Here is a 265,695-nt window from a genome sequence, read left to right as displayed (position 1 = left end):
ACAAAATGAAAAAGGTGTTATGCCAACAGACCCACAGAGTCTAGAATAAGGGGAGCCTTGCCATATCTTAATGTTACATTTTTTTTCTTGGACCTGCAGTAGCAGTCACCTCAGGTCAAATGTCCTAAAACTGCTCTTCTAGATGCTTTTAAGTAGTGACATAATTAAGGCTATTTAAAAAATTTGCATACTACACACACAGCACTTATTCCATGCCCACACACTATTCCAGGCGCTTAACCCATATAATTCCCACAGCCACCCTTTGGGGTGAGTACCTACTTATATCCATTTTGTAGAAGAGGACACCTAGGCACAGAATTGCCCTAAAGCTCAAGTTCATAACTGGTGGAGCCAGGATTTGAACAGAGTCAGGCAGGTGCCAGAGCTTGTGTGCTGAATCTTCTAAACTCCAACTAACTAGTTGTCTTTTTGAAGGTACAGAGGAAAGATAGAGAAGGAACTTTAAATGCTTGACTGCATAATTGTAGGCATGGTTAAATAATGTAGTTGCACATCTTTTGTCTCCTCACTTATAGCAGGAAATTCAGTGCCAAGGCATTCATTTTTCCTTCTGTATGTGACCTTTTCCCTAGGCGGGTAGCAAGTGTAATCTAAGTGTCACTGGACTGTGATGGTTTCCCACAGCTCTGACATCATGGTAAAAAGGCTGTCTTTCATGTTGCCCTTTGTGTGTGAGCTCACACTCCTCAAAAGCCAGTAAGTGCTGAATCTTCTGTGGGTTCTCTAAATCTGGAGAATATCCTTCCCACTAGGCAATGAAGTAGTTCAGCAATGAAAAACAACATGCTCTGGAATAGCTCCAGCTACCCAGAAATGTCACTTTATTGTAGGAGTAGACACAGAATGATTTTAAGTGGTGTTTTGCGAGTGGGGTAAAAACCAGTAGCTTTGCTTAAGAAACGTGAGGAGGTGATAGTGATCCCCACAACTTTATGATCCTCTTGTTGATGTTTTGGCTCTATTTTTTTTGTTTTGTCTTGTTTTTGTTTGTTACAATTGTCAGGCCTGCCTCTAACATTTGTGCAGCCCATGGCAAGACTACAGATGAATACCCACAGACCATTTGTCTAAATATCTAAAAGTTATGAAATAAGCTAAGATACTGTTAATATATGTCCTATATTAAATAAATGTCCTATCCTTCTACCTTGACAAACATACCATCATAATGAAAAATCAAAAACTATGTAAAGTTATGATTTTTGATGGGAAAATATCAAAGACAAGTTAAATTGTTATTGTACATGCCTGAATGTTTTGTTTTTGATCTGGCAATGTTTAGGTGAGTAATAAAATGAAAGAGATAGATATAATTCAGAATTTATTTTGAATTTATTCCAGTAAATTAATTTTTTTCTTCATTTCAGCCAAAATCACTAATTGTGTTATAATTAATATCTCATAATTTGTGTTCTGAAGGATTACAAATAAAAGATAATTCTAAAAGTGTCCCAGATTTAAATATATTTTCATCAAGAGTCCACATTTAAATAAATATAGAAAACTTCAAAAATTTATTTTAATATATATTATTTATGAAATGCTATTTTATGCTAAAATACTCAAATTATACATAAATTCGAGTAAAAAACAAAAATTGTAATTAATGAATATAAGATTTTAAATAAAAGAGAAATGTACATTTTTTGGAAAATTAATTAAGAATATGTTATTCAAATAAAACTGTTTGCTAATGCCAGTGTTCAATGCACAGAGCTGGTCGTCAGTGTAAAATATTTGTTGGTATTGGATTTCATGAATGAATTGTATAGATTTACATACTTACCAATCTATAAGTGATATGAATTATTTAATATTGCAAGATGTTCTTTTCTGCCAGGTGCAACTATTGCAGAGAATTGCTAAATATCAAATACCTGCAGAATCATATATTGGAGAAACGAGAAAATACTACCAGACTCTGCTGGGCAACAGTACTGCAGGAGGTAAGAATATATTGCAATTGTGGGATCTGCCAAGTTGATTAATTTGTCTTTTCTCCCTGCTCTTGGAAGCATTGTTCACCTCCAGTTTCTTAGCACAATCCAAACCTTTACAATATTTGGATGTGATGATTGTTTACTTTGAGAACATAATGACAGATGATGTGTGGAAGCATTTCCATGGGCCCTGAATGGTGTTAGTCACAAGAGCAGATGTTTGGGTTTAAAGTTGCATTGTGTCCTGTTGAGTGCTAAATCCCAAACTACAGAGGCACTGTGTGTTTGTTCTTTAATACATTTACGTGTGTGTGTGTGTGTGTGTGTGTGTGATGTGGGTCCTTTAAAAGAAGGGTTCAAAGCAGTGGCCTTTTGCTTGGGTCTAAGGGTGGTACTGGTTTTTGGGAGTATTTAAAATTTTGCTTATTTACTTACTTATTTTTAAATATTTATATTTGTATTTATTATACAAATACTTAGATTTGTATATAAATATTTAAAAATATTTTTAAAAATAGAAAGTTTAAGTTTTTAAAAACAAAAAAATTAAACTTGGACCCTCTGATGAATCAAAATGAAATCACATTGACCAAATCCTTTCTATGAGTTTATCCTCTGATGATCTTACAATGATTAGCACATATCACAATATCTGAAATTACAGAAAGCAAGGTTATTTTTAAAACCCTTCCAGGACAACTATTTTTTAACAGAGGCAATTATTACAGAATCATTCTTTATGAAATAATGTCTTCACTGAGGGTCAGAGGTTTATATACTTGGATGAGGTCAGTTTTGCAAATTCTTTCCCTCAAGGCAGACAAGGAGACAGCTGATTAGGGGCACTGAATATGGCACATGGCTACCACTCCAGTGTCTTATTCCTAGGCTGTGTTCCTCTGCAGAATGCTTTTTATTCCCTTCAATGCCATGTTTTTCAACATGTAGACTACAAATTACCTTAAGCAGGGGTACTTGTTAAAAATACAGGTTCCAATCCCAACTATACATGCTCAAAATTAGTTGGTTTTCTGGGCTTAGTCCCTGTGGTGGTGCTGACACAGGAGTTTCTCAAACCATACTTTGAGAAGAATTGGTCTAGAGCAATGGCCCCATGAGCTTTTTAGATTAGTCATGCTTATCGGTAAAAATAGTTTGGGTAGGCAGCTGTGATACATAATCACTTATCTGTAAGGTATACATGGACTATACATTGTGCTACTATTGCATGTAAATTGTAGGGCATACAAAACAAATTTTTAAAAAGCAAAGATGAAATAAACAACATTTAAAAATAATTTTCTTTTATATCTTGATACAAAAATATTTTTTGCTTCCACCAAAATACCATTGTTAATGAATAAGTAATTATTACTATTGTCAACAGGCTAATTTTAGTAAAAGGAATGTAATTTGAACTGCTTCACACTTAAGAAAATCTTGGTTTAATAATGATTTAAAGGTTGGGACTCAGATTCAGGTTAAGTAGAGACTTGTTTTTAATATAATCGGTTCTTGTAAATTAGTTAAAGTGTTACCTTTTTATTCTCAAAATAACTTTAATAATGTGCTTTAACTCTTTGATAGATTTTAAAACAGATTTGAAATTTCTGTTTCCAAGTTTTTAAAGTGTGATAAAGAGTTTTGATAGGCAATATAGGTCACTTTCAGGAACCAAATCACACAGTGATGGTGCATTTCTAAATCATGCATGTCTTTTGGAAAGCAGTTATCTTCTGAATTATTGTTAAATTTCATCTTTACCTGAAGGGGGCAGATGAAGAATGTTTTATGATTTTTTTCTTAAATGACTGTAAGGTAGATTCCCATTGACAGTTACATCCTTGAGAAGAGGAACAAATTAATGTGGCTTAAGGCTGAAATTTAGGAGATAAAAAGGAAATAGTGTAAATCATGAGACTGTCAAAAAATGGGCAAAGGTTAGATAATGGGAGATCTATGTGTTATACCCACTGCTTTCATTTTTATCCTATAGGAATGGAGCAGTCAAACATGCCAATCATAGACATCACTGATCACTGTGGAAGGGACACAGGCATCTCTGGGATGATGCTCAGCCCTAAGTAACTGGGTGGGTAGTGGGATCCTTTACTGTGAGAGAGAATAACAGTAACAAGAGCTGGTAATTGTGGGGCTCTTAGGTGCCAGCCACTGTTCTGGGCCTCTACTTATATCACTTCATTTAATACTCACACAACATCCTGAGCACAATCTGAGTATCAGCCTTGTGTGGATGAGGAATATGAGTTTGAGGCATGACCTCAAACTGTTACTAAGTAACAGAGCTGAGAGTCCAGCAAGTTTGGGGGATGATGGTGATTTCAGTTGTTGTGAGGAGTTAAAGTGCTGGTCTGGCCCTAGACCTACTGGCTCCCCAGTGAGAGGAGGAGGTGCTTGAAAATGCTGGGGTGAAAAGACACTGAAACCTGCCCATAGGGTAGAAGCTGCTCTTCTGGAGCATTGATTTCCTGAAGTCTACAGATTTCTTGACCATGGTTCTCTGTCTGGTTGTTAGGATATCATCTATTGCAGAATGTGTTTCTTTCATTTCGGTGCCATATTGATAATGTAATATTAGGGGGCTTGATATTTTCTTGGGTCATTATAAATGTGTTTTCTTGAAAGGCTTCCTCCAAATGCATCAATATAAAAGCATCCATTGTATTCTAGGCATTGTGTTAGATTCTTGAGACCTGGGGTTTCATAAATCTGTCTCTTACTCTCAGTAAAATTACAGTATAAAGAGAAAGTGGGATATAGTTAATTTAGCATGTTGAGATTGTTTGTAGGGATAAAACAGCTGTGCACAGACTTGGGAAGACAGAGAAGGCTTTGGGAAGGCATGATTCAGAGTTAGTAAGATGCAGTGGAGGGGCTGGAGAGGAGAGTTCTTTTGTTCGATTATTCCAGGACTTGACACGGATATCACAGTATCATGTGCTCTGCCTTCCATCCCCATCTCATCCTCCCCCAATTCCTTCTTTGCAAATTCCTGCCTCTATTCACCCTTCTCCTGTTTTCTCTTTCCTTCCTTTAAAACAGGATCACTTTCTTATCATCAGGAAATACATTATCAGCAGTAAACAAGAGGGGGATGAACAAATCTTCACCAATTATCCTTACCTAGGATTAAAAATTCTCTGTTTAAGGTCATTTAAAATAGTTGCAGTAATCAGTGTTAGGTGCCAGAAAGGTCTACCACTCTAGGATCGTCACATCAGGGCACTCCCACCCTCAGTATACAATTCTTTTAGTTTTTCAATGAAAAGATATGTCTTATTTTTACAAAAGCTAGATATGTGCCCTGAGAAAGCTATAAAATAAGATAAGCAAAAATAAGAAAATAAAAGCAGTGTATTCCTACTGTTGGAGATTATCTTTTATATTTTTTTGTTTATGCTTTCAGACATATATATGGATGCATGTGTTTTTATTAAAATGAGATGATACTTTGCAAGTTACTTTGCACCCTGGTTTTCTAACTTAATGATCTTTACCTTTATAAGTCAAAATTTTTATCCTACCTAACAGTCTATCCATATTTGGATTTCCATAGTTATTCCCGAAATGCCCTTTAAAGCTGGTCTGCCCAAACCACAATCTAATTCAGGCTCACATATTGAATCTAGTTGTTATGTCTCTCAGTTTTCTTCTAATCTAGTAACATCTGTAACTTTTTTCCCATACACACTGACCTGTCTAATAGACCAGACCAAACATCCCAACAAAATGATCCATCTTCTTAACTTTTCTTGAGTACCTCCTGGTACTGGTGTCAGACTCTCTCTGTCCCTTCTATTTTCTTTCCCTGGAAGTCTGTATATTCTTTTGTTTTTGTTAAGGTATCATTGATATACAACTCAGGAAGGTTTCACTAGAAAAACAATGTGGTTAGTACATTCACCCATATTACCGAGTCCCCACATACCCCATTGCTATCACTGTCTATCAGTGTAGTAAGATGCCACATAGTCACTACTTGTCTTCTCTGTGCTACACTGTGTTCCCCATGATCCCCCACACCATGTGTATTAATCATAATACCCCTTAATCCCCTTCTCCCTCCCTCCCCACCTATCCTCCCCCACCCCTCCCCTTTGATAACCACCAGTCCCTTCTTGGAGTCTGTGAGTCTGCTGCTGTTTTGTTCCTTCAGTTTTGCTTTGTTGTTATACTCCACAAATGAGGGAAATCATTTGGTATTTGTCTTTCTCTGCCTGACTTGTTTCACTGAACATAATACTCTCTAGCTCCATCCATGTTGTTGCAAATGGTAGGATTTGTTTCCTTCTTATGGCTGAATAGTATTCCATTGTGTATATGTACCACATCTTTATCCATTCATCTACTAATGGACACTTAGGTTGCTTCCATTTCTTGGCTATTGTAAATAGTGCTGTGATAAACATAGGAGTGCATATGTTTTTTTGAATCTGGGTAAATTTTTAGGAGTGGAATTCCTGGGTCAAATGGTATTCCTATTTTTAGTTTTTTGAGGAACCTCCATATTGCTTTCCACAATGGTTGAACTAGTTTACATTCCCATCAGCAGTGTAGGAGGGTTCCTCTTTCTCTGTATCTTTGCCAGCATTTGTTGTTCCTAGTCTTCCCCTTTATTTTCTTATGCTGAAAGTTCAGTCTAAAAGTTTGCTGGCTTCATGTTAAGCATTTTGGCTGGAGTATGCCACAGGCGATGGTTTGAACTTGATTGTGTTTCATACCAGGAGACATAATATTTGATGGTTCCGCCATTCGTGGGGCTAAATTTGACCACTGAATTTTGGTGATGAAAATCTGATCCCTCCACGAACATACACTCGTGTTTTCCCCTGCGAATAGAAAGAAATCTTAATGGTGTTACTTTGGCACTCTGTGAATGTCAAATTCCCCGTAAATCATGCCCTTAATGTTTTAAACACTAGTTGACAATCCTTGCATGAGTCAGTAATTTCATTAGGGATTGACAGTGATTAAAGTCTAATTCAATCCTTCCTTTTCTTTTAGCAGGCGGCATATTCTTCTGTAAAATAAAACTTTCATCAAGTGGGTTTTTGTTACTATTCCTGTTACTCTGAAATACAGTCTTCCTGGAAAGACAGGACAAATGTCTGATTTTCCTTAGTATATACATGTTTTCAAAGGAAAGAGCTTACTTAACCATTGCCTCAAATGATGAAATATGGGTTGTGGGGGTGGGAAGCTTTCTTCTTTTTCCAGGTTATCATTATCTCTTCATGGATTTGCATTGACTCAGTCAGTGCCCCTACATAATTCAGCATTGGCTGTCTCCACTACAGTGTTATTGAAGAGAAACAGATATGGTTAATTCTGCAGTTTTATGAATGCTTTGAAAAAATGAGATTGAGAAGACACTGAAAATCCTTTTCATTACACATGACGATCCACTCTCAGCCCAGAGAATGCGCTCCATCAGGTGTGTTTATAAAGTTCAGTCTGTCAGCCTCACATGAAGAAAATGAATATTTCCTTGGAAATATTCCTGAGACTAAAGGGAAGCTCCATTTAAAAAACTGTTCACTTGTGCCATTGTTAAGGCAAGATGTCTCTATTTGGGGAATTTCTTTTTTTTTTTATAATATGGATATGGGACTTAAGATTTTTTTCTTTTCCTTTTTAAAAATGAGTTGATAAATAGCTAACTACTGGCTTATTTGCACAGTTCACTAAATAGCACATACATTGAAAAGAGCTTTACATTTGCTTGGTCATTTTTCTGTCCTCTAAAGTGAAGTTGAACCCAGAAGAAAATGATAATGATAAATGTGTGTGAGCAGGTGCATCGGGGTGCGTGCACACGTGCGCACACATAAACACACACACACACACACACACACACTGCAAGACGTATTACTAAACTGTACAGTTACCAACTGTCTAGATTTTAACACTGACAGTCAAGTGTCCCAGTAAAGCCTCCAGTCCGGGGTAAAACAGAATGGTTGGTCAAACTACAATTGCTAGATAAGAAACAGCATGGAATGCAAATAACAGATCTCTGATGAAGCAGCCTGTTCTTGACTCAGCATTTAACAAGACCTGAATTCATATATTAATTAATATTTCAAACTGGCAGGAAAATAACTTAAGTACATAAAAATGGGAATTCTAAGAAGTACTGGGGATGTACTAGGAGTCTCTAAAACTGCCAGTATAAAAGGGCCCGAGAATCTCACTAGCTGTTTTTTCTTCAAAAGAGGTGATAGAGTTGCCAGTATTTCTAAATATTTTAGCTAAAGTTTAGCATAGGGGATGGTGTAAGGTACAATGTGCTTGAGTTGATTTTCACTGTGGAATTTTATTTATACAGAGACTCTTCATTGACTGTTAGTTTGAAAGGGACTTTGAGGAGTTACAGAATTTATCTAGTCAAGGCAACAATTAGATCATGATGGGATTCAACCCAATATAGTTTTAAAAACCCTCAAAGAAGGGAATATTCCATTAGTAATTTTATAGCTTTCCTAAAACTCTCAAGCTTTATATGAAACTAATTTTTTTCTGGTGATACTAGAAATAGCAAACAGCCAGAAATCCTTCTTTGACAAAGGTTAGGGATTATTTTTCAATGCCCTTTCATTATTTTAATTCTAGAAGTATTCAACTTTTCTTCAGAGTTTGTATTTCCAAATCTTAGTTACATCTGTGGTTCTTTGAATCCTTGAAGTACAGACTTGGGTGTATTAACTGAGCAGACCTGCAAGAGGTTTTTCTTTGGTAGAAAAGAATATTCTCCTTGTAATACAAGTTTTTATTTCTTCACATTATAGTGCTTATGACAGTAACATGTTTGTAGTTAAAGTAGTATAATATAGTAGAATCTTAATAAATTGATGTCTCAGGGACTAAGACTATTAGTTTTATATATCAGTTTAATAGATTCTGTAGGCTCTCCAAATCGCTCTCTACATGGCATCTTATTATTAGGATTTATGACTAAAAGCTCACTCTTCAACCTCAGGACCAGAGGTAAGTCTAATCCCAGGTGCTTCCTAGTAAAAAGAAGTGCTTGAAGCCCATAAAAGGTAAAGAATGTGATCCTTTGAGACACATATTTTTAGCTCTTTTCTGGTTTCCAGATCTTTGACCTGAGTTACTGTGTTTGGTGGGTAGCTCAGGAATTTTATTTAGGTTTATTTATTAGTATTTTATTTAGGTTGTATTTTTGAGATTGGAAAAGCTAACGCAAGGTAAAGGATATTTGCTACTTAATGTCAGTGTGAAAGAATTGAAAGGTAGCATTCTTAAACTTTAACATGCATGTAACATCTTCTGGGGAATCTTAGTAAAATTGGTTTCTGGCCCAAGATTCTACATTCCTATCAACGTCCTAGGTGGTGCTAATGGTCCAAGAACCATAACTTTGAATACTAAGGTTGTAAAGAGCTTAGCTATAGCTGAGTTAAGCCTTTCACTTTCTTAACTTAGAAAAACAAATAACACCCAGTGAGATACTTTCTGCAAAACAAGGGTGGGGGACATGTGTAGCGATGACAAAAACCACCTTAATGGTGGTATTGATAAGATAAATTTTTGTAGAAACTAATTAAGGGGACTACATCAAACTTAAAAGCTTCTGTATAGCTTATGATACCATCAGCAGAACAAAAAGGCGTCTACAGTATGGGAGAATATATTCATAAATTATTTATCTGATAAAGGGTTAACATCTAAAATATATGAAGAACTCACACACCTCAACACCCAAAAAACAAATGACCTGATTAAAAAAACAGGCAGAGGACCTAAACAGACACTTCTCCAAAGAAGAAATGCCAATAGGCACATGAAAAGATGCTCCACATCACTAATCATCAGGGAAATGCAAGTTAAAACCACAATGAGATATCTTCTTACCCCAGTTAGGATGACCACCCTCCGAAAGACAAAAATAACAAATGCTGGCGAGGAGGCGGAGAAATGGGAACCTTCCTTCACTGTTGGTGGGAATGTAAATTGGTGCAACTGCTCTGTAAAGCAGTGGGGAAGTTCCTCAAAAAACTCAAAATAGAAATACCATTTGACCCAGTAATTCTAGGAATTTACCTGAAGAAAATAAAATCCCTGATTCTAAAAGATATATGCACACCCCTTTGTTTATCGTCAAAGTATTTGCAATAGCCAAGATACAGAAGCAACCTAATTGTCCATAATAGGTGAATGGATAAAGAAGATGTGGTACATATAACAATGGAATATTATTCATCCATAAAAAGAAAAGAAATCCTGCCATTTGTAACCACATGGGTGGATCTAGAGGTTATTATGCTCAGTGAAATAAGCCAGGCAGAGAAAGGCAAATACCATAAGGTTCCATTTATTTGTGGAATATAAAAACAAAACAGAAGGAACAAAATAGCAGTAGATATTACAAAACAGACACTGAGAATTGACTAGTGGTTACCAAAGGGGAGGGGTTGGGGCAGGTTGGGTGAAGGGGATAAAAGGGCACAGTAATTTGCAACCACAATGTAAGTTGGTCACAGGGATGATAGTACAGCATGGAGAATATAGTCAATGATTTTGTAATATCTTTCTATGTTGATAGATAGTAACCTCACTAGAGGGGGTGAGGATTTAGTAATATGGGTAACTGTTGAACCACTGTGCTGTACATTTGAAACCAACATAAGATTGTATATCAATGATATTTCAATTTAAAAAACTAATTAAAGCTGTTTTTTAGCACAGTGACTAAAATGTGGATATAAATCTAAATGCTATTTACAATAGCAGCTTACCTTGTAATTGCTGTTTTTGTTATGCCTTTTTAATCTATGGTTTGTAACTAGACCTAGACTTGTATACCCTTTAATGAAATATATTTTTCTCTATTTAATATCATGAATATACCAAATAACTTTCTACAGAGAACCTTTGTATACAAATATTTGCTGTTGCAAATGCCATAAACCAAATAAATTTTTATATTTTGTGCCTAAAGTTGACATTTAGATCTGAGCCAAGCCTCAGTTCATGGTCATTTATTATTTAAGCAGAAGTTATTTACTGAACAGCTCCTTATTCATTTACCGCTTCTCGAACTTTTGCCTGATCTGTTAGGATTATTTGATTGTAACAAATAATCAGAGAAAACCCAAATCAAAATGGTTTAAACAAAATAATAGTTTGCCTCTTTCTTATACCTGAGAGTCCACCTGACACTACAAGATGTACGGATCTAGGCACCTTCTGTCTTGTTGCTTCCTCAATCCATGGCTTTCTGCCCTGAGATGATTTTTTGATCCAAACGGCTCCTGGGGTTTCAGCCATTACAACCACATTCGAGCCACCAGAAAGGGAGAACAGGAGATAGAAATGCATGTTTTTTCCACCTCCATACTATTCCTTGTACCCACTAGGTCACATTTAATCACATGACCAAACTTTGCTGCAAGGAAGGCTGGAAAATGTCTTTATTCAAGTTAGCTGTGTGTCTATCTACAAAAGTGAGTACACTGTTACTGTGGAAAAGGAATCTGCAAACTCATCTACAGGCCAAATCTGGCCACTGCCTATTTTTGTAAATAAAGTTTTATTAGGACATAGCCACACCCATTTGTTTACATAATGTCTGTTGTTGCTCTCACACTACAGTGGCAGAGCTGAGAAGCTGGGAAAGAGATCATATGGGCCACAAAAGCTAAAATACCTTGTCTGGCCTTTTACAGAAAATGTTTGCCATTTCCTGCTATGAAAGAAAAGGAGAGATAATGTATAGTCTCTGTTACATTATTTATGCTACATTATTATGATCCCCTCCTTGCTCATCTTTAGCTGAGCTTAGCTTATCTAAAAGTCCAGCAACCTCTGTAAAATGCTAAGAAATAGGGTCTTTGCAAGAGTTGCACTTATCCTGGTACAGGATGTTATGGAGACCATTTGCGTAAGTCACCAAGATGTACCCACGTAGTACTATTTTTTTCTCTATTTTATCAAGATTAGATTTACAGTTATTCCACATCTGGGTCTAGTGTGGATGGGAGAAATGACTTTCAAGCTTCTTTAGTGCTGGACTGGGAACTGGAAATCGTTCAATATTTTAATAAGTGAACAAATGCTATAAGACTTTACAGCTACCAGCTGGCTCACCATAATCGTTTGCTCTCATTCTGCAAATCTGAACTTTAATCAGTCACAACGTAATTGTACAGGAAGAGATGATTTTTCTTTTCAGTGAAGGATGTATCTCAAATGTGATAATGATCCCTGATGATTGAATTTTTTACTACATCAGATTGTCGGCATCATAGAGAGAGTAGTATACAAGGGTTATTTACCCATTGGCCAATAACTCTGTAAACTGAAAGCAACATATTTCTACATGTATTGATTACAGCATAGGCTAAGGTATGCTAACAGATAATTCCGTAAGTCACAGGTTCAGTCATAATAGAAGCATAACCCTTCTCACACAGTCTGGAAGGAGGTGCCTGCTCAGGTTTAATGAGCAAAGGCATGTAGAGACCCACGTTCCTTCTGTGATATTCCTCCTGTTGTGTTTTTCTAGCTATGTGGTTGAAACTGGCTCATCTCCTTGTCCACGGTTCAGCCTGCACAATCCCTCTAATGGTCAGCTTGCTGCAAGGGAGCTGGGAAATTCAATCTTGAGCTGTATGTCTAAATAAGGAGAGGATGGACTGAGGACCAATTTGCTATCTTCAACACTGTGTGACTCTGTGCATGTGTATAAAGTAACCTTTCTTAGAAGCTTTAGAATGTATTTTGAAGTCTGAAAAATACCTGTGTTTACAAGTGATATCAATGTTAGTAATTTTCTCTTCTTGAAAAGTATGTTCAAATGAAAACCTTACACTGCATACACAGAAGACAGTCCTGAAAACGGACCTTAGTGATTCTGCTGTGCTTTAAACGGAATATGTAATCCTGATGCTGGCTGTTTAGTTAGGAAGAAATGCATACGATCCAAATACAAAGCGTGTCTGTATGTGTTTGGGGTTCAGATGCATCAGTTTTTGTATAGCATTCCATTTGAAGAAATATACTCTGGTTTCCCAAAGTAACTTCAAAGGAATGTTTAATATTTTATGTGCAGTTCTCAAGAAATGTTAAGGAGATCTGTGTTATAACCCACAACAATACCTTAGAAAATATAATCTCCCACACTTCTTTCATAGTCCATATTTGTTTAAGAGTCTTCCCAGACTCCCCGAATTCTGACATCCTTTTATGCTTTCCTGTCTTCTTTCTCCTGTCCTCACCTCAAGCTCTTTCTTATTTGGATCAATTTAGAATTGAGCCTCTTTTTATGTTTCATTTCTGCTTTGCTCATTACCTGGATTCTCCACAAGAAAGAACCCTGGGCTGACCCAAAAGGCAAAAATCCTTTCCTTTGCCTTACTGCAGTTCTGACTGGTTGCTCTCCTGTCTTCTAATTTTGCCTTACAACAATGCCAAGAACTAGACTGGCAAAGAAAGGATGCCTAAGATGGTAGGGGAGGGGTAGAATCTGCACAGACAGGACTGGGGTGGCTATGACTACTCCCACGTTAAAATGTCTTATTTACATCACACATATATCATAAAGAGCTCAAGTGAGAATAAGGTGGACTGCTGTAACTCCAAAACAGATGGAAAATCTCTCAGTTAAAAAATATTCGCAAAGCTAGTTTATACAGATGTTCCACCTGAAGGCAGAGCTGCACGAGTTAATGCTCACAGTGGACTATGAAACCCTGATCTATAAAGGGAAAAGGGAAGGGGAGGAAACTGAAAATTATTGAGCACTTACTCAAGTATTGTGTTAAGCTCTTTAAACTATGTCATGTCATTTAAAACTCCCAAAAACCTTTCAGACCAATGTACTCAGCTTGGAGATCTACAGACCATATTCTCAGTAGTACAGGAGTGGAGAGATTTAAAAATGCTTGTGTTTTTATACCAAAAATAATGTTAAAGTGTTTAGCATGATGTAGTGTAAGTGCCTGACAATAGTCTCTTGATTGTAACATAAGTGCCTGACATTAAGCTTTTGATTGCGGAGGCCTCCATTTCAAAAACATCCACCTGGAACAAGCGATGGCAACTCTTACTTAGCTCTTAGCTAACCAGCTAGGTGAGGAACCAGATCACCACCACCCATGAAGCTCACCTTGGAGATAGCCCTGTGTAATCTAGATAACTGACCATTTGAGTGACCCCAGTTTTCCCTGTGTCCTAATTTCTGCTCTTATGTTTTAAATTCACCGATTAAAAGTGAACCCACAAAACCGTAGGCTCCCCACACTTGTGCCCCAGTAAAGTCAGAGCCCCAGGTCTATGTTCCCTCTCTCTCTCTCTCTCTCTCTTTTTTTTTTTTTGTTTAAAATGGAAAGTTTATTTGCTCAGTACACCCAATAGGATGCAAGCACTATCATGACAAATATGCAGAAATATGCAGGTCAACATAAAACATTAATTTTGTCTAAGTGACAGGATGTCTCTTTAAGTGTTATGACAACATACTCCCAAGAAGAATCTTTTCTTCAGTTAATTGTATGTTTCAATAAAATAAACAGTAATGGATTAAGTGGAAGTTAGCTTGTGATTTTTTTTCTTAAAAATAAAACCCCAACTCTATTAATCCATGCCGTTTAAACATTAAAACTAGAATTCCCAAATGAGGGTAAAAGGAGATGAAGGAGTTAGTTACCTTGATCGCTTGAACCAGTCCAAAGGAAAATGGTTACTACAAGTGCAGCAGGCAAACTGTTAAGACTGACCAACCCACCTAGAATATAGTGTTGTACTTAATTTCAGTCTCAAATTGTGCTAAATGCTCATCATTATTAGTATGGCACATTTTGGTCCATGATATGGTTTAATGCCAAGACAGATCTCAATTTGTTACAGAAACACATAGATTATTACTGTTGCTTGTTTGTTTGTTTGTTTTTAAATATATATTATCTTAAAAAGCCAGGTATACTTCCACATACAAAGGCAGGTCTTCCCAGAATGAATTTACAGGAAGTAGTCTGGGGTGCGCCGGGTAACATGAGGCTCTCCGCGACGAGGTGCTGGGTCAAACTGAAGGAAGGAATATTTTAAAGTGTCGTCTAATTCCATGATAGCAGCCTGGTTCCCACTGCGGTAACAGTAATTGGGCGCACTGAAAATGGTGACCACATTCCGGTCATGGCACCAATTGTATCCCTCCATTACAAGTTAGTGGGCGCGAGAAACCAGCGTGAGACCGTTGGCATGGTTAAATGTTTCAGAAATGTCTTGTCCAAATATGCCCCACCCACCACGATCATCTGGATCTGACCATAACAGATCACACATTGGACCCTTATGTGGAACTTCTTGTAAACGGTCCAGGGCTCTTATATGATCCAGTGTATCTATGGATGGAGAGAGACCACCATGGAGGCAGAATATCTGCCCATCTACTAAAGCTGTAAGTGGAAGATAATCATATAGACCTGTGAAATATTTCCAAACATTGGCATTTCCATACTTCCGTAGACATTCGTCATAAAAGCCATATACTTGGGTAATTTGTCAGCTTTCGTGGTTTCCTCCCAATATTGTAATGCGTTCTGGGTAACGCACCTTTAATGACACAAGAAGAGTCACAGTCTCCACCGAATAATAACCTCTGTCTACATAGTCACCCATGAACAGATAGTTTGTATCTGGTGATTTTCCACCAATTCTGAAGAGTTCCATAAGATCATGGGATTGACCATGCACATCTCCACAGACAGTAACAGGACAACCAAACTCTTGCACATTAGATTCCTTTGTTAATATTTCCTTAGCCTTTTCGCACAGCGTCCGCACTTGGTTCTCGTTGAGCTGCTTACACTCGTTCAGCTGCTCGACCCACTGGTCCAGCTCCTTGGCGAACACCTTGACGTCCATGGCGGCCCGGTCGCCGCCCGCCCCCGCCCAGCCCGGCCCCGGGCGCAGCTGCCCGCCTCCCCCCGCCGCTGCGGGCGCCGCGCGGCGGAGGAAGGAACCGGAGCGCGGCCGCGGGCCCCTCGCCCCGCCCGAGGGCCCCGAGGAGACCCCCGCCCGGCTGCGCGCCCCGGAGTCGGTGAGGGACTCGCGGAGGCTGCGGGGAGTCCGGCACTGGTCTTCGGCGCAGCTCCTGCCAGACAAGAGCCACCCGCTGCCACCTGCGGCACCCCCCCCCCCCGCCCCACTCTGCCTCTCTTTACCTGTGACCTTGTTGTGTGCCCCTCTGGCATGCTGTGTGCCCTCCAGGATTTGTGAGTAATAAACCTTGTGTTTTAAAAGTTCCCTGATGGTTGTTGCTGAGGTGCATCTTGCAGTCATTAAAACAATAGGGGCAGTCCAGCCACAACACTGGCTCTGGTTGGGGAAATGTATATAGGGGTTCACCACAAATAATAAGGGCCTAGGTGAGTGCCCTCAAGCATTCCCAGCAGATAGCATCACTCTAGGCAGCAAACGTGAGCATATCCTGGGTCATCAGGAAGATTATTTTATAATCAAATACAATCAAAGAGTCATATGGTATCTCACTGTGCTACTTCAGTTGAGGTAGACTAATGAGGAAGGCAGGCTTAATATGTAAATGACACACATATGCCAAGTAGAGGCCAAAGACCTCACTCATATTATATAAAATGAATGATGGCTTTGTAGGAGTTCAAATTCAGAATAGGACTAAAAGATACTACCTTGCATATGGTAGTAAAGGCATACTCTAAAGAACATACATCATATTAATATTTTGAGCTGTGATTTGGCATAAGCAAGACAATCATTATATTATTATGCTCTTTGAATTTTGATTTTTTATGAGTATTTTAAAAAATTTACAGACTCGTGTTGATTTTTATCAGTATGGTAAATTGGATTATTCTTCCCAATTTTTCATACCCTTTTTATTATATAGAATTATACAGCCAACCTTGTATCTGTGACTTTGCAATACCTTCACTAGAGAAGGCAGATGGTTACAGGAGGCTGGAAAAAAAGGCAATCTGTATTATGTAGCAGTGAAACCTTGGCAAAATGGCACTTTTAATAACATGACGGCAAAAAAAAAATGTACCTAGTGAACTTGTGGCATTGGAAAAGGAGGTACTGAACCAGAATGTTGATGTGAGGAGGCTGCAATTTGCTGCATTTGAAAAGGTACCACAAGAAAGTGATGAGCTCAGAAAAGAATTGGTTCCAGTTTGCAGGCAAAATCGAGAGGGCATGTAGAGAGCCTAAAAATTCCAGAAGCTGTAGGGTTGACAAATAAAATTGTTTCTTGTTTCCAATCAGTAACAGATAAAAATAGAAAAATACCATGGATTTGAAAAGACCTACTGAAATAGGGTAAATGACATCAGGGAAATGACAAAATCCAGTGCAACCTCATTAAGACAAACCTCACAGTAATGCTGACAGTGGATACTTTTACCTGGGCAAAATGACTTTGAGAAAAGTGGCTAAGTGGTCCCACTGATGCCTGATGCATGCAAAGTACTTGTACTTAAGTCTAGAGAGAGAGACACAGCTCACAAAAATTATAGTGTGGCTTTTGGCACATGAACTGGCTGTAATTAACTGCATCAAAAACCAAGAGGTTTTTGAGAGCTGTGTTTGCAAAAGTGCAGCACTACAGAGAACAGTGGACTGGGGTGTTGCTGCCAGGGCCTAGTAAAGGAACATTCCCTATGAGCAGGGGAAATGATGGAGATGGTTTAATACTTTCATAATAGGGTTTCAGAATGCCTACAGATCAGCGACCACTATATGCCTCCCAGTCTTCCCCTTTTCTCTGTTTCACGATTGTGTGTTGGCATGTAGGGTGACAGATTCTTTGTCTTTTTACTTTATACATCTGGATCAAGAAGGGCCACATATGACTCCCATGTAGAGCACAGATCCAGAGCTTGGAACCTGATGCCACAACTGGGTGCGGCTTTTGGCATGTCTTGAGGGGCAGGGCGAAGTACATCACATAAGGGAGCAAAGTGAATAATTATGATCTGTGGAAGACTGTGGTGGATTGAACTCCTGTTCTCAGTTCATTCCTTCCTCCCTGTTATAGATTTGGGGCATTTCAGTATGTCCACTAGAATAAGCAGTGCATATATCCCTGTCCCATTGAGGCGGGACCTGCTTGAAACATTAATAACATGACACAAGATAAAGCTTTAAACATATGTGAGTGATTTGGCTTGGCCTCTGCAGTTCCATGATATATCATTTAAAAAAACCCCAAACCAATTAACAAAAATGCCCTGTGTAGCCTCCTATCTCAGAATGAAGACATGGGGAGCAGAAATCAATTTGCTTATAACCTGATGCTAATCCTCAACTAGTCCAGCTGAGGCCAGCCAAACCCCATATGAGTAAGGAAAACAAATATTTAATTTGGAAGGTACGAAGATTTTCTTGGCTTTGTCAGTTACGCAGCATTATTTTAGTAGTAGCTGATGAATACAATTGGCATAAGACATCTATACACAAATAATTCATACCTAGTTTTATGTTTCTGCATAGCTCAGTAGCAGTAAGTTAGAAAACATTTTGAGTCAACACGAGGATTCTTTTTTTTAAGTCTCCATATATTAATAAAGTTTTGGAAATCCTGCTTTAGATGGTTCTGATTAACCCCATTTTATGGAAGAGGAGACTGGAGCAACTCAGAGAGGTCCGTGGAATTGAGTTATAGGGTCTGAATGAGGCCTGCCTGATTCCAACATCAAGGTGTTTCTACTAGAGGCCTTGCTGCTGCTTCTTATTAGTTTTAAGTAGCTTCCTTTTTGTTTAGGTGACTATTAAATTCTATATAAGAACATGTAGAGATCAAAGGAAAGAAAACATTTTCTAAAAAGGAAGATAGAAAGGAAAAAGATGAACTGCCAAATTCATATGCTGAAACATGGCAGAATAACATAAGTAGAACTGTGAGTGTCCAAATCCTGTCAGATATTTTCACCATCAGGATTGACATAAAAGCTCATGTGTCTCTACTATTAGCAGGCAAGAACTGTTCAGAATTGTGTCAAAAACACATCAGAATTGTGACTGTTCACCAATAAGATTGATATTAACATCAAAGTGTGCATTCTAAAAAAAAAAAAGCAGCACTGGAGAATCTTGCTGAATTAGGTCTGGAATGAAAGGGCTTTTGGAAATAAAAGTGCAGATTACAAAACAAGTAGATTCTTTTAATGTTCAAGAGAGCTTTCCTTGTTGAAGTTTTCTTAACTGGAGCATAATTTGAGGAGTTTCAGACATTATTCACATCATGGATGGGTGCCGGAGGAGCCCCTCCAGAGTTATTTTTTCATGTGGCTCTGTTAACAGACCCTTTTAAACATGGAAGAAAATGTGAGAGCTCCTTGGGAGTTTTCACGAACGGTCCGTAAGACATTCCATTCCAAACCTGTCACCAGTCATGCTGTGACGAGAGCCTTCACTTCCTTAAATCATTGCCTCTGTTGGGTGAGCAGAGGCCCTCACACCTCAGCACTTTAACACCCCTGTCCCTTCCGTCTATCTAGAGGGAACCGTGGTGACTATAGGGCTGCTTTCACAGAGGCAAGCTGATAAGAATGTGTTGCTTATGAACATTACTTCTTCAAAGAATATTGTGGGAATACTAGAGTGGTGTAAAGAACCAGTAAGGAGTTTAAATCCTTTGCCTGTCCTCCTCAGCCCAGCCACCTACCCACAGCTTCCTCACTTGAGCAAACTCTTTATTTCTGAAATACCTCAAAGGCTGCCTGCTTCTTAATTTATTGGCTGTCTCTTGGGTAGAACTACTCATCTCTTTTATATGACACTCTGGGACATTACGCTGGAAGCAATTTTGAATCAGAGAACTAGAGTTACCCTGTAAATAGGGGGACTCTTTCAAGAAAAAAAGTGAAGTGGTTCAGGCCTGGGAGGTGAAACTCCTTATAAAGGTCACCTTGTAGACACACTGTCCTGGGAAGGTCATGCCAGTTGGGAGGTCCTCTCAGCAAGGGCCTGGGTCTAGGGGTCTTTGTCCTTGGCATCCTGAGGGACGGAGAGAGTAGCTGTTTAGCAAGGGCAAGCTTTGTTCTGGAGCACTGTGAGGAGAGTAATACTTCACACAAATCAAATTTGTGTCGATGAAAATCACAGATTTTTTTTCCTGTCACTGGTGAGGTACCAACCTAGGTGGAAGGACTCTCTTCTCTATGAGTTTGCTGCTTTTCTTTTTGCATCGTGCCTCCCTCTGTCCCAAATAAGCCTCTCCTAAACTGAGCAGGGGTCACAAGAATGGTCAGCATTTCATATATTCACCTTTCTCCCTGTCACTTTTCCGCTGGTTGGGAATGGAGAGTTAGGGGCACATCCAAATGACATGATTTATTGGTCTTTCCCTAACCACCACTTTTCAGGTATTACTATAAGAAGTTGGCCTTTTCTCTGAGTGCTGTTTTTCTTTCCTGTTTTTATGTATTTTTGCTCATTTCATTAGATTTAAGGGGAGGGATATTTTGTGATTTGCCTTCACTTTTTCCAGCATCTAAAAATGATTACAAATTATTTATTTAATTGCTGTGTAATAATTCATAGAGTGAATATAACATGGTTTATTTAAGAACTGCCCTATTTTTGGACATTAAATTTGTTTCCATTTTTGGCTATTATAATAATGTGAGAGGGAACAATTTGCACAAATCTTTTTGTTTTGAGGTCATTTTCTTAGTTTAAACTAATCTGTAATCTGCCAGATACATAATTATCTGACCAAAGAATAGGTTGGCTTTTAAGGTTCTTGAAATATTTAAGCCAAGTTGAGTCCTATAAAGATCTTTGTAATTTGTACCTCCAACAGGATGGCTTAAATGTGCCTCTCTGAGTAAATCCTTACACTTTCACAAAACAAATCAACAAAGTATACAACTAACTTTGCTTGTTAGAATATTTATAGCACCATGGGTTAGAAAAAACAGAAATGATTGCAATTGCCTTAAAAAGCATAAAGGTGTGACAATGCTATTGTTATTTTGTTTTTTATACCTGTGTGCTTTTTGATTACTAGGGTTTATTTCACTCAAAAAAGTAAAAAGACAACTGTTGAATCAGTGTGATCTAACAAGTTTGGGTGTCATTAAATGGATTTTTCAGAATCTTGACTTCAGCTGGCTACATACATTTTTTTAAACAGTTTTAACAAAGGTGGACATACATTTTGAATATATAGTGTTCTGAATATTTTAATTGTATGCATTTATTTATACTTTACACAATTTGATAAATTTTGACATGTGTAGACACTCAATGAAACCATTACCACAAAATTAAGATAATGAACATTTCAGTCACCCCCAACTTTCCTTTTGGCCCTTTGTATTCCTTCTGGATCCTTGCTGCCCTCCCACTATCCCATCTGCTTTTTGTCACAGAAGATTAGTTTGAATTTTGTTGAGTTTTAAATAAATGGAATCACAAATTATGTCCTCTTTGTCTGACTTCCTCCAATCAACCTATTTTGAGAGTCACCTCTTGTGTTTCCAGTTTGGGGCTATTGTCAAAAAGTTGCTATGAACATTTGTGTACAGAGTTTTCTCTGATGGACATCATCTTTCTCATCTCTTGGGTAAATACCTAGGAGTAGAAAGGCTAGGTCATGTGGTAGGTGTATTCCTAACGTCTAAAGAAACTGCCAAACTGTTTTCCAAAGTAGCCATGCCATGTCTCATCCTACCAGCAGAATTTGAATGTTCCATTTCCTCTGTGTTATCTCCAACACTTGGTATATCAGTCTTTTTGAGTTAAGACATTCTCATTCTAACAGGTGTGTAGTGGCATCTCATGGTGTTTTTTTCAACCTGAGTTTCACTAATGCTGTAAGGAGGGAGAGTGATATAGTGGCACTATTGTGTCCCTTTGTGACATTGGATAAATTACTTAACATCTCTGTGCCTTGGTTTTCTTACCTAAAAAGTAAACATGATGAAAACTATACTACATATTTTAACAACATTGTTATTAAAATTAATGGACATATTGAATGTGAAATGCTGTGTAAACTACATAAGTAATAGATATTATCATGATGATGGTTAAATTGCTTCATAATGCTGGGCAAATCACTTCAATTTATTTGAAGATTACTTTCTGGTTCTGTAAGTTGAGGGGCTAAATAAAGTAACCTCTAAGTCTCCTTCTAGTACAAAAATGTTCTTGTTTACAAAATATACCGTTGTTCCAATGCTACATAGATACACATATTCATGGCAAAGTCCTCCTTAAGGTGGGAAAAATGATAGTTAAACATTTAAAAAAACATGCATGCTTTATGATTTCTTATTATCTTAGCTTTGCCAAGTTTTAAAATTCCACCCCAGATTTCAATTTTTGTGTGTCCTATGTAAAGGTGGTTAGTAATAAGTTCTTCCTTTGTTTCTGCAATTAATCTGATCCACAGAGAAAGCAGTTTTAGTGTTTACACAGAAACTCATCTTCTGTATTCCAAATCTTTTAAATAGTGTGATAATTTTACTAAATATGAGGCAGTCATTTCAAAGTATTTTTGTAAATTAAAAAAAATTAAATCTGGTGACCCAGATCAAGAACCAGGCCAAATTTTGGGATGATAAAAGGTCTAAGAATATCTTTTATTTGTATATAAATGAAATAGTTTAAAGGAGCACATAATGGAAATTGAGAAAACCAAGGGAACTATGTATAGAGCCATTAGGAAGATGTCTTAATTTAATAATGTTTTGCCAAACATCTGTGTTATTGCTTAAAATCAGATAAACAATATGAAATTTGATAGAATAGCATCTCAAAGTTGATTTAAAAATTTTTAAGAGATTTAAGAATATAGCTTGTTGTACCCAGTTAATGTATTTCTTAGTAGTAGACTCAAATAGTATTTATTTCCTGATAATTTGGTGACTTCACTGACAAATTATGATAGAATTTAGTTGCTTAGTTTGAAATGTACTCACAAGGACATGTTTTTTCTTCAACTTCCCTTGAGTATATTATAATTTATTTATATTCTGCAGGGATTAACAATCATAAATATTAGATAGAAGAGAGGTAGCAGAAAGCAGGAGCCAGTTCCTTCATTTGCTCTGGTAGTTAGCAGATTGAAAGCTGACAGTATTACATTTCTCACTAAAAATTCTGTCTTTCCAACATTTTATTTTACCATATCATCTTTCTTGAGTTCCTGTACTGCATTTAAGGCTTGATTTTTTGGATTTGTTTTCTAACAATTATAGAATTACAATGATGAGTTCCATTATTTCTCCCTGCGTGTGTTCACACCTTTTGCCTTCTCAAGTGGGTGGAGTGCCTGCTTGTCTTTTAACCCTGGGCTTAGCCAGGTGACTTTGGCTAATGGGATATTAGCTGACCTGACACAAGCAATGCCGTGAAAAGGGAATCTGTGGCTTGCTCTCTGCCATCTCTGCCAACACCATGAGAATATCTTGGGGCTAGTTTTCCAGAGGATGGGAGAAATGTGGGCTGAGCCACAGCACCCCACACATGTCTAGGTGCCTGGATCAGACAAAGGCCAGCTGCCCCATTAAGTGAAATAGTCCACCCAAGATCAGCAGAACCACCAAGTCAATTCTCAAGTGACACCAGATGCATGCACAGGGAGCACTTAACACTCTCTCCCATTGAGAGTTTGTGGCTGCTTGTTATGCTGTTATATGGAAGTATAATAATCTGGAACAAAAAAAGTATAGACATTCAAATTTTGCCACTATATTAGGAACCTCCTGAACCATTGATAGCGAACAAGAAAAAGTTTCATGCCACATTGTTTGACAAGATGGATTTATTAATACCATTAGATCTTTTGTTAGGAAGGATGAAAGCCAGAGACAGAGTTTTATACTTGTCTGACTGAAAAAAAAATTCAGATAGGTTTCTTATAGAAAAATGGAGTTTCATTGTTAGTTTGAAGTGCAGTTAGATGGGATAGTTCTTAGGTGATGGTTCTCAATCCTGGTTGCATATGAGAAGCAGTGGGGGAGAGTTCCAAAAACACCCTTAACCAGGCCCCATCCCAGACCAATGGAATTACCGTCTCTAGAAATGAAGCCCTGGCTGATAGATTGTTTAACTGTGCTTCCCAGGTTTCTAGTGCACAGCCTAGGCTGGCAGAGACTCCCCTAAGGGGAATGATAGTATCAGAGAGAGCTATAAACATTCCTTGAAAAACAGATTTCTTACAAAAAATTTAACACTGAGTCACTTCCATGGTTACAGGTGAAGAACAGATGGTTGTAAGACATATGAAACATCAACACTGACTGAAAGGCTTTTTCTCCTAACACAGGTAGGAGTTATGTATCTTGTGAACATTCCCAGCATTGGTGTCAATCTAACAGTTTCTACTTGTCTTATTTAGTGCAACCCAGAGTTTAGCATCTCTTAACCTCCCAAAGCTCTTCTCTGTAAGCATCCTGGGTTCAGTTACTACCTAAAATGTACTAACAGGAGCAGAAATGAACAGAAGTCCATGGCCTCCAGAAATCAAGAGGCAAAACAAAGACGATGGGTCTGGAAAAATGGCGATTCTGATTTCTGCCTCCACAGCAGGTTGAGCTGCTGTTTGAAAATGGCCAATGGTAGTGTTACTTTACCAGGATAAAGATTCTAACTTCAAATTCAGATAGGCTTGGGTTCAAAATCCAGTTTTATCACTTACTAATTTCAATTTCATCATTAAATGTATTAAATAACATGATGTGGGAGATTATCCCCCACAGTTCTTGGCACATAATAGACTCAATATAATAGTGATAATAGTTGTTTTCATTACTATTACATTACAAAGCAATTGATTCTATGTTATTAGAATTTCAATCTTTTTGAATTTACTGAGGCTCTTTTTGTGGCCTAGTATGTGGTCTATTCTGGAAAATGTTCCATGTACACTTGAGAAGAATGTGTATCCTGCTGCTTTTCAGTGTAGAGTTCTGTAGATGTCTTTTAAGTTCATCTGTTCTAGTGTGTTGTTCAGTGCCTCTGTGTCCTTACTTATTTTCTGTCTGGTGGATCTGTCCTTTGGAGTGAGTGCTGTGTTGAAGTCTCCTAGAATGAATGCATTGCATTCTATTTCCTCCTTTAATTCTGTTAATAGTTGTTTCACATATGTTGGTGCTCCTGTATTGGGTGCATATATATTTATAATGGTTATATCCTCTTGTTGGACTGACCCCTTTATCATTATGTAATGTGCTTCTTTATCTCTTGTTACTTTCTTTGTTTTGAAGTCTATTTTGTCTGATACAAGTACTGCAACACCTGCTTTTTTCTCCCCATTGTTTGCACGAAATATCTTTTTCCATCCCTTCACTTTTAGTCTGTGTATATCTTTGGGTTTGAGGTGTGTCTCTTGTAAGCAGCATATAGATGGGTCTTGCTTTTTTATCCATTCTATTACTCTGTGTCTTTTGATTGGTGCATTCAGTCCATTTACATTTAGGGTGATTATTGAAAGATATATACTTATTGCCATTGCAGGCTTTAGATTCGTGGTTACCAAAGGTTCAGGTTAGCTTCTTTACTATCTAACTGTCTAACTTAACTCTCTTATTAAGCTATTATAAACACAGTCTTACGATTCTTTATTTCTCTCCCTTCTTATTCCTCCTCCTCCATTCTTTATATGTTAGGTGTTTTATTCTGTACTCTTTTGTGTTTTCTTTGACTGCTTTTGTGAGTAATTGATTTTATTTTTTTCCTTTAGTTAGTATTTGGTTGGTCTCCTTTCTTCATTGTGATTTTATTTTCTCTGTTGACATCTATTTGGCCGTAGGAGTGCTTCCATCTAGAGCAGTCCCTTTAAAATATCCTGTAGAGGTGGTTTGTGGGAGGCAAATTCCCTCAACTTTTGCTTGTCTGGGAATTGTTTAACCCCTCCTTCATATTTAAATGAAAATGATAATCCTGCTGGATACAGTATTCTTGGTCAAGGCCCTTCTGTTTCATTGCATTAAATATATCATGCCATTCTCTTCAGGCCTGTAAGGTTTCTGTTGAGAAGTCTGATGATAGCCTGATGGGTTTTCCTTTGTAGGTCACCTTTTTTCTCTCTCTGGCTGCCTTTAATACTCTGTCCTTGTCTTTGATCTTTGCCATTTTACTTATTATATGTCTTGGTGTTGTCCTCCTTGGGTCCCTTGTGTTGGGAGATCTGTGGGCTTCCATGGTCTGAGAGACTATCTCCTTCCCCAGTTTGGGGAAGTTTTCAGCAATTATTTCTTCAAAGACACTTTCTATCCCTTTTTCTTTCCCTTCTTCTTCTGGTACTCCTATAATGTGAATATTGTTCCGTTTGCATTGGTCACACAGTTCTCTTTATATTCTTTCATTCCTGGAGATCCTTTTATCTCTCTCTGCCTCAGCTTCTCTGTGTTCCTGTTCTCTGATTTCTATTCCATTAACGGCCTCTTGTACCTCATCCAGTCTGCTCTTAAGTCCTTCCAGAGATTGTTTTATTTCTGTATTCTCCCTCCCAACTTGATCCTTTAGCTCTTGCATATTTCTCTGCAGGTCCATCAGCATGGTTATGACCTTTATTTTGAATTCTTTTTCAGGAAGATTGGTTAAATCTATCCCCCCAGGCTCCCTCTCAGGGTTTGTCTGGGTGATTCTCGACTGGATCAGATTCTTCTGCCTTTTCATGGCTATAGAGGTAGTCGTGGGCAGTTGGCGCATGTGTTAGCTGGGAGAACAAAGTCCCTTCCTGCTTGCTGGTTGCCGTGCCCTCCTGGGAGCAGCTTCTGGTTTTATTTCCTGAGCTGCCATGGGTGGGGCAGCTGTCTGGGCAGCCCAGAGACTGGCGGGAAGGGGCAGGCATGCTAGGTGTGCTCTCCTGAGAGAACAGTGACCCTTGGCGCCCTGTCCTGGCTTCCTCTGTCCGTGTGCACTGGTGGCGGCTTCTGGGTCTGGCTTGGGTGGCTGCACGCCGGGAGGAGATTCCGGGTGGTTGCTGTGGGCACGGCCACTCTCCAGCTGCTCTGCCTCTGTGGGAGCGTGCTGCCACTCCCTGGTTGTTATGCCAGTGTGGGCATGCACGGCCGCTCTCTGGCTGCACTGCTGCCATGGGTGCACGCAGCTGTTCTCCAGGTGTTCTGCTGCCATGAACACATGTGCTGCTCTCTGGCCACTTGGCCACTATGGGAGCACATGGCCACTCCCTGGCTGCTCCACCACTGCAGGCACACACAGCTGCTTGGCCGCGGCAGGCACGTGTGGCCTCTCTCTGGCTGCTTGGCTGTGGTGTTGGGGCCATGCTGGCCCGGGGAATGACTGACAGGCTGCCTATCACCGTGTGGGGCTTCAGGTGTGCATTGCCACCCAGGGAGTTGGGGTGCCCAAAGTTCCTCAGGATTCCCAGCCTGCTGGGTTGAGTGTGCTGGGATGCTTCCGTCCAGCTGTGATACCCCTGTCCCTTTAAGACTTTCAAAAAGTTCTTTTCTTTTGTCCCAGGGGAGCCAGCTTTGGGGACCCACTTGCAGGTTTTACTTTTCTGTCTCTCTAATATCCAGCACACCATGCAATGTGTGTCTGCACTACCGGTGTGGATGACTAGGGCTGGTTATTTAGCAGTCCTGGACTCCTTCTCCCTCCCCGCCTTGACTCCTTTCCTCCTGCTGGGAAGCTGGGGTAGGGGGAGCGCTTGGGTCCCACTGGGCCGCGGCTTGTATCTTACCCCCTTTGTGAGGTGCTGAGTTCTTGTTGATGTAGATGTAGCCTGGCTGCTGTACTGTATTCACTGGTCTCTCTTTTAGGACTGGTTGTATTTGTTGTATTTTCAAAAATATATATGGTTTTGGGAGGAGATTTCCGCTGCCCTACTCGTGCCGCCATCTTGGCTCCTTCCCCAATTTTATGTTATTATATTGGGCACCTCTTTATATATTTATCAGAACTTCCAGTGACACTAATTTTCTTTTGTGGAGTTACACAGAATAAATATGATCTCTTCTCCAAATGAAGAGCCTTAAACTGTTTGGAGATATGTATCATGTTTTGTGTCTTGGACATTTTTCCCCCTTCTTTCCCTGGTCTTTTGGCAAACTACCTCTGTTTCATGGTATACAATCTTAAGAAACAGATAAGCCAAATGAGTTAGTATGCTAGGGCTCCCATCACAAAGCACCATAGGCTGGGTGGCTTTAACAGTGGAAACTTATTTTCTCACAGCTCTGGAGGCTGAGAGTCTAAGATCCAGGTGTTGGCAGGATTAGGTTTCTTCTGAGGCCATGCTTCTCAGCATGTGGATGCCCAAGTGACATTCTCCCTCTGCAGGTGTCTGTGTCTAAATTTCCTCGACCTATAAAGACACCAGTCATGTCAGATTCAGGTCCATTCCAATGACTTCATTTAAACTTAATTACCTCTTTAAAGACCCTATCTCCAAATATGGCCACATTCTGAGGTACTAGGGATTAAGCCATTGACATATGAATGGGGTGAAGGACAATTTTTCTGTAACACCAAGCTTCAGTCTTCTCCTAGGAGTTTGAATCCAGGGTGCAGTGATTGAGGTCCATATGACAAAGGCTTATTCACTATGGCTGGGCTATCCTGAAGTGTCTTTCTATTAGGCCTCCAGGACCGCCCTACCTTGATTTTTGTCCTTCCTCAGACCTGGTCCTTCTGCTTTTTCTTTTCTGTGAGCAGCCTGCATATCATCATGATAATTTCCTTTATTTTACCATTTAAGCAAGCCAGAGTTAATTTCTATTCTTTGCAACCAAAGATCTCTAACCAATACATACCCCCACATCTGTTCCCAAAAAGTGGACTCTTGACAACTGGTACTGGGATCCAGCATCACTCCTTGACAGCCGCAGCTACTAGAACCAACAAGTTCTCCATTTGAGCTGGACCTAACAGAAAATTCTCTAATTGTGTATGTGTGCCTGCAGGTATTTTGCTTTACCACTGGATTAAATTATTTATAAGCTTAATCTGGTCAAAGAACACATGCTGTGAAGGTATTAGAAGAAAGTGCGCAGTGGTTTTTAAAATTCTGTTTATCACTGAAGAACCCTACTAGAGACAAAGAATTTTTTGTTTAGTTAATGATCATGATTCATGATGGAGACCAGCAAAAAATGTTGAGTTAGAAACAGTTCTGATGGAGCACAAGCTCTGTGTGTAGAACGGGTGTTGCTTGCAAACAAAAGGTTACAACTAATAGTCAAACCCAGTAATGCCAGATTCCCAAGGTGGTGACTCTGACAGAGCCAACTAACTATAGTCAGTGTCCATTTTCTCTTTTTAAAAATGATATTGGATGATTTTAGCTGAGCACATAGCCTTCCTGAATGACGCTGACATTTCCCAGCCCCTTTTTGGTGGCAGGTGTGGCCAGGTGCTCTATTGGATAGGATATATGTGATATGTGCAGTTTCTAACCCTGCTCTTCCCTTTTCTTCCTTGCCATGGGCTAACTATGGATCTGGTCAGCTCTCTTGGGGTTATGCAGACACAGGCAACACTCCCGAACAGCACTATGCCAAGGGAGAAGGAGCATGGGTATCTGATTTTAATGGGACAGAGCTTTGGTACCAGCTTGGATATTTGTGTGGTGGAGGAAAGTAAGCTGCTATGATTTCATACTGCATTTTGATTTGACCTGCAGCACTATCTATGTCTTGTTTGATAGTGTCCATTAATATGCTTCCTATTCCTAATTAAATATTGGGGTAATTGTGGAAAATTGGAATATAATCAAATTATAACCATTGGTCATAAGTTGTGTTCAGTGTTCTCAGTGAACAAATAACAGCATCTATGATACTCAGATTTATCACATTTAAAGTGAAAGGAAAGGCCTTAACTTCAATAAGAAATGTTACATATTTCAGTTTCTCTTAAAAAATGCCAGTAAAGACTGTTTCCATGATTTCAAGTGGACTGCCAAAGTGGCATGTCCAGTAGGTTTTGTGAAGAGCCTAATTCTGTCACTCTACTTCCAAAAATAATTTAATTTTTAATGTTGAAGAGAGGAGAGTTTCTTAAGAAAATCAAACTGGGGTGCAAACAGCTCTATGACTGTGTGTATGACTCTTTTTGAACTCCAAATACTCAATTTTCTTCCATTGTTAGCAGAAAAAAATGACACATGTCATCAGGGTGCATTACAAAACCATATACATGTGCCATAACAGAAGTGGGAATACTTTCCCGAGTCAAAGGCAACCAAAGAATAGAAACCATTTGCCTCTAACTCCCAACTTAAACAACACAATAGTCCATCTTTTGAGTGTGGTATGTTCCTTTATTCAGTCTTTGACAGAATGCTGAAAATCTTCCTCAACTGGAAATTTCTCCATAATCTCAATCCAAATATCCAAAACCATTTGTCAGAGCTATAAAACATTTTCTGCCAGGTCTGATGACCTATAATTGTGAGTTAGAATTTTCTTATCTAGGAGAACAGAGAACAAAAAATAAAACAGGGAACCTAATTAAATACTCTAGTTCTCTATTTTTGAGATTGATGAAGATTTTTAATAAAAAGTTTGCAAATGTTAAATCCTTCTAACAATTACATATGCTTTAATTTTCTTTAAACATCTTTATAAATATTTTTTTTTAAAAAAAAACAACTCTAAAATGGATGGTTCTTATGTACATTCAATGTCCAATAAGGGGACCTTGTATTCCAAAAGTTTAAAGAAAATGACTTCTTTTCTTCAGAATTTACATTCTCATATTCTTTAGGGTTGAGATTCTTGGCATCCAGTAGTGACTTTATGAGTCCATAAGTCCACTGAAATGACAAGAGTTTTGAGGATCTAGATCCATAGTTTTACAGATGCACATAAGCATGTATGACCCCCAAATAGGTGAAGAGCCTATAAGTATTGAATAATAGATACCAAATAAGAGTTTCATATAACCTGGCTCTGTAGCATTAGAAGGTTAAAGCAGCTTAATCCTATTGGAATGACAAAAGCAGAACATCATTGCAACAGTCCATGGTTTTCAAAACCTTGTTATTTTTTCCTAAAGTGTACAAAGTCTTGCTTGCCTCTCTGATATTGAAGCCAGAGTCTTGCAGAGGCTGTTTAATGGAGAGTGTAACTCAGGATTGAAATAAGAGTTTGATGTTTACTGCATCAGTTTCAAAGTCCAGCTGTAAATATACTATAGTCAAGAGATGGAGCAATATAATCTTTTCAAGTTGAAAAAACAGTGATGCATAGCCAAATATTTTGAACTGTTTGCTTGTTTAAAAAGAAATCTATTTCAAGATTTGATTACCACTAACTCAGACAATTTTTTTATCACTAAGTCCTTTCAATTCCATATCATGTGTTTCAAATTTTGTCTGCATAACTTATTTTTGTTCTACTCTTCTGTCAAAAACAATGTGGAAATCCCAGGTTATATAATAGAGGTCTTGGAGCGGCAGTGTACATCTAGCCAACCAAAATGAAATGAAGGCTGTTATCGTGAAACATGCTTAAAGGAAGTTTGTCCTTTGTTCAGCTAAGAGTGCCAACATTTGTGATCTTAGAATGAAGTCAAAGGAAACTAAATGGGTTTTCCTTAATGCAACCATATGTGAAATCACTCTCTGCCATAACAGATGATCTGTAAAAATATTTGTGCATTTTCAGATACCCATAAGAGGAAATCAGTTTTAAATAAAATAATAATGTATTATTTTTTAGAGTATACCCAAATGCTGAAGTTATTCTATGCTTCTTACTTATTTAGGTTTATTATCATCCCCATTAGGAAAGTCAAGTCAAAGTCTCTCTGAAAGCCCTCTCTGTACAGGGCAGACACTGAAATGCTAATATTTCTTTCTTCCTCTTCCCTTGTAGCAAGTCATTTGGGTTACTGCTAGAAGGGAAATGTTACATGGCTTTGAACTAATGTCTCTCTTTCCTATAGATTTTTAAATTCATGTGTGAGACGATTTTAGGAAAAAGAGATTACCAATGTGCACAGTTGTAAAGTTAATGATAGAGCCCACAAGGAGATGGTCATGTTGGCAATACTTAGTACAGTTTATGTTTCTTTGTGAAATGGTCAGGTGGGGAGTAGGGAACTCTTCTGAGAGCCACCTGATAGAATAGAGAAAATATTCCTCGGTGGAGTGGCAGTGCGGAAAGTCTGACCATTACTGGACTGGCTATTTCAATAAAATTGCCATAAAAATGCTCAATAAGGAGAAAATGAACAACATATGGACTCCAGTTGAGACTTCATGAAATCATCCAGGGAAAGAAAAAACAAAGGACAGTCTTCCTAATGTACATGGAAGAGTTAACATGTTTTCATAAAGTTTTCTATCAGTATCAACATTTTGGATGGAAATATGCTGTAGCAAAAAGATTAGTTCCAGTTTGCTCAGAATTTTCCCTGCAAATAATCCTGTTTGTTTTTAGTATGTTGGGTTTACATTATCAGTCAGTTCTATTTGGTGATTTTCAATATGATTTCTTTTTAACCCATGAATTATTTAGAAGTGGGTTTTAAAACTTTGGACTTTATTGGTTTCATAGCTATCTTTAGCTATTGGCTGCATTTGTAAATTTATTGCATTGTTTTTTGTTGAACTGTGCTTTGTGGGCAAGTGTATGATCAGTTTTTGAAGATGTTCACTGTGTGCTTGAAATTAATATGTATTTACTATATTTACTTAAAGGACTCTCTACAGTATATATATATACACACATATATATCAATTATGTAAAGCTTAATAATTCTGTTTACATTTTCTAAATTCCAACTAAATTTTGATCTGCTTGATCTGTCTTTGAGAAAAGTATGTTAAAACTTTCCACAGTGATCTATAATTGTAAGCTGTTAATTTTCCCATTGGTATTCTTATTTTTTCCTGCATGTATTTTTTTTTATTCTGGTATCATTAATATAAAATCACATCGGTAACATTGTGGTTACTAGATTCTCCCCATTATTAAGTCTCCACCACAAACCCCATTACAGTCACTGTCCATCAGCATAGTAAGATGCTGTAGAGTCACTACTTGTCTTCTGTGTTATACTGCCTTCCCCGTGCCTGCCTATGATATGTGTACTAATCGTAATGCCCCTTATTCCTCTTATTCCTCCTTTTCCACCCACCCTCCCCGGTCCCTTTCCCTTTGGCAACTGTGAGTCCATTCTTGAGTTCTGTGACTCTACTGCAGTTTTGTTCCTTCAGTTTTTCCTTTGTTCTTATACACCACAGATGAGTGAAATCGTTTGGTACTTGTCTTTCTATGCCTGGCTTATTTCACTGAGCATAATACCCTCTAACTCCGTCCATGTTGTTGCAAATGGTAGGATTTGTTTTCTTCTTATGGCTGAATAATATTCCATTGTGTATATGTACCACATCTTCTTTAACCATTCATCTACTGATGGACACTTAGGTTGCTTCCATTTCTTGGGTGTTGTAAGTAGTGCTGCGATAAACATAGGCGGGCATATGTATTTTTTGAAACTGGGATCCTGCATTCTTAGGGTAAATTCCTAGGAAAGGAATTCCTCAGTCAAATGTTATTTCTATTTTTAGTTTTCTGCTTTCCACAATGGTTGAAGTATTTTACATTCCGACCAGCAGTGTAAGAGAATTCCCCTTTCTTCTCAACCTTGGCAGCATTTGTTGTTCCTAGTCTTTTCTATGTTGGCCATGGTAACTGGTGTGAGGTAGTATTTCATTGTGGTTTTAATTTGCATTTCCCTAATAATTAATGATGTGGGGCATCTTTTCATGTGCCTGTTGGCCATCTGAATTTCTTCTTTGGAGAAGTGTCTGTTCATATCCTCTGCCCATCTTTTAATAGGGTTATTTGCTTTTTGGGTGTTGAGTGTGAGTTCTTTATATATTTTGGATGTTAACCCCTTCTGGGATATGTCCTTTACAAGTATATTGTCCCATACCATAGGATGCCTTTGTGTTCTGCTGATGGTGTTCTTTGCTGTACAGAAGCTTTTTAGCATTATGTACTCCCATTTGTTCATTTTTTATTTCATTTCCTTTGCCTGAGGAGATGCTTTCAGGAAAAAGTTGCTTATGTTTTTATATAAGAGATTTTTGCCTATGTTTTCTTCTAAGAGTTTTATGGTTTCATGACTTACATTCAGGTCTTTGCTCCATTTTGAATTTACTTTTGTGTATGGGGTTAGACAAAAATCCAGTTTCATTCTCTTACATGTAGCAGCACAGTTTTGTCAACACCAGTTGTTGAAGAGGCTGTCATTTCTCCATTGTATGTGCATGGCTCCTTTATCGTGTATTAATTGACCATATATGCTTGGGTTTATATCTGGGCTCTCTAGTCTGTCACATTGGTCTTTGGGTCTGTTCTTGTGCCAGTACCAAATTGTCTTGATTACTGTGGCTTTGTAGTAGAGCTTGAAGTTGGGGAGCATAATCTCCCCAGCTTTATTATTCTATTCCTTCTCAGGATTGCTTTGGCTATTCGGGTTCCATATGAATTTTAGAACAGTTTGCTCTAGTTTGTTGAAGAATGCTTTTGGTATTTTGATAGGGATTGCATTGAATTTGTAGATTGCTTTAGGCAGGATGGCCGTTTTGACAATATTAATTCTTCCCTTCCATGAGCATGGGATGTGTTTCCATTTATTAGTATCTTCTTTAACTTCTCTCATGAGTGTCTTATAGTTTTCAGAGTATAGGTCTTTCACTTCCTAGGTTAGGTTTATTCTTAGGTTTTTTATTCTTTTTGATGCAATTGAGAATGGAATTGTTTTTCTGATTTCTCTTTTTGCTAGTTCATCAGTGTATAGGAATGCAAAAGATTTGTGTATTAATGTATACTGTAACTGTGCTGAATTCAGATATTAGATCTAGTAGTTTTGGAGTGGATTCTTTAGGGTTTTCTATGTACAGTATCAGTCATCTGCAAACAGGTACAGTTTAACTTCTTGCTTGCCAATCTGGATACGTTTTATTTCTTTGTGTTGTCTGATTGCCGTGGCTAGGACCTCCAGTACTATGTTGAATAGAAGTGGGGAGAGTGGGCATCCTTGTCTTGTTCCCAATCTTAAAGGAAAAGCTTTCAGCTTCTCATGTTAAGTATAATGTTGGCTGTGGGTTTGTCATATATGGCCTTTATTATGTTGAGGTACTGCCCTCTATACCCATGTTGTTGAGTTTTTATCACGTATAGATGTTGAATTTTGTCGAATGCTTTTTCCGCATCTATGGAGATTATCATGTGGTTTTTGTCCTTCCTTTTGTTGATGTGGTGGATGATGTTGATGGATTTTCAAATGTTGTACCATACTTGCATCTCTGGAATAAACCCTACTTGATGATGATGGATGATCTTTTTGATGTATATTTGAATTTGGTCTGCTAATATTTTGTTGACTATTTTTGCATCTATGTTCATCAGATATATTGGTCTGTAATTTTCTTTTTTTGTGGTGTCTTTGCCTGGTTTTGGTATTAGAGTGATGCTGGCCTCATAGAATGAGTTTGTAAGTATTCCCTCCTCTTCTGCTTTTTGGAAAACTTTAAGGAGGATGGGTATTAAGTCTTCACTAAATGTTTGATAAAATTCAGCAGTGAAACCATCTGGTACAGAGGTTTTGTTCTTAGGTAGTTTATGATTACCAATTCAATTTCATTGCTGGTAATTGGTCTATTCAGGTTTTCTGTTTCTTCCTGGGTCAGCTGTGGAAAGTTGTATTTTTCTAGAAAGTTGTATATTTCTTCTAGGTTATCCAGTTTGTTAGCATATAATTTTTCTTAGTATTGTCTCATAATTCTTTTTATTTCTGTGGTGTCCATAGTGATTTTTCCTTTCTCATTTCTGATTCTGTTTATGTGTGTAGACTCTTTTTTTCCTTATAGGTCTGGGTAGGGGTTTATCTATTTTGTTTATTTTTTTGAGGAATCAGCTCCTGCTTCCAGTGATTCTTTCTATTGTTTTATTCTTCTTGATTTTATTTATTCATGTTCTAATCTTTATAATGTCCCTTCTTCTACTGACTTTTGGCCTCATTTGTTCTTCATTTTCTAGATTCATTATTTATGTGTTTAGACTGTTCATATGGGATTGTTCTTCTTTCCTGAGGTAGGCCTGTATTGCAACATACTTCCCTCTTAACACAGCCTTTGCTACGTCCCACAGATTTTGTGGTTTTGAATTATTGTTGTCATTTGTCTCCATATATTGCTTGATCTCTATTTTTATTTGGTCATTGTTCCATTGATTATCTAGAAGCATGTTATTAAGCCTCTATGTGTTTGTGGGCTTTTTCATTTTCTTTGTGTAATTTATTTCTAGTTTCATACCTTTGTGATCTGAGAAGCTAGTTAGTACAATTTCTGTCTTTTTGAATTTACTGAGGGTCTTTTTGTGGCCTAGTATATGATCTATTCTTGAAAATGTTCCATGTGCACTTGAGAAGAATGTGTATTCTGATTCTTTTGGGTGGAATGTTCTGTAGATATCTGTTAAGTCCATCTGTTCTAATGTGTTGTTCAGTGCCTCTGTCTCCTTACTTATTTTCTGTCTGATTGATCTCTCCTTTGGAGTGAGTGGTGTGTTGAAATCTCCTAAAATAAATGCATTGCATTGTATTTCCCCTTTTAATTTTGTTAGTATTTGTTTCACATATGTAGGTGATCCTGTGTTTGGTGCATAGATATTTATAATAAGTATATCATGTTGTTGGACTGACCCCTTTATCATTATGTAATATCCTTCTTTGTCTCATGTTACTTTCTTTGCTTTGAGGTCCATTTTGTTGGATAAAAGTACTGCAACTCCTGCTTTTTTCTCCCTATTAGTTGCATGGAATATCTTTTTCCATTCCTTTACTTTCAGTCTGTATATGTCTTTGTGTTTGATGTGAGTCGCTTGTAGGCAGCATATAGTTGTGTCTTGTTTCTTTATCCATGTTTGTTGATTGGTGCATTCAGACCATTTACATTTAGGGTAATTATCGATAGATATGTACTTATTGCTGTTGCAGGCTTTAGATTCATGGTTGTCAAAGGTTCAAGGGTAATTCTCACTATCTAACAGTCTAATTTAACTCACTTAGTATCCTATTACAAACACAACCTCAGGGTTCTTTCTTTTTCCTCCTTTTTCTTCCTCCTCCATTCTTTATATAGTAGGTATCATATTCTGTACTCTTTGTCTATCCCTTGATTGTCTTTGGGAGTAGTTAATTTGATTTTGTATCTGCTTCATAATTAATTGTTTTACTTTGCTGTGGTTTTATTTCCCCTGGTGACAGTTGTTTAGCCTTAGGAATACTACCATGTATAGCAGTCCCTCCAATATGCACTGTAGAGGTAGTTTGTGGGAGGTAAATTCTCTCAGCTTTTGCTTATCTGAAAATTGTTTCATCCCTCCTTCAAATTTAAATGATAACCTTGCCGGGTATAGTATTCTTGAATCAAGGCCCTTCTATTTTATTGCATTAAATATATGATGCCACTTCCTTCTGGCCTATAAGGTTTCTGTTGAGAAGTCTGATGATAGCCTGATGGTTTTCCTTTATATGCTATCTTTTTTCTCTCTCTAGCTGCTTTTAAAAGTCTGTCCTTATCCTTGATCTTTGCCATTTTAATTATTTTATGTTGTGGTGTTGTCTTCCTTGGGTCCCTTATGTTGGGAGATCTGTGGACCTCTATGACCTGAGAGAATATCTCCTTCCCCAAATTGGGGAAGTTTTCAGCAATTACCTCTTCAAAGACACTTTCTATCCAGTTTTCTCTCTCTTCTTCTTCTGGTACCTATATAATGCAAATATTGTTCCATTTGGTTTGGTCATGCTATTCCCTCAATATTCTTTCATTCTTAGAGATCCTTTTTTGTCTCTGTGCCTCAACTTCTTCATATTCCTCTTCTCTAATTTCTATTCCACTTACCATCTCTTCTACTACATCTAATCAGCTTTCAAATCCCTCCATTGTATGTTTCATTTCAGGTATGGAATTTCTTAATGATTGAATATCTGTCCTAAATTCATCCCTGAGTTATTCTGTACCTCCATCAGCATGTTTATGATTTTTATTTTGAACTCTCTTTCAGGAAGGTTGGTGAGTTCAGTTTCATTTTGCCCTTTTTCTGGTGTTTGCGATATTTTTGTTTGAACCAGGTTCGTTTGATGTTTCATATTTGTATGTGGTGCCCTCTAGTGCCCAGAAGCTGTAGTCCCTGGACCTGCTCATCCCCTGGAGTGGTGTCCGGGATCACAGGGGAGTGGCGCTTGTGCCTGGGGGGAGGAGAGAGCTTTTTCCTGCTTCCTGGCTGCAGTGCCTTTCTCTACTGTCAGAACTAGTGGGCTGGCACCCAAGTTTAAGCCTCTGTGCTTTGCGTCTGTAGCTGCCATCTGTGGGGCTTCCCTCTGGCTGGCCTGATGCCCGGACAGGGACTGCCAGTTTGAAAGCTGGTGCCAGCTGGCCAGTAGGAAGGCACAGCAGGATGCGTATTACAGTGAGGGGCCTTGGAGCTGAGTAGGCAGCTCGGAGGATGGAGCATCTGAAGCCCCTGAAAGTTCCCAACCTGCTGGGCAGAGCGTGTGCAGACAACCTAGTCCACCTCTCCCTTCTCCAGCGCAGTAAGCTCCATGCAAACCCCAGCCCTTCAGCAGCCCTCTTGATGCTAGGAAGCCTCTCAGACCACCCACCTTTCCTTTGTCCCAGAGCAGCCAGATGTGGATCCCTTTCCTCCATAAACAGCTGGAATCTCAGTCTCCCCAAGTGTTTGCCTGTCTTAGCTTTCCAACTCCACTAATCTCCAGAGCACCATGCAATGTAGGTTTGTGCTCCCATAGCAGATCTCCAGGGCATGGTGTTCAACAGTTCTAGGCTACCACCTGCTCCCCACTCCGTTTCTCTTCCTCCCGCCAGTGACTAGGGAGGGGGAAAGGCTTGGGTCCCTCTGGATCAAGGCTTTGGTATGTTACACTGTTTCATGAGGTCTGCTCTGTTCTCCAGGTGTATGCAGTCTGGTGCAGCCTTCTTTCCTGTTGCTCTTTTTAGGATTCATTGTATTAACTATATTTTCATAATGTATGTGGTTTTGGGAGGAGTTATCTGTCTCACCTCTCATGCTGCCATCTTGAATCCTCTTGTATTTTGAAGTTATGTTTTTAGATTTATGAGCATCAGAACTTTTGGTAAATTTATCATGAAGTAAATCAACTCTTGATATTTTTCTCAAGAAAATATTAAATTGTTTATTCATTACACATGACAACTGGATGATACACAAGCTTCATTCCCATCTCTAATTTTATCTAGTACTGTAATTCAATTTAGATATATTGCATAAGATGTGCCAACAATCATATTAATAGCCAAATAAACTCTATGACTTTGCTTGGGTGATCCTTTTAATGGAACTCCATGTCACAACCTCATAAGTCTGTTAAACTACAACAAGATTTCTAGAGATAATGGCTTCTGTGTCCAAGCAGGTTGTAAATAAATTTCAAATGGAACTTGACATCACCCTGAAACTTCTGTTGGGGTAGTTTACCAAAATACCTTCAGAGTAGACTAACTTTACATAGCACATTTAAAAAGACACACTTATTCAGCATCATGATCAGACTATTACATTCAGCAAACAATAGCATGGGTGCAAAAAAATACGTATATATATATATATATATATATATATATATATATATATATATACATTAAAGCCCTTTGTTGGAATGCTTTACACTTACAGAACAGAAACTAAAATAACCTGTTAAACAGTTTGTTACAAACACAGTCCTGAGTTTTTGCCCTTGCACATGAGTATTGTCTAAAACATTTCTTCTTTGCAGCAGCTAGACCCTGCCACCACTGTGCTTGGCTTTGTTCACAAATATGTTGTAACCTGTAGCTTCCCTGTCACTTCTTTGGCTCTCTCTCCTGCTAATCCTTCTTTCCTTGCAATAATTGAAACCTTCTGCCACTTCCCTAACTACCGCTGCTGCGGGACCCACCACACCTTGGTTTCCTGGTTTGGCAAAGTATTGGCTTCCCCCTACCATAGGGGCCTGAGCTTCTGCCTCTGAAGCTTCCTTCTTTTGTGGGTCCAAAATTTGAAGATTGATTGTTGTGACTGCTGAGCTCATTGTAGCTTCTGCCACCTCCAGAATTGCTTCCATCATGACCAAATCTATTACAGTTGTCTCCACTGCCACTGTATCCCCCACCACCTTGGCTGTGCCCAAAGCCACCTCAACCACTGAAGTATCCTCCATGACCCTAGTTGTTTCCACCAAAACTACCTCCACGACCCCCACCAGAGTTGCCACAACCCTTCTGACCTCTTTGGCTGGAGGAAGCTCTAGCCATCTCTTGGTCAAATATGGCTTTCCTTACTTCACAGTTGTGGCCCTTCACTGTGGTATTTCTGAATAACAATCTTGTCTATGGAGTCATGGTCATCAAAGGTTAGAAAAGCAAAGCCCGTCTTGCCACTGCTTCAGTCAGTCATGATTTCAATCACTTCAGTTTTCCCATATTGTTTGAAATAGTCCTTAGATGATGTTCTTCATTATCTCCTTTAATGCCACCAAAAAAAACTTCTTCACAGTTAAGTGGGCACGAAGCCTTTGAGGCTCTTCTCTGAAGCAGCTGTCTTTGGTTCTGCAACTCTTCCATCCACCTTGTGTGGCCTCGCATCCATGGCTGTGCCCGCCTCCCCCGCAGTGGCACTGGTGACAGAGCCAAGGCCTTTGGAGCACTTGGTGTGGGATTCATATAGAAATCAAGTATAGAAATCAAATGTATAATCATATATGACTTGATTATTTTTCCTCTAATTCCTGATATGTGATCAAGAACAGAACAAACAAGACCAAAACAAGTTTCTGTGACCTAATTTCCCTTGCTATTGTTTCAATACCTCGTAAGACGTCGCGCCCCAGGAGACTGGGAACTGCCGAGGATTAAGTTTAGAGTTAGTTAACGATTGTGTATTAAGTCTCCCACACAGAATTCTATTCTTGTTTTAGAAAAAGAAATATTTTCAGAAAAACGCACTTCCATAGCTGATCGTCCATCACTCTTTAAAAGATCAAAATTAAGCATATGTAAAGCATGCATTAGTCATTGGTTTGCAGTTAATTTTATCATATTGGGGAGTGATCCCCCTTTTTGTTTTAATAAGCAATGCTTAAAAATAAGATGACAATGTTCAATTAGAACTTGACCTGTAGAATTATAAGGAATGCCTGTTTTATGAGTGATATTATATAACTGAAAGAATTTTCTTAGTCTAGAAGAAAGGTAAACTGGAGCATTGTCAGTTTTTATGGTGGCAGGAACACCCAGTACTGCAAACGCTTTTAAAAGATGAGTAATAACATGATGAGATTGTTGGCCGTGGCCCACGAAGCAGAAGAATAAGTGTCAATGGAAACATGAACATGTTTGAGAGTTCCAAATTCAGGAACAATAGTAACATCCATTTGCCATAGGGCATTGGAACATTTTCCCCTGGGAGCAGTTACAGCTGGTAAATGAGGAGAATTAATTTGAGAACAGGTTGGACAAGAATTTAAAATATTCTGAGCTTCTGATGCAGAGAGAGAAAAACGTTTTTGTAAAGTAAAGGAGGGAGCATGAGTCAGGTTATGATAGCATTGAGTCGATGAGTGATTAACTAAGGAAACAAGCTTGTCTAGTTTATCATTATTGCATGATAAAGGATCTGGTAGATTAGAGTGTGATCGTATATGAGTAATAAAGAAGGGGTGTAGATGCTGATGGATGCATGCCTGTAACTGAGAAAATAAAGTGTTAATAGGGGATGGTACGGTGCCCAACACCACAGTTTCTAATAGAGGAACAGAAAAGGCAGCATAAGCAGAGTCAGTAACAATTTTGAGAGGACCTGGAAAGTCTTGCAGAGATTGCAATACAGTGTATAATTCATTTTGTTGTGCAAAACTAAAAGACATTTGAAAAGTTTTTGGCAAACCAAAACAACCTGTATAGGCTGCTTTAAAAGATTTTCTACCATCTGTAAAAGAGGTAACTATTTAATAATGGAGTAAGAGAAGTTTTTTGAGGAAGGATCCATTGATGGCACTGAAAAAAGGAAAATAATTTATTCTTAGGGTAATGACAGTCAGTATTTCCTAAAAAATCAGAAAGTGCAATTTGCCAATGAGTATTTTCTTGAAATACTTGTACAATATATTTTTTATTAAGATATGATTGATATACACTCTTACTGAAGGTTTCACATGAAAAAACAATGTGGTTACTACATTTACCCAAATTATCAAGTCCCCAGCCATACCCCAATGCAGTCATTGTCCATCAGTATAGTAAGATACCACAGATCCACTGTGTGCCTTCTGTGTGCTACACTGTTCTCTCCGTGATCCCCCACACCATGTTTACTAAACATAATACCCCTCAATCCCCTTCTCCCTCCCTCTCCACCCACCCTCCCACACCCCTCCCCTTTGGTAACGACTAGTTCATACTTGGAGTCTCTGAGTCCGCTGCCATTTTGTTCCTTCAGTTTTGCTTCATTGTTATACTCCACAAGTGAGGGAAATCATTGGCATTTGTCTTTCTCAGCCTGGCTTATTTCACTGAGCATAATATCCTCCAGCTCCATCCATGTTGTTGCAAATGGTAAGATTTGTTTCCTTCTTACGGGCTGAATAGTATTCCATTGTGTATATGTACCACATCTTCTTTATCCATTCAGCTACAGATGGACACTGAGGTTGCCTCCATTTCTTGGTAAATAGTATCGCAGCACTTTTTACAACTGGAGTTGCTTCCATATCCTTGCTATTGTAAAAAGTGCTGCGATATTTTGGATGATAATCCCTTGTTGGATATGTCATTTACACATATATTCTCCCATACTGTAGGATGCCTTTTTGTTTTGTTGATGATATCCTTTGCCAAAAAAAAATTTTTAGTTTGATGTAGTCCTATGAGTTCATTTTTGCTTCTGTTTCCCTTTCTTGAGGAGATGGGTACAGGAAGAAGTTGCTCATGCTTATATTCAGGAGATGTTTGCCTATGTTGTCTTCTAAAAGTTTTATGGTTTCATGACTTACAATCAAGTCTTTAATCCATTTCAAGTTTACTTTTGTGTATGCAGTTAAACAATAATCCAGTTTCATTCTCTTGCATGTAGCTGTCCAGTTTTGCACCAGCTGTTGAAGAGGCTGTCATTTCCCCATTGTATGTCCATGGCTCCTTTATCATATATTAATTGAGTATATTTGGTTGGGTTTATATCAGGGCTCTCTAGTCTGTTCCATTGGTCTATGGGTCTGTTCTTGTGCCAGTATCAAATTGTTTTGATTACTGTGGCTTTGTAGTAGAGCTTGAAGTTGGGGAGTGTAATTTCCCCTGCTTTATTCTACCTTCTCAGGATTGCTTTGGTTGTTCAATGTCTTTTGTGGTTCCATATGAATTTTAGGATGATTTTCTATAGTTCATTGAAGAATGCTATTGGTATTTTGATAGGAATTGCATTGAATCTATAGATTGCTTAAGGCAGGATGGCCATTTTGACAATATTAATTCTTCCTATCCATGAGCAGGGGATGTGTTTCCATTTATTGGTATCTTCTTTAATTTCTCTCACGAATGTCCTATAGTTTTCAGAGTATAGATCTTTCACTTCCTTGATTAGGTTTATTCCTAGGTATTTTATTCTTTTTGATGCAATTGAGAATGGAATTGTGTTCCTCATTTCTCTCTCTGATAGTTCATTGTTAGTGTATAGGAATGCAACAGATTTCTGTGTATTAATGTTGTATCCTGCAACTTTGCTGAATTCAGATATTAGATCTAGTAGTTTTGGAGTGGATTCTTTAGGGTTTTTTTATGTACAATATCATGTCATCTGCAAACAGGGACAGTTTAACTTCTTGCTTGCCAATCTGGATGCATTTTATTTGTTTGTGTTGTGTGATTGCTGTGACTAGGACCTCCAGTACTATGTTGAATAGAAGTGGGGAGAGTGGGCATCCTTGTCTTGTTCTTGATCTTAAAGGAAAAGCTTTCAGTTTCTCGCTGTTAAGTATAATGTTGGCTGCGGGTTTGTCATATATGGCCTTTATTATGTTGAGGTACTTGCCCTCTGTACCCATTTTGTTGAGAATTTTTATCATGAATGGATGTTGAATTTTGTCAAATGCTTTTTCACCATCTATGGAGCTGATCATGTGGTTTTAGTCCTTTTTTTTTGTTGTTGATGTGGTGGATAATGTTGATCAATTTTCAAATGTTATGCTATCCTTGCATCCCTGCCATCTTGATCATGATGGATGATCTTTTTGATGTATTTTTGAATTCAGTTTGCTAATATTTTGTTGAGTATTTTTGCATCTATATTCATCAGGTATATTGGTCTGTAATTTTCTATTTTTGTGGTGTCTTTGCCTGGTTTTGGTATTAGAGTGATGTGGGCCTCATAGAATGTTTGGTAGTATTCCCTCCTCTTCTATTTTTTGGAAAATTTTAAGGAGAATGGGTATTATGTCTTCACTAAATGTTTGATAAAATTCAGCAGTGAAACCATCTGGTCCAAGAGGTTTGTTCTTAGGTAGGTTTCTGAATACCAGTTCAATTTTATTGCTGGTAATTGGTGTGTTCAGATTTTCTGTTTCTTCCTGGGTCAGCCTTGGAAGGTTGTATTTTTCTAGAAAGTTGTCCATTTCTTCCAGGTTGTCCAGTCTGTTAGCATATAATTCTTCATAGTATTCTCTAATAATTCTTTGTATTTCTGTGCTGCCTGTAGTGATTTTTCCCATCTCATTTCTGATTCTGTTTATGTGAGTAAATTCTTTTTTTTCTTGATAAGTCTGGCTAGGGGTTTATCTGTTTTGTTTATTTTCTCGGACAATCAGCTCTTGCTTTCATCGATTCTTTCTATTGTTTTATTCTTTTCAGTTTTATTTATTTCTGCTCTAATCTTCATTATGTCCCTCCTTCTACTGACTATGGGCCTCATTTGTTCTTCTTTTTTCTAGTTTCATTAATTGTGAGTTTAGACTGCTTATATGGGGTTGTTCTTCTTTCTTGATGTAGGCCTATATTGCAATATACTTTCCTCTTAGCACAGCCTTGGCTGCATCCCACAGATTTTGCAGTGTTGAATTATTGTTGTCATTTGTCTCCATATATTGCTTGATCTGTTTTGATTTGGTCATTTATCCATTTGTTATCTAGGAGTATGTTGTGAAGCCTCCATGTGTTTGTGGGATTTTTCAATTTTCTGTGCATTATTTATTTGTAGTTTCATACCTTTGTGGTCTGAGAAACTGGTTGGTACAATTTCAATCTTTTTGAATTTACTGAAGCTTTTTTTGTGGCCTAGTATATGATCTATTCTTGAAAATGTTCCATGTGCACTTTAGGAGAATGTGTATTCTGTTGCCTTTGGGTGTAGAGTTCTGTAGATGTCTGTTAGGTCCATCTGTTTTAGTGTGTTGTTCAGTGCCTCTGTCTCCTTACTTATCTTGTGTCTGGTTGATCTGTCCTTTGGAGTGAGTAGAGTGTTGAAGTCTCCTAGAATGAATGCATTGTATTCTATTTCCCCTTTTAATTCAATTAGTATTTGTTTCACATACATGGGTGCTCCTGTGTTGTGAGCATAGATATTTATAATGGTTATATCTTCTTGTTGGTTTAACCCCTTTATCATTTTGTAATGTCCTTCTTTGTTTCTTGTTACTTTCTTTGTTAAGTTTATTTTGTCTGATACAAGTACTGCAACTCCTGCTTTTTTCTCTCTGTTAGCTGCGTGAAATATCTTTTTTCATCCCTTCACTTATAGTCTGTGTACATCTTTGGATTCAAAGTAAGTCTCTTGTAGGCAGCATATAGATGGGTCTGGTTCTTTTATCCATTCAGTGATTCTATGTCCTTGTATTGGTGCATTCAGTCCATTTACAATTAGGGTGATTATCGATGGGTATATACTTATTGCCATTGCAGGCTTTAAATCTGTGGTTACCAAAGGTTCAAGGTTAACTTCCTTACTATCTAAAAGTCTAACTTAACTCACTTAATATGCTGTTAGAAAAACAATCTAAAGGTTCTTTTCTTTTTCTCCTCCTTTTACTTCCTCCTCCATTCTTTATATATGAGGTATATTCTATATTCTTTGTCTATCCCTTGATTGACTTTGGTGATTGTTAATTTAATTTTGCATTTGCTTAGTAATTAGCTGTTCTACTTTCTTTACCATGGTTTAATTTCCTCTGGTGGCAGCTATTAAACCTTGGGAACACTTCCATCAATAGTAGTCCTTCCAAAATAGACAGTAGAGATGGTTTGTGGGGGGCAAATTCTCTCACCTTTTGTTTATCTGGAAATTGTTTAATCCCACATTCAAATTTCAATGATAATCTTGCCGGATAAGGTAATCTTGGTTCCAGGCCCTTGTTCTTCCTTGCATTAAATACATCATGCCTCTCCCTTCTGGCCTGTAAGGTTTCTGTTGAGAAGTCTGATGTTAGCCTTATGGGCTTTCCTTTGTATGTGATCTTATTTCTCTTGCTCCTTTTAACAGTCTGTTCTTATCCTTGGTCTTTGCCAATTTTATTATGTTTTGGTGTTGTCTTCCTTGGATCCCTTGTGTTGGGAGATCTTGGGTCTCCATGGCCTGAGAGACTATCTCCTTCCCCAGATTGGGGAAGTTTTCAGCAATTACCTCCTCAAAGACACTTTCTATCCCTTTCTCTCTCTGTCTTCTTCTTCTGGTATCCCTATAATGCGAATATTGTTATGTTTGGATTGGTCACACAGTTTTCTCAATATTCTTTTATTCTTAGAGATCCTTTTTCCTCTCTGTTCCTCAGCTTCTTTCTATTCCTCTTCTCTAGTTTCTATTTCATTTATCATTTCCTCCACCATATCTATCCTGCTTTTAATACCCTCCATTGTGCTCTTCAACGATTGGCTCTCTGACCAGAATCATTCCTGAATTCTTGAATATCTTTTTGTATCTCCATTAGCATGTTGATGATTTTTATTTTGAACTCCCTTTCAGGAAGAGTCATAAGGTCCATGTCATTTAAATCTTTCTCTGGAGTTATATTAAATTTACTCTGGACCAGGTTCCTTTGGCATTTCATATTTTTATATAGTGCCCTCTAGTGCCCAGAAGCTGTACTCTTTGGAGCTGCTCAGCCCCTGAAGCAATGTCGGGGGTCACGGGGGGGCGGTATTGGTGCCTGGGGGGAGGAAAGAGCTATTTCCAGCTTCCCAGCTGCTATGCCTGTCTCCGTCCACTGCCTGACCCAGTGGGCTGAGCACGCAGTTACAAGCTTTTGCCCCAGAGCAGCCGTATATAGATTCCTACTTTCCACAAGTGGCTGGGATCTCAGTCTCTCCAGGAATTCTGCCTGTGTTAGCTTTCCAATCCCGTAATCATGCAAGTATCATGAAAGCACCATGAAATACAGGTTTTTGCTCCCAGAGCAAATCTCCGGAGCTAGGTATTCAGCAGTCCCAGGCCTTCCACTCCCTCCCTGCTCCGTTTCTCTTCCTCCCGCCAGTGATCTGGGGTGGGGGAAAGGCTTGGGTCCCAATGGGCCACAGCTTTGATACGTCACCCAGTTCCGTGAGGTCTGCTCTTTTTGTCCAGGTGTATGCAGTCTGGTGCAGTCCTCTTTCCTGTTGCTCTCTCAGGATTAGTTGCATCAACTATATTTTCGAATTGTATGCGGCTTTAGTAGGAAGCCTCTGTCTCACCTCTCACGCCACCATCTTTAATCTCATTTGTACAATATTTTGTTTAGACAATGGAAGAATAATGGAGTGAGGATCTTGACCAATCATCTGTCTTAATCTCTGTCGTCCTTTGAGAATAATGGAGGCTACTTTGTTGATGTAAGGTTGTAACGAGGGTTTAGTTTGATACTGTAAAAATATCCATTCTAGCCAACCATCACATTGACAGAGCAATCCTGTGGGAGAGTGGGATATAAAGTAAATTAATAAAAGTAAGGGTTTGTGTAAGTCAACTTTTGGTAATTGAGCTTTTCACTCCCCGATATGATAAAATTAACTGCAAACCAATGATTAATGTATGCTTTACATATCCTTAGTTTTGATCTTTTAAAGAGTGATGGATGATCAGCTATGGAAGTGCATTTGTCTGAATATTTCTCTTTCTAAAACAACAGTAGAATTCTGTGTGGGGGACTTAATACACAATCATTAACTAACTCTAAACTTAATCATTGGCAGTCTCCAGTCTCCTGGGGTGCAACGTCTTACTTATTGAAGCAATAGCAAGTGTAGTTATGTCACAGAAACTTTTGGTGTTGTTTATTCTGTTCTTGATCACATATCAGAATTATAGGAAAAGTAATCAAGTCATATATGATTATACATTTGATTTCTATACTTAGTTTATATATTAATTCCACATTTGCCTGGGTTACCTAACTGGTTTTCTTGGTTTCATTGGATATGGCCAGTAATTGTAGGTCTTCTTTTGTTATGTATCTGTATTCCTGTTCTGTTAATGTGTGTACGTAATTTAATTAGTAGTTTGTTAAAACCTATACATGCTTACATTACTCTACAAGAAGTTATGTCAAAGAAATAATCAATCTTCTCATATTTCTTCCATTTGCTACTTCTATAGCCTTTCTTTTTCCTTCCTAAATATAGCCCTTTACTAGAATTCGTGCCTTATTCTTAAAATTACTGTACATCATAATCCTTCCAGCTGGTAAAGATACCTCAAGACAAGTGCTGGGCATAGAAGCCATGGGGCGTAAATCTGCAAAGAAGTAAAAAGCTAACCTTTTCAAAGAATACTACTTATCTCTCATTTTCTAACTTTACGTCTCCCTGTATGGCCCTGGAAGATGGCTGGTTAGCCAGAGGTGGGTAACATTTCTCAAGGGAGGGACAACCTAAGATAGGCACAGTCATGGGGGGGCCATCAGGTGAGAAATTGGGGGTCATCAGAGGTGAGACTTAGAACCTCACCCACCCCCTGCCCAGTTTTGAGAGAAATCGTCTGCACCCATGGCTGTTTTGTTGCCCTTGTCTAGCTCATATCAAGATCAATACCCAGTCTATAGGCACAGACCTGACCGCCCACACTTCCCTTCCTACTGCACTAAACTCTACTTCCCATCTTTATTTTACATCAAGAGATTTAAAATATAGATTATCTTTTATGAAAAGGTAAACTGTGTTAAAAAGCTTTCTATTAGAAACTGTAATCTTTATTATGTCTACCACTACTTTAACAGTTTATTAAAAAAATAAGGGGGAAATGTGGGATTAATATATAAATCAAGTATAGAAATCAAATGTATAATCATATATGACTTGATTATTTTTCCTGTAATTCCTGATACATGATCAAGAACAGAACAAACAAGACCAAAACTGTTTCTGTGACCTTATTGCCCTTGCTATTGTTTCAATACCATGTAAGACATCACACCCCAGGAGACTGGGGACTGCTGAGGATTAAGTTTAGAGTTAGTTAATGATTGTGTATTAAGTCCCCCACACTGAATTCTATTGTTGTTAACATGTATTTGCTCAATAAATATGAGGGGTGCCCTCTCAGCACCACTCTTGTGCTGTTAAGCCTCGAGTCCCCTGGCTGGTCCTTTCGGATCTTCGATATCTCATCGTGTCTCCTCCCTTATCTATGGGTCAGAAGCAGGGAGGGACCGACAGCTTGGTGTTTGGGTCTCACTGCCACAGCCCGTGAGCACTCCCCGTTGCTCAGAACGGCTCCTCAGACTCCCATCAGTGGTTTCAAAGCTCAGACCTCCGATGAAGAGCTTCCACAGCTGTTCGGACCCTTTGGGAGACTCTGAGTTAGACATGCTGGCAGTGGGAGGGGGAACTTCAATGATGCTTACACAGTAGTGTCCACAGGCAGAAAGCAAGCAACTCTGGATTCTTAGTAATTCTTTTTTGTGCTTAAGTCTATTTAGTATATATCAACTTTCCTTTGGCCAGTATTTATCTGGTACTGTGATCATCACTGGTTGGCCAACCAGAATCCGTTTTTCCTTTTTACTTCCAATAAAACCTCAGTTTTGTTCAGGTAGCCACTTCTTTCTCACATCACTAAGTGATTCAGGTGAAGGTTTGATCGGTCTAGGAGTGAGTCCATATGTTTTCCAGTTGATTAGCTATTGGCTGTGAGCATTGGTAGTGCTGGCCAAAATGAAGGGTGCTGGTAGGTGGGGGAGCATCCTTTTTTCTGAGCAAGAGCCATGGTCTCTTATCTCTACCTGAATTTTGCTGTTTCTGGTATATACTTAAAATTGTGGCACCCATCTTGCTACAAGCCTAAAAACCAACACATGTTCTCAGAGCACAGAGAAGAAAAGAACCCAGCTCAATAAAGCTGAGTTGCTTTGGACTCAAACACAGAGGTTTTTTTTTTTTTAACCTCTTAAGAGATACTTTCAGCCATTTACATTCATTTAATAATATATTTGCTCTTTTGTCCTCTTTTCTGTTTTCCACTACTTTCCAGTTTTTTTTGCTTTTTAATTTCTTGTTAAATGTACTTGGTTTTATTTGCTTTTTTCCTTATAATTTTTGAAGATTATCATCTTTTCCCTTTCTGCAAGCAGTTGCCTTTAAAAATAAGAAAAATTCTTGATGTCCAATGCCAGTTTTCTAATAGCAAAAATTGATGAAATCTAAATGTTAGTAAGAGTGAAATAAATCACTGTGCACACAAATAATGAGATGTTTATAAGCAATTGAAGTGGTAATATTGATATTCACTAGAAAAAATTTTAAGACATGCTGCTAGATGATGAAAGCAGTTCATTAAATTCTATTTGTAGGTGACTTTCTCAGACTTCCTTTAGGTGATTACCACTCCCATTATATTTAGCAGAAATTCTGTTATGTTGCTGACATGCAAATGCCATCTTTTCCTAGTCTCCACAGCTAGTCCCAGTTTTCTCTCATTTCTCTATTCCTTTAGTCCTATCATTGTTTGAGTGGTGGTGTAAGAATTAGGGTTTCTCCCAAATCCTACCATCTGCAACAACATGGATGAAGTTAGAGGATACTATGCTCAGTGAAATAAGTCAGACAGAGAAAGACAAATACCAAATGATTTCCCTCATTTGTGGAGAATAACAATGAAGCAAAAGTGAAGGAACAGAACAGCAGCAGACTCACAGACTCCAAGAAGAGACTAGTGGTTACCAAAGGGGAGGGGTGAAGGAGGGTGGGTGGGCAGGGAGGGAGAAAGGGATTGAAGGGTATTATGATTAGTACACATGGTGTGGGGGAGGTCACGGGGAAGACAGTGTAGCACAGAGAAGACAAGTAGTGACTGTGTGGCATCTTACTACACTAATGGACAGTGACTGCAATGGGGTAAGGGGAGGGGACTCAGTGATATGGGTAAATGTAGTAGCCACATTGTTTTTCTTGTGAAACTTTCAGAAGAGTGTATATCAATGATATGTCAATGAAAATAAAATAAATAAATAAAAGAAGAAAAAAGAATTAGGGTTTCTCCCTTTTCTGCAAGTCATTTGTTTTTCTTTATAAATTAATGTTTTATTTCATTCATTCATTCCTTCAATAAATATTAATGACTTCTTACTAAGTGCTGTATTTAAGTCTAATTGTAAGGCTAGATATTTAAGCTTAACTGTAAGATTAGGTGATCTTTCACCTAGGAAGAGAGTGGAAGGTAGAAGGTGTCTAGGAAATAAAAGCCCCAGTAGGTTGGAATGACCATGAATGAAGGAGAGAGAGTCTCTCACTCACGCATTTCTTGTGTTCCAGCTGAGAAGGCAGGGTGGTAATAAAAAAAAGTTCAAGGAAAGTAATAGATTAGTAATTCTGAAGTTGTTTTAAGATGTGGGTTTTACTCAATAACTTATCAAGAAAAAGCTCTGCCACTTCAATACTTGGAAAACCAATAGCCTTATTTATTATCTATGTGTCTCAGTTTCCTCTCTAAATAGAGTAATAACTAATACCAGCCTCCCTGGGTCTAGCCTGAGGACTGAGTGAACAAAGGTAAAATGCAGTAATAATGATGTTACCATTACATGATATAATGACATATTACATATAAATGCTATTAGTGTCTTATGTTTTATTAGACATGCCAGACACTGTTGTACTTACTTCTCTTATGTTAGCTTAATCCTCTTGACATCCGATGAAGTTGCTGTAATTATTCTTATTTTGCAGATGAGGTTTAGAGGCTTACTCTAAATATTTTTTTCCCTAAAAAATAAAAATGTTTTCCTAGAAATTTTAAATACATCAAAACTAGTCGTTACAGGGAAAAAGCCGAAATTATCCTTTACAGAGCAAAAAATCAGTGTTAAGAGCATAAAAATGTTTCATGCACATTTATTCTCACCGATTAAATATCACTGAAATTAAAATAGAATTTATTCAGATGATAATTACATGTGGAACAACTTAATGTGCATTGGAATGTTTTCCATGCACATGATGTAGTGAGCTGTAAGCACAAGAAGGTTTGACTCCTTGGAAGATCCAGTGTGAGATACGGATTCACATCCCCACCAATTTATCGATTACAGCTTAGAAGGTAGGTGGCTGTGTAGCAGCTCTTCACATTTTCTCATACATGGAACTGTTGCTTTTTTTAAAGGCAAAATAAAAGAGATCCAGGCTAAGATCACTAAGAATGTTTTCTAACCTGCCACTGTTTGCTACATGATAGTTCTGTTTCTGATTACTTGCCATTTATTCACCCAAACCAGATCAGACTAGGAAAGGACAGTCTATTCTTGCTACCCTTTCATAACCCACACTTTCCGAGGCAGGCATTTTACTGGCTTCCTCCTCGGTATGTTTTCCCCATGGAGTCCCAGCCATGTTGTCTGGGTAAGATGGAGCTCTGGTGTTCCAGTCTCTACTTGACCCAAGGAAATCAGCAGAAACCCATCACCTTACTTGGTCTTCAGGGATGGACACAGCTAGGCCTAAGCCAGCCTGTGTTGTCATTACCTGAGTCAGTTCAGTCAGCATGAAGCCCAGACAGTTTGCTCTATACTTCGAGGAAGAGACACTCCTCTGAACAGTGTGTTTGTGAGGATATGATATTTGAAATTGCTGCAGCCATTTTGCAATTGTGAGGGAACCCTGCTGACAATAGAGCCAACATACAGCAGAGGGTACAGCCAAGATAATTTCAGAAAAATAGAATTCAAATGCTAATGAAAGTTTGTGTGAAGATCACTCTGACTTTGGACTTTTGGTTACATGAACCAAAAGTTCCCTTTGTTTTAAAAGTCATTTTGAGCTCTCTGGTATTTGCAACTTTCTGTTATTTGCAGCTGAATGCATCTTAGTCAAGGCTGATTGTGGTGCCAAGCAGCAGTCTTGCAGAGAAATATATGAAATCCAGGTCTGGTTATTTAGCCCAATGGTAACATAGTCAATAATAGCTTGGTTTTCATTAATGCAGCTGATTAATTGCTTCCTGCATATTTTATATCTATCCTATGCTGTGTTATCTTTCTTTTGATGTGGTCTCTACACATTTGTGCCCCTTGTGTTTGTTCAACCTTGGTGATCTGGTTGGACATCTTTTCTTGGTTCTCTGATTTGCCTTTCAGAACCTTGCACAGCTCTGCCTCGCCAGTTTGGCTGGCTGCTCCCTGTCCTGAACTTCCCATATAGTGTGTTCATCTGCCAAAATTGTTTGTTTAAAGAGCATCCAGCTCTTCTGGATTCCTTTCTTCCCATCAGGACTTTTTTTTTTTTGCCAGTGCCCTAAACTTTTTGAAATTTGCTTCCCCAGAACTGATTATTTTTCCTCATCAGCTTCTTTCCTTTTCCTTAGGAAAGGAATGTTATTTTTTTTATTACTTTCACAGAAGTTTCGATTCTCTTTCAGTTCCTTATTAACTCTGCTGTTATTGAAAACTGAATTAGAAAAGATCTTTGCCTTATGATGCATTTTGTATTAAGTAATTATCTCCAGGTACTTTAAATCTATTTCACAGTGTGTGGTTGACCCATTTTCTACAACAAATATCAGAGTAGTTAGAAACCTGTCTGATCACCACATTGGGGTATTAGAATGCATGCCCTCATTCTGTGTGGGATAAAATAAAATAAAGCAGATGTAAATATGTATTTATATTATTTGCTTAGAGTCACTGTAATAATACATTAAAAAATTTTTAGTATCATTAATGTACAACTACATGAGCAACATTATGGTTACTATACTCCCCCCATTATCAAGTCCCCACCACATACCCCATTACAGTCACTGTCCATCAGTGTAGTAAGATGCTATAGAATCACTACTTGTCTTCTCTGTGTTATACTGCCTTTCCCATGTCCCTCCCTACATTATAGGTGCTAATCATAATGCCCCGTATTCCCCTTATTCCTCCCTTCCCACCCATCCTCCCCAGTCCCTTTCCCTTTGGTAACTGTTAGTCCATTCTTGGGTTCTGTGAGTCTGCTGCTATTTTGTTCCTTCAGTTTTTTCTTTGTTCTTATGCTCATGTTCACAGATGAGTGAAATCATTTGATACTTGTCTTTCTCCACCTGACTTATTTCACTGAGCATAATATCCTCTAGCTCCATCCATGTTGTTGCAAATGGTAGGATTTGTTTTCTTATGGCTGAATAATATTCCATTGTGTATATGTACCACATTCTCTTTATCCATTCATCTACTGATGGACATTTAGTTTGTTTCCATATCTTGGCTATTGTAAATAGTGCTGCAATAAACATAGGGGTGCATATTTCTTTTTCAAATGGGGCTCCTGCATTCTTAGGGTCAATTCCTAGGAGTGGAATTCCTGGGTCAAATGGTATTTCTATTTTGAGCTTTTTGAGGAACCTCCATACTGCTTTACAATGGTTGAACTAATTTACATTCTCACCAGCAGTGTAGGAGGGTTCCCTTTTTTCCACATCCTTGCCACCATTTGTTGTTGTTTGTCTTTTGGATGGTAGCCATCCTTACTGGTATGAGGTGATATCTCATTGTGGTTTTAATTTGCATTTCTCTGATGATTAGCCATGTGGAGCATCTTTTCATGTGCCTGTTGGCCATCTGAATTTCTTCTTTGGAGAAGTGTCTGTTCATATCCTCTGCCCATTTTTTAATTGGCTTATTTGCTTTTTGTCTGTTGAGGTGTGTGAGCTCTTTATATATTTTGGATGTCAACCCTTTATCGGATTTGTCATTTATGAATATATTCTCCATACTGTAGGATGTCTTTTTGTTCTGTTGATGGTGTCCTTTTGCTTTTTAGTTTGATATAGTCCCACTTGTTCATTTTCGCTTTTGTTTTCCTTGCCTGGGGAGATGTGTTCATGTAATAACACATTTTATAAATTAAAAATTATATTACCACCATAAACTCAGGGCCAAAACAATGAATTTCATTTTTTACAACCCCTCTCCCCATCCCACGCATATATATACTCACACACTGACATTATTTCCATGCGTTCCTGGAAATAAAAAATCCCAGAAACTTAAGGGGTGGCTATAAAGTTCTTCTGAGAGGAGACAAATGTCTTTTTGTAAAAACAGTTTAAGGATTATTTTGATTGTGGAAAGGTTGTCCTTAGGATTTGTTCTGAATGGGTTCAGAGTGAGGCAGAGAGAATTAAATGGCTTTATGTAAGAGTAATAAGAAACTATGGTAAGTTATTTACCAAAATGGCTGTAATTACTCCCCAACCCACCCCTAGCCTGCCATAGGCACACTGCTTTGCCCTGTGACTTTGTAGCTTATGCCATCATGAGACCAGTGACTTGCTCTGGCCAACAGAATGCAGCCAGAAGAGATGATATACCAGTTGTTTCTAGGGTTCAAGAAGCCTTGTGTGCTTCTGCTTGTTCTCTGGGGACCCAGCGCAACCTTCATGTGAGCGGGTGCTGGGTAGCCTACTGGAGGATGAGACACTGCATGGCCGATTCAAGTCAGCCAGTTTGTCCCAGATGAGGCTCTAGACACATGCCAGCCTGGCCACTGGAAACAGAGCTAACCTGCCGCTGACAGCAGACACGTGAAGGTGTCCAGCTGAGTCCAGTCCAAACTGCTGAGCAGCAGAAACAGCTGGTTGTTTGGTATGGTTTGGAGAGCAATCAAAGCTAAGTGATACAGAAATATTTAAATCTCTGAGGATAGTATCATGGAAGGGGGATGCTGGAGATGGAGAGGGGCTGGGAGAAGGGAGAAGGAGGCCAACAAGGCAAGTGACATCAGTGAGAGGTTCCTGACTATGAGGACAGTCTAGAGACAGAGCTGAGGTTGGTGTTACAGAGTATAGGTTTCTTCAGTTCTGCCTGAATTTCTGTATTTGCCTTAGATGAGTGGTATTTTTTCAGAATCAAAGAAAAGTGGTTGTGTTGCATATCTGCAATCACAAGGAGATGATGGGAGGAAGGAAAGGGGAGTAGTTGCAAGGGGTGTGAGACTCACAAGAAATGAAAATTTAGAGGAAACAAGCAATGTCCATAACCATTCAGTGACTTGAAAAAAATATGTCCCACTTGAGAATTCCTAGAAATAATGGAAGAATATTTGAGTTTTTTACCTTATGCAAGTTCCAGCCAATTTTACCTAAATTGTAGTATATAAGGTCACCCCCACAAACCAGAGAAGTTTTAGCCACTAGGATCTGACATCAGGTTAGAGTTCCTATCTACCACATATAATATGTTTTTTTAATTTGTTGAGAAAGCATAAGGTGGCTGCCGAAGAAAGTGTGTGGCACGCCTATTCGGTTCCAGCATCAGTAAGAAGACTTTTTCATGGCTTCATTGCTAATTTTTCCTGTAATGCATGTAGAATCAAAGGAGAAATCTGCTTAGCAACCAATGTAAAAAGTCAGGCAACAGCCAAGCAAGTATGAAGTTAAAACTGAATTCCTGGATGTATTTGTGGTAAAGGAAGCAAAGCAAAGATGTGAGAGCAGGACAGTCTAGCATATTTGGGGAAGAGAAACTGTGTCGTTTGGCAGATTACAGTGGGCAGTATTTTGAAATACATATGATATAGTTTTCTTCAATATTATTACCAGAGGCAGTGTTTTTGTTTGTCTAGTTAGTTGGTTGTTTTAAAAACCCTGCAGCCTTCTTTCATTAAGCCAAGAAGCTGAAGTAATTTTTTTACAGAAGGGAGACTGAATGCTACCCAGGACAAAGTCCTTGCTCAGCTTTGAGTTTCAAGCTACATTTTCAAAATAACAACTGTTGATAAATAATAGTCTCAAAAAATTAGACTTTCAAACAGTGGGAGAAAGTTTTCTCAGACTTCTTAGACCAGAGTTTTTATATAAAGAACCAAAGTGTGGAGGGTTGGCTTCAGAGATAGATGAAGGCAAAATGACTTGAAAAAGTGTCTGCCACCCAGAAGAGAGTAAAACCCCTCTGTTTTGGGAGGAGATGTCTGGAAAGATAAGAAAGAGAAGGGAAAGAGGTTGCCTGTGAACATTAGGCCTCCTTGGAAGTTTGAGGGAAATAAAAAATATTAGAGATAGCCTGGAGGGGGTAGACCCTCTCAGAGAATTTCCATCTCAGCAAAGCACCACAGCAGAAAGTGCCCTAGCAAAGCTGGCTGTGGAGATGTCTAAATTGGTGAGCTCAGGGCATCCTCTCAAGTCCCCATGTTCCACCTGCTGGTGCTGGGAAAGCAGCCAGTCGGTCCCAGCTTCCTGGGAAGGGCTGGCAGCGCTGAGAAGACTGACCTGGACACCAGAAGGGGCTAGAGGTTTGCAAGTGAAGCTGCAGAGTTGGGGACATCTTAACTAGGTCTGTGGATGACTCCATGCACCAGCATAACACCCTAAACACCAGTCACATGTCAGTGGCCACCCACAACATGCCCATGAACCATGAGAACCCCAGCTCCCTGCAGTGTGACGGTGCGGAGGCAGATAGGTGATGAGACAAACAGGGAAACTTAACCCACCTGGGGCTCCCCTGATGCCTCCAGGGATACACAGGCATCAGTGCAGCAGGAAGTAAGGAAGACAGGCATTTGAGGAGTGGCAAACTCTGCAAGATGCAGGGGTTAACCTAAAGGCATGATTCTAAATAAAGCAGTTAGACTTTCAATTGGCAAAGTCAGATTTTTCAACTATCAGTGGAAAGACACGTAGAAATAAAGTTGCATAAATTTGTACATCTGAGTCAACATGTGTTTTTATCGCCGGGGAGTAGAGTGCAGAGTATATATAGAATATATTTGAAGGAGGATAGTGGGAGAGAAGACTGGGGAGGTTGATTGAAATCAGAACACTAAAATGTTCTTTGATGATAGGGAAATCATTCATTTAATTCTCCTGATTCTGAACAGAAGGGCCAGGACTTCATCTAAAAATCTAAGAGTAAATAGAAGCTTTTCTCCTAGAGGACATTCTGCTAAGTGAAATAAGTCAGTCACAGAAAGACAAATACTGTGTGGTTCCACTTATATGAGGTCATCTAAAATAGTCAAACTTAGAGGAGAAGAGAAACCAATAGTGTTTGCCAATGGCTGGCAGGGGATGCAGGGAAACTTTTGATGGCTATAAAGTTTCATTTATGCTACATGATTTAGTTCAGATCTGCCATACAACAGAGTGTCTATAGTTAACAATACTGAATTATGCACTTTAAATCTGTGATGAGGGTAGCTCTCAGGTTAAGTGTTCTTACCATGCACACATGCACGAAAGTGACACAAGGAAACTTCAGAAGGTATTGGATACTTTTATTACCTTGATTGTGGTGCTAGGATATGGGCGTTTGCATATGTCCAATCTCATGAAATTACACATAATAAATATTGCCTTTACTTGTGTATAAATAAATTAAATCTCAATAAAGCTGTTTTTAAAAGAGGAGTAAATTGAGGTTTTTCTAATGCTTATAAGGAATTCCTCATTCCTTCTTAGAAACATCAAGCCTCTGCCTGAGGGGCATAAATGAGAAATCCCTTTCTGAGGAAATTATTGAAAGTGTTATCCAGAATTGAAAATCTCACTCAGCCAGAGTACAGGGAAAGTCCCCTTGAGCTCCTTTGAGCCCATAAGCAGAATCCGCAGAACTCTGGTAAGACAAACCGCAAGTCTTGGCTACAGCACTTCTGTCTTGCACATCTGTCTTGCACATTCATGACTCTCATAGGCAGAGAAGAAAAGACTATCCTTTCCTTTACACCTTCAAGTTTATTGTTTTAGCTCATAATTAGTTCAGTTTAAGAGAATAATCCAAATAAATTGACCTCAAGAGATTGCTATGTGTTAGCTTGTCTTCTGTTTTAAGTCAGTGTCAGCAGCTGTTTATTGCTTCAAACAGGACAGAATAATTAAGGTGATCTCCTAATGTTTGTTTTACACCTTGCAAATTCTCTCAAAGCTTACAAAAACAACACATTTCCTTCAAAGCAAAACCCTGGTCTAACTGTGAGACCCTCCCAATGTGCACTCAACACTCAAGCAACATAGCATGTGGTTGGGGCTACCATTTCTCTGCCATGGAGGGGTGTAAAGTGGGAGGAGAAGACTGTGCAGAAGCAGATAGTGGCATTGGCAAGCAGTCAGGGAACAAGTCTCACCATCTTTATGGGCTTATTTATATGTAAGTCTGGATTCTGTCCACAATGCAAATTGAGCAAATTCTCATGGCAGCTCCCATCAAACAAATATTTCTCAGCCCCACTACAAACTTTTCAGAGGCCTTCAGCCTCTTTATCTCTCTTAAAGTGTAGAATTCTCCACAGCTGATGCAGAAAACTCACATTTGCTCTTTAGCACAATCTGAACATCACACAGTGGAACTTATAAGGATTATGTTCACTTTTTAGGCCATTTTGGTACTGTGAGTGGCACAGTTGCAAGACCTTACTATTTTTTCCAGAAGTATAAGTATACCTTCTTAAATGCCTAATTTGTACTCACTGAATCACACACTGAGAGAATTTGACTCATTCAGAATTAAAAATATACTGAACTGACTGAAGTAATGTGAGGGGATTCTTTACCTATGAGTCAGTGACCCTGAAACTGTTGAAATTTTTAACAGAGTCCCATGTAGAGAGACTCTGTGTGAGTGTATTTCAAGTTCATTGACTCTGCTGATAAGAGTGTGCCAGCCCACCTTCTCTTATTATAGATTTGAATAGTTACATTTTAAAAATAACTGCATCCAATCCAGCAATCCCACCCTTGGTTATATACCCAAAAGAATTGGAAGCAAGGACTTCGATGGATATTTGCACAGCTGTGTTCATGGGAGCATTATTCACAACAACCAAATGATGGAAACAACTGAAGTGCCCATCCTTGGCTGAATGGGTAAACAAAATGTGGTCTCTACTACAATGCAGTATTATTTATCCATGAAATGTAAGAAAATTCTTACTTACACTCTACCAGGCCTTAAACCTTGAAGACATTATGCTGAGTGAAATAAACCAGACACAAAAGGACAAATGGTGCATGCTTGCACTTCTCTGAGTGTGCTAGGGTGATCAGATTCATAAAGACAGGAAGTAGAATGGTGGTTACCAGGGACTGGGAAGGAGAAGGATGGGGAGTTACTGTTTAATGGGTACAGAGTTTCAGTTGGAGGGATGAAATGTTATGGAGATGGATGGTGGTGATGGTCACACAACAATGGAAAGTACTCAATGCCACTGAACTTAAAAAATGGTTGAAATGGTAAATTTTATGTTATATATATTTCATTTACCACAGTAAAAATTTAAAAAATAATGCAATAACATTGAATATTTAATTAACCTAAAATTAATCAATAATATTAATTAAAAAATACATACTTATATTTGCTACAAATATACATATATACAAACTATACACTACATATATACATACATACTACATATATATACATACATAATACCACAGTATTCTACATGAATTGCATTGAAATTCATATAAACTTGAATTTAAAAGCATCATGTCAATAGAAAGAGCATGACTGAAAGATGTCAGGGGGAAAAAAAGCATTAAGACAGGATGGCTGATGCTCTGGCATAACCCAAAGAAATAATTAAAACTAGTATAAATTGAAGCAACAATATTGATAAAAGAAACCCCTTCACCTAACCAAGTGAATAGACTAAGACTTGTCCAACATGGCACCCACTGGCCACATGTGACTAGTGAGCCCTTGAATTGTGGCTAGTCTGAATTGAACTGTGCTGTAAGTGTAAAATACACACCAACTTCAAAGATTTAGTGACAAAGAAAATGTAGTATATCTCATTAATAATTTTTATGTTGATTAATAAACATTAAATGAAATTTTGGATGCATTGCATTAAATTAAGTATATTAAAATAAGTTTTACCTGTTTTCTTTAATTTCTTAAAATATGGCTACCAGAAAACATGTATTTATTATTTTTTTATTAGGGCATAATTGACATATATTAGTTTCAGGTGTACAATATAATGATTGGATATTTGTATATATTGTGAATTAATCACCACAATGTCTTATTAAATCCATCACCGTACATAGTTATAAATTTTTTTTTTCTTGTGATGAGAACTTTTAAGATCTATCTTCTTAGCAGCTTTCAAATATGCAGTACAGTATCACTAACTATAGTACTGTGCTGTACATTATATCCTCATGGTTTATCTATTCTATAAGTGGAAGCTTGTACCTTTTGACTCCCTTCACCTATTTTGCCCACCTCTCCACCCTGTTTCTGGCAACTCTGAATCTGTTCTCTGTACCTGTGAGCTCACTTTGTGTATGTGTGTGCTTTAGATTCCACATGTAAGATCATACAGTATTTGTCTTTGTCTGTCTGACTTATTTCACTTAGCATAATGCCCTCAAGGTCCATTCATGGTGTTGCTAAGGCAAGATTTCATTCTTTTTTATGGGTGAATAGTATTCCATTGTGTGTATGTGTGTGGTGTGTGTGTGTGTGTGTATGTATATCCCACAATTTCTTTATCCATTCATTTATTGGTGGACACTTAGGTTGTTTCCATATTTTTGGCTATTGTAAATATTGCTACAGTGAACGTGCAGGTGCATATATCTTTTTGAATAGTGTTACGGGTTTTTGGGGATAAATACCTGGAAGTGGAATTGCTGGATCATACTGTGTTTCTATTTTTAATTTTTTGAGGAAACTTCATACTGTTTTCCATTGTCTTTACCAATTTAAATGCTTACCAACAGTGCAGAAGGGTTCCGTTTTCTCCACATTCTCACCAACAAAAACAACAAAAACACTTGTTATTTTTTGTCTTTTTGATACTGGCCATTCTGACAGGTGTGAAGCATTATTTTATTGTAGTTTTGATTTGCATTTTCCTGATGATTAGTGATGTTGAGCAGAAAATTTTAAGTTATGCAGTGTCTTCTCATTTATTTCTATGGACAGCACTGCTCTAGAGGTATACCAGAGTGCTTCATGGTATAATAGCCCAGGGGTAGAGTTCATTTCACAATCATGGACTCATTTACTAAAGTATGAGACCAACATTGTTATTTTTAAGACATTGTCAGTTCTGCCAATTTTTTCCTAACATTTTTTTTCTTATACTTCCTCCTTTCTATTCCTATTTCCTTGACTTGGCCGTCTACCACATTAAAGGAGGCCCTGTATAGCAAAATGTTTATTGGTCTCATTTCTTCTCCTATAATCTATTTGCTCTATCCCTACCAGAAACCCCTGTGTAGATTTTTTCCATGCTTGAAATCCATTGACTGTAGTCTGGGTAGTTTGCCGATTCTGGGTTTTCCAGGGATTCTGAATCAGTAGGTTAGGGGTGAACCCAGCCTTTGCATGTAACAGATATAGTATTTAACAGGTACCCCACACTGGTCATTCAGGAGTCTGAGGAACACTGGCCCATAGGATTAAGCTCAAATTCCTCAAAATAATTTTCAAGGTTATCTTCATAATCTGATTTGTTGAATCTGTCTGAGGGAGAATGGGAATCATCTATATCCAGAGAACCTTTGGTAGAAATAAGGCCTCTGTCCTGGGTAGTTTTGATACTTTCCTAATAAAGGGCAGAGGGTTGGCTCTAAATATGTCCCCAGCTCTGCTAATCTGTGACCCTGAACTTAACATTATGATTATCTGCATCCTCAGAGTAATTTTTCCAAGCTCTGCCTGCATTTGAGGAATACAACCTATTTAATGCTGCATTTTATAGTGCTGACATCATAATATGAATCTGTATAGACCAAGATAGTTTGACATGTGCCTTTTTAACTAATTATTTTCTGTGGTTTGTTACTGATTTAGCTCCAGGCATCTTTAGGGATGTTAATGTCAGGACTAAACCAAATAAACTCTAATTCTAACAGAAAAAGATTATGAGGTTGCTGACTTGTGAACTGAGGGCCTAAATTCTGGCTCATAGAATTTTGATTATTCTGCACAGTTGCTGTTACTGCCTATATCCTATAAAAAATTCATGTTGAAGCTCTGACCTTCAATATAACTGTATTTGGAGATATACAAAGGTAATTGAGATTAAATGAGGTCATAAGGGTGGGAACTAATCCCATAGAACTAGTGTACTTATGAGATGAGAAAGACACACTAGAGATTGATATCTCTCTGCAAGCACACAGAGGAAAGGCCAGTGAGGAGGATAATACCTCTTAATTCCCTTCTCCCTCCCTCCCCACCCACCTTCACCACCCGCTTTCCCTTTGGTAACTGTTTGCCCCTTCAGGGAGAAGGCAGCTCTCTGCAAGCCAGAAAGAGAGGTCTAATTAGAAATTAACTAACCTGCACTTTGATCTTGGACTTTCAGCCTCTAGAACGTGGGAAAATAGATGTTTAAGCCACCCAGCCTGTAGTATTCTGTTATGGCAGCCCTAGTAGACTAATATGGCTGCCAGTATTTAAAATTTGGGAAATTGCCTCTAAAAACCTGAACTGCTCTTGAAAGGTTGTAAGATCTGGCAACAGTTGGCTAGAGATGAGTAGTTATTTGTCTCCACTCTCCAGTTCTCCACAGTTTCTATTACTCCTTTTTGTCTCCCAGACATGAAGGCTAAAAGTCAGTTGGTTTTATATATATATAATTAAAGGGTCATTGATCTAATATCTTATGAAGGTTTCACATGAGCAATATTGTGGTTACTACATTCACCTATATTATTGAGGCCACCCCCACACCACATTGCCGTCACTGTCCATCAGCACAGTAAGATGCTATAGAGTCACGACTTGTCTTCTCTGTGCTGTACTGCCTTCCCTCTGACCCTCCTACATTATGTGTGCTAATAATAATGCCCCTTAATCCCCTTCTCCTTCCCTTCCCACCCACCTTCCCCACCCCCTTTCCCTTTGGTAACTGCTTGTCCCTTCTTGGAGTCTGTGAGTCTGCTGCTGTTTTGTTCTTTCAGTTTTTCTTCACTGTTATCCTCCACAAATGAGGGAAATTATTTGGTACTTGTCTTTCTTTGCCTGGCTTATTTCACTGAGCATAATACCCTCTAGCTCCATCCGTGTTGTTGCAAATGGTAGGATTTGTTTTCTTCTTATGGCTGAATAATAGTATTCCATTGTGTATATGTACCACCTCTTTTTTTTTTTACATGTCATATTTTATTGAGACCAGGCTTTTACTTGAAATTTGTATACAGCAGTGATGTTCTTTAGTTCGTTGGTTTATTTTGGCTAAACAACAGTTGTGTACTCTATTTTAATTGGCTTTAGCTAGTGGAAAATTTAAGACATTTTTAAAGGAACTGGAATTAATAGACTTCTCACTTTATCCGTAGTCCTTGTTGGGGAAGCTTTTCTTTTAAATTTTTTAATTAAGGTATTATTGATATACACTCTTATGACGGTTTCAAAAAAAATGTGGTTACTATATTCACACATATTATTGAGTCCCCCTGCAAACCCCATTGCAGTCACTGTCCATCAGTGTAGTAATATGCCACAGAGTCACTATTTGCCTTCTCTATTCTACACTGTCTTCCCCCTGACCCCCCACACCATGTGTACTAAACATAATACCCCTCAATCCCCTTCTCTCTCCATCCCACCCACCCTCCTATGCCCCTCCCCTTTGGTAACCGCTAGTCCCTTCTTGGAGTCTGTGAGTCTGCTGCTGTTTTATTCCTTCAGTTTTTGCTTTCTTCTTATGCTCCACAGATGAGGGAAATCATTTGGCACTTGTCTTTCTCTGCCTGGCTTATTTCACTGAGCATAATATCCTCCAGCTCCATCCATGTTGTTGCAAATAGTAAGATTTGTTTCTTTCTTATGGCTGAATAGTATTCCATTGGGTGTATGTACCACCTCTTCTTTATACATTCATGTACTGATGTACACTTTGGTTGCTTCCATATCTTGGCTATTGTAAAAAGTGCTACGATAAACATAGGGGTGCATATGTCTTTTTGAATCTGAGAAATTATATTCTTTGGGTAAATTCCTAAGAGTGGAATTCCCAGGTCAAATGGTATTTCTATTTTTAGTTTTTTGAGGAACCTCCATATTGCTTTCCACAGAGGTTGAACTAGCTTACATTCCCACCAGCAGTGTAGGAGGGTGCCCCTTTCTCCGTATCCTCGCCAGCATTTGTTATTCTTAGTCTTTTTGATACTGGGCATCCTAACTGGTATGAGGTGATATCTCATTGTGGTTTTTGTTTGCATTTCCCTGATAATTAGTAATGTGGAGCATCTTTTCATGTGTCTGTTGGCCATCTGAATTTCTTCTTTGGAGACTTATCTGTTCATATCCTCTGCCCATCTTTTAATCAGGTTATTTGCTTTTTGGGTGTTGAGGCGTGTGAGTTCTTTATATATTTTGGATCTTAACCACTTGTTGGATATGTCATTTACAAATATATTCTCTCATACTATAGAATACTTTTTTGTTCTGTTGATGGTGACCTTTGCTGTACAGAGGCTTTTTAGTTTGATGTAATCCCATGTGTTCATTTTTGCTTTTGTTTCCCTTGCTAAAGGAGATGTGTCCAGGAAAAAGTTGCTCATGTTTATATTCAGATTTTTGCCTATGTTTTCTTCAGAGTTTTATGATGGTTTCATGACTTATTTTCAGGTCTTTGATCCATTTTGAGTTTACTTTTGTGTATGGAGGTAGACAGTAATTCAGTTTCATTCTCTTACATGTAGCTGTCCAGTTTTGCCAACACCAGTTGTTGAAGAGGCTGTCATTTTCTTATTTCTATATCCATGGCTCCTTTACTATATATTAATTGGCCATATATGTGTGGGTTTATGTCTGGACTCTCTATTTTATACCGCTGATCTATGGGTCTGTTCTGGTGCCAGTATCAAATTGTCTTGATTATTGTGGCTTTGTAGTATTGCTTGAAATTGGGGAGTGTAATCTCCCCTTCTTCTTCCTTCTCAGGATTGCATTGGCTATTTGGGGTCTTTTGTGGTCCCATATGACTCTTATAACCATTTGTCCTAGTTCGTTGAAGAATGCTGTCAGTATTTTGATAGAGATTGCATTGAATCTGTTACATAGCTTTAGGCAGGATTGGCATTTTGACAATATTAATTCTTCCTATCCATGAGCACGGAATGTATTTCCATTTATTGGTGTCTTTAACTTATCTCATGAGTGTCTTGTAGTTTTCAGGATATAGTTCTTTCACCTCCTTGGTTGGGTTTATTCCTAGGTATTTTATTCTTTTAGATGTAATTGTAAATGGAATTGTTTTCCTGATTTCTCTTTCTGCTGTTTCATGGTTAGTGTATAGGAATGCAGCAGATTTCTGTGTATTAATTTTGTATCCTGCCACTTTGCTAAATCTAGTTATTAGTTCTAGTAGTTTTGGAGTGGATTCTTTAGGGTTTTCTATGTACAATATCATTTCATCTGCAAATAGTGACAGTTTAACTTCTTCCTTACCAGTCTGATGCCTTTTCTTTCTTTGTGTTGTCTGATTGCTGTATCTAGGACCTCCAGTACTATGTTGAATAAAAGTTGGGAGAGTGGGCATCCTTGTCTTTTTCTTGATCTTAGCGGAAAAGCTTTCAGCTTCTCACTGTTGAGTATGTTTGCTGTGAGTCTGTCATATATGGCCTTTATTATGTTGAGGCACTTTCCCTCTATACCCATTTTGTTGAGAGTGTTTATCATGAAATGGATGTTAAATTTTGTCAAATACTTTTTCAGCATCTATTGAGATGATCATGTGATTTTTGTCATTTTTGTTGATGTGGTGTATGACATTAATGGATTTTCAAATATTGTACCATCCTTGCATCCCTGGAATAAATCCTACTTGTTCATGATGGATGATCTTTTTGATATGTTTTTGAATTTGGTTTGCCAATATTTTGTTGAGTATTTTTGCATGTCTGTTCATCAGGGATATTGGTCTGTAATTTTCTCTTTTTGTGTTATCTTTGCCTGGTTTTGGTGTTAGAGTGATCCTGGCCTCATAGGATGAGTTTGGAAGTATTCCCTCTTCTTCTACTTTTTGGAAAACTTTAAGGATGATGGGTATTAGGTTTTCTCTAAATTTTTGATTAAAGACAGCTGTGAAGCCATCTGGTCTGGGCGTTTTGTTCTTAGGTAGTTTTTTGATTACTAATTTAACTTCATTGCTGGTAACTGATCTGTTCATATTTTCTGTTTCTTCCTTGGTCAGCCTTGGAATGTTGTCTTTTTCTAGAAAGTTGTCCATTTCTTCTAGGTTATCCAGTTTGTTAGCATATAATTTTTCATAGTATTCTCTAATAATTCTTTGTATTTCTGTGGTGTCTGTAGTGATTTTTCCTTTCTCATTTCTGATTCTGTTTATGTGTGTAGACTCTATTTTTTCTTGGTAAGTTTGTCTAGGGGTTGACCTGTTTTGTTTATTTTTTCAAAGAACCAGCTCCTCGTTTCATTAATTCTTTCTATTGTTTTATTCTTCTCAATTTTATTTATTTCTTCTCTAATCTTTATTACATCCCTCCTTCTACTGACTTTGGGCCTTATTTGTTCTTTTTCTAGTTTCATTAATTGTGCATTTAGACTGTTCATTTGGGAATATTCTTCTTTCTTGAGATCAGCCTGTATCACTATGTACTTTCCTCTTAGACCTGCCTTAACTGCGTCCCACAGAAGTTGGGCTATTGAGCTGTTGTTTTCATTTGTCTCCATATATTGCTTGATCTCTGTTTTAATTTGGTCATTGATCCACTCATTATTTAGGAGCGTGTTGTTAAGCCTCCATGTGTTTATGGGCTTTTTTGTTATCTTTGCACAATTTACTTCTACTTTCATACCATTGTGGTCTGAGTAGTTGGTTGGTACAATTTCAATCTTTTTGAATTTACTGAGGCTCTTTTTATGGCCTAGTATGTAATCTATTCAGGAAAATGTTCCCAGTGCACTTAAGAAGAATGTGTATCCTGCTGCTTTTGGATGGAGTGTTCTATAGAAGTCTGTTTTGTCCTTCTGTTCTAATGTGTTATTCAGTGCCTCTGTCTCCTTACTTATTTTCTGCCTGTTTAATCTGTCCTTTGGAGTGAGTGGTGTGTTGGTCTCCTAAAATGAATGCATTGCATTCTATTTCCCCCTTTAATTCTATTAGTATTTGTTTCACATATTTGGGTGCCCTGATGTTGGGTACATAGATATTTATAATGGTTATATCCTCTTGTTTTACTGACCCCTTTATCATTACATAATATCCTTCTTTTTCTCTTGTTACTTTCTTTTTTATCTGATACAAGTACTGCAACTCCTGCTTTTTTCTCCCTATTATTTGCATGAAATATCTTTTTCCATCCCTTCAGTTTTAGTCTGTATGTGTCTTTGGGTTTGAAATGTGTCTTTTGTAGGCAGCATATAGATGGGTCTTGCTTTTTTATCCATTCTTTAGTTCTGTGTCTTTTGATTGGTGCATTCAGTCCATTTACATTTAGGGTAATTGTCAATAGATATGTATTTACTGCCATTGCAGGCTTTAGATTCTTGGTTACCAAAGGTTCAGGGGAGCTTCTTTACTGTCTCACAGTTTAAGTAAACTTGATTATACTATTACAAACACAATCTAAAGGGTTTTTTTCTCCTTTTTCTTCCTCTTCCACTCTGTATATGTTAGGTGTCATATTCTGTATTCTTTGTGTATCCCTTGACTTTTTTGGGTAGCTGATTTAATTTTGCATTTGCTTCATAATTAATTGGTCTAATTCCTTTACTGTGGTTTTATTTTCTGTGGTGACAGCTATTTAGCCTTAGGAGCACTTCCATCTATAGCAGTCCCTCTAAAATACACTGTAGAGGTGGTTTGTGGGAGGTAAATTCTCTCAGCTTTTTCTTATCTGGAGATTGTTTAATCCTTCCTTCAAATTTAAATGGTAATCTTTCCAGGTAGAGTATTCTCAGTCTGAGGCCATTCTGTTTCATTACATTATATGTATCATGACCTCTAAGGTTTCTGCTGAGAAGTCTGATGATAGTCTGATGGGTTTTCCTTTGTATGTGATCTTTTTTCTCTCTCTGGCTCCTTTTAATAGTCTTTCCTTATCCTTGATCTTCAAACCATTGTAATTATTATATATCTTGGTGTCTTCCTTGGGTCCCTTGTGTTGAAAGATCTGTGCACTTCCATTGCCTGAGAGACTATCCCCTTCCCCAGATTAGGGGAGTTTTCAGCAATTACTTCCTAAAAGCCACTTTCCTTTCTATCCCTTTTTCTCTCTCTTCTTCTTCTTGTACCCCTATAATGTGAATATTGTTCCATTTCGATTGATTGCAGAGTTGTCTTATTATTCTTTCATTCGTAGAGATCCTTTTTTTCTCTCTACCTGAGGTTCTTTGTATTTGTGTTCTCTAATTTCTTTTCCATTTACTGTCTTCTCTACTTAATCAAATCTGTTTTAAATCCCTCCATTGTATGTTTTATTTCAGATACTGTATTATTCAAAGTCTCTATCACTTTATTGAATTTGTCCCTGAGATCTTGAATATTTTTCTGTAGCTCTTTGATCATGTTTATGATTTTTATTTTGAAATGTTTATCAAGATGATTGGTGATTTCATTTTCACTGTGCCCTCTTTCTGGTGTTTGAGGAATTTGGGATCAAACAAGGTTCTTTTGATATTTCATTTCTACTTGAATAATATAGAATGATACTTTGTGTAGGTGGCACCCTTTAGTGCCCAGGATCTCTACTGTCTGGAGTTGCCTAGCCTGTGGAGTGATAGCAGGTGTGGTGCCATACCTGCCAGGAGGACAGATCTTTTTCCTGCTTACCAGCCCCAGTGCCTGCCTTCACTGTCAGGGCTAGTGCACTGAATGTAGAGGGAACAGCCTCTGTACCTGTACCTGCCTTAGGCAGGGCTGCCCTCCAGCTGGCTCAGTGCAATGGCCGATTTGTGATCAGGTGCCATCCTGGAGGAGAGCAGCAGGCTGCATATCATGGTGAAGGGCCTTTGGACTGCTTTGTTATCCAGTGGGATGGAGCACCTGAATCTCTTGAAAGTTTCCAACTTGCAGGGCTAAGTGTACTGAGATGATTTTTTCCACCTCTCCTTTCTCCTGAGCAGCAAGCTCTGTGTAATTCTTTCCCCTTTAGCAGCCCTCTCACTGTTGGGAAGTCTTTGCAAGTACCTGCCTTTATTTTGTTCCAGAGCAGCCAGTTGTGGGTACCTATTCTCCATAAGCAGCTGGAATCTCAGTCTCTCCAAATAATCCTCCTGTCCCTGCTTTCCAACCTCTCTAATCTCCAGAGCACAATGCAATGTGGGTTTGTGCTCCCATTGTAGATCTCCAGGGCTGTGCATTTATCAGTCTTGGGCTTCTACTCACTTTCCACTCCATTTATCTTCTTCCTGCTAGTGAGCTGGGGTGGGGGCTTTGCTACTTTACCTTTTTCTGTGAGGTCCTCTCTTTTCCCCAGATGTAAGCCATCTGTTGCAGTCTTCTTTCTGTTCACTCTTTCAGGATTAGTTGTATTTGCCATATTTTTGTGTTATATGTGGTTTTAGGAGATTTCTGACTCACTTCTCACACTACCATCTTTTTCCCCACCATATTATATTTTAGAAAAAACAACATATCTAGCTCTTTTCACTCATTTGCATTATTTAACTGGTCCTTGTGGACATTTAAATTTGTAATTGTTAATGTAACTCATCTACTGACAAAGGTCAGTTTCTTTCCAGTAGTGAGAAAGGATTTGCATTTAATTATCCTCATTCTCTTGTCTGAACTCCATTTTGATCTATAGTCTTCCTTTATGAGCAAGCCAACCAGCTATAGATTCTCCAAGGGTATATGAACCTTATTGATAAGCACTATATACCTTTCAATCGTGAAAATAAATTAGGACATAAATCTAAACTGTAATGACAAATCTTAACTCTGAACATCATGGGCCAGTTAGGTAATTTACAAAGGATGCCTTTTTATCAACTAATGAATCAGGGTGGCATTAACTGAAAAAAGGAAAGCCCTCTTTTGTCTTGACAGATGCAAATAAAGAATAAATTACTTTTAGTTCAAAATTTGAAAACAGTGGATTGGGAGTATAAGGATTCCATCTGGTTACACAATTTCAAGTCAGCCATGACAGTTGTGCATCAGAAATTTATTGAAATATTAACCGTACATCTTGCATTTATATAAAGCAAGCATAAAATATTTTAAGAGCCAGAAAATGTAATAACTATTTGTCAGAGAAAGTGGGGGCAGAAGCTGGAGACAGAGATTATTACAATGGAGGTAAAAAAAGAAAACAATTGCTATAATGAGAGGAAATTAATGTAACAATTAGAGTATAAATAAATAACACAGAGAAGAGAAATGATGCTTTAGAGAAGAACAGAAGTCTATGAAACTGTTCTATATTTATTTATTGGTTGGCACATTTGGATTGGGAGTGTATTTCTATTAGATTTATTCAGACAAAATTTATAAAGTTAGTAAATTAATATTATTCATCTTATGAAAAGCTTTCTATGTCATTAACTACTATTCTACAATATGTTTTCATTGTGTGTCTGAACCATAATTGAAAAAATAAATTTTTCTAACATTTTTACCATTATAAACAATGGTTTGGTGAATGCCCTTATAGACAAACATTTGGCATAATCCAAAAGGCACACAAAAGTATAAAGCTTTTGGTGTGCATTGTCAAATTGCCCTTGCAGAATGGTGGTAACCATTTAGATAGACCATAGTGTGATAAGAGATTATCTATCTATTTTACTGACTCTGTATCTTAAACAAGATCACCAGTACGAAGTACCTAAGGCAGTGCCTCCACCTACTAGTATTATGTACAGTTTGGCCAGTGCATCTTTACTGAGAGAGAGAATTCTATTTTCTACTTGAGTACATGAGGATCATCGTTGTTTGGGGGGACATTTAGTGCATTTGAAGTAGTGAAGTTCTTAAGTCAGTGTATTTTCTTATTGTTTCACTGGATTACAGGAATGGATGTATATAATTTAGTGAAAACAGTAAGGAGACACATGTTTTACAAGGTAAAACATCTTCAATTATTTGGACTGTTTCTTTGGAAGTTTTCTTTATCTTTTAAACCTAACTCCATTAGGTAAAAGAAAAAGAAAGAATTTACTCAGGGCTCTTGGTTAACCGTCTGTTTATCAACCACTGAGATTCTCAGTTTCCTAAGTGGAAATAAATTTTCCAAATATTTTGGATCATAGTCTCTGAGTTCCATGCACATGCCTTAGAGATGCATAATGGTACACCAAAATCTATTAAAATAACAGGATTTGCAATGCCATTCCCTAATAAAACTGACCTTCCATTAACTTTCAGAACCTAGAAGTTTTAAAAAGAAAAGTTGTCTTTAGCACAAGTCATCCTAATGGGAGCAGAAAAACATTGACTACAAAGAGCAGAATGATCATGGCAAGGATATCTAAGAGGATACCTTGCAAATCAAAGGGAGTGGAAGATTGAATAATGTCTAGTTAAAATTCGTTTCCACCTTAAACTCCTTTCAAACTGAAACAGCTGGTTATCACCAAGAGCATATTGGATTCCCAGGATGTCCTGAGGAAGAATAAAGCCTAAAGAAGAACCTTGATGCTGAAAATGTATACAGAATTAATGTTGCCAGTTTTAAATAGCAGAAAATAAGTATAACACAAAAAAACCTTACACAGAAACTGAGAAAAAAACAGTGCTCTCCAGAGAAGACAAGTAGTGACTCTATAGCATCTTACTACGTTGATGCACAGTGACTGTAATGGGGTATGTGGGGGGGACTTGATAATGGAGGCAATCTAGTATCCACAGTGTTGCTTATGTGATTGTATATCAATGATATCTTAATAAAAAAACAAATAGAGTGCTCTCACAACACGCAGTAGCAGAGAGATGGTGGATGGGCTGCATATGTGTTCTCTAATAGCTGTGGGTGCTTTCACTGCCCTTGACATTTTTCTAGTCAGATCAGAGTTTTCTGTTATGCCATTTCACACACACACACACACACATGCATGCATGCATGCACACACTCCAAAAAATAACTTTTAAATTCAGCTTCTGATTTGTTTACTCTAAACGTACTACATTTCTGGTTAGGAATTTTAAAATATTCTTACAAATACACAAGAAGATTGTCATGTTAATTTCCATTATCTGTTTTCAAATGCTTATTTTCTTTTAAAATGGCAGTGTTGCTTTTCTTTTATGCATTTATTAACCACACAAGTGGAAGCCCCAAGCTTCCTTCTTCTGTCAAGCATATTGTAGAGGAACCATCCTTCTCTACTATTCATCCAGGTCCTTTGGGATGCTGCTGTTTTCTCTTCCTGTTGCTTCTTTTTACTCCAGGGACCCACTGATTTCAGAAATATTTAAAAATCTTAAGACAACGGTGAAAACTTTCTTTAATTATAACAGTAATATATTTATTCATTTTCGATAACTGTCATAATCCATGATTTCTAGATGTAGTTTTAATGTTAGTGAAACACAGCTAAATGGTAACTAATATTAGAAATAATCTACTTTTAATTTACACTATTATTTAAATTCAGTTCTTTGTTAGCCATTTCCTTATTCCTGTTATCCACTTTTATAATCTCCTTTGAAAAGCAGCAAAGATGAAATTGTTTTACAAAACTTTAAAATTCTCAGAGATGCCTTATATTGTTATTGGAGAATCTGTCACTATTATAATTTTCATCCTGTATGGGCTTTTCATTTCATATAAACTATTTATATTTAAATCAGTTAAGTTTATGATCTCCAAATTATTACAAACATACATATTACTTAATATTTTTCAATAAAACCTGCTTGCCTGCTCTTTAAAACATTAACTGAGATTGTTGGCTTATGGGGCTGACGCACACAAAGCTGTTTCCCTGGCTAGTATTAGATGCCTGGGACAATTAGTTCCCAAACATTTCAGTACATGGAGGTTACATATGTGATTCTTCTAAGTGGCTTCTAATGTTTCTGTGACCTGATAAATGCTATTAATCCTTTGTAGTCACTTTTTAAAAAGTACTCTGTGTGCTGAAAACAAGTTCAGAAATTCAAAGCATTTTATGTGAAGTAATATTATCCTTATATCAGCACAAATTAATTTCTTTAATAAAAGTGTTGGTCAAAGCTGTGAAGGAAATAAAACATAGAAATGTTTATGCTTCATAAGTCCAAAAGTAAAAATCACACTCATTGCTTATGTTTTTGTGATTTGCATTATCTGGTACAGTGCCAGTGACACATTATCTTCTCATATATTTGATAGTATTGAGGAGAAATTTGGAATGACCTTGGGATGATCTCTCCAGGTCCAGCTGCTCAACTTTGAATTCTATTCTAGCAACAGTTTGTGAAATCAGCACATCTCATTAGAACTCTCCTGTGGGTTGCAAGTGATCAAACAGACAAAACCATAATTGAGAGGACAGTTAGATAGGTTTAACAGAAAGGGAATTCTAAAGACATTCATGAATGACTAAAACTTAACAACAAGAAGGCCACATCTTTTATTAAAATCAAGACAAGTACAAAAGCACCACTGAAATACATATACTGTGTACATACATTCTTAAACTCCTGGACAATTATCACAGATTTATTGGCCTTACATTTCATTATATGTTATATCCTTAAAATATGAAATAGAACAAAAATATTCATGCAATTTTAGATGAACAGCATTCTTTGCATTTTCAATGCTATGTTTTCATTCAGACATGTGTCTGTAAAGGATTTGCTATTAAGTGTTCCCTAATTTAGGCTTCCTGGCCATGAGAGTGGTATGTTCCATGTCATGTAAAGTTTGGTAGCTTTTGAGGTCTGTCCACATTTCAAGTGTATCTTGCCTTTTCTGTAGCAAGAGCCAGCCTGCGGATGTTGGATATACAACCAGCTGCAGCTTCCTGGAGATCCTCATCAGGGGACCCAACCATATCCAGTAGAAGCTGTCACACATAAAGGAAGAGGAGGAAGAGAAGGGAAATAATAAAACCATTAATCTTAAAGTGTAAAGTCAGACTATGAAATAAATTTTAAATATTAAGTATTTTAAAAAGTTGCCAAAAGAAAGAAAGTACAAGAAATCTCATTTAGGCAAATGCAAATATAAATGCTGCTTAATTGGATGCAGAAATTTCTCATTATTACATAATGAGTCATAAGAAATACATATTTGGTCATTCATATGACCAAATATTTATTTAACAGATATATTTGGTCTTCATCCACTATTCCTAAAAACACTGCAGTCTTAAAGGTGAAACAGGTGTTTTGTCATGTTAATGAGAGACTGTTGGACCCCCACCCAAGGGTGGGGGCTGGAGGTTGGATCAGCCAACGGCCAATAGTGTAGTCATTCATGACTATGCAAAACCCTTGAGAAGAGCTTTTTTGCTTTTGCTCTCTCTGCTCTGCATTACTTGGTCTGCTCAATTGGATCCTACTACTTGGTGAGAGAGAGCTTCTAGGCTTGGGAAACCAAATCGCCTCCACGTGCCACCCAGCCAGGCCTCAAGCACCATAAGGATAGAAACTCCTTTATTTGGGACCTTGCCCTATGCCTCTCCATCTGGCTGTTAACTTGTATACTTTATTAAACTGGTAAATGTAAGTATTTAACTGAGTTCTGTGAGCCACTCTAGCAAATTAATAGAACCTAAGGGGGAGGTCAGGGGAACCTCCAGTCTATAGCCGGTAGGTCAGAGGCACACTGCCTGGGGCTTGCAACTAGCATCTGGAGTCAGGGGTGGAGGGTAGTCTTGGAGGATGGAGCCTTTAACCTGGGGAATCTGGTGCTATCTTCAGGTGGATACCATCAGAATGGAGTTGAGTTCTCCAACACCCTGCTGGTGTTCTAGAATTGCTTGGTGTTAGTATGTATGGCAAGACCCGCTCCCACATACTTAACACACATGGGAATCAGGTCCTGGAACCTGAGTGAAGTTATACTACTATTACTGCTGTGTAAAATATTGTTATTGTTATACATATATTTAGAGAAAAATACACCATTGCATTTAGTGTTGAAAGAGTGGAAATCACCCTCAGGAAATCCTTATCTTAATTTTTCTGAGCTAGACCTGTTTCTCCTTCCTTTCTTTGCTCATCTAACTGCTGTGGATTCTGCTTTGAAATTTCTCCTGCAATCTTTCTGGCTCTCGTACCTCCCAGGACATGCCAACAGCATACCACACACAGGCTGTTTACTTTCTCTGCATTGTGATCCACTTGATCATGTCACCATCTAATTTCATCAATCTCTTAATAGAAATTTTCATTGACTCCTAATGCTAACTAGCTAGAGCCCAGTCCATTAACCAGTCTTTAAAAGATTAGTGTGCTCTGGCCTCATTTTACCTTTCTAGCCTTTCATCTTTCTCCTGCTTCCTCCCATATTCCCTAGTTATACTTCCCCACTTCTTTTGCCTTGATTGGTGTTATTCTCTACCTAAAATGCTCTTCCATTCTCTTCTCTTTCTAAATTTTACTCACCTTTCATGACCCAGCTACCTTTTCCACAAAGCCTCCTCTGATTTCCACCGAACAAAATGCCATCTCTCCCACATTAGAACTCTCTTGAGAGTTTACTGAAATGTCTGTTGCTATACTTACATCTTCCCTTCTTAAAAAATTATTTGGAATAGTGCTTTCTGTCCTTTAATTGGAAACTCTGAAACTTAAAACACCTATAGTGGCTACTACATAAATGTCAAATAAGTGAATTAGAAATTCAAAAGCCTATCAGTTATGATTCCAACTAGTAGTTCTGATAAAAGACATTTAATTTGAATTGTGTATTTTCTGTACAGTAGCATTTGCCTGCAAATGTGGAGAATGTCAGAAAATGAGGATATGCAAAGAAATATTATAGAGAAATTTTGTGAAACACCTTAAATATGGCACGTTCAGGAGTTGGGCTTTTATCCTGTAGGTCCTAAAAAGATGGTATTTAAGCACTTTAATCAGGAGGCTGGCATGGTCATATTTGTATTCTAGGAGGGTAACTTCTAAATGTGGACTGTAGAGGGGAGACTGACAGAGGGCAATACTTCCAGCAGGAGGTGATGAGGATCACATAAGCAGGACCTGGGCACAGTATGGAAGAATGAACTCTGGGTGTTTAGGGACTAAACTGTCCAACACAAGCGGCAAAATTCTATAGAAGTAAAAGGGAATGAGACATGATTAGCCTTTTGACATCTAAGAGAATGGAATGTTCTCTTTTGAGTACGGGAAACTGTGGTTTGCCGGAGTTCCTGCCTTGTGAGTTTCGCATTGTTAAAGTAATTAAACAAGGAGGCCGTAGAAGCCTATGTAAGCACACCAGACCCTTAACCAGAGTCAACACACTCCAACAGGAATAAATGAAATCTGAGTACAACCAATCACAAACAGCCAACTAGGCTTTCCCAAATAAGGCAACTTAATAGCTAATAGCTTAAGCAATAATCAATCAAGTAATGTCCTTGCTTTGCTTCTGCGTCTTTATAAAAAACTTCCCCGGCTCTTGAGGAGTGCTCTGATCATTTTCAGTTTGGCATTGCCTGATCTGAATAGTGCCTCAGTTTATCTTTTAACAGCATTACTGTTTTTCTCCAACATCATCAGAGGAAATAGATTACAGGATTGTAATTCATATGACTAGCCATATGGTTTGCGTTGGCCTGGAAAGGAAATAGAAAGACAGAAGGCTTCTGATAATCTGGGAGAATTAGGAAGACTTTAATGAAGTAGGGAAACACGTGATTGGGATTGAAACATAGGAAGAAGTTGAAAAAATAGGACGTTACAGTCTGAGAATGGATTATTTGAAGTTTAAGATTTTACAGACAAACTAGGGTGATGGATTTGGCTGTGGCATATAGGTCAGTACAAGATTGTTACACAATTTTATACACACACACACAAACACAAACACAATTTTTAACTTGTGTTATATTCTCATTCTCTGTCTGTGTCACTCTGCAGAAAGAGGACATAGTTTAAAAATAATGGGAAAGAACAGAGTAGTCAGTTCTCTTTGAATAACACATGGTTAGATGTCTCCATATAGCAACTGATGCTTAAATCCTTTTTCTAACATGCAACTTTTAACTCTTCATCTACTATTCAGTATTTTATCAGTGTATTTATTTGTTTATATTTCACTTTATTATTACATGAAAGTTTTTAAAGCATATACAACTCTATGAAGTTTAGACTATTTTTTCTAAATGCATATTTCACCCAGAAGTTCATCCACCACGTGTTTCCATACTTACAGGTTTTAGTTGTTTGCCTCCATCACTGTAACCTTCCATTACCCACAGATACCAAGTACTAGCTATAAACGTGGAGCTTTCACTCCTCTGATCGTTACTAAATCATTACATAGAAGCAATTACAGTCTTGATGCCAAGGAAGCCTGATGTTGATACCTCTCTATACTCAGATGGACCTATTTTTCCCCTCAATTCTGCTTCCCAATCTTTAAATTCATTCTTTTATCAAAACAAAATATTCTAATCAATTTTTTGGTAAATATATAATTCCTTGAGGATTTTTAAAGTTATTAATAATTTCCCTTTATATGACTTATTTTCTCTCTTCTTTTCCCAAGTAGATGATTCAAAAGAGTTCATGAATTCCCACATTGGGTCCATTGTTTATAAAATATAACTTTAAAATGCTTCCAACAATCTAAATCATTTTAATAGACAATTTTCATTACTATATATATATATTTTTTTTTATGACAGCCATATCATCACAATGAAAAATGTCAGTTACCCGTAAACCTTTCTGGGCCCTGCATTAGGGGGCCTGATGCTACATTAAAAGCTTGATTTCCACAAGCAAATGGGAGGCAGAGATAATGTAGTGTCCATTTGCCCTGTATTTTTTTGAAAATTGGAAGAAAATAGATTGCCAGCTGCAGCAAGTTCACCTAATGCCTTCCTTGTATGGCCAGCCTGCCTTGCTTCTGCTCTGGTCCCTGCCTTCCCTTCCAGTGTTTTTTGTTGTTGATGTTTTTTAAATTTGGGAAGAGATGAAATAGAGTTCTAGCTGTGAACTCCAATTATCTGAATAGGAAACTAGATACTTGCCTTTGCAGTCCAGCTTCTTTGTAGAAAAGGCGAAGGGTAGTTAAGGGGTAGGCTTTGAGGTCATAGGTCCCTGGATTTATATCCTGACTCTTCCACTTACTGGCAAATTACTGAACCCCTTAACTCTCCACCTTCTCATATGTTTCATGGGATCACCTACTTCTGAGGGTTACTGAGAAGATGAAGGAGATAATAGACACCCATAAAAAATGTTTTAACATTGGGAGCCAAGATGGCGGCGTGAGTAGAGCAGTGGAAATCTCCTCCCAAAAACACATAGAGCTATGAAAATATAACAAAGAAAAATCTTCCTAAAATAGAGACCACAGGACACAGGACAACATCCAGACCACATCCACACCTGCAAGAACCCAGCGCCTTGTGAAGGGGGTAAGATACAAGCCCCAGCCCGGCGGGACCCGAGCGCCCCTCCCCCCGGCTCCCGGCGGGTGGAGAGAAACCGGAGCAGTTTTTTTTTTTGGCGAGCGCTTTTTGGAAGCCTTAGAGGGACGGGCCCCCGTTGCTGGGGAGGCAGGGTGGCGGGACCGGTGAGGAGGTGCCTGGGAACGGCGCCGGAGGACAAAGAATATCCCGCGTTTCTCCCTGCGAGACCTGGGGGCGGGTGCCTGAGACCGGTGCCTGAGGACGGAGGAGGTCGCGCGTTTTTCCCCTTTTTTTTTTTTTTTTTTTTTTCTCTTTTTGGCAAGCGCTTTTTGGAAGCCTTGAAGGGACGGGGACCCCAGTGCTAGGGAGGCACGGTGGCGGGACTGGTGAGTGGGTGGCTGGGACCGGCGCCTGAGGACAAAGAATATCCCCCGTTTTTCCCTGCGGGACCGGTGGGCGGGTGCCTGAGACCGGCACTTGAGGACAGAGGAAATCGCGCGTTTTTCCCCTTTTTTTTTTCTTTTCTGCGAGTGCTTTTTGGAAGCCTAAAAGGGACAGGGACCCCGGTGCTAGGGAGGCAGGGCGGCGGGACTGGTGAGCGGGTGCCTGGGACCGGCACCTGAGGACAAAGAATATCCCGCATTTTTCCCTGTGGGACCGGTGGGTGGGTGCCTGAGACCAGCAACTGAGGACGGAAGAAATCGCGCGTTTTTCCCCTTTTTTTTCTCTCTTTTTGCCAAGTGCTTTTTGGAAGCCTTAAAGGGACAGGGACCCCGGTGCTAGGGAGGCAGGGCGGCGGGACTGGTGAGCGGGTGCGTGGGACCAGTGCCTGAGGACCAAGAATATTGAGCGTTCCTTCCCTGCGGGACCGGTGGGTGGGTGCTTTTTGGAAGCCTTGAAAGGACAGGGACCCTGGTGCTAGGGAGACAGGGCAGCAGGACCAGTGCGCGGGTGCCTGGGACCGGCACCTGAGGAAAAAAAAAAAAATCGCGTGTTTTTTCTTTTTTTTTTCCTTTCTGTTCCCTCTCTCATTGTTGCTGTTGTTGTTTTGGTTTGGAGAGTGCTTTTTGGAAATCTTAAAGGGGCAGGACAGGTCACTTAGACCAGAAGCAGGGAATCTGGGGATCTCTGGGCACTCTAACCCCCTGGGCAGCAGGGAGCACAGAGGCCCCTTACGGAGATAAATAGTCTCCTGGCTGCTCCCCCTCTAACGGGGCTCCACCATTTTGGAGGAACAGCCCCAGCCAGGCCAAGCCCGCAGCAACAGTGGAGATAAACCCCAAAGCAACTGGGCAGGAAGCAGAAGCCCTGTCTGCGCACAGCTGCCCAGCACAAGCCACTAGAGGTCGCTATTCTCCCAGGAAAAGGCTACAAACCAACAAGAAGGGAAGCTCTTCCAGCGGTCACTTGTACCAGCTCTGCAGACTATCTCTATCACCATGAAAAGGCAAAACTACAGGCAGACAAAGATCACAGAGACAACACCTGAGAAGGAGACAGACCTAACTAGTCCTCCTGAAAAAGAATTCAAAATAAAAATCATGAACATGCTGACAGAGATGCAGAAAAAAATGCAAGAGCAATGGGATGAGATGCAGAGAAAAATGCAAGAGCAGTGGGATGAGATGCAGAGAAAAATGCAAGAGCAGTGGGATGAAGTCCGGAAGGAGATCACAGATGTCAGGAAAGAGATCACAGAAGTGAAACAATCCCTGGAAGGATTTATAAGCAGAATGGATAAGATGCAAGAGGCCATTGAAGGAATAGAAGCCAGAGAACAGGAACGTATAGAAGCTGACATAGAGAGAGATAAAAGGATCTCCAGGAATGAAACAACACTAAGAGAAATATGTGACCAATACAAAAGGAAAAACATTCGTATTATAGGGATACCAGAAGAGGAAGAAAGAGGAAAAGGGATAGAAAGTGTCTTTGAAGAAATAATTGCTGAAAACTTCCCCAAACTGGGGGAGGAAATAATCGAACAGACCATGGAATTATACAGAACCCCCAACAGAAAGGATCCAAGGAGGACAACACCAAGACACATAATAATTAAAATGGCAAGGATCAAGGACAAGGAAAGAGTTTTAAAGGCAGCTAGAGAGAAAAAGGTCACCTATAAAGGAAAACCAATCAGGCTAACATCAGACTTCTCAACAGAAACCCTACAGGCCAGAAGAGAATGGCATGATATACTTAATGCAATGAAACAGAAGGGCCTTGAACCAAGGATACTGTATCCAGCACGACTATCATTTAAATATGATGGTGGGATCAAACAATTCCCAGACAAGCAAAAGCTGAGGGAATTTGCTTCCCACAAACCACCTCTACAGGGCATCCTACAGGGACTGCTCTAGATGGGAGCACCCCTAAAAAGAGCACAGAACAAAACACACAACATATGAAGAAGGGAGGAGGAGGAATAAGAAGGGAGAGAAGAAAAGACTCTCCAGACAGTGTATATAACAGCTCAATAAGCGAGCTAAGTTAGGCAGTAAGATACTAAAGAAGCTAACCTTGAACCTTTGGTAACCACGAATCTAAAGCCTGCAATGGCAATAAGTACATATCTTTCAATAGTCACCCTAAATGTAAATGGACTTAATGCACCAATCAAAAGACATAGAGTAATAGAATGGATAAAAAAGCAAGACCCATCTATATGCTGCTTACAAGAAACTCACCTTAAACCCAAAGATAAGCATAGACTAAAAGTCAAGGGATGGAAAAACATATTTTAGGCAAACAACAGTGAGAAGAAAGCGGGGGTTGCAGTACTAATATCAGACAAAATAGACTTCAAAACAAAGAAAGTAACAAGAGATAAAGAAGGCCACTACATAATGATAAAGGGCTTAGTCCAACAAGAGGATATAACCATTCTAAATATATATGCACCCAATACAGGAGCACCAGCATATGTGAAGCAAATACTAACAGAACTAAAGAGGGAAATAGACTGCAATGCATTCATTGTAGGAGACTTCAACACACCACTCACCCCAAAGGATAGATCCACCGGGCAGAAAATAAGTAAAGACACACAGGCACTGAACAACACACTAGAACAGATGGACCTAATAGACATCTATAGAACTTTACATCCAAAAGCAACAGGATATATACATTCTTCTCAAGTGCACATGGAACATTCTCCAGAATAGACCACATACTAGCTCACAAAAAGAGCCTCAGTAAATTCCACAATATTGAAATTCTACCAACCAATTTTTCAGACCACAAAGGTATGAAAGTAGAAATAAATTCTACAAAGAAAACAAAAAGGCTCACAAACACATGGAGGCTTAACAACATGCTACTAAATAATCAATGGATCAATGAACAAATCAAAATAGAGATCAAGGAATATATAGAAACAAATGACAACAACAACACTAAGCCCCAACTTCTGTGGGATGCAGCGAAAGCAGTCTTAAGAGGAAAGTATATAGCAATCCAGGCACACTTGAAGAAGGAAGAACAATCCCAAATGAATAGTCTAACATCACAATTATTAAAACTGGAAAAAGAAGAACAAATGAGGCCTAAAGTCAGCAGAAGGAGGGACATAATAAAGATCAGAGAAGAAATAAACAAAATTGAGAAGAATAAAACAATAGCAAAAATCAACGAAACCAAGAGCTGGTTCTTTGAGAAAATAAACAAAATAGATAAGCCTCTAGCCCAACTTATTAAGAGAAAAAGAGAGTCAACACAAATCAACATAATCAGAAATGAGAATGGAAAAATCACGACAGACTCCACAGAAATACAAAGAATTATTAAAGACTACTATGAAAACCTATATGCCAACAAGCTGGAAAACCTAGAAGAAATGGACAACTTCCTAGAAAAATACAACCTCCCAAGACTGACCAAGGAAGAAACACAAAAGTTAAACAAACCAATTACAAGCAAAGAAATTGAAACAGTAATCAAAAAACTACCCAAGAACAAAACCCCGGGGCCGGACGGATTTACCTCGGAATTTTATCAGACACACAGAGAAGACATAATACCCATTCTCCTTAAAGTGTTCCACAAAATAGAAGAAGAGGGAATACTCCCAAACTCATTCTATGAAGCCAACATCACCCTAATACCAAAACCAGGCAAAGACCCCACCAAAAAAGAAAATTACAGACCAATATCCCTGATGAACGTAGATGCAAAAATACTCAATAAAATATTAGCAAACAGAATTCAACAGTATATCAAAAGGATCATACACCATGACCAAGTGGGGTTCATCCCAGGGATGCAAGGATGGTACAACATTCGAAAATCCATCAACATCATCCACCACATCAACAAAAAGAAAGACAAAAACCACATGATCATCTCCATAGATGCTGAAAAAGCATTTGACAAAATTCAACATCCATTCATGATAAAAACTCTCAGCAAAATGGGAATAGAGGGCAAGTACCTCAACATAATAAAGGCCATATATGATAAACCCACAGCCAGCATTATACTGAACAGCGAGAAGCTGAAAGCATTTCCACTGAGATCGGGAACCAGACAGGGATGCCCACTCTCCCCACTGTTATTTAACATAGTACTGGAGGTCCTAGCCACGGCAATCAGACAAAACAAAGAAATACAAGGAATCCAGATTGGTAAAGAAGAAGTTAAACTGTCACTATTTGCAGATGATATGATACTGTACATAAAAAACCCTAAAGACTCCACTCCAAAACTACTAGAACTGATATCGGAATACAGCAAAGTTGCAGGATACAAAATCAACACACAGAAATCTGTAGCTTTCCTATACACTAACAACGAATCAATAGAAAGAGAAATCAGGAAAACAATTCCATTCACCATTGCATCAAAAAGAATAAAATACCTAGGAATAAACCTAACCAAGGAAGTGAAAGACTTATACTCTGAAAACTACAAGTCACTCTTAAGAGAAATTAAAGGGGACACTAATAAATGGAAACTCATCCCATGCTCATGGCTAGGAAGAATTAATATCGTCAAAATGGCCATCCTGCCGAAAGCAATATACAAATTTGATGCAATCCCTCTCAAATTACCAGCAACATTCTTCAATGAATTGGAACAAATAATTCAAAAATTCATATGGAAACACCAAAGACCCCGAATAGCCAAAGCAATCCTGAAAAAGAAGAATAAAGTAGGGGGGATCTCACTCCCCAACTTCAAGCTCTACTACAAAGCCATAGTAATCAAGACAATTTGGTACTGGCACAAGAACAGAGCCACAGACCAGTGGAACAGATTAGAGACCCCAGAAATTAACCCAAACATATATGGTCAATTAATATTTGATAAAGGAGCCATGGACATACAATGGCAAAATGACAGTCTCTTCAACAGATGGTGCTGGCAAAACTGGACAGCTACATGTAGGAGAATGAAACTGGACCATTGTCTAACCCCATATACAAAGGTAAACTCAAAATGGATCAAAGACCTGAATGTAAGTCACGAAACCATTAAACTCTTGGAAAAAAACATAGGCAAAAACCTCTTAGACATAAACATGAGTGATCTCTTCTTGAACATATCTCCCCGGGCAAGGAAAACAACAGCAAAAATGAGCAAGTGGGACTACATTAAGCTGAAAAGCTTCTGTACAGCGAAAGACACCATCAATAGAACAAAAAGGAACCCTACAGTATGGGAGAATATATTTGAAAATGACAGATCTGATAAAGGCTTGACGTCCAGAATATATAAAGAGCTCACACGCCTCAACAAACAAAAAACAAATAACCCAATTAAAAAATGGGCAGAGGAACTGAACAGACAGTTCTCCAAAAAAGAAATACAGATGGCCAAGAGACACATGAAAAGATGCTCCACATCGCTAATTATCAGAGAAATGCAAATTAAAACTACAATGAGGTATCACCTCACACCAGTAAGGATAGCTGCCATCCAAAAGACAAACAACAACAAATGTTGGCGAGGCTGTGGAGAAAGGGGAACCCTCCTACACTGCTGGTGGGAATGTAAATTAGTTCAACCATTGTGGAAAGCAGTATGGAGGTGCATCAAAATGCTCAAAACAGACCTACCATTTGACCCAGGAATTCCACTCCTAGGAATTTACCCTAAGAACGCAGCAATCAAGTTTGAGAAAGACAGATGCACTCCTATGTTTATCGCAACACTATTTACAATAGCCAAGAATTGGAAGCAACCTAAATGTCCATCTGTAGATGAATGGATAAAGAAGATGTGGTACATATACACAATGGAATACTACTCAGCCATAAGAAGTGGAAAAATCCAACCATTTGCAGCAACATGGATGGAGCTGGAGAGTATTATGCTCAGTGAAATAAGCCAAGCGGAGAAAGAGAAATACCAAATGATTTCACTCATCTGAGGAGTATAGGAACAAAGGAAAAACTGAAGGAACAAAACAGCAGCAGAATTACAGAACCCAAAAATGGACTAACAGGTACCAAAGGGAAAGGAACTGGGGAGGATGGGTGGGCAGGGAGGGATAAGGGGGGGGAAGAAGAAGGGGGGTATTAAGATTAGCATGCATGGGGGGGAGGGAGAAAGGGGAGGGTGGGCTGCACAACACAGAGAGGACAAGTAGTGACTCTACCACATTTTGCTAAGCTGATGGACAGTAACCGTAATGTGGTTGTTAGGGGGGACCTGATATAGGGGAGAGCATAGTAAACATAGTATTCTTCAGGTAAGTGTAGATTAAAAATTTAAAAAAAAAAAAAGAAAGAAAGAAAGAAAAGGGGGATTACTCCTTAACAGGATAAAACTATTGGTAAATCAAAGATCAACGCATGCTTTAAATATCCTTAATGTTGATCACTTAAAGGGTGTCAGATGATCAGCTATGGAGGTACTCTTTTCTGATAATATTCCTTTCTCTTAATTAAAAAAAAAAAAAAAGCAGTTACTGTGTGCTGACCTCCAATGAGTTCTGCACAGTGGTATAGAGGGCATGTCAAAGTGTGGGCAAAGGGTCTGTTTGTTTCTACGCAGAAGATCAAGGCCTAGCTTGGATACCCAGAAAATGAACTAAGATACGATATGAGGAGGAGCTTCCGGCATCAGCACTCTCTGGAGGACTCGTGCCGGGGGATGATCATCAAAAAGCCTCCACAGGGATCCGGACGATGCTGCGGTTGTGGCTGCATCCAGCCCACCATCTCCTGGACTTGCCATAAGAAGGAGGAGGGAGATGTCTAGGCTGGCATGTGCATACAGTGAGACAACGAATTTGACTGGATCTGTACTGTTGGAACTCAACCAGGAGTTGGGAGGGGTGCAAGTTGTAGCACCCCAAAATCTCATGACTATAGACTATCTATGGTTAAAAGAACATATGGGATGTGAACAGATCCCAGAAATGGGCTGCTTTAATTTGTCTGATGGTTCAAGTACAGTTGGAAAATATCCATCATATCATAGATAAATTTTCACAAATGCCTAGGGTGCCTAAATGGTTTTCTTGGCTTCACTGGAGATGGCTGGTAATTATAGATTTGCTTTGTTTATGTCACCGTATTCCTATTATGTCAATATGTGTGTGCAAATTAGTTAGTAGTTTAAAACCTATACATACTTAAGGTACTATACAAGAAGATATGTCAAAGAAATAATCAATCCTCCCAAGTTTCCTTCATATGCTACATCTATAGCTTTTCTTCTTCCTTCCTAATTACAAACTTTAAATAGAATTCGTGCCTCATATCGAATTTACCGAGTATCATAATTCCTCCAGGTGGTAAAGATACCTCGAGACAAGTGCTGGGCATAGAAGCCACAGGGCATAAATCTGCAAAGAAGTAAAAAGCTAACCTTTGCAAACAATATGGCTTCTCTCTCACTTACCAACTTTACATTTCCCTGTATGGCCCCGGAAGATGACTGGTTAGCCAGAGACGGGTAAGATTCCTCAAGGGAGGAACAACCTAAGACAGGCACAGTCGCAGGGGGGCCATCAGGTGAGAATTTGGGGATCAACAGAGGTGAGGCTCAGAACCTCACCCCCCCCTGCTTTGAGAGAAATCTTCTGCATCCGTGGATGTCTTGCTGCCCTTGTCTAGCCTGGATTAATACTTAGTCCATAGGCACACACCTGATCATCTGATCATCTACATTTGCCTTCTTACAGCACTAAACTATGTTTTCTACCTTTATCTTGCATCTACCTACCACTTCAGCATTTTATTAAAAATAAAAATAATAATAATAATAGGAGAAATGTGGGATCAACATATAAATCAAGTACAAAAATCAAATGAATATTCATATTTGACCTGATGGTTTATAGGTCATATTGCATGATCAAAACCGAAAGTTTCTGTGATGACTGCCCTTGTACTGTTCACCATGTAAGAATTTATTCACTCTGTAAGAATTCGTTCACCATGTAAGAACTTGTTCGTTATGCTTCAGAAGATTGGAGACTGACGAGAATTAGGCTTGAGATGGATTAATGATTGTACATTGAGCATTGACCCCCCTATACTGAATTTTATTGTTGTTAACAACCATTTGATCAATAAATATGAGAGATGCCCTCTCAAAAAAAAAAAAAAAAAATATCAAACGAATATTCATATTTGACCTGATTGTTTTTAGTTCATAATGCGTGATCAAAACCGAAAGTTTCTGTGATGACTGCCCTTGCACTGTTCACCATGTAAGAACTTATTCACTATGTAAGAATTTGTTCACCATGTAAGAACTTGTTTGTTATGCTTCAGAAGAATGGAGACTGTTGAGAACTAGGCTTGGGGTTGATTAATGATTGTGCATTGAGTCCCCTATACAGAATTTTATTGTTGTTAACAACCATTTGATCAATAAATATGAGAGATGCCCTCTCAAAAAATAAATAAATAAAAATAACTTAGACACAGAGATGGGGGAATAGCATAGGGCATATAGTTCATAATATCTTTATATGGTGAGAGATGGTAACTACTTTGTTATGGTGAGCATTTACTAATGTATGTAATATATCAATCATTGAATTATTCTAAAACCAATCTAATTTGTACATAAACTATATTTCAATTTAGAAATGACAAAAAAATAAAATGAAATATGTATATCTTCAAAAAAAAAAAAATGTTTTAACATCTGTATTCACAGCTTTATCCTATATTAACATCCTCTGGTCTCCCCATTCTCCTCTTCCCCTTTTGTCTGATTGTTCCCTGAGAATTGTATGGTGTCTTGCCAATGGGTTTCAGCCCTGGACAAGTTCACTATAGATTCAACGAGACCAAAAAAATGACAGTGGAATGTTCTTGGGGTGAAAGAGTTTATGCCCAACTTTATTTCCATAATGGCAGATCAGTCACTAGAATCCCGTCTGCTCAGAGGAAGTCTGCATGCAGCAATCAAGTCTCTGCCTCTAAGCTTCTTTGCCCCCACAGCTGTCTCAGTCTCTGTCCTTGGCACTGCCACCACTCCAGTCTCTGCTCTCCTGCAGCTGTGCAGCAGCTGCACTGGGCGGAGCTCTTTATATAGATTCAATAACAATGTATTGCCCACACATGTAGAGTGAGCAAGCAGACCAGGGCCAAGTGAGAATCCTGGCCACAGGAACCTTCACTTTCTCCACATATGGGATGCAGGGTGTGGGAGAGGAAGTGGAGAAGTACAGGCCAGGAGCATGTACACCAGGAAGGGCAGAGGACTCCTTGTGGGTGAGAAAAAAAACAACAGATGGGGAAGGAAAGGAGAAAGGTGGAGAGAGGCAAGAGCTTCCACCCTGTTTTGAAGAGAGAGCTTGGTGAGCTTGGAATAGGGGGTTATTTAGGTGCAACGTTTTGGTGAGAGAGAGGTATTGAGCATAAGACAGACAAAAGGATTCTGAGGAAGTTAAACAGTGTACTATTGTGCTATTTTCAAAAGGCAGTGAAACTAGGATTAAAATTTTCTGTTGCTACTTGGTTGCCAGGCTTTTGTGTCTGACTGCATTTCCATGTGTCTTGCCAATGGGTTTTAGCCCCAGGCAAGTTCGCTGGGTTCAATGTGACCACATAAATGACAGTAGAACATTCTTGGGGTAAAAGGGTTATACCCAACTTTATGTTCACAGTGGCAGTTCAATCACTAGAATCCTGTTCACTCAGAGCGAGTCTGCATGTAGCAAGCCGGTCTCTGCCTCTCTGCCTGCACAGCGGTCCCAGTCTCTGTCCTCTGCTCTGCTCTCCTGCAGCCTTGCAGCCGCGCCACTGTGTCACCCAGACCACTGGGCAGAGCTCTTTATATATAGAGTCGGTAGCAATGTATTGCCCACAGGTGTGCACTGAGCTAGCCAACCAGGGCCAGGTGAGAATCCTGGCCACAGGAACTTTCATTTTATCCACACTCCACCCCTCCAGGATTCTCTCCTCTCAGTCTATGTGCCCTCAGTCCTCTGCAATGGTCCCTGTGCAAGGAAGCTGGAACATTGTAATCAAACTCCACAACAACATAATACAACATACAAATAACAAAAATTACAATAAATTATAATAACCCTCAAGCCTGAGGAGATCCATTGCCACTAAGTGGTCATCCTGGCTGTATTAAAACCAGTTCTACTCAAATGAGTTAACCAAAAGGACCATGGGTGGGCCTTACAATACCCTCTTTTCTCCAGCCTCTCCAGCAAAAAGTGCAGACACACAGGTCGATCTTGTTGCTCTGTCTCTGACCTCTGCCTCTTTGGTCTTAATGGCTTGAAGTGCTGCTCTGGTTTCAGTTGTTGCCATAGCTCCAGTAAGATCCTATTTGGCTTCCTGTCTAATTTCCTTCCATCTGCTCCTGCCCATATTAAATCAACCCACATCTGGGTCCTTGTAACCTTCATGAGGCTCTTTAAATTCTTCTTGTGAGTAGCAGACCTTATTTCTTTCTGTGTTCTCATTGCTTCAGCCTCTCCTAAGTCTGCTACTATACGTGATACCTCACTAATGGGCTGCCCTAAGTGAGGGGAAAGAATGGCCACTAGAGACCCAAAGAGGAATGTGGGAGCCGTTTGAAGCACACTTCTCATCCCAGTAATGAAAATCTCTTCATCTGGACCATAATTCTCTGGACTATAGATGGCATTGCTTATGCCTAGCTCTCATAACACCTGTTAGAGCTCAGCATATGTCTGCCATCTAACAGGAGAGGATGGCAGATCACCCTGATTGGGCCACACAGCATGAAGTGCAGCCATAAGCCAATAGAGGAGGGAGTGACTCTTTGGGGTCTGATGTGCATTTTGTAACAGCTGCCTCAAGGTGTGCTGCACTGTCAGGGAAGACAGCTTTCCCATCTCTGATCCCAGCAGAACAATTCCATCCACCCCTAAGTCCCACAGATGCAGGAGCCAAGCTGATATTGACTCCGAGGGCTTCTGCCTAAACCGGGAGCCCAAATCCACCAGCTCAGCCTGAGCATAGAGTGCTCCATGACCTGGGGAGGGAGCTGCTCCTCTCCTTGGGGAACTTTCAGCTGCTGGGTCTTCATTTTCTTTACAACCATTGGGCATGCTTTCAATAGAAGAGGGGTCAGTGCCCCCAGCACCACCCCTTCATCCTTCCCCAGCTCCTCCATTTCTTGGGCTGATGGCACCTTTCTCTCCCCTCCCCCGAGGGCCTCCTCTGCTACATCCTTTACCTTTTCTGTAGTGCTTCGCAGCAATGCTACCTCAGTCTTGAGCAGCTCTCTTACCTTCACCTCAGTGCTTTGCAGCTGGTGTTCTTGTGCCACCTCTGCTTGTGCTTCCCTCAGGAGTTTGTCTTTTTCCTTGATGGCCTTTTCCTCCTTCAGAGCACCTGGCAGCACTGCTGTCTTGTTCTTTAAGGAATCTTTTACCTCTTCAATTGCACCTCACTGCTAGCATTCTCGTGCTGTCTCCTCTTGCATCAATGCCATTTCCTTCTTCAGTGAAGCCACAGTAGTTTGCAGTTTGTGTTCTTATGCCGCCATTTCTTGGGTTTTTTTTAGGATCGTGTCCTTCTCTTCTGTAGACTTTTTTTTAGTACTGTGGGAAGTCCCCGCTGCCTTACGGGCACTCTATCTTTCAAAAGACCTACTTACTATACCAAGGGCTATCCGTACTGGCTCAGGTATCACCTCCACTTGCCTCCAGTCATGCGGGGGCCCAGCCCTCTAGGAGGCAAGTCACCTCAGACCACATACCCTCTGGGAGACAATCCACTGTCTCCCCATTCACAGGGGCAGCCCACTGTAGTACCCCTCCCATAAGGACAGCCTGTCTTTTTCCTTGGTCAACAATGAACCCTGCTGATTTTGCCAATTGTCTCGCCAATGGGTTTCAGCCCCAGGCAAGTTTGCTATGGATTCAGTGTGACGAAGGAAATGACAGTAGAATGTTTCTTTGGGGTGAAAGGGTTATACCCAACTTTATTTCCATGGTGGCAGGTCAATCACTAAAATCCCATTCATTCAGAGCGAGTCTGCATGCTGCAAGCCAGTTTCTGCCTCTGGTCCTCTCTGCCCTCACAGCTGTTCCAGTCTCTGTCCTCTGCTCTGCTCTCCTGCAGCCTTGCAGTCATGCCACTGTGTCACCCAGACCAATGGGTAGAGCTCTTTATATAAAGTCAGTAGCAACATATTGCCCACACGTATGTAGTGAGCTAGCCAACCAGGGCCAGGTGAGAATCCTGGCCACAGGAACTTTTATTTTATCCACACCATGTCAGGACAGGAATGAGGTAGCATGGCTTCATATAGGTTATGCATTTGAATCACATAAACTCAGTGCCCACTACAAAGTAAGTGCTCCATACATGGTATTATTATCATGATGATTATTTTGCCAGTTCTGAAGTCTGGTCCTGGTGTTTATTCCCTGAAACCCAGCCCTGGTGAGGAGTGAGGAAGTGGGAATTTTGGCCCTAAGGTCTGTCTAGCCCATGTCAGCACTTGCTCTAGACCCCACCTCATCTCTGGTTGACCTCCATGGGCACCAGTGACTCAGCCTTCACTTGGCAGCAGCTATGGCCAAGCTGCCTTGCACAGCTTCCTTGGAGAGCAGTCCCATGGCCTGATGGCTACCCAAATCAAACCTGCATTTTTCCCATACTCCCTCGGACCTCACTGTTGTTCTGTGGTCACCTCTCCAGCTCTCTATGAGTTCATTGCATTTATTTCCAAACCCTTGATGCCAGTTACATGATTTCATGTAACATAAACCAATGAACTGTGAGAGTCAAAGGTGCCAGTCATAACGTTTGGCATGCTGTTGGCATCTTGTGTTTCACAGAAAGCCTGCAGCCTGCTAGCTCTTCCAGGAGTCAGGTGGATAAGGTTGCTGAAGGGAACTTTACATTCACATGCTTTATGATAGAACACAGTACTTAATCAATGTATGACTCGTTAGGACTCTCCTCTGTACAGGTCTGTTCCTATAACCTGCATAACCTCTAGACCTGAATGCATTAAGACTACTTGGGGGAACTAATTTTGTCTAAGTTTCTTACATTAACCATGAGGTTTCATTCTGTGCACATATAGTGGTTAGTGAGTGTGTAGCTTAAAAATTTGATCAGTGGAGCCCAGCAGTACAGCATTTAAAGCCCTAAAGTATAGGCAAGGGCAAAATTTTTAAAAATAAATAAAAGAAGAAAAGTATGGCTTAGAATGGTACCCATGGTGGTCAGTGAGAGATTGCTTCTTTAAACGTACCTTGAATGACCCACTGGCATCAGACCAAAAGTTACCGAACGTTTGTACAGCATGAAATGATTTTATTAGCTACAAAGCTTGCTGTGTGCCAGGCACTGTGATTTATTCTTTACTCATTAATTTTATCCTGCTCTGCCCATTTTCCTTAGCCCATAATATTTTCACTCAAGGGTACAGAGTTGGAAGTATAGATTTTGTGTGTGAAAATCAGGGTATGAATGGGCTGATAGTTGAGAAGCATTCTTAGGACTCTCTTTTGGTGATACTGTTCTCTGAATTTGTTTTTCCTGGATTTTATTTTATTGTCAATGAATGTTACTCATTGTTTTGTTCACACACCCAGAGGCTGTATACCTAATGCTGCTTTACAAATTGAATAAGGATGTTCTCCTTTCCCAAACCACTGTCTGAACAACATGTACTATACAGATGTCTTAGTTTTGAATGGGGCTCAGGAATATATGCTGTTATTTTTTTGTAAGAGCTTCACCAGCAAACAGGGCCACTCAGAGGAATGCTTTAAAACGAATACAAACAGCCACATAACAGAAACTTACTGCAAAATCCTGCATTTGATGGACAACTAATGGAAAGTACAAGACAGCATGTGTTTTCAAATCACAAACACACGGGGCAAGGTGAAGGTGGTTTGCAATACTTCATGATAATTACTTTTTAAAAGGAGTACTTTTCTTAGGGAAGTGAGATGCAAATTGGGTACAAGTGATTATGGAAACAGTATATGTATCTATTTTTTTGTATTTATTTTTTGACCTGTAGACTTTTTCCAACTATAAAAACATTTTTGACATTGTAAGGGAGGAAAAACACCACCAGGTTTACCTTTCTGAAGTGTTTTTTCCTTTCTAAAACTTACCTCTTTTTAATCTTCCCCCTCCCCCAAACTCACCCAAGTACTTTATTAGGAGCTTCATATATACACAAAAAGAAAACTAGCCCCTTGCTTTAAAACTTAATTGCACAGAGCACTTGAAAACATCATTCAAACACATTGGAGTGAACAAGAATATGGGAGGGGCACAAAGGGCAGTTTGTGCCTTGGGCTAATACTTCCTCCAGTGTCAAAGGCTTGATCCCAAGGTGCGTGCCCTCAGCATGCAGCTGTGACCTGTGATTCACATCCCCTGAAGGGGAGACAAAGGTAACATGGGATTGCGTCTGCCTTCAATTTTTACTTTTATATCTAACAGTTCATGATTTTATATAATACTTCAGTTGCATGAAAAATATGTACCAATTTGAGTGATAACAGACTTTCTTGTGGTTTGATTCAACATTGTTTGAACACAGACTGGAAATGAGTTTTTATTAGAGCCGGATGAGCTCTGAAATACATGCATGCATACCGAGCTTAGCAGGTTTCTAGAAAGATCTTCAATTCCCAGAACTCATTTGAGCTGTGAACTCTGCCATTTTCCTGTTTATGAGACACTGTGGTGTGGTTGTAGCACCAGTGCACAACCCTATAACAAGAAATGTGTCTGGGTTGTGTTTGCCCTGCACAATACTTCCTGGCTTTCCAGGTTGGCTGAGCTCTGCTGCTATTGCAGTAGAGACTACACAACTTTGAGCCTGGGTAACTCACTTCACCAGAGCCATGGGCCTCAAAACACATTTTACACTTGCTGGCTGGGGCAAAATCTTTGATTCTGTTTGGCAGTGAAGTGAAACAAGGGGCTTGCCTTTTAGTGGCTTCTCTGTCTGCCTCCTGGTGACAGGAGTGCCATGCTGAGGCCCATATCTGCAGAGCTTAAAAGTGGGTTCTGCTTGTTTGAGCTAGTGTTCTCTCTGTGCAGATGTGCATTTACACTTGAGTAAGTTTGTCCTTAAGTTTTCCTTCCATGTTTTTTTTTTTTTAGAAGCCTTCCACTAGAGAGCTATTGTGCCCAGACACACACACACACATGAGATTAGTGTTGGATCTAGAGTACTGGGTGGTAGGAATGGGATGAATAATAAAAAGCATCCTAACGACCTTCTTCTCAAGAATGCTAGAAATTCTAGAAATAGAGAATGATTTGATCACAGGCTGCATCAGGACATTGTGGGACTCTGTGCTCCCTGCTAAAGGAGGAAGTGGCAAGTCTCCATGTGCCCAGGGTGAAACTCATGGTAGCATCTGGAATAGCTCCAGTTGCTCTTCAATTTTTATTCCTATCAAATATAAAGAATATCTGTGCACTTGGAGGTTTCCTGAATACAAATGCTAAAGAAATAATAGGATAAGGGTGAATTAAAAGATAAACACGGACAGGGTTGTTTAGAATTGCATTTTGCTGTTAGATAGATAAAAGTGATAAAGATAATTCTCTGGAAGTAAAAAATTTATGTTTTCATAGATTATGGAGTATAGTGGTTGTGAGTTCATGCTCTGGGTCGACAGCCTGGGTTTGAATCCCAGCTCCTCCTAACAGTGTCTGACCCAGGGTAACTCTATCTGAGCCTCAGTTTTCTTATCAGTAAAACCAGTATTTTTGATAGTACCTTTTAACAGGATAGATGTAGGCTTCAAATGAGATAATGAATATAAAGCGCATGTACTACATGCTTGTAAATGACAAACATTATTATTAGTCACACTGCTGAGTTACCTCAGATTGGAGGTTGCTTGTTGTTGAGTAGAGAGATTAAAATAAAATTTTGTATCAGCTTTCTCTGCTAGAGTTCCAACTGGATTGATCCAAACAAGCAATTTTATCTTACTTATGTTGAGAACTAATATGTTAACAGGAGGCCTATAGTGTCCTGTTAGGAAAAAACTATAAGGCGACAGACTGCTGCTTTGAGTTTCACTATGACTTTCCTCTGATTCTTAGTAGCAAGTCAAAGAACACTTAGGTGGGATAAAATGACCTAGGAGAAAGAGCAGTCAGGAACTTCATCAACGTGGTCAAGGTAAGACCAAGTATGACTTAGAATATGAAGCTCATCAATATCCTGTTTGAATGTTTAATAGATCTTGGCATTATCATATAGTCTAGTAGTTTCTTGACAAATATGCAAAGGAGGTAAACCTCTTAAGATTTACATGTCTATTCTCTCCTTGATTAATAGTTTGCCTGGGTATAGAATTCTAGGTTGGAAGTCATTTTTGAAACATTGGGAGAGTTTTGAAGGCGTTGCTCCATTTTCTTCTTGCTTTCAGTGTTACAGTTGGGAAGTCCAAAGTGATTCTTCATGTTTGGCTGTCATCTCTCTCTCTCCCTCTCTCAATTTCCTTTTTCTTTTGAAGATTATAGAACGTTCTTGGGTTTTTGATACTTAATGTTACTTTTGGCACTTAAATTTTACAATGCTGTTGTCTTATCACAAGTCTGTTTTTATCCATTGTATGCAGGACATTTGATGGGCCCTTTTAATCTGACAATTCGTACAGTTCAGTTCTGGGAAATTCTCTTGAATTATTTCATTTCATTTCCTCCTCTCCCTTTTCTGAGATTTCTTTTTGGAACTAATATTCTGAAGTTATCTTTTACATTCATTCTTTAATATTTTCATATAATCTTTCTTATTTTCACTTATTTATAATTTTGCTCTACTTTCTGAGAGATTTATCTTCCAACTCTTCTTTGAATTTGTGCTCCTCAAATGTTCTTTTTTAAATAGAGTTCTGTTTTGGCTTCATGGATGCCATACCTTTTGTGTCACTCTGAGGATTTTTTTTTTTCTTCTCTCCACAATGCTTTTTTTTTTTTTTTTTTTTTTTTTGGTTTTGTCAAATGTTTTATTGAGTGTAGACATCTGGAGTACTATAAAACATTCATTCTCTGTAGATTCAAAACAGAGCGAGCCACAGTGTCCTCACTGTCGAATATGTCAGGGTTGGCATACATGATGGAGATTAATGAAGTATCATGAGAGTAATATGGTTCCTGGGAAGCTTCTACAATTTGGAGTAGGGTCTTAATCATGTGAAAAGCAAAGCTGTTCACGTTTAGTGAACTTGCATTTCATTGAAGATACACTGTATTTTAATTTTAAAACAAATTTAAAAAATCCTTTTTGTAGATGATTCCCTTTGCCACAACTCTATCTGTCCCTTCAGTTTTCAGAAATTTTAATTAAAAAAAATCATTTGCCTTTTGGAAGTTGTACGTTTATCTGAGGAATAACTAAAATTTATTTCTTCTTTGGTTGCTCAGGTGTATTAAATTTGAAGAAGATAATATCTCCATCTTTAACAGTGTAATTTCTGCCTTGTTGTCTGTATTTTCCAGCAGCCTTGACTGCATTTTCAGAATCTTCTTTAAAATCTTCATATTTCATCACAGTCATAATGAAACCTTTTTAAAAATCTGCATGAATCTTTCTTGCAGCTTGAGGGGCCTTCATCCCTTTCCTGATGGTCCATGCACGCACTTCATCTGGGCGGGCAGTGAAAAAGTATTCTAGTTGGACTGCTGCAAACCCAGCCTTAATGGTCTTTGGCAAAGTGCTTTGTGTCATGTTTGCTTCCAGAATACTTCTGTGTCTCCTGAGTACTCAATTCTTACAGTTTGAGTTCCAAAGCCCCACTAAAAGGAATGACCAAGGCACCTGGGTCACACTTGTCCATCCACTCTTTAATTTTTATCAACCATTTGTTTTTCTTCCTAATATAGTCTTTTTCAGAAAGATTAACCAAGTAGACCACTGGTTTTGAAGTCAGAAATAAGTTTTTATTCAACACTTCAATCTCTTTGTCATTCCAGTCATGATAGAAGCAAACAGGTTTCTTTAGATCTATAACCCAGGATTTGACTTTGCACATTATGTCATATTCGGGTTTTAGTTTTTTATCTCCTCCTCTCACAGCCACTTTTCCTAGTTCATCATAATGGGCCCAATCATTTCTTCATCTTTAAGCTGAAGTTCTTCATGTATTATTTTTATATCTTGAATAGGATCTACATTTCCTTCAACATGTATGATATCATCATCTTTAAAAGCACATGTTAAATGAAAGATTCCATAACAGGCACTAATATGAAATAAAAGTATTTCCCAGGCCTTGCCCATTATGAGCTCCTTTCACAAGGCCAGCAATATCCACTACATTTAAAAAGGCAGGAATTTTGCTTGCTTATTTGTGGTACTGGCAAAGGAAGTTGAGCCTTTCGTCTGGCAAAGGTACTCTGCTCTTATTAGGATGAATAGTGCAAAATGGGAAGTTTTCTGCAGAGGCCTGACTATTGGTTAATATACTGAAGAAGGTAGACTTCCCCACATTTGGAAATCCAACAATACCAATTTTCAAGGAGGTTCCAAATCTTCCAATGATTGGGGTTGCTTTAATTCCATCACCTCCCTTTCTGGGGGGGCATCATGCTCATGGCGGCCAATGACCATGGTCCCAGCGGCAGCAGGAGATGAGCACTGCCGGCAGCGGGAGGTAGGGAAGGAGCCGCTACGCTGTTTCTTCTAAGGACTGATTTGCTTGTTCCTATTTGTTTTAGTCTCTATCGTCTATGTTCAATACATCCTTCAGAATGTCAGTTGTTGTTGGATAATTGAAAATTTTGAGCTGTATATGCAGTTGGGGCTTGCTGACTATGTGATTTAATGCAGGGTGACAGGGTAGTCTCAGGGCCACTCACAGTTGTCCTTTCCGTGAGTACACCAGATTGAAGAGGCATGAAATGCAGCTCCTCACTTGCCCATCAATTCATGAACCCTGGTCAGGGGCTATATCTTCTCAGAAGAAGGAATGTCTTTTCCTTCCCACCAAGGTGTGATATGCTTTTCAAGTCTGACACCAGCAAAGTTAGAATTGCCCAGATGAACATCTTTTTCTAATTAACACAATGGCTTCCCACAGGCCAGCAGAGGCCCTGGGAGGGCTTGTTGGAATTCTCCATAGGTTGGTAACTTGAAATCTTTTTTGTTGAGCTAGTCAGAATATCCAAGGAAGAGCTTTTCAAACTAGCCATCAGAGTAAGGGGCTGACTTCAGGCATATGGGACTGAGTCAGTCAGAGAGCTCTGTTTAGCATTCAGTGTTCATACGGTCACTTAACCTTCATCTACTGTACAGTACACACTTCACAGTGGCTATTGTCTTCTAATCCAGAGACCCTATTTTATCCTCTCTAGACAGCTACTGGGTTGGAGAGGGGCAGTGACTGCTGTTTGGAATAGGGGAAGGACCCTAGTGACAGTTTTCTTTACTGTAGCCTCCACCCTCCACCCTACTAACCAATCCTAGAAGCATTTAGTGCTACCAGTTCCTGATATTTTGAGGCTTCCAGATGTAAGTAGAGTTTGTTCTCAGTTTTTCCCCACTGTTGACTTTGTATTCTGTCTGATTCCTTAGGTTTGTCTGCTAGGCAGTTGCCACTTTCCCAATGAATTTTAGTTCACAAAATTTTTGTTATTTTCTCCTCTATAATTCTCTAATTCTCCCTTTTCCTGTTGATTTTTTTTAATCCCTTGAATGTAATGTTAGTAGATTTCAGAAGGAAGTGTAAAATTCAACTCAGTAGTTTAATCTGCTACCTTACTTGGAATAATCCATAGGTTTCCTCCAGACACTAGGAAAAATGTCCTCTTGATTATCAACTCTGGACATTATGGCTGCATTTAACTTGGGTTATCTCCCATTTGGAAGAGACTGAGAATCTATGTGGTTGTCTGTGTCCTGTTGTTAGATCAGTTTTATGAAGGAATATTTAGAAATAATAATTTTTGGGGGGAGAAGTTGTGTGTATATATATATATATATTTGTATGTATATATACATGTGTGTACACATGTGAGGTGGACCTAATAGCAACTTCTCCAAAATTTAAGACTCTAGCTCTGACTTAAACACAAACCATTAAACATCTCTATATCTTTCAAAATATTCAAAGCCAGTATATCCCAAGTGAACTTTCATTTTCCTCCACAAGCAGGTCCCTTCTATCATCCTTAAATCCAGTGATCCAACTTAGACATTTAGGTGTCCTCTCTACCCTTTTCCTCATTTTCACATTCAAAATTCACCAAGTCTTTTGTTTTTACCTTCCAAATATCTCTTAAACGTATCCATTTCTCTCCAGCTTCAGAGCTTATGACCTTAGTTGAAGCCACCATTGTCTCCCAGTTGTATTTTCCATCCCTGTCCCCATCCATTCTCAAACCAAGTAACTTCTGACAGGGAAATGGGACCAGCTGACTCCCCTGCTCAAAATATGTCAGGGACTCCTCAAGGCACCAGCCAAAAATTCTAGTTTCCCCAAAAATGTTCACAGGGACATCCTCAGCAGGCTCCAGTTGCTATTTTCCACTCTCACCTTTAGTTTCTTTCTTTCTTTTTTTTTTTTTTTAGTGAACATACATTATTTGTGTTGTTTTAAAAGTTGTAACAAAATAAACTGGTCAGAAAGGAGTGAGGCCTGCAAAGGAGATGAAGAGTCACAAGAGAGGAAGGAGGAGGACCAGGAGACTGTGGAATGACAGAAACCGAAGAAGGGTGACATTTTCAGGATGGTGAGGCCAGTATGATGATATGCTTTGGAGAGAGTAATTTGAGGACTGAAGAGAGTCCCTTAGATTTGGACATTTGGAAATCCTAGAGATAATTCATAGAGCTCTCTGAATTTTTGAAGGCAAAAATCAATGGCAATAGGCTGAAGAGTCAGGGGCAGTTGAGGCAATGAGGATTTTCGGATGTTACTCTGATATGGTGGATTTCACAGTGGGTGTAATCAGTTGACAGGGCATTAGGAAATGATCAAGTGGGCAAAGAGAGATTAAGATTGAATATGCAGATGATAAAAGGAATAAGCAATGTCAGAATTTCCATCTTTTGGAAGAAATAAAATGGGATCATGGGTACAGTGTGTGGGAATAGACACAAGAAGAAATACTCAAAGACTAGAGAAATGTTTATCCTGAATGTAGCTACAATATGTTTGTAGGTACAGGATGGGAAGTGGAGGTATTTTCTGCCTATAACCTCAATTTTCTTTTTAATCTTGAAGGCAAGTTCATGGGAGTAATAGCCCTCCTTAATACAGACATAGGTTTATAATTGATAATCTCACATAAAAATATTTTAAAACAATAAAAGATAAACACTGTTTATTAGAAAATAATTGCCTTAGTTTTATGAAGAACTTTTACATGGAAGGATTGAGTTTTGATTTACAACTTTGCTCTAGGAAATGCTAAGAATTTATACAATCTGATGTAACACTGTAAAATCAAATATTTTCAAACCAACAAAAAATTTTAAATTGCTTAACTCAGCAAGGCCAGGTAAAAAATGATGTAACTATGGAAATATTAAAGTGGACAATTATTTCCACAATACTCCTTAATATTAGAGTCAGTCTAAATTCTTAATATACTGTTTGAATTTATACTTCTTTACAAACATTGGCAAAACTGAAGACATGATATTTAAAATACCTTGTTGGGTGTAGGATTCACACCCCATGGGGATAAAAATGGGATGATATCCAGAAGAGAGGAAGCCAAGAATTGCAAAGGAAACACACCACCCTTTCTTTAAACCACTTTCTCAATTTTAGTTTGATATCTTTTCAGCTTTCAAAAGCAGATTAATATGGAAAAAATAAAGCACAGGGCTAGGGAGAAGAGGCACAATTTTTATTCTTCAGTGGTAGAGAAATAACTTTCCCTTCTCCTACTAAACTGGAACTAAGCTCATAAAGATGAAAATAATGGCTAATTTCTTGGGAAATAACCTTAAATGAAAGAGTCTTTTGGCCCAATAATTGCTTTTCTTAAACTCCGGTTGACTTAACCTCATTCTCAAGGCTTCTTCTGCCTTCCTTTCACTGCACTTTGCTAGTATCAAGTGTGTTTTAAAAGTCTGCCTTGTCACTTGCTACCCATTTGGGGAATGTTTTCCTTCTCAGATATAATTTGTGGGAAGGATTAAGTCAAATGTGATTATTGTTTCTTAATTTCTCTCTGAAAACTTATTTCTGACTCTAATATTTTTAAAAAATGGAACCTAAAAAAATTACCATGAAATTTCCCAAAGTAATGTTTCAACCAACTTTGAACAAAACCCTTGATAACCCTCTCAAAGTTTTTCATATATAACTCGATTAATGTTAGTCTTCTCTTTTTGCTAAGATTATATAAAGTAATACTTCTTAGTCTCATCTGTGTAAGAACTTCAAATTTCAGTAAAAGAAGCTGAATAAATTTTATAACAGAAGGATATTTCTTCTTCTGGCAAAGACCCTGTTCATTTCAGAGCCCATCTTGCATGATTTTTGCTAGGTTTGCTGTTGAGAACTTCAAAGTTGGCCCTAAGTACGGTATAAAGGCCAGTGATTAAAAAAAATTTTTTTAGCAGTGGAACTCTTCCTTTTTTTCCCCCCAAACAACCTCGGTTCTTCTATGAAATTCATGTATTACATCTGTGAGATAAAATGGAACATCTTAAGAGAAAGAAAGTCATGGCTTCCCAGAATGCTGCCTCTTCCTTCTTGCTCCCCATATAGACCTTCCTGATACACATATAAAAAAGGATTCTGTGGGAGGCGGAGCCAAGATGGCGGCGTGAGTAGAGCAGTGGAAATCTCCTCCCAAAAACACATAGAGCTATGAAAATATAACAAAGAAAAATCTTCCTAAAATAGAGACCACAGGACACAGGACAACATCCAGACCACATCCACACCTGCAAGAACCCAGCGCCTTGTGAAGGGGGTAAGATACAAGCCCCGGCCCGGCGGGACGCGAGCGCCCCTCCCCCCGGCTCCCGGTGGGTGGAGAGAAACCGGAGCGGTTTTGTTTTTTTTTTTTTTTTTGGCGAGCGCTTTTTGGAAGCCTTAAAGGGACGGGCCCCCGTTGCTGGGGAGGCAGGGTGGCGGGACCGGTGAGGAGGTGCCTGGGAACGGCGCAGGAGGACAAAGAATATCCCGCGTTTCTCCCTGCGAGACCTGGGGGCGGGTGCCTGAGACCGGTGCCGGAGGACGGAGGAGGTCGCGCGTTTTTCCCCTTTTTTTTTTTCTCTTTTTGGCGAGCGCTTTTTGGAAGCCTTGAAGGGACGGGGACCCCAGTGCTAGGGAGGCACGGTGGCGGGACTGGTGAGTGGGTGGCTGGGACCGGCGCCTGAGGACAAAGAATATCCCCCGTTTTTCCCTGCGGGACCGGTGGGCGGGTGCCTGAGACCGGCACTTGAGGACAGAGGAAATCGCGCGTTTTTCCCCTTTTTTTTTTCTCTTTTCTGCGAGTGCTTTTTGGAAGCCTAAAAGGGACAGGGACCCCGGTGCTAGGGAGGCAGGGCGGCGGGACTGGTGAGCGGGTGCCTGGGACCGGCACCTGAGGACAAAGAATATCCCGCATTTTTCCCTGTGGGACCGGTGGGTGGGTGCCTGAGACCAGCACCTGAGGACGGAAGAAATCGCGCATTTTTCCCCTTTTTTTTCTCTCTTTTTGCCGAGTGCTTTTTGGAAGCCTTGAAGGGACAGGGACCCCGGTGCTAGGGAGGCAGGGCGGCAGGACTGGTGAGCGGGTGTGTGGGACCAGTGCCTGAGGACAAAGAATATTGAGCGTTCCTTCCCTGCGGGACCGGTGGGTGGGTGCTTTTTGGAAGCCTTGAAAGGACAGGGACCTGGTGCTAGGGAGACAGGGCAGCAGGACCAGTGAGCGGGTGCCTGGGACCGGCACCTGAGGACAAAAAAAAAAAAAAAAAAAAAAAAATCGCTTGTTTTTTCCTTTTTTTTCCTTTTTTTTTCTCTTTCTTTCTGTTCCCTCTCTCATTGTTGCTGCTGTTGTTTTGGTTTGGAGAGTGCTTTTTGGAAATCTTAAAGGGGCAGGACAGGTCACTTAGACCAGAAGCAGGGAATCTGGGGATCTCTGGGCACTCTAACCCCCTGGGCAGCAGGGAGCACAGAGACCCCTTACGGAGATAAATAGTCTCCTGGCTGCTCCCCCTCCAACGGGGCTCCACCATTTTGGAGGAACAGCCCCAGCCAGGCCAAGCCCACAGCAACAGCGGAGATAAACCCCAAAGCAACTGGGCGGGAAGCAGAAGCCCTGTCTGCGCACAGCTGCCCAGCACAAGCCACTAGAGGTCTCTATTCTCCCAGGAAAAGGCTACAAACCAACAAGAAGGGAAGCTCTTCCAGCGGTCACTTGTACCAGCTCTGCAAACTATCTCTATCACCATGAAAAGGCAAAACTACAGGCAGACAAAGATCACAGAGACAACACCTGAGAAGGAGACAGACCTAACTAGTCCTCCTGAAAAAGAATTCAAAATAAAAATCATGAACATGCTGACAGAGATGCAGAGAAAAATGCAAGAGCAATGGGATGAGATGCAGAGAAAAATGCAAGAGCAGTGGGAAGAGATGCAGAGAAAAATGCAAGAGCAGTGGGATGAAGTCCGGAAGGAGATCACAGATGTCAGGAAAGAGATCACAGAAGTGAAACAATCCCTGGAAGGATTTATAAGCAGAATGGATAAGATGCAAGAGGCCATTGAAGGAATAGAAGCCAGAGAACAGGAACGTATAGAAGCTGACATAGAGAGAGATAAAAGGATCTCCAGGAATGAAACAACACTAAGAGAAATATGTGACCAATACAAAAGGAAAAACATTCGTATTATAGGGATACCAGAAGAGGAAGAAAGAGGAAAAGGGATAGAAAGTGTCTTTGAAGAAATAATTGCTGAAAACTTCCCCAAACTGGGGGAGGAAATAATCGAACAGACCATGGAATTATACAGAACCCCCAACAGAAAGGATCCAAGGAGGACAACACCAAGACACATAATAATTAAAATGGCAAGGATCAAGGACAAGGAAAGAGTTTTAAAGGCAGCTAGAGAGAAAAAGGTCACCTATAAAGGAAAACCAATCAGGCTAACATCAGACTTCTCAACAGAAACCCTACAGGCCAGAAGAGAATGGCATGATATACTTAATGCAATGAAACAGAAGGGCCTTGAACCAAGGATACTGTATCCAGCACGACTATCATTTAAATATGATGGTGGGATCAAACAATTCCCAGACAAGCAAAAGCTGAGGGAATTTGCTTCCCACAAACCACCTTTACAGGGCATCCTACAGGGACTGCTCTAGAAGGGAGCACCCCTAAAAAGAGCACAGAACAAAACACACAACATATGAAGAATGGAGGAGGAGGAATAAGAAGGGAGAGAAGAAAAGAATCTCCAGACAGTGTATATAACAGCTCAATAAGTGAGCTAAGTTAGGCAGTAAGATACTAAAGAAGCTAACCTTGAACCTTTGGTAACCACGAATCTAAAGCCTGCAATGGCAATAAGTACATATCTTTCAATAGTCACCCTAAATGTAAATGGACTTAATGCACCAATCAAAAGACATAGAGTAATAGAATGGATAAAAAAGCAAGACCCATCTATATGCTGCTTACAAGAAACTCACCTTAAACCCAAAGATAAGCATAGACTAAAAGTCAAGGGATGGAAAAACATATTTCAGGCAAACAACAGTGAGAAGAAAGCAGGGGTTGCAGTACTAATATCAGACAAAATAGACTTCAAAACAAAGAAAGTAACAAGAGATAAAGAAGGCCACTACATAATGATAAAGGGCTCAGTCCAACAAGAGGATATAACCATTCTAAATATATATGCACCCAATACAGGAGCACCAGCATATGTGAAGCAAATACTAACAGAACTAAAGAGGGAAATAGACTGCAATGCATTCATTGTAGGAGACTTCAACACACCACTCACCCCAAAGGATAGATCCACCGGGCAGAAAATAAGTAAAGACACACAGGCACTGAACAACACACTAGAACAGATGGACCTAATAGACATCTATAGAACTCTACATCCAAAAGCAACAGGATATACATTCTTCTCAAGTGCACATGGAACATTCTCCAGAATAGACCACATACTAGCTCACAAAAAGAGCCTCAGTAAATTCCACAATATTGAAATTCTACCAACCAATTTTTCAGACCACACAGGTATGAAAGTAGAAATAAATTCTACAAAGAAAACAAAAAGGCTCACAAACACATGGAGGCTTAACAACATGCTACTAAATAATCAATGGATCAATGAACAAATCAAAATAGAGATCAAGGAATATATAGAAACAAATGACAACAACAACACTAAGCCCCAACTTCTGTGGGATGCAGCGAAAGCAGTCTTAAGAGGAAAGTATATAGCAATCCAGGCACACTTGAAGAAGGAAGAACAATCCCAAATGAATAGTCTAACATCACAATTATTAAAACTGGAAAAAGAAGAACAAATGAGGCCTAAAGTCAGCAGAAGGAGGGACATAATAAAGATCAGAGAAGAAATAAAGAAAATTGAGAAGAATAAAACAATAGCAAAAATCAACGAAACCAAGAGCTGGTTCTTTGAGAAAATAAACAAAATAGATAAGCCTCTAGCCCAACTTATTAAGAGAAAAAGAGAGCCAACACAAATCAACATAATCAGAAATGAGAATGGAAAAATCACGACAGACTCCACAGAAATACAAAGAATTATTAAAGACTACTATGAAAACCTATATGCCAACAAGCTGGAAAACCTAGAAGAAATGGACAACTTCCTAGAAAAATACAACCTCCCAAGACTGACCAAGGAAGAAACACAAAAGTTAAACAAACCAATTACAAGCAAAGAAATTGAAACAGTAATCAAAAAACTACCCAAGAACAAAACCCCGGGGCCGGACGGATTTACCTCGGAATTTTATCAGACACACAGAGAAGACATAATACCCATTCTCCTTAAAATGTTCCACAAAATAGAAGAAGAGGGAATACTCCCAAACTCATTCTATGAAGCCAACATCACCCTAATACCAAAACCAGGAAAAGACCCCACCAAAAAAGAAAATTACAGACCAATATCCCTGATGAATGTAGATGCAAAAATACTCAATAAAATACTAGCAAACAGAATTCAACAGTATATCAAAAGGATCATACACCATGACCAAGTGGGGTTCATCCCAGGGATGCAAGGATGGTACAACATTCGAAAATCCATCAACATCATCCACCACATCAACAAAAAGAAAGACAAAAACCACATGATCATCTCCATAGATGCTGAAAAAGCATTTGACAAAATTCAACATCCATTCATGATAAAAACTCTCAGCAAAATGGGAATAGAGGGCAAGTACCTCAACATAATAAAGGCCATATATGATAAACCCACAGCCAGCATTATACTGAACAGCGAGAAGCTGAAAGCATTTCCACTGAGATCGGGAACCAGACAGGGATGCCCACTCTCCCCACTGTTATTTAACATAGTACTGGAGGTCCTAGCCACGGCAATCAGACAAAACAAAGAAATACAAGGAATCCAGATTGGTAAAGAAGAAGTTAAACTGTCACTATTTGCAGATGATATGATACTGTACATAAAAAACCCTAAAGACTCCACTCCAAAACTACTAGAACTGATATCGGAATACAGCAAAGTTGCAGGATACAAAATCAACACACAGAAATCTGTAGCTTTCCTATACACTAACAACGAATCAATAGAAAGAGAAATCAGGAAAACAATTCCATTCACCATTGCATCAAAAAGAATAAAATACCTAGGAATAAACCTAACCAAGGAAGTGAAAGACTTATACTCTGAAAACTACAAGTCACTCTTAAGAGAAATTAAAGGGGACACTAATAAATGGAAACTCATCCCATGCTCATGGCTAGGAAGAATTAATATCGTCAAAATGGCCATCCTGCCGAAAGCAATATACAAATTTGATGCAATCCCTCTCAAATTACCAGCAACATTCTTCAATGAATTGGAACAAATAATTCAAAAATTCATATGGAAACACCAAAGACCCCGAATAGCCAAAGCAATCCTGAAAAAGAAGAACAAAGTAGGGGGGATCTCACTCCCCAACTTCAAGCTCTACTACAAAGCCATAGTAATCAAGACAATTTGGTACTGGCACAAGAACAGAGCCACAGACCAGTGGAACAGATTAGAGACCCCAGAAATTAACCCAAACATATATGGTCAATTAATATTTGATAAAGGAGCCATGGACGTACAATGGCAAAATGACAGTCTCTTCAACAGATGGTGCTGGCAAAACTGGACAGCTACATGTAGGAGAATGAAACTGGACCATTGTCTAACCCCATATACAAAGGTAAACTCAAAATGGATCAAAGACCTGAATGTAAGTCACGAAACCATTAAACTCTTGGAAAAAAACATAGGCAAAAACCTCTTAGACATAAACATGAGTGATCTCTTCTTGAACATATCTCCCCGGACAAGGAAAACAACAGCAAAAATGAGCAAGTGGGACTACATTAAGCTGAAAAGCTTCTGTACAGCGAAAGACACCATCAATAGAACAAAAAGGAACCCTACAGTATGGGAGAATATATTTGAAAATGACAGATCTGATAAAGGCTTGACGTCCAGAATATATAAAGAGCTCACACGCCTCAACAAACAAAAAACAAATAACCCAATTAAAAAATGGGCAGAGGAACTGAACAGACAGTTCTCCAAAAAAGAAATACAGATGGCCAAGAGACACATGAAAAGATGCTCCACATCGCTAATTATCAGAGAAATGCAAATTAAAACTACAATGAGGTATCACCTCACACCAGTAAGGATAGCTGCCATCCAAAAGACAAACAACAACAAATGTTGGCGAGGCTGTGGAGAAAGGGGAACCCTCCTACACTGCTGGTGGGAATGTAAATTAGTTCAACCATTGTGGAAAGCAGTATGGAGGTGCATCAAAATGCTCAAAACAGACCTACCATTTGACCCAGGAATTCCACTCCTAGGAATTTACCCTAAGAACGCAGCAATCAAGTTTGAGAAAGACAGATGCACTCCTATGTTTATCGCAGCACTATTTACAATAGCCAAGAATTGGAAGCAACCTAAATGTCCATCTGTAGATGAATGGATAAAGAAGATGTGGTACATATACACAATGGAATACTACTCAGCCATAAGAAGTGGAAAAATCCAACCATTTGCAGCAACATGGATGGAGCTGGAGAGTATTATGCTCAGTGAAATAAGCCAAGCGGAGAAAGAGAAATACCAAATGATTTCACTCATCTGAGGAGTATAGGAACAAAGGAAAAACTGAAGGAACAAAACAGCAGCAGAATTACAGAACCCAAAAATGGACTAACAGGTACCAAAGGGAAAGGAACTGGGGAGGATAGGTGGGCAGGGAGGGATAAGGGGGGGGAAGAAGAAGGGGGGTATTAAGATTAGCATGCATGGGGGGGAGGGAGAAAGGGGAGGGTGGGCTGCACAACACAGAGAGGACAAGTAGTGACTCTACCACATTTTGCTAAGCTGATGGACAGTAACCGTAATGTGGTTGTTAGGGGGGACCTGATATAGGGGAGAGCATAGTAAACATAGTATTCTTCAGGTAAGTGTAGATTAAAAATTTAAAAAAAAAAAAAAAAAAGAAAGAAAGAAAGAAAAGGGGGATTACTCCTTAACAGGATAAAACTATTGGTAAATCAAAGATCAACGCATGCTTTAAATATCCTTAATGTTGATCACTTAAAGGGTGTCAGATGATCAGCTATGGAGGTACTCTTTTCTGATAATATTCCTTTCTCTTAATTAAAAAAAAAAAAAAAAAAAAAAGCAGTTCCTGTGTGCTGACCTCCAATGAGTTCTGCACAGTGGTATAGAGGGCATGTCAAAGTGTGGGCAAAGGGTCTTTTTGTTTCTACGCAGAAGATCAAGGCCTAGCTTGGATACCCAGAAAATGAACTAAGATACGATATGAGGAGGAGCTTCCGGCATCAGCACTCTCTGGAGGACTCGTGCCGGGGGATGATCATCAAAAAGCCTCCACAGGGATCCGGACGATGCTGCGGTTGTGGCTGCATCCAGCCCACCGTCTCCTGGACTTGCCATAAGAAGGAGGAGGGAGATGTCTAGGCTGGCATGTGCATACAGTGAGACAACGAATTTGACTGGATCTGTACTGTTGGAACTCAACCAGGGGTTGGGAGGGGTGCAAGTTGTAGCACCCCAAAATCTCATGACTATAGACTATCTATGGTTAAAAGAACATATGGGATGTGAACAGATCCCAGAAATGGGCTGCTTTAATTTGTCTGATGGTTCAAGTACAGTTGGAAAATATCCATCATATCATAGATAAATTTTCACAAATGCCTAGGGTGCCTAAATGGTTTTCTTGGCTTCACTGGAGATGGCTGGTAATTATAGATTTGCTTTGTTTATGTCACCGTATTCCTATTATGTTAATATGTGTGTGCAAATTAGTTAGTAGTTTAAAACCTATACATACTTAAGGTACTATACAAGAAGATATGTCAAAGAAATAATCAATCCTCCCAAGTTTCCTTCATATGCTACATCTATAGCTTTTCTTCTTCCTTCCTAATTACAAACCTTAAATAGAATTCGTGCCTCATATCGAATTTACCGAGTATCATAATTCCTCCAGGTGGTAAAGATACCTCGAGACAAGTGCTGGGCATAGAAGCCACAGGGCATAAATCTGCAAAGAAGTAAAAAGCTAACCTTTGCAAACAATATGGCTTCTCTCTCACTTACCAACTTTACATTTCCCTGTATGGCCCCGGAAGATGACTGGTTAGCCAGAGACGGGTAAGATTCCTCAAGGGAGGAACAACCTAAGACAGGCACAGTCGCAGGGGGGCCATCAGGTGAGAATTTGGGGATCAACAGAGGTGAGGCTCAGAACCTCACCCCCCCTGCTTTGAGAGAAATCTTCTGCATCCGTGGATGTCTTGCTGCCCTTGTCTAGCCTGGATTAATACTTAGTCCATAGGCACACACCTGATCATCTGATCATCTACATTTGCCTTCTTACAGCACTAAACTATGTTTTCTACCTTTATCTTGCATCTACCTACCACTTCAGCATTTTATTAAAAATAAAAATAATAATAATAATAGGAGAAATGTGGGATCAACATATAAATCAAGTACAAAAATCAAATGAATATTCTTATTTGACCTGATGGTTTATAGGTCATATTGCATGATCAAAACCGAAAGTTTCTGTGATGAATGCCCTTGTACTGTTCACCATGTAAGAATTTATTCACTCTGTAAGAATTCATTCACCATGTAAGAACTTGTTCGTTATGCTTCAGAAGATTGGAGACTGACGAGAATTAGGCTTGAGATGGATTAATGATTGTACATTGAGCATTGACCCCCCTATACTGAATTTTATTGTTGTTAACAACCATTTGATCAATAAATATGAGAGATGCCCTCTCAAAAAAAAAAAAAAAAAAAAAAAAAAAAAAAAAAAAAAGGATTCTGTGATATACAAAGTCCACTCATCATCTTACTAGGAGGGCTAATTTTCGGTCTGCTCATCTCCTTATTTCCTAGAATTTCTTTCTCATTACAGAACACATCCCCTCCTGCTCACTCCACTGCTGAGGTAAGCCTGCTCACAACTCATTCATGCCACATAGGTCTGCTCAGTCCACACTTACTCTGTCAACCACCCCAAACCACAGTCTGCACCACAGTCCTAAGAACTGTCACCCCCTTAGTTCTGATAAGTGTCAGCTGGACCTTGGAAGAACACCATTTAAAACACATTCCTACTGAGTTTTAAATAAGTGATAGCCTTGCTTCCTCTTCCCAGATTTAAACATTGTTTACCAATTTTAGAGAAGATAACTTTTAAGCTGAATCTTCAGTTTGCAAAACTTCAAATTATATGCCAAAGTGATACATATTAGGCAGCACAAATGAAGTAATTCTACTTAGGAATATCTTCTGGGCCCCCTAAAATAACACCCATAGAACACTGTGTGTTACACTGACCTGTCTCAGGATTCTGTGGGGAGAACTTGAATGGGTCATATCCCTAAGCCTGTTCCAGGACAACCCGGAATTCTGGTCAAAATTTTAGCAAAGTCATCCCATCGAAGTGCTGCTTTAAAATCAGTTTGGAACTGAGGAACTAAAGTAGCTTATTCGTATCAGTACTTATTTTAAGTTAATCTAGCTTCCTTCAATGCATGTCTTACACTTCTAGCAAGATTTTTCCTTTTATATCAGTTTTTTCCTGATTACATCTTTTTGGATATGCTAAGTAGGTGGGCAAGTCTGTTTCCTTTGTCACTCAGGAGGAGATATGGCTGGGATGCTCTGTGAAAGGCAGTGTGGGGAAGCCTGGCAGCATGGATTGGGTGAGGAGTGAGCCAGGTGGTGGCGGTGCCCAGCGAACAGCCTTCCCTGCATCTTGCGGAGGAGCACACAGGAGATAGAGAGGGATGGCTGCCCAGCTTTCTGGCTATTTCATGCCCAGTGTCTCCTGACTCAGACCATGTGGTGAGGGAGGTCTCTCTTTCACAGAGCTAAGCCTTGGCAGGACATGGGCCCAGGCTCAGGCGGCTTTTCTCAGGTCACTGTCCCCCAGCCTCCACCAGAAATATTTCCCTGCCATTCCACCATTACAGATCCAGGAAAGGCAGGGGGGCCAGTCAATACCTTGAGAAGGAAGGGGATACTCAAAACAATAGCTAACAATTCAACAGTCGGTTCTTAGCAGGTATCAGGCACTATTCAAATTGAATTATATATACTAATTCACTTAGTGTTCTCAACAAACTTAGAATTAAATATTATTACTAATATTCTAGCTTTACATATGAAGAATGTGCAGTATCCAGAGATCAAGTACTTGCCCCAAGTTCCAGGGCTTGAATGCCAGCTCCAGGTTCCACCCTCTTACCCATCGTGCACCTCCTCTCTTGAAGGGAGCTGGTCTGGTCTGGTCCCTAGGGCACGGTTGGTCCTTGGGCCATCATGCCCACACCAATTGCTGAAATCTGTAGTCTGAGTCAACTGCCTCCATTTACAATGCTTCCACTCAACAGGGCCTCTGTTTTGTAAGCCCTCCCTGTGGGTTGCAGGGGAACCTCTGAATGCCATGTGCAATCTGTGGGGACCAGGACCTTCCTGAGGCTGACCTTTTAAGCGCCTGTCTCCACCAGTAATGGAACATTTCTCCTGCACCATATCAGACTTGCAGTCAAGCACACTCAGGGCTTCTCCTGAAGGCAGAACCCCTTAATTTCACATGAGCATCCTTGGGAACTAACTCAGTCAACACTATTTTGAAGTTAAGATGCTTTGCATATTTCAGCTCCAGCAACAAACAAGGCTGAGAAGATTTTGTAATTACTTTTCTGATCCTTTCATTCATTTCAACTCAGACTCCCTTTTAAATGTACTTGACTTACTTGCCTGTGGTACATAGCAAAGCTTATCAGCCACTCTTTTGCCTGGGTACAATGGCTTGCTTTCCATGTTTCTATGGCTAGTTAAAGCTCTTGTGTGTTAGAACTAAACATCTCTTTCTCAGCCTATCAATTTACTCTGACATAAGCCATTGCTGAGAAAAGCATCCTGAAGAGCATTAAAGGAATAAGTGATAGAAATAACTTTTAGGAATTATTTCAGTAAAGCCAAAAGGCATAAGAAGAAAGTATCAGTGTAAAATGGTTTTCCCAACTTGGCAATGGCAGGTGGAATTTCTCATGAAATTTTTACCTTAATGCAACAGAATGGTATTCTCCCTTGCCCAGCCATGCTTTTTGAAGTTTTTTATGTATCACAAAATACCTAATAAGGGGTAAATTTACTCTGAACCCCAGCTATATGATCATGACATATTTGGAGGTGACTTTGAGGTGCATTCCTAAATATGGTGCAATGCTTTCTAAATTTACAGTCTGATTTCCTGCTGCCAGTTATGCCTGCCAAATGCTTCTGACACTGTGGCCATTTTGTGGTGTCCCTAAAAATCATCAGCAATTTGAAAACATTAGCACCCGGCATAGTCATACTTTGCAATGATTGCCTGAATTTATCACCTTCCTCTTCCAGGGTACAAACAGAGAAAAAAAAATCAAGGAGAAATATTAAACTTCTCTGGCAGCAGGGAAAATACAGAGTTGAAAATCAAATGAATTATAGAAACTCAGCCCCTTTCAGTATTGTTCACAAACTGAAATAAAGAATTGACACACTGGGGTTTATGTGGTTAAATAGAAAAATATTATAAATATGTATCTCAAGTGCTTTTTATTTTGTCTTCACATTTGCAGAATATTTTGATACTAGGATATTATGATTATGTGGCAGGACTAAAAATAGGGAGAAGTTCATTGCTTCATTCAACAAATATATACTACATTCTGCTCGGTGGCATCAATTGTGTCTGGGAATGCAGAAGTGGATGAGACAGCCTGGCTTCTGCCTTCAGGAATCTTACAATTTACTGAGACAGAGTTAAATCGTTACACCAGAGAAGAGACATACAAGTCTCAGGAGAGCACAGGTGGGGGCAGGGGCTAAATGGAGATTCTTGGGGAACAAGAATGAACCTGACACCTGAAAGATTTAGTAAAAGCCAAACCTGACAAGGATGGTTAAGCAAATCATGATTAAGCCTCAAAAATATAAATAGAGTGTCATTTAACACAGTATTTCTGAGATTTGTCCATGTTACTGCACATGTCAGTGGCTTGTGCCTTGTTGCTGGGTAACATTCCATTGTATGGACGGGCCCCTGGTTCTTTATCCATTCACCTGTTGAGTCACATTTTTGGTGATTATGAATAGTGCTGCTGTAACTATTCACATAGATGTCTTTGTGTGGTCGTATGTTCTCATTTGTCTTGGGGAGATACCTGGGAGTGAAGGTGCTGGGAGTGGAGGGTCATATGGAAGCTTTGTAAGATGCTGGCACACTGTTTTCCCAGGGGTTGTATCATTTTGTGTTCCCATCAGCCATGTGTGAGGGCTCCAGTTTTTCCACCTGTGTGTCTGCACTTCGTAATGTCAGGCTTTTGAATTTTAGCCATTCTGATAGGTGTGTGATAGTGTCTCCTGAGGTTTTGGTTTGCATTTTCCTGTTGACTAGTAGTATTTGCCATCTTTTCAGGGACTTGCTTGCCATTGTTGTAGCTTTGCTGAAGTGGCTGTTAAGTTATTTTGCAAATTTTTAATTGAGTTGTATTCTTATTGAGTCATAAGAATTCTTTATGTAATTTGAGTAAGTCATTTGTCATATACCTTTATACACACACACACACACACACACACACACACACACACACACACACACACACACACATGTTGTATATATACAACATATGTAACGAGTGTGGACTTGCCCTGGCTTTGCAGAAAAGAGCTGGATCCTGTACTGCTTATGTGAGGCTCTTGAGTACCCGCTGTTCAAGTCCCAAACTACTCTACTGCATGGATTTCCAGGACTTGTACAAACAAAAGTGAGGACAAATTTCAGCTCAAGAAAAGTATGTTCACCCAGATATATATCCAGATGTACGATAATTTGTTGTCAACACAGTTTCACTGTAAAATAAACAGCATCTTTGCTGTCTCTCCGAGTCTTAGTGGGGACAGCACATTTCCCTGTGAGCCACCGTCGGACCATGCAGCACTGCGAGGGTGGCTCTCCCAGACGTCTCCAGTGATCAGGCGACACATCTGAGGTGAGTGTTTCTTCCCTTTTTTGCCAAAGAGGGCAACTTTCAAAGTGGTTTTTATTTTTACCTCTGCACACAAAATGGAGTAGAAATTATTAGGATGATATACTGACAAGTAGTTTTACTGGCAAGTAACCATCTAAGAGAAACTACCTTTTAGAAATTTATTTTCACAGAAATTTGATCAGATTTCCCTCAGTCAGAAAATCATGATCTAGTGAAAATATCAACATTTTGCTGTACTTAGTGTAAACATTTTAAGCTACTTCTTACAAGAAGCAGAGGTATAAATACTAAGCTCCACATTGTGAAGAGACCCCCCTCTCAAACTACACGTTGGTTTCCACTGCTGGAAATGGAGCATTAAGGGTGTTTTTCTGATTTTTTCCTCCTCAGGGATTCAGATGTTAAACTTGGGTTATAAAAAATGAGAGCTTAAAACTTTAGGAATATTTTTCTTACTTTTACTCATGAGTAAGCAAAGACCTCAAGAATGAAGTGCTTTTTCCCAAAGCATATTATGAACCAGGGTATTATAAACAAGTCCTGACTTGTTAACCATGGATAGGCCATTCTGTTTGATCACTCCTGAACCACAGACATAGCTATTCTGATTTAAACTTGCATAAGCTACAATTACTTTGGTTTTAAAAATGTAACTTTTGTTTAGCACCTGTACTTTTAAATTTGTATCCAAAGACATTTCCAAGGGAGACACCCTATACCATGGCAATGGGGCAAAAATACAGAGAACACAGCTAAGACCCTAAGAGTTTTGTATTTTCTTTTTAAATAACAAGAACTGATTGATCCTGAAGGAAGTGAAAAAAAAGGAGCCTTAGAAGCAAATGTTAATGCATGCATATTTTTGGTATGTTAAAGACTCCAACGTGCTAATTCAAGCACTGTTTACTTTTGTATATAACAGGATTGCTGTTTTTCAGGGAAAAACAGAAGATATTTTCTGAGTGCCAAAAACGACTTATTCATGAAGTCTGAAATACCATTATTATTGTTATTAATTCTTACGTTTAGCATCTGTGAATAGCTTCTTATATGAGAAAACCATTTTGGGTCAGCTGAAGGCCAAAAAATAATGAGCTGGCCTCTTGCCTCTGTGTATTGAGTCAAGTAGCTACCAATGAATAAAACTGATTTTTTTTGTCCCTAGGATAAATTTCAGAAAATGAAAACAAACAATTATTTGTGCTTTTCATAAATTTCTGAAGAAAAGAATGTATTCCTCCCAAGTTTAAGACTGACTGCACTATAAGTAACCAAACAATTAAAAGAAGCTGCCCGGTGTGTTTCTGTGGTTTAGGAAGAAGGGCCAAGTCGGAAGGAAAAGACATTCCCGGCATTTTCTGAGGCTAGATAAATACAGAAAAGAAATACAGATGAAAGATGGAACTGCTGTGCATAGGCCCTGCCAGATTCCTCGACTTTTTGGCATACTGATTGAATTTGGCAAATGTAACCAGGAACAATCTTCTCCAATAAAAAAAGCAGCGTATACTTTATTTTACCATACTTCTGTGCATTTTTTACCCTCCAAAACTGTCTCTTTTTTAGAAAGTGATTCTTTCTGCAGAATTGGCTGCAATTTCATTTATTTGAAATGGATGATTTATCACCAAAAATGCTGCAGGACATAGCTACTGTTGAGCAGCTCCAGCAGACATACAGCTCAGCAGGAAAAGTGTCTTTTTCTGAGACCAAAAGATGCTTTAACATGTGCCAACAGCATCTTACGCCAACCTGTCTTGATATCCAAGCCTGATTAAATTTGAGAAAGCCTGGACAACATAAGGTACCCAGCCCTGTCATTTTATTTGTGATCAGAAAAACTATAAATGTAGCCTACTTTTTCTAAATTTGAACATTTTTGTGATTATATAAAGAAAAAAGAATAACTCTACAGCCCCAAAGCTAAATTTCATGGACTACAAAACACCTTAACTCTAAAATTTGTTCTTATCTGAAAGTGATTCTATTGTAAACCTATTAGGCTATGTAGGTAACAAGCTCTAAAAATATGATGCTCGAAAGTGAGTATCAGGGCCGTGGTTTATGCACGTATAAGTCTGTGAAGCATTCTCATGTTGGTTTTTGGATTTTAGACTTGACAAATTACAGATTCTCATTTTTATATGTATCCAACTCAGGAGAGGGAGGTTCATACTTGATAAGTCTTTTATGTAACTCAGATGGAAATGACTTTTTGTTTTTAAGTTTCCTTTAAACTAAACTAAAATAAGAGATTAGAGCATTCATCTGTTTCTATGAAGTTTTTGAATGCAACATCATGGACAGGTCTTTGGTTTTTAGAAGAGCCGAAATTTCAAGCAGCCTCTGTATACCTGACAGTGATTTGAATATATTATTGTTCTAATGTTATTTGTCATTTAGCATCCTTTTTACCATTAAGTAGCAGCTAATTTAAAGCAAGGGAAAAGCATTAGCTTAATATGAGTGCCAGATAAACCCTGTGGTTTCAATTTAAAGTTTGGAGCCAGCAGTGACACATATAAAAATGAGAATCTGTAATTTGCCAAGTTTAAAATCCCAAAACCAACATGTGAATGCTTCACAGGCTTATATGTGCCTAAAATGAAAACTGCTTTGCATAGATTCAAAATGGTGGAGTGTCTTTTCTTAAACTTAGATTCACAGTATAAATAATACACCTCATTTAATCACCAAGTATTTGACCAAAAAAAAAAGAGCAAAAAATATTGCTCTTTAAATATAAAAATGCTATTTCCATACCAGCAATTGGCAATAGCTAGGTCTGGAATATTTTCAATAAAATTATAAATAATCACCTTTCACATTTTTCAATGTACATCCATTTAACTCACAAAGCTTGTCTTATGAGTTCTTTAATAAAAAAATAATAAATCTAGTCAATACTGTTAGTAAGAATTTATAATTGTAATAAACAAGGTGTACAGCATTTTAGAAATATGGGGGAAACACCCTCTGTACATCTTTAAAAGACTTTCAATGATAAACTCACAACAAAAATATATATAACTCTGAAACATCCTCAGTAAAAGCCTACCAGTTTCTCATGTCACTGGGCCCAGAAATTCTGGCTTATCACATTAGTGTACAGCTTTTAAAGTATATATTCCCCACCCATCAGGGATGCCCTTAACTGTCCTTGGACCTCACCCCCAGTGGCAAGCCTGGGGAGCCATTCTGAGATGCCATACTGTTTCCTCATCCATGTCAATTGGATGAGGGGTGGGTACTTTTCTCAAAGGTGGACCAATCAGATTTTCTTCCCTGAGATTTTTGAATTGAATGTGAAAATACTATCGGGTCTCACTGGGTGACCAGGGAATACAGTGTGGAGAAAACTCTGGAGAAACAGAGAAAACCAACTGTCAAAGAAAGAACAAAATGAAATGCCAATAGAGAAGAGGAAGGATGACAGATGAAGAAAAAAGATGCTAAAACATCTTTGAGGCTCTTGTGCCAGCACCTTCTCAGGGCTCTGCTACTTTTTGCCCATGAGATCTGTCACACATCTATGGGTCCTTTTTTGTGCCAAAGCTTACTTGAGTTTTTTATGTTACTTGCAGTTTACTGGATCCTAATGGACCCTGCATTCTATAGATAGGTCTTTGGACACATCACTTAGACAGTTGAACTAAAGATTGCCAGCCTTTAAAATGGGGACAGTTATGTCTGCATCACAAGGTTGTTGTCAACACTAAATGAGATGAGGAATAAAGCACCCAGCCTGGCAGCGAACACTCAGTAATTGGATGCTATTGTAAAAAGAGATTATCCTGTAATACACATTTTATAAAATAAAGACAGTACTATTTATGTTGTTAGTCAAAGAAAAACACTGCAGTCTCTTATTAAGCTTAATTATTCACTTAGTGGGTTATTCTAAATTATTTGGTGAAATTTAAAATGAAGATGGGCTTGCTAGCCACTGTTATCACTGTGGTTATTTCCCTCGCTGTAGTAGAGACCTGTACTTAAAAAAAATTTTTGTGTATGGATCCTTAATTCTTCCTGTTCCCATACCTCTCATCTAATCTGTAACAATGTCTTATTTGGGCTGCTGTGTGCCCTGTGTACTGACAGTTACCAGCCTGCTAGGCTTTGCTTTCATTTCTTCTGATCTCCCTATTCATCTCCAAGAGTGACAGCCTAAAAACACAAACAGGATCATGTCACTTTTCTAGTAAATACTTTCAATGGTTTCTCAGTGCACTGGAATAAAATCCCAATTTCCTACTATGGCCTGGCATTCCCCATGTAATCCAGCCCCCACAGTGCTCTCCAGACATATCTTGTGTCACTCTCTGGTTCCCTCACTTGGCCTCAGCTGCCCTGATCTTCTTGCAGTTCCTTGGGAACTCTAAATGCATTCCCCCCTTATGTCCTTTGCACATACTTTCTTCTTTTATTCTCTCTTCATCCTTCATATTTTAGCTTTGATGTACCTGCTCCAAGAAGCTTCCTTGGACTTCCTGGTTTAAAGTAAGTTATCCTCTGTTCCTCTTCATTCAACCCCATTTGTTTCCTTTGTAGCATTCAGTACACTTGGCAATTATTTTTGACCAGGCCCTTCTTGTAATACTTGAGAAGGTTATGAAACCCATGGCCCTAATCTCTCCTCCTGAATTCTGGAAGTGCTGGTTCAGAAGGGCAAGTCGTGCCTAGATGGAGAACCTGTTTACTCTATCTTCATCCTACTTCTTGGAAAAAGGGGTAGCTTTGCAAACGATGTATCATTTCCTGGGTTGGCATTATGCATATGTGGTCATTCTTGCCTATGCTTTTGAAGAGGTCTTGCCCCCAACTGGCAATGTATATTTTCCTCTGATCTCAAAACATTAATAACCAATATATGGAGATGGAGTAGGGTGGAATCACCCCTTTTCACAAATAGCTATCAATCTTCAACCATTTGAAGGAGTAATTTGCTAAAATGGAAATTCAAAAGTATATAAAATTATCTTTAAAAAGATTATATAAAGCCATAGGCCATTTCCACATAGATTAATTTAGAGTAGAAACTAAAAGATAATTCCCCATGGAAAAGTCTTTAAATATATTTAAACAATAAACTGGAAAGCAAGTCAGTTAAGGAATTAAAATTCAGAACAAAAAATATTTATACAAGTTTTATATTTGAATTCTCATCTGGCATGAAATCAATAAAGTAAAAGTAATTAATAATAACTAAAACCAATTATACATATACCATTTGAGTCAGCAGTTCTGCTCCTCTGCATACAACCAACCTCAGTCAGTGCTCATGTTCATCTAAGTCTTGTCAAGAATGCTATGGCAACACTATTTTTAACAGACCTACTTATTCTCATTCATCCTCATGCAGAGGATTCTAATTAAACTTTCATGTTCAAATTATCCATTCATAAATATCTCAGAATGTTGGGTAAATTCTGTATAATTTGTAAACAATGTCTACAGTTATATGTGAAGTTACATATTATATATTCTTTAGAGCAAATTAGGACCTAGTATCTAAAATAATTTAGAAAACAGTATCTGGAATAAAGTAGAAACTGGTGTAATAGTTTTAAGAAAAGATTGAAGCCACTTATTGTGGAGTTTTCATTCTCAGTAATAAAATAGAAACAGATTATCTGCATACAAACTTGTGCATAATATCCTGAGGGTTAGGAGAAGATCATGCTGAATCAATAATAATTTATGAATCATTCCAGTAATCTGTATAAATATGTAAAGTTTGCATGCAATTGTAGTGGGTGCTTTCCAGGATAACTGAGCATAAAAGCAACTGGCCAATGAAGAGGATATCTGCATATTCACGACAACTTGAGAGGTAACTATATAATTAATTAAGAAAACTACTAGTTCCTCAGGTTCCAGGATATTAGAAAAAAAAGTTGTCCTCTTGAAATCTGAAGTCAACAACATCAGGACAAATAAAAAGTTGCTTTGTACTGAAAGTAGAAGACTCAAGGACTTTCGTGTCTAATTAGTGGTTTGGGATAATGTGAAGTATTTAAGAAGGACTTAGAAAAGCTATAGGGACTACATGTTCTGATGTCAAATCAGGAATTTTAGCAATTTATATAAAACTTTATAATGGGATAAAAATTGAATGACAGTTATGTATTTAACATACATTTAATATCCATATAAATCAACTTTGTAGAAAATATTAAAATGATGCCTAATTTGAATAACTAATAAAGGCAATCATGGAGGGGATATGTCAGTATTATTTGACTCCTTTCTCTAAGTTTAAGTGTACTCCTTATTCAATGTTTCTCAGACTTTACTGTGGATACAAATTGTCTGGGAATCTTGTGAAAATGCAGATTCTGCATTTTAACAAGACCTCAAATGTCCGTCAACACATGAAAGGATAAACCAATGGTGATAGAGCCAATGGAATACTACTCAGCAATAAAAAAGTGAGCTATTGATACATAGATGGATATGAAGATAATTAAACAGAGTGAAAGAAGCTAAACAAAAACTAAGTATCTAATGTATGATCCCATTTATGTTAAATTCTAGAAAATGCAAACTAATCTATATTGCCAGAGAGCAGGTCACCGGTTGTTCCAGAGCAGAATAGGAGAGAGGGTTTATAAGGAGTACCAGGAAGCTTTGGAGAGGTCATTAACTTGACTTGTTAATGGCTTCATGGGTATCTGTGTGCGTCTGTGTGTGTGTGTGTGTGTGTCTGTGTCTATGTCTGTGTCAAAACTTATCAAATCATCCACTTTAAATTTATTGTGCATATGTATGTCAGTTATGACTTAATATAGCTATTACATTTTTTAAGTTAAATAAAAATGAAATAAGAAAAACATTTGACAGTGGGTATAATATTAGAGTTAAACATGATAAACTAAAACCTCACTTACTGGAACCCTTAGGTAATATAAATTTCTTTCTCACTTTAAGGGAAAAATGCAAATAACAAGAAAAAAGTCAATCAGAAACAAGTCTGTATAATGACTCTATATGTCACATCATAATATACTCAGGACACCTAACAGTCCTACTAAGTAATTTAATAGCATATTACCAAGTGGGCTATCCTCAGTACCTCAGGGTGTAAGGTTGGAGGCACCAGAGGGAGGGGTGAGCACGTCGGACACTGATGACGTGCCAAAGTCCCCGGCTGCTGCCCCCTCCCAACCTGAAAAATGTGCCTTAGGCTAGCCAATCCTCACGCTGCTGTAAATCTAAGCTCTGCCTCCCCCTACCTTCTTTAAAAACTCCCTGCCTGTCTAGTTGCGGGCGACTTCTCCAGCCTGTGTTTCAGACTGGTGAACCGTGCCCAGGATGCGCTCAAATAAACTGCCTGGCCTTTTGTTGCCTCTTGTCGCCTGCTTATTTTGGTCAGAATTTATCTTACATTTGGTGCTGAAACAACCCAGGAAGGGGCGTGAGCATGAGAGCCTGACCATCGGCGGCCCTGCCCCCTCCTTCCCTGACCCAGGACCTCAGCCTGCTCTCTGCTGCATGGACTATTTTCCAGTCAGTCCCTCAGTTTCCCCTGGTCTGTTTCCCTTCCTAACCCATTTTCACCTGGTCCATCCAAAATCGTAGCTACATCCAGGTTGGGGCATCCGGCCTCTGGGCATTCAGCCCATCTTCTGCGGGCATCTGGGATACCCACCCCTGGCCTTGCGGTGTGGGAGACGTCCCTACCCGAGGTCCCAGGACGTCTGCAGGCATCTGGCCCACCCCTGGCCCTGTGGTGGGGGAGACGTCCCTACCCAAGGCCCCAGGACGTCTCCCCTGACTTGGCACAGTTGGGACGCTGGGCGCTCCTCTCAGCGGGATTAGTTGGGAAGTGGCACAGACATGGGGAACCAGCCCTCAAAAGCAGAGGCCCAGACCCCGCTGCGGTGTCTCATTTCTAATTTGGCTGCTCTATATTTGTCCCGGGAAGTTTGCAAACGGAAGTTGGTCTTCCTATGCTCTCAGGCCTGGCCTCAGTATCCCTTGGACAACCAATCTCGCTGGCCCCCTGAGGGAACTTTCGATTTTGGCTTCCTCACTGACTTGACTAATTATTGCCACCGGAGTGGAGAGTGGGGTGAAATCCCATATGTGCAGGCCTTTTGGACTTTGCGCACCTGCCCACATCTGTGTGTTAAGTGTACTCCTTCCCAAGTTTTGTTGGCCCAGGCCTCTGCCAAGGACCGCTGACCTCTACCCCTCCTATAACTGGGAGGCTCTTCTCTGACAGGCTCAGCGGAGGATCTCTTATAGTTTTCAGGGTATAGGTCTTTCACTTCCTTGGTTAGGTTTATTCCTAGGTATTTTATTCTTTTTGATGCTATTGTGAATGGAATTGCCTTCCTGATTTCTCTTTCTATTAGTTTATTGTTAGTGTATAGGAAAGCCACAGATTTCTGTGTGTTAATTTTGTATCCTGCAACTTTGCTGAATTCTGATATTAGCTCTAGTAGTTTCGGAGTGGAGTCTTTAGGGTTTTTTATGTACAATATCATGTCATCTGCAAATAGTGACAGTTGACTTTTTCTTTACCAATCTGGATTCCTTGTATTTCTTTCCTTTGTGTAATTGCTGTGGCTAAGACCTCCAGTACTATGTTGAATAACAGTGGGGATAGTGGGCATCCCTGTCTTGTTCCCGATCGCAGAGAAAAAGCTTTCAGCTTCTCGCTGTTCAGTATGATGTTGGCTGTGGGTTTATCATATATGGCCTTTATTATGTTGAGGTACTTCCCTCTATACCCATTTTGTTGAGAGTTTTTATCATGAATGGACGTTGAATTTTATCAAATGCTTTTTCAGCATCTATGGAGATGATCATGTGGTTTTTGTCTTTCTTTTTGTTGATGTGGTGGACGATGTTGATGGATTTTCGAATGTTGTGCCATCCTTGCATCCCTGGGATGAATCCCACTTGGTCATGGTGTATGATCCTGTTGATGTATTTTTGAATTCGGTTTGCTAATATTTTGTTGAGTATTTTTGCATCTACATTCATCAGGGATATTGGTCTATAGTTTTCTTTTTTAGTGGAGTCTTTGCCTGGTTTTGGTATTAGGATGATGTTGGCTTCATAGAATGAGTTTGGGAGTATTCCCTCCTCTTCTATTTTTTGGAAAACTTTAAGGAGAATGGGTATTATGTCTTTTCTGTATGTCTGATAAAATTCTGAGGTAAATCCATCTGGCCCGGGGGTTTTGTTCTTTGGTAGTTTTTTGATTACCGCTTCAATTTCATTGCCAGTAATTGGTCTGTTTAGATTTTCTGTTTCTTTCGGGGTCAGTCTTGGAAGGTTGTATTTTTCTAGGAAGTTGTCCATTTCTCCTAGGTTTCCCAGCTTGTTAGAATATAGTTTTTCATAGTACTCTTTAATAATTCTTTGTATTTCTGTGGGGTCCGTCATGATTTTTCCTTTCTCATTTCTGATTCTGTTGATGTGTGTTGACTCTCTTTTCCTCTTAATAAGTCTGGCTAGAGGCTTATCTATTTTGTTTATTTTCTCGAAGAACCAGCTGTTGGTTTCATTGATTTTTGCTATTGTTTTATTCTTATCAATTTTATTTATTTCTTCTCTGATATTTGGCCTCATTTGTTCTTCTTTTTCCAATTTCGATAATTGTGACATTAGACCATTCATTTGGGATTGTTCTTCCTTCTTTAAATATGCCTGGATTGCTATATAGTTTCCTCTTAAGATTGCTATTGCTGTATCCCACAATAGTTGGGACTTTGTGTTGTTGTTGTGGTTTGTTTCCATATATTGCTGAATCTGCATTTTGATTTCATCATTGATCCATTGATTATTTAGGAGCATGTTGTTAAGCCTCCATGTGTTTGTGAGCCTTTTTGCTTTCTTTGTACAATTTATTTCTAGTTTTATGCCTTTGTGGTCTGAAAAGTTGGTTGGTAGGATTTCAATCTTTTGGAATTTACTGAGGCTCTTTTTGTGGCCTAATATGTCATCTATTCTGGAGAATGTTCCATGTGCACTTGAGAAGAATGTGTATCCTGTTGCTTTTGGATGTAGAGTTCTGTAGATGTCTATTAGGTCCATCTGTTCTAGTGTGTTGTTCAGTGCCTCTGTGTCCTTACTTATTTTCTGTCTGGTGGATCTGTCCTTTGGAGTGAGTGGTGTGTTGAAGTCTCCCAAAATGAATGCATTGCCTTCTATTTCCTCCTTTAATTCTGTTAGTATTTGTTTCACATATGTTGGTGCTCCTGTATTGGGTGCATATATATTTAGAATGGTTATATCCTCTTGTTGGACTGACCCCTTTATCATTATGTAATGTCCTTCTTTATCTTTTGTTACTTTTTTTATTTTGAAGTCTATTTTGTCTGATACTAGTATTGCAACACCTGCTTTTTTCTCTCTGTTTGCATGAAATATCTTTTTCCATCCCTTGACTTTAAGTCTGTGCATGTCTTTGGGTTTGAGATGAGTCTCTTGTAAGCAGCATATGGATAGGTTTTGCTTTTTTATCCATTCTATTACTCTGTGTCTTTTGATTGGTGCATTCAGTCCATTTACATTTAGGGTGATTATTGAAAGGTATGTACTTATTGCCATTGCAGGCTTTAAGTTTGTGGTTACCAAAGGTTCAAGGTTAGCTTCTTTACTATCTTACTGTCTAACTTAACTCGCTTATTGAGCTATTATAAACACAGTCTGATGAGTCTTTATTTCTCTCCCTTCTTATTCCTCCTCCTCCATTCTTCATATGTTGGGTGTTTTGTTCTGTGTTCTTTTTAGGAGTGCTCCCATCTAGAGCAGTCCCTGTAAGATGCCCTGTAGAGGTGGTCTATGGGAGGCAAATTCCCTCAACTTTTGCTTGTCTGGGAATTGTTTAATCCCTCCTTCATATTTAAATGATCATCGTGCTGGATACAGTATTCTCGGTTCGAGGCCCTTCTGTTTCATTGCATTAAGTATATCATGCCATTCTCTTCTGGCCTGTAGGGTTTCTGTTGAGAAGTCTGATGATAGCCTGATGGGTTTTCCTTTGTAGGTGACCTTCTTTTTCTCTCTGGCTGCCTTTAATACTTTGTCCTTGTCTTTGATCTTTGCCATTTTAATTATTATGTGTCTTGGTGTTGCCCTCCTTGGATCCCTTGTCATGGGAGTTCTGTGTACCTCTGTGATCTGAGAGGCCATTTCCTCCCCTAGTTTGGGGAGGTTTTTAGCAATTATTTCTTCAAAGACACTTTCTATCCCTTTTTCTCTCTCTTCTTCTTCTGGTACCTCTATAATGCGGATATTGTTCCATTTTGATTGGTCACACAGTTCTCTTAAAATTCTTTCATTCCTGGAGATCCTTTTATCTCTCTCTGTATCAGTTTCTCTGCATTCCTGTTCTCTGTTTTATAGTCCATTAATGGTCTCTTGCATCTTGTCCATTCTGTTTTGAAGTCTTCCATAGCTTGTTTTATTTCTGTATTCTCCCTCCTTAGTTCTTGCATATTTCTCTGCAAGTCCATCAGCATGGTTATGTCTTTTGTTTTGAATTCTTTTTCAGGAAGACTGGTTAAATCTAACTCCCAGGTTCCTTCTCAGGGGAAGATGTAGAAGATGTTGAAGCTGTCTGGGTTAGTCTTGTCTGAATCAAATTTTTTTGCCTTTTCATATTGATAGGTGCAACAGTGAGCTATTGACTCATCTGTCAGCTGGGAGAGCCAAGACTTTCCACTTCCTCCTGGCCTTTCTTTACTGGGACAACTGCGATCCCTAGTGGCTTGTGTTGGGCAATTGGGTGTAGACTGGGTCTCTGTATCTTGCCCGGCACGTATGGAGGAAGCTCCCTTGCTGTGGGCATGGCCAGCCTCAGGCTGCTGCTCTGCTATGGCAGGGCCCTGGAGGGGTAATGGACGGGGGGCTGTTTGGCTGTTTACCTACGTGAGGGTGTCTCAGAGCTGTTGCCCAGGGGGTTAGTGCGCCCAGAGTTTCCTGGGATTTCCAGCTGCTGAACTGTGACCGGGGATGCTTCTGTCCAGCTGTGGGGTCCCTGTCCCTTTAAGACTTTTAAAAAGCACTCGCTTTTCTTTGTCACAGGGGAGCCAGCTTCGGGACCCACTCAAAAGTCTTACTGTCCTGCTTCCCTAGTATCCAGGACCCCACACATATACACTGTGTGCGCTCTGGTGCGGATGGCTGTGGCTGGGTGTTCAGCAGTCCTGAGCTCCCCCTCCCTCCCCACTCCGACTCCTCTACTCCTGCTGGGAGCTGGGGTGAGGGGCACTCGGGTCCCGCCGGGCCGGAGCTTGTATCTTACCCCTTTCACCAGGCGCTGGGTTCTCGCAGGTGTGGATGTAGTCTGGCTATTGTCCTGTGTCTTCTTGTCTCTCTTTTAGGATTAGTTATATTTGTTGTATTTTCAAAAATATATGTTTTTGGGAGGAGATTCCCACTGTCCTACTCACGCCACCATCTTGACTCTGCCTCCCACACCCCAGTTTTAATACGCCTTAAAGACCTATCCCGCTTCCCTTCTCGGCCTTAATTTCCTATTTCGCAGGCTCACCGAAGGGGACTACAGCCTATTATTAATCATCTGCTCTCACAGGGGCTTTTAGTACCAAGTAACTCTCCATGCAATACTCCCATCTTGCGGGTAAAAAAGCCTTTTGGAGGGTATGGCCTTGGTCAAGACCTCCAAACAATTAATGAGGCTGTTATCCCCTTACACCCAGTGGTGCCTAACCTATATACTCTTATGTCTCAGGTCCCTTCCAGTACCTCTCATTTTACTGTACTTGACCTTAAAGATGCCTTTTCCACTATATCTCCCCACTCAGACTCGCAGCCGCTATTTGCCTTCACATGGGAAGACCCTGACACCCGTCAGTCTAGACAATTAACCTGGACAGTTCCACCTCATGGTTTTAGAGATAGCCCCCATCTTTTTGGACAGGCTCTGGTGGAGGACCTTTTGCAACACTCAATGGGCGAGAGTACTCTCGTCCAAAACGTGGATGATCTTTTACTTTGCAGCCCCTCAAAAGAGACCTCGGTTCTAGACACCACATTCCTTCTTAATTTCCTGGCAGACATGGGATACAGGGTATCCCCTGCCAAAGCACAGCTGTCTCTACCCCAGGTCAGATACCTCAGCCTAGCTCTAACTCCCACCACTAAAGCCCTGATGGTGAACCGAGCAGCTGTGATTAAAGCTCTCTTGCCACCTACTTCAGGAGCCGAGATACTATCCTTTCTAGGATTAGTAGGGTTTTTTAGACACTGGGTGCCTAATTTTGCCCTTCTGGCCAGACTGCTTTATGCAGCTGCCATAGAGACTCCTACTGGGCCGCTAACTTCACCCACTGAAGGAGCTTCTGCTTTCAGTCAGTTGCGAGATGCGTTACTCTCATCCCCCCAGTGATGGTCCCCGACTTAACTAAGCCCTTTACCCTATATACAGCAGAGAGGGCAGGGGTAGAAACTGGGGTGCTGGTACAGCCAGTAGGGCCAGTGTACCGTCCCATTGCCTTTCTCTCCAAACAGTTGGATACCACCGCCAGAGGGTGGCAGCCTTGCCTCCGAGCCCTGGCAGCTGTGGGAATTCTGGCCCGAAGAGCCCTGAAATTAACTCTCCAACAGCCCATTACTGTGTATTCCCCACACCAGTTGCAAGATCTTTTGAGTCATAAATCCCTGGCCTCCTTGAGTCCTTCAAGAGTATAGGAATTCCATCTTCTGTTCATTAAACATCCACAGGTAACCCTACAAGTCTCTCCACCCCTTAACCTAGCCTCCTTGCTTCCTGTCAGTGATCAGGCAGATCAGCCCACTCATTCCTGTGTAGAGATTGTAGAGGCTCTTAGAAAACCTAGAGAGGGCCTACAAGACATGCCCCTCGAAAACCGTGACTTGACTTTTTTCGTGGATGGAAGCTCAGTGAAGGGGAATGATGGGGTGTGAAGGGTGGCCTATGCAGTGGTGACTCTGTCGCAGGTGATAGAAGCAAACCTACTCCCATCTGGGACCACCTCCCAGAAAGCCGAATTAGTGGCTCTTACCTGGGCATTACAGCTGGCAGCCAGGAAGAGGGCCACAATTTACACTGACTCTAAATATACCTTCCTAATTACACACACTCATGCTGGGATTTGGAAGGAAAGGGGTTTCCTTACCACCAAGGGAACCCCAATCATCAATGGCAGGGCTATCAGCCACCTGCTACAGGCCCTACAGGACCCCAAGGAGGTGGCCATCGTGCATTGTAAGGGACATCAGACTGGAAACGATCCAGTAACCAGGGGTAATGTATTGGTAGACGCCATGGTCCGGTAGTTAACATCGGGTCTAGCCAGCCCTCTGTGCTGTTTCTTTCCCCCTCTCTATTGCCCCAATTCCCTGATTACAAATGACGACTGCTTCTACATCAAGGGGGGACGTTGGGAGATCAGGGATGGATATACCTCAGGGTACAAATTGTCCTCTCCCGAGCCCAAGGCAGAGATATCATATCCAAAATTCACCAGTTTATACACATTGGGCCGGAAGCCATGCACCAGTTTCTCTCCCCCATATTTTCCCCTTATGGTCTCCGCAAGGCAATATAGATCAGGTGCACCAGACCTGCACTAGTCGTTGCGTCTCATCTCAAGGTGCTCTGAAGACCCAGAGGGCCCTCCACCAGATGAGAGAACGATCCCTGGACAGGACTGGCAGGTCGATTTCACCCATATGCCTAGGCATAAAAAGCTCCAGTATTTACTAATTTTAGTTGATACCTTTTCAGGGTGGTTTGAGGCCTTCCCCACCTACCAAGAGATTGCATCAGTGGTGGTGCAGGTGCTGGTAGAACACATTGTTCCACGTTTCGGGATCCCCACTTCACTCCAATCTGATAGGACCTGCCTTCATCTCCCAGGTCACTCAGCTAACAGCCGAAGCTCTCAATATCACCTGGAACCTCTATATACCTTATCACCCCCAATTGTCGGGTAAGGTTGAAAGAGCTAACAGTCTACTAAAGAACCAACTAAGCTGTCTCTGGAAATAAAGCTCTCATGGCCCAATCTTCTCCCCATCGCTCTCACTCGGCTGCGTGCTGCCCCCCGGGGACCAGCTGGACTAAGTGCATTTGAGCTAATGTATGGCAGGCCCTTCTTACTGAACACAGGCCTGCCCACTACCTCTCCTCCTTTGGCCTCCTACCTTCCTTACTTTTCACTGTTGAGACATCTTCTCAGGGAACATGCAGAGCAGCTCCTACCCCAACCTACATCGTCCAACAACCCAGAAAACGCAGCGATCCTTCAGCCAGTAGATGAGGTACTTCTAAGAGAACTCCAGCCTCAGTCGTTCCAACCATGGTGGATGGTACCATACACAGTGATCCTTACCACTCGCACAGCTGCCAAATTATTGGGACACTCCCCGTGGTACCACATCTCCAGGCTCAAACAAGCGCCCAGTCATGATAAGTGGAAGTCTAGTGAGACGGGGCCTCTCCATTTGTGCCTTACTCGCATTAGTGCTGGCCACAACAACCCATCCAGCTCCAGCAAACTGGGTCTGTAACATGTGCATTAAATTGGGTAAACTCCAACTCCACCAATTAGTCCCCAAGACATGTTACTTTCAAAAAAATACCTTGCCAGCAGGGAGACCAGTTATACTGGGCCACTATAATGTTGATAGATTTCAAAACTAGCTGTCCAGGAAGTCAGCACGGCCATTTGCTGGGCATAACCCCACCCCCCTGAATTCTCAAAGAGAGATACCCCCTTGTCCCATCCAATGTTCATCTTTCCACTCTTTCATCCAGGCTACCTGCTATGAACAAGCCTCAGTCTGCCTCTCCTCCCTCAGATGACAGTACTGGATGGGACAAAGCCTGGGTTGCTACACAACACCTAGCAGAACTATATTGCATCGCAGTAAACCAAATGCTGTTACACCAGTACTTGTCCCTTCCCTCCAAGCCTCCTCCAGCCTCCCACCAGCCTTAACCCTACCCACATAGCCCCTCCTCAGCTGGAAGTAGCCAGATCAAGTTGGCGCTCGTTATAACCAAAAGGCTGGAATGTAAGGCTGGAGGCACCGGAGGGAGTGGTGAGCACATTGGACACTGATGACGTGCCAAAGTCCCCGGCTGCTGCCCCCTCCCAACCTGAAAAATGTGCCTTAGGCTAGCTGATCCTCACACCGCTGTAAATCTAAGCTCTGCCTCCCCCTACCTTCTTCAAAAACTCACTGCCTGCCCTGCTGGGCATGACTTCTCCAGCCTGTATTTGTGCAGACTGGTGAACCTCGCCTGGGATTGCACTCAAATAAACTGCCTGGCCTTTTGTTGCCTCTTGTTGCCTGCTTATTTCAGTTATAATTTATCTTACACAGGGAATATCAGGAATGTGAGGAAAGTACTCAAAACTACAAAGTTATATTAACAGCTTTAATTAACAGAAAATATTGGACCAAACATTAAGTATGTAGACTATGTATAGACCCTGACAGTTCCTGGGTGATTTCAGTCTCTAAAGCCCATTTACTTGACTCAAAAGCATTAGTGACTTTCTTTTTTTTTCCTATGCCAGGCTTCAAAAGCTATGGGGTGTGTTTGCTTCTAGATTCGTCTTTGGTTCTCTGGAATGCCATTTCATGTGCTGTGTCTGGAAGCAGCCAAGACAATCCTTTCAGTTCTGCCCACACTGAACTGCCCTCCCCTCACTCTGCCACTGCTGGACCCACTTCTGCTTGTATTTTCTGCAGTCTCTTCAATTTCCTGCCTTTCAGAAAGTTACAGGCCATAATGTAGCCTTCAGCTGCCTGGTATGGACATTTGCAAAATAAGTCCAATGTCACCATGTGGGAAGGAGTCTAATGCCTTTTATGGGTGCTCATCATCTCTCTATTTGATCACTTTTTCTGTCTTAGGAAAGGGCTTGTCCTGCTCAGCTTTTCCTGCAACGCCTTTTCCTCCTTGTATTACTTTTCTATGTTTGGGTTTGTTACAATTAGCCAATAACTTTGGGATATCTCCTAGACTAGACTTCTCATATTTTCAGCATAGATGCTAACAGCTCTGCATCCATGTTCACAAGATTATATAATGATACAAGACCCTGGGCTGTTTACTTTGAGAAATGAGTCTGTGTAAAATCATAAAGAAGATAAGGATTGAATTATTCCTATCACATTGTATCAACCAGATCAGGGGATTTATTAGTTCATGTGTAAGAGATTTTTACCTGGAAAAGATCTAACTAACACAGGGATTGTTTTTCAATCATAATGGAGTCAGGAAGTTCTTGTTGACTGCTTAGCAGAATTTAAACACAAACCCTTTGGAAATTCACTTTTCCTTTGACTTCTGGAATTCCTGGTTAACCTGTTAACTTCTTGAGTTTATTTTGCTCCTAGGCTTCCCTAAATTCTGCTAAAATCATCTTATACACCCTTGTTTGTGGCTTAGTATCTCTCTTCCTAAATCTTCTCTCTCCTGTCTCTAGACCTGTGCTGTCCAATAAGAAAACTGCTAGCCACTAGTGAGAAAGAAATGTGGCCAGTCCAAAACACAGATTTTGAAAACTTAATAAAAAATAAGTAAAATATTAATATTTTCATATTGATTATATCTTGAAATAATACCATTTTGGATATATTGGGTTGAAATACATTGCTAAAATGAATTTTAACTTTTTTTAAATCTTAAATTCTGGCAACTAGAAAATTTAATATTACATAAGTATCTTACATTACATTTCTACTGGACAGCACTGCTCTAGACCTAAAATTCAAATGAGCATTTGAACAGAACACATTAGAATCTGGACTCAATCTAGTCCATACTCTCAAGCTTGCTCCTTCACTGTTATTATAGAATAAACATTATTGCCATGAGACAGGTACATTGCATAACATCAGCCACTGCTGTTGAAGAAGCTAGGACAGAGAAGCTAACTCTAGAATAAATTACTTATGAACAAGGTCACAGATGACTGGCAATTGTCAAAGGGCCTTTTAGCATTGCTCCTGGGCAGCTGCAACAGTTCACAGGATGGCAAAATGACAGCATGAGCGTTTGACTAGAAAGGTACAGCAGCAATTAGGAATAAAACAGCAAGAATTTGTTAACACAGTGGATAAAGTTTATGTGCATTTGGAGTCAGAAAGGTTGGCAGTTTACACATTGTGACACATTTGTGGCAGGTACTGTAACCTCCCTAATGTGCCAAATATTTCTTGCATTGTATTGGTGAATAAAATAAAATCTTCCTCTTCATCTAGTCCAAATCCTGGATCACTTTTGACTCAACCCTTTCCTTTATTCCCCGTATACAAACTTCCAAACCTCATTTATTCTATCAAAAGCAAGTATACCACATCCACATTTTTTTTCCTCCTTAAAGAAAAGGGAGAAACAGAAAAGGGAGACACAGGTCCATATGCTCCCCCCATGGTCCCGAGAGGGAGAGTCCCCCCCAAGGAAGGCTTGTCTCTACAGCATGGCAGTAAAATAAAAAACAATGTCCGTTCTTTACAGTCATTCTCCAGGAGAAATAGCAGGTAGTTAGGAATGCAAGGAGGTGAGACAGAGAAGCCTTCTAGGTACCTTGAGATGACCCAGGAAGGGTCTAGAGCACAAGGAACCTAATTTATTTTTTGCTTTTCTCTGTCCCCCCCTAATCATTTTTATTGCCTTATTCTTCTAATACAAATAAGCTGTGTAGGTGGCAGAACACTGTTTCATCACTTCACACAGCAGACTACCATTCATAAACAATTTTGGATCATCTATTGACTTGCATAAGAAGAAATACTTGAGAGTTGCGTATACAGCTGGCATTATGCCAATTGAGCCATAACATGTAAGACTTATTAATAAAACTTTGAGCAGCCTAGAAATTCTTTTCTTAAAGTAACCAGCGATTGTCTAAGCATATGTTATATGTCAGACACTTAACCAGGCTACTTAAATTTTCTAGCTCCATTTTTTAAAATGCTGTGTATTTATGGTATGTAAGATTGTGCAAGTCCTGTTCAAAATAGGATATATAGTTTTAAATTAGAAATGTCTTCTTTTCTGAAGTGCAAACATAATGATATAGAAGTGATGACTTTTTAATCGTTCTTTAGCAACTTGAAGTTAACATTCCGATTTTTTTTTATAATTTACTTTGAAAAATTAGTGTTTAGCTTAAAAGGGCTTTTGTGCCAACTTTTTGCTTGATGAAACTAATTTGGCCTAACTTCTGTGCTGTAAAAACAGATTTATAATGGAAAGGTTGACACATTTAAATGTAAATTGGGTTTAATTTCAGAAAAATTATCATCATATTCTTTAACTATAATAAGATTGAAAGATAAAATCTTTGCCTCAAGAAATTACCAGTTGGCATTTTAAGAGTCTTATTCATAAGATGTTTCACATTTGGCATATATAAATTTAACTAGACATGATTAACTGGAGATTTTATTAACTCTTGTATGAAAGATCAGGTCACTTTGGGGCCTACATTTCAAATGTTAATGCATCTAGTTTCATAGGCTCCAAACTGAGGTAATAGATAGTAAAATTATATTGTACAAGGAAACGAGCTATAGAAAAGAACTTTTTTTTATTAGGGTATAATTGATATACACTCTTATGAAGGTTTCACATGAAAAACAATGTGGTTATTGCATTCACCTGTATTATGGAGTCCCACCCATACCCCATTGCAATCACTGTCCATCAGTGTAGTAAGATGCCACAGAGTTCCTACTTGTCTTCTCTGTGCTACACTGTCTTCTCCATGATCCCCCCACACCATGTGTGCCAATCATAATATCCCTCAATCCCCTTCTCCCTCCCTCTCCATTCACCCTCCCCCACACCTCCCCTCCCCCTTGGTAACTGCTAGTCTCTTCTTGGAGTCTGTGAGTCTGCTGCTGTTCTGTAGAAAACAGAAAATAACTAACATTTTAAAATCAATTTTTCCTAATACATATGAGCTGCTCATGTATTAAGTACTTTTATATTTATTGTCATCAAAATATTCTGTTCATAGAAGGTCTAGGTGGTTTCTAATGTATAGATATATTAAAGTCTATGTGTAGAAACTCTCCTACTTGTATATTGGTTAAAGGCAAAGAAAATCTGATGTATAGATTTTTTTTTGAAAACAATGTATCTTTGACTTGGTCTCTTGCTATTATGGTTAAGACCAAATTATAGTTGCTGTTTCAGTCAGAACCTTTGCTGTTTAGTTGGTGCCTATATTTTATACTGAAGAGCTAGGTAAATAATAAATTAAATAGAATTATGAATACCACTGATTATTCATGTGCTGTACATTTTCTTTAATCAAATTCCAGTGTGGAATGATTACTTACTTGACTGAGTATATTTTATAGTCTCTGATTTAGAAAAAGTCTATGCCCATGCAACTTTTCTGCAGCATAAACCATAATAACATATGGGTCAATTGTAGCTATGAACCCAACAAGTAGGCAGTTTTTGTGTGCAAAAGCCCACTTTAGTAAGACCTTAATGTTACTTGTTTCTTTCCAGCTTATATTTACCTATTTTGGAATTGCAAAGTCAATCAACTGTACCTTTACCACGCCATTCTCATGCATGGTGATGCAGTTGTCGGCATCTTCTGACAGCTGATACAAGGCTTGAGCTGTTGCTCGATGTACATTGGTGTCATTTGATTTCAGGTAACGCACTAGCAAAGCCACTGCTTTGTGCTCACCAAAGGCCACTCTATTTCTGCCCCACATACAGCAGCGTGAAATAGCTTCTGCTAGATGACGCCTCAGTTTATCATTAGTCTGCACAAAGGAAACAAGTTGTGGTATGTGTACTATAATGATCCTGTGAAATCATGTTTATATGCTAGATGTTTTGTACATACTAAGATGCCACTGAGTCAAGAAAGAAGGGTCTTAGCTGGCTACTCAAGTGGTGTCTTATAGAAAATTGGTATTTTGGTGGGTCATCAAAAGACCAAGGTTTGTTCCTGACTTCTTTTTATGAACTGAATGCAGTCAGTGCACTCAAAGTTGATCAGGTTCTAGCATTAGTTATTTACTTGAGGCTAGATTTCCTTTTGAGTAATTCTACATACAACAAAGAATTACAGATCAGCAACTGGTGTAGTAAAAACATAATTAAGGAATATTGGACATTCTTAAGGGACCATTTCACTTAACTGGGATAAGTGGATTACCTCTACTTTTTCACCTTCTACATCAGTAATACACCTTGGTTCTCAAGAAGACAGTGCAGCAAACAGTGCTGTGTTTTGAGTCTGCCATTTTCCTCTCCATATTCTTCATACAGACATTACCCTTCTTTTTGTATGCAATTACTTCCCATAGGTATAACTGAATAGGATATAGTTTTCTGTTTATTAATTATACTGCCCCCTTGATTCAGGCAACAACCTGGTGTCCTTAACTGAATCTGTCAGATGTTCCTAGGAACTCAGTCTTAGACTGGCCCTTAAAAGTCTTCTAAACCAAGCATCTTTCCAATGATTTTATTTCTGCTCTATGACTTTTCTGCCAAGTAGGAGTCTGAACTATGCTCAAATACTCTGATCATGGTGAAGTCATTATCTCTCAAGGCTGCTTATTCTATTTGGCATAATTCTGGACAGACTACAGTGATTGCCAAAGTCTTACTGCTCAAGAATATCATCAATCCAAGCTTGGTAAGCTAGAGGAGGTACATTTAACTTGGCATGGACGGTTATCTTAAGGAGGAGGATGATGATGATGGTAATGAAGATGATAGTTAATACTTCTACAATACCATTTATATTTGATGCCACTTTACTTGCCAGTGACAAATGAAAAGCAGCCTCTATTTTACAAGGATCTTACATATTAACACTGTACAATTTAAAATACACTTTCACATTTACTAGTCTCAGATAAATGAGTTGACCAAAATCTCACACCTCATAAGTCATGGATATTAAACTTGAATCCAAGTCTCTGTATTTTAAGCTCATTGTTTTTGCCACTACACTATGATATCTTATGACAATACGCATTTAAAAATGAAAAGATGTGTTACTTACTGTATTTGCTAGTTTGGACAATAAAGGGACAACTCCATGATCTGTTATAACAGCTAAATTTTCTTGATCATTTGCTATATTGGTAATAGCAGCACATACACTTGCCAAAACTTCTTTATTATCTGATTTCAGTAAATTGACAACAAGTTCCAAACCACCAACAAAGGAACGAACCATTTCTCCAGAATCCTAGAAAATGATAAAAATAAAGATATCAAAAATAACCCTATAGTTAGTATTTTTTAGAAAGCAGTATATCATGATAAGGCTGTGAGGTACACCTTTGGCATGAAATACAAATTCAGTTTATTTCTATACTATATGTAACTTCTATGTAGGTAAGTTTGAAGTATTTTAGTATAATTGTTGAACTACTATTATGTAAGAGTCACTGTGCTAATTACTGGGGATGCAGATATTAGCAAAATACAGTTGAGTTTTATTATTTGCAGTAGTTATGTCCTATAAAGTCATCATAAAAACTGAATTAGTGAATAGTGAACTATTGCTCCTAGGGGAAATATAGGATTAGGTTCCTGCAAGCCTCTAATCAACATTTTCATCAACTAATACATAACCTTGTTTTATGTACTTTTCTGTTTAAAGACATCTTATTTCATATACTATACATTCATTAACAATGAACACATGGACAACACACCATAAGTCATGCCCAAAGAAAACTTATCTAACTGCATGCATTTTCTCTGTAAGGCACATCACAGCCTTCTTGCACTTAGGGTCACTAGGTAATAATTCAATACTAGACTCAGGTGAAATCACCAACAAAACCCACAAAGATATGGAAAATGTAGCCTTAAGTAGACTCTAAAATGTATGCATGTCTACAGTATGAGAGCCAAAACAAGAAGCCAGAGCATCATCGTGCTTGACTTCAGCTTAGAATGTACATATAAGGCAACACGTATTTTTTACCTCTCTGTGCATGTATAAGAACAACCACAAAATTGTTGGGTTGATTTGGGAGTTTCAAAAATATTTAACAAGTAGGCAAATTCCCAGATGGAATCTGAAAATAAATGTGCATCAACTGTGTGTGCTTCTTTGCCATTGTGGTGCTTTTAGTCTAGTGGAGATGTTGGGCAGGAAGGATATACAAGTAGAAGGAATGGCACTAAGGGTTCAGAAAGGGTAAAGATACTACAGATGCATACAGCAGGGCCTCAGCTGGTGTAAAGATTCAAGATGGCCTCCCCACAAGGATGTTTGTAAGCTAAGGTCTAAGGGATGAGTAGTTATCCTGTGTGAAGGGGATTCTTGGGGGAGGAATCACCATAAACACAGATCTGACAGGGAGAAAGGCAGGTGACTTTTTTCTAGTTCAGAATGGTTAGAGCATAAAAGAGGAAAGGAGGATGGGAGAAAGTAAGGCCTGAGAGGTGGATCTTGAAGGGTCTTTAAGCCTTGATAGGAAGTTTGAGTTCATTTTAAGGGCACGTGAAAGCCATGGAAGGGGATTAAGTGGGCAATTGTTGTGGGGAGGTGGGGAAGGAGATTTCATCAATTTTGTATCATAGAAGATCTCTTAGGATTGCAGAGTTAGGACTGGGGCAATGAATGACCTGTAAACTCAGAGTCTATTTCACTAAATTCAGCAAGAGGTGGTGGTAGTTTGGCTGTGGGGGATAGTCCAGGCCTGGAGAGAAGGGTGTGGGTTTTTGAGGACAGGTGGAGAAGATAAGGACCAGTGACTCAATGACTATTCCCATGTTTCTGGCTTGATCTAGTGGTGTTAATGTTGGAAAGGCAAGCTTTTGTTTGGTTGTCTTAGGGTTGGAAAGGGTCGTATTTGATATTGGAAGACCTAATTTGAATGAAGTGCCCACACAGCATTTAAGTAGAAATACCTGAGAGGCAATTGGATATAGGGATTTGGAACTCAGAAAACTAGGCTGGAGATGTAGATGTGGAAGTCATCATCATGAAGATGGTAATTGAAGCAATGTGTGTGAGAGAGGGGAGTGAGAGATAAGGGACCTCTCTGTGCCAGTGTCCATGTATGGGCAGAGGAAAAGAATTTGTCAGGTGGTTGGATAGAAACCCCCACCTCTCTGATATATGGCAGTGGCTGTGTGATGTCCAATTATTTGGCTCCATGGGTTTCTCAAATAATAGATAATACTATCGTTTGAGTGCTATTTATATAACATGTTTTCAATTGATGTATGTGTCAATAATTTAATACATGTGCCAATTACAAAATTACAGAACAATTTTTTTCTCAAGAAAAACAAGTGGAATTCTGGAAGGTAATGGTGGCACAGTTTTTAATCTCCCTGTAAGAAAGGAGAAACTGGTATGGTAAAACAAAAAACACAAGGGACAACATATACAACAATATTGGGTGACAAGGTATCTCCACTGACCCCCAAATACAAGAAGATTGGGGCAAACTACCAACCACTATTAAGTCCCCCTGCTCCAAGAGACTAGAAATCTGTAGAGGGAAGGCAGAGGGATTTGTGAAGGCCCTGAGAGCCATGGAACCCAAATTGCTATCAGGTCTTCCTGGAAAGCTCTAGAATAACAGCATAGACTTTTCAGGCTCTGATTAATGGATAAGATGATAAATGCCACCAGGTTTCATGGTATTGGAGCATTCTGTGGCTAGAGTCCTGTGAATTCTTAAAAGTACACACTAAAGCCTCTTAGAATGAAGCCCTGCACTAAGGAGAAGTTCAGGAGTTACATCCAAATTGAACAAAGCAGGGATGGTAGGAAAAAGGAATGATAAAGTCCACATAAAAAAGAAGGGGACCAAAGGGGTCTAAATCTACCCTCATCACTGAGAAAATAATAGAAAGGGGATCTTGAGAGCCATGATATTAGAAATACTACCCTGTATTATGCTAAGTGAAGTAAGGCAGACAGAGAAAGACAAATACATATGACTTCACTTACATGTGGAATTGCAAAAACAAATGAACAAACAAAAGAGAAAGAGACTCATAGACACAGGGAACAGACAGGCCATAGGGAAGAGGGCTAGGAGGCTGGGTGAAATAGGTGAAAAGGATAAAGAGGTACAATTTCCTAATTATGGTCACAGAGATGAAAGTATGGATAGGGAATATAATCAATAATATTGTATTATCTTTGTATATTGACAGATGGCAACTATACTTATTGCAGTGAGCATTTAGTAGTGGATATAACTGTTGAATCACCAGGTTGTACACTTGAAACCAATACAATATTGTATATCAACTGTATAAAAAAAAAAAGAAAAAAGGTAAAAAGAAAGAAACACCACCCTGGTCTGCATCTCTCTCATTAAAGATCATGAAAACTAATTTCACTTAAAGATGAGCATTACAAAAAGACTACAATTTCCATATGGAGGTATTATAAGAAAAAAAGATGAGCTGAAAAAAATCATAGAAGCAATGAAAGGAAACTATCAGTTAGAATTATTAAAGCTCATAAATTAAGTGATTACTAAAAAAATTTTTTTTAAAGAAAGGTGAAAAACATCCAAAGGAATTAGAAATAAAAGAAACTTTCATTCTGAAAATGAAGAATAAACTACAAGGAACACAAGAATGAACAAACATAATGGATAATATCCTTAAAAAAATAGAAGATATAAAAATTCCAAAATGAGGGGAAAAGAGCTAACAGAAGATTAAAGAGAAATGGCTAGAGAAGATAACATGCCTATAGTAAGAGCCCCTAAGAAATAAACAGCAATACACTAGACAAATTTTAAAACTATAATTCAAGAAAACTCCCTCCTGAAATAAATAAAACCTGAGATTATATTGAGAGGTCACTCTGTATACCTGGAAAAACTGGCCCAGAATGGGCTGACATAAAGAAATATTCTTCTACAGTTGCTGGACTTTAGGAAAAAAGAAAAAAATTTCTTTGGTCACCCAGGCAAAAAGACCAAGAGAAAGAGTAAGATAATATCCTTAGACTTTCCAGTAGCAATGTAGAAAGGGAATAATATATGTGAGTTATTCAAGAGAAAATGTGAATCAAGGTTCTAATATCTAGCCAAAATGACCTTCAAGTATAAAACTGCTATAAACACGGGAGACTTGAGGAAACGATGTTAACACAGGCCCTTCTTAAGAAATCTACATGAGAGTGAGTGTCTTAGACCCCAAAAAGACTAGAAAGACATTGACAAAAGGATGGCAGATTTCTTAAACTTCCTGTATTGGTTTCCTTTCCTTTCAGATAAGGTCTTAATCATTAGTATGATGTTCAGGTATTTTCCTAGTCCTGCCAAACCTCACCTTCTGGTCTTATTTCCCAGTATATCCTTCTGCATAAATTATACTCCAGGCTCTCGGATAATCAGTGTTTTGTAAAATGCCATGTTCTTTTACATCTTTGACTATGCTATTTTCTTTACTGGAATGCCCTTCTCAGCTCTGGCAAACTCCTGTGCAGCCTGAAAACTCTTTAAGCTCTTCAAGCTCTTAACAGCAGCTTAAATAACATCTCCATGAAATTCTGCCACCCTCTACTCCCCTCATCAGTATTTGTCACTCCCTGCCCTCAGATTCTCGTAGTTGATTTTCTCCAAAATCTGTTCCCTCATTCTGCCTTGTCTGTCAAGCCTTCATTTTGAGTGTCTAACTCTCACACATCAGCAAAGAGTGCCTCTATTACCTAAGAGGTAATTCTGAACTGGCCTAAGCCTATCATGGATGTCTCATTCTTTCTGCCAATTATTTGTTTAGGGGCGGGCTACATATGGCCCCATTATGGCCAGTGAGTTCTGAGATGATGTCTCCTAGGAATCTTCTGGAAGTGTTTGCCTACAGTCTGGATCCTTGATGACATTATTGAGCTACTAAATGAACTAATCCTAAAATCTCATTTAGCCATTTAAAACCAAAGGGATCTGTAGCCATTTTTTTCACTGTAATGTAATTATTATCTTATGGGTCCTCTCCCCATTAATTTGCAAGCTCTTAAGAACAGAGCCACCTGGTCTTGTTCCTTGACTCTCAATTGGGATATTGTCTGGTGTCTCGTGCAGTGGGCTTCCAATAAATGTTTCTTGAATCATGAATACATAAAAATAATAAGGGGACTATAAGGTACTTGACCACAATCACAAACACAAAAAGAGCATTAGCTATATAAGATGGAATATAAATTGACAAGATCCACTTAGCCTCACAGTCTAGTTAGTAACTTCCTTGTTCTCTGGCTGCCTGAGCAGGAAAGACAGCCACAGCACCGGGGCCATACTGAGAAAAATAACAAAAGTGACCACTTCTGCCTCTGATCCAAGAACTTCCTAAGGGGCACGGTATGAGATCTAGGGAGCCAAAGTCTCAATGAGATCATGGGGACAGATCACCAAGGTCTTGTAATGTTTGCAGTCTGTGGGATGGTGAAATGTTAGAGCCAAGCCTACAGGCCCCTCCGAGGTTTGTTTATTTGTTTTGAAGTCAAGACTTTTTTTTTCCTTTTAGGTTTAAAGATTTTAAGCATATGACATCTTACCTACATAGTTTCTATGGAAAGGGAGACAGTCAGTATATTTAAGGGTGGAAAAAAGTAATTATTCTGCCAAAACTGCCTTTCACTACTGCTGAATGCCTGGGCAAATTCAACACATTTTCCACCTTCTGACATATCTTAAAAACTAGTCTTTGTCAGTTTCACCACTGTTACAATATTGGTTATGCACAATACAAATTTTCATTTATAATGGAAAATCCTTTAATAATAATAATAACAGAAATAACAAAATTTTTTGCAGTTTTCAAAGGACTTCCTCATACATTATCTCTTCTCATCCTCACTTCCACATAAGTATCTCATCTCGACCTCATCTCATGCCTTAAGGAACTGTAATACCCCCACTTTATAGTCAGGAAGGGTCAAGGTTATGCACTTTGGCTCCCTAGATCTCATACCGTGCCCCTTAGGAAGTTCTTGGATCAGAGGCAGAAGTGGTCACTTTTGTTATTTTTCTCAGTATGGCCCCGGTGCTGTGGCTGTCTTTCCTGCTCAGGCAGCCAGAGAACAAGGAAGTTACTAACTAGACTGTGAGGCTAAGTGGATCTTGTCAATTTATATTCCATCTTATATAGCTAATGCTCTTTTCATGAATAGTTAGTGACAAAACCAAAAATCAATTTTACATTTCCTGATTTCTTTAGTGTCATTTCACTATACACTGTGTGCTTAAGACTTGAAAGTACCAACAATTATATTTATCCGATTAAACCTAGTTTACGAACAGAAGACTCTTTATAGCTAAGAACGTTAATAATTCCAAAGAGATGAAGCTGTTTTGCCAATGACATTTCCTAAGACAAACAAAAACAATTGAAAAAGAGGATATGAAACCCTCATACTCTATTAATGTAAGGTTTGTGAATAAGTAGGAAAAGGTGTCAGGCTCAAATTAAACAAATTTAAGTCAAATACACAAATAAGATGAAAAATATAAAGTAGTGGAATAGGTTAAAATTCAACTAATAGGAAAATATTAAGACATTATATACAGATTAATGAGTAAAACAGAAAACTGGATGAGTAATTAAACTAATGGGTATGAAATTTCTTCTCTTGCCTCTAGCAAAAAGAATTGGTAGTTTTCTGATGAGGTGAGATATACATAATGCAACTTTAACACACACACAAGGTAAGTGTAACATTACTTAAGACAAAAATTTTTAACTGAAGGGCTATAAAAATACTGTTTTGTTCCATGTAGAGACCATACAATGCATAATAATGGTATTTGAAAAAAGATTTTAAAGTAACACATTGCCTATAAAAAAATTCCAAAAATGCTACATTCACCTTAGAAGAGCATGTCAGAGAAACCAAAACTGAACAGGGAAATCTTGTTTTAAAAGTATATTAAATAAATTAAATGCTTTAAAAATTCTAAATATAACATATATATACAAAGAGAACAGACAATTTGTGTGGTTCTATCACAGTGAGGTCCCTGTTCTGTAGTTAACAAGTCCTATTGCTTAAAAAAATGCTGATTTAGAATTACCTTACACTTTTTCAAACGTAGTTCTTCAAAAATCAAAATTAGAACATTGATTATTACCTTTTCCTTCTGAACTGAAGGAAAAATAAATTAATTTCAGGTAAAATAAATGATTTGTCCTCATAGTCTAGATTTACATAGCAGAAAATGCATTATACTTTAAAGGTAGCTTTATCCACTTAAATCACAAGATAAAGAAAATAAATTTAATGGTTCTGATTTTTTCTACTTCCTTAGCCTACTTTGAAGATTCAAAAAAATATTACAGATAATTTTGATTTTTCCATTTTACTCTGTTCTGTGTTGATCCTGCTTTAGATGCAATATTCTATTAATGAGGAGGTCTAATTTGTGAGGCACTGTTGTGTATCCAGAGGCTTATAGAGTTAATTAAATGACATTCTTAACCAATTATGTATTTGAAAAAAAGTTTTAACAAGTATAAGGTGCTAAACACAAATGTTACTTATATTATCTAAGGTAGCTATATATAAACTTATGTGTATATGTGTAAATATATGCATATTTGTATATATATTTGATTTTTAAATATTATATTTATTTGGAATTTTTTCCACTTGTACTCAGTAACCCCCAGATTAAGATGCATAAAACAATTTCCAGTTGAGAGACAATTAGATGCTTCTGAACAGTGAGTTGCATGGATCAGACTAAGACCACTTGAAATGGTAATTGTGTCAGAAAGAAAAATTTAACCATGTAAAATACTGTAGTCCAAAAAAAAAACTCAGGAAGTCTCCAGTTCATGAAGGGATTATGTTTCTCTTTCCAGTACAGCAGATAAGAGTTTATTTAACTCAAACCTGAAATAGAACATCATACTAACTGCAGCTAATTATTTTTTCATGAATGTTCCTCTAATATTTGAAGCCAGCTATCTGGTCTCTCTCCTCTTCTGTGATGTGTACCTTAAACTAATTTTCATATTAAATTGTTTTCATAGGTCTCCTCTTTCATTTTTCAAAGTTTCTCTTAAAACATACCCAGAGTTTATCACAATTCCAGATGTGGTCTGACTCGAGCAGAGTGTAGCAGAATTCTTATCATTCATGATCTAGACAGAGTACTTCTGCTAGTGTGGCCGGCTGCATGCACTATTTCAGCAGTTACATTACCCTATTTGTTCACATTAAGCTTTGAATGCAGCCAAAGTGGATTATTACACAAATTCTACATCCTGTACCTATGGAATTTCTAGCTACCTCTTATTGCATAAATTGCATTGAACAATCTTCATATTAAAAGAGATAAGCTTTCAATAAATTTCACAAGGTAAATTTTATCTATTTCAACTGATTTCTACTTGAGGAATCAAGTGAGCTCTCTGGATATTTTGATGTACATAGTGTATCCAAACATTCTTATATTTAAAGAAAATTCCTTAGGGAAGCAGAAAATGTAATTTTTAAGGTAGTAGTTCTCAAACTTTGTTGCACATTAGAATTACCCAGAGAGGTAGGGTGGAAACTTTAACATTCCCTAAGCCTAAGTTGCATCCCATAACAACTGAACCAGAATGTATGGTGGTGGAAGCCAGCATCTATACAGATCTCTGGATGATTCCAATGTGCATCAAAGTTTGCGAACCACTGGTTTATCCGTCATATAGTGAGAATACCTGGGGGTTGTACCCCAGTTTTATCACTATTCAATATATGACTTTAAGCAAGGTTCTTGATTTCTCTAAGTTTGAATTTCTTCAGCTGTATAATGGAGCTAATAGTAGTATTTATTTCTTGATGGTTGGTAAGAGGATACATATAAAGCATATAACAAGGTGCCTGACATATGACAATAGGTGTTATTAGTGTTATTGTTTTCTAATTATTATTATTATTTTTTTTTGAGAGGGCATCTCATATTTATTGATCATATGGTTGTTAACAACAATAAAATTCTGTATAGGGGACTCAATGCACAATCATTAATCAACCCCAAGCCTAATTCTCAACAGTCTCCAATCTTCTGAAGCATAACGAACAAGTTTTTACGTGGTGAACAAGTTCTTACATAGTGAATAAGTTCTTACATGGTGAACAGTGCAAGGGCAGTCATCACAGAAACTTTCGGTTTTGATCACGCATTATGAACTATAAACAATCAGGTCAATTATGATTATTTGTTTGATTTTTATACTTGATTTATATGTGAATTCCACATTTCTCCCTTATTATTATTATTATTATTTTTAAATAAAATGCTGAAGTGGTAGGTAGATGCAAGATAAAGGTAGAAAACATAGTTTAGTGCTGTAAGAGGGCAAATGTAGATGATCAGGTGTGTGCCTGTAGACTAAGTATTAATCCAAGCTATGTTTTCTAATTATTTTGAGAATGTATTTGTTACCAATAGTTTGCACAACTAAAATATCAATGAATAACCACTTGAAATTTATTTGATTTCATGTATCATTCTTCCTTGTGAATGTATTCAATAAACATACTCAGGTAGCAACAAAGTTGACAAAAATATATATTTGACTGTCATTAGGTAATAAATTTATATCATATTTATACCATAAAGTCACTTTCATTCATATATTTATTCATTTGACCAATTAGGAACCTCAGAAATATAAGGTACTATCTTATGTTGTGGGATTCAGATTAGTCTAGATCGGTGGTTCTCAGTCCTGCTTTCACATTATAATCACCTGCATATTTTAGAAATACAAATGCCTAGCTAGGCCTCAGTCTTGTTACACGGAACGAGGGTGGGGGACTATTCCATGACAATATTTTTTTAAAGCTCTGAAGGTATTGTGTATCTGAAATGGAGAATGAACACCAAATTGTGTTAATGTTACTTCCAAAACCATAGCACTGGTGTAAAAATAATTACCTCAAATGTCCACATTTAGTTTAATAATAAGTAGAGGAGGGAGAGCATTTCTGGAGTGGCAGAGTAAGAACCAAAAATCTCATCTTCTATAAAAAGAATGAGAATCCTGGCAAAAATTGGCTAAGTCAACTTTTTCAGATCTCTCAAATTTAACAGAAGGTTGTAACAAGAAGTGTTTATTCAAGAAAAATGGCTGAATCTCAGTAAGAACAGTGAGCTTTGTGGCATTCCCTCTTCTGATCTTCTCCCTCTCTCTGCAAACCAGCCTTGAAACTCAGAAGCCTTGCAACCATGATATCTGGGAAAATGTGCAGCCTAGCAGCCACAGGAAGGATGACTGGGTTTGGAACACCTCCAAAAAGTCCCAGTGCAACAGGATGGTTACTCTATGATTTGATGGAAACTTCTAGGAAAAGCCCCCAAGGCTTGCTTTTACTCTACTTTAGGGCCACTCAGTGAGGGAAGTCCTATCCTCAGGGCATGCCATAAAAAAACCAGTGGCTATTATTTAACAGAAAAGCTGTTGGAGATGATAATGTCAGCTGAGACAAACAAGAGGCTGGCAAAAAAAAAAAAAAAAAATTAAAAGGAAAATACTGGAAATGAGATGTCTACAGAATGCTTTGACAAACAACATATTCTTGGGGGTCTAAAATGACATGTGCAAGTGCATGTCTATACATATACTCAGAAAAGAACTGAGATAGAATTATTGCTCACCCCTGGCTGACCTTGAGTCTCTATGCAAGCAGAAGCAAAGAGTAAGACAGAGTTGTAGACTGTTGGAGTATCCAGTGTATGCCATAAAACCCAAGAAGCCTCTCACCAAAGTTGAGAAACCTAATGGTGCAAGGTATTCAAGGAAGTTTCATCAACTCATTAGCTGACCAATGAGCTAACTGAACAGAGACCTCAGTGGCCACACTGACAGAGAACATAGACATTACAGAATTAGTCCAAGAGTCATTAACAAACAAACAATAAGAAGACAACAAATAGCAACAAGACAACCTTGAGAAGGGGGAAATCTGATTTCCAGAGTTTTCTACATTGTATTATTAAAATATTAAGTTTCTAACAAAAAGTTATGAAACATACAAAGAAAGGGGAAAGTTTGCCACAAAGTATGCCCAGGGAAATAAAGCAGTCAACAAAATCTGACCTTAAGGAAGCCTGTACCTTGTTGGACTTACTAGGTAAAGGCTTTAAGTCAGCTACTATCAATGTGTTCAAGGAACTAAAAGAAACTATGCCTAAATAATTAAAATTTGAGAACAATGTCTCAAGAAGAGAATATTAATAAAGAGATTTAAGTTATGTAAAAGAAGAATCAATTAGAAATTCTGGAGTGAAATGGAAAATTCACTACTTGGGCTTGACAGCAGATCTGAACAGGCAGAAAAGAAACTCAGTGAACCTGAAGGTCAATTTAGATTATCCGGTCTGAGGAGCAAAAAAAAAAAAAAAAAGAAAAGAAAAGAAAAATGAATACATCCTCAGAGAACTATAGGATACCACCCAACATACCAACCTACATATATGAGAGTTCTGGGAGTAGAGGAAAAAGGAGCAGAAAGCATATTTGAAGAAATAATAGCAAGAGTATCCCTAATTTACCTATATATTCAAATGTCCTAGTGAATTCAAAGTAGAATAAAATCAGAGACACACACCTAGACAAATCATAGTCAAACTTTTGAAAGACAGAGAGAATCTTGAAAGTTGCAAGTTGTACATGAAAGCTGTACATGACTCATTCTGTACAAGGGAACCTCATTAATATCAACAACTGACTTCTCATCAGAACACATGGAGACATAACCAGGATGGTGGACTCAGCAGCTCTGAACACTCGTCCTCCTTGGAACCATTAAATACACATTTACAGACTAACTAAAGTAACTTCATAGGAGCTCTGGAAACAGTTCAGATGTCTAAAGTAAATAAGCAAACACTAAACCAAGAAAAAGTCACATTCAAAACTTCAGGAAATTTCCCAGCAATTTTACATGCCTTTGGCCCATCTGCTTCCTGGAAATGGCACAGTGCAATCCAGAGAAATCAGACCAATCAATTCCCACCTCAGTTCCTTCCCTCAGCCAGAAGCAGCAGAATGTAATTGTTTGCAACATTCTGGCCTGCCTGTGGGCTGCCTGAGAGACAGGATTTCTGTCTCATCTGACAAAGAGTTCAGATGGGAAATTGTGGGGGAGTCTGGATCTCAGGTGGCAAAAGCTCTGGAAGGCAGTAGCAGGCACACACTCCATGAAAACTGCAGGGGGAATGCAGACTCACAGACGCCTGTGATCCATAAGATTGACAAATTCTTAGCTAGATTGGTTAAGAGGAAAAAAAGAAGACTCAAATCAGAAATGAAAGAAGAGACATAACCAATTTTACAGAAATAAAAAGGATTGGAAGATGATATTATGAACGAACAATGGTATGCCAACAAACTGGATAACCTAGATGAAACTTATAAATTTCTAGAAACGCATAATCTAAGACTGGATAATGAAGAAATAGAAAATTTGAACAGACCCATAACTAGTAAGGAAAATTAATCAGTAATCAAAAACCTTTCAACAAACAAAATCTCAGGACTAAATGGGTTCGCTCATAAATTCTACCAAACATTTAAACAAGAATTAACAACAGGCCTCCTCAAATTCTTCCAAAGAACTGAAGAAGAGATAGCAATCCCAAACTCAGTCTATGAGGCCAGCATTACTCTGATACCAAAGTCAGACAAAGACACTACAAAAAAAGAAAACTATGAATCAATATTGCTTGTGAATATTGATGTAGAAATCCTCAACAAACACTAGGAAACCAGCTTTGACAGGATTAGACACCATGACAAAGTTGGATTTACTTCTAGACTGCATAGATGGTTCAACATAAGGAAATCAATCAGTGTAATACACCACATTAACAGAATGGAAGGTAGAAGTCATAAGAACATGTCTGTAGATAAAGAAAAAGCATTTGACAAAATTTGAAACTGTCACATGACCTAAAAAAAAAAGCACAACAAACTAAGAATAAAAGGAAACTATCTCAACATAATAACAAAGTTCATATAGGAAAAACCCACAGTTTACATCATACTTGATGGTGAAAGATTGAAAATTTTCCCTCCAAGATCAGTATTATGCCTGTTTTCACCATGTTTATTCAACATAGTACAGGAAATCTTAGCCAACTGGACTGCCAAAGTCCAACTCAGTAAGGAAGAAGAAATACAAAATACCCAAATTGGTGACTGTAATGAGTATCTGGTGGGGACATGATAATGGGGGGAATCTGGTAACCACAATGTTGCCTATGTGATTTTATATTAATGATACCAAAATAAAAAATTAAAATAAATATCCACATTGGAAAGGAAGAAGTAAAATCATCTCTGTTCACAAATCACATGATCTTATATGGCCAAAATTCTAGATTCCATAGTAAACTGGCAGAACTAATAAATGAATTCAGCAAAGTTGTAGGTTACAAAATCAGCATGCAAAAATCAGTTGTATTTCTATATGCTAATAATGAACAACCTGAAATGGAAACTAAGAAAACAGTGCCATTTACAATACCATCAAAAGAACAAAATACTTAGGAATGAACTTAGCCAAAAAGACAAAAGTCTTGTCCACTGAAAACTACAAAGCATTGCTGGAACAAATTAGAGAAGACACAAATATTGTTAAGATAGCCGTACAACCCACAGTAATCTATGGATTCAATGAAATCCATGTCAAAATCCCAAGATTTTTTTTTTTTTTTGCAGAAATAAAGCCATCCTAAAACTCATATGGAATCTCCAGAGGCCCTGGATAACCAAAACAGTCTTGAAAAAGAACAACAAAGTTGGAGGTTTTACACTTCTTGATTTCAAAACTTACTGCAAAGCTATGGTAATCAAAATGGTGTGGTTCTGACATAAAAATAGGCTTGTAGACCTGTGGAATAGACCGAACAGTGGTCCAGAAATAAACCATTGGTTATTTTGTCAAATGATTTTTGACACAGCTTCCAAGAACACTCAATGGGGGAAGGGGACCAGTCTTTTTAACAATGGGGTTGTGAAAACTGAATATCCATACATAGAAGAATGAAGTTGGACCCTTACCTTACACCATATTAAAAAAATGAACTCAAAGTGGATTAAAGACTGAAATGTAAGACCTGAACAATGAAACTTCTAGAAGAAAAAATCCAAGGTGTGCTGTAGCTAAAGTTATGAGCATTCTGACTTTAGATCTAGAAACAGGATAACAAAAGTATTCCAGACAGGGGAACCACATGCAGTTCATTTCTTGAAAACAGAGGCACAAAAGGGCTTCCATATTGATGAAGGAGGCAGAAAAGCATTACTACTGTCACCTGTGGCTACTACTTGAGTGACACTGTCTGCCTTCAGAGATGCAGGGATTTCTCCTCTTGACAGGGTCCCAGTCAGATGTCTGTCAGTGAGTTTTGAGGTAGTGCACTTTCTAATGGTGACAAGGTGCAGTGCGTGATCCTGGGAGCTCCTGGCAGAGGTGGAAATAGGATATGATGAACAATGGATGAATTGTTAATTTAATGAAGTTGACTGGTACCAACTGTACTTTCAAAATAAAATGGCTAAACGGTTTCACACATAGCTAATTGTTAGCACAGTTTTGTATATACCTGTTCAGAACAGGCTTATCCCTTTAGCTATTAACTTTCCATTTTGTTTATTACCCTTCAGTCAATCTACCCCTTTCTAGACAAGCAACTTCCACTGTATCCCTTTTTGGAGGAGGGACTGAGAAGCAGGACACATGGAATTGGGGAGTGGTAGCAGGGCTTGAGAGGGATTCTGGTGAAAGCAATGGGTTTGCGCTGTAGGTAGAGGGTCCTTCCAGCTGTGATGTGAAGATGAGCTTTTTACACCCTCACTTTTGTTTTGGCCTCTCATGTTCCCACTTGAAAATCTGGCACACAGAAAAAATATCTGTAATATATTTCACTTTAATGTTTTAGGATCTTAGGAATGGGGAGGGGGCCAGAAGAGGGAGGAGCATACTATTTGATGCCTTAAAAATGATAGAACCCAAATAGGTGGGCAGAGCACAGACACAGATTACATTTTTAAAGAAGTTTTAGAAAAACCCTAAAGAATCCACTCCAAAACTACTAGATCTAATATCTGAATTTAGCAAAGTTGCAGGATACAAAATTAATACACAGAAATCTGTTGCATTCCTATATACTAACGATGAGCTAGCAGAAAGAGAAATCAGGAAAACAATTCCATTCACAATTGCATCAAAAAGAATAAAATACCTAGGAATAAACCTAACCAAGGAAGTGAAAGACCTCATGAGAGAAATTAAAGAAGATACCAATAAATGGAAACACATCCCGTGATCATGGATAGGAAGAATTAATGTTGTCAAAATGGCCATCCTGCCTAAAGCAATCTACAGATTCAGTACAAACCCTATCAAAATACCAACAGTACTCTTCAATGAACTAGAACAAATAGTTCTAAAATTCATATGGAACCACAAAAGACCCCTAAGAGCCAAAGCAATCCTGAGAAGAAGAATAAAGCTGGGGGAATTATGGTCCCCAACTACAAAGCCACTGAAGTCAAGACAATTTGGTACTGGCATAAGAAGAGACCCACAGACCAATGGAACAGACTAGAGAGTGCAGATATAAACCTAACAATATATGGTCAATTAATATATGATAAAGGAGCCATGAACATACAATGGGGAAATGACAGCCTCTTCAACAGTTGGTGTTGGCAAAACTGGACAGCTACATGCAAGAGAGTGACACTGGATTATTGTCTAACGCCATACACAAAAGTAAACTCAAAATGGATCAAAGACCTCAATGTAAGTCATGAAACCATAAAGCTCTTAGAAGAAAACATAGGCAAAAATCTCTTGAAAATAAACATGAGCAACTTTTTCCTGAACATATCTCCTCAGGCAAGGGAAACAAAATAAAAAATGAACAAATGGAACTACATCATGCTAAAAAGCTTCTGTACAGCAAAGGACACCATAAGTAGAACAAAAAGGTATCAAACAGTATGGGAGAATATATTTTTAAATGACATACCTGACAAGGGGTTAACATCCAAAATATATAAAGAACTCACATGCCTCAATACCCAAAAAGCAAATTACCCTATTAAAAAATGGGCAGAGGATATGAATAGACACTTCTCCAAAGAAGAAATTCAGATGGCCAACAGGCTCATTAAAAGATGCTCCACATCGCTAATTATCAGGGAAATGCAAATTAAAACCACAATGAGTTATCACCTCACACCAGTTAGGATGGCCAACATCCAAAAGACAAACAATAACAAATGCTGGCGAGGATGCAGAGAAAGGGGAACCCTCCTACACTGTTGGTGGTAATGTAAAATAGTTCAACCATTGTGGAAAGCAATATGGAGGTTCCTCAAAAAGCTCAAAATAGAAATACCATTTGACCCAGGATTTCCACTCCTAGGAATTTACCCTTAGCATGTAGGATGTCAGTTTCTAAAAGACAGATGCACCCCTATGTTTATCGCAGTGCTATTTACAATAGCCAAGAATTGGAAGCAACCTAAGTATCCATCAGTAGATGAATGGATAAAGAAGATGTGGTACATATACACAATGGAATATTGTTCAGCCATAAGAAGAAAACAAGTCCTACCATTTGCAACAACATGGATGGAGTTAGAGGGTATTATGCTCAGTGAAATAAGCCAGGCAGAGAAAGACAAGCACCAAATGATTTCACTCATCTGTGGAGTATAAGAACAAAGCAAAAACTGAAGGAACAAAATAGCAGCAGAATCACAGAATCCAAGAATGGACTAACAGTTTCCAAAGGGAAAGGGACTGGAGAGGGTGGGTGGGAAGGGAGGGAGAAGGGGAATAATGGGTATTATGATTAGCACACATAACGTGGGGGGGGGGGACGGGAAAGGCAGTATAGCACAGAGAAGACAAGTAGTGACTCTGTAGCATCTTACTACACTGATGGACAGTGACTATAATGGGATATAAGGTAGGGACTTGATAATGGAGGGAATCTAGTAACCACAATGCTGCCCATGTGGTTTTATATTAATGATACCAAATTTAAAAAATGCCAAAATAAAATAAAAACACATATTCTTAAAATTAAAAAAATTAAAAATAAAAAATAAAGAGGTTTTAGATTTTTTTAAAAACTAGTTTCTGAGCGGAGCCAGGATGGCGACGTGAGTAGAGCAGTGGAAATCTCCTCCCAAAACCACATAGATCTATGAAAATATAACAAAGAAAACTCTTCCAAAAATAGAGACCAGAGGACACAGGACAACATCCAGACCACATCCACACCTGCAAGAACCCAGCGCCTCGCGAAGGGGGTAAGATACAAGCCCCAGCCCGGCGGGACCCAAGCACCCCTCCCCCCGGCTCCCGGTGGGTAGAAAGAAACCAGAGCAGTTTTTTGTTTTTTTTTTGGCGAGTGCTTTTTGGGAGCCTTAAAGGGACAGGGACCCCAATACCAGTGAAACAGGGCAGCAAGACTGGTGAGCGGGGGCCTGAGACCGGCGCCTGAAGACAAAGAAAATCGCACATTTTTCCCAGTACTGGGGAGACAGGGGGGCAAGACCGGTGAGCGGGTGCCTGAGACCGGGGCCTGGGGAAAGGGAAAACCGCGTTTTTCCCTTTTTTTTTGGCGAGTGCTTTTTGGAAGCCTTAAGGGGACAGGGACCTCAATGCCAGGGAGGCAGGGCGGCGGGACCGGTGGGTGGGTGCCTGAGACCGGCGCGTGAGGACGGAGAAAATCGCGCATTTTTCCCTTTATTTTTCTTTTTGGCAAGTGCTTTTTGGAAGCCTTAAAGGGACAGGGACCCCAATACCAGGGAAACAGGGCAGCAAGACTGGTGAGCAGGTGCCTGAGACTGGTGTCTGGGGACAAAGAAAATCGCGCATTTTTCCCAATACTAGGGAGGCAGGGCGGCGGGACCAGTGGGCAGGTGTCTGGGGCCGGCGCCTGAGGACAAACAAAATTGCGCGTTTTTCCCTTTTTTTTCATTTTGTTGGCAAGTGCTTTTTGGAAGCCTTAAAAGAACAGGGACCCCAATGCCAGGGAGGCAGGGTGGCAGGACCAGTGAGCGGGTGCCTGGGACCAGCGCCTGAGGACAAAGAAAATCACGTTTTTCCCTTTTTTTTTGGCGAGTGCTTTTTGGAGGCCTTGGAGGGATGGGGACCCCAATACCAGGGAGGCAGGGCAGCAAGACTGGTGGGCGGGTGCCTGGCGGACAAAGAAAATTGCGCGTTTTTTCCTTTTTTTTTTTTTTTTCTCTTTCGTTGTTGCTGTTGTTGTTTTGGTTTGGAGACTGCTTTTTGGAAGTCTTAAAGGGGCAGGACAGGTCACTTAGACCAGAGGCAGGGAATCTGGGGATCTCTGGGCACTCTAACCGCCTGGGCAACAGGGAGCCCAGAGGCCCCTTACGGAGATAAATAGCCTCCCAGCCGCTCCCCCTCCAATGGGGCTCCACCATTTTGGAGGAGCAACCCCAGCCAGGCCACACCCACAGCAACAGTGGAGATAAACTCCATAGCAAACGGGCAGGTAGCAGAAGCCCTGAATGCGCACAGCTGCCAAGCATAGGCCACTAGAGGTTGCTATTCTCCCAGGAGAGGAAGGCCACAAACCAACAAGAAGGGAAGCTCTTCCAGCAGTCACTCCTACCAGCTCTGTAAACTATCTCTATCACCATGAAAAGGCAAAACTACAGGCAGACAAAGATCACAGAGACAACACCTGAGAGGGAGACAGACCTAACTAGTCCTCCTGAAAAAGAATTCAAAATAAAAATCATGAACATGCTGACAGAGATGCAGAGAAAAATGCAAGAGCAATGGGATGAGATGCAGAGAAAAATGCAAGAGCAATGGGATGAAGTCCGGAGGGAGATCACAGATTTCAGGAAGGAGATCACAGAAGTGAAACAATCCCTGGAAGGATTTATAAGCAGAATGGATAAGTTGCAAGAGGCCACTGAAGGAATAGAAACCGGAGAACAGGAACGTATAGAAGCTGACATAGAGAGAGATAAAAGGATCTCCAGGAATGAAACAACACTAAGAGAACTATGTGACCAAGCCAAAAGGAATAATATTCGTATTATAGGGGTACCAGAAGAAGAAGAAAGAGGAAAAGGGATAGAAAGTCTCTTTGAAGAAATAATTGCTGAAAACTTCCCCAAACTGGGGGAGGAAATAATCGAACAGACCACGGAAATACACAGAACCCCCAACAGAAAGGATCCAAGGAAGACAACACCAAGACACATAATAATTAAAATGGCAAGGATCAAGGACAAGGAAAGAGTTTTAAAGGCAGCTAGAGAGAAAAAGGTCACCTATAAAGGAAAACCCATCAGGCTAGCATCAGACTTCTCGACAGAAACCCTACAGGCCAGAAGGGAATGGCATGATATACTTAATGCAACGAAACAGAAGGGCCTTGAACCAAGGATACTATATCCACCACGACTATCTTTTAAATATGATGGCGGGGTTAAACAATTCCCAGACAAGCAAAAGCTGAGGGAATTTGCTTCCCACAAAGCACCTCTACAGGGCATCCTACAGGGACTGCTCTAAATGGGAGCACCCCTAAAAAGAGCACAGAACAAAACACACAACATATGAAGAATGGAGGAGGAGGAATAAGAAGGGAGAGAAGAAAAGAATCTCCAGACAGTGTATATAACAGCTCAATAAGCGAGCTAAGTTAGGCAGTAAGATACTAAAGAAGCTAACCTTGAACCTTTGGTAACCACGAATCTAAAGCCTGCAATGGCAATAAGTACATATCTCTCAATAGTCACCCTAAATGTAAATGGACTTAATGCACCAATCAAAAGACACAGAGTAATAGAATGGATAAAAAAGCAAGACCCATCTATATGCTGCTTACAAGAAACTCACCTTAAACCCAAAGATAAGCATAGACTAAAAGTCAAGGGATGGAAAAACATATTTCAGGCAAACAACAGTGAGAAGAAAGCAGGGGTTGCAGTACTAATATCAGACAAAATAGACTTCAAAACAAAGAAAGTAACAAGAGATAAAGAAGGACACTACATAATGATAAAGGGCTCAGTCCAACAAGAGGATATAACCATTCTAAATATATATGCACCCAACACAGGAGCACCAGCATTTGTGAAACAAATTCTAACAGAACTAAAGAGGGAAATAGACTGCAATGCATTCATTTTAGGAGACTTCAACACACCACTCACCCCAAAGGATAGATCCACCAGGCAGAAAATAAGTAAGGACACACAGGCATTGAACAACACACTAGAACAGATGGACCTCACAGACATCTATAGAACTCTACATCCAAAAGCAACAGGATATACATTCTTCTCAAGTGCACATGGAACATTCTCCAGAATAGACCACACACTAGCTCACAAAAAGAGCCTCAGTAAATTCCAAAATATTGAAATTCTACCAACCAATTTTTCAGACCACAAAGGCATAAAACTAGAAATAAATTGTACAAAGAAAGCAAAAAGGCTCACAAACACATGGAGGCTTAACAATATGCTTCTAAATAATCAATGGATCAATGAACAAATCAAAATAGAGGTCAAGGAATATATAGAAACAAATGACAACAACAACACAAAGCCCCAACTTCTGTGGGATGCAGCAAAAGCAGTCTTAAGAGGAAAGTATATAGCAATCCAGGCACACTTGAAGAAGGAAGAACAATCCCAAATGAATAGTCTAACATCACAATTATCGAAACTGGAAAAAGAAGAACAAATGAGGCCTAAAGTCAGCAGAAGGAGGGACATAAGAAAGATCAGAGAAGAAATAAACAAAATTGAGAAGAATAAAACAATAGCAGGAATCAACGAAACCAAGAGCTGGTTCTTAGAGAAAATAAACAAAATAGATAAGCCTCTAGCCCAACTTATTAAGAGAAAAAGAGAATCAACACAAATCAACAGAATCAGAAATGAGAATGGAAAAATCACAAGAGACTGCACAGAAATACAAAGAATTATTAAAGACTACTATGAAAACCTGTATGCCAACAAGCTGGAAAACCTAGAAGAAATGGACAACTTCCTAGAAAAATACAACCTCCCAAGACTGACCAAGGAAGAAACACAAAAGTTAAACAAACCAATTACGAGTAAAGAAATTGAAACGGTAATCAAAAAACTACCCAAGAACAAAACCCCGGGGCCGGACGGATTTACCTCGGAATTTTATCAGACACACAGAGAAGACATAATACCCATTCTCCTTAAAGTGTTCCAAAAAATAGAAGAAGAGGGAATACTCCCAAACTCATTCTATGAAGCCAACATCACCCTAATACCAAAACCAGGCAAAGACCCCACCAAAAAAGAAAATTACAGACCAATATCCCTGATGAATGTAGATGCAAAAATACTCAATAAAATATTAGCAAACAGAATTCAACAGTATATCAAAAGGATCATACACCATGGCCAAGTGGGATTAATCCCAGGGATGCAAGGATGGTACAACATTCAAAAATCCATCAACATCATCCACCACATCAACAAAAAGAAGGACAAAAACCACATGACCATCTCCATAGATGCTGAAAAAGCATTTGACAAAATTCAACATCCATTCATGATAAAAACTCTCAGCAAAATGGGAATAGAGGGCAAGTACCTCAACATAATAAAGGCCATATATCATAAACCCACAGCCAGCATTATAGTGAACAGCGAGAAGCTGAAGGCATTTCCTCTGAGATCGGGAACCAGACAGGGATGCCCACTCTCCCCACTGTTATTTAACATAGTACTGGAGGTCCTAGCCATGGCAATCAGACAAAACAAAGAAATACAAGGAATCCAGATTGGTAAAGAAGAAGTTAAACTGTCACTATTTGCAGATGATATGATACTGTACATAAAAAAGCCTAAAGACTCCACACCAAAACTACTAGAACTGATATCGGAATACAGCAAATTTGCAGGATACAAAATTAACACACAGAAATCTGTAGCTTTCCTATACACTAACAATGAACCAATAGAAAGAGAAATCAGGAGAACAATTCCATTCACCATGGCATCAAAAAGAATAAAATACCTAGGAATAAACCTAACCAAAGAAGTGAAAGAGTTATACTCTGAAAACTACAAGTCACTCTTAAGAGAAATTAAAGGGGACACTAATAAATGGAAACTCATCCCATGCTCATGGCTAAGAAGAACTAATATCATCAAAATGGCCATCCTGCCCAAAGCAATATACAGATTTGATGCAATCCCTCTCAAATTACCAGCAACATTTTTCAATGAATTGGAACAAATAATTCAAAAATTCATATGGAAACACCAAAGACCCCAAATAGCCAAAGCAATCCTGAAAAAGAAGAATAAAGTAGGGGGGATCTCACTCCCCAACTTCAAGCTCTACTACAAAGCCATAGTAATCAAGACAATTTGGTACTGGCACAAGAACAGAGCCACAGACCAGTGGAACAGATTAGAGACTCCAGAAATTAACCCAAACATATATGGTCAATTAATATTTGATAAAGGAGGCATGGACATACAATGGGGAAATGACAGTCTCTTCAATAGATGGTGCTGGCAAAACTGGACAGCTGCATGTAGAAGAATGAAACTGGACCATTGTCTAACCCCATATACAAAGGTAGACTCAAAATGGATCAAAGACCTGAATGTAAGTCATGAAACCATTAAACTCTTGGAAAAAAACATAGGCAAAAACCTCTTAGACATAAACATGAGTGACCTCTTCTTGAACATATCTCCCCGGGCAAGGAAAACAACAGCAAAAATGAGCAAGTGGGACTACAGTAAGCTGAAAAGCTTCTGTACAGCGAAGGACACCATCAATAGAACAAAAAGGAACCCTACAGTATGGGAGAATATATTTGAAAATGACACATCCGATAAAGGCTTGACATCCAGAATATATAAAGAGCTCACACGCCTCAACAAACAAAAAACAAATAACCCAATTAAAAAATGGGCAGAGGAACTGAACAGACAGTTCTCTAAAAAAGAAATATAGATGGCCAACAGACACATGAAAAGATGCTCCACATCGCTAATTATCAGAGAAATGCAAATTAAAACTACAATGAGGTATCACCTCACACCAGTAAGGATAGCTGCCATCCAAAAGACAAACAACAACAAATGTTGGCGAGGCTGTGGAGAAAGGGGAACCCTCCTACACTGCTGGTGGGAATGTAAATTAGTTCAACCATTGTGGAAAGCAGTATGGAGGTTCATCAAAATGCTCAAAACAGACCTACTATTTGACCCAGGAATTCCACTCCTAGGAATTTACCCTAAGAATGCAGCAATCAAGTTTGAGAAAGACAGATGCACCCCTATGTTTATTGCAGCACTATTTACAATAGCCAAGAATTGGAAGCAACCTAAATGTCCATCGGTAGATGAATGGATAAAGGAGATGTGGTACATATACACAATGGAATACTCCTCAGCCATAAGAAGTGGAAAAATCCTACCATTTGCAGCAACATGGATGGAACTGGAGAGTATTATGCTCAGTGAAATAAGCCAAGCGATGAAAGAGAAATACCACATGATTTCACTTATCTGAGGAGTATAAGAATAAAGGAAAAACTGAAGGAACAAAACAGCAGCGGAATTACAGAACCCAAAAATGGACTAACAGGTACCAAATGGAAAGGAACTGGGGAGGAAGGGTGGGCAGGGAGGGATAAGGGGGTGAAGGAGAAGGGGGGTATTAAGATTAGCATGCATTGGGGGGAGGGAGAAAAGGGAGGGAGGGTATACAACACAGAGAGGACAAATAGTGATTCTATAACATTTTGCTATGCTGATGGACAGTAACCGTAATGTGGTTTTTAGGGGGGACCTGATATAGGGGAGAGCATAGTAAACATAGTATTCTTCATGTAAGTGTAGATTAAAGATTAAAAAAGAAAAGAAAGGAAGAAAGGAAAGGGGGATTACTCCTTGATAGGCTAAAACTATTGGTAAATCAAAGATTAACACATGCTTTAAATATCCTTAATGTTGATCACCTAAAGGGGTCAGATGATCAGCTATGGAGGTACTCTTTTCTGATAATATGCCTTTCTCTTAAAAAAAAAAAAAAAGCAGCTCCTGTGTGCTGACCTCCAATGAGTTCTACACAGTGGTATAGAGGGCATGTCAAAGTGTGGGCAAAGGGTCTGTTTGTTTCTATGCAGAAGTTCAAGGCCTAGCTTGGCTACCCAGAAAATGAACTAAGATACGATATGAGGAGGAGCTTCCGGCATCAGCACTCTCTGGAGGACTTGTGCCAGGGGATGATCATCAAAAAGCCTCCACAGGGATCCGGACGATGCTGCGGTTGTGGCTGCATCCACCCCACCGTTTCCTGGACTTGCCATAGGAATGAGGAGGGAGATGTCTAGGCTGGCATGTGCATACAGTGAGATAACGAATTTGACCAGATCTGTACTGTTGGAACTCAACCAGGAGTTGGGAGGGGTGCAAGTTGTAGCACTCCAAAATCTTACGACTATAGACTATCTACGGTTAAAAGAACAAATGGGATGTGAACAGATCCCAGAAATGGGTTGCTTTGTCTGATTTCTCTCAGACTGTTCAAGTACAGTTGGACAATATCCATCATATCATAGACAAATTTTCACAAATGCCTAGGGTGCCTAAATGGTTTTCTTGGCTTCACTGGAGATGGCTAGTAATTATAGATTTGCTTTGTTTATGTCACCGTATTCCTATTATGTTAATATGTGTGCGCAAGTTAGTTATTAGTTTAAAACCTATACATGCTTAAGGTACTCTACAAGAAGATATGTCAAAGAAATAATCAATCCTCCCATGTTTTCTTCCATATGCTACCTCTATAGCTTTTCTTCTTCCTTCTTAATTACAACCCTTAAATAGAATTCGTGCCTCATATCGAATTTATCGAGTATCATAATTCCTCCAGGTGGTAAAGATACCTCAAGACAAGTGCTGGGCATAGAAGCCACAGGGCATAAATCTGCAAAGAAGTAAAAAGCTAACCTTTTCAAACAATATGGCTTCTCTCTCACTTACCAACTTTACATTTCCCTGTATGGCCCCGGAAGATGACTGGTTAGCCAGAGACGGGTAAGATTCCTCAAGGGAACAACCTAAGACAGGCACAGTCGCAGGGAGGCCATCAGGTGAGAAATCGGTGAACAACAGTGGTGAAACTTAGGACCTCACCCCCCTCCCCCCCGTTTTGAGGGAAAGCTTCTGCATCCGTGGATGTTTTATTGCCCTTGTCTAGCTCGGATTAGCACATAGTCTGCAGGCACACACCTGATTATCTACAGTTGCTCTCTTACAATGCCAAACTATGTTTTCTAACTTTATCTTGCATCTACCTACCACTTCAGCATTTTATTAAAAATAAAAATAATAATAATAATAAAGGGAGAAATGTGGGATCCACATATAAATCAAGTATAAAAATCAAACGACTATTCATATTTGACCTGATTGTTTATAGTTCATAATGCGTGATCAAAACCGAAAGTTTCTGTGATGAATGCCCTTGTACTGTTCACCATGTAAGAACTTATTCAGTATGTAAGAATTCGTTCACCATGTAAGAATTTGTTCGTTATGCTTCAGAAGATTGGAGACTGACGAGAATTAGGCTTGAGATGGATTAATGATTGTGCATTGAGCATTGACCCCCCTATACAGAATTTTATTGTTAACAACCATTTGATCAATAAATATGAGAGATGCCCTCGCAAAAAAAAAAAAACTAGTTTCTGGCACACTGCTGGACAACCGTACATTTTAGGGCCCTAACATGACCGAAACAAAGCTCATATACCATGTTTGCGGCAGTGTTCTTAGTATGAAACTACACCCCTACACAAGCCTTCTCCAGGTTCTCTTGATTTCCTGACTGGGCATGGCTCACAGGGCAGCAGCTGCTCAACAGAGAGTGATGGCAAATTCCTGTCCTGTTTGATCAGCTGTGTTCTGCCACACTTGCAGACAGGAAGCTGGCCTCACCTTCACTCAGTGCTCCACATTCCTGGCTAATGTTGTCCAAGCATGTGTTCCAACCTCATAGAAATGAACTTTTTCTCTTCTCTTTTGGGGAATCATTCTCAAATGTCTCTGATTGGCTACTCTGTTTGGAGCTGATCCTTAGGCCACTGGTTTTGAAATCAGTAGAGGTTTTTTCCCTCCAAAGATCAAAATTCAAAACCAGACATTATTTTCTAAACAAGGAACAAAATAAAAACTTTTAAAACATTAATGAAATGAAATAGAATTAGGGTATTAAGTATCATCTGGCAATGTTCATAAAGAGAAATATTAAAAACTGCAATGATATTTTAAGAAGGAAAATGATTCTTATAATATTGGCAAATATTGGCAAAAGGCATTAGAGTAATTATAAGTGATGTAACACAATTATGCATTCTTTATATGAGTTCCTGTATTGTTCAATATCTCATTGTTCCTAAGCACAAAATTCAGTGGACTTTTCTGCAGCAGGTTTTTTTTTTCTTAAGAACACAGAATTTAGTGCATGAATTTTCACCAGATTAAGTTGTTGCATTCTTTACATCACCCAACTTCATAACAGTGAGCACCTGTTCAACCACTGTTTCCCCCCTCAAAATGTGTTTGATCATTTAGCTTGAGAGGAATAACTTTTCATTTCCATTGACAAGTCTCTTACACTTTTCATAAAGCAGTTAATTGTCTGCATCCAAATTTACAGCTCAGGAAATTTGCTAGATAACATCAACACAGAGGTCAAATCTTAAAATCTCTATCCTTTTTAGCTGTCTTAATTAGAAAAAACAACAAACTTTTCTTAAGTCTAACACAGAAAATGCCATAAACAGTTCACTTTTAAATAAAACTACTTAGAAAAATATGCAGTGAACTTTTTTGTAATAAGTTCACTTTAGTTCAGCTCTCTGTTCTTCAGTTCTTGATATGCTGAAGAACACTGAGTAGTTTTTAAATCGAAGACGCTTATTCCCTGCCTAAGCTATTCTGTCAAGTTTTATGTAAGATCATAAACAGACTCACATTTCACACTCTGATTTTCCAATCATGTAAAGAATGAACAGATAATTATTAAAATGAGAAACAGTACATTTTCTTTCCCACTGATTAGCTACCAAAAACTGTTACATACCTTCTCCAAAATGAAGGCAAATTTTAAGCTTTCTAATTGAGACACTGGTCTACTGATGAAAATACAGAGATCCCACACTCCATTTGTTTTATGTACCGCAAAACAAAATAATCACAAGCCAAATACATTAGCAACTTGCCTCCCGAATCTTTATTTGTCCCACAATTATCCCACAGTTCATTACTGTAGTCTTTGATTCTAGTACTTCATTACCTGGCTCAGTCACTAATAGGTAGCTTTAAATATTTCCCAGCAAGGAAATATATAATACCTTCACTGTAACTCATTTTCACATCTCATTTTCTTAAAAGATAGATCTAAAAATGTGTTCTAATATATATGCTGTTAACAGTATAAAAAATGGATAACATCTGTTTGGAACAGTTGACATTTCACCGTATCCATTCCATATGGACACATACATAGTGCACTGAGGTTTCATGATGCCTGACAGATGTGGCAGGGACCCTGAAGGAGCAGTAACTTGTCTGAAGACATGGCTTGTAGCTTGTGCTGTCTTCCCATGTGTGTTGCTCTTAGCTATTACTGTCCATGCCATTAATCCAGAAAAGTGAGTTAATTTATTTCAAAGTGGTGCCAAATCCTATAATAATGAATAATCCTTATTCATAAATTATTAAGTCTAAAATGACTCGCAAAAGCATCTTATGTGAAAAAAATGTGGAAATGTTTTCTTTACAAAATTAAAGGTAATCTTTCCTAGAAAGCTGAGTAATTAACTTACCTGAATGGGGTGGGTGGGGAGGAGATGGGAAGAGTGGGCCAAAATACCTGGCAAGATCTCTGCTGATTTCATTATTTTACTGCAACCTGGAAGCCCAACATATACAAAAACATTTCCTGCTCTATTCTCCCTCAGAATGTATAATCTTATTAGGAAATAATTTCAATTTTCCTAAAAGTAATAGAATATACAAAATGCTACTTGAAAATGCTACATTGAATATAATCAAGTAGGATAACTTTTGGGTAGTGATTTAAGACACATGAGACCCCAAAAAGTTTCAAGCACACATAATCTCCATGCATAAAGACATTTACAAGTATTTACCCCTATTACTTCAGCCTAATCTGAAAGGCAGTTTGTAAAATGCGCTATTATTTTAGGTACCACCAGGAAAAACACTGCCCTTTAACCTATGACAAAATGTCAATTATAAAACACATCCCTTGGAAACTATGCTTGAATTTCTACCAGTATGTCAGAAGTAACTTTATTTTCTCTTTTAGAAAAGCTCAAATAAATTTTTGTTTCACTAACCTCTTTCTTCTTTAACACTGGAAATTTAATTGGGTAAATAAATTATGATACAGTCATACAATAAAATACTGTACAGCCAAGAAAATTAGACAGGGGTAGAGAAAAACATATGAAGAGAATCAGAGTCTCAATTCATCTTTAAGGAAAAACAGCCTATTAACTCAATAATGCTTATCTCCAAGTGCTGAAATGACTGGTACATTTTTTCATTTACTTAGTTTTAATTAATTTTTATTTCAATTGTGGTTAAAAAAAACTCAAAGTCCTTTTGTTACTTCCTAAAATTTGCACATTGAACATGTAACAATATGCATATTTATATAAATCTTAAGGTTTACAACTCTGCAGCAGCCACCTGACTAAAACAACTCCCTGTTATTTATATATCTTAGATGTCCTTTAATTACTTAGCTCTCACTGGACTCACCCTTAGGAACTATGCATTCTAGAACAGTCCTTTTGCTTGGCACAACAGACTTTTACACAATTTAGAGCAAAGATGCTTCTAAGATTAAGGAGCAGGGAGAACTCTGCTTCCCTCCTTCCTACCTCCTTCCTTCCCTTTCCCCCCTCCTTTCCTTCCTTCCTTGCTCTACAAACCCTCTCCCTCTCTGTCATGCCTTTCCCATGTTAATCATTTCCTAAAACTGAGCTGTCTTCCAAATTTCACGTTGTCACTTAACAGCTAAGCTTCTAGGAAGAACTTTTAATCCTCTTTATATCTATTTTCTCTCTTTAATTCATTCCTTACCCAAGTGCCATCTGATTTCAGCTCTCACCTTTCAAGTGAAATGTCTATGACCAATGACCACCTAATTTCCATATTTAATGTACTCTTCAGTTTTTAAGGTAATTGACCTCTTGGCAGCAAGTTATACACTGTTGAGCACTCTCCTTCCTTTCTTGGCTCTGAAGAAATCACCCTCTGCTGACTCTCTCATCACTCCCTAGTGTTCCTCACTGGCCTTCTCCTCTCACTCCACTCCCTCTGCCTTTCATCTAACCTCAAGACTTCAGCTACTTCCACATGCTGATGATTCCCACACATACTTCTCCAGGCCAGAATTCAATACTGACACCCAGATTTGTATGTTCAAATAACTGTATATCTCTACTTGGATGAAAACAAATCCATCTTTCCCAGAGTCCTGTTCTCTCCATGTTTCATCAACTTACTAGTTCTCATTTGACAAAGTTAAAATACAAAACAAAAACAAAAATTCAATCTCTCTTGACCTCTTCTTCACAAGCCAACATCCAGTCATGCACCGATTTATGATTCTACTTCCCAGTTATTTCTTGTAGTGACTTCCTCTCTGACCACACTGCCACTGTGTTAGGGCACATTCTAATTATTTTGATCTGAATCACTGTAATAGCTTCATTAATCACCCAGTCATACATTTTCTAATTAGCCAACCTGCTCATCTCTCTTCCTTGTTTAAAACCCTTCAAATGTTTGTCACCTAAGTGGTGATGCATATAGGAGAGAGCAGTTGGTAAGAGAAGGGAACAAGCAGAGAAATTCACGAGTCTGTCTTTCCTTCAGGAGTAACAGGAAGGGGTGTGGCATTTCCTCTTCTTGAGAAGAATTCAAGACACAGAGTTGGTAGGAATGAAGAACATGCAGAAGGCAGGAGAAGCTCAAGAGAAATGGAACAAGTAGGTGTACTTCATGAAGGCTTGGATCTAGTACAGGCCTTGAGGCCAAGGGCTAGCAGATAGACAGGGTAGGTTGTGTTTAAAGTTTGATTGTGGTTCAGTTTAGGTGGCAAGCACAGGAGACCAGCTGGATGGATGGATATTCAGGGCAGAAATCTTGGGCAGGAATAATGAATATGAAAACATTGGAGTGACACTTAAAGTTAGTAATAGGTAAATAGGCAGATTTGGAGTTGAAATCCATGAGAATAAAGGACACAATTTACACATAATAAATAGTACTAAGTAGAAATGTTATCTATGCAAAGTGGTATCCCACCAAAGATAATATTAAATCCTATATTTAAATTTATATTTTCCATAATGATTGAGAATTAAACCAATATCTATAAATCCTTCTCTAGGGAAAGTAAAACCTTTGTATGTTTTTAACTATTACTTTCGACAACCTAACATGTTTTCTGACTCATATGGTAGTTTAGATTAAGATCATTACTGGGATAATACCATCTGCTTTTATTTTACCCCATTATTTTTAAGGAAATTCTTTCTTAATAATTTGATAAAATTTGAAAGCTAGATTATCAACACAAATTCATATTCAGCTATAAATTCTAATGATTCATTTGCTCAATATTATTTCTGTAAGTCATATTATTCTCTTTTTTAGAATCTTCTGTTTTGCTGGAAAATAATTTTTTTCAGAAATGGTTCATGGGTGAAAAGCTTCCTGAGTCCTGACTTTTCTAAAAGAAAAATGTCTTTGTTCTTTTCTTACTCTGCACTCACTTGAATGTTAGTTTTGCAGGATATAGAATGCTGGGATAAAAAATATCTCCTCTACAGACAGTAAAGGATTTGTTCCAGTTTTTCCTTTAGAATTTATTGTGAATGATAATAAGTCTAAAATGGTGTGACCTGGTTCTCATGTAATTTTTTTCTTTCCTTTAGTTTCTGGAAACACTAACTTTGAATTTGTGTTTATATGTAGATGACTTTGTTTTTCCTGCTTGGCACTAAGTAGATCTTTTCAATCTGAAGTCTAGAATCTTTCTTCAACACTTCAGATAACAGAAACTTCCCTCTCTTCTTTTTTTTTTAAATGCCCATTTCTTCCCTTCAGTTGCTCTCTTTTTGTGTGTTTCTTGTCCTATTTTCTTCTACTTCTACTTTACATTCTTAGTTTCCTGGACTCTATCTCCCAGATAAATACATGGTCATACCCACCCTAATATCTGTCTCTTATATTAAATTTACTGTTTTGCCACATATATTTTTAATTTCCAAAACCCTTTTTTCAATCTATGAATATTTCTTTTCTGTAACAGCCTTTTTGGGCCTATTATTCCTCCTGGGGTCATTCTGAGGATATAAATATTAAAAATTTCAGGTTATATTCTGTTCCTTTCACTATCCCTATTTCCTCTGAAGTTAGTTTTGCTTATAAATCTTGGCTTGTCTTTAGCACTAGTAATGTTCCTTAAATATTTGGTGATCCTTAGTTGTTCATATTTATGATTGAAAGACTGGGTTGATTAGTTCAATTACTGGTACATACATCCTTCAAGGAAGTGTGTGATCTTTCCCCAATAGGCTTCTTCCTAAATAATATCATTTAAATGTTACAATGAAAAAATTTCTTTGAATCTTATAATAGAAATTATAGTAATCTATTTCTAAAACTTGTTTTTAATTATACTTAATATGTTTATGAGATGTATCAATATTGATGAATACATTATTGAAATACATTCATTTTTCACTGCTGCATTGTATGATAGGGTAAGACTCTACTATCACCCTGTTGTGGTTTTTCCTGTAGGTTGACATGTGAGATGTTTTTGTTTTTATTTTTATTTTTTGCTTATGAAAAAAGGGCTCTATTAACCCGTTTGTAATGGGGCTCCTCTACTATTAGTATACTTCACTATTCACTTATTACACAAGATTATTTGTAGTCACAGTCTTCTGCTTCCAAAAGTAGATAAGAACAGTCAACTTTTCTTCACCTTGACTAACCAGGGGTGCTTCCGGCAACTGCACCAGGCAGGTAGGACTTGGTAAGCCCTGCCATCTTAGCCTGGTTTCATCTTGCATTTAAAAACTGACCAGGAAAAGATATTGCTTAAAAATTACTTTGGCACAAAATGTGCAGCACTTTTACAACTGATAAATCTGACCCCAAATAAGTCAAATATAAGTCAAAAGCAATTACAGACCCATGGTGACATTATTTAATACAGTATTAGAGATTCTAGAATGGGTTGATTTGCAGTCTATTCTCACCTTGGCATTTTGGATGCAGGGACAGAGGGCCCAAGCTGCACTGGCCTTCACATCTGGGTGAGGATTTTTCAGCAGGGACCATAACAAACGAACCCCATCCAAGCGATCAATTATCCTATTGTGAAACCAAAGAAAGAGGTATAAACTGTAAGTAGCATGTAAAAATGAAAATGCTTAAATAGCTTATCCACACAATTCTCATTATTTTTTTCCTTTTTACATTTTGCTTGAGTTTTTTTTTTTTCAAAACTTCAATTAACAGTGGGAATATAACATGCTGTTGAATTGCCAGCTCTCTGATTTCAGTTTTAAATTCATGACACAGAAAGCAAGTTCCTTGATAATTACAATCCCCATACACTTAAAATCAAGCCAAGTTATTTTTTAAGTAGCTGTACACAAACTGTTACCTAAATGTAAAAATACTGGTTTCTTTCACATAGAACATCTAAATACTTTCCAAAACAAATATTTATGCCTCACAACTGTGAAGTTACCTTTTTTATTTGTTCTATGTTTAATTGACTTACCTTACTGTATGACATACTTTAAACTCCCCCAGTCCTAATCTAGCATTAGGAATTAAAATCATTACACCACAGTGCATCCTTTGTTGGGCACGAATAACACGTAACTTGTTTTCCATGTGCTCCCTTCCCAGCAAGACTGACATAGCAGACTGTGTTATAATTACTTAAACACACTGTAATCAAAATATCTTCATGACTAGCTGAAAAATGAATTATCATCAGAGCCATCTCTACACCATCTGTCTTCTGTTTATATATCAATCAGCCCAGGGAGTGTAACCTCACATTAAGGTCCACTGAGTACTTGCAGTTGAGAAGAAGGGCAAACAAAACTGAGTATCCTTCACAAGCATGGCTTTGTTCAGAAAGATATGTTGAACTCAAAGCAGATGAAAAAAGATAAAGAACATAAAAAATCCTTTGACGTTTAATCTCGCATTAACTTAAACACATGTAGTATTTAGCCACAAGTAGAATAAATACTGCTAGCTTCAAATGCCACTCAAATTCTTTCTTGAAATTTCACATTAAAAATAATTACATTTCTTGATTATCTGAGATGAGTTTGCCAGGAGAAAAAAATGTATTATTTCAAAGACTCCAAGTAAGATATCAGTTTTTTGCATAACTTTATAAAACAATTGGTAATGCAAACAGCTTATAGTAAGATATAAACTGTCCCTTTAAAAATGATTTTTAATAAGAAAAAGTGCATTGAGAAAGTATTTTAAACAAAGTTTAACTAAATACCTTTCCAAAGCTAAAGCTTTCTGTCAATACCCTGCTGAGAGAAAGTGTTTTATTTCTCAATTTATGGAAACTGTAAAGACAGACACTGAGCACTTCACAATGAAGGATTTACTTACAAGCATTAAAAATGCTTACTGCTTTACATATGCCACTGAAAACATAATTAATGCTGATCCTTGCGTATCTCTGTGTTTTTTTTTCACACGCAGTTTCTCAATGAAACTATAGGTCTGCCCTGCCATCTTGCAAATGTAGCAGTAAAATTTCCATTATTTAACTATACAAGGCTGAACATAATTTGTCATTAGAGTGGAAGTCATTTGGATGGCACACATTTCCAGTTTAAAAAATAGAGATAATTCAAAGTGGACTCCCCTGGGCAAAATTTCACAATTAACTATAAAAATTCACTATTGATCATAAAACTAGATCTGTTGTCCCCGACCCTGGCCCCAAACCCAAAGGAGTTCATCAGCTGCTTAGTTAAACTGGATGAGGATTGTGACTCATTATTGATGTCTTAAAAGACTCAGCACAGACTAGAGTAATAAGCCTAAATAAGGAAAATATTATTAAAGAACATTTGCAATCATGGGAATGAACAAGTCAGGGAAAGCAAACTTCAGAGTTTAATTCTGTTCCATTCACCTCCCTCATTTTCTCTACCAGAGCACTTACTGCCGATGTGTACACTGTAACAGAGTGTCTGCCCCTACTTGCCTGCTCTTCTGGCTGGCACCCTAATCCTGGTCTGCACCACTTCCTATCAAGCTACTGTAGTTGCATAACTTGGTTTTGTATCTTGAACTTATCTCAGTTCAAACCCATCCTGTGAATTCCTGTGAAATTAATCTCCCTGAAGGACCTCTTAGCGATTCCACCTTAGGTCCTTGAGAACAGGGCTCCACGGACATTCATTCTGCCCATCACACCACCTAGCACATGCAATCAGTGCTTGTTGAGCAGTTCACAAGAGAGAGAGCACTTCTGGGAGAAAAGTTTCTATGGCTTCACATTGTCTACATGGGAATTGCTGCATGCTCAATTCCTGAACTCAGTACTTAACATCCCCATGAGGTGGGTTATTCCTCTCAATCCCCTATCTTCAGGTATTTGCTCATAAAACTTTGGTCATCTACTAAACACTAAGTGCTAAGCATACAGAAATAACAGATACAATCAATTCTTGTTCCTCAGGGTAGTTATGTTCTGTAAAGTCACTGAAAACTTAATTAGTAAATGCTGAACCATTGCTCCTGGAGGAAATAAAAAGTTTTGATCTTGAAAACCTCTGATCAGAAGATTTTCATCAACTGATCAATATTAACCTTGTTTGATGCATGTTTCTGTTTAAAGATGCCTTATTTAATATATATTATTGATTTATTTACATTGAACCCACGGTCAATAACTCAACAGCTCAGATCCAAATGAAGCTTAGCAACACATATTTTCTTTGTAAGGCACATCACAACCTTCTCACACTTAGGAACAATAGACTAGACAGCTCTTTGGCACTATGTGTAGGGGCCATTTTAAACAGCAAAATCACCAGCTCAAAGCACAAAAATGCAAAAACATGGCACTAAGTAGCCTGTGAGGACAGTTGTTTACAGTGTGAGAGTTGAAACAAGAAGGGAAAGCATAGCCTGGTTCACTTTCAGCTAGAAACATGGGCAGAAGGTGACAAACTTTTTGCTGCTCTGCACGTGACTGTGAATGACAGCACAAGTGCTGTAGGTATTAATTCCAGGGTAACAAATTTTAGCAAGGATACAAATTCACAAATACAGAATCTGAGAATAGTGAGGATTTTACTGTCCTTCAGGAGACTAGACTAGTGAGCAGAATAAAGAGATCATGATAATCAATTATAATAAATGTTACAATAGATGTGTGCATGGGGTTCCAGCATATAGGGGAGACACTAGTGGTATGTCTCATAGGCCACAGAAATCCTCCCAACTATAAGCCTTTGCCATCTCCATCTTCTGCTATAATAATCTATCTTTTAGGCCTATAACAAAACCTCTCCCACAAATCATCTGGCTTCTGCCTCTTTAAGCTTCCTTGGAGTTTTGCTGTCTCTTTTTCTGGCATTCATAGCACACTACTTTGCCTTGTAGTAATGTGTGTATCTTATCTCCCAGTTACTGTGTAATCTCCTTGACAGCACTAACTGTATATTACCCGCCTTGCTTGAGGCATGCTACCGCAGCCAGTGAGTACTGGCTAAGTGGACTTGAAGCAGTCTTTTCTTACTCCTTCTCAAATGAATCAAAAATTACTCCCAACACAAATCTACTCATATGAACTTCATACTTGCAAAGTTCACATTCTAAATCTAACCAGCAGAGCAAGTTTTCATTTGAAGTCTCTAAGTTCAAAGTGCATTTTCACAGAATTTCTTTACATTTTTATTGCTTTTGGCATATACAATGATGGGCCTACTGGTGGTATTACCTTACCACTGTCCATTGCAATGAGTCTGTCTCCTTTTGGGAAGTTTAAAAAAATCTGATTAGCATCTTACTTTGAGTTCATCCCCAGCAATATGTTAGCACTTCCCATTTTTATTATCAGTAGAGTTTTTCCATTAATTCTTTGACATTTTAGTAGAACTCAGTTATGTTTTCAAAATCTTCAACTATGTCATGGAAATCAAGCTATGTGGCTGGCAGAATAACAGTTCTAGAAGGATGAATACATATTCATATTCCGCTTATTTAAAAAACCCAAACAAACCAAAGATGATGCAGCAGCTTGTTACATTTCTGTTTCTTTTGTTATAATAACGTTTGCCATGATTGTTAAGAAGTCTGGCTGGCTTGCTTGCATATTGAGGGCACATATATGAACAAATGGAAGAGTTTGTGCCCACAGAGCGGGCATGGACAAGGTTGTAGAGTTTCCTTCTGGCAATGCCAATACATTTATTTTGAAACCATAATTTTGCATGATTCTAGAAATTTCACAATGTTTGCTGAAAATTACAGTGATAAATACTATTCTATGACTGTGGCTCAAACTAAATGTGGTTAACCTAAAAGAACATGATGTTCTTAAACCACATTAAAGGAAGCGACTGAAATCTATAGGTTCTGGAACCAACTTGGGAATTCAGTAACAAAGAAAACATAAATGGATGTCAGAGTTAAATCCCTCTGAGAAACTATGATTAGAAAATAATTGTACTTTTTAAATAAAGTTCTCAAAGTTTTTATGTTTATATCTCTATGTATTATTTTAAAGAGGCTATAGGGGACCAAATTTGGAGAAAAATATAAATTGACAGCCTCTGGAAAGGTTATATCCTGTCCCGAAATTCCTTGGCCTTGGTACAATAGGATGACAGTTTTTTTATAATAAGCAATATGATTAGAAAAGCTCTAGAAACTTTTTCTCAGAAAAATTGTTCATTATTACAGTAAATAAGGGATAGTGCCTATCATGTACCAGGCAGATTTTAAGGCACTTGGGATTTTTCCATCACAAAATCAAACAGAAATCCCTGCTCTCATGGGATTCTTTTGGGAAAAGACATAAGAGAGGTCTATATATCATATGAAATGTTGAAAAGTAACTAGAGAAAAATAAAACAGAGAGGGATAGTGGGATGGAAATGGATGGTGGAAGAAGTCAATGCAACAGTGTCAAGGATACAATGAAACTGTTAATGAAACAGTGACATTTGAGGTAGGAAGCAAGCCAAGGGGCTACTGGGAAGGGTATTCTAGTGCCTAGTGCAGTCCCTGGCATGGAGAACTAGTCATTCTTAAAAAACATTCAATGAAAGTTACTAAGTCATCATTGCATTCATCAAATAGTAGTGTTGGAGCCTCGAGAACATGTACTCCAACACTTTAATTATCAATGAGGAAACAGAGGTAAAGTGGCCAACTGACTCTGCATAAATAATGTGTGGGTTGCATAATAGATGAAACATAGTTTTCTTTTCTTTCCTCTATGAATAAAGTGCACATGATTTAGAGGAGCACATTAAAGGCAGGTGAGCAAAGGTTTGCCCAAAACGGCAAAAGGCAACAGCAAAAATGTTAATATTTATGGTCACCACAATGACAAAACACCTATTCTACTTTCCCTTCTGGATGCAGAAGAAAAATTTTGAAAAAATGGTCTCATGTAACTATGAATATCCCCAAATATTCTGAGTAGTAAAATTAACTCTTTCCTCATATACCTAGACATTGAAAATTATTACTGGATAAACTTACATTTTTTACCTTAATTTGAGGGTTTTATGACTGTGATTTAACAAAATAGACATAGGGATCAATCTAAGAGTCGTCAGTGCCTGCCTAAGTGTGCAGCCTGATATTATTGAAAGAGCATAGACTAGATAGTTATGTATCCATGTATTCAAATCACAGGACTACAACTATAACCATGATAATGAGCAAATATTTAATCTTCTGAAGCTTGAGTTTCCTCATTCATTAAAATCAGGATATTAGTACCCATAATTTAATCATATGCAATATAATAACAAGCAGATACTCAATATTAGTTTCATTCCAGAGGCTGATAAATACTCAAAAACCCTTAGATTGATCTATAATTCTATCTATACCTAGTAATTCAGCTAAGTCAAGATTTATTTAGAGTACACTATAAATTCACTAATATATAGTAAAAATTTACTATAAATTATTGAACCAAGAACTTCCAATTTTATCCAGGCATATAGCCTCACTTGAGTGTATGGGTACCATGTTACCAGGACAGGTAGAAAAGACAATCCAAATTGGATTTGCATTCAGTAATGTAAACTTGCATTGACACTCCATGTGGTCTAATTTAGGTAAAAATATGTATTATACATTTAGAATATTGCAAGAAATTCATATTTTAAGGTTGTTTAAGCCGCTATGTAGACTTCACCGGGAATATCTAAATTATGTAATAGAGCCTGTGGAAAGTGAATAAGGAGTTTCAAGTCCCAGAAAGTGGGTGGACAGAGTAAAGAGGCATCTTAGTCAGAGCAGGGGCCCGAGATAGAACCATGAAATGGCCAACAGGTTTGGGAGACTCCAAGAAGCACAGTAGAGTTTGAGCACTGGGGTTGGTGAGCTCGGGGAAGAGGGAGGAGTCAGCTGAGTTAAATGGTACAGACCTGGAAAGCTCCAAGTGAATGGAAGATAAAGGATTCCTATTCCGGAAGCCTAGGGTTCATTAAAAAATTTGCAGTGCATACAATGGCAAGAGTCAGCTTGTAACAAAATTACAGAACCAGCATGTATTGCTTATGTCCTGCAGTTTCAAGAGAATATGGGCACAATAGGGAACCACTTCAGTGGATCATGTGATAAATATGATTTGTTTCTGTTTTCTTTTTTCACTTACTACTCACATTAATTAACAGTTTTCAAAAGCACTATTTTCCCCCCATGAGAGATTTTTTCAAGTTACTAAATTCTAGTAAGCTAATAAATTCTCAGTTAGAAAATCAAAGTAACACAAAAAGTCATAAAGAAGGGAATTTTAAAAAATCACCCAAATTTCTCACCTCCATAGTCTCTGTAATCATCAATGTAAAGAATTTTCTGGTCTCTAAGAATACATGTGCATACACAACATTATGGGATGGTTCTATATGTGGTGTTTTATAGTCTGTCTTTTTCAAATTCAGTATACATAAGGGAGTTTGCTTCAGGTTGATGAATACAGTGAATATTAATACTTTAGTCATTTTCTAATGGCTAGTCTTATTGTATCAATATACCACTCCAATATTTTAATTGATCCTTTATTGATTGAAATTAGGTTCTCTCTAGTTTTGCATAATAAAAATAACATTTTAAAGGCCATCTTTTATCCTTTTGCAATGCACTGATTATCTTGTAAGATAAATATTGAGAACTGGAATAGCTTGCTAAGGATTTGATGTATTTTACATTTTAATAGATATCAACAGACTGTTCTCCATAAAAGTTATGTCAATTCTATTTCCATTAAACAGATCATGAGAATACCAGTCACCTGCATAGGCTACTTAATTTAACTATTCTATTAAATGCAAAAATCTTTTCTTTTTCACCTTTATTTTTTTCTCCCTTTTTAGTATAAAACTTTTCAGACATACTTGAGTCTTTTAAAATAGCAAAATTAACACCAATAGACACTATCTTCAAAATTTAACCTATTTGCATCATTTATCAATGTGTGTGTTCATTTTCTTCTAAACCATTTGCAAGGGAGAGGTGTCATAATTCACAACTAAAATTTAAAATTTTTCATCTTTTAAAAATATGTGCAATCCTTTACAGTAACATTGTACTATTATCACATTTGAGAAAGTTAAAAGCAATTCCCTAATATCACCAAATATCCAGTTCAGATCAAAATATTTCCAATAGTTTTCATAAGCTTCTTTAGAGCTTTGTAAGAAACAAACAAAATCTGGTTTAAAACAAGTATCATGTCCTGTATTTTTGATATGTCTTATTAGTCTCTTTAATTTTAGAACATTTTTATGGCATTGATTCTAAAAAAAAATGAGACCTGTTGTCTTGTAGAAAGTCCCACAGTTTGAGGTTGCTGCATTGCTTCCTCAAAATGTCATTTAACTTTTCCCTCTAATATCTGTGTTTTCTATGAACAGAAAATTAGAACTAAAATCTGAGTTTGATTCAATTTATATATTTTTGGCAAAATACATCATAGGTGATGCTATGTATTTCACATTGCAACGCATCAAGAGGCTCATAATGTCCTGTTGTCCCACTCTTCAGTGGCGCTACATTCGGTCATTTAATTATACAGATGACTACATGTCTCTCCATTGTAAAGATGTATCTTTCCATTTTATGTAAATAACAATCTTCATCACAATTCATCACTGTGAGAAGATCCTGTCCCAATAACCTTCCCACTACCTAAAGTTTTAGCATCCATTAAGTTATCCTTTCCTAAAAGAATCACTGTACTGGGAGTTGTAGTGATTTAAAAAATTTTATTTATTAGCTGGCATTCTTCTATAAAAGTTTCCTCTCCTTACCTGGGGCTTAGTTATCCTCCAGAAAGGCAAAGAGAAATCACAAAGAAATGTAAGAAATATTTTGAATTGGATAAAAATGAAAAACATAACTTATATTTGTGGGGATGGAGCTAGAACAGTACTTGGAAATAGAGAACTTTAAATGCTCATATTAGAGAAGAGTTGACCTATAATACTGATGATCACAGCCTTTACTTTAAGAAACTAGAAATTCTAGTACAGTAAATAAAATAATAAAAATAAGATGAATAATGATAAATCACTAGAGCAATGGTTGGTAAACTTTATGTAACGCGGCAGATAATGAACATTTTAGGCCTTGTAGGCAACATGTGATCTCTGCTACATATTCTTTGTTTTCGTTTTGTTTCTAAAAAACATTTGAGCTGCCTGAGGGAGACTGATCAAGAGACACAGAGAGGGAGAGACTGAAAAGAGGAATAACATAAATTACTATCATTATAGAATGTACAGGTGATAAAATAAAAATAATAATATACGGATATTATAAATAACTTTATGCTGATAAAATTTAAATCAAATATATTCATTGAGAAACACAAATTACCAAAACTAACCCAAGAAGACATAGCAAACCTGAACAGTGCTGTATCTACTAAAGACATTGAATTTTTAATGAAAATAATTAAATCACTACCAACAAAAATCCTTTCCACAAAGACAACTCCAAGCTCAGATGATTTTGCTGGTGAATTCTATCAAACACTTAAGAAAGGAATAATCCTACACAAACTCTATTAGGAAATAAAGAGGCAAAATTATCTCTCAACTTGCTTTATGGGGCCAGCACAATCCAGATACTAAAATGACAAAAATATTACAGAAAACAAAACTTAATCAATATACATCATGAATATAAACACTAAATACCAACAAATAAAATCAAAGAATACATGAAAAGGGTATGTTACCCAAGTAATATAAGTGATTTTACCCAAGTAATAGAAGGTTGACTCAACCTTAAGAAAATCAGTGACTCTAATTCACCTTAATAAAACAAAGAAATATTATCTGATCCTCTCCATAGAAGTAGAAAAAGCATTTTACAAAATTCAAAACCCATTCATGATTTTTTAAAAAGTCAAAGCAAACTAGGAGTAAATGGAAACTTCCTCAGCCTGATAAAGGGCATCTACAAAAACCTACAATGAACATCATACTCAATGGTAAAAATTGAATGCTTTCCTCCCAAGATCAGGAATAGCACACAGATGTCTACACTCACTTCATTGTAACAGGTCCTGGCCTGTAAAATACAGCACGAAAAATAAAATGCATAAAGATAGGGGGGAGAAGAAAAAACTGTCATCTGTAGGATAAAATAATTCTATATGTAAAAACCCTATGGAATCTACACACAAAAAATTGTTAGAATAAATAAAGTTAGCAAAATTGTAAGAATATCCAAAGGTATATTTGAATACATGAAAGTATATTAAAGGATTAACTGTATATTTACTGCTTGCAACAAGTAACTGAAAAATTAATTAAAAATAATAACTAATCACAATAGCATAAACTAGATAGATACCTAGAAAATACATAATGAAAGATGTGGAAGACTTCTATGTTGACAGCTACAAAATATTGCTGAAAGAAATTAAAGAATACCTAAATAAATGGTATACAAGCCATATTAATGGAATAGTCTCAATATTAAGACTTCCATTCTCCCTAAATTATCTATAGCTTCCTAACAACATTTATTGAAATTTCATAAAGCTTTTAAAAAGATTTAGACAAGATGATTCTAAAATTTATACAGAAATGCAAAACATCTAAAATGACTTAAAAGTTGGAGGACATACCCTATTATTACAAAGCTATAGTAATCAAGATGGTATAGTACTGACATGAGGATAGAAAAATAAATCAATGGAAAAAGGAGTTCAAAAACAGACCCACTTATGTACAGTCAATTGAATTTCAACCAAGGGACTAAACTAATCAAATGAGAAGTAGTGATTTCAATAAATGATCCTGGGACCACTGACTATTATATGAAAAAATTACTCTTGACCCTTTTTCATCCCATAGTTAAAAACTAGTTTAAGGTATAGCATAGATAGGATACAAAACCCACTAGTTATGCAAGAAAAATTGATAAATTGAACTTCATCAAATTAAACGTTTCTGTTCAAAAGACATCCTTAATTTTGATGGGGAAAATATTGCACAGCATAAAAAAATCTAACAAAGAATATATAAAGAACCCCTTCAAATCACCAAAAAAGACAGACAATCCAATTAAATAGTAGACAAAAAACTTGAATAGACCACAAAATAAAATATACACCAGTCAATAAGCACATAGGAAGTTACTCAACACCATTAGTTATTAGGGAAATGCAAATGAAATCTACAATGATATACCACTTTTTCCTATTAGACAGACTAAACTTTAAAAAAAGAACAATGCTAAATGCTATCACTGGTGGGAATGTAAACTGTACAACCACTTTTGCGTACTATTTGAAAGTTTCTAATAAAGTTAAACTTCAACCCTATGACTTAGAAATTCCATTCCCAGAATAGGCAAAACTAATCCATAGTGATTGAAATCAGAAAGGGTTTGCTTATGGTGAACATGGGTTTGATTGGTAAATAGCATGAGTAAACTTGAGTGAAAGAAATGTTTTATATCTTCTTTTGACTGGTGGTTGTATGGGTGGATACAATTGTTAAACTGCATCAAAGAACAATAAAGTATTAAAATAACCTATGATTTTGAACAAAAAATTTCAGACAAAAACACACATACTATATACTTACATTTGTTTCTAGATACAAGCAAAACTGAATCATCCCATATAGGGAGGCATTCTCAAGTATAAAATTACAAAAAGAAAGCAAGATAAGAATTACCATAAAATGCAAGAGAGGACTCTCTCCAGAGTGAAGAGAGGTGGCACTGGGTGGGCTGTGATAGGAGGGGTAGCCAGGAAGTTTTTTAGCATAATGATAATATTCTACCTCTCAGCTTGGGTGGCAGTTACATGAGTCTTCCCTTTTCAATAACTAACCTGTATGTGCATTTACATTATGTACTTTCTTTTATGCAGAACATATTACACAAATTAAAAGTTTTAAAAATGTGCTTTAATTTCATCGTAAACATACACATATACATTCACTCTCTCTCTACAGAACACAGCACTGAACAGCTCATTTGTTCAGCTGCTGAAAATAAGCAAATATTACAATTGGCTGGATGAGATATATAACATAGGTAAGTAAAATTCACATAATCCTCAAATTAAAAGTCCCTGGAGCTCATTTTAAAATGAGAAAACTAAGATTCATGAAGATAAAATGATTCACATAATTAATTTTCATTTGGCATTTTAGATCTTAGTCAAATGCATCTGTTTAAAGAAGCATGCAGATAAAAAACAAATAGTCAAAAATGTTCTTACTGATAAAAAATGTAAAACATATATTCTATTTAATGTCTTTCATAAACCCTAAAGGTCACAAAACTAGTTCTGTGGTAAGAGAATATCTGGGCAGCCACAAAGAGATTAAATCTCTTCTGTATACAAACAAGCATAGCTTTACTTTTTTTCCCATTTTAAAAAGAACAAATAAACCCAACTAAAAAAAAAACTGTGTAAATGCAACATAATCATGTTTAAACCACAGAAGACAGGAAATTTAGAGTTACAGATTCCATGGTAAGTTTAATTCTATCCTTGTGTATATGTTTTATAAAAGAGTCTTTTATTACACAATCATGTAACACTAGACCATGTAACAATCAGTTCAGCAAATGTTTATTTTACAATGTGTGGAAGGAAAATATTTTATAAGAAATTAGTATATTATTTAGGTAAATTGTTATGTAAAATTTCTTAGAATCCTGAGCATTTACAGAATATTAATAGAAATACTTTTTTCTTGATTACCTTCTAAAGAACATATTTAACTCTTTTATAGGCAGGCACTTATATTTGAAAGCCAACCTTTATATTTTTTAAGTTATTTTTGAAATAATGAAAAACTTAGAGCATTAGGATTTTAGCATGTTTTGAGTTATGTATGCCAGTCATTTTATAAAAAAGAACAGTAGAGGCTGGAGGAAATCATGAAGAACCATGAGTTCATAATAAATCCAAAAAGCAATCCTTATTAATATTAGGGCTTCTGACAACTCATATACCTGTAAATAGGCTTTCTTCAAAAGGAAGGTAAAAGTATTTACTCTGCCTTCCCTGTATTAATTATATTTCAGGTTAACTAAATAGTTAGCAATCAACTCTTGAGATAAACCTAGTAAAAGTATTAGATGATAAAGACAAAAAATTCTCAAGACCTCCAGGCAAAAACGATCAAATAACTTACAAAGAAAAAATTAGACTATCATCAGACTTTCCCCCAAAAAGGTATGAAGCAAGGCAACAATGGAGCAGCATTTTATAAAAATTTTATGAAAGAAAGTGGGAAACAAGGATTTTATATCTAGTGAGGTTGAACTCTGAGGATTTATAGGAAAGTACTTTTACTGGATAGCCACATGTGCTTCTGCACAGCAAAGGAAACAATAAGCAAAATGAAAAGGCAGTCTACAGAATGGAAGAAAATATTTGCAAACCATATATCTGATAAGGAGTTAACATTCAAAATATATGAGGAATTCATATAACTCAATAGGAAAACAAAACAAATAACTTGATCATAAAATATGCAAAGAACAGAACAGACATTTCTCCAAAGAAGACACACAGATGGCCAAGAGGTATTTTTAAAAGTGCTCAATAGCACTAATCATCAGAGAAATGCAAATCAAAACCACAATGAGATATTGCCTTACTCCCTATTAGAATGGCTATTATCAAAAAGACAAGTAATGTTGGAGAGGATGGGGAGAACAGGGAACTCTTGTGCAATGTTGGAAATGTAAATTGATGTAGTCATTGTGGAAAATAGTATGGGAGTTCCCCAAGAAATGAAAAATGGAACTATCATATCATCCAGCAATCTCACTTTTGTGTATATATCCAAAGGAAATTAATTCAGTTTCTTAAAAAATATCTTTATCCCCATGTTTACTCTAGCATTATTTATACTAGCCAAGATATGGAAACAACAACATACATGTCCATTTGCAGATGATTGGGGAAAAATTGTGATATAAATAAAATATATAATGGAATATTATTCAGCCTTAAAACAGAAAGAAGTCCTGTTATTTGTGGAAATGTGGATAAGCTTGGAAGATATTATGCTAAGTAAAATAAGCCAGACACAGAAAGATAAATATTTCATAAAATCACTTACATGTGGAATCTAAAAAAGTTGAACTTAGAGAAACAGGGTAGACTAGTGGTTGCCAGAGGCTAGGGGTGGAGGAAAGGGAGAGATCTTGGTCAAGGTTGCAAAGGTTCAGTTATAAGATGCATAAGTTACAGAGATCTAATGTATAGAATAACAGCTACATTAATAATGTATTATATACTTGAAATCTGCTAAGAGAGTAGATCCTAAATGTTCTTACCACATACCAAAAAAATAGTAACTGTGTGAGGTGATAAATATGCTAAATAGCTCAAGATATGCTTAAAACACCACATTGTATACCTTAAAAATATAGTTTTTAAATTTGTCAATCATATCTATAAAGCTGGAAAAAAAGAATACTTTAAATGTATAAGAACTTAGGAACTTCCTAATTCCTTTTGTGAAGTAAGTATAACATTGACACCTAGATTTGATTAAGATAGTTAACAAAAAAAGAAAAAGAAACAAACTACAGACCAATGTCACTCATGAATATCACTATATAAAAGCTAAAAGATTTTAGCAAATGGAATCCTGTATCACATTATAAAGATAGTACATTATGACCAAGTGAAACTCTATTCCCTGAATACAAGGTTGGTTCAGTGCTTGGAAACCCATTAATATCATTCACTGTATTAATAGATTAAGGAAAAAATCATAATGGAGTATATGAAGCACAATCTCCATAAATGCTTCAAAAGCCTTTGACAAAATTCATCACCAATTTCTGATTTAGAAAACTTTAAAAATAGAAATAGATATTTTTAAAAAATGAAAAACACACATACTCTAGTCCTCAAGACATTTTTTTACTTAATAGAAAAACACTAAAGGTATTTCCATTAAAATCAGGAACAAGACAAAGAGGCCTGCTATCTCCACAACTATTCAATAATGAATTAGACTGGAGAAATTAATTTAAAGAAGAAGTAAAATTTTCTCTGGAATATTCTAGAACATAGTTTAGCACATTTTTCTATAAAGGGCTAGATAGCAAATATTTTCATTTTTGTGGGTCTCTGTTGCAACTGCTCAGTTTCATCTCTATAGCATAAAAGCAGCCAAAGACAGTGTATAAATGAGTAATTGTAACTATGTTCCAATAAAACTTTATTTACAAAAACAAGATTTGGCCCATGGGCTGTAGTGTGTTAACCATTGCACTAAAGAATTAATAAAATGAACTCCAACAGTAAGAGAACTCCAGAATTCTCTTGGCAGCATATAGAATAACAAAACTTTAGTGTTCAGAAATAATTGAAGAACATAATGGCAGAAAAAAACCATTTATACCATCATCAAGGAAGATTAAATACAATACTTAGGAATGAATTGAACAAAAATGTCCAAAATCCATGTAAAGAAAACTTTAGAGCACTCTTCAAATAAAAAAAGTAGACTGGAACAAATGACAAGTTTCTATAATTTCACTATGGTTATGTAGTAGGTTAAGGGAAGTTGGGTGAAGGGTATGGGCACTCGGCCTTCTCTAGTTTTGCAACTTTTAGGTAAGTTTTATGATATTTCAAAATAAAAGTTAAAAAGAAATTTAAAAAAGTAAAGATCATAAGGAGTGGAAAATAAATAATTGGTTTTTAGCTTCAATATTTTTAGTTTGAAATTTCATAGTATTTTATTAGAAAATTAGACTCCCCCTAAATATAAGTGTTAATTATTTTTTGCACTGTTGGTATGATTTTATATACTTGAAGGCTAAATTACCTCCAGGCGAATTCTGTTCACATCAAATAGACATTAAAAGTGAACAAGGAGAGAAAATTCAGCATGAATTAATCTACTTTTTCACGAACTTAATATGTCAGAGTATCTGTTATTCCATTTTAGACCCTAGGGAAGGGCATAGTTAATTTGGAATAATTTATATTGGGTTTTTTAAAAGCGGTAGTCCCGTGGAAGTCAGTCAAGTACTGAAAAGAGTCAATAGAGCTTTATGAAATCTTTTTTTTTAAATTCACTTTTGGTTTAGTAGATAAATATTAAAATGTTTTTTATTATTGAAAAATATAGAAGGGAAGAGAATTGCTTGTGCTTCCTACTGAACAAAGTTAATAGAACTGTGCTATGAATATGTTTATTCTGATATGTCCTGAATTTTAGCCATAGCCATAGATAAATTATTAAAACATAAAACTGCTAGTCATTAAAACAAGTTCCTAACATTAATTATATACAACTTCAACAGGGAAGAGATATTTGTCATTTCTTTACCATTTAACTTAAAGCTCAAAAATGCAATAAATCCTACAAATCTAGCAATAAGAGCATATCTGAAATATGATGCCAAGAATAAGGCTGTTTGGATTCTTACCAAACTCAAAATACTGTTTTCTGAAACTGCACTTATAAAAACATTTGTGGTAATAATGTATTTACAAGTACAAAAGGATTCATCAACCTCCTTGTTGCACAGAAAGGACAGTTTAGTTTTTTTCTTAAGAGGTCTTGTCATAGAATTTGACAATTTTGATCATTTTGTCTTTTCTAAACACTTTGTTCCTTTGTTTTTTCCATAGCCTTTCTAGTTCCACTGACGACTCTCTGGCTGATCCCTCTGTTTCTTTATAGGTACCTCTGTTTTGTCCATTCCTGGAAGGATTGGGTTCAACAGGATTCTGTTCTTGTCCTTTTCACTTGGTTTGCCTTCCTCACAATCTCTCACATATATCCCCGACGTTTTTACTCTGTGTCTAACCCACATCCCTATCCTAAGAATTAGACATGAATATCCAATCGACTAGATGCCATCATCACTTGGATGTCCCTGGGAACTTCAGTGTTTATCCAGTCATAACTGAACACACTATCCATTCATTACATAATAAATGTTCATTCGTTGTCCACCCTGAACCTACAATTAAGTTAGACACTGAATATATAATAATGAACAAAGTGGCTTTGTTTCTTCCCTCGTGAAGTTCATTTTTCCTTCATCAGTCCTCTTTCTATATTCTCTATGTCAGTAAGTGGTACCATTATCCATCTAGTTACCCAAGTCAGACAACTAAACATATATATTGTATCAAAGTAACATGCTATACACCTTAAACTTACACAATGTTACATGTCAAGTTTATTCAATAATAAAAAAAACCCTAAATATCATCCATCACTCCTCCCTTTTCTTCACAACTCATGTTCAGTCATTCACCTGGTTTTATGCATTCTCTCCCTTCATACCCCTTTAATCTGTTGAGTTTCTTATTTTTTATTATGTTCCACTGGCTTATTTTAAGCCACCTTCACTCCTGACCTGCAGTGACCCCCTAGTATGTTCCTCTCTTTCAAGTTATACTTAAAACTGTTCAATAACCTTCAAACAACTTTAAGACAAAATTCAAACTTACTAGCATGATGCACAATGGCCTGAATTATAATTGCCTATTTATATGTCAGTGCCACACCCCAAAACATTTTGATTGCAGGTGAGAGGTCTGAAAACAATGTGTTCTCAAGGTTTATTCTTTTGCCTGTATGTACTTAATTTTTTCCTTTCATTTTTAAACACAAGTAGGTTTATCAGGATGTGTTACTGTGGGCCATTCTGTATCACTGTTACCTTCTGGTATTTTGATCACAGATTCACAAAAATGTTTTCTTCTGTTGTATTTTTAGTAAAGATCATATTCCTTTAGTTCTAACCTTTTCCTTCATAAGGACACCAGTCATGTTTATGTTGGGTCACCTTGGGTTTCACATTAATCAATTTCTCTATCATAATACAATTTTTTTATTTCATTCTTTTCCCTTTACACCATATTCCTGACTGTGTTTCCAGTTGTGTTTATTAGACTTCTTTTGCTTCTATCCAGTCTTTAAGTTAAATAATTTTTCTGTTTCTCTTCTGAGTTCTGATCACTTGCTTTTTACTACCGTTTAGGTTGTCTTATAATTCCTTTTTATAAAACTTTATATCATTTCTTTTGGATGTTTTATTAAGAGAGCGTGTATTGCCTCAATAGCCTTGTGATTGTCAGGAAATTATTTGTCTGAGTTTATCTGTTTTCTTTTGAGATGGAATTACCTCAAACAGAATCCCATAAAAAATCTGCAGTTCCTTTTGCCTTGGGAACAAATTTCCATAGGTTTTGAGCATCCAAACAGTCAATCTGGCTCACTCCAAATCTCTAAAAATTTATAGTTTCATTGTGCTGTGATCTGGAAATCATCTCTCTAGTACCCTTTTTACTCCATAGTGTCTCCGGCAGTCCTCTTGGGCCAGAAGTCTGTTGTAGACAATATAAAATGACATGTCCATATGACTTGCCTTAGGCTCCACTTCTAATGTTTTATAATGCAAAACTAGGTCTCTGATGGGAAATTCCCCACTTATGCCAAGGCCCATTCACTCCCCTTGTCTCTGCTATGGAAAAAAAAAGTTGGTTATACATCTCGTGACCATGACACTAATTTGGGGGGAGGTCTTGAGATCTGAAGAGGCATGCATTAGCTGTCAGCATATTATATACAGGCCAATAATTCACAGCATTTTGCAGGTGTGTTTCCCATTTAAGATAGGAGTTGTGGCCATTTCCTTGTTTGGGAGAATGTGAGTTTTTCTACTTTTGCTCTTGTTTATAGTTGCCATATCATTAACCAGAAGTCAAGCCTCTCATAAATTAGACAAATGAATGCTGTATATTTACTGACAATATCTCATCATCTACTGTAACATTTTGAAATTGCTTGTCTGTCTCCCCAACTCAATCAAAAGGTCTTTGAGGCCTGCTTTTTATCACTGAGTCTTTCATTACATTTTGTTGCTTCAAATCCTAGGTTCTTTAAGATTCAGAAAAAAGAGAAGTGTGCAGTTTTTTCCTCTGGCCTTTTCTTGAATGGGTTAAACTAAAAAAATCAATCAATATAATAACTAATATAATAGATTAAAAAGGGTTTGAAGGCCCATTGTGGAAAGTCTTGATATTTAGAAGGAATTTTTAGGTGTCAACTAGATAACCCAATAATGACTTATGTAGAAATGATTAATGCTGAGGTATAGAAGCAGGGGCTTTACAGATTAAGTTCTAATCTATATAAATGAAATTCAATATATTTATTAAGAAAATAGTACTTATCAAGTGATAAAAAGATTTGTGACACAGTTGTAGAGTGATATAGAAAAAAAAACATACTACTAGGGAGAAGCCAAGATGGCAGCATGAGTAGAGCAGCGGAAATCTCCTCCCAAAAACATATATATTTTTGAAAATAGAACAAATACAACTGTTCCGAAAAGAGAAACCAGAAGATACAGGACAACAGCAAGACTACATCTACACCTGCGAGAACCCTGCGCCTCATGAAGGGGGTAAGATACAAGCCCCGGCCTGGTGGTACCTGAGCGCCCCTCACCCCAGCTCCCAGTGGGAGGAGAGGAGTCAGAGCAGGGAAGGAGAGGGAGCCCAGGACTGCTAAATAGCCAGCCCTAGCCATCTGCACTGGAGCGCAGACACACAGTGCATGGTGTGCTGGATACTAGGGAAACAGGACAGTAAGACCTGTGAGCGGGTCTCCACAGCCTGCACACCCCTGGGACAAAGAAAAGCGAGTGCTTTTTGAAAGTCTTAAAGGGACAGGGACCCCACAGCTAGATGGAAGCATCCCGGCACAATCAGCTCAGCAGCTGGGAACCCAGGGAACTCCTGGTGACCTAACCCTCTGGGCAGCAGCACAGCTCTGAGGCCCCACATGGCAATAAACAATCTCCCACCCATTCCCGCTCCAGGATGGCCCTGCCACAGCACAGGAGCAGCCTGAGAGCAGCCACGCCCACAGCAACTGCAGCAGAGCTTCCTTCACAGCGGCCAGGTAAGAATCAGAAACCCCATCTGTGCACAACTGCCCAGCACAAGCCGCTAGAGGTCGCCATTCTCCCGGGAGAGGAAGGCCACAAACCAGCAAGAAGGTACATTCTCCCAGTTGACATGTGCCAACTACCCATGACTATCTCTGTCGCCATGAAAAGGCAGAAGAATTTGATACAGACCAGATTAACCCAGTCTCCCATGAAAAGGAACCTGGGGAGATAGACCTAACCAATCTTCCTGAAAAAGAATTTAAAATTAAGGTCATAACCATGATGATGGACTTGCAGAGAAATATGCAAGAGCTAAGGAGGGAGAATACAGAAATAAAACAATCTCTGGAAGGACTTAAAACCAGAATAGATGAGATGCAAGAGGCCACTGATGGATTAGAAACCAGAGAACAGGAATGCATAGAAGCTGATGCAGAGAGAGATAAAAGGATCTCCAGGAATGAAATAATATTAAGAGAACTGTGTGACCAATCCAAAAAGAACAATATCTGCATTATAGGGGTACCAGAAGAAGAAGAGAGAGAAAAAGGGGTAGAAAGTGTATTTGAAGAAATAATTGCTGAAAACTTCCCCAAACTGGGGGAGGAAATAGTTGCTCAGACCACAGAAGTACACAGAACTCCCAACAGAAGGGACCCAAGGAGGACAACACCAAGACACATAATAATTAAAATGGCAAAGCTCAGGATCGCGGGAAGATGGTGGTGTGAGTAGTTCAGAGGAAATCTCCTTATCAAAACATATATATTTATGAAAATACAATAAATAAAACTATTCCTAAAAGAGACACCAGTGGATGCAGTACAACAGCCAGGATACATCTACATCTGCGAGAACTCAACATCACATGAAGGAGGTAAGATACAAGCCACGGCCAGGCAGGACCTGAATGCTCCACCACCCCAAAACCCGGCAGGAAGAAAGGAGTCAGAACAGGGAGGGAGTGAAAGCCCAGGACTGCTAAACAACCAGCTCTAGAAATCCACACCCAGAATGCAGACAGAAGGTGCACAGGGTGCTGGATATTAAAGAAACAGAAAAGCAAAACCTGGGCGCAGGTCCCCGCAACTGGCGCCCCTGAGACAAAAGAAAAGCGAGTGCTTTCTGCAAGTCTTAAAGAGACAGGGACCCCATAGCTGGACTAAGTTGTCCCAGCAGCTGGGAGTACAGGGGAAACTTAGGTGCCCTAAATGGAGGCAGTGCAGCTCTTAAGCCCCTCACAGGACTAGGCAGCCTGCCAGTTGTTCCTCCAACTGGCACGGACCCCAACACACAGGCCCAGTAGCAGAAGAGTGGGGCAGAAGCGCTAGAAGGAACTGAGAGCAGATCCATGCGCCACAGGGCTAGCCCACAGCGGCGCAACTGAAGAGCCTGGGCGCGGCTCGCGCTCACCAGCAAAAGTGAAGCCAGAGCCTGGTAGAAGCCTGTGCGGAAAAGCCCCAAGCACACCAGCAGCAGAGCCAGAGGGAGCAGGCGACTCCCAGGAGCCGACTGGAATCCCAGCCCAACGCACACCTGCCCGGACCAGACCCGAAGGCCACTGCTGTCACACAGCTGCCCAGCAGGGTTGCCGCTAGCATGGAGGAGCACACCGGGCGTGCCTGCCACTCTCTGCAGGGCTCCACGCTGCTCTGACAGACACCCCGCTCACAGCAGCTTAGGAGATTAACCCGGTGGCTGCTCCAGGAGTGCAGGTACCTGTCACAGGCAGTGGAGAAGGGCAAGGCATCCAGCAAGCAGGAAAGGACTTTCTTCTCCCAGCTGACACCTCCCGCAACCTGCCTACAGCCACTGCAATCACCATGAAAAGGCAAAAAAATCTGGTCCAGACCAAGATAGTTACACCTGAGAAAGGATTTGCAGAGGCAGACCTAACCAGTCTCCCTGAAAAAGAATTCAAAATAAAAATCATAAACAGGCTGACAGAGCTGCAGAGAAATATGCAAGAGCTAAGGGATGAAGTCCAGAGGGAGATTACAGATGTCCAGAGGGAGATCACAGATGTCCAGAGGGAGATTACAGAAGTGAAACAAACTCTGGAAGGATTTACAAGCAAAATGGATAAGATACAAGAGGCCATTGATGGAATAGAAACCAGAGAACAGGAACGCATAGAAGCTGATGCAGAGAGAGATAAAAGGATCTCCAGGAATGAAACAATATTAAGAGAACTGTGTGACCAATCCAAAAGGAGCAATATCCACATTATAGTGGTACCAGAGGAAGAAGAGAGAGAAAAAGGGATAGAAAGTGTCTTTGAAGAAATAATAGCTGAAAACTTCCCCAAACTGGGGGAGAAAATAGTTGCTGAGACTACGGAGGCACACAGAACTCCCGAGAGATGGGATCCAAAGAGGTCAACACCAAGACACATAATAATTAAAATGGCAAAGATCAAGGACAGGGACAGAGTATTAAAGGCAGCCAGAGAAAGTAAAAAGGTCACCTACAAAGGAAAACCCATCAGGCTTTCATCAGACTTCTCAACAGAAACCTTACAGGCCAGAAGAGAATGTCATGATATATTTAATTCAATGAAATAGAATGGCCTTGAACCAAGGATACTATATCCAGCATGATCATCATTTAAATATGAAGGAGGGATTAAACAATTCCCAGACAAGTAAAAGTTGAGGGAATTTGCCTCCCACAAACCACCTCTACAGGGTATCTTAGAGGGACTGCTCTAGATGGGAGCACTCCTAAAAAGAGCACAGAACAAAACACCCAACACATGAAGAATGGAGGAGGAAAAAGAAGGGAAAGAAATAATCATCAGACTGTGTTTATAACAGCTCAATAAGCGAGTGAGGTCAGACAGTAAGGTAGTACACAAGCTAACCTTGAACCTTTGGTAACCACAAATCTAAAGCCTGCAATGGCAATAAGTACATATCTTTCAATAATCACCCTAAATGTAAATGGACTGAATGCACCAATCAAAAGACACAGAGTAATAGAATGGATAAAAAAGCAAGACCCATCTATATGCTGCTTACAAGAGACTCACCTCAAACCCAAAGACATGCACAGATTAAAAGTCAAGCGTTGGAGAAAGATATTTCATGCAAACAACTGGGAGAAAAAAGCAGGTGTGGCAATACTAGTATCAGACAAAATAGACCTCAAAATAAAGAAAGTAACAAGAGATAATGAAGGAGATTACATAATTATAAAGGACTCAGTCCAACAAGAGGATATAACCATTATAAACATATATGTACCCAATACAGGAGCACCAACATATGTGAAACAAATACTAACAGAATTAAAGGAGGAAATAGAATGCAATGCATTCATTCTAGGAGACTTCAACACACCACTCACCCTAAAGGACAGATCTACCAGACAGAAAATAAGTAAGGACACAGAGGCACTGAACAACACACTAGAACAGATGGACCTAATAGACATCTATAGAACTCTACATCCAAAAGCAACAGGATACACATTCTTCTCAAGTGCACATGGAACATTCTCCAGAATAGACCACATACTACGCCACAAAAAGAACCTCAGTAAATTCCAAGATTGAAATCCTACCAGCCAACTTTTCAGACCACTAAGGTATAAAAAACTAGAAATAAATTGTACAAAGAAAGCAAAAAGGCTTATAAACACATGGAGGCTTAACAACATCCTCCTAAGTAATCAGTGGATCAATGACCAAATTAAAATGGAGATCCAGCAATATATGGAAACAAATGACAACAATAACACAAAGACCCAACTTCTGTGGGATGCAGCAAAACCAGTCTTAAGAGGAAAGTATATAGCAATTCAGGCATATTTAAAGAAGGAAGAACAATCCCAAATGATAGTCTCATGTCACAATTATTGAAATTGGAAAAAGAAGAACAAATGAGGCCTAAGGTCAGCAGAAGGAGGGACATAATAAAGATCAGAGAAGAAATAAATAAAATTGAGAAGAATAAAACAATAGAAAAAATCAATGAAACCAAGAGCTGGTTCTTTGAGAAAATTAACAAAATAGATAAGCCTCTAGCCAGACTTATTAAGAGGAAAAGAGAGTCAACACACATCAACAGAATCAGAAACGAGAAAGGAAAAATCATGACGGATCCCACAGAAATACAAAGAATTATTAGAGAGTACTATGAAAACCTATATGCTAACAAGTTGGAAAACCTAGGAGAAATGGACAACTTCTTAGAAAAATACAACCTTCCAAGACTGACCCAGAAAGAAACAGAAAATCTAAACAGACCAATTACCAGCAATGAAATTGAATCGGTAATCAAAAAACTACCCAAGAACAAAACCCCTGGGCCAGATAGATTTAGCTCGGAATTTTATCAAACATACAGAGAAGACATAACACCCATTCTCCTTAAAGTTTTCCAAAAAATAGAAGAGGAGGGAATACTCCCAAACTCATTCTATGAAGCCAACATCACCCTATACCAAAACCAGGCAAAGGCCCCACCAAAAAAAGAAAACTACAGACCAATATCCCTGATGAACATAGATGCAAAAATACTCAACAAAATATTAGCAAATCGAATTCAAAAATACATCAAGAGGATCATACACCATGACCAAGTGGGATTCATCCCAGGGATGCAAGGATGGTACAACATTGGAAAATCCATCAACATCATCCACCACATCAACAAAAAAAAGGAAAAAAACCACATGATCATCTCCATAGACGCTGAAAAAGCATTCGACAAAATTCAACATCCATTCATGATAAAAACTCTCAACAAAATGGGCATAGAGGGCAAGTACCTCAACATAATAAAGGCCATATATGATAAAGCCACAGCTAACATCATACTGAACAGCAAGAGGCTGAAAGCTTTTCCTCTGAGATCAGGAACAAGACAGGGATGCCCACTCTCCCCACTGTTATTCAATGTGGTACTGGAGGTCCTAGCCATGGCAATCAGACAAAACAAAGAAATACAAGGAATCCAGATTGGTAAAGAAGAAGTCAAACTGTGACGATTTGCAGAAGACATGATGTTATACATAAAAAACCCTAAAGACTCCACTGCAAAACTACTAGAACTGATATCGGAATACAGCAAAGTTGCAGGATACAAAATTAACACACAGAAATCTGTAGCTTTCCTATACACTAACAGTGAACTAATAGAAAAAGAAATCAGGAAAACAACTCCATTCACAATAGCATCAAAAAGAATAAAATACCTAGGAATAAACCTAACCAAGTAAGTGAAAGACCTATACCCTGAAAACTACAAGACACTCTTAAGAGAAATTAAAGAGGACACTAACAAATGGAAACTCATCCCATGCTCCTGGCTAGGAAGAATTAATATCATCAAAATGGCCATCCGGCCCAAAGCAATATACAGATTTGATGCAATCCCTATCAAATTACCAACAGCATTCTTCAGTGAACTGGAACAAATAGTTCAAAAATTTATATGGAAATGTCAAAAACCCCGAAGAGCCAACGCAATCCTGAGAAGTAAGAATAAAGTGGGGGGGATCTCACTCCCCAACTTCAAGCTCTACTACAAAGCCACAGTAATCAAGACAATTTGGTACTGGCACAAGAACAGAGCCACAGACCAGTGTAACAGAATAGAGACTCCAGACATTAATCCAAACATATATGGCCAATTAATATTTGATAAAGGAGCCATGGACATACAATGGGGAAATAACAGTCTCTTCAACAGATGGTGCTGGCAAAACTGGACAGCTACATGTAAGAGAATGAAACTGGATCACTGTCTAACCCCATACACAAAAGTAAACTCCAAATGGATCAAAGACCTGAATGTAAGTCATGAAACCATAAAATTCTTAGAAAAAAACATAGGCAAAAATCTCTCGGACATAAACATGAGCAACTTCTTCATAAACATATCTCCCTGGGCAAGGGAAACAAAGGCAAAAATGAACAAGTGGAACTATATCAAGCTGAAAAGCTTCTGTACAGCAAAGGACACCATCAATAGCACAAGAATGCATCCTAAAGTATGGGAGAATATATTCATAAATGACAGATCCAATAAAGGGTTCACATCTAAAATATATAAAGAGCTCACACACCTCAACAAACAAAAAGCAAATAATCCAATTTAAAAAAGGGCCAAGGAGCTGAATAGACAGTTCCTCCAAAGAAGAAATTCAGATGGCCAACAGACACATGAAAAGATGCTCCACATCACTAGTCATCAGAGAAATGCAAATTAAAACCACAATGAGATATCACCTCACACCAGTAAGGATCACCACCATGCAAAAGACAAACAATAACAAACATTGGTGAGGTTGTGGAGAAAGGGGAACCCTCCTACACTGCTGGTAGGAATGTCAATTAGTTCAACCACTGTGGAAAGCAGTATGGAGGTTCCTCAAAAAACTCAAAATAGAAATACCATTTGACCCAGGAATTCCACTTCTAGGAATTTACCCTAAGAATGCAGCAGCCCAGTTTGAAAAAGACAATGCACCCCTATGTTTATCACAGCAGTATTTACAGTAGCCAAGAAATGGAAGCAACCTAAGTGTCCATCAGTAGATGAATGGATAAAGATGTGGCACATGTATACACCATGGAATATTATTCAGCCATAAGAAGAAAACAAAGCCTACCATTTGCAACAACATGGATAGAGCTAGAGGGTATTATGCTCAGTGAAATAAGCCAGGCAGAGAAAGACAAGTACAAAGTGATTTCACTCATATGTGGAGTATAAGAGCAAAGGAAAACTGACAGAACAAAACAGCAGCAGACTCACAGAATCCAAGGATGGACTAACAGTTACCAAAGGGAAAGGGACTGGGGAGGATGGGTGGGAAGGGAGGGATAAGGGTGGGGAAAAAAAGGGGGCCTTTCAATTAGCATGTATAATGTGGGGGGGCGCATAGGGAGGGCTGTGGAACACAGAGCAGACAAGTAGTATTTCTATAGCATTTTACTACACTGATGGACAGTGACTGTAATGGGGTTTGTGGGGGGGACTTGGTGAAGGGGGCAGCCTAGTAAACATAATGTTTTGCATGTAATTGTAGATTAATGATAACAAAATTTAAAAAAACTTACTACTTACAAGGCAGGCAATGATAAAATCTATATGAAAGGTATAAAAAAAATCTCAGAGTAGCTTTAGAAGCAAAGTGCTTTTGTGTTTGCTCTTCCTTCCCTGATACATCCTTCCAGCAGGCTGCTTTCCCATCTTCTAGGTCTTGGTTCAAACATCCTCCCAGAGACTGCTTTCCTCTTTTCCACTTTGTCTGTCCTCTTTCTACTCCAGCTGAAGTAATGACCCCAGTCAGGCATTCTCTCTCAATCATGCTGTTTCTTCTCTTCATAGCTTAACACTATCTGAAATCATTTTTAAGAGTTTATAGTCTGTGTCCCACATCCACAATAGAATGAGCTCCAGGAGAGAATGAACTTTGTTTTAGTTATACTGTATCTCCAGTGGCTAGCACAACAGATTTTTTATAAATATGTGTTCAGTGAATATGCAATAAACAAATCACAATACAACCTAGATAATTAACACTTGCAGTGAAAAGATGAAGCTTGAGAGGTAGAATTGGGCCAGAAAGCAAAGCTTTGAGTACTGGACTAAGAAACTTAGGTTTAGTTTTTTAAAGCATTGGGAAGTCACTTAAGGTTCTTTGAGCCAAGGAAACAATATCATCAGATTAACAGTTTAGAAGAATAAATTTCAGTGCCGTACAGGAAGGTATGGAAAGGGAAGAGAGGCACAAGAGGTGACATCAGATAGGACCTACTTCAGTACTCCAGGTAAAACACGACAGAACCTTAACCGAGAGCAGAGAGGAGGAGATACAGTCAAAAGAGTTCTGAAGTGATTGACGATAGTTGGTAGATTTGAGTAGATAAAAAATAAAGAGGAGCCAAAGATCCAAAAAATATAAAGCCCTTTCTGACAAGTGTTATCAGTTTCTAATGAATACCATATTTTATTCAAAAAGATAAAAACATTAGAAAATGTTTTATAAGTCCAGCCAATATTGTCCACTTAAAGTTATCACGTGTGCAATAGTGTTCCTTAGTGTTGGAAATACCTGTAACTAACGCTCCAATAACCAAATTCAAAAGGAGTCGTGGAGGCGTTTGTACTTGTGTCCCACACATGTAGTTCAATGAGAATCACTTTTACAAAGTTTAGTGGCTATATTAAGAGTTTGGGACTTCCTATGAAGGAAGATGGCCTAAATGATTGAATACAGATAGTGCTTGTTTTCAGATACCAAGAAGGTGGGCAGATGGAAGACAGTACTACCAGAGATATAGGCACAGGGAGTAGACCTTCCGTAGTGATCAAACAGGGAAACAGACAGTAAGCTGCACATTGGTGGGGTTCAGTGTATGGCCACACGATGTATGGTGCTCTGTGCATGTCTATGTGAATGGCGCCCCCTAGAGTTGTGCAGGGTAAACTTGTACACAGCAGCCCTGCTTGGACACAGATATTGAATGAGTTGAATGAATGAAGAATGAATCGCTATAAAATTATATAAGATATATATATTTAATTATTAACATGTAATAATATCATAAAATTAATAGAAATTGTTAATATTGAATTATATTAATACATATTTAAAAGACAGCTCAAAGTAAAAATATGAACCTATTAAAATATGTAAGCTTTATATTACCCTGTCACAAAATTCTGCACTATTTATTAAGTACATATTATAAGTTTATATGATTTCCTTCATGCCTGGAAGATTCTTCTGATCAGCATTGTTTGAATCACTTGGCACTTATCTCTTTTCCTCAATAGAATCTGGAGAGTCACAGGATTCAGGCTGGGGTAGGGCCAGGTTATCGAGACTGGATGGAAACTTCTCTCCCATACTCTGCCTTCGTACAGGACTAGTGAGGCAGAATGGAGACTGGTCTCCTCCATGGCACCTGCTAGGCTAAATGTCCACATAACTACAGGAAGGGGTATTACTGAGACTTCAGGAAGATAAATAAGCCACCTAGGTTTCCCCTTTGCTTGGCCTTATCTTATTTGTTGACTCTGTCTTCTGCTTTCCTCATCCTCAGATTGGCCTTTGCATTTTTTGCAAGCTGTCTCATTGCTCAGATCACTATTCATGTGTCCCTCAGCAATGCTTCCCTACTCTTCCACCCATTCAAATAGGTTTTATTCATGAAATGTACACTTAACTCACCTCATCTGGAGAACTCAATATGACAATTGCTATGGACTGAATTGTGTCCCCCATATGTTCATATGTTAAAGTCCTCTATACAGCACTAAAATGTGCCTGTATTTGGAGATATGGCCTTTAAAGAAGTGGTTAAATTCAAATGGGGTCCTTAGGGTGAGCCTTAATCCAGTCTGACTGCTGTCCTTATAAAAAGAGATTAGGACACAGAGGAAGACGCTAGGCGCATACCTGCACAAAGGGACAATCACAGAAGGCAGCAAGAGGGAAGCCATATGCAAGCCAAGAGAGCTTTGGAGAAACCAGCCCTGATAGCACCTTGATCTTGGACTTCCAACCTCCAAAACTGTGAGAAAATACATTTCTGTTGTGTAAGCACCCCCAGTCTGTGATATTTTGTTATGGAGCCCCACCAAACTAATAGACTTTTTGTCCTGGAAAGTTCTGCTTATAACAAATACCTAACAATGTGGAAGTGGCTTTGGAATTGGGTAATGGGTAGAGGCCAGAAGAGCTGGAGGTGCATGTTAGACAAAGCTTTGATTTCCTTGCATAGACTGCTGATGGAAATGTGGGTGCTCAAGGTAATCCTGGGTGGAAGTGAGGAGTTGCTCACTGGAACTGGAGGAGAGGTGATCCTTGTTACAAAGTAGCAAAGAACTTGGCTGAACTGTGTTCTAGCAGAACTTCTGAGTCATCAATTTGGACACTTAGAAGAAGAGATTTTTAAGAAAAGTGTTGAAGGTGTGGCCTGGTTTCTTCTTACTACTTACAATAAAATGCAAGAGGAGACACATAAATCAAAGAAGGAACTGTTAAACAAAAAGGAACCATAGGGGACTTTCTTGTCCCCTCCTGGCCTGAGCCAGGAGCTCTGTTCTCTCACTTTATCTCTAAATAAAAGCCTCTCATTTGCTCTTCTAAAAAAAAAAGGAACCATAACTTGAAAATCTGGAAGAATTTCAACCTATCCATATTGCAAAAAAAAATGAGAAAATATGTTCTGGAGAGAATACCAAGGGTGTGGCTGGGCAGTCACATGATAAAGAAATTACAGGTGTGACTCATGGATCCAATCAACAAGCCTGAGCAGAAATGCTGTCATCTTACTGAAGTGGGCAGAGGTGGGATAAATGAATGAAGATTATCAGCTCTCTGACAGTCTACAGGATAGGCCAATAGAGCTATCTAGCTGCAAACAATATGGTGCTATTTCTCCCATAGCCTGGATGGATGGGTCCAGGAATCAATGTATGGAAATGGGAGTGATACCACACAGTTAACCCTAGCGACCCACTAGCAAAATGTTTGCTTCCTATCCCTGTGACCTTATGCTCTGCTGGTCTAGAGGTCTTAGTTCCAAAGGGAAGAATGCTTCCCCAAGAGACATGATTCCATCTAACTGGAAGTGAAGACTGTCACTGGGCCACTTTGAGCTCCTTATGTCTCTGAATAAACAGGCAAAAAGGGAGTTAATACTGGCTGAGGGGACTGAATACCAAGGGGAATTTGGACTGCTATAGTACAAGGAGGTAAGAAATAGTATGTCTGAAATACAAGAGGTCCTTTAGGACATCTGTTAAGCACAGCCATGCCCTGTGATTAAAGTCAATGGAAAACTGCAATAACCTAATTCAGGCAGGATTACTAATGGCCCAGACCCTTCAGGAATGAAGGTTTTGTTCCCTGTACAGGTAGAGATCCACAGCCAGCTAAAGTACTTGCTGAGGGCAAAAGGAATACAAAATGGGTAATGAAATACAGTAATTACAACTACTAGCTACAACCATGTGGCCACAGAAATGCAGGTTGTAATAGTTATGAGTATTCCTTCCTTATTTTGTTATGAATGTGTGTGTATCCCTTTGTCTTCCTTCTATTATCCTCTTATCATGTTACACGAGATGAATTGACTTTATATCATAGTTTTCAAATATTGTTAACTTCACATATTCATAAATTCATATTCACATAAATCATAGTATTTGAGTTATGAGATATCAAAGAGAAGAGGAAATACCACTCAAGAACTTTGTTTCCTCTTCAGGGAAAAGAGTTAGTGCATTTTTGGTTGTATGTAGGATAGTTGTATAGAGTTAGGTAGAAGTATGACCTTGTGATTGTCTTTATCCAGAGATTAAGTATGACTTAAGGAGATATGTATGAGTATCAAGTTGACAAAGGGTAGATGTATAATGATTATGTTTTATGCATCAACTTGCCTGGGCTAAGGGTATGCCCAGATATTTGGTCAAATATTATTCTGCATATTTCTGTGAAGGTGTTTATTTTAGATGAGATTAACATTTAAATTGGTGGACTATGAATAATGCAGATTGTCTTCCATAATGTTGGTGGGCCTCATCCCATCAGTTGAAAGCCTTACTAGAACAAAGACTGACCTCCCTGAGCAAGAAGGAATTCTGCCAGCAGACTGTCTTTGAACTCAAACCACAACTCTTCCCTAAGACTCTGCCCACCAGAATTTGAATTTGCCAAGCCTCCACAACCATAGGAGCCACTTCCTTGAAATAAATCTATCTTTCACCCTCTCTCTCTAAACACAGACCTTCGGTCCTGATTCTCTGGAGAACCTAATACAGCTTTGACCCACATGGGTTCCTCCCTTTCTGGACTCATATATAAAATCTCTATATAATCTTGCTATTTTTCTTAAATTGTACCACATTTAACTCTTTTCTTCCTGATTAGATGAGAATCTGCTCAAGGACCAAGATCATAGTTAAAAAAAATCCATTGTCTCTTCCTATCATCAGTTCACAGCTGTTGTTACATATTCAAAATATGTTTGCTGCATTGCATTGAGAGACAAGGAGGATGCTGTGAGAATGCTGCCTAGGCCTACCTAAGACCTCAGCTAGATAGAGAATTCTATCCCAGAAGGCAAAGAAAAATTTGGTTACTTGTATTAAGGTTCCTGCATTGATTACTGGGAATGTTAAGTCCTCTGGGTATGCCTAGCCTCAGTCCTCCAGATCATCCGAGAGAACAATTTGACTCTGTGAGTCATGATTTGGTAACTTTGTGGTTATTCATGTGTGAATACTTACTACTTTTTCATTATTCTTGCATTACCAATTCTAACTGATGATGCTCTTCCATGACTATTCAAGTGTTTTCCCCAACACTCTTAAAATCTGTCTGTGTCCAGGGCCACTTACATCATACTTTCAGGTTCTGCTGCACAAGCGCCAACTGCTTTTGTGACATTGACAAGAAGAGCTTGGTTTATGCCAACGAGGAGGTTCACAAGTGGTTGGATGCCACCACACTTCCGGATAAGGACTCGGTTTTCATATTCCTGGCAGCATTCTCCCAATGCACCAACCACATTCACAAGTACTTCTTCAGGTTGGTCAGTTAAAAGTCCCACCAAGGTTTCAATGGCTTTGTATTCCCGAAACCTAAGTTCATCACAAGAAAAAGAGGGAGGATGGAAGGGAGAGAGGGAAATAGTTTTACTTTTGGTATCATGTTAGCTGAGAGTAATATTAATAGTAATAATATTAACAGCCAAAAATAACTAAATGCCAACTATATGCTTATTCAATCCTTACAGAACCCTTATGCTGTGCATACTATTATAATCCCCATTTTCAGAAAGCTAATCTGAAGCTTCATAAATAGTGAAGTCGACATCTGCATCTAGCCATCTGTGCCTTTGACCACTATACTGTACAGCCTCTAAAACAACTATAACTTCTCCCATATCTGGGCATCAAGGATTCCACTATGTTAAGGGTCTTCCCCCATGTTACAGGGACTATTTTACATAAACAGAGCAAATAAGCCAATTTTGTATTAAATAGGATGTGAACTTCTGGTTAAAAGAAAATCACCATACTGAGATGAGGAGGAGCTGCCTCAGAACATCCATCAGAGTGTGAGATGAAGGGATACATTTGAAGATTAAAATAAATCAAGTGGTCATAAAGTTTACAAATACTTTATAATTCAATGCAATCTTATTTGAAAATGGCTACTCTTTAGGATTAACTATTTAGCTGGTATTTAGCTGACTCATCTTGTTTACCTTTAGAAAAGGAAGAGAAAAGAACCACTTCCATCTCTAAAGACTCAGGGGGAAATTCATCCCCTCGTGTTGGTAGGTCTTTTTAGGAAATATCAGAGATATTTCTCATTAAAATGGATGCCCATAAGCAAAACAGTCCATTTGCACAGACAGATTGTTAGCAAGCCTCTTATCCCTACTGAGCGACAGAAAACCATTGCCAGGGGGTGGAGTGGGAAGTAGGGGGGCTTTCATTTCTAAAACTCTCTTAATTCTGCCAGCTTAGTCCAGAATGTACGCCTATGAAAATTAACAGGAGTGGCATTCAAATTGACTCTTTGTTAAAATAGCATTAAATTATAAGAATGTGCTCAGTGGCCATATTTTTACTACAGAATATGGAATGCCTTCTCTTACTTGGTCACATTCTCCTTGCTGATGGAACATTTCCATATTGCCCCTGTGACAGCAGCCAGCCGTTTCTTGTTGTCGGTGTTATTGAGCAGACTGGCCAGGGGCTTAAGTCCTCTGTGCAGCCTGACCAGGTCGCGGGTTTCCTCATCTTCAGCACACTACACAAAAAGTCAAATCAGGCTGTCAGTGACCAGGCACGTTAAGCTTTCAGTGATTGCTAAAGAGGCTGCCATTCTAGTAACTATGAAACTTCTTTTCAAAGTATCATTTTCTAAAGGAGCCTCCAAGTAAAATATAATTCTTCTCTCTACTGGCAGCTATCTGACAGTGTCTTTCTTCCCTTACATGGTTTTGGCAGCGTTTAGCAGTTTCTACATACTTGGCAGTTCTCCCAAGCCAGTTTTGAGGTAGCCTGTGCTTCTGCCAAGACAGAGGCAGAGGTCAGTAAGAAACTTAGAATGCCGAATGATGGGTGCAGCATTTCTGCAGTGAGGCAACCCAGAGTCTTCGGAAAACATAGAAGATAGATGATAGGGATTCAGATTTTCAATAACCCCAAAGCCTAAGAGATGAGGAAATTTCCCTAAGAGTTTCGATGTCCAGAGCAGTGGGTTATATCAATAACAACAGATGTTTTATTAAAAAATGTCTATCCATGGGATTGTGCCAGCCCCTGAAATAAATATGTACTTCTTAGATGTTCCCAACTGATCATCCTCCTCATGTTATAGAGCCAAAAGATGGTCACTTAGGTATGGGTTTGCTAGTCTTCTAGGCATACAGTTGGTCTCTGAGGCCATGTGATACAGATGCATATCATGCAACATCCGTGAGGGCCACTAGAAGAAATCCTCATCCACAAGGCACCCACCACGTTTATCTTCTATTTGTGACTTTTGGTTCTGGTTCATTTGCAACTTTAAAAATTTAGTCACTATTCTAACTGTCCCTTAATGGTTATGCATATGAGGCATATATACAAATCAAACCTATTTATCCTTATTATGAGCTGAGTTGTGTCCCCTCAAAACTCACTTGTTGAAGATCTAAACCCTGTACCAGAAGGTGACAGTATTTGAAGACGGGGTCTTTGAAGAGGTAATTAAGGTTAAATAAGGTCATTGAGGGGGGTGTCTACTCCAGTATGACTGGCATTCTTATAAGAAGAAGGTATCAGGATACAGAGGAAGGCCCATGTGTAGACAGGAGAATGACGCATGAACATGAAGGCGGCCTTCTGCAAGCCCAGGAGGCAGTTCTCTGGAAAGACCAAGGAGGAGACCAGTTCTGTCAACACATCCATCTCAGTGTTTTAGCCTCCAGAACTATAAGGCCGCAAGTTCCTGTTTAGACCACCTAGGGTGTGGTGCTTTGTCATGGCAGCCCTAGCAAACTAAAATAATCCTCTGCTGACATAAGCCTCTTCTCTGATACTATCTTTTGGGTGCACTCTCACTTTGAACATTTAAAATGCATTCCTCTAGGAAATTTACTTCGATTAGGCAGAAGTTGGTATGGCCAGGAACCAGCCATATCCTAATTTGTCAAGGCCATCTCTTCTTCCCATTTACCATTCTAATCTATTTTGCAGTATGCTATGAAATTTATGACCCACAAAAAGTTAATGAAGATTCAATAAGTAAATTAATAAGAAGATAAAACAGGGGTACACACAATCATGCACGTATTCATTCATCCATCTTGTCTTTGTAGGAGATAAATGACCCAAGACCATTGTGTTTGAATAGCATATATGAAAAGCAGTACAGAGGTACCATGTACATATAATTTAGCTATTTTATACTAAGTTTCTCTTTTTAGCAGACAAAGATATATAAGTCCCTTCTAGAAATGTACATAATTAAGACCTGTTGGAGCAGGTTTCTCTGTCATGTATATGGGTATCTGTTATTAGTATTGGACAGTGTGTGCTAATTCTCAGACCCATGTGTGCATGAAAATCCTTTGGGGTTCTTGTTAAAATGCACATTCCTGAGTCCCATCCCCAGAGAACGAAAGCTCCTGTTTAGAAACCCTGCCTTAAACTTCTTGAAGAACACCACAGCTGGCCGCAGAGCCCACGGTACCTGGTAGATGGCCATGGCACAGTGCTCTTGCAGTTGCTCATTCTCACTATTTAGGTTCTTTACTAGATTTTCAATTATTCTTTCTGCTTTGATTGCAGCTCGGTAGTTTTTCTAGAAATATAAATTTGAATGCAGCAGTCAGTGAAAGCAAAGGAACAAAACCCTTGAAAACACTTTCCTACAGATTTGGGAGCTTTTACATTTCCTTCCCACACATTACACATGTGTGTGTAATGTATGAACATGAGTATTTACATTTATTAATAATTATTATTTTATAATTATATTGTTATATATATTATTATATAAAAGTATATTAACAAACTTTCCTAGTAAATAAACAATAAAGTCAAGGTCAACATAACTATGTAACAATAAGAGAATTTAGTCAACAGTTTCAAAAATACATCACACAGCTACCAATTTAATTCATGTTCCGTTAGCTTGACTTTCTTTTTCTAATAGAATGCTGATTTTTTAAATAAGAAAATTAACCTTAACAATTAGTTTTCAACTAAGGAAAGTCAAGGGAAACAGAGCTGACTTGAGTACCTCTGATGCACATTCCTGCAGTGTCCCCACCACCGGAATCAACATGTTCTCGTGAGAAGTCTTCAGTAAACAAGCCAACAATGGAATACCCCCAGCTTTGAGAATAGCTTCTTTATTGGCATGACTCTTACTGCAGCTCCACAGTGCCAACGCCCCACAGCGAGCTACTTCCACATCTCTGGCCTCATACAGACTCGACTGGGCAGGTTCTGTTGAATTCTGTGCGCAGTCGAGTAGAGTGACCTACAAGAATACATAGATACAATGTACGTGGGAATCTTTAAAATAAAACAGCATGTTCTGCAGTAGCTTCCAGGGTTGCTACTGTCAAGCTCACCTCCATCAGAAATAAGAATACTTTAAAAAATTTCATACAACACAGCAGTCAGTGAAAGCAAAGAAACAAAACCCTTGAAAACACTTTCCTACAGATTTGGGAGCTATTACATTTCCTTCCCACAAGAAACGTCATTCCACCAAGATGGTATTTTCATAATAAGGTTCTAACATTTACATTAGTATGATGTGTAAACCACATACTCAGCCTGGTATCTCAGAAACTAGCTAGCTCCCTGAAGCCATTAGAATAGAACTTTCTAATGAGAACTGAATGGCCTACACATTCTTAAAACCATGACACCTCCTTGGAGGACATAGCCCTCTGCCTGTGCTACAGAAACCAGCCTAACCAAATGGCACAGCTTTCAGGATCCTTTCTTTTCTTTGCCATAACTTAAAGAGTCACTGAAGACCTTAAGGGAAGGCAATTTATATAAATACATCAGTACATCCAGGTGCCCCCTGGAGGAAATGAAGCCACATGTTCATCCTATGCATGTCTACTCCATTATTCCCTCTCTGCAGGCCAGATACCATGGACACTGTCCACATAATCATGACCACCAATTCTAAATTTAGAGGGAGTAAGTAGAACAGACTAAGCATAGTCTCTGATTCCTAATTCCAAATTCTTGGGAGAGAGATCCAGTAGGACTGGAATGAGTTAGGTGGACACCGCTGGTCTAATCAGTTACAGCCCAAGAAGGACAGGGGGCAAGAAATATTTACATGGCTTTCAAGTACCTCCAAGGGATGGGGTGACAATGAAGGGAAGAAGCTCTAGACAACAGGATTGAACACAGAGCAGACAGCTTAAAAGTATGTCTTTTACAGTTATTTCCTCATTATCTGTATAAAGTCCAAAGTTCTTAGCATGTTGGAAAATGCTGTGTGTGATCACCATGGTCCTCTACCTTCATCTCTCACTACTCAGCCCATCTCAGCTGAGGTCTGGCCACGGTAAACCACTCATGCTTTCCAAACACTCGATGTGTGTCTCCCAGCTCTGGGCCTTTACCAACACAGTGCCACTTCCTGAAATGACCTTTCCTGGTGTGTCTGCATGACAAATCCCTCCTCACCTTTCAAGACTCAGCAAAGGCAACATCGCCTCTCTCCATCCTTTCTTGACCTACTCCTTCAACTAGAGTCAACTGATGACTCCCTCCTTTGTTCCTCCACTATTGCCAGTAATGACTCCATGAAATACTTAAACTCACCATTACACTGATATTTCTGCCTATATCCCTGCTTTCCCCTATATCCCTAGTACCATAAGACTGTGACATCACTGTAGTCAGGCACATATGTTTATGTTTATATTTGGATATATTTATATTTATATTTATATTTATATTTATATTTATATTTATATTTATATTTATATTTATATTTATTTATATTTATATTTATATTTATATTTATATTTATATTTATATTTATATTTATATTTATATTTATATTTATATTTATATTTATATTTATATTTATATTTATATTTATATTTATATTTATATTTATATTTATATTTATATTTATATATATATTTATATTTATATTTATATTTATATTTATATTTATATTTATATTTATATTTATATTTATATTTATATTTATATTTATATTTATATTTATATTTATATTTATATTTATATTTATATTTATTTATATTTATATTTATATTTATATTTATATTTATATTTATATTCCCACCACCTAGGTCTGTACCTGACAAACATTTCAAAAATGTTTGAAATGGTTTTCAGTGAAAGGGTCAAGTACATTACATAAAGACACACATGGAAACTAGCCATAGGACTAACAGCACTACATTTATAGTATTTCTCTGCCTGGTTCATTCTCCCTGCTCGTGAGACTTACATCTTTTGCCCAGTCTTTGGTCAAGTGTGGCTCTCCAGAGACTGACTTCCATTGGGTGCTCAAACCCTTCTGTGGCCAGGGTCGCCTGCCTGTTCTGATCTTGACCTCAGTCCCCTTGCTCTGATGTCATAGCCAGCCTATTGCTTCCTCTTTGTATTGAGTGAGCTCCTTCATTTTCAGTTTTAGCTGAAAACTCTGGCTTGTATGTCACCTACTTGCAGATTGAGCACACCAAAACTGGATCCTCAGTCCTCATCCTTGGCAGATGGATTCTCATCCCAGCAATTACAAGTCTATTACTGGTTTCTCCACTGTTGGCCTTTCCTATTCCTAATTTAGCTGTCATTTAAAATTATATTAAGTATTAAAATGTGTGTCATTGTCTTGATGCAGTTGGTGCAACTGTTCTAATTCTAGGTCCCCAAACATGATACGTAAGACTCACATGAAAGCTTTAGCTTTATGTTCCATCATTCATATAATTTAATGGGAGTAGTTTCAGTGGGCAGCCTATCAGCCTACATATGATTCCATTATTTAAGCAGAATGATGATCATTGTAATAATTACTTTTCCCCTGATGTTTTATTGTGAAATTTTCCATACATACACAAAAGTTGAAAGAATTTGTATAGCAGTTGTATATACAGCAAATATCATATTTCCACCACCCAGATTCTGTAATTAACATTCTGCCATATTTGTTTCACTACATAGTTAACCATCTATTCTATCCAGCCATAAATCCATGTTATTTTAGAAACAAACAATTACATGTTATAGTGCTCTACAGACTGCAAGTGTATACAGACAGTCCCTGACTCACAATGGTCCAGCTTCTGCTTTTTTTTACTTTTTGTTGGTGTAAAAACAGCAGGCATTCAGTAGAACTGTACTTTGAATTTCAAATTTTGATCTGTTCCCCAGCTAGTGGTAAGCGTACAATCCTCTGTTAGGATGCTGGGCAGCAGCAGTGAGCTGCAGCTCCCAGCCACACGATCACAGGGTGAAAACCAAGATGCTGACAACCATTCTATACCCACACAACCATTCTGTTGTTCACTCTCAGTGCAGCATTCAATAAATTATATGAAATATTCAACACGGTGTGTTAGGCTTTGTGTTAGATGATTCTGCCCAACTGGAGGCTAATATAAGTGCTTTAGGCACATTTAAGGTAGGCCAGGCTAAGCTATGATGGCTGGTAGGGTAGGTGCATTAAATGCATTTCTGGTTGACAACAGCCTTAACTTACAATTTGTAAATCAAGGAACACGTGTGCACAGAACCTCTTTTAGTAAATTCAGAACACAGCTCACTGTATATGTATTCACATGAAATCCATTTAATTCAATAGATGATTTATTGACTCTTTATATGTGCAAGGCACTGGGCTGGTGTGCTGTGGATGACACTAAGAATAATTAGATGTGTCTCTCATCATAAGGTACTGAAAGTACAGAAGTGAAAGCAATCCAGCAATAAAAGCTGTGGGAGAGACACAAGAGCTATTGACCCACACTAAGGAGGATGGAAATGCATTTCCATATTGTACTTCATTACCCTGCTGTGCCAAGTGTTGAGCAGAATGCTTACTTTTCTCGCTCAGTGATAGTTATTTATATAACCATATTTTATTATAAAAGTAATAGTTATACAACAAATTGGCAAATGTAGAAAAATGGGAAGAAAAATTGGTAACCATATCAGAGAAAACCTCTGCAAACAATTCTGTGTATTTATTTCAAGTATTTCTCTACACTTGCTAGGTAGGTTAAAAATTGGGATCATAGGTATCATCAGTTTTTAAACCTATTATGGTTTTATATAAAATTAACATTTAATCCTCATTACCAAATAGACCTCCAAAACATAGTACTGATAGCTGACTATACCCATTTCTCACAGATATACTGCAAACTATTTGATCTCATATTGTAATCCCACCGTTTTCAGTCGCCACTCCTGTGGCAGGGGGAGGAACACGCATCCGCATCTCCGTGCCCTTGGGGGACAGTCCTCGCGGTGAGGTCGCCACATCAGAGGACGCAGGTCACCAGACCACCTCCGCTGCGCAGGACCCACCCCCTACTGACACTGCACACACACACACACACACACACACACGAATGCCTCTGTATCAGTGCCTCAGGTTACATCTAAAATGTCTGTTTCTTTGAAAAATGAAGTTGAACGGCTTCTTGGTCACTGCTAATGCAGATGTACAAAAATAACTTTTAAGGACAGGTTATACAAAAAGAAGATTCCCAGAACACCCGCTATGGTTAGTTTATGTCCGGGAGAAACCACGAAGGCAGCCGGGAGTAGATGTGCTGGCGGCAGCGCTGTGCCAAGGACGCAGCCGGTGGCACTCACCAGTTTGGTGACACCCCCGTGGTGTCTCACCACTCGCCGGGCTCTTCTCAACTTGGCAACGTTCGCAATTGTCTCAGCCGCCAAACATTTCAGACTCTTATGTGGAGAATCAAGTATATTAACCATAATTGGTAAGCCACCAAGGTCAACAATATTACGTCTGATTTGAGGATTATGACTGATTTCCTTCAGGATTTTTAATGAACCAATCTAAATGAGAAAAGAAGTTACAGGTGCATGAGTGTTTAATGCATAACGGAGGCTATATATTTTTAAAAATTCCAAGTCTACCTAAAATCCTTCCCCAATTAAGTTTTTTAAAGAAATAGTTTCTCTTCCCAGGTATTACACATATCCTCCATAGTTTCCTTCAGTTATGTAAGCAAACTTTCATCTTTAAGCAGCACATATACTGGAAAAGAGCTGATGAGAAATAAGGAAAGCGGAGAGGCGAGAAGAGCGGCAAACAGTGGAAGTGGCAGGTTTTCAGTAACAGCAGCAGATGAGGCAACAGCAGAAGAGTAGCAGACACAGCACCATGAAGAGAATCACGAGAAGGCATGGACAGGGTTCCGCACCCCTTTGACAAAGCCACTCACCTTACATTTGACTTCATCTGTATCAAGTAAATTTATTAAAACTTCAAGGCCTCCAACGTCCTTGATTGCCAACTGGCAGGTCTCTTGTGCTAAGTTGAAATCCTTCATTGAACACAGTGCAATCACTGTAGCTGTCTGATTTCCTCCCTACAAGGATGCAATGCCATAGAAAGGTTGATTAAGATCACACTCCCAAAGAAATTTACTAAATGGTTCATGAATCCATGAACTGGGAAATATGCCTCCCCATACATGGCACATTAAGTTTTTTTAAGTTGTCTGAGTGAGTTATAATTTGTTAAATGAACCATTAGAGCTGAAGCACGAAAAAGCTTTACAGAGTGTTGTAAAACATTACTCCAATTAAGAGTCAACATTTAAAGGTGGTCTTTCTGCTTTAAATGGCTACAGCATTAGGCAGTATGTAGTATATTAGAGTCAAGCAGCCAGGCTTGAGAGATCGGCTGAGGAATGAGTTTGATGTAGAAGTAATAGGCAGTCCCTGTAGTTCTTGAGCAGTGTACTATGGAGTGCAAACCACGTCTGAAAATTATTCTTACAGATGTACATAGAACAGTCTGGAACAGGCAAAAAAAAAAAAAAAAACCTGGAGAAAGGGAAGCCACCTGGAGAAAGGGAAGCCACGTAGCAGGCAACACAAAAATCTATATCAAGTGGAATAAGGGCTGTGAGGTTGGGAGTGAGGACGCAATCCTGTCAGGAACTGGAGATGACCTGGTGGGTGAGGGGAGGAGAAAAATGTTTCTCTGTCTTGAGTGAAATGGCTGGCCCAACGTGCAGATCAGTGTCTGCTTAACTGATCCCCACGTGTGAAGAGCAGTGGGGGACTGTTCCTTCAAGATAAAATACTCTAGAGCTTTCAAAAAAAAGGGTACTAATTGGTCAGTGAAACAGACCTGTCAGGAAATTAAAATTCTTAAGCAATGTCTACTGATTGATCATTAATGCTTAGAAAAATCTTCTAAAGAACACTGCATGATACATATTACTTCTATTACTATTAAAAACTATTGGCATATATGAGTTTCAGGATAATCATTGAAACAGTTTCTAAGACACAAAAGCAATATTTCTAATGGAGATAACAATAAACTATTTCTGTAAATGGTGCTCATAAAAGACAGCATTGGATTTTTACTCCAAAATAGTACCAATGGACTCAAATAAATCCTTTTTTTTTTTTTAGGAAACACAGCTACAAATTAAGGTTATTTTAATTTGCTGATCACCACTTTGTTGCCATATCTATTCTGCACAGATGTACATATATAGAATATATAAACTTAGCACAAAGAATGGAATTTATATTCCAACTGTCCCATCCGCCCTTCATTATCACATGCATGCACATACGCAAACCCCCTCTGTGAATTCAACACAATATGTTACTTTTAAAATAAGAAACCGAAATAGGATCACTAAAGGATGAGGATCAAAAAGTGCAGATGGAACTGTTTGGACTTCAGCCTTTCCTCTTACTCCTCTCCAGAAAATTCCCTCCATGTCTCTAAAAATGTTATGAAGCACTAACCCTGCGGTGACACCACTGACAGTTTCCGTTTTTCATAGTGATTTTCCTTCTGGGGAATATAAGCTGTCCTCTATATTTGAGATTAAGTTTAGAATGACATAAGCCTTAATTTTATTATTGACATTTAAAATAATAAGTTTTGTTCTTATAGCTCTTTGTATCGTTTATTTGCTAATAAGAGAAACAACACTACCAACTTTCTTACAGTTGGTTTTAAAACAAAATAATAAATCTTCGATTCATTACTGTCAATTTCATACATTCCCTTGTTTTGGGGTCACAGGACCCCTAAGTGCTAGGCTAGCACTTCTGCTGCCTCATTTAGAAAAACAAAAGGCAGATATTTTGTAAGCCATAAAGAAGAATCTAAATGCTAACCATAACTAAAGAAAGTCATGTAGAAAAAGGAAAAGCAGAGAAAATTAGAAAAATAATTCATTACACAGGCCTCTGTATTTCTGAATTTAAAGGGTTAAGTGGAGCCAGAAAGTTCCCCTGGGGTACCTGAAGGAACAGCTGGGTTCCAACATTGAAAGTCTCAAAATGCAAACTAAGAGCTTCAGGTAGAGAGAGTTGTGTAGGCAGTGGCTTCAGACTTTAGCGTGACTAGGTGAGGAGATGCCAAACAGCATGTCATGCTTTTGTCAAGCCAAGAGAGTCTGCCCACCCTGTCCGACTCCCTGAAGAAGAATGTACTGTCCGGACATTCTCAGTTGTGCATGACTGAAGACCTTGTTGACCTCTATTCTCACATTATATTTTCTTTTGTAGCAATTTTCTACTTATACACTCAGCACAACCATTGTTTCCTATTTCAAGTTCTCTTAATTTTTTTCTCTAGACTATTTCCACCATTTGTGCTCTTATTTCACTATCCACACATCAACATAAATTTTTTAAAAGTCATGTAATTGCAGCAGATGTCCAAAAGGTAGGATTTTATGTTTTTCTGAATTATTTCTAAGGTCAGTTGTAAAGCCAAAGGATGGAAAATTTACATGTATCATTAGAGAGTTAGATCCTTATAGAAAAAAAATTCTGTAAATCAGCTTTTTCTGAAAATCTGGAAACATATTCATAGGCTTGAGGGATTTTTTAAGAATAGTTTTATATTAGAGAAAGTTAGTTTTTCCACATTTCAGGATTTAGTCCTACTCTTGTCACTGACCACACTCCCTAAAGGGTTATAAATCTTTCAGAATGAATACCAGAGGATGGGGAGCCAAAATATTCAACATACAGAGCCACCAATGTTAGCCAATTGCTTTTCTTTAAATACCAGCTACGTCAAAAGATTTTCAAAAGTTTGCTCTACTTTGACCAAATGCCATAAACATCTTACTGAGGAGAAGCAGTGCAAATATGCTCATTTTTTCAATTAAATCTCCCCTGAGAATATAATTAGTTGCCAATACTTATTTTCACATTTTATCACGTATTTGCATTTGTGAGGTTTTTAAGAGCTGGAGAAAATATGGTCAAATACTATTTTCCTAGCTTCTGAAGGGTTTTGAAGAATGCTTCCAATAAGCTTTTCCACTTCTTAAATTAATGCGGTTCTTCTGTTAGTTGTCTTCCTGCCTCTGCTTCTTCTCAGATGGGTCAGGGCTGCTGGCCTTCGGATATTTTGCAGTTCACATTCCTTTCCACACCCAGGTGTTCGTGCATTGTCACAGTTGGGTTTCAAATAGGCAAAGGTTGGATGAATGTTGCTTTCTTTCATTGTTTCCAAATTTTCTTTTTGAAAGATAAGATGAATAGAGGACATTTTTCTAAATAATGTTTTATTTTTTTAAGTAAAATCTTTGAAATAAAAAGGTATTACCCTATCTGGTATACAAAGTATGATCCCCCCTTACTGCTAATAAGGAAGAAATAAAACATTTACTATGTGGAGATGAAAACCATATTCAAGAGTACATCAGGGAGTGAGCTGCCTCAAATCATTTCTGTATTTTTTCATTGAACAAATCTGCACACGTAACTCGTCACTGAGTCTGATGCTAGGCACTAGAGAGATCTGGTAAACAAAAGCAAGACATGGTCTTTGCTTTCATGGAGCTCACAGTTTAGTAGAGATGAGAGATTTTAATATTTTTAAGCCCATCCAAATAAATGCAAATTTTATAGAAATGCTATAAGGGAGAGGAGCATGGGCCGTGGAAACCCATACAAGGGGACTTTAACCAGGCCGGAGTATAGGGAAGGGTTCCCTGCAGCATGTATGTCTGGACTGAGGTCTGTACAACCAGTAGAAACTTTCCTGGCTTGTGGGCAGAGTGGGTGTGTGGGGAATGAGGAGAGGCACATATCAGAGGAAGCAGTAAGTGCAAAAACCTTACCATGGAGTGGAGCACAACATGTTTAAGACCTAAAGAAGGCCAATATGGCTGAGACCCAGAGAGTGGGCAGCAGAATGGCCTGAGATGAGTGAGAAATTAGGTAAGGGTGAGAATTTTAATCTTTATTCAAGATTGGTAGGAAATAGTCAAGAGTGGTTGTTTTGAGGGGTTGTTTGAGGGGAGGACTAACATGATTTAAGTGCAGTTTTAAAAGATTATTATGGCTGTAAAGGCCTCTTGTTGGAGGGGGCCAGTGTGGATACATGGAGACAACTCAGGTTACTACAGAGTTATCCACCACAGAGAAGAGGATAACTTGGATTAGGAGGTCAAGGTGACTCATGTTTCAGGAAGGTTTCTAGTAACTTTGTTCAGAAAAGGATACTGTACAGCTAGTAAGTGAAACTGCTGAGCAACACAAATCCAGGGTATCATTCAGAGCTTGCCGCCAGGGCCCCACAGGACCAGCAAGTGAGGCAAGGCAGGCAGGCAGAGGCATGATTAGGAACAGAGGCCTCTCTCTTCCTGTTCCCCACTGTCTGCCACCAAGAGGCAGTGGGAGGGATCTGGTGAGGTGACACAACCATCACATAGCCATCCAACTGGCGCTTAATGTTCTCAGCATTTTCAAATTTGCAAACATGTCACTCAGAGAGCAGAAAACGTGAACCCCTGCCAGTGACTGTTTATTAATGATGACAGAGGGCCTGGCACCCAGCATTGATGTTGGCTTTCAGATACTCTCCAGCTCCTGGGAACAGAAATGGTAATAAGGCAGTGCTCAAAAGGAGTGGCATATGACCACGCAAGTCAAGGTAGTAAAATATATTGCTTTGCTTTCTGTTTGTTTGCAAACCAATTTTATACTGATGGCTCAGCACTCATAAACCTAAGATTAAACAAATGAGACTCAAGAGAACTCTAGGGAAAAAAATGAAAAAATGCTGTTTCAGAAGAAGAAAGAAATCAGACTCAGATTGTTGTATTATAAGGTTGCTAAGAATTTTTACTAGAAAAGGGTAAGAACAATGTGAGGATTCCCCACATGTTCTTTTTAAATAGCTATACAACATTTACAGAAATAGACAATTCACTGGAATGTCCCAGTCATTAAAATGAAGAAGAGTCTGCAGCAAATATAACTGTCTTCCTAAAAAGCTTCAGAAGAATGAAAATGGATAATTATGCTAATTAATAAAAATAGCTCAGTAAAGTGGCTGAATAGAAGGGCAACTTTCAAAAATGAGTAATTCTCCATACATCAAGAATAACAAGTCAAAATGTATCATTTGAAAAATGTTCCCATGGCAGTATTAGCAAAATAATAACAAAAATACCTATAAGTAAATACCACAAGAATTGTGTTGGAAATTCTATGGAACAAAGCCATTAAGGTTTACTAGTCCGTATATAAAAGATAAAATAAATGAATGGTCATACCATGTCCCTAAATGGATATCTCAGGATTGTTAAAAAGTGTTATTTATCCAAAAGTAATTTATAAATTAATGTAAAATCCCAACAGCAGTTTTTGAGTTTTTTTTTTTTCTCCTAACTTGACTGTCAACTCATTGTAAAGAGGATCTGGAATGGAAAATATGAAAAATGTACCTTAGAATTTTAAAATAATACTCACTGACCAAATATTAAAAATTTCAAAAGTTATAGTAATTAAAACAGCATGGAACTTGCACAAGAACACCCAAACAAATCAATTTAATGGAAAAAGATCCAGAAACAAACTCTCCTATGTGAGACTGGTATTTGATAAAAGTAGCATCTCAGATCATTGGAGGAAAGAGAGGATAAGCCAATGAGCCAATAATCTGTGTTGATACAACTGACCCTCCACCTACAGAAAAAAAGCAAAGTTAGATGCCTACCTCCCACTGTACATAAAGTGAAATCCAGGTGGATTAAAGATCTGAACATTTCTTTAAATCTATTCAACTACCAGAAGGAAGTAGAAAATAATTTTGCTTCTTTGGAATGGTTTTAGAAAAAACCTTCCCAGCTCCTAAGGCATCAACTCACCAGCCATGAAGAAAACAGTTGATATATTTATTAATGTGCAGTTTTAAAGCTTTCATAACAAACATTTTATATCCATTGATCGATAATTCCCCATTAGAACTGTCAAAGTTTTAAATGTGCATAGTTGACCCAAGCAATGCCATTGCAAAGAACCTATCTTGCAGAAATGGCCTATGTATCCAAAGTCCATGTAAAAATATTCGCTGCAGCATTATTGTAATAACAAAAACAATTTGGGAGATTGGGATCAATAAGGGAACTGTTAAATTAATTGTCGATATGCACATATAATAAAATACTATGAAGTAATCAAAAAGACTAAGGCCGATACGGAAGATCAATGAATGAGACATAACATTAAACAGAAAAAGCAAAATGTAGAACAACAAATAGAATAACTTTATTTTGTGTAAAACTATGTATGTGTATAGATATAAACAAACATCTGGAAGGGGTTTTTCACTTTTATTCTTTTGCATGGCTTGAATTTTTATCATGAGCATAGTTTAATGTAGATTTTAAGATTTTAAATAAAGAAGAGAGGAGAGGAGGGAATAGAAAAGGAACATAGGCGTCTACGGTGCCCTGCATGTCACAGGCAGCCACACCAGCCAGCCACAGCCACCCAAAGAGCAGGAGCTGGGAAGAGGGCCACAGCCCTTGCAGGCAGCAATCATAAGACCAAAGAGGGACATCAGTTTCATATTTTTCTTATGAATATGCAATTTCTAGTAATGAGCACAATAGATGCATAGCTACAGGTAAAATGAAGATCATTCATAGCATTCATAGGGAATAATTCTTACTTCCTAACCCTTACATTTAGAAATGTAAATGGAATTTACATGGATACTTCCATAACAGAATGTGTGTATGTATGTGTTTTTAAACGAAAAGTAAAGCTCCCTCCTGCATTATATAAACTGAGAACTAGGCAATGTTGCTCTTCTCCAATTTATTTAGCTTCTCAAATTTGGGGATGAAAGCATACTTTGAGGAACAAAAAACAGTGTTGCTACATATATATCAGGTAACACATTCCCCCAAAAGATGTTACATTTTCAGATCATTACATAAAACTTCCATAGATATAAAAATTCTCTCCAATCAAAAAGCTCATGAAGTGCTAGATGGGCAGTGTGTAGTATCATGTAATTGTGCGCTAGCTGGGCTAGCTCATAGCCTGCATTTATGAATGAATGAATGAATGAATGAGTTAAATCTTAAGAGACCCCCCTTGAGATTTTTTTTTTTATAAACGGATTTTAAACTTTATTTCTCCCTCCCTTGAGATTTTTAATATGTCATTTTTCAGTAATTAAGTTGACGTGATTGTTCAATGCTAGTTAGTGATAGTTTCAGTGGTGTTATATTATCATACTCATCTCTTTCCTTTTTCTCTGCCCTTATTTATGATAGCCAAGAGGCAAGGAGAGTTTAAAGCTCAAAAACTGCAAAGGTTATTTTATTTTGTGGAGTAGTTTCCTCTGTGGAGATGATAAGCCTCTTCTTCACTTCTACCATCTCCTTTGTAATAAAGATAAAAGGAGACAAATTATTCTTTTGTGGGCAGCGTAAACAAACAAGTTATGCACATCTCAAGTAATCCAAATACTTAAAATGTGTTCACTTTTTACACTGCAGTATTTTAAAAAGACACAAATGCAAACTCTACTGAGTAGAAATTTTGTTACAGATGGAATTTATGTAATTATTTCTAACAGGAAGTTTCTAAGTATAAAAGTCCTCCTATTCTTTTTGCCACAGGGACTTTTTTTTTAATTAACCCACATCAGTGTGACACCATGCGTATTAACTTAAAGAATGTTTCTCAGGAAGGTGGTACTAATTTTTCTTTCTAACTACTGGGGTTTATTTGGGTGCATAAGCAGTGACCATTGTTTTCCATTTTTGAAAGATTATTTTGAACAAGATTAACACTGCATTATCACATTCTTCTTCCCCGCTTTAAGTAAACGCCTAGCAAAAGAGACAACTCTAATACTGCCTTCCAAAACTGAACATTGAATTCCTTTGTTAAGAAGTGCTCCCTGTTTAATTAGTCTCTTGCTCAAATAAATAAAATAAAAAAAGGCAAGAAAATAAAAACATACAACTGCAAGGCCTGCAGGCCCCCTGGGCCCTGAATTTCTTGAAGGAGGAACAGAATAACTACGCAACAGGCAATAAAGATAGAAGCCTGGACTGCGGCCCAGCCCACAGCCACCTTCTGTGTGGCCTGGAGCAAAGAATTTCTCAGCTTTTCCACCAGTGAAACAAGGATCACACTACCTGCCACTTCAATCCCAAAACCCAAGTAATGGGAAAGGAATTTAATTAACTGTAATTGATTGCAAAGTACATCAAATTCCTGAGATGAAAAATCATATAACTCCTAATTACCACTTAGAAGAACTCTTTAACCAATTACAGTGTGTGTGTGTGTGTGTGTGTTTAATCAGACTGTAAAAGATGATTACAGAACCGAGTGCCACAAAAACAGTCTTTAACAAAGGTTTTCCAGTCTGAAAATGTCTCTGCTGAGAATCCCCCTCCAGAAAGGAAATTCAAGATGTGCCGGGAGGGAGCCTGTTCCTTGTGGGATTTCTGATGTGGTCGTCTTTCAGATGTCACTTTGAAGAAGAGGCCTGGCCACTGCTAGGCTGGGGGAACCACCAAGCACCTTCCCTTCTCATGACCTGAGGATTCTGAATTAGTGGACACAGAATAGAAGGATAACTAACAAGACCCCGGCACATGTGAGAAGTGACACCACCACCAGTTCTATGAATTTGATCACAGATGATAAATAAAGCAGGTGCTGCCCCTCACCAACACTTGGTGGGTGAGGGGAGAGGACACGAGTGTGGTGATGCCCAGCTGTGATCATAAGCTGCCACTCAGCAGTCTACATCAGCCATATTCCAGTGGATGACATGGGTTCGGATAACCACCCCCTTAGAACATGGGAGTGATTGCCTCAGATGTCATACCCAAGGCTGACCCCGCATTTGTGACTGTACATGAAAAATCCGTCATTTCCCCAGTGTTCACACCTGGCTCTTCACAGTTTTAGTGGGTAGGAGCTTTTACCTGGCAAGGAAACTTATTTTAAAAATAAACATTTTTCACTTTTTGTTTCAAACTTTCCTCATTATTTATCTTCCTTTTAATCAATTCTTTTAATCTACTAGCTCACTGCATAAGATTACCAAACAAAATGTCATACCATTTCTTTAAGTTAAAAAAAAAAAAGTCTGAGGAAGCAATCTGCTTATAACATGGCATATGAATATTTAAGGAAAGACTGCCAGTTTAACGTTGGAATTCTGACTCAAAAATATTGCCGTAGTAGTACTAGCTTGACTGAGAAGCAGCTACTTTCTGATTAGCTATGAAGAGGTCACATTCAATCATGAATAAAAAAGACAAAAATAAGCCCACAGGCTCCACATCCTCTTCCCTGTCTCATTCATCCCCCTGGCTTCCCAAAATGGTAGCTCCAGTTCTAATGAGCAATTTGAGCTTCAGTCCCTTACTGCTAACTATTGAATGAGAATTCTTTTTTTGGTATCATTAATATACCATTACATGAGCAACATTGTGGTTACTAGATTCCCCTCATTATCAAGTCCCCACCACATATCCCATTATAGTCACTGTCCAACAGCGTATTGAGATGCTATAGAGTCACTACTTGTCTTCTCTGTGCTATCTGCCTTCCCCATGTCCCCCTACATTATGTGCACTAATTGTAATGCCCTTTTCCCCCTTGTCCCTCCCTTCCCACCCATCCTCCCCAGTCCCTTTCCCTTTGGTAACTGTTAGTCCATCTTGGGTTCTGTGAGTCTGCTGCTGTTTCATTCCTTCAGTTTTTTCTTTGTTCTTACACTCCACATATAAGTGAAATCATTTGGTACTTGTCTTTCTCTGCCTGGCTTATTTCACTGAGCATAATACCCTCTAGCTCCATCCATGTTGCTGCAAATGGTAGGATTTGTTTTCTTCTTATGGCTGGATAATATTCCATTGTGTATATGTACCACATCTTCTTTATCCATTCATCTACTGATGGACACTTAAGTTACTTCCATTTCTTGGCTATTGTAAATAGTGCTGCAATAAACATAGGGGTGCATGTGTCTTTTTCAAACTGGGCTGCTGCATTCTTAGGGTAAATTCCTAGAAGTGGAATTCCTGGGTCAAATGGTATTTCTATTTTGAGTTTTTTGAGGAACCTCCATACTGCTTTCCACAGTGGTTGAACTAATTGACATTCCTACCAGCAGTGTAGGAGGGTTCCCCTTTCTCCATATCCTTGCCAACATTTGTTGTTGTTTGTCTTTTGGATGGTGGCCATCCTAACTGGTGTGAGGTGATATCTCATTGTGGTTTTAATTTGCATTTTCTAATCATTAGTGATGTGGAGCATCTTTTCATGTGCCTATTGGCCATCTGAATTTCTTCTTTGGAGAAGTGTCTGTTCATATCCTCTGCCCATTTTTTAATTGGATTACTTGCTTTTTGTTTGTTAAGGTGTGTGAGCTCTTTGTATATTTTGGATGTCAGCCCCTTATCAGATATGTCATTTATGAATATATTGTCCCATACTGTAGGATGCCTTTTTGTTCTACTGATGGTGTCCTTTGCTGAACAGAAGTTTTTAGTTTGATATAGTCCCACTTGTTCATTTTTGCTTTTGTTTCCCTTGCCCATGGAGATATGTTCATGAAGAATTTGTTCATGTTTATATTCAAGAGAGTTTTGCCTATGTTTTCTCAAATGAGCATTTCTATCTGGGTATTTCACTGTCTTCAAAACTTAATTTGCCCAAACCAAATCCTCCTAATAAACTGGTCTGTCTTCTTTCTTGACTATTTGTTTGCTGCTTCCAAGAATACTCCTATTCCAAGCCCCCAACACACCCTCACTATCAATGCAACACCCTTATCACTATCCTCATATGTTCCCACTCTGATTCATTTTGCATACCACCTGCTGCTGGGCTCTGGTTTCTAAATCAATGCTTTCATCTTTCATTTTCCTGCTTCCCCAGTTGGACTCTAATCAAAATTCCAGGTGCAGAAATAGGCATCCCACAGGGAGGAGGCACACCTGGGGAAATAGCCCTGGGGATTAACCCTGGATTCCTCCATTATTGCAGCAAGAACTCAGGAATATGACCAGCTGCATGAAGCACTTGAGAGGAGCAGCAGACATCTCCAAACTTGCTTACCAATAGTACCCCAGCTGAGTCTGGAGCAGACTGCAAGATGGTACAGACATCTTATCCTCAAGTGACAGCCCTGGGCAATACCTACAGAGGAGATAAAACATGCTTCTAGACTCAGTCTCTGAGATTCCTCCAAACTACCTAAACCAACCATTTTCCTGGCATCACTCTATAGTCTTCTCAACTTTCTCTTGAGTTTACTGATCCTACAGTATTAAGTTTCTTACCCAATCTACCTCCAATCCACACTGTAATGGATTTCAACATGCTTTTAACCCTGGGTCCATAAATTAATTCTCCAGTTTAAGGATATTTGCACTAATGTGTATGAAATGCAGATCTACTTATAATTACAGACTTTCAACATTTTATCTCACTTTACTGAAGAGTATCCATTTGTATTAATTCATAATATAATACTTATGACTAATAGTTCCACATTTCCAAACAAAATAAAATCCTACAACTCTCCTATTTCGAAAAGAGTTCTCCATATACCTAATTTAGAAATGAGTGAAACTTCTGTATTTTTAGAGAAACTCACAGAATTAGTGCAGGGTATACACCTTAACAAACCATTTCCCTGAGTCACTGGAAATGATCCAAAGCAAAATATATTCATTGCAAGATTTTAAAGCCGCTCTGGCCAGAGGAGAAAATTATAGCCATATAAAGCTAGCAAATGCACCAATAGGATAGTATATCCTCAGGAGAAAGGAGGCAGAAAGGGGAGTAAGGGAAGGTGGGGAAAGATGTCAACAGCAGAACAACAACTCTGGTTCAGTGCGAGGAAAATGAGCATGAAGACTAGCACAGCCAGGATCCCCATCCTCTCCCTGCCACACCTTCAGAGCAGAGGGTGGAGAGGCAATTCTGGGCTCACTAGCAAAACACCCTGCAAGATACAGAAATGAGTTTAGTATGGCCCCGTCACTCAAGGAGTAGCTGATAAGACAGACAAGCTGAATCATAAGGATAGCATAAGGCAGAATGTAAGTGCTCCTTGCTAAGGTAGCTAAAAAAGGGGTTTATTGCTTCATTTTGAATTAGGGTACAATCATCAGTTATAGGAAGAAAAAAGAGGTTGGCAGGTTAGTGAGCAAAAGTGCAAAGTATTCATTAGTTTCACAATTAAATTGTGTTCTAAAAATCCAGATTAAAAGAATATGTACATCTATAAAACTTCAAGTTGAAATGAACATATGTCAAAGCCAAATAATTAAATACAAACCCCTTTGCTCCTATGCCAAGATCTGAGCTCATAGTTCTGGATAAATAACAAGCTATAGTTCATTGACCTGTTTGGCTATTAATGAGCTCATCAAATTTTTTTCAATAATCACAGACATTGCTGCACTTGGAAAATGGTTAAGTAGAAAGACAGGTTGACATTAATATTTTTCTGCTAGTCTAAGTCTACATTGAAGGCATAATTCTGCAAATTAAAATGTCAGGTGTATTTATTTTGAGATTACCTAGAGACATTCAATTTTGCATTTCATAGGCCTTTAATATCCTTTTGTGTCTCCATGTAAAACATTTATCTTTGTCAAAAATCTTGAAATCATTTGTAGATATACTTTTTCTTTTATTGGCTGTGTTAAGAATATTTACCTGTGGGAACTATAATAATTCCAAGCAATTTACTGTCTGGCCAAAAGTATCACATTTGCACATGATTTATTGATGAATAACTTGTGCAAGCTTAAGTAGCACTTCATCAATAACTGTTTTCCCTAGCGACTCTGGGACAGACATTGTGCATCCCTCTTTGGCCTAGTATTACATGGACTTATCCTAGTAGTTGAAAAACTCAAGATAGTTATTCAATAATTAGGCTATTAAGAGTTTAGAAACTCTCTTTGCCATGTTCATTAGGAGGATGTCATTCACTACTTCATGCACGGTATGCCCCATTAAGTCTTTGGGGAGAAAATTCTTTCTGCTCTTTGCACCAGGATCAGTTAATACTTATTGGCAACTGGGTTCTTTTCATCTTATGATGAAATACAGTCTTTCCTTCACTGTATTAACTCACTGTATTTCCCTACTTTTATTGGTTGCTAGAAAACATAAAGCAAAAATCAAGGGCCACCTGTGCAAGTCCATCAGGCTCCAGGCCATACACTGTTGATAGTAAAAATATACAATAGAATTAATTATTATTGTAAGAGGTATTAGATTTCATTTAATATTCATAATAATCCTAAAATATGAGACTTGCTATCTTGACCAATGTGGAAACTGAAGCTTAGGGAAGTCAGCCAACTCCCTTCAAGGCCACTGAGCTAGTAAATGGCAGATTCCTGACTCAAAATGTAGTCTTTTCTTTCTAACACTGAGGATCATGCTGCTCACTGTTTCATTATTCTGCCTCCTAGCCCGTCTGATGCTTCTGCCCCTCTGACTCTATTTCCTTCTACTAATGGAGTAAAATTAATAGACCAGAATTCTTTCAATAAACACCAAGACTCTTCCAAACTTCTTGCAAGATGCTATGTCTGAGACCCAGTGCCCATCTGGCTCAAGCCACTCAAGTGCTGGGTGGCAAAGCTCCCCACTGTCAGTTTTCTCCCCAGAAGACATGCTTGTTAGTAGAAAAGAAGAGATCATGGGCAGCTCTGTAGTTCAGTAAAGGAGCAGAGGTACTGCTGGAAGGTCTCAGTCTGAACGTTGCTGCTGCATCACCATGTTGACTATATGGTTGACTGCACATGCAGATGCCTGCCAAAGGGTGTGTACGGCAGGGCCTGGGCCCCAGCTTGTGCTCTATGCTAGTGTTTCCAAATCCCTGACAGATATGAACATTCAAAATCCCAGAATGAGATATAAGAATTCCCAGAAATTCTCCAGAATTCCTGAAATGGTAAGTTATTCTATTTTTTCCCTGTATTTTATTTATGTTTTTAAGTAATAATGATGACCATAATAGTGAATACTTTCCATAGTAAGAAACAGTGAATCATTTTTTGTGATTGAGATGCTAAAAATTTAAGAGGTTTTTTGATTAGAAAAAGCTCTGTATTGCAGTAACAGGTAAAAATGATCTCCACCTGATATTTGATAACAGAAGACACTAAAAGAGGGGAATGTTAACACAAAAGAAATGCCAAGTAAAAGCCATTTTAAATATTGAAAGGTGGTATAAAAATATTTACTATTTATATCATTTAAAATGAAATTTTAAATTGCACAAAGCATGAATTGTCCTAGCCAATGAAATAATATCACATGTGTTCATTTTTGTTTCAATGCAAATATTCCAAGTGTAAAAAAAATTTTTCTTTTATTTTGTACTGACATTGCTCAAACTGTTAGGAAGGTTTCAAAAGCATAGTCAGAGGGTGTGAGGGGCTGCTTCATATAAGCTTGATTCCTTTTTTAATGATGAAAGTGTTTGAACTGCTCATCCTGATTCTGGTTTGGCTATTGACATCTATATTGTCTTTGCTAATTTAGATTGTAGGTCTATCTCTGGCTTCATGATAGAGTGTTGTGCAACAAACATTTCATGGCTTTTTTCCCTTTGCATTTCTTCTTTTAAATTATTTACAAAGAACAACTTATCATGCATAAGACATAAAATATAGTAAATATTCAAACACTGACAAAATGCCAGCAAACATTATTAGGTACACCCGAATAATGTAACATTCAGATCTCCCAGCAAGCTTGACAAGGCCACATAGAATCTTGGTCGAAATTTCAAATTTAATGACTTATTTTACTTGCAAATTTGTTATTTCTTGGAAGACCGCTAATAGGGTTTGTGTAAAACATAAACCTGTTAATATTTATTTTTGCAAGAATGACTCACCATTCACAGCAGACACACATTTATAGCAGAGTAACAGCTACAAGAGAGTCTGGCTGATGGAATTGTGATCACTTCTCTCCTACTTGCTCCTGTCTTGATGCCTGGAAATACTTACCTTTACCTTCGACTCTGCCATCAGTATGCTCTTTTCTTTTCTAACTTTATTGAGGAATAATTGACAAATATAATTGTCAAATCATATTTGAAGTGCATATACATTGTGGGATGATTATCAAGATCAAGATGAGTAACTGCTCTTGCTTTTCATGATGTCAGTAGATTCCTTTGAACCAGCAATGTTTTTATGATGATCATTAAACTTTAGTTCTCACAGGAAAATTATAATATTTTTCCCAATTTCTTGACTAATTTTTTTGGGATTCAGGATTCAGGAAAACATAATTTTTTCTGAGAAATGCTGGGAATTGCAGCTGAGGCCATGTCTTATGGAAGAAAGGGGCATATTTTTCTTGCAGGCAAACCTTTTTCAGCTCATTGTATCCATAGGCTGTGTGCCCATAGAGGGCCTTTGTTCAAATCACAAAAAATGTACATATGAAGTGTTTTACCTGTTTGCTTGGGATGACCTCAAAGGCACAGGAAAAGTATTCTTTATCAGTTTAGGAGTCTCATAAGTACTTTAAATATGCAAAGCCACTGGCAAATGCCCTTGGTTGACTTGACCAAAGACATGGAAAAGCAGGAGGAAAACATGGGGAAGTCAAAATGCTGTTTTATCAAATACTTCCGGACTACAGCGTTAGACATGACCTAGACATTATCAACATCCAGCTATCCAACATCAGAAATTAATATTAATCTGTGTTTTGGCAAATCATTTTCCTTATCCCACCCCCATCAAATACTTAAATACAACATTATGTGGGCCAGTTGGTACATAAAATGTTTTCACAATCTTATTTTACTTTAGAAAGTAATGGGAATGGACCAATACATATTTTAAACACCTGTAATATATCAAGACACTATGCCACATGTTTCAAACATATTTTCTCAATCCTTGAAGTAATCCTATAGGACAGGTATTAATTTTCTTCCATGGGTTGAGAAAAATAAGGCTCAACACCATAACTTTTCAACAGCAACACGCTAGAAAGCGACATAGCCTAGCATTTAATCTAAGTCTAGCTTAAAAAAATCCATGCTCTTTCCACCATACCATGCTGCACAACATAAACTGGTGGCAAGTCACAATACCTGGTGGATACCATGGCCCATTGCCTGCTCCCAGCCAGGGGAGAGGGCTGGTACCCGGCATCCTGGTTGCTCCCTGAGGATAAACCTCCTTATCCTCAGGGTAATAAAACGTTCCCCTGTGCCCCGCGTATACTTGAATAATAAGAGGGATGCTTACTACCCTTATTTGAAAGAAATATATATTAAACATGGAAGCAGAGTATACATTTTTGGAAAAGGATTGAAAATAAACATCACACACATAGTACAAAAGGTCTGTCTTACCTTTAAATATTTTACCAGCTTCTGAATTTGCCAATATTCCGATGGCAAATCTGCATTTGCTTTCTGATGGTGGTCAGGGGGTTCTTCATCTTCCTCACTCTCTGAGGAGCTCTCACTAACAATTTCCTCAGTCTTATAAGCACTCTTACTAAGAGCAACAACAATGTATAATAAATATGTTTAGCCTCAGCATTGGACATGGTTATAGTGCTCACATTTCAGCAATGTATACATAAGCGATGGCTAAGACACCAACACCTTTTGAGCTCTGGAAATCTTTGTTAACATTTTTAAGAGGAGATGAATAAACTACAGCAGGACAGTTCAGTATAATTGCTCTGGGTATGATAATAATAAAGAAAATAATAAGAAATGAACAAGGGAATTAAGTACATGTCCATTTATTTAATAAGAGAGCTAAGTAAATATATAGTATAAGTAAATATATACTCATAGTGGTTAAACAACATAAATAACTTATGGTTATTTATATTTACATTTATTTTGTTAGTTAAAATTGAACACAGTTAAAAATTCAGTTCTCCAGCCACACTAGCCACATTTCAAATGCTCAGTGATCCCATGTGGCTGGCAAGTGGCTACCACAGTAGATAGCTCAAGTAGAAACTGTTTTTATTATCGCAGAAAGTTCACGTGAGCAGTGCTGTAAATGCCCTAAGTCAGTGTCTCCTTTACCACAGGCAGTACTTTATTTCTCACTGCTCTAGAAGCTTCTAACTCCGTATCAATGTCATAGACACCAGCTAGTTCACTCAGGGCTTCATGATCCCATCTAATTCATTCTCATTTTCCTTCTTTCTCTCCTTCTTTTCCTCTCTCCAATCCTCTGTGTGCTTTCTTCCATAAAAGTCCTTTCTAACCTATTCCACTTGAAGCATAGGAGGAGGATGGGTAATTTCCAATTTTTTAAATTTTTTAGATTCTATGATTCCCTTAATTTCTCACAGGTTTTTGGCAGAGAGCCATGTAGACAGTGCAACATTGCTCTATGGGCCTCAGCGAGATGAAATCCTGGACTGAACTGTTGCTATTCAACAGACTACTCGAGTTGAGCTTCAGCTTCATGTATTCTCTTGTCCAAATGATGTCAGGAAACTGGGGCTGGTTACAGCGGAAAATCTGGTATATCAGGTCTACTTAAGAAAGGACATAAATTTCACTCAGTGGTCCTAGATAGAACATACACTGAATAAACCTAGATTCTCAAGGGAATCTTTGAATGTACCTTAGTTAGCCTAACAGGTTGCTGGATTTATGGGCAGAATGCATTGAGTTTACCCAGTCACTCCCAAATCATATAAAAAAAATCAGTACCCCGAGGGAAAGCTGTTCTTTTTTTCCACTGATAAATCCTTTGATATCTAACTGTAAATAGCTTTCCCTATTTTATGATTCCCTTCCAGTCCTGTCCCACAGCAACTGTATGCTCAGGAAGTAAAAAGAAGCAAATTTCAATGTTTAATTGACTTCTGAACTCTTAAGAAATACTCCTTTACCACATCATCATATCCACTTAGGCAAGAACAGATATAGAGAGGTCATAATTTTTATCATTGAGTAATAGTTGTTATTTGGATATACTACAACCTTGCCTTATCTATTACTCTGAAGTTCTCTGACTCACTAAAATCTGATTTAAAATTGAAATACATGAGACCAAACATCTATTTCAGGAAAGATAAAGCAGATAAGGTTTTTTTTTCCCTATTCCTCCCACTAAGTACAGCCAAAAATGATAGAAATAGATAACAGACTAGTTGCCAGGAATTAAGAATGATGGGGGAAGGGTGTGACTATAAAGGGTAGCAGGAGGGACTTCTGTATGTTGTATCCTGATGGCCATGGTCATCACACGAATCTACATATGATAAAAGGACAGGGAACTATACCTATGTCTTGTACCAATACTCATCTCCTGGGTGATACTGCACTATAGTCATATAAATGTACTATTGGGGGAAGCTAGATGAAGGGTAAATGAGACCTCTGTATTATTTCTGCAACTTCCTATGAATCTATAATTATTTCCAAATAGAAAAGTCTTAAAAAACTGTCAAATTGGGTAGCTTATTATGTTGAACCCAAGAACATAGCCTACACATAATAGAATGTCTTAAAGTTGTTTTTTCCAAGTGTGCAAAGTTTATAATGTGAAATTTCTGCTATCTCTTCTGCCACCACTCTTCAACATCTTAAAAAATGGCTGACCCTTCTCCTCCAAATATACTATTTTTGTTGTCAAACTGAAATCAGGCAAGAAGTATATTTCTTAGCCTTCTATTAATGGCTGTTTTAATGAGAAATAAAACATATCACTTTAAAACTGGCAGAGCCATCAGTGATCAGTAAAGGGATACCCGGAATGGTGATTAACATTGGACGACATGACTGTTCAGAGGTAAGGGATCAGCTAAGAGCCCAGTTTTCCTGTCACTTAGTTCACTGCTCTTTGCATTTAATTCATTTGTTTACACAGAGTTCACTAATACCAGGATATCCCTGTATTTCAAGTAACTCTTCATTAAAAGGAAACCTTGTAAATATATTTACAGAAAACCAATATTATCATTTTTATAGCATTCCTAGTAACTGTCAGTATAGAGATCCTAGGACCTTAACATAATAGTAAGAACACCATTAAATAGTATGCTAACCAGCCCATAGTGTAACACATGGTAGTTTTAAAGAGTGGGTCATGTAAATAGAAACATACCGAACTAACTGTGCTTTTCCAGATGAAATAAATAGTCTTGACTTTTCAAGTCTTCCTCCATGTTTTTCCTCTTGGGTATTTCTTAATGAGGTTTTGTGCCTAAAAAGCATTAACCTAATTAATTACTGTATGCTGACTAATAGGAAGTTAAAAGTAGAAATGCATGCAAATATTCTGTCATTTTCATGCATCCAAATTCTATATTTCCCTGATGCAGAGAATGACTATGAGTTCCAGCCTCCTCTGAGACCTAAGATGTCTCCTTTCTCCTTCGAGCACAGCCATGCACACTCTATAATGAAGAAAGACTTTTTCCAGTATTTCCTTGTACTAGGAACAGGGTAGCCACAGGTTGCCATTGTTGTGTAAGGCCTCCATGCCTCTCCCTCTACTATAGGTTCTTCCTGCCTTGCACTAAAATTGCTTATTGTCTTACCTTCCCCACCCAACATGGCAGCAGGGCCTATATCTGGTTTCCCTGGTATTCCCAGGTTTAACATAGTTCTTGGCACATAGTGGATTTTCATTAAACAGTTGTTAGGTAAATTTATAATTGAAAATAATGAGCCCGTAGAAAAAGCAGTATTTTAAAATTCACCTCCCAGACAACAGAGCAGCCCACATGTTTGTCACATTTCCACACTTTCAAATAGAGCCACAGCTCTCCCCAAATCATTTTGAATTAGAGGAGCAACAGTTATCATCTTTCCTTCCTTCTGTCCCCTCTCCGAGTTTGCTTCCAAATACAGTTATCCCATAGTTCTCAGAATCCCTGCACGTGAGGGTCCTGGATGACCCACCAGGAGCCAGTTCCTAACCCAGTCAAGTGACAACATGGGGCATTAAAAATAGGCTGAAACTTGGAAGCCTATTTGACAAATTTAACAAGTGCGATAGGGGCTTCTGACTGCTGTGGTGTCCATCAGTGGCCAGGGACCGCACTGGCCCTGCATCTTAGCTTTGGCATCTATTTATGAAGGGCCCTAAAGGGAACTAGTTCAGCATAGTTCAGACATTCACCAAACCAGGTTCCACTTTACTTAGGCCTGTTAATATTTCTGAGGCTCTAGCCTTTACAGTATTTACTTAAAATTCTGTTAATGGACAAGACACTATTTCTCTGAAGGTTTCCCTGATTAAGTCCATATAATTCTAATCATTCCAAATTCTACTAGCATTTAATCAGTCCCTACAACTACGTTTGCATATCCTGTGTGATGCACTGTCCTTTGCATGTGTCATTTGCCCCAACTTGCCGACTGCCTGAGAATGAGCCGTGTCCTCGCCTGCACAGTGCTCTACCTGCAAACCCTGTTGGTGTCGGATCCTTGCACTTGGAATATGAAGGGGAGCAGGGAGGAATCAACTCATATTGTGAAGGGAGCTGTAAAGATCTATTCTGTATTTTTCTACTATGAAATAAAATTATGTGAAAAATTAGGCAAACATGCTTACTGAGGAAGTATGAGGAAATTCCTTAGGCAAATGTCTACATACTTTTTGAAATCATCAGTGGCCTTCCAGTTTAAACTTGGCTGTAATCTCTTGGTCATTTGATTCTTCCCCAAATTAATTTCATTCTCCAATGCACTCTTGTCTGGACCAGTAACAGCTTTATGAAAGGCACTTTCTTCTTCCTTCTGAGGTGCATCATTAGGCTGATCTTTTTCCTTTTGCTGTTCTTCATTGAATTTAATATCCTTATTTTAAAAAAAATTAAGGATACTTTTTACAGTGGTATCACCTCTGAATTGTTTAGTGCTATCTGAAAATTAACACTTGATAAATTCAGAAAAGGAAGTCACAGATGCATCTAACTTAGGTTGCTTAGAGATACAAATTGCAGAATAGCAACTGCGGGAGAGAGGCCTCTGTTGGAATTAGGCTGACAGTAACGTGATGGTCCTAAGCTCGCATCTCTCCTGCAGCACAGACGTGATGGCAGGGTGGGACCTAAAAACTCCTCATTACCCCTAGGAAAGTTCAACTCAGACCCTATATGGACTGGGACACCTCATACTCAAATTGTTGACAACAAAGATAAAGAGAGTACCTTAACAAATAGCCACAGATAAAAGACACAGTACAGACAGAAGAGGAAACATAACAATGAATAGAGACTTTTCATCTGAAACAATGCAAGCCAGAAGAAAGGAAGTGATATTTTTAAAGTACTGAAAGGAAAATAACAAAAAACTGTGAATTCAAAATTCTATATGGATACCAAAAAAATAATCATTCGAGAATGAAGGCAAAATAAAAATGTTCACAGATGAATAAAAACCAAGAGAACTCAGTGACAAAAGGTCTGTGCTAGAAAAACATTAATGAAATTCTTCAATGAAAAGAAGTATCATGCCAGAAAGAAACATGGTCTGCACAGAGAATCTACACAGAGAAATGAAAGTGCAGACATGGTAAAAGTAAATGTAAAAGATTCTATTATTTTTAATTGTTCTAAAATACAATGGACTATCTAAAGCAAAAATAGGAACAATGTATATTCTAAGGTTCTGAAACTATTTGGAAAACTGTGTAATATTATTTAAAGGTGGACATGATAAATTAGAGATATATAAGCCCTAGGGCAGCAACTAAGAAACTTTTTTAAAAAGTCTAACTGATGAACTAACAGCATAAATAAAATGGAGCCACTTCTAAAAGCTCAATTAATTTACAAGGGGTAGAAAAAAAGGAACAAAGAACAAATGGGCCAAATAAGAAACAACTAGTAAGACAGTAAATTTAAATTAAACTTTATCAGTAGTTACATTAAATGAAAATGATTTAAAAACTTCAATTAAAACATATCAGATTGGATGAAAATGAAAATCCCAACTATTTGTGGTCTAAAAGAAACCACTTTATACATTAAGATATAAATACACTAAAAGTAAAAGACTAGAGAAAAATATTTCATGCAACCAATAATCAAAAGCAGGGTGCTATATTAAAATCAGACAAAATTGACTTAAAAACAAGTATTATAATGTCAAACAGATAAAGAGAGAGATACATAATGACAAAGAGTTCATTAATACACAATTCTAATTGTGTATTCACCAAGCAACAGAATTTCAAAATACAGAAAGCAAAAAAAGAAAAGGAAAAATTTGAAAAGGAAAAATAAATAAATCCACAATTAGGAGACTTCAAAACTCTCTCAAAATGAGCAGACAAACAATAAGATATGGAAAACCTGAGCAACACTATCAACCAACTTAACATAATTGTCATTTATAGAATACACCATTCAACAATAACAGAGTACAAATTCTTCTCAAAAGCACAAGGAAAATCCACTAACACAGATGTATTCTGGGCCATGCAACAAACATCCACAAATTTAAAAGAACTAAAATCATACAAAGCATCTTTTCTTAATGGAATTAAATTAGAAATCAGTAAAAAAAAAAAAAATGTGGAGAATCCTCAGATATATTGATTTGTGTGAAAACATCAAAATCTATGGGACAAAGTTTATATAAAGAAATTCACAGCATGAAACTGTATAGTAGGGGGTAAAATAAATGTCTAAACATCCAACTTAAATTAAATAAGAGCAGCTTAAACCCAAAGAAAGCAGAGGATGAAAAATAATAAAAGAGAAAAAATAAAAAGCAGAAAACAATAGAGAAAAAAGTCAATGAAATGAGCTAGTCTTTGAAAAGATCAATAAAATGTGTCACTTCTTTCCAGACTGACTAATCAAAAATAAAAAGAGATAAGTTGTAAATGATCAATATTACAATGAAAGAGGGATCAAAACAACAGATATTCCAGACATTGAAGGATAACACTGGAATGATATACTTGATGTTAATAAGTTAGATAAATTAGACAGAATGTACAAATTCACTGAAAGACACAAACCACCAAAGCTCACCAGGAAATCTAAATAGTTCTATGTCTATTAAAGAAATAAAATTCTCCATATAAAAACTTTCAGTAACAGAAGTTACAGGTACAGATCGTTTCACTGGCACCTTCTACCAAACATTTAAGGAAGAACTAATACCCAATCCACAAGAAGAATTCCAGAAAGAAGAAAAGTAGTGAATACTGCCCAGTTCATTTTATGAGGCCATAAACCCAGATATTCAGACACCAAAAGACATTAAAACATAACTACTAACCACATCCTTCATTAATAGAGATGCGAAGATCCTCAGTACAATATTATCAAATTACATCTAGCAGTGTCAAACAGGGTAGGACCAAGTAGGACTTATGCCAGGATTCAATGTTAGTTCAATATTAAAAAGTCAAAGTAATGACTATGTCAACAGATAAAAAAGGAAAACATATGATCAGCTCAAGAGATGCAGTAAAGTAACCACCTCCAGGGAATAATGGGCTCATCTCCCATGGTTTAAATGGAGTCCCCACGGGAATGGATATAAGGCACTCTCCCCTGCCCAGACAGGGTGACATCAGCAGAGCCTAATGGGGAGACTGAACCACTACTGCTGCCCAAAGAAGGCATCACGGGATTGGCCATGGAGACTAAATGGGAGACTTGGCCTTTCACCTCCACTTTCAGTATCAGAGAAGGCTTGCTAAAACAGAAGATTTAAATAAAAACCAAAGTTTCACAACATAATGCGGAAAATGATCAAGATATAGTAAAAAAAAAAAAAAAAAACCACTTACCATACCAAGAACCAGGGAGATCAAAACTTGAATGAGAAAGGATACTGCATAGATGCTTATAGCAGGATGAAATAGATGTTGGAATAATCTGACAAGATTTTAAAGCAACCATCATTAAAAAATGCTTTAAGAGGAATTATGGAGACTTGAAACAAATGAAAAAGTAGAAAGTCTCAGCAAATAAAAAGAAAATATAGAGAAGAACCAAATAGAAGTTTTGAAACTGAAATTTACAAACCAAAATGGAAATTCACTGGATAGGCCCAAGCAACAGGGTGGAGAGAAAGAGGAAAGAATCTATGAACTTGAAGACAAACAATAGAAATTACCTAATCTGAACAACAAAGAGAAAATACGTTAAAAAAAATGAACTGAGCCTCAAAATCTGTGGGACCAAAACAACAATTCCAACATTCACATCATTAGAGTACCAGAGCAGGGGAGAAAGAGAGGTTAGAATGAAAATGTTTTCTAAGAATAGTTGAAATTCTCCCAAATTTGGAAAAAGACATAAATCTAAGATGCAAGAAGTTGAACAAACCCTACACAGAATAAGCCCAAAGAAATCCTTGCCAGGACATACGATAATCGAATTCCATAAATCTAGTGACAGAGAGGATTCTTAAGAGCAATGAGAGATAAAGAATATTTTATTTATATGGCTAAAAAACAATTAAAATAATAACATATTTCTCATGAGAAACCATAGAATTAAAATAATAACATATTTCTCATGAGAAACCATAGAATCCAGAGGAACCAGAACACTTTTCAAGTGCTGAAAGTAAAGAATTGTCAACCCAGAATACTATATCCAATGAAAATATTCTTCAGGAATGATGCAGAAGTCAAGATGTTCTCAGATGAAGGAAAACTAAGAGAATCTGTCACCAACAGACCTACTTTGAAAGGATAGGAAATTCTTAAACCTAAAATATATAAATGGAAAATAAGCTTATGAAAGGATGTATTCAAGAAATGCAAACTAAAACCCCAAGAGATACCACCAGTACACACCTATTAGAATGTCTAACATTAGAGATCTGACTATATCAATGATAGACAAGCGACAGAAGTCTACCTACCGTGGGCAGAGCTCTCGTGCACTGCCAGCACGAATGCAGAACACTACAAGCACTCTGGGAAGCAGCTTACCAGTTGCTGGAAAATTTAAACATACAACTACCATAGACTTTGCTGTTTCACTCCTAGGTTTTACCTAGGAGAAAGGAAAGCATATGATCTGTAGAAATAAACATCCAAAACAAAACATTAAAAATATGAAGGCTTAAATTTTAAAGATATGTACAGTGTTTGGGAGATAAAGGACTATTTGCAGAAAGTGGGGTGGAGGTGTAAGGGGATGACAGAAAGAAGATAAGAGGATCGGCTTCAATATCTAACTAGTAAGCTTCAGAAAGAGAACATAGAGGAAAAAATGATTAAAATCGTGATACAAAAAATATTTTTCTAGTTCTGAAGGAGACATGCCATCATTGATGAAAAACAAACAAGAACCGGCACAAACCATGTCATCATGAAAATCACAGATCATCAGGGATGAGAGAGAAACCTGAAGACTTCGTAGATGAGAGAAGCCAAAACAAACGGGTCACAGAAAAAAAAAATGCCTTTAAAACGCTAAGCAAAAATCATTTTCAAACTGTCATTATAGAAATAACAACTGAGAGAAAAGAATAAACATTTTTCAAACCCTCAATTTTTTTTCCTTCCTAAGTGCCTTTTTTCTCAGGAAGCTCCACCAAAATGATGGAGTACACCAAGAAAAGGAAGACTGAACAGAGGGGAACTTCCTCAACATGAAAAAGCCACATATGACAAGCCCACAGCTAACAACATATTCAATGATGGAGGCCTGGAAGCTTTTCTCCTAAGATCAGGAATAAGACAAGGAGCCTGGTTTTGCCACTTCTGCTCAATGTAGTCCTGCAAGCTCTAGCTGCAGGAATTAGGCAAGAAAAATGTAAAATATGTCTGAATTGAAAAGGAAGAAGTAAAACTATCTCTGTTTGCAGAATATGTGATCTTGTCAATAGAAAAGCCTAAAGACACAAAAGAGTCACAGTTCTTAAGCCCATGCAGTTGCCATACTAAGACAGTCCAGTTAGGTATAGTGATCATGGGATACTCAGAAAGGATAAAAATAATCAGGACATCTAGGATTCATTAACAGCATTGAGTCCTTTTTTTTCAAGCGTTATTAATTTTAAAAGGAAGATGAAAAAGTCCTACTTAGAAAGCAATTTGAAATATCATACCTATCACCTAAGAAAATCAGAAACATTCTAAAGTATACTCCATTTACAATACTTATTTTATATCATGTTGTGTAAAACAGTCTAATAATTAGAAGTCAAGTCCAAAAATAGGCAGAATTACTCTCTATGGAAAGTTTTGTAGTGAAGAAAAACAATGCTGTGAAAAGTCAAGAGACTTTAAACTTACCTGTTTAGACATATTTTCTGAAAATTTTGCTGATTTTTCTCTTAAAAATGTGACAAGGTCTTTATAAATCGCACCTTTTCTCTCATAATTAATTTTCCCCTCATCATCTGTCTTGCCCTTTGTGAGAAAAAGGTTGGTGCTATTATTTTTTTTTGGAATTTTTTTTGTATCATTAATATAAAAGCACATGAGCAACATTGTGGTTACTAGATTCCCCCCATTATCAAGTCCCTGCCACATACCCCATTACAGTCACTGTCCATCAGCGTGTTAAGATGCTATGGAGTCACTACTTATCTTCTCTGTGCTGTAAGGTTGGTGCTATTATTAATGTAACAGCAATGTAAGAACCTGATCAATACATCACAACCCAAGCAGACACAGTGTTTCCCTCTCTAAAGGATCCATGTGGTCGTCTTTATATATGAAACATACGCAGATTCTTCCCTCTTAACTTAGTGTCATTCATTCATTCATTCATTCGTTCAATAAGCCTTTACCTTCCATGTGCATGCAGGACACTCTGCTATTCAGGAAAGAAGTGAGAGCCCTCTTCCCTCTGTACCACTTTAATGTAAAAATGCATTATGACTTCAAGAGCCTCTGATGAAGTCAAAAAAGGCTTCCAGGTTAGAATGTCACCACAGAGAAGGCTGTTTCTATTTGTCACAGTCTGCTCTTGTTCTGTGTGTGGCACACTTGCTATAGGCTTATTTGATAGGATTATGATCTCTATGTAACCATCTGTCCCTCCACCCCTGGCCTCTGACCCTCTTCTTTCTCATCTGTCTCCTCATTTCCTTTTCTGTCCCACCCCTATTATTCTCCCTTAACCAAATATACATACTACACACACATACATATATAAAAAACTATATATAAATACATATAACTGCAGCATTATATATATATGTACACACACACACACACACACACACACACACACATATATATATATATATATATAACCATATACAGTTGACCCTTAAACACAGGGGTTAGAGGCACCAATCCCCTATGTAGTCAAAAGTCTATAACTTTGACTCCCCAAAAACTTCACTAATAGCCTATTGTTGACTGGAAGCCTTACTAATAATATAAAAGTTGATTAGCACATATTTTATATATTATATATATTATATACTGGATTCTTACAATAAAGTCAGAGAAGAGAAAATATCTTTCAAATTGTTACAAATATCTGAAAGATTTTTCTGGTCTATTTGTTGAAAAAATTCATACATAACTGGACCCACACAGTTCAAACCTTTGTTCAGGGTCAGCTGTATATATAGGACAGATACATACATATAACTGTAGTGTGTTATACATTTTGTTGTAGTCACTGAATAATTTCATGTCGCCTATCTTTCACTTTTTAAACAGAGAAGAATACTTAGGTATTTCTGTATCAAATATAGTTGCATGTGGATTAATATTTTGATAGAAACAAAGGATCCTTGCCCCACTCTAAAAGGTCAGAAAAAATCACTCCTTTTTTTATTGATTATTTTCCAGTTGAAGATTTCACTTTTCTAAGTATCATAACACACCAAAAGCAAATTATATTTAGGTTGTCTACCTCCTCTGTGCAGAAATAAGCTAAAGTGTCACACTGATAAGAAAAACACCAAAAGACATGTCAGAGGGGATGCCTGCAAGCCACTAATAAAGTGGCCCCAGCATTTTGACACCAACTCAGGCTAAGGTGTGACAACTCTCCAAGTGGTCCCATGTGACAGCTGGGTCCCCATTAAGGATGCGGGTCCTCACTGCAGAATTTGGCTAGTGGTTTACATGAATCAAACTAAGGGTAGGGTGTTGCAGAGGAGAAAGCTGAGCTCCTAGCTAACATCACTGAACTTGAGACTAAGTTCATACTACAGGTATGAGACTAAAAATAAAGTTTTTTAATCTAGAAGATTCAGGAGCCTAAATGCTATTTCCCTCTCAGCTCAGAGCTCACCCATCTCCCCTCTGCTTTGTTTTAACTCAGGGCTGGGAATCTGCACAATTGTGTTTCTCCTCTGCCAGCAGGACATGAAAGGAAGACTGAAAGGCTGGAAGAGAGAGCTGGAACATACTCCCTCTCTCCTACCCATTCCCTGTTCCTGGTGGGATCACCCCCAGCAATGGTCCTTCACTGCTGAGGTGACAGTTGCTTCCAGTAGCAAGAGTTGGTTCCAATTTTCAGTGTCTTGCCCATACTCCCAGAACTGAGCTCTTCATGCCCCTCAGAAATACCATCATCTGCCCACCCAGGCTCCATCTTCAAAGGTCTGGGTCTTAGCTCTGCAAAGATCCTTCTCTGAGCTCCTGAGGGACCAGCACTAACTGGGCAGTGTGCTCCTCAGAGCTTTGAGTCGCAGTTTCATGGAGACCACCTGAGCTCCAAGGGGGCCAGCACAACCTGAAGTGACCATTCCTCAGAGGTGTGGGTCATCGTTCTGTGGGGGCCCCTCATCTGAGCCCCTAAGGGATCATCACCCACACAGGCAGGGTCCACTCTTCAGAGGTCTAAGTTCCAGCTGGGCAAGGGCCCTCTTCTGAGACCCTAAGGAACCATCACAGCCTGGCAGGCCCCCTCTCCACACTGCTGGGTCCCATCTTCCTGGGGCACTTCCTCCAGGTTTCCACATTTCAATACCCTCCTCTTACCTTTGTCCTCTGAATGCTTAACTTAAAACCTGCAGTTAATGCTGTTGTATTATTACCTGAGTGCTCAGGACTAATACTTGTGTAACTAATCAGTGAATATATTATGCATGAAGTTTTCATTTTATAGAAAGGCACAGGTCCCTTTGAAGGTCATTTCTTGGAAGACTGACTTGATGACCTGCAACAGGGAACATTAGGGCTAATTCTGAGACAGTTTTGGATCTGCCCAGCAAACACATAGCAAAGGATCTGCTTCAATCCTACAAAACAGTATTTCATTTTCTACAGTCATCAGGATTCCATCTGGGAGACATGCCTACATTAAGAGACCCAGCTAAGCATCAGAGTTAATATTGTTTCTAAAAAATTACTTACACCATTTAAAAATACTTCTTCTGCACTACAAGTAATGCACAAAGTTTCAACATCGTGTGGTTTCACCAGCACATAACAAATTTCCCCATGAATTTGTCTCCAAGGTGGGGCTTGACATCCATTTGAAAATTCATAATCTGAAACCAATTATCAATCAGTTAAAAGGAGTTCCTTACCCTAAAGTCTTGTAAAATATGTTAAAAAAAATGATTGGAAATTTGTCTCATTTCTTAAATATTCAATTTATTCCAACGTAGCTAAAGCATTTTGAAAATAAAATCATGAGAAAAGTACATAGCATAAAATAAATCTGAAGATAAAAAACCTTCCTCTGTGCAGAAATTATATATATTATATACTGTATTCTTACAATAAAGTCAGAGAAAAGAAAATATCTTTCAATTTGTTACAAATATCTGAAAGATTTTTCTGGTCTATTTGTTGAAAAAATTCATACATAACTGGACCCACACAGTTCAAACCTTTGTTCAGGGTCAGCTGTATATATAGGACAGATACATACATATAACTGTAGTGTGTTACACATTTTGTTGTATATTCAATAGATTCCAAGACTGTTCATTCTCCTTTTCCTGAGAAACGTTTGAGTTCTATATTGTTCTTAACAGTTACCAAATTTAAACGTATTTCTCTGAAATACATGTTAAGAAATTCATTTAAAATACTTTCAAACAGAATCTAGAGAAACCACACAAAAACAGTCCATTATAGTAGGGGATTGTCTTTTTTTTTGCAATTAAAATTGCAGTTAAACTACACATAAACCAAGTACTGCAATTAATTTGAGTCATGTTTTCCCTTATAACATGTCAAAATGTCACAAAATTAGTGACTCTTGTTCAATACAAAATTAAATATACTTATTTAAATTTCACTTCATTTCTTAAGTATAATACTAGAAAACACTAGAAAATTGAACAAGTTTTAAACCCTATAAACTTTACATGATATTTACATTATAATTTAATACTTTATAGTCCTAAGAAACTGAAAATAACAAGGCCACTTAATGTCTTCAGAATTAGATGAAACCCCATTAGAATGTTTTAGCAATGTTGACTATAAATTCTAATTTTTAGAACTAGAAATATCCCATGCAATAAACTAAAATTTCACTCCAATAAAATTTAGCATTAAGTCAATAGCAATAATGTCCATAATTTATTTTCCCTGTGTTTTTTCCTACAATTCTGAAAGCCCTTTTTGTAACTAATTTTTGGAGGCTTTTTTAAAAAGACTCACAAAGAAATGTGTTTTAGAGAATGATTAAGTAGGTGCAAACTACTTTCTAGTATTATACTTAAGAAATGAAGTGAAATTTAAATAAGTATATTTAATTTTGTATTGAACAAGAGTCAACTCCTGCTGAGAAATGGGAGAATGGAAGGGCACAGGTGATATATTTCATTGCTCCTACCAGTTGAAACCTGGCATGTAACAGAGCAATAGGAACTCAAACACCAGCAAGGGAAGGATGTGGACCAGCAGTGTTCAGTTTCTGGACTCACAGTTTCTTTTTCTTTCTTTTTGTAATTGAAGTGCTGTTGATCTATACATATTATATTGGTTTCTAACACCTGAAAAAAGGGCTCTTAGAAAAATACTACTCCTGCCTCATGAAGGTCAAAAAGAATGCACTGTAAATAAAATCCATTGAGTTAATCAAAAGACTTAAACTGGAGTTAGGGAAGGGAGCTAAAAATAGTATATACTATAAAGCAAGAGATCAGGAAAAAGCCTTATTTAATCCCCCATATCTGGTGTAATGTCCAGCATAGTAATTACTCAATATATGTATGTCTAAATAATAACAAGGGAAATAAGCCTATGGTTGAGAAACTACTAATTCTCAGGGACGAAGACCAAAGAACTCAATAACAAAAGTTATGGCTGTTTATCTTAATACCATGACTTAGAAATTTTACCCAAATACAATTATTGTCTCATAAAACAGTATGATTTTAAGGTTGGAGATCATGTAGTTCAGCTCTTACTGATATTAATCAGAAAACTAAGGACCAGAAAGGTATGCATTGTGAGTGAAGCATGCATTTTCAAGGAAGAAAATCATTGTTCAGGACCTGACTTTTCCATATAGAACTCTTACCAGCATAGAATTTTGTCCCAACTCATACATACTATTGAGACACAGTAGAGCAAGATTTTCAACTAAAATACTGCAATACTAAAGCAGATGTGATTCAAAAAATCATAGTTCTACCAGAGGAGAGAAAAGAACAGTTCATAACATTTCCACAGTGATTCTGAACATTTATCCAATTTATAAATTTCCCAAGCTACATTCTGGAGAATCGAAACCCCTCAGCAGTGTGTACACCAACAGATGGTGTTAATCAATGAATGGTGTCATTTGTTGTTAGTTTACAGGGGATTTGGGCTTTGTTCTGAGGTGCTGTAGGAAGATTATTAATCTCATCCTGTCTGATAACAAAAAAAGTAATTGAAAATGGTAATATAAGGAGGTCTCTGATTTCCATTAAAATGAAAATATATTTCCCCCAAAAAATCGAATATGGAGAGATGATGACAGATGTTATTACCAGATGAACAGCTGTACATTGGGAATGAAATCTAAAGAAGAATGAATCATGCAACATGTGAAAAGTGCTATGCTAATCTATTCAGTTAGTAACAATCTGCACAAGAGGAAAGACAGTTGATGAAATGTAAAACCTTTTCAGTGTGTGACTACAATGTCAGAGGCCTATTAGCCTAGTTCAGAAGAAGGCTGATCAAACTTTTATTGGCTGCTGCAGAAAGTACCTTTGGAGATGCACAACATCAGAAGCCACCAAGTCCCCAAAATATCTGTAGAGATCAACAGAAGGGGGTAGCTTACTTACTTCAACAGACTTGCAGTGTACATAAAACTGAGTCATTTTGGGACAGAGGCCTGAGGAAATGTTTATCCCCAAGAAGAAGAAACTGCCAAAATATTCGAAAACATCCAAGAACATCCAGAGACTACAAGCTCAAATCCTTCCTGATGACTTAGACATGTACATGCACTTAGAGACAGGAATCCTATCTGAAAGGAGAGTCACTTTCCCACTTTAAATAAAGGCATAAATGCAGTGCAAAGGGCCAGCAGCTAAGCAAGAAGAGTGCATGTGAACTAAAGGCAAACAATGAATTAATTGGGGCTATTTTGATAAGACATTCTCTGGACATTGAGAGCATCTTTGGTTTACATCACTTATTATGTTGCTAGACAGAGCAAACACCCAGTAGCTATGCCTCTCTGGCAGTTCTTTGGTTTAGGGGATAGAACAAGGGATATGGTCAAGACCTGGATGTGAAAGCATCTGGCATTTTCCATTATTACAAAAATACCTCTGTCCTTTGCCTTCTTCAGGGTAAGCAGTACCTGTTTTTTTTTTAAATCAAGCCACACAGGCATGGTTTCCTTCAGATACAAGTGCTACTATTAGACCCCTGTCATCCCTTCCAACATCAAAAATGTCATCAATAAATGTCAAACACAAAAAGGATGGACAGAAGAACTGGCCCAAGGGAAGCTGCATTGTAAATTTAATGGAAAAAAGACAATAAGGGTCTAGGTCATTCAAAAATACATGGTGTCAAAATGTCAAAACACTCTGCTTAAGACGGGACACTGCATACTCTGTACGCAGAGATAAAAGAATGAAATAAAGCAAAAATAAATTGGACAAGGATAGAGAAAGAGAAATAGTGGTACATCTGAGGTGTGCATAATAGCCCACCTAACTAGGTCACACATTTGTTTGTACCTGGGACACAAAGTTAGTGCAGAGGCAAGAGACAATGACACTCTTGATACTCTTCTGACATCTGCTTTAAATCCATTCTTGTACTAAGTAGTTCATGTGTTTTTAATTGGTTCTGCAGATGAGTTCATCTTTCAAAGCTTAGAAATGTATGATACTGCTCTGGACTTAGGTGGGAGCAATGAAGAATGAGAAGCCCTTCAGGATAAAGTGACCATAGGCACAATTAGAAATAAAATATAATTTTAAAAAAATTTCACACAATTTAGTAAGAAGGAAAACCATGATATTAGAACTAAAGCGCTCTTGAAGTGCAGCTCAAGGATGGTTTTTCAATTATAAAAATGAAATTCTGTGCTTATTTTCACAAATAATCCCAAAGGGAAAAATAGAAAACACATTGATAGGAAGCTTTGCCTTCTAGGGAACTGTTTTCAATCAGGTCAGACTTTTAAAATTCAGATGCAAAACCAAAAAGGAACATGGTAGAAGAAAAGAGGCAGAATTTTGGAAGTGGAAAATTAACTAAGGCTGACCAAAACAAACAAGATTAATATATGAATTTATATGTATTTATTGTGTGTAATTACAGTATCATATATTACACATAATCATGCAATTACACTAATAAACATGTAATTTATATAAATATATATATATATTTTAGTTATGTTCAAAAGAGATAGATCAATAGCCCACTCTATGAGGTGGTGGTAGGATTATTTCATAATCTCAGATTTGGAAGGTTCTCATTTAAGGAGAGAGCTAATTGTTAAAAAGTCTCTCCCGGGGGAAGGGCCAAGATGGAACCATAAGTAGGACAGTGGAAATCTCCTCCCAAAACCATATATATTTCTGAAAATACAACAAATATAACTACTCCTAAAAGAGAGACCAGAAGATACAGCACAACAGCCAGGCTACATCTACATCTGTGAGAACTCAGCACCTCATGAAGGGGGTAAGATGCAAGCTGCGGCCCAGCGGGACCTGAGTGCATGCCACACCCCAGCTCCCCGGTGGGAGGACAGCAGACACACAGTGCCTGGTGTGCTGGATATTAGGGAAATGGAACAGCAAAACCTGCGAGTGGGTCCCTGCAGCTGGCACCCCAGGACAAAAGAAAAGCTAGTGCCTTTTGAAAGTCTTAAAGGGACAGGGGCCTCACAGCTGGACGGAAGCATCCTGGCACACTCAGCCCAGCAGCTTGGAACCCCGGAGAAATCCAGGTGCTCTAACCTCTTTGGCGACAGTGCAGCTTTGAGGCCCCTCACGGTGATAAACAACCTCTCACCCGTTCCCCCTCTGGTGCGGCCCCGCCATAGCAAAGGAGCAGCCTGGGACTAGCCACACTCACAGCACCCATGCAGAGCCTCCTCTGCAGCAGCCCAGACCAGACTCAGTGGACCCGTTGGTGAGCAGCTGCCCAGCACAAGCCGCAAGGGGTCGCCGTTCTCGCAGGAGAGGAAGGGGAACACCAGGCAAGAAGGGACTTTGTTCTCCCAGCGAACACATGCGCCAACTGCCTATGTCTACCTCTATCACCATGAAAAGGCAGAAAAATTTGATTCAGACAAAAATAACACAGACAACCCATGAGAAGGAGCCTGGGGAGATAGATTTAACTAATCTTCCTGAAAAAGAATTTAAAATAAAGGTCATAACCATACTGATGGAGCTCCAGAGAAAAATGCAAGAGCTAATGAATAAAGTTGGGAGGGACAATATAGAAATAAAACAATCTCTGGTAAGACTTAAGAGAAGAATGGATGAGATGCAAGAAGTCATAAATGGAATAGAAATCAGGGAAGAGGAACACATAGAAGCTGAGGGAGAGAGAGATAAAAGGATCTCCAGGAATGAAAGAATATTAAGAGAACTGTGTGACCAATCCAAACAGAACAATATCCGCATTATAGGGGTACCAGAAGAAGAGAGAGAAAAAGGGATAGAAAGTGTCTTTGAAGAAATAATTGCTGAAAACTTCCCCAACTGGGGAAGGAAATAGCCTCTCAGACCACGGAAGCACACAGAACTTCCAATACAAGGGAACCAAGGAGGATAACACCAAGACACACAACAATTAAAATGGCAAAGATCAAGGACAAGGACACAGTATTAAAGGCAGCCAGAGAGAGAAAAAAGGTCACCTACAAAGGAAAACCCATCAGGCTGTCATCAGACTTCTCAACAGAATCCTTACAGGCCAGAAGAGAATGGCATGATATATTTAATGCAATGAAAGAGAAGGGCCTATAACCAAGGATACTGTATCCAGCACGATTATCATTTAAATATGAAGGAGGGATTAAACAATTCCCAGACGAGCAAAAGTTAAGGGAATTTGCCTCCCACAAAACGCCTCAACAGGGTATCTTGGAGGGACTGCTCTAGGTGGAAGCACTCCTAAGGCCAAATAGATGTCACCAGAGAAAATAAAATCACAGCAAAGAAAGCAGACCAACCAAATACTAACTAAAGGCAAAAAAAAAAAAATCAACTACTCACAAAAGCAGTCAAAGGAAACACAAAAGAGCACAGAATAAAACACCTAACATATAAAGAATGGAGGAGGAGGAATAAAAAGGGAGAGAAATAAAGAAACATCAAACTGTATTTATAATAGCTCAATAAGCGAGTTAAGTTAGACAGTTAGACAGTAAAGAAGCTAACCTTGAACCTTTGGTAACCATGCATCTAAAGCGTGCAATGGCAATAAGTACATACCTTTCAATAATCACCCTAAATGTAAATGGACTGAATGCACCAATCAAAAGACACAGAGTAATAGAATGGATAAAAAAGCAAGACCCATCCATATGCTGCTTACAAGAGACTCACCTCAAACCCAAAGACATGCACAGACTTAAAGTCAAGGGATGGAAAAAGATATTTCATGCAAACAGAGAGAAAAAAGCAGGTGTTGCAATATTAGTATCAGACAAAACAGACTTCAAAATAAAGAAAGTAACAAAAGATAAAGAAGGACATTACATAATGATAAAGGGCTCCATCCAACAAGAGGATATAACCATTATAAATATATATGCACCCAATACAGGAGCACCAACATATGTGAAACAAATACTAACAGAATTAAAGGAGGAAATAGAACGCAATGCATTCATTTTGGGAGACTTCAACACACCACTCACTCCAAAGGACAGATCCACCAGACAGAAAATAAATAAGGACACAGAGGCACTGAACAACACACTAGAACAGATGGACCTAATAGACATATACAGAACTCTACATCCAAAACCAGCAGGATACACATTCTTCTCAAGTGCACATGGAACATTCTCCAGAACAGACCACATACTAGGCCACAAAAAGAGCCTCAGTAAATTCCAAAAGATTGAAATCCTACCAACCAACTTTTCAGACCACAAAGGCATAAAACTAGAAATAAATTGTACAAAGAAAGCAAAAAGGCTCACAAACACATGGAGGCTTAACAACACGCTCCTAAATAATCAATGGATCAATGACCAAATCAAAATGGAGACCCAGCAATATATGGAAACAAAAAACGACAACAACACAAAGACCCAACTACTGTGGGATACAGCAAAACCAGTCTTAAGAGGAAAGTATATAGCAATTCAGGCATATTTAAAGAAGGAAGAACAATCCCAAATGAATGGTCTAATGTCACAATTATCGAAATTGGAAAAAGAAGAACAAATGAGGCCTAAGGTCAGCAGAAGGAGGGACATAATAAAGATCAGAGAAGAAATAAATAACATTAAGAAGAATAAAACAATAGCAAAAATCAATGAAACCAGGAGCTGGTTCTCTGAGAAAATAAACAAAATAGATAAGCCTCTAGTCAGACTTTTTAAGAGGAAAAGAGAGTCAACACACATCAACAGAATCAGAAACGAGAAAGGAAAAATCACGACGGACCCCACAGAAATACAAAGAATTATTAGAGAGTACTATGAAAAACTATATGCTAACAAGCTGGGAAACCTAGGAGAAATGGACAACTTCCTAGAAAAATACAACCTTCCAAGACTGACCCCGAAAGAAACAGAAAATCTAAACAGATCAATTACCAGCAACGAAATTGAAGCAGTAATCAAAAACTACCAAAGAACAAAACCCCCGGGCCAGATGGATTTACCTCGGAATTTTATCAGACATACAGAAAAGACATAATACCCATTCACCTTAAAGTTTTCCAAAAAATAGAAGAGGAGGGAATACTCCCAAACTCATTCTATGAAGCCAACATCACCCTAATACCAAAACCAGGCAAAGACCCCACTAAAAAAGAAAACTACAGACCAATATCCCTGATGAACGTAGATGCGAAAATACTCAACAAAATATTAGCAAACCGAATTCAAAAATACATCAAAAGGATCATACACCATGACCAAGTGGGATTCATCCCAGGGATGCAAGGATGGCACATTCGAAAATCCATCAACATCATCCACCACATCAACAAAAAGAAAGACAAAAACCACATGATCATCTCCATAGATGCTGAAAAAGCATTTGATAAAATTCAACGCCCATTCATGATAAAAACTCTCAACAAAATGGGTATAGAGGGCAAGTACCTCAACATAATAAAGGCCATATATGATAAACCCACAGCCAACATCATAGTGAACAGCGAGAAGCTGAAAGCTTTTTCTCTGCGATCGGGAACAAGACAGAGATGCCCACTCTCCCCACTGTTATTCAACATAGTACTGGAGGTCTTAGCCACAGCAATTAGACTAAACAAAGAAATACAAGGAATCCAGATTGGTAAAGAAGAAGTCAAACTGTCACTATTTGCAGATGACATGATATTGTACATAAAAAACCCTAAAGACTCCACTCCGAAACTACTAGACTAATATGGGAATTCAGCAAAGTTGCAGGATATAAAATTAACACACAGAAATCTGTGGCTTTCCTATACACTAACAATAAACTAATAGAAAGAGAAATCAGGAAGATAATTCCATTCACAATAGCATCAAAAAGAATAAAATACCTAGGAATAAACTTAACCAAGGAAGTGAAAGACCTATACCCTGAAAACTATAAGACACTCTTAAGAGAAATTAAAGAGGACACTAACAAATGGAAACTCATCCCATGCTCCTGGCTAGGAAGAATTAATATTGTCAAAATGGCCATCGTGCCCAAAGCAATATACAGATTAAATGCAATCCCTATCAAACTACCAACAGCATTCTTCAATGAACTGGAACAAATAGTTCAAAAATTCATATGGAAACACCAAAGACCCCGAATAGCTAAAGCAATCCTGAGAAGCAAGAATAAAGTGAGGGGGATCTCGCTCCCCAACTTCAAGCTCTACTACAAAGCCACAGTAATCAAGACAATTTGGTACTGGCACAGGAACAGATCCATAGTCCAGTGGAACAGAATAGAGACTCCAGACATCAACCCAAACATATATGTCAATTAATATATGTTAAAGGGGCCATGGACATACAATGGGGAAATGGCAGCCTCTTCAACAGTTGGTGCTGGCAAAACTGGACAGCTACATGTAAGATAATGGAACTGGATCATTGTCTAACCCCATACACAAAAGTAAATTCAAAATGGATCAAAGACCTGAATGTAAGTCATGAAACCATAAAATTCTTAGAAAAAAACATAGGCAAAAATCTCATGGACATAAACATGAGTGAATTCTTCATGAACATATCTCCCTGGGCAAGGGAAACAAAAGCAAAATGAACAAGTGGGACTATTTCAAGCTGAAAAGCTTCTGTACAGCAAAGGATATCATCAATAGAACAAGAAGGCATCCTACAGTATGGGAGAATATATTCATAAATGACAGATCCAATAAAGTGTTGACACCTAAATATGTAAAGAGCTCACACACCTCAACAAACAAAAAGCAAATAATCCAATTAAAAAATGGGCAGAGGTGCTGAGCAGACAGTTCTCCAAAGAAGAAATTCAGATGGTCAACAGACACATAAAAAGATGCTCCACATCACTAGTCATCAGAGAAATGCAAATTAAAACCACAATGAGATATCACCTCACACCAGTAAGGATCACCACCATCCAAAAGACAAACATTAACAAATGTTGGCAAGGTTGTGGAGAAAGGGGAACCCTCCTACACTGCTGGTGGGAATGTAAATTAGTTCAACCATTGTGGAAAGCAGTATGGAGGTTCCTCAAAATGCTCAAAATAGAAATACCATTTGACCCAGGAATTCCACTCCTAGGAATTTACTCTAAGAATACAGCAGCCCATTTTTAAAAAGACACATGCACCCCTTTGTTTATTGCAGCACTATTTACAGTTGCCTAGAAATGGAAACAACCTAAGTGTCCATCAGTAGATGAATGGATAAAGAAGATGTGGTACATATACACCATGGAATATTATTCAGCCATAAGAAGAAAACAAATCCTACCATTTGCAACAACATGGATGGAGGTAGAGGGTATTATGCTCAGTGAAATAAGCCAGGCAGAGAAAGACAAGTACCAAATGATTTCACTCATATGTGGAGTATAAGACAAAGAAAAAATTGACGGAACAAAAACAGCAGCAAAATCACAGAACCCAAGAATGAACTAACAGGTACTGGGGAGGATGGGTGGGAAGGGAGGGACAAGGGTGGGGAAAAAGAAAGGGGGAATTATGATTAGCATGTGTAATGTGGGGGGAGGCATGGGGAGGGCTGTGCAACACAGAAAAGACAAGTAGTGATTCTACAGCATCTTACTACACTGATAAGACAGTGACTGTAATGGGGTATGTGGGGGGTACTTGGTGAAGGGAGCAGTTTAGTAAACATAATGTGCCTCATGTAGATTGATGATACAAAAATAAAAAAACAAAAAACAAAGAAAAGTTTCTCCTTTATATTGGGCAAATGTGACCCCACACACATCCTCTCTGCCACCCCCGAATTTATAGATTTAAGTATGAGAAAGGATTTGGTCTATGTCAGAGGTCACAAAACCAATGCCTAATGGCATCTTCAGGTTATATGGAGGAGCGGAAAGACCAGAAATAAAGCAAAAGCAAATGTTAGAGCATGGTGACCTGGGGAAATCTAAATTTATATTTAAAAATTAGATGAACAGTGTGTTGGCCAAACAAAACCCCCTCAAAGTCCACCTGAGTGCCCCTAGCTTGCAGTCGCTGGCTCAGAAGATTCCTCGGATTCCTATTTGTTACATTATTTGCCCTGAAATACAACCAATTAATAAAAATATGTACAATGAAGATACTCAATTCTAGAAGCAATCAACTGGCTCACCCAACAATATAAACTGATTCATATGCTGAGGGGTCCAAACTTGTTTTCTATTCAAGTGGTTCTATAAAAATATATTTTGCCTCTTGGGGATATTTATAGATAAAACTCTTCACAAACATCATAATTTCTTTCAATATCGCTTCGTTTAGGGGGGTAATTTGCAAGGTTCCATCTCCATAGCCAGCAGCAGTCTACTGCACTGATCTTGTCAGTGCCATGCCCATGGGATCAGTCAAGGCTCAGACGTGAGCTGAGCACACACTCTACATCAGAAGAGAAAGACTTAGAGATAATCCATCTACCTTTTCATTTTCAGGATTTTACGCTAATAGTACCCAACCCACATTCTGCTTATTAATCTTGAAGGTTGATTTTTTAAATTGATTGCTCTTTAGTTCAATGAAATAGCTAATTTTTGCTGAACCAGCTCTAAGTAAAACTGACAAATACTTAAGGATTTTCCTGTATCTCTATGCACTGAATTGAATAACTTGTGTCTCATTTCCCAGGGCTGAAGAGAGAAAATTCAAATAACTAGGCAGAAAATGGAAGTAGAAAACTCCAAAAGTGGAAAAAAGAATTGGAGGGGGTTGGCATCAAGGCCTTTGATGTGCACCTCTACTGGGATGGGGGGGTTACGTGAGCAATGCTCTTCTGAGCTGGGCCACACACTATTTCAAATTATGCTATAAAATGAACTCCACTATTCTGCCTTTCTTATAGTCCTCATATCTGATGAACTCATAATTTTGAGAGTTCTGTGAGTTCCCTGAGTGTCTTTTGAATTAGTAAGAAATAAAACAAGAGCATTACTATGAAATTTAATTTTTTATGAAAGTTGGGATAGTACAGATTGATGGTACAGAATATTTGAACAATCCAAATACTGTACTCCTTGCCCACATATCCTGCCCAAAACATTTTATTGTAATTCATAACTTCCTTAAGAACAAAAGTGAGAGATGTAAGAATAAATGAGAATCTGTTTAACTTGTTTAAGGTGTTTACCAGAAGAGTCTAGCATTAAAATGTAAAGCAGAAATTAAAATAAATTTCACTTTTGCTAAATAGAAATTATCTTTTAAAAGATGAAATTTAAAAAGATAACATTTATAGCTCAATATTTTGTAAATCATGCTGTTGATGGCAGGGCTACTCATATAATCTAAGGTTCAATGACACATCTATATCAGCCTACATTTGGAGCTAATGCAGTAATTCTATGTAAGGCTGCAGCATCTGACTACATTATATATTGTAATGTGGTGGTACCTGAGCATTTACATGTTGATATTTTATTAAAACTATATTTTACAGTCAGAACACTATTGATATTTAAAACTAAGCACATATGCAGGATTGTTATCTTTGATTTTGATTTCAGAATAGTAAAGATGGCATTATAAAATATTTGCTATAAAAACCAAGTATCGAACCAGATAGGGTTGATTACAACTGATCTAATATGTGTATGTACATACTTACATATATGCATATATATACAATTGCTGGTATAATAAAATGTGCAAATCAGTTACAAATCTGTTCTGTGCATTTATTCTAGCATTCCAATGTTTTGTTTCTATTGCATATACTGATATTTATGTGGGACACTCTTGAGTTTACTAGTATTATGAGTAGTACAAACTAAGAATGGGTGCAAATAGCTTTATTTTATACAGAAAAGCTTAGGTGAAGAGTTCGGTTTGTTTTTAACCTTGAGTGTAATACTTGTTTTCAATATTTTATAAAGATATAGCATGTTCATCATTTCTTTCTTGTGCCTTTTTAAAGAAAAAAGTGAAATTACGTAGATGACATGAGATGGTGGCAGTCAATATATCATACAGCAACTCTTCTGGAAGACACTTAAAAAAGCTAAGAAATGCAAAAAAGTGGTAATGATAAATTTTTATAGAAATGTAAGAAATCTCTTCAAACTGCTTTTCTGAATCTAGTAAAGCAGGAATTACAACAATGCACAGGCTTGAGTGCAGAAGGCCGGTTATAAGAAGGCCTAAGAAAAACTCTGGGGGGGCCTTTGACCATCCAGAAGGCAAATACAATATTATAGAAAAAAGTGGGACAAAATCCCAAAGAAGAGGAGACCATGTATAAAAAGGCTGTGAGAGAGAGTAAGGGAGGAGGAGAGAGAAGTGCTTTGTAGGTCTAAAGAAAAGAATTTTTAAAAGAAAATACAGGGTAATAGGGTAATCTGGTGTTCTTCATCTTATGTATGAGAAATTTCTTATGGCATCTTAAGTTACCAAAGAACCAAAACTACATTTATTCCATTAATTCTAGAAGTGTTAAAAAATGGCCAGTATAACTCAGGAAAAAAATACAAAAACTAACACCTTTTATCAAGACAGGCTTCTCCTGAGTATTCTACCCATCGCCAATCCATGAGTTATTTTGGTCTAAGAACCATGGTTACAGTGAATGCATGTGAATACGTAATATATATATTTGAATTAAGGTAAGATTTTAAAGAAGTTTAACAGTTAAAAGGAATAAAGTTTTTGTACATGTGTTTACATAAATTGAGAATCACTTTGCACTTATTTTCTCTATTAATCAAATAGATCTGACTATTTGTTTTTCTTTTTTAAGGGTCAATTGCAAACTTCCGGTATCATTAATAAAATTAAACCCATTCGTGAGTAATTTCTGTGACACTTGCGCAGAAGCAAAAACCGTGCTCTTTATGAGGCCGCGGGAATGTCAGCATCCACTGAGATGGAGAAATGCTGCTAGTAACATGGATAAGGAGTCTGCATACCCGGGATTCTGAGTATGACGAAGCTGTTCAGGGAGACCTATAGAAAAATTAAAATTTCATAACTGACATCGACAGGGCCCTGCATCAAACTAAACTAAAATCCTGTGTGAAGACACGTGATGATGGCACCAACCAGACGATCGCCTGTAAGTTCCCAGGGATGAGGGGTTAGGGGAAACAGGACAGGGAGAAGGAAGCAAAGCTGCAAGGGCAAAGCAGAAGGCGACGACGGAAAGACAGGCAGGGAGGCGGCCGGGGAAGTAGAGGATGGATAGGGTAGACGTGGTCCCAACGGGGTGGTGAGGAGGGAGCAGGAGGTACCCAAATCCGGGCCAGGACAGCGGAAGCTGGGGTTAAAGGCGGCTGCAGACCGAAGGAGAGGGCGCATCTCGGGCCGGAGTAGAGAAAGGGAAGACAAAGAGCAGACAGAAGTAGGGCCGAGAAAGAACGGGTTTCTGGAACGACCCGCACGGCTGCAGAGCCCCCTGCGCCGGGCGACCGCGACCGCGAGCCGCACTCACCTGCACTGCCCAGGTCCGCGCTGCTCGGTGCGCGCCCGCTGGTTGCTAAGACACCAGGTAAACACCCGGAAGCCTCGCGGAGCACCGCCCCCGCGCCCGCCCCCGCGCCGCCGCGACCTTGAAGTGCGAGGGGAGCCCGGCCTCCCGGGGGCGGTGGCGCAGGCACCTCCGGGCAGCCCCTGCGCGCGCTCCCGCGCCTCTCGGCTTGCCGCCTCCCAGGAGAAGCTTCAGGCAAACTCCTCCCTCGCTAGAGGACTCGCCGGATTCTACGCCAGGAAGGAAATGTTCTCTTTAATTATGTTCATGGGAATCAGGAATTTAGCAGCAACTTAACTCTGTAACAGGAAGCAGAAAATACTCGTTGGAAACACCGATTTGTGTTTCTCCACAGGCTTCCAGACAGGTGTTCTGTGGCGTTCCATAAGGTGGTCTGTGCACCTTAAGTCTTCATTGAGTTCTCGAAAAATAGCATAGGGCCGGCCTGTCACAGGGTTTTTTGAGACTTCAGTAAGTGTCTCCAAAACAAATTTTGTAGAACGCACTAACACTCACTGGAAAAGCAGCAACTGCTCTTCAGTAGCGAAGTTCAGACAACTGGAATGAAATGGAAATATCTCCCTGCATTTTTAAATGCCTTTACCTTTGTCCATTAAGATGGCCTTGACCACACCTGTGGACGCTACCAACTTGTGTCCCAACCTGCAAAACCAGTGGGGCTGGGGGAGTGGAGAAGAGAAAATATTTGGGGGAAAAAAGGGATGAACAGTCTTGTACCTTGTGGGATAGAGTGTTTAGGGACTAGAACTGGATTCTTTCCCTAAAGCCAAAGGGGCAAATGTGTAATGATGGTAGGGTGTGGTATGTCAGGATATTATACTGTCCTGGCTTAAGACTTTCTCAGAGACCCAGAGAAATGAGATAGATGAGGATTTGTTTGGGGTTCTTTTCTTCTGTTTTTGAGAGTAGAAAAGTTGTGTGGAGTGGTTCCTGGGAAGCTAGACCTGCAGTGAATCAGAAAGGCAGGTTACATAGACCTGGTGTGGTGGGCTGTGGTCTGGGCAGGCTTGGTTGCAAACTCAGGGCAGCTGTGCACGGGAGGGGTCGGCTCAGAGCTTTCCTCCCCAGAGAGGCAACCACCCAGATTAGAGAAGCCTCCCAGTCACCCCAAGTACTTATCTCCCCTAGTCTTTGTCTTACGCCTGTTTGCTACCCCACTTAAACTTCAGAAATAGGCACCTTTTACGTCTCCTTCAGGCCTGCCTCCCTAAGATCTAGAAGAGTGACTGATGTGGGAAGTTAAATTGACGAATCACCTAGTCCATGATGACTTACCACCTGACATGCTTTATTGAACCAGGCATCAGAAAGATGAGGCCCACATTGCCTTGGACACAGCTGATAGAACCAGTTTGATTATTCTAAGTCGCTGTGTTCTGGAAAAGAGCTTCAACCATAGCATACTCAATAGTTTGCTGTAGCAGAGGCTTTTCCCAGCACTGCCTGCAGCTAGAGCATGGGCATGTGACCCACTTCTGTCTAATGGAACTTTAGAGTCTGCCAAGGACTCCCAGGAAAAACCTGGAAATTTTTGGCCCATCACATCAACTTCATGTCAGCTAACCATGTTCCCTGGAGAACCACCCACCTTGGCTGGGGCCAGCCTAGCACCTCTGGTGCAGAATAGAATTCAGGCAGAATCTTTGTATAGTCTATTAGGGCTGCCATAACAAGGTGCCACAGATTGGGTGACATAAACAATAGACACTTATTGTCTCACAGTTTAGGAGGCTAAGAGTCCAAAGTCTAGGTGTCAGCAGGGTTGGTTCCTTCTGAGAGCTGTGAGGGGAGGATTTATTATTTAGGCTTCTCTCCTTGCCTTGTAGATGGCCTATTCATGTTCATGTGATATTCTCCCTGTATACCTGTCTCTATGTGCAAAATTCTCCTTTTTCTAAGGATACCATTCATGCTGGATTAGGACTCACCCTGAAGAACTCATTCAAGTTTGATTAACTCTGTAAAGAGCTTAATCTCTTATAAGGCTGCATTCTGAGATACTGGGACTTCAACATATGAATTTTAGGGAGGACATAATTCAATATAACATACTGGAAACAAAGGAGTCATGTTAGGTGCTCATTAATTCATCTTTTTTAGAGTGGGGCCAACTGGTGTGAACTTTTGTCTAAAAGAAGATTTTACAGGCCATTACCAAGTGAAGGTGGCAGGGAAGGTTTGTTTGGGTGTCAATACCTCAGTCAGGAAAGACCCAAGAAGGATTGTGGGAAAGTACAATCACTTATATTGTACAATAATGGAGTTAAGTCTCATTATGGGACAAGATAGCCTCTCAGTGGAATTTTTCAGGAGATTTCAACAGGAATTCTGATGAGAGAAAATAGCACCAAGTCTGATCAAGTCCTGAAGACCAAACCTGTCAGGTCCTACCTTCCTTCACAAAGCAACAATCAGGGAGGTCCAGCCTCAGCGGCCTGCTTGTGCCCAAAGATACTTCTCAGTGATACACTGCAGATCACAGCCCACGGTCTGCAGATGAAATGGCTCCTTCTCCTTAGAGTCTAACCTCCTAGACATTCATTTATTTGATGGGTGCTTTTTTGGATACCAGTATGAGTAGGTGATCTGTTGGCAGAACTGGGTTATTCAGTTTGGGTACTAGAAAAAAACAAACAAAAAAACCCCTCCACTTTTATCTATGTCCTCCAGGTTCCAAAACCCAAGTATTTGACCCTTAGGGGTCATGACCCCATATAATGGATGTTGATTTAGTGTGTACACTGCAGCCTGGAATTTGGCACTCCATCCTTAAAAGGTATCATCTCCAAGCTGGCACTCTAAGTAGCTTCAAAAGGCCACTCTGCTGCTCTATTAGGACAGTAGCCAAAGTGCAAACAAGCTATTTTGGAGATTATAAAAGCCCCTTGATGGAAAGTGTTTAAGCTGGATTACCATCTGTAAAAAGAGATGTAGAAGAAGGTGGCAGGGACAGAGGTTATGCCTGGGTCCAACAACACAGGTTCCCTCTTGTCGCTGCCAAGTATCAGTCTATCAACAGTGGGGACCGACACCAAATCTTCAATATGGCACCATTCATGGGGAGACTAACCAGGCCTTGGTGTTAGATCAGTTACATTGGACCTCTTCCATTTTGGAGGTGGCAAGAAGATTCCTCCTTACTGGGACTGATAATCCAAATAAGGGTTTGCCTTGCCTGCCTATGGTGCCTCTGCCAGTATCTCCAGTGTCTGATTCTTATCAACATGGTATCCCACACAACTTTGTCTCCCAACAGGAGAATCATCATTTCAGGGCAACAGAGATGCACCAATAGGCCTATGACTATGAGAGCCACTGATGTTACCATGAGCCACATCACCCAGAGGCAACTGTCCTGATAGGATAGGGGAATTGAAGTCTCAGCTAAGGTACCAGTATAGCACAACATCCTGCAGTGCTGGGTCTCCATCCTCCAAGATGTGGTCTATGCACTGAATTAACAGTTGACAGGTAGTGCTGTTTTTCCTAATAGCTACCGTTCATGGGTGAGCAAACCAAGGAGTGAACCTTCTCACCATAGCTTTCAGTGATGCACTTATGGAATTTGGGCTTCCCATTCCTATAAACTTGGGCTCTGCCAGGTTAGAAGCCCTAGTTCTTTTGGGGGGATTGCTTCTATCAGAGAATACAGTAAGGGTTCGACTGAACTTGAAGGTGTAACTACCGCCTGGCTACTTTGGGGTCTTCGTGCCAGTGAACCAGCAGAACAACAACAACAAAACAGAGTTATGATGGTTGGGTCATTGGCCATCATTTTTACCATGACCACTACCACCAGGAGGGGGAATATTTACAACCCAGGGCCAGGGGACCCAGGAGATTCACTTGAGCAGTTCAGTACTTTCATGCCTTGCAGTAGCTATGAACTGAAAGTCAGAGCAACCACAGCCTCACCCAAGCAAGACAGCTAAAAGCTCAAACTTCTCAGAAATAGAGGTCTGGGTCCTTCCACCAGGGAGGCATCCCAGATGAGCCACAGTACTAGCCATGGGACATTTAGAATGCATGGTCAGCTTATTTCTATCTTATCTTCATTGTCTCCTACCTGTAGTCTCACTCTAGCCCTTTGTTGAAGAAGAACAGGGAGCCTTCTGAATCATCTGCTGTGTCATAAGCTCGCTTTGCATTTTCTGCATGAAGGATAAACTGTCTCTTTCTCTTATGGATGTTTTCCTTGGCTCTTCAGAAACCTTGCATGGTCTGTGCCCTTGCCCTGTGCTTTACTCCATCCAGAACAAACTTCTCCATGCTGGCTATCATCTTGGGAATCTAGCAGTTCATACATTTCCTGTCTGCTGAGGTCTTATAGCTGCTATCTCACCTCTACCCACCCCCACCAGTGTATTTTTCCCCCATAGCCTAGATCTGGTCCATGGGAAGCACTCACACATTATTTGCCCAACAAATTCTGTAAGTGCAGGCTATTCCCACCACAGTGGAAGCTGTGTATGTCTACTGTGGCCTCTCCAACTCCTAACTGCACAAAGGACACATATGTAGCTCTCTAAGTGGTCTCCTTGTGGCGGGTCATCTTCCTTTCTGAATTGAGGTTGGAGGGCAGGTGAGTAGAGAAGAGATCCCCAAAAAGCTCCTCCCTGGAAATCCACTCATTTCCTTTCTGGAACTTCAGTGTGAGTGAGGCAGCTAATTGACTTTCAAGTGATAGCCTTTACAATTTTACATCTCAGCCAAGTTCCTCACTCTGCAATAAATTGTCTGTTGTCTATTGAATCTCAATGTCTTGAATTAATGAAACAATTTTTACATATTATTTTTTAGGTATATGTACAAATTGTGGATGGTGATACATCCAATCAATAATATATGTTGTCTTAGGAAGTGAATGGGTCGGTGTGGGGAAGATGGAGCTTCCTAGGACCAGGATCTTCACCTGGTCCCAAACTACCTGATGATTTAATTGGCCTACTGCTAGGCTACTGCTTCCACACCTGTGGGCAATAGCCTATTATTGACTGAGTCACTATATAAAGAGCCCTGCCTAGTGCTCTGGGTGGAGGCAGAGATGGAGGTGGATTATGGATCTGGACTGTTGGATGCAGATGTGATTCTAATACTTGGCCTATTGCTGGGAAAATAAAACCAGATATAAACCCTTTTACCCCAAAAATGCTCTGTTGTCATTTCTTGGTGTGGATAAAGTGAAGATTCCTATGGGCAGGATCCTCACCTGAACCTAAACTACTTGATGATGTAACTGGCCTGCTGCTAGGCTACTGCTTCCACACCCATAGGCAATAAGCTGTTATTGACTGAGTCACTATATAAAGAGCTCTCTCTGCCTGGTGCTTTGGGCGGAGGCAGAGATGGAGGAGGATTACAGACCTACAGCCTATTGGATGCAGACATAATTTTAGTGCTTGACTTATCACTGGGAGAACAAGCTGGGTAATAAACCCTTTCACCCCTAGAATGTTCCATTGTCATTCCTTGGTCACACTGAATCCATAGTGAAATTGCCTGGGGCTGAAACCCGTTGGCAAGACAATTGCCAGTGTGAGCAAGATTCATTGCTGACCAAGGAAAAGAACAGGCTGCCCTTATAGGATGGGTGCTTCAGCGGGCTGCCCCTATGAATGGGGAGACAGTAGATTGTCTCTCAGTGGGTATGTGGTCTGAGGTGGCTTGCTTCCTAGAGGGCTGGGCTCCACCCTGGAGGATGATGGTGGTGATACCTGAGGCAGTAGGGATAGCCCTTCATATAGTAAGTAGGTCCTTGAGAAACAGAGTGCCCATGAGGCAGCAGGAGCTGTGGGTTGGCTGCTTCTCACAGTATTAAAAAAGTCTACAGATGAGAAGGACATGTTCCTGAAAGAGATACGAGAAGTAGCAGCACAAGAATGCGAGCTGCGAACTGCTGTGGATTCACTGAAGAATGAAATGGTATTGGTGTGAGAGGAGGCAGCACAAGAACACTGGCTGCGAGGTGCTGTTGAGGAGGTAAAAAATTTGTTGATGACTGAAATGGCATATGTACAAGGTACTGTGGGAGAGGTAATGGCCATGCAGGAAAAGGATGGACCACTGCAGAAACTACAAGGAGAGGCTGAAGCAATGAGAGCACAGAAAGAAATAAGGTCTGCTACTCACAAGAAGAATTTGAAGGGCCCAGGAAGGTTATGAGGACCCAGATGTGGGTTGATTTAATACAGGCAGGAGCAGACAGAAGGAAATTAAATGGGAAGTCAAATAGAATCTTATTGGAGCTGTGGCAACAACTGAAACCAGAGCAGCAGTTCCATCCATTAAGAACAAAGAGGCAGAGGCCAGAAACAGAGCCACAAGTCTGGCCTGTGTGTTTGCAAGATTTCCTGCTGGAGAATGAGCCAACCTCACTTGAACCCACATAGGAAGATGATTGCAGAACATGTTTTTTTAAATTTTTTATTAAGGTGTCATTGATATACACTCTTATGAAGGGTTCACATAAAAAACAGTGTGGTTACTGCATTCACCCATATTATCGAGTCCCCACCCCCCATGCCCCATTGCAGTCACTGTCCAACAGTGTAGTAAGATGCCACAGAGTCACTACGTGTCTTCTCTGTGCTACACTGTCTTCCCCACGATCTCTCCACACCATGTCTGCCAATCATAATACCCCTCAATTCCCTTCTTCCTCCCTCCTCACCTGCCCTCCTCCACCCCTCCCCTTTGGTAACCACTAGTTCCTTCTTGGAGTCTGTGAGTGTGCTGCTGTTTTGTTCCTTCAGTTTTGTGCTGTTGTTACACTCCATAAATGAGGGAAATCATTTGGTATTTGTCTTTCTCTGCCTGATTTATTTCACTGAGCATAATACCCTCTAGCTCTATCCATGTTGTTGCAAATGGTAGAACTTTTTTCCTTCTTAGGGCCTAATAGTATTTCATTGTGTATATGTACCACATCTTCTTTATCCATTCATCTACTCATGGCCACTTAGGTTGTTTCCATATCTTGGCTATTATAAATAGTGCTGCAATAAGCATAATAAACATAGGGGTGCATATGTCTTTTTGAATCTGAGAAGTTGTATTCTCTGGGTAAATTCCTAGGAGTGGAATTCCCGGGTCAAATGGTATTTCTATTTTTAGTTTTTTGAGGAACCTCCATATTGCTTTCCACAATGGTTGAACTAGTTTACATTCTCACCAGCAGTGTAGGAGAGGGGGAACACGGTTTTATTGAGGGGAAGGTTGAGATACCTGCCCTGAGGGACCTGGGAGGACGGGAGGCCATGTATTGAAATAGCTATCCATTGGTCCCCAGTGAAAATACAGTGTGTCCTGGCTCTGGTGGACACTGGGGCTGAATGTTCACTGATTCATGGTAACCCTGAGCCATTCCCTGGGACCCCCACTATTACAGATGGATACAGGGGTAAGGCTATCAGAGTGAAGAAAGCCCAAATCCCTTTGGGAATAGGGCGTCTACCCCCAAAAGAGTATACTATGTATATATCTCCTATCCAATAGGGCGTCTACCCCCAAAAGAGTATACTATGTATATATCTCTTATCCCTGAGTATATTTTGGGGATTAATATCCTGCAGGGTCTATGGTTGCAGACCACTGCAGGTGAGTTCAGACTGAGAGTACGTGTGGTGAAGGCAGTTCTGAGGGGACATGCTAGGCACCCGCCCATAGCTTTGCCTGTGCCTCGGCGGGTGACTAATACCAAACAATATAAACTGCCTGGAGGGCATAAAGAGATTGGAGAAACTCTCCAAGAGCTGGAAAAGGACCCATAGTCCTTTCAATTCCCCAGTGTGGCCAGTAAAAAAGCTAAATGGCTCCTGGTGTATGACTGTGGATTTCAGAGAACTGAGTAAAGTCATACCCCCTATGCATGCTGCTGTCCCCTCTATTGCAGGCTTGATGGTACCCTCAGCCATGAACTAGGAACATACCATTACATGGTAGATTTTGCTAATGGCTTCCTTTCCACTGACATTGAGCAGGAAAGTCAGGAACAGTTTGCCTTCACATGGGATGGATGGCAATGAACTTTCACTGTCCTTCCACAGGGATACCTCCACAGCCCCACCATCTGTCATGGACTTGTAGCCCAGGACTTGGGAGAAACCACCAGTGGTTATTTAGGAGCATGTTATGAAGCCTCCTTGTGTTTGTGGGATTTTTCATTTTCTTTGCTTAATTTATTTCTAGTTTCATACCTTTGTGGCTTGAGAAACTGGTTGGTCCATTTCAATCTTTTTTAATATATCAAGGCTCTTTTTGTGGCCTAGTATATTATCTATTCTTGAAAATGTTCCATGTGCACTTTAGAAGAATGTGTATTCTGCTACTTTTGGGTGTAGACGTCTGTAGATGTCTGTTAGGTCCATCTGTTCTAATGTGTTGTTCAGTGCCTTTGTGTCCTTACTTAGTTTCTGTCTGGTTGATCTGTTCTTCAGAGTGAGTGGAGTGTTGAAGTCTCCTTGAATGAATGCATTGCATTCTATTTCCCCTTTTAATTCAGTTAGTACTTGTTTCACATTTGTAGGTGCTCCTGTTTTGAGAACATAGATATTTATAAAGGTTATGTCTTCTTGTTGGATTGACCCCTTTATCATTATGTAATGTCCTTCTTTGTCTCTTGTGACTTTCTTTGTTTTGAAGTTTATTTTGTCTGATTCAAGTACTGCAACTCCTGCTTTTTTCTCCCTATTAGTTGCATGAAATACATTTTTCCATCCCTTCACTTTTAGTCTGTGTATGTCTTTGGGTTTAAAGTGAGTCTCTTGTAGGCAGCATATAGATGGGTCTTGTTTTTTTTATCCATTCAGTGACTCTATGTCTTTTGATTGGTGCATTCAGTCCATTTACATTTAGGGTGATTATCAATAGGCATGTACTTATTGCCATTGCAGGCAGGCTTTAGATTTGTGGTTACCAAAGGTTCAAGGTTAACTCCCTTACTATCTAAGAGTCTAAATTAACTCACTTAATATGCTATTACAAACACAATCTATAGGTTCTTTTTTCTCCTCCTTTTTCTTCGTCCTCCATTCTTTATATATTAGGTATCATATTCTGTACTCTTTGTCTATCCCTTGATTGACTTTGGGGATAGTTTGTTTAATTTAGCATTTGCTTAGTTATTAACTGTTCTACTTTCTTTACTGTGGTTTTATTACCTCTGGTGACAGCTCTTAAACCTTAGGAACACTTCCATCTATAGAAGTCCCTCCAAAATACACCGTAAAGATGGTTTGTGGCAGGTAAATTCTCTCAACTTTTGCTTATCTGGAAATTGTTTAATCCCTCCTTCAAATTTAAATGATAATCTTGCCAGATAAAGTAATCTTGTTTCCAGGCCCTTCTGCTTCATTGCATTAAATACATCATGCCACTCCCTTCTAGCCCGTAAGGTTTCTGCTGAGAAGTCTGATGATAGCCTGATGGGCTTTCCTTTGTATGTGATCTTATTTCTCTCTCTGGCTGCTTTTAGTAGTCTGTCCTTATCCTTGATCTTTGCCATTTTGACTACTATATGTCTTGATGTTGTCTTCCTTGGGTCCCTTGTGTTGGGAAATCAGTGGATCTCCATGGCCTGAGAGACTCCATGGCATCTCCTTCCCCAGATTCGGGAAGTGTTCAGCAGTTATCTCCTCAAAGACACTTTCTATCCTCTTTTCTCTCTCTTCTTCTTCTGGTACCCCTATAATATAAATATTGTTCCATTTGAATTGGTCACACAGTTCTCTTAATATTCTTTCAATCTTAGAGATCCCTTTTTCTCTCCATGATTCAGCTCCTTTATTCCTCTCTTCTAGTTTCTGTTACTTTTATCATCTCCTCCACTGTATCTAATCTGCTGTTAATACCCTCCATTGTGCTCTTCAACAATTGGATCTCCAACCAGAATTCAATCCCGAGTTCTGAAGTATTTTTCTGTACCTCCATGAGCATCTTAAGGATCTTTATTTTGAAATCTCTTTCAGGAAGATTCATGAGTTTGATGTCTATTAAATTTTTCTCAGGAGTTGTATTCATAATTTTACTTTTAACCAGGTTCCTTTGGCATTTCATATTTGTATATGGCACCCTCCCGTGCCCAGACACTCTACTTACTCTCTGGAGCTGCTCACCTCCTGAAGCAATGTCAGGGGTGGCAGGGGAGTGGTATTGGTGCTGTGGGGGGTTAGGGGAGGAAAGTGCTGTTTCCTGCTTCCTGGCTGCTCTGCTTGTCTCCACTGCCTGAACCAGTGAGCTGAGCACACAGGTATAAGCCTCTATGCTTTGTATTTGTAGTTGCTGTAGACAGGCTTCCCTGTGGCTGGCCTAACGCCAGGGTAGGGTTTGTCGGTTTGCGATACAGGTGGGGCTGGCTGGGAGAAACTTGAGGTGGGCTGCGTATCATGGTCAGGGTCCTTGGAGCTGTGTAGCCAACCAGGGAGCTGGAGCACCTGAAGATCCTGAAAGCTCCCAACCTGCTGGGCAGAGTGGACCCGGACAATTTTGTCTACCTGTATTTTCTCCTGAGCAGTAAGCTCTGTGCAATCCTTGCCACTTTAGCAGCCCTCTTGCTGTTAGGAAGTTTCTCAGACTGCCCACCTTTCTTTTGTCCCAGAGCAGCTGGATATGGATCCCTGCTTTCCACAAGTAGCTGGAATTTCAGTCTCTCCAAGAATCTGTCTTAGCTTTCCAACCCCCCAATCACAAGAGTA

General features: G+C 38.6%; 1 protein-coding gene, 1 long non-coding RNA gene and 3 pseudogenes across 6 annotated transcripts; 1 reads left to right on the top strand and 4 right to left on the bottom strand.

Moving 5' to 3' along the window:
* Positions 1–14,381: 14,381 nt before the first annotated feature.
* Positions 14,382–17,848, bottom strand: LOC140847774 (serine/threonine-protein phosphatase 2A catalytic subunit beta isoform pseudogene; annotated as a pseudogene).
* Positions 17,849–39,646: 21,798 nt separating this feature from the next.
* On the bottom strand, positions 39,647–51,069 carry LOC108398448 (heterogeneous nuclear ribonucleoprotein A1-like 2; annotated as a pseudogene).
* An 18,838-nt stretch (positions 51,070–69,907) lies between these two features.
* Positions 69,908–255,016, bottom strand: ODAD2 (outer dynein arm docking complex subunit 2). 5 transcript variants are annotated; one of them, XM_073229027.1, is made up of 15 exons: positions 254,948–254,994; positions 237,547–237,663; positions 231,925–232,127; positions 230,428–230,526; positions 227,694–227,841; positions 211,234–211,380; positions 210,635–210,844; positions 206,040–206,282; positions 205,488–205,598; positions 203,404–203,558; positions 202,136–202,378; positions 170,354–170,468; positions 138,016–138,204; positions 136,538–136,759; positions 69,909–75,290 (listed from the first exon to the last, which is right to left on the bottom strand). In XM_073229027.1, exons 2-15 carry the CDS (start codon positions 237,556–237,558, stop codon positions 75,177–75,179), a joined length of 2,211 nt encoding a protein of 736 aa, XP_073085128.1. In that variant the 5' UTR covers positions 237,559–237,663; positions 254,948–254,994; the 3' UTR covers positions 69,909–75,176. The 5 variants fall into 5 exon arrangements, with proteins under 5 accessions (XP_073085130.1, XP_073085131.1, XP_036882680.2 ...); XM_073229028.1 differs by lacking the exon at positions 254,948–254,994 and adding an exon at positions 240,580–240,595; XM_073229029.1 differs by lacking the exon at positions 237,547–237,663 and having other exon boundaries at positions 69,908–75,290; positions 254,948–255,016.
* Positions 87,404–100,990, bottom strand: LOC140847775 (obg-like ATPase 1 pseudogene; annotated as a pseudogene).
* On the top strand, positions 138,280–170,505 carry LOC140847776 (uncharacterized). The gene is made up of 3 exons (XR_012127939.1): positions 138,280–144,655; positions 167,955–168,067; positions 170,373–170,505. It is a non-coding gene; the product is annotated as an uncharacterized lncRNA (long non-coding RNA).
* Positions 255,017–265,695: the final 10,679 nt, after the last annotated feature.

The sequence above is a fragment of the Manis javanica genome, chromosome 2 (genome assembly GCF_040802235.1).
Source record: "Manis javanica isolate MJ-LG chromosome 2, MJ_LKY, whole genome shotgun sequence".
NCBI classification, from domain to species: Eukaryota; Metazoa; Chordata; class Mammalia; order Pholidota; family Manidae; genus Manis; species Manis javanica.
This window is presented reverse-complemented; position numbering and strand designations above follow the sequence as displayed.

Excerpts from the sequence above, each read along its gene's own strand:
- ODAD2 (XM_073229027.1), bottom strand. Across the intron at positions 230,527-231,924 it reads GCCACTGATGATTTCAAAAA|GCACAAAACCTCATTAAGAA; the intron begins GTATGTAGACAT and ends AATGCTTTTTAG. Across the intron at positions 136,760-138,015 it reads TGTCCAAACTAGCAAATACA|ACTAATGATAAACTGAGGCG; the intron begins GTAAGTAACACA and ends TCCTTTGTGCAG.